Consider the following 264,018-nt stretch of genomic DNA (forward strand, 5'->3'; position numbering starts at 1 on the left):
GAAATCGATTCACATCGTGAGGTGACACAGAATCGAATTATTATAACGGTCAGAAAGAGGTGTCCACCATCAAAATCGACCAATTTACACCCAAATCACCTCAGAGGTGGAGTGTTTTTGGCTAAACCTCTCTAAAAAGGTCAAATGTCACTTGTTTTGCATCAATCTTGATACAGGGTACTTATTATATGTTGTACTTTGGATTCCTAAAGCTTTTAGTCTACCTTACCATCATCCAAGGGTAGTTTTCACTATAAGTAAAAAATAATTTTTGGACGGACACTATAATTTACAGTTTTTTACTATGTAAAATCTGAATTTTCTTTAAAATAAAAAAACATCTATATTGATTCTGACTCTTCTACATCCAACTCACAGGTTTATCATTACTTTGAGAAAAAAGATTATTAATTTAACCCTTTTAGAAGGGAAGATATGGACATTTGTTCTGGGAATGTCATTTTCGAGCCTGAGACCTGAAAAACAGGCTCAGGGCTTAACAGGTTAAAAATAATTTAATCTCATATTTGTGGAAACAACTCATGCAGGGTTCATTGTCCATAAACAAAAAGGATGTACAAACCCTAAGTAATGTCACCAAAATAACACCAAAGTTTGGGACGCAGATCAATTCAGCGATTTTATGATTTTGATATTAATTCACTGCTACAGTAGGAACCAGTTTGGGTTTTGAATGGAAGGTTATGATATCTGCAGTATCTGTCGCAGACAATGGTTAATAAATCCTCCACAAATTAACCACAAACATTCATAAATCTTCTTCTAGAGTTGGAAATTGATGAGTTATTTTGGGCTTACAGAGTCATTTTTTTCATTTGTTTAGTTTGAGCTTTTATTAATTTTCCTGATACAGGCAATATGGCATCTGTACGTTAGCCAGTTACAATAGTCATCAGAAAACGCTACTATTTACGTATGACCCCTTTGTCCATGTATGTTTTATGTAGCAGCTTTGAATCCCCTAAAATGCAGGAAATTGTTCCTCATTTCAAATATCTAAGCAGGGCTAACCAGCTTTGCAATTGCTTCACCTCAAATTCACTTCGCATTCTTTGATTTCAAATACATTTTTGAGCTAAAAAGCTGCAGAAAAAATATTTATATGGGTTCAACATTGCAAACAAAATTCTAAATTAACTTGTGTTGTTTCTGAAATTAAGTAAAGTTTGTTCTTACTTAACCAAATTCTCACTTCTAATGTTTTTTGTTGCTGTTTCTTATAATGTAGGGACACAGCAGCAGCATTATTTACCTTCTCCTCTGCATCCCGGCAGGAATTCTGTATGTGCTGCATATTGTGACTCTCCTAAATCACAGGCAGTGAATCCCTGGCAGGTCAATTACTGTCTGACCTTGTGAGTTCAAAGTTAAACACTGAGTGAATCACAGGACAAGTGTGAGCTGACAGCTGACACGGCATGCTCATTGTCACTCCTGCAATTTATTAAGATTGGAAAAGAACATGTTGTGTGTTGTAGCACACCCATTAAAATACATCTGAATGTCCTGGGTTTTTCTGCAACGTTGGAATAAACCTTTACAATGTGAGAGTGGTGCATTAGGCGAGGCAAGGCAGCACATTTCAATAACAAGGCAATTCAAAGTGCTTCACAAATAACATTACAAGCATTAAGCCATTGTGCAAAAATAAGACATTATACAATTATAATATTTGAAGGCAGTCATTAAAGAGAAATAAATAAATAAAAACAAGCAAGAAATTAGATGCAAAATGTACATAAATACCAAAATTCGTATAGATGTAACAGCTAAAAGGCAAAAACAATATCAGGAAACATTTATTAATTTTATTGTGTCTCTATTTTACGTCCTGCTCTCTTCTTTAAATGTGTCAAACTTTGTGACCTCTGGACTAACTATTTTTAAAATCCCTGATTGATCAACCACTAAGATGTCCCTTCCCTTAGCATATCAGAATCAGAATCAGAATCAGAATCAGGTTTATTGCCAGGTAGGTTCGCACATACTAGGAATTTGACTTGATGTCATGGTGCATACATAAAATATAAAAAACAAGAAATCTAATATAAAACCCAAAATCTTTTACACCGTAATAAAATACAGTTAAATAGCAATAAAATAAAAATAAAATAAAGCAGTAATTTACATGGAAATAGAATGCTATGAATGAATTTTTGCATATAAACTATGAAATGTGAAATCAGAATATGTGCAGAAAGGAGTATGACATTGTGTGCATTAATGTAATGCATATAGTCTATGATGTGGCAGAGGTAAAGTGTCAGCGGGGGGGCCGGGCCTTGTTTAAGAGGCTGGTAGCGGAGGGGAAGAAACTGTTCAGGTGGCGAGAGGTTCTGGTCCCGATGGAGCGCAGCCTCCTGCCAGAGGGGAGGGGGACGAACAGTTTGTGTCCAGGGTGGGAGGGGTCGGCCACTATCTTCCCTGCCCGCCTCAGGGTCCTGGAGGCGTGCAGGTCGTGGAGGGATGGCAGATTGCAGCCGATCACCTTCTCTGCAGAGCGGATGACACGCTGCAGCCTGCCTTTATCCTTGGCTGTGGCTGCGGCGTACCAGATGGTGATGGAGGAGGTGAGGATGGACTCCATGATGGAGGTGTAGAAGTTCACCATCATCGTCTTTGGCAGGTTGAATTTCTTCAGCTGCCTCAGGAAGAACATCCTTTGCTGGGCTTTTTTGATGAGGGAGCAGATGTTCTGCTCCCATTTGAGGTCCTGGGCGATGATGGTGCCCAGGAAGCGGAAAGACTCCACAGCAGTTACTGGGGAGTCACACAGAGTGATGGGGGTGGGTGGGGCTGCGTTCTTCCTGAAGTCCACGACCATCTCCACTGTTTTTAGGGCGTTTAGCTCCAGGTATAACAATGTGTTGGAGAGCTATCCAATAAAAGTGCAAGTGTTATAAAGTGATGTCACTACGTCAGGGCAGAAAAGAAAGAAGTCCAATGGAGGCTGCTTTAAATAAATATAAGACAGTATTTTGTTCATCATCCAGCTTGTCAAAATGACCCATTATTGGGTAGTCAAACCACTATCTGTCAGTCGTTATGTTAGCAATGGTCCAACTGCAGGAGTGGTTTTAACAGTTTGTGTTTTTAGTTTTTCATGACTGGTGTTTGCTGTTGGATTTAATAACTGCAGTGAATTCACAGAGGATGTGAATAAATAAATACTGATATAAATAATTTAGTTAACAGTGTTATGGCTCGCTTTGGAAGGACATGACTACGTTTTTGTGGTTTTGTGTTATGGGCACTTGGCAAGAAAACTGGCTGAATATGGCATTTATAATGTATAAATGTATTTATAATTTACATTTCCTTTACAATCATTCAATCATAGTTGATTTTCTAATTTTCTCTTTGATTTTTTATTTATTTATTTCATGACGAGGGAAGAACAATTGTACACATTATGTGTGATTGTTTAATCGTTTGTGCATAAATAAGATGTATCTACAGTATTAAGCGTGGGCACCTTTTTAAACCTAAAAATATGTTTTTATAGGGGTTAAAAAAAATAGGGTCACCATTGTTTTAGTTCTCTTGAACTGGGAGTTAATTCACATTCTGTTGCTGGTTTTCTACCCGGTGGAGGTTTATTGATCACAGACTGTGATTAACGGTTTTCCCAATTCACCCAATTTAACACGAAGAACTCAGCAGCTTTGGTTTGGACTGATTGGACTCAGATTAATCTATTTTCCTCTAAGCTTTCAAACACGATCACACAGAGAAGTCACCTCTATAGCTCACTCATATTGCTTCCGGTTTTATATTTTCTGGTGTCTTTAATCAAAGAAGAAAATAGAAAAAGGAGCCTCCATCGTCTCTCAATCCCAATCACACTAACCAGCCTGTAAGTCCCCACAGTTTTTGTCTGGAAATGTCCTTATCCTGCACAATTTAGTCCCCCGGGTCCCCTGTGACACATGTGTCGTGCTGTTTGAAAGACAGCCTGTGACCCGACGTCTCCGCGGGCGCCTGTAAATGTCAGCAGAGCCGTCAAGAAACTAGATGGGAAACGTTACCTTAACCTCTTTTTTTGGGCTAACATTTGCAGGTGTCTGCCGTTTAAAATGGCCTTGTCCCAATGGCCTCACCTCTGTCGCCTGACATTTCTCTTGAATGTCCTGTGAAAGGCGTCTTGTCAAGTTGTGTTTTCAGCATATAGAAAAAAGACCTGTCACTTTTGGTAAAGCTTTGGAAAAATCCCTGCAGTTGATGTTTTTTAGACACCAAACCTTTAAGCTGTGCTCATTAAATTCACCTTGGTAACAGCGACTGCTGAACAGCATTTTTGAATAAGCTTTATTCAGAAGCCAAACATTCAAAATTCACTGATGTGACCAAAATGTGCTTTAATGTGTAAACAGGTATAAAAAAGGAAATCTAGTGAAAGAAATACAATATTGATGGAAGACTAATTTTATAAAAATAAATCTGGATCAATAAATTGCTTTCAGCATTTATGAAATCTACAAATACTTTTCAATACAAAATATAACTATGTCTATCCCCATTAATGATTAAGCCAGACTTAAGTTAAGTGTAGTGCTGTATTGACGTAGACTTGAAAAAACTTGAGATTAAGACCATAAACTCTTTAGGAAAAAATGTTTACTGAGGTGATACATTTAAGCGATACGGTCATTTTCTCGTAAACTTCTATACAATCTGACTTTGGCAACCAAATGAGTCGCGTCCTGTTGGATATCAGAGACAAGGCAGGTGTAAGGCACTTCTGCATCGGCTTCAAGTTTTGGATCTGGTGGTCCATATGTTACAAAAGAATTTGTTGAAGAAAGAAGGGTCCAGAATATGTGATCTGTTGTAAATGCAGAGATGATGCTATACATTTTTGGCCTGATCACATTCTGTCCTTTTAACAGTGTTTTATATTTCAGATGATATATGTGTTTTTCTGCCCTGTGGGGTTGCCAGCCTGCTCAGTAACAATTCTGTAAATGGTCCAAAAAGCAGCAGCCCGTCTGGTCGTCTCACTCCACTTTTTCATGACTCTCCACCTGCTCCTTGCATCCAGCTGAAGTCACAAATGCAGGAGCACATACTAACCTCATAGTGATGTGCAAAACATAACCTACAGTAAAAGTATTTTTGAACAAATGTCCGGTATTTACTGAGTAAGCCAGTCGGACATATGAGTGGTCATGAATCCCAAATGTTCCACTGGTCGCCCATTACTACTCACACTGCCTGGAGTGCAGCTGCTCATGCCTCATGATGATTGGGAGCATACTGGTTTTTTTGACAAACAAACAAAGAGTGTAACTTTTCTCTTTGGTCAGGGCCAGGAGTGGGGGTAAATCAAAGCAATCAAATGAACAGGTTTTGATATTTTATTTATGTAAAGTTATACATAAGAAGTGTTTTACTATAACATAGAAATAAAAGCCATATTAAGAAAAATGCCAAAACTCAAAAGATACAAAAGGTTTGATAACTTTACATGTATCAACTCAGAGGAAAAGATACTTTGAAAATAGTTGATACATTACTATTATCACTATAACACATAAAGCATGGTCCATAAATGTTTTTTATGATGATGCGTCTTATCATGTTAACTGCCAATTGTAGGTCATTTCTGTCCGTATATGTCCTGCTTTGTTTAACAAGACCTCTCCTTTATTTGGACTCCTTTGCTGCATTGTCCAGCGTCTCCACGATTCCTCAGGTCTCTGCTGACTATGGGCCAACTCGTTTTCCTAGTTTAACATGACAGTTAGCAATCAGCCAGTGCAAGACCTTCTGCTGATTGTGACTCACATCCAAAAGTCTGCCGAGTCTCCAAACAAATTAACAACGCACTCCCTGATTCCAGCTGTTTCCTGCTTTGTTCCAAACAGAGACCCTATGTGTGTGTGTGTGTGTGTGTGTGTGTGTGCGTGTGTGTGTGTGTGTGTGTGTGTGTGTGTGTGTTGTGTGTGTGTGTGTGTGTGTGTGTGTGTGTGTGTGTGTGTGTGTGTGTGTGTGTGTGATGCTAAACTAAATCGACACACACACACACAGACAGAGACAGAGAGAGAGAGAGAGTTGGCTAAGGACCCCAGGGCATCTGGGACCTGGATTAGGCGCCATGACAGGGAGATGGAGGAGGGATTACTCTGCCTGCCTCGGTTTGTTTGCATGAGAGAGAAAGAAGAAGAAGAATTAAAAGAGACGAAGTGTGGCCTTAACGTCTGCTCCTCTGTTGGGCACTAACAAAAGAGAAAAAACGAACTTAAGCTGAGAAACAACACAACACAAACAGTCTTAAAGCAGAGATTACTGAAGATGATTTGTCAGTGAAAGCCTCTCAGCAGAACGGTTAGACAGTCAGGGGAAATATGTGTGAGCAACTATAGGACTTTGCCTAAATGCATCATTCAGTATTGATACTGTAGATTAACAGTGTTTGCATGTTATCCTCCGCTCCTCATCTTTCTGATTCCTTTACCACATTTTCTAAATTCAGTCTCAACCTTTTTCAGCCGTTGCTTACTACACCTTCTGTGCACGGAAACTACACAACTTGTAATGTGAGTTTCATATTATTATGTCTGCTAATGTGCTGTATGTGAATTGGTGCTCTGTAATGGACCATCAATTCCAGTAAACTGCATTAAAATCACACAAGATACACATTTCCCACTCCGACCTCCCCACCCTTTCTTTCATTGGCATTGGAATTCAATCATGAGGTGATAATTGACAAAGAACATATGTGACCCGCTCTATCGAAATGAGTCAGATGTCGCAATGGAGATTCGGAGATAAACGTGGATTTGTGATAAAAAACTTGAGTTTGTGTTTTGGTCATTTGGGGGTTTTCGTTGATATTTTAACAAACAAAGTCTTGGCTTTCAGAATATCCAATTTGTAATGGTAGGCCAATTTTATAATCCCCAAACAAGTGCTCCAGTCCCAGCTGTGTGCGTCACTTCTTAGTATCCCTGGTTCCGTTGTGTTTTGAGCTTCTAGCAGCGTGTTTCTTCATTTGCAGAGGTGGAGAGGCATGCGTTTGGCACATTTCTGTTTTTATATTAGCATTGTTTTTGAAGGTGCAGCACATTACTCCTACAGTGTAAGTGTTTTGGGCTGTTTGGCGGGTTTCCCTCTGTCGGCCACCGTATTAAAAACAATGTCTAATTGAAACAAAATAAACCAAAATGCCGTCAAAACGACCTAGGCTTAACCTAACTTAGTATTAGTGACTTAATATTCAGTTTTGTCTTAAAATAAGTACCTAAAATAAATATTATTGTAAGTTATCAAATCTCTCGTTCAGAAATGTATGTTTAGTGAAACATACATTTCTGAACGAGAGATTTGATAACTTACAATAATATTTATTTTAGGTACTTTCTGATACTTGCAGTAATATTACATGAATCTGATATCATGTCCCTCGCTTCATTAGGTTTAATAAATCCTGTCGTTATTACAGCGTTTCACTGGTTAACCACAGCAGAAAGGATGTTTCCTTATGGCAAAACATAAATGTTAATATTTGCAAATCCTTCATTATCCAAACTTCCTTTGGGATGTTTCTGCTCTTGCCTTTCTTCAGAACAACTAAGTGAATAATGAGTGAAAAGTGTCTGAGGTTTTTCAATGAGGCTGGTAACATTTAATTACTTTCCAGTATGTTGGATAAATATTTATTTGTCTGCAGGGCGCGAGGGGCCGAAGACATCTCTCTGCTCCTGACATCCTTTATTAACCCTCCTCAGCGTCACAATGCTCATTATTAATATCGTTGTTATTATTTAGTATTCAGCAGATCAGCTGGGGAGAAGGCAGATGCCAAAACAAACTGGAAGCTTTGGGCTGTTTTCAAGTTTGCCTGGAGGATCCCTGTGCATCATTATTATGTGACAAACAGTGAAACACGATGGGAAATAAATGGCATATCATCAATATTCCTTCCAGATGCTTCACACAAAATCTGTGTTTTAAAAGTTTGCCTGAATGGGAAAAAACGAAAAACTGGAAGATACCTGAGGGAGAGAAACAGAGGAGCTCTCTCCCAGGGGGGAAACACCTGTAATAGATGTTGTGAGTGCAGAATAAGCTGTGTGATAACATCTGCATTTGAACATAATAACAGTTGTTGCATCAATATGTTAGCATTATTGCATATTTATTATTGCATATTTTTTAAAGTTGGATTTAGTTGCATGCAGTTTTTACACTTGAATTAAAGTCCTGGTTCCTGTAGTGTGTTATATAGGTTTTGTACATGTAAATCTGCAAAGGCTAAAATCCCAAAGGTACCTCCAGATGGAGTTTCTCTTCCCCCCTTCCTGAAACGCCTCCATTGTTGTCCTTTATTTACTTCCGTAACATAGTGACATCACTATCCCTTGCGCTTATTGGCTAGTGCTCCAACACATTGTAAGTGATTTTTTTGGTTAAGGGGCGGGTCATCTTAAGGAGGTAAAACAATCAAAACAGAGCTGTGACACTTTGTGACACATAAACGTCTTTTATTTCCTAAATATCTTCACCCATAGAGCAAATCAAACAAAAATGGCTTTTAATAGTATATGTACTCATCCAGAACAAGTATTTTTCTGCTTTGTATTTCTTATGTCATGTGCATTTCCCTTGTACAGAATGGATCCAATTAAATATTGAGTTTATAAACCTCACTTCTGCCATTGCGGTTGCATATATGAGAGCAGAGATGTCACTTTGAGTCAGGATGGAGAGACTGTTGGACGGTTGCTCTGCAAACAGTTTATAAAGCGACTTCCAACTCGCACAGATTAAGATCTTAAAATGAAGGAGGGTGTGGGGGGAGGGAGGGGGCTGCAGATTTATGTGTTGATTTAAATGTGGTCCAAACACGAGCCAAGAGCCGCAGCATCCTCAGAATACCTCCCTCTGTAGGAATCAGGATGGACAGGAAATATGGGAAGACATCCAAGAGATGTGCGCTGAATGAAGAGACAGAGACAAAATACTAGTTGGCAGCTGCCCCTTTTTCACAGACTTTTATTCATGTCAAATGCTTCTCAAATTGAACCTGTCACACTGAGAGTACATCAGGAAAAGTGAGTGTGTTACATTCCACTGCACACCCAGGAATGTGTTCACTGCAGCTGAAAAATCGTCCCCGGGTCTAATATTCCCCCGCTCGAGTTTATGAAAGTTCACTCTCATCTTTCACCCCATGCTTTTTTATGCTAAGTCATACCATAAGAACATTCTGAACATTAAGAAAATGTAATACAAGTCTGTTTACTTTCCAGGAAATGCAAACGGAACCAAGAGAAATTAGGCAATCTCCCCCTGAAAGCATTCTGTGTTTTACAGCAAGTAGTAGTAACAAAATACCTTACACAGTACATCATCAGCTCACCTTAAGGACTTAGAGAGGCAGATCCTTGAGAGTTTTTATCTGTAGGTATGTTTTCCTCAAACACTATGTCTTTCAAATACTAAATACATCTCATGTAAAGACTGAATCCAGCTGTGAATGCATCCACTAACAAGTATTGTGCGTATCAGAGTGATACATCTTCTTCCTTCGTGTCATAAAGCTCCATTGTTGTCCAAAAACTTTTAAAAACAATTTGTGGCTGCATTAGTTCAACTTTTCTGTGACCTTGATTCTATTAATACTGGATTTTTACTAAAAGTAATTAATGTTGACCTCTGACCTTTCATCATCATATTTAATTTAGTGGGAATGCTGATACAGCATTCTAACTATATGTTATTCTACGGACAAAATTATTATTATTCCGCCGGAACTTTGCACCTCTTCTCCTCCTGCATTCAACATCGTAGAAACTCCGTTCAAACATCAAAACGTTCAGCTCGGTCGGGAATCGATGGCTATCATTTGGATTATTCATAACTTTTATAATTCCAGAGATACATCCCATAATTCATCACATTTTTAACCATTAAAGTCAATGGAGAAAATCTTCAGACTTGAACAATCTTCATGCGACTTCAACTGCTAACTGTTCATTCATACTTTCACTCAGAAACCTCATTCCAACTTTAAAATGTTACACATCTTTCTGACATTATTCGTGTAACACAACTTTTAAATCTGATTCTTACTTTTAGAGATATTAAACATTGATCAGACGTTTTGAAATTTTACGGATATCTGTTATGGTTCTTCCACAAAACGTTCACATGTAAGAGGTTTATCTCTCATTCAGAACAATGCAAACCTTTGATCTCTACAGAGCTCGTTAGCTCAACTATAAACACCTGTGTAATGGAACACGATGATGTCATCACTCCAACTGACAGCAGTCAGTTCTAACTGTTCATTTCATACTCACACACACACACACACACACACACACACACACACACACACACACACACACACACACACACACAACACACACACTCTCTCTCTCTCTCTCTCTCTCTCTCTCTCACAAACACACAGACACACACTCTCTCTCTCTCTCTCACACACAGTCTCTCTCTATCCTACATCTCCTCTCTCTCTCTCCTATCTTCTCCTCTCTCTCTCACACCACACACACATCACACACACCACCACACACTCTCTCTCTCTCTCTCTCTCTCTCACAGCACCACACACAGACACACACACGACACCCACTCTCCTCTCTCTCCAACACACACAGACACACTCTCTCCTCTCCTCTCTCTCTCACACACAGTCCTCTTCCTCTCTCATCTCTACTCTCTCTCGCTCACACCACACACACACACACACACCACACCACTCTCTCTCCTCTCTCCTCTCTGCTCTCTCACACACACACACTCTCTCTCTCACAAACACACAGACACACACTCTCTCCTCTCTCTCTCCACACACACCACACACACACACACACACACACCCACACAACCACACACACCACACACACACAACACACACACACACACTCTCTCTCTCTCTCTCTCTCACACACACACACACAACACACACCCATCTCTCCTCTCACAAACACACAGACACACACTCTCTCTCTCTCTCATACACAGTCTCTCTCTCTCGCATCTAAGCGTATTATGGGGTTTCTTCAAATGCCGTTGCCATGGCAACACAATGCTCGCCATGAAACACGGTTTTCTCATAACTTCAGTGAAAAGGTTCCAAACGGCCCAAAACATCACAGGTTTGGTAACAATGCAGCCATCAACGCATCTAAGCGTATTATGGGGTGTCATCAAATGCCGTTGCCATGGCGACAGACCACTCGCCATGAAGCACGATGTCGCTGTAAGTCCAATGGAAACGGTCCGATCGTCCCCCAAACTTCGCTTGTATATCACCGGTCCAGCCCTCAACAGCTCTACGTCAATTATGGGGTTTCTTCAAATGCCGTTGCCATGGCAACACAATGCTCGCCATGAAACACGGTTTTCTCATAACTTCAGTGAAAATGTTCCAAACGGCCCAAAACTTCACAGGTTTGGTAACGATGCAGCCATCAACGCATCTAAGCGTATTATGGGGTGTCATCAAATGCCGTTGCCATGGTGACAGATCATTCACCATCAAGTTAGTTCAAAAGTTTGCAGTTCAAATATTCTGCTGCTTTTCCAAGCCTTTTTACTTTCTTTTCTTCACTCATCACACATTCAAGCCCCCAGTGTTCATGTATCATTTCAATCTAAATTCTTCACTTTCTTCTTACACATTACATTTCAGCATAGCAGTTTAGCGTCAGCTTTTCAGCATAAAGCATTCCCACTAGCAATTTCTTCAGGAATTGCATTCTCTAGTTGTATGTTGTAATTCTCCACCAATGAGAAGTTGTCATTGATTTTCCGGCGCATCAGTCAAGCCCTGTTGATGTGGAGGTCAATGGGAGGTGTTATCTCCCATTGGAGGAGCTGCCCTCCTAGTGTTGAGTATTAACTCAACACTATTAGGGTCACTCTCAATCACCTACTGGAGCAGGACAGTAAATTACGCTCTTTCTACTCAATTTAAAGGGGCCATATTATTCACATTTTCAGGTTCATATCTGTATAGTGCCTCTACTTTCACATGCTTCCATGCTTTAATTTTCAAAAATGTATTTATTTTTCTCATACTGTCTGTGCTGCAGCACTTCTTTTCACCCTCTGTCTGAAACCAGAGCCCAGTCTGCTCTGATTGGGTAGCTGGCCGATTCTGTTGTGATTGGTCAACCGCTTAGATATGTCCCGCCCCTTAGTCTATCACGTGCAATGTGTTTGAGCGCTTTTCAGTAGAAGCAAAAGTGTTATAGTGATGTCACTATGTTTTGGGATTTTTGCCTTTGCAGACCATTTACATCAAGGGTCTCCAACACGTTGATCGCAAGCTACCGGTAGCTCGCAAGCCCTCAATAAGTAGCTCGCCAAGCAAATCCAAAATGTAAAATATACACACAAAAAAAAGGAAATGTATTTAAAAGAATCTGCATAAACGAAACCTCAATCATAGCGAACTCTATCGACTTACTACAACTCTATATCTATCTAACACCCCTCCTCCCCCCACCCCCCACAATGAATATCGACCAATCACGTTCTTGCTTGATTTGCGGGACCAGCGTTGCACCTCACCACTTCATAAGGAGTGTGACCGTGATTCTCCTTCTGGCAGAATCTACTCAACACATCAGCCCCATTGAACAGCCTAGTCATGTGTCCCCCCACTTTACAAATATGTTTATTATAATTTTTTAACGCAAGCCGTCATCGCCACGGAGGAGCACACAGTCTCTGTAATAAAGTAAGAAATCATTCCAATGTGTACTATTAAAACAGTTTAAAAGGGGAGTGATTAGTCAAATATGCATACATAAAAAGAAAGAATGCTAACTAGGTAACATAAGATAAGAATAAACAAGTTTAAATGATTTGTTATTGGTTGTGATCATATTCTAAAGATGTTTGGATTATTGAAAAGTATACAGCTCTCTTTCATATGAGTGTTGAGAGCTGTATCCATAAATTCATTTTGTGCTCAAAGTGCACCAGATTGATGCATTTAACTTCAACATTTAAAAAAAAATCTTCCCGGGGGTGCATGCCCCCGGACCCCCCCAGAGGATGTGAGGTCCACCCCCAAATAAAGCAGGTTAAAATAATTTAATTGCATACATAAAAAATAGAGAGGAGTAAAAGTAGCTCACGACTTCTTTTATTTTTTGAAAGTAACTCTCATCCTAAAAAAGGTTGGAGACCCCTGATTTACATGAACAACAACCTATGACAAACTACAGGAAAGGGAAAACTCCAAAAGCATAATAGCATAATACATTTTGAATATAGGTATTTTAATTGTAATTACGTTTTTCTGACATGTATGTATAGGTACTTTTACTAAAGTAATTAATATTTCTTTCACCACTGCATGTTGTATACTGTTTATGTTTTCATGTTGTCACTGATTAATATATTTTGCCTGTAAAAACACCTTCTACCTCTGAGCAGGAGGACAAGAGAGTTAAAAAAAAGCGAAGTGTTTCTTCTTCAGGTATTTCGCCAGCACTGCAGCGTGTCAGTGACACCAGAAAGCATGAAATGTGTTATTGATCGGAGTTCCCCCTGACACAGAATGGGAGGAGGACAGAGCAGAGCTGCATCTGCTGGATCCACTCATGAACCGGTCAAGTGAGGCGACCCAATAATAGCAGGAGAGACGATGAATTAAGGCATGAAAGTGGCTCTCGGCTTTTCATGTTTTTTTTCTTCTTTTATTTCCATCACAATGCCTGCCTTCAAGTTTAACTCAATTTATTTTATTCACAAACAGTTCGAAATACAGTTACAATCATAATCTTGTGAGCCATTGATTATATTCCACAATGTGAACCTCGAACATCGCTCAGTATATTTTGCACATTTCTGCATAATGCTACCTCTTTCGAAAACTGCACAGTTAAATAACCTCGAAAATAAATTCCGAAATTGGCCATTATTCATAATGAGTAACTTTCCTTTTTGGTACTGTACGTTTATTTTAATGCTAACAGTTTTGTGCTTCTGCAGGACTTTTATTTGACTTTGGATATACTCATGTACAAATTCAAAAGTAGTCTGTAGATTTCCTTACATAAAGTTACGTCATGTTTTACACTTAGCCTTGTCTCAGTGCTTATTTTTTGCCGATAGTTTAATTTCAATAGATTTTGCCTGCGGTACGACCTGTCACTCTGTAACTTTTTTCTTCACCTCCTATAAGGTTCTCCAAATCAGATTGAGAGCAACGCCAGATTACACACAGTGTGTTACAGTATATGGGATTACTAAAACTGATGTGAAACAAATTGGGTCACAGCTCAAAGACCTAGATTCAGTAGAGTTTGGATAATGTAGACTTTTTTTGTGGCGATATATTTAGAAGTAAAGCTTCTTAGAGATTATATTTCATACCAATAGATCTTTCATAATTCTTAGGCACTCATTTTTTCGGGACATAAAAACCCCACTAAACTTGGCATTATTGTCAGTAAAACTTCATCATCAGAAGTAGATAGTTATGGCTTATATTTACTATTTTGAATGTTATCAGACAATATCTGCATTATCAGTGGTCATCAGCCTCATAGATTTGGGTCAGGAATGCCCTGCAAAAACTAGTTTTATCATTGATTCATTGGACATTAAATAAGCTTTGAAACTGAATAAATTGTAACATTGACACAAACGAGAACCCTGGTCTCCGGTGTGAAAGTCCTGTGTATATAAATGCATTTATTGCGTGTGGCCAAGTTATGTAGCTTTACTGTAATGTCTTTCTTTTGGCTAGAAATGTATTTTATTTGGCATTGATCTGCCTTTAGATTAGTGCTGCACTTCCACCTTTTTTGGCTGAAATAAGAATTACAACAGCAAACACACTTGCCAACTATTTGTTTCCTCATTTTTCACCTGGTTATAAACACAGGAGAGAAAAAATATTTATTTTAAAATGTTTAACCAGCAGGGATGTTGTTTTTCTCACTGGCACCTCAGGGCTTCCATACTCCACTCAGATTATCTGTGAAGAAACACCAACTGAAACTAGAGAATGCAATTCCTGAAGAAATTGCTAGTGGGAATGCTTTATGCTGAAAAGCTGACGCTGAATTGATATGCTGAAATGTAATGTGTAAGAAGAAAGTGAAGAATTTAGATTGAAATGATACATGAACACTGGGGGCTTGAATGTGTGATAAGAGAAGAACATAAAGTAAAATGGCTTGGAAAAGCAGCAGAATATTTGAACTGCAAACTATTTAACTAACTTGATGGCGAATGATCTGTCGCCATGGCAACGGTATTTGATGACACCCCATAATACGCTTAGATATGTTGATGGCTGCATCGTTACCAAACCTGTGAAGTTTTGGGCCGTTTGGAGCATTTTCACTGAAGTTATGAGATAACCGTGTTTCATGGCGAGCATTGTGTTGCCATGGCAACGGCATTTGAAGAAATCTCAAAACTGTCCCGTAGATGTCTTCACGGCTGGACTGTTAGCACACATGTGAAGTTTTAGCACTTTTTGACAATTTTCATAGGAGTTATAGCAATATCGTGTTTTATTGAAAGGGATGCGTTGCCATGGCAACAGCTTTTGATGAAGACTCACTAATGCCACATAGACATGTTGAGGGCTGGACCATTAACTGTCAACTGAAGTCTGGTGGTGTTTTGATCATTTTCATATCAGTTACGACAACATCGTGTTTTTTGGGGAGGGATGCGTTTCCATGGAAACAGCCTATGGTGAGATCTCAGATTTGGCGTAGAGCTGTTGAGGCATGGACCGGTGATATACAAGCGAAGTTTGGGGACGATCGGACCGTGTCCATTGGAGTTACAGTGACATCGTGTTTCATGGTGAGGGATGCGTTTCCATGGAAATGGCATATGATGACACCCCATAATTGACGTAGAGCTGTTGAGGGCAGGACCATTAACCATTATCTGAAGTCTGCTGCTGTTTTATGGCGAGGGATGCATTGCCATAGTAACACCACATTACGTAACATCAGATTTGATGTAGAGCTGTGTTAACCATTATCTGAAGTCTGCTGCTCTGAGCATGTCAGTTGGAGTTATGACATCATCGTGTTCCATGACACAGGTGTTTATATTTGAGCTAACGACGTGTCCAGAGATCAAAGGTTTCCATGGTGATGGTGCAGTAATCAGTGAGAGGAGAGCATTTTCATTGTTCTGAATGAGAGATAAACCTCTTACATGTGAACGTTTTGTTGAAGAACCGTAACAGATATCGGTGAGATTTCAAAGCGTGAAGCATGTCAAGGAACTTGAGCATCTGAAGTGTACTTTTTGTGTACTTTCGGGATAATAATGTGGCCTTTTTGGCAGATTAACTAAAGGTGTGTGGCTGCTGTGGTGGGGAAAGATGAGGCTGAACTTACAATGGGGTTTAATGGAGACATGTTGAAAGTTTTTGTCACTTCATGCCCTCAAGAGGCATTTTGTTTAATTATTTTGCTTAATTATTTTTTATTTTTCAAGCTACGAGATGTTTTCCTACGTTTCTCATGAAAAGTTATGTCTCAGGAATGTAGGGTTTGGGAATTATGGCAGGTTTAAAAGAAAATATGAATGCAAAATTAAATCTGTCCTCCACTCTAGCTGTGACATCACGCACTCTAAAATCTGAAGAAGGCCTCTTTACCAAGGTCTGAACAATGTTTAATATCTCTAAAAGTACAAATCAGATTTAAAAGTTGTGTTACACGAATAATGTCAGAAAGATGTGTAACATTTTAAAGTTGGAATGAGGTTTCTGAGTGAAAGTATGAAGGAGCAGTTAGCAGTTGAAGTTGCATGAAGATTGTTCAAGTCTGAAGAGTTTCTCCATTGACTTCCATGTTAAAAATGTGATGAATTATGGGATGTATCTCTGGAATTATGAAAGTTATGAATAAGAAAAGTAATAGCCATCAATTCCCGACCGAGCTGAACGTTTTGATGTTTGAACGGAGTTTCTGCTATGTGGAATGTGGGAGAAGAAGAGGTGCAAAATAACCCAGCGGATTAATAAAGAATTTCGTGCGTAGCATAACAGATAGTTGGAATGCTGTATCAGCATTCCCACTAAATAATGAATGAATGCAATAAGTGAGTTTTTTACAGAGCTCATATAATGCAACAGTAAACCCAAACCAACAAGCTTGTTTGTCTGAAAAAGATCCAGAATAAACACAACAAACCAGGCACTTTGACAAAAACAAATAGGAAATCTGTCAAATCAAATCCCTCAAAATGTTTGTTGAGTTCTAGAAAAGAGCAATTATTTCATGCGGAAACTGAAAACAGTATCTGTGTTTCAAATCTCTCCCATGTTGTTACTACATAGTGCTACTTTATTTGAATGGCAGGGTTTGAAAATGATTAATTATATAGTGCCCTTAACCTGTTAAGCCTCGAGCCTGTTTTCCAGGTCTCAGGCACGAAAATGACATTCCCAGAACAAATGACCATAACTTCACTTCTAAAAGGGATAAATGAATAATCTTTTTTCTCAAAGCAATAATAAACCTGTGAGTTGGATGTAGAAGAGTCAGAATCAATATAGATTTTTTTTATTTTAAAGTAAATTCAGATTGAACATAGTAAAAAAAAAAACATTACTTATAGTGAAAACCACCCTTGAATGATGGGATAGTGGACTAAAAGCTTTAGGAATCCAAACTATAACATATAATAAGTACCCTGTATCAAGATTGATGCAAAACAAGGGAAGTTTGACCTTTTTAGAGAGATTTAGCAACAAAAAAAACACTTCTGGGGTCATATGGGTGGATTTGACCTATCTCTGGCCCCCCTTGGTCGATTTTGATGATTGACATCTCTTTTTAACCATTAGAGCCAATGGAATCGAGGGGAAGTTCCACATACACACACACGTTACCAAAAAAGGAGTGAGAGTGACGCGTAACCAAAACAGGAAGCTGTCATACACTCTGGAAGCTATCATTAGCAGCTAATATGAAAACTCAGTTTTTGACATAAAAATGGAATTATGGATTATCAATAATTTTTTCAAAGTGACAGACACATTGGATTAACCTATGGATTAACCTTCAGCCGCGTTTTTCTCGTTTTAATGCCAATAAACACAACTTTTGATCAGAATAACAGAAAAAGGTGAGCATATCTCCGTGTTTTGCTACCTAATGCTGCGTCGTGTGTTGTCTGGTTTTGCTTCCCCTGTCACGAGTTCTGATCGCTCAGTGATGATACTTATATTTCTAGAACCTGTGGAATCTCAGCTTGCTAGCAAAGCTTGTTTGTGCACATCCGATAAGTATATAGATCGATTTATACCTAGAGTTCTGTGCTAAGTGTGTTAGCATTTTTTCGCTCAGGGCTCATTTAGACGCTTCTTGTGAGACTTGTGTTTTGTTTCGGTAAAAATGGTTCATATAGTCAGTTAGCTTAGTTTCTTCCCGTTAAGTGAGTATGATACATTCATAGTTTATTACATTTTAAGAAGCCCTGAGACACAGTTTCGTGAGAAAAAAAAAGCCTGTTAATTTTTTTTATTTTAAAGTAAATTCAGATTGAACATAGTAAAAAAAAAACATTACTTATAGTGAAAACCACCCTTGAATGATGGGATAGTGGACTAAAAGCTTTAGGAATCCAAACTATAACATATAATAAGTACCCTGTATCAAGATTGATGCAAAACAAGGGAAGTTTGATCTTTTTAGAGAGATTTAGCAACAAAAAAAACACTTCTGGGGTCATATGGGTGGATTTGACCTATCTCTGGCCCCCCTTGGTCGATTTTGATGATTGACATCTCTTTTTAACCGTTAGAGCCAATGGAATCGAGGGGAAGTTCCACATACACACACACGTTACCAAATAAGGAGTGAGAGTGACGCGTAACCAAAACAGGAAGCTGTCATACACTCTGGAAGCTATCATTAGCAGCTAATATGAAAACTCAGTTTTTGACATAAAAATGGAATTATGGATTATCAATAATTTTTTCAAAGTGACAGACACATTGGATTAACCTATGGATTAACCTTCAGCCGCGTTTTTCTCGTTTTAATGCCAATAAACACAACTTTTGATCAGAATAACAGAAAAAGGTGAGCATATCTCCGTGTTTTGCTACCTAATGCTGCGTCGTGTGTTGTCTGGTTTTGCTTCCCCTGTCGCGAGTTCTGATCGCTCAGTGATGATACTTATATTTCTAGAACCTGTGGAATCTCAGCTTGCTAGCAAAGCTTGTTTGTGCACATCCGATAAGTATATAGATCGATTTATACCTAGAGTTCTGTGCCAAGTGTGTTAGCATTTTTTCGCTCAGGGCTCATTTAGACGCTTCTTGTGAGACTTGTGTTTTGTTTCGGTAAAAATGGTTCATATAGTCAGTTAGCTTAGTTTCTTCCCGTTAAGTGAGTATGATACATTCATAGTTTATTACATTTTAAGAAGCCCTGAGACACAGTTTCGTGAGAAAAAAAAAGCCTGTTAAGCCCCGTAACCCCCGCCGGCGGGGGCTATGGGGCTTAACAGGTTAAAGAATCTACAATGTGATCATGGCATGGACAGTTTTCTTCTCATAATCCCACAATGCAATGCATCCAATGTAATGTAATCCAAAATGCATCCTAAATGTCAATGTCATGCACACAATTACTAAGATTTTTTTCCTATTTAATGGAAGGACCAAATATATGTTTTTAAACCAATTGTGAATTGTACCACGTTGTGTAGGCCTACAGGTAATTAAAAATGCATAACAGAAAAACAATATGTATTTCGAGAAAATATCACAATATATCAAAAAACGAATATTAAGTTGATGTCAGCAACATGCCAAGCTCAACTTAATATATCCAGATGTTTTAAACTGGGAGTGCCTTGGTACAATATTTGTATAACATGTGATAACAATGAAATTAAAGGAGGATCAGGACACAGAGATAAGAAAGCCTGAGAAGAAGAAACAAACATAATTTTGGCTGTTTAGGAAGTCGTTGGCTTTTTCTTTATCACCCTCCTCCCGCCCTGCCTGACGACGGGGACGATGCCCCCGCTGGGGGCGGAGCCTGCGTCAGCGTTGGTGTTGGTGTTGGTGGTGCGGCTTGCCTTGACCTCGTCAATGAAGGTTTCAATGGCGCCGAACTTCTCGGTCAGGTCGCCCAGGTGAGCTTTGAGGGCATTGAACTCCGTGTAGAGGTCGTTTAAAGCCTCAGACAGCGGCTGGATCCTAGACAGGAACAAAGATTCAAAATATAATAAAATAATTTATAAAGCACTTTTCAAAAACTGGTTACAAAGTATTTTACAAAGATATAAAAAAACATTAGAAATGGATGCAAATAATAAATAAAATCAGAAGCGATTAATAATGGCAAACGAAGTATCATACTTAAAGGTCCCATGTCATGGCCATTTCTACTGATCATAATTCCATTGTTGAGGTCTACTAGAATAGATTTATATTGTGCAATTTTACAAACTTTGGTTTCTCATACAGCATCTCTGTGTAGCATGTGTATTCACTCTCTGTCCTAAATGGCTTGTTGGAGCTCCTGCCCCCCCCTCCCTGTGAGCCCAGTGTGACCAGCTCGCCCACTCTGTTCTGATGAGTCCACCACCGTTACAGCGGAACATCAGTGATTATGTGTTACAATGGCGTGAGCAACCAGAAAATGACACCAGCAATGACAAACAGATGAGAATGCTGCGTGGGTGCCGTGTTGGCGGGACGTTGCGGGGCTCGCTGCTGGAGCGGACAGTGTGAGCATGCTGGTGTTGTTTCTTGGTTGCTGCGTGGGGTCTGCGGGACTGCGGGACACGGCGAGGCCCGGCCCGAGCTCGGCTGGAGCACACACACACACACACACACACACACACACACACACACACCCACACACCCGCAGCCTGGCTGTGGGTCTGTGTGTGTACCCGGACCGGGCCCGGGCCGGGCCTCGCCGTGTCCCGCTGTCTCAGGCTGAGAAATTCAGAGAGCTGCAGCTGAGAAAAATAAGGCTGGCTGAGTGTGTGTGTGTGAGGAGCTCCGCGGATTGGTCCATTTGGATCGTCGTTACATCACTTGGTTTCCGGAAGAAAAAAATGGAAAATAAAATCTCTAACGAGGCGTTCTGGGGCAGCATATACACGTCTTTTCTGTGTTAGAGTTGTACTCGCTACAGGGTGTACTTTGAGGATACTTTTTTCAGTGTGTGTTTGTACAGTATGTTCAAGATTCAAAGGCTTTATTGTCATAAGCACAGTAGCTACATTGTAGTGTAGTTATGTGTGTTTGAGATTAAATTATTCTTGGAATCCATTGGATTGATTTATTTTACGTTTGGCGTGTGTGTTACTGAGGACCCGAGAGAAGTTTTTTGGATCAGTGATTCTGTAGAAAACTGAAAAAAACAGAACCAACTGGCTGGAATCTTTCTTAAGCCGTACAATTTTAAGGGAGCTTTGCACTCATGATGTAGCATTGCTGCCATAAACACGTTTACAGACTTATTTTTAAAACCAGGCACACGCACATCCCGAACAGACTGTGTACTTATTGATCTCTCGTTATTCAAACACAATAAAAACAACAAATCCACATTTTAAAAAGTATCCTATCCAAGAAAAATCCACTTTTACTTAAGGTAACTTGTAATGGAGTATTTAGAAGAAAACAATTCTGCAGGAATGGATCGCACTACGTCTTTCATCACTGGTTAAAGTTTAGTTCAACAACTGGTTTTAAAATTGACTGAGCACACGTCTCCATCCTCCTGTGTGTTTTGAATGAGCGGAATATTCCACGAGTGAAATAAAACAGTTGCGAGTCCCCACAGGAACGTGGTTTATCCTTCAGGCTGAGAATACATTCTGTCCAGTACACTCTGTGGTCGATGGCGCCATAAGAAAGTTTTCCACCGAGGAAGTCTGGTGTTTCCTGCAGCTCGCCACCGTTTAGAGGAGCAGACTTCATTATGGTGCAATAGTTACATAAACAGTGATGGAGCAGCACGTTTTATGGAATATTCTCGGACTTCCTTTCTTTTCATTTGGCCTTTGTAAGCAGCTTTGCTTCTCTCACGTTTTCATTTACACTCATTTCAGTTTTTTGTCCTTTTCATTTTCTGCATATTTGAACTTCTTTGCTGTCTTTGGCAATAATACATTTGGATATGATCCTCTTAATTTGATGAATTCTGTTAATTAAACACAGATTTTAATAGGTTACTTTGATGACTCAGCGAAACTTTCCTTAAAACTGATATTTGTAATAGCCGTGGGAAAGATAAAAATCGAAGCTGACATTAGTGTGTCTCGATTATGACAAAGATCAAACTACATTCTTATCTTTTACATATTGCTGTGAAAACGTCTCTTCCAAACAACTGTATTTTTCCCCAACAAGTAAAGGATTGCAAATATCTCAAGTGGATATGTAAATCGGAAAGAGCATATTCCAAAACTAGAATGATTCTAGGGTTGGCTTTTACCCAATGGGGTACCCGAAACCTAATGGGAAGGCTTGGCTTCTGCTGTTGTTGAGAGAAGTTGGTAGAAGGTTAAAAGTTGTGTTTGCTTACCAAAACTAAGAAATCCTACCCATCCGTCAAAGGAAAATCCATTCATGTAAGTTATATAAACGTACTGTATACGCAGAAACTTTGTAGAAAATACAAATAGTTCTACCAAAACTACATAATCCAAAGAGAAATTGTTAGGGTTGGGCAAAGGTAGGACCCAAATGCAGACTTCAAAAAGGAAAAAGGTTGTGACTAACATGGAGGGAGACAGGAAAAACAATGAACCGACAAGTCACACAGGGGAAGACAAGACTAAATACAGAGAGGGGTAATCACAAGACAAGACACAGCTGGAGTAAGGGAGGCAGAAACACAAGGGCAACAGGTGAACACAATCAGACAATCAGACACACCAGGGAAACTAACGACAGTAAGGCAAACACAGGAAGAAGGAACAGAGAAGACACAAGGAGGAAAACATTTCAAAATAAAAGGTGGAAAATGAAAACGATCCAAAACCGTGACAGAAATACTTGTAAAGATAAATATAACACATTCTCGTACCTGGCGTAGTCGGGCAGCACAGACTGGTGGTCGTTCTGCAGGAGTCCTCTCATCTGGCTCAGGATGTCGAACCTCCAGTCGTCAAGGATCTGAGTCAGGTTAGCAACGCCGCGCATGTTCACCTTATCAGCTGAGACAAGAAAACACACTCTGGTGATCCGAAAAAAGGCTCGTAATTCTGAGTCAGATCCCACTGAATTCATTCGTTCTGCTAAATCTAACTGAAAAATACTCAAAGGAAAAAGATCCACTGTCCTGGGAGTCCTTTGAATCCTTTAAGCTGCCGTTCGCTTCTAAGATATAAAAGTATATTAGCATTAGCAGCTTAATGCTAATGCTCCAAGTTCTTAAATGCTCCAAGTTCTTAAATTGAGCCAAAATGACGTAAAGAAACATGGAAATATTTTGTTATATCTTTAGTTTGAACGAATAATTTTGACACAACAAATTGATAACAGAGGACAAATTAAGGTTATCAGTTGTTTTCTGTCTACCCACGTTAACCAATCAGGTTTGGCCCTTTATATTATACAGTCTATGGTTTGGCCCCATAATAGAGCTCCACACAGACAGACAGCTTTGCCTTCATCTCTAGCTGTGAAACCATGACATTAAATTGAGCCCTGAACTTGACCTTTGACCCAGGGTGAACAGAGAGAAATCGGTGTGCTCACAGCCATCCCTGAAGTTCCACTCGTCCGTGGTGACTTTCGGCTTTGATGCCGGGCGCCGCTTCTGGGCCAGAACCGTTACCGTGGTGACGGCCAATAGCATCATCAGCACCATGTTGAGATTTGGGGCCATGATTCTACCAGCACCTGCAGAGTGACGCAAGATTATTTATAGAGCACATTTCAACAAAATGGCAATAAGAAGAGCTTTAACAAAAAACTTAAAAGCATTAAGACACAGTGCCTATGATTAATGAATAACCTGTTTTAAATACAAAACATTAAAACAAAAATGTGTTTAAATCTGTGACCCTTTATTCCAAGGAATAGTATTTGAATATACTGGTTCAAATCCTATTAACTTTATGTCAAATTAGTTTTTGTTAGGCAAACGACTTAGATCTTGCTAAACTAAAACGATTGATTGTTTGTTTGTTTTTAATAGCAATACTGAGCCCACATTAGGCACTGTAGCGATTCACTAAATCATGCATTGCATCCTCAAATGCCTTAGAGGAAGGGCTGGTATATGTTTTATTATTTCCACTTTATTAATACAAGGGTGCACTTTTCTAAATTCTCTTTTCCTTTGCTTTCCATGCCTGATGTTCTCTGACTTCAGTGTGCCAGGTTTTATTTCCATCTGTAACTATTGCTCTGTAGTGAGCATGAGAACAAACTTCTTAGAGTCTTCCTTGCGTTTCAGAGGGAGGAACAGGAGCAAAATACCCCGAGGCTGAACTCTCAGGTAGGGAGCGAGGCCAACAGCATTCAAACACAAAGGGAGGCTTGGAAAAACTGAGAGCTGCAGAGACATGCAGAGTAGCAACTGCCCCATCAAGCTTATGTTTATGCCACGTCCACACATTCATCACTCCAATAATACACAGAGGCTCTTGTAGACTATACAGCTGTGTTTAAATACATGTAATTGAGAGACTGACCTGCAGCTGAGGTCACGCCAGAAAACTGACGGTACAAGACATTTAAATTACAGATTTCATCATTTCTTTTTGTTTATTCTAAAGTGTTAAACATTCATTCTCTGTGGGCTTTAAGACTGGGTAAAATAAGTTGGATTGGTATAAGTCAGCTAGAACAAGTTTAAAACATACTTCTTCTAACTTCTACTGTCCATCTGCATGATAACTTTGATCATCCTGCTGCTGAAAATAGTTCCCAACAAATGCAATATTTTCTCCTGTTTTATAGATTCAGCTTTATTATGAACCAATGGGCTTTAATCTGAGAGCCACAGAGAGAAATAAAAAACATATTGAGAGACCGACTAAAAAAGTGTTATTTTTATTATTTTTTGATGATTACCAGTATTTTCCTTTAACGCATCATACTGTATGCCCCACGACTGGGGATATGTCGATTTCTTTGCAGTCATCACTGCAGAATGAACCATCTCGCTAAAACTTAATTAAACACACATAAACCCTGACTGACCCTGCAGGTATGCACACAATAACAACCACAAATATTTTAGCTATATTTGTAAAGCTCTCTCTGCTGCCGGTCTCTTAAACCCACAGCTTTTCTTTCCTGCGCAACCAAAATCTCATCAACTCAAACCGCACTCAATCTGGCAACCATGAAATAAGTTTGGCCCTGCGGTGAGAGAAGGCACGCGGAATAATTACAGAATTTCCCAAATGTATTCAGTATTTAAACGGCAGATGCCTCATTCAAATTCATGCTCAACATTAAAAAAGGAGTCATATTCCGTTTCATCTCAAGCATGTTACACTAAAAGTGCAGATTGATGCAGCATGAAAACCTACATATGTTAATTCAAAGCAGCAAAATTGCTCATAAAAAAATATTTATTGAGTGCTATAGTGGACAATATTTTGCTTCCATAGAATGTCTTTTTTCAGACTAGAGGAAAGGACAAATCTAAAATCCACATTTAATTGTTTATGTTGCTAACTTTGTCTATATGTCTCTGTACATGTCTCCTAAATTAACCAAGAGTCAACATTATACAGTGCTTGATTATTTATATTCAAAAAATAACATTTCAAAAACTTGTAATAACAAGATAGTCCTTTTAATGTAAGTTATCAACGTTTTATGGTGATATCTATAGTTAAGAGTTTTATCCCATCCAAAAGAAGTGGGTATAAAATGTATGACTTTTCAATATCTAAAGGCCATTATTTGCACAAACGAAAAAAGCATCCGGTTCAGAAGCACTTACATACACCAAAGTTTCCAGTTTCATTCCTCTCTATATTCTGAATGTTTTTACAGAGGGTGCTTTCTTCACACACCACCCAGAGCCTGATTTATACAGCATTTAATTACTAAATACACGGAGTGGTGCAAAGAGATATCAAAATTCCCTCTTGACCTTTGTGTTAACAAAATAAAACTGAAACTTCAGACCGAAATCATCAAGTAGTACAATTTACTTTTACTTTCCTTTGTTATAAACTTTTCACTTGCATTTTCTGTATAATTTGGCTTAAACTACTTTAATCAATATGATAATAAAATCCTGTTCTCTGCACATACCTGTTGATCAGTAGAGTGTACCTGTCGATTCGCAGCTCCTTCTGCAAAGTGCCAGTCCAAACAGAGTCAGTGAGAGTCATGCAGGAAGGGCAGAAGGAGAGAGAGAACACACACCCAGAAGCATGCATGCACATGCATATTCACAAAAAGAACACTCTCTCACTTTCAAACCCACACACACATACACACATACAGCATCTACCACTTCCCCGTCATTATGGCGTCCCGGTGGTCAGCATAGTGTGGTTGAGGTTTGAGGCGAAGCTCCAGCACCTCGGTCAGTTTATCCTGTTTGTACCTCTGTCAGCCCATCGTCCTGGACTCTGCAAATGAGATCATTGGTGGTTTTTACTAGAATGTGCTTGTGCTGAGAAAGAAAGAAAGAAAGAAAGAAAGAAAGAAAGAAAGAAAGAAAGGAAGAAAGAAAATATATTCATATTCTTGCCTTTTTTATTTTTTTCTTGCAAGCTATGTGGTTGGCACGATTGGCATAAGCATAAGCATCGATCTAATTTGCTTGATTGCCATCAGGTGTGCCTTAAATAATTTGGTGCTGATTACAAAATAATCACACACACTCTCCATTACAGCTATAGGCCTACTACAGATGTTAATAGGCAGGTTGTAGCAAATGAATATCTGTATCTCCTAATGGAAATTAATGTATTTAAAGTGTTTTTTCATCTAGTGCTCATGAATAAACTCGTTTTTTTTATTGCAATTATTGTGTTTTTGAGGATTATATCCACTGTTTAAGGTTATGTTTCAAAGGTTCATACTGTTTCTCCAAATATTTATTTTGTAAATCCTGTCTGCAGTATAACAAATAGTAATATTTGTATTTGTTATTTGTTCTGCTGATGGTAGGCAAAACCCAATGTACAATAATTGCCAACAAAACATGTCTCTACAAAGTTTGTAGAGACATGTTTTGTTGGCAATTATTGTACATTGGGTTTTGCCTACCATCAGCGGAGCGAAAGGAGCAGGGAGAAGAAAAAGATCTTATATGACCTGAAACTAAATAAATAGAAATAGATGGTCTGCCCTTCAATTTTATTTATTTTTCACAGCCAAACATAACAGTATCTTAGGATACTGTTAGGCTAAATGAAATGCTCTTTGATACTATGGGTACTTGTAAATGTCGATAACTATGTAAATGTATCCTGTAAATATAATGTATGATGTCCTTTATTGTTTTATGTTTCATGTGGAACCTATTTGCTGCAGGTCTCCCTTGAAAAATAGATCTATGATCTCAATGGGACCAATCTGGTTAAATAAAGGTTTGAAATGAAATGAAAAATACTAAGAGAAACACAAAAAATACTTATTTCTCACTTGACGGTTAACGGAAAGAAACAAAACAACAACAAAAAACAACAACACCAAAACATCACATGTATAAGGAAAAGGAAATGTGCAACACCCTCATCTGAGTCCTACTGGAGAAGAAGGTGGAAAGCGGCGCATAATAATAATAATATTAATAATAATAATAATAATAATAATAATAATAATAATAACAATGGGACCTGCAAATAAAGAACAGACATCACATCAAAGACATCAAAAATATTTAACAATGCAGGACCAGAGTACATAGACTTATTCACATTCTGCTTCATATAGTCCCATTTTTCTTAATTTATACAATTTCTTTAACTGAAAAATACATATACTATTCTTTAGATCCTTCTGTTGAGAATTCCACAATTGTACACCAACCACCGAAATACACATTTGCTTAAGAGTAGTCCTTGCATAAGAATGCTTAAAATCAAATTTCCTTCTGTGGTCTTCCTTGTCTGATCCAAAAACAAACAACTGTTGTAAATATACTGGTAACATTCAGCTTTTTGCTCTGTGCATTACTAATAATGTCTGCAGCTCAGCTATGTCTTTGAGTTTCAAGAGTCCTGACTTAAAAAACTGTTGGTGTGATCCAGCGTCACACCTAAAAATCGAAATTCAGAAACCCTTTCAATAAAAACTCCATCAATGGACAGTGAAATGTTTTCATCTTTTTTTCTATTAGCAAAAACCATAAACTTAGTTTTATTCAAATTTAGGGTTAACTTATTTTCATCAAACCATCTTTTAAGTTTGACCATTTCATGTCCAATACACTTTGCTAAAATGTTTAAATCATCTCCTGAACTAAAACAATTAGTGTCGTCTGCAAACAACACATATTACAATAATGTTGACGTTTCACATAGTCATTGATGTACAAAATAAAAAGTTTAGGCCCTAAAACCGAGCCCTGTGGGACACCACATTCTATGTTCATACACTCCGATGTACTACCAGCAAATTGTACATATTGTTGTCTGTTATCTAAATAACTTTTTAACCAATCTAGAACTACTCCTCTCACCATATCTAGGTAATTTCGAAATTAATAGGTAATGGTCTATGGTGTCAAATGCCTTTTATAAGTCAATAAATACACCTATTGTGTATTTCTTTCTTTCTATAGCTGTTGTAATTTTTTCTGTTATTTTCATTAAAGCTAAAGCTGTAGATCAATTTTTCCTAAATCCATACTGACTCTCTCTCAATAACTCATTTTTTTCAATAAAATTATCACATTTTTGGACAAACAATTTCTCAAGGACCTTTGAAAATTGTGAAAGCGAGGACACTGGTCTGTAGTTAGTAAATTGGCCTTTGTCCCCTGTTTTAAAAAGTGGGATAACTTTAGCTATTTTCATGCTATCTGGAAAAATACATGTCTGAAATGAAAGATTAAAGATGTAGCTTAGCGGTTTAATTATACAGTCAATAATCGTTTTCACTATTGTCATGTCGATCCCATCACTGTCAGTCAAAGTCTTATTTTTGCATTTGTCTACAATGGATCTAATTTCAATTTTGTTTATCTCTCCCAGAAACATTGACTGCAACACTTTACTTCCCCCAGTTCCGCCACCCTCTTTTTGCCCATCGTTTTGTTTTGAAATAGTCTTTTCTAGATTAGGTCCGACATTTACAAAAAAATTGTTAAATTCATGTACCACTTCATACATGTTTTGTTTTTTTGTCATTAATGAAGTGACTGGGCAGGCCAGTGGATACAGATTTATTTCTAATAACATTATTTAAGATTTTCCATGTGCCCTTGATATCATTTTTCTTTTCTTTTAACATATTATTATAATATTCTCTTTTTGCTTGTCTCATTATAACTGTCAACTTATTTTTATATGCCTTGTATTGCTTTTCAACTGCCTTTGTCCTACATTTTATGAAGTCTTTATAAAGGTTATTTTTCTTCTTGCAAGCATTTTGTAAGCCCTTGGTTATCCAAGGCTTTTGATAATAAGTACCTTTATATTTACAGAGTACAGTGGGACATTGTTTATCATACAGTGATATGTAGATTGTTAGGAAGGACTCATATGCAGCATTTACATCTTCTACATAAACCCCTCTCCACTCTTCCTTAAGAGGTCACTCCTAAACTTGTCTTTTGCTTCAGCAGTCCTTACCCTACTGCTAGTCTCTTCCTTCTTTTTCTTTAATTGCCAATCATATGCTACAAATACAGGTAAATGATCGCTTATTTCATTTATTATTAGCCCACTCTTAGAACTGTTTTCCATGACATTTGTAAAGATATTGTCGATCAATGTTGCACAAGTTGATGTTATTCTACTGGGCTTGATGATTAAGGGATAAAGCCCCCTGCTTCATTAATAAATGAATAGTACAAATAAATGCTGCATAAACGATCTAATAAGATAATAAAAACTAACCTGCATGAAATTGTAAATAACATTGGAGGAGATATGATGTTCATACAAGTATAGCTGGTTGTGTCTCTCTGCTCAACTGCTAAATAAAGATTTGGGTACAAAAAACGGAGGGTTGGCCAGCGTAACTTCATCCTGCTCTATGATTGGCTGTGTTTCAGGTCTGTCAAATGTTCCACTTCCGCTCTGTTCTGTTGCTTAGTAACAGCTTCGATGCGTTTCATCCGTCCACTAAACAGAAGCTAGCTCGATGCTATTTTGTAGGGTTTTGTGAACACACACTGTTAGAAGCAGTTACTTATCGTTAAAACGACTTCTTGGCAGCCATGACAACTATAAAGGACGGAGAGTACACGGCTACCATCTACAAACTGGTGAGAATATTGTTGTTAAAATCGAGGTTAGCTTCCCAACTCAGTGGTAAGCTAGCATCACTATAACGGTAAACTATAAACCAAACTCCACTCAAAGGTTGTTCATTTGAGTGTTGCTATCTTACTGAAAAACATACACTGGACATATCCCACCTTTCCGGAATTATGCTGGAATGATTTTAACTTCGGCACACAATTAAAACGACCAATCTAATTCAATACAAGTTTGTTGTGTTTCTGTCTGTTAACATTACGCTACTGTACTCTAAATAATCTCCAATCTTTGCTGCAGTTTAATGTAACGTTACACATGAGACACACATGATGTACTTAAAGTACTTGATGTACTTAGAATTATTTTCTTCTTCACTGGCATTTTTTGTTAGTAACGTTTCTCTTGTCTATAATGTTAATACTGTTTATTAATAGGAACATCACAGTTAATTCCATATATTTCAGATGAAAGACGGACAGTATGTGGAAGCAATCCATATCCTAAACGGCCAACTTCAAAAACACACGAAGGTAGGTGGATGTCTGTATTCTGTCATTCAAAACATTCCATACAAAACATACATGTAAAAAATTGTTAAGACTACATCAACATACATATATGCATCTTGTCATTCTGCCCCCCTCTAAACCAATATACAAATCTGAGCCAACCATTTTTTTAAATTACAAGTGAATAATGAATTAGTAGCCCTTCCTTTTCCTTCTTTTAACTCCTCTACCCTCATATTTTTATAGTGACATTGACTTATTTTCATCTGTCCCCCATGTTTCAGAGTATTTTTGATATATATTCATATTTTGCATTTTCAAAGCTTTTTAAAACATTTTCATTTATGTAGCTTCAGGGATTTATTCTTTCTGATTTGGAAATATTTAAAGCAATCCAGTTTTTCAGGACTACCTTCATTGGGATTCTGTTAATATAAAAAACAGAGAGAACATTTATTTTCAGGATATCAGAGATATTTTTTTCAAAATAATGGGCATCAAATGTAATTGAATCCACAAGGATTTGCTTATTTTTCTGTTTAATTTAAATTGGAAAACCGGTTAAAGCTCTTATTGTAAAATTGTTGAAATGATAGGTTCATTAAAGGTGGGGTAGGTAATTTGGGAGAAACCAGCTCGAGTGCGCTAGAATTTGAAAATACACAACCGGAAAAAATCTGCCACTTCCTTACAGAGCCCCTCCTCCAACACACACGAACGCGCACATGACCAATGAGGGCACGAGATAAGTTTGTGCACAGATGGAAGGCTGACAGGCAGGTAGGCCATCCAGTTATTTTAGCCGGGCCGGCTAAAATGATTGGTCGTGCTTTTTACAGTACTACGGCTTCCACAGATGAACATTTTTTATGGATTTTTTGTCAAAGCCTTTAAGATATTCATTGCTATCGGAATGTTAAGAGCATTCCATGGAATATAACACAAAGTGTATCTCGAGCCGGTTTCTCAAACGTACCTACCCCACCTTTAATCAACCAGTAAAATAATTGCTGTTAATATTTCTGAGAGCCGTTTGAGCCATTTCTTAAAGCAAAGTGCAAAATTATACTTTTACCAGCTTCTTTAATTTGAGTTTTTTTGCTTCTTTCTGTTTTCTGGAAATTCCTTGACATACCAAAAACCAGTCCATGGAGAAAAACATTGCATATTAATGAACAGTTAAGATATTGTTGTAATCTGAATGACTTTGAAGTATTAAAGCGTTTGTCGGACAAACCAAAGGATTTAAAGACGTCACATTGGGCTTCAGGCAGGATATGATTTGTCCCTACAATGTTATTTCAGATACCATCTGAACAATTCAACCATGATTCATAATAGGAATGGCCAAATCAGCACATCATAATTGCAATGTTTGCGATTTAATATTTAAAAACAGATGGGTTCAAAAATATGGGTTACACTGATTTAAATTACCAGCTAACTTATGATGTGTATACCTTCTTTTTGTTTAAAGGTAAAGTACATTTGATGCTGTCATACTTCCTGGTGTCTTTCGGTTTTGCTACTGTATGTCTTGGTGTTTTTTATTGTTTAACCACACACCCTAATTTAACACACACTGCAGACGACCACCAGTTTCACTCCCTCTTGCTTTCCTTTGTGTCCCAGTCCAGGGCAGCACTCTCTCTGCTGGGTTACTGCTACTATCACATCCAGGATTTCACCAACTCTGCAGAGTGCTACGAGCAGCTCACCCAGCTGCACCCGGAGGTGGAGGAGTACAAGGTGTACTACGCCCAGTCTCTTTACAAAGCTGGTGCTTACCCTGAGGCTACAAAGGCTTCCTTCGTGCTCGATAACCCCAGCAGTCACATCAAGGTACAGCCTGTACACACTGCTAGACGAAAAGAAAAAGATGATGTGAAAACCTTGTTTCTATTAAATGCCAGCTTTTATGTTGCTCCACTAATGCGGCTTTCACACCAGCGCTTTTCCCTTTCTAGCTCCTAGCGAGAGCTTTTCTGGTTCAGCTCCGGTTTCCCTTTTCAGCTCCCGCTCTGTTCACACCGCCCAGAGCTGCCGAGAGATTTTCTCCCACAACAACAACGGGCCGGGGACTGCGTCGGGTCGACGATCGTGTTGCTTTTAATCATACGAAGCCAGATTAAATTAAATAACGGCTTCTCCAACCTTATACTTTTCTCCAGAGTGCCGTGGTTCATTGTTTATTAATGTGTTTCAGCGGCATTTACCGACCGCTACAGTGCTGGCTGCTCTTCTACGGGAGTTTATTCTCCCGTTAGCGGCTCTAAAGTATTCACTGTCTGACTGTCACACAAGCAGCTGATACATATCCCCAGTTACCCTTAAGTGAATGTGTGTCAGTCTGAATTGACGCTGTTTGGCATCACAACGCTGTTATGAAAGTTTCTCTGGTATAACATGGGTGATGTTAGCATAGCAACCGAAGCTAAACTGACTACTTGCTAAGCCGTTTTCTCCAGGCACATTTTACCGGCGTATTTTTCATTATGATTCTACTTGTGATAGTCGGACATGACAACCTGTACAGCCCATGTATTGATTCCATCCGATAGCTGCTATAATAACAAACAAAACGTCTGCCTGCTCTCCACAATGATCAATAACAGCGAACGGATGGTCAAAGTAAGGTTTCCTGCACGCCTCGACGTAAGCGACGCCGCGTCATAGCTCCAAAGCTCTTGCCTCTGGACCGACAACTTTTTGGAGCTGGAAGTGAACCGCATTCCGGAGCTATGACGCGCCGCCGCTGCGGTGTGAACAGGAAAAACCGGCGCTTTTCAGGCTCTAGCTCCCAGCAGGAGCTGGAAAAGCGCCGGTGTGAAAGGGGCATTATAAGACGCACTGCATTTCTTATGGAGTTTGGCTCCAGGTGCACCATCACTGCATCAAATGTGCGATTTCAGAACAAATCCACCTTATTTACTCTAAATGTTTCACTCTGACAACTCCATCTGTTACATCCATCACTGGAAGCAGTTGTTCAGCAGAAGTGCTCTAACAAATACATATGGGCCTTTAATGCACACCTAATCAAATAAAGCAAGTCAAACTGTGTACAGCCCAACAACAGGAAACACATGTTATTACCAGGAATCAAAATAATGCTGATTTCAAATGGAATTTAAAGTTATAATCTTAAACATGTTGACATACATTCATGTATTTTAAGACTGTCTGTCACCCCCATGTCTATTAAGACATTGATGTATCGCTGTGGGGTAACACAACGGAAACTAAACATCTGACTTGTGAAAAAAATGTGCTTGGAGATACTCAGATAGGGACGTATAATCTAATGTGATATAAGAGGAGGATTAAAGTCTAAATCTGAGTTTAATCCTATGTTATCACAACAAATGTGATATGTCAAAGTCTTCCCAGATGCCCAAGTGCACGTGCACAAGCACTGAAAACAGCATCTTTTTCACAATATGTCCCCTATAAGTTAATTATATTGATATGATGGATCAAGTAGAAACATGATGTAACATCCACAGAACAATGTGTGAATTAATCATGGGAAAACTGGTTCAAGATGCTAAAAATTCATAATAGATGTTTGGATTAGAGTTGGTATTTAATTGTATTGCTTAATTCTTATTCCCCAAAGTCAAACCAGCACTTACCTTTAACCCTCTCTCTTTCTTTTTCTCTCTTCCACAGATGGTCAAGCTACAAGCCTGCATCAAATATTGTGAGGAAGATTACTCTGCTGCCAAGGTGACAAGGGCTCTCACACTATCTGTTAATGCATATGAATTATACCATTTCAGGTTTAAATCATTACTATCTGCTGCCAACACACACACACACACATCCATTCACTTTCCACTAACTGTGTGTGTGTGTGTGTGTGTGTGTGTGTGTGTGTGTGTGTGTGTGTGTGTGTGTGTGTGTGTGTGTGTGTGTGTGTGTGTGTGTGTGTGTGTGTGTGTGTGTGTGTGTGTGTGTGTGTGTGTGTGTGTGTGTGTGTGTGTGTGTGTGTGTGTGTGTGTGTGTGTGTGTGTGTGTGTGTGTGTGTGTGTGTGTGTGTGTGTGTGTGTGTGTGTGTGTGTGTGTGTTGTGTGATGTGTGTGTGTGTGTGTGTGTGTGTGTGTGTGTGTGTGTGTGTGTGTGTGTGTGTGTGTGGTTGTGTGTGTGTGTGTGTGTTCTGTGTGTGTGTGTGTGTGTGTGTGTGGTGTGTGTGTGTGTGTGTGTGTGTGTGTGTGTGTGTGTGTGTATAGTCACTCCTGGAGCAGCTTCCCCAGGAAGACCCGGACTATGTCTACAATACGGGATGTCTGCTTTACCAGGACGGGAAGTACGAGGAGGCCTGCAAGAAGTTCACGTCTGCCCTTCAAGTGCTGGGATACGTGCCAGGTAGTTTACAAATACACACACACACACACACACACACACACAACATGTATACTCTTTAAGTGGCCCTTGCTACACAAGACTTCACATTTGTATGTCTTTATTACGTCGAGCTGTAAATGGGCGGTGAAGAAGTTAGTTTCACAACAGTTGTGACTTTGGGATTGTTAAAGTGGTTTGATAACATCATCTTTAAAGGAGAAAAAATCACACAATAATACAGCAAAGGCCTCAATACCAATGCCAACAAACAGGGCTTTGAATTGAGTCTTGAAGAGGCCATATTATGCTTTTTGGGGTGTTCCTTTTCCTGTATTGTGATATATAGGTTGTTATGCATGTAAATGGTCTGCACAGGCTAAAATCTCAAAGTTACACTCATCCCCTATCCCTGATTTGTAGGTGAGGTGTTCTTTGCAGAGGGCATACTGGATTCAAATCGAATTCTTGATTAAAAATCCCATTTCATTGTGAAAGTACTTTCACTGAGATGTCCTAGATGTGTGCACAGGTCCAAATAGTGTAAATAAAAAAACTCCCAACTCCATTCTTACTATTTAATACACAGTCGACTTTCTTCGCTCCGTCCTATTCTTGAGATGAGGCAATATCTAAAGGCAGTAGTAGTTCCCTTGCTCTATTACACATGGATATGCTATTAGTATACTCCCATATTACTGTCCCTGTATATTCATATATCTCCACTCCAAGGTCTTGAGCCCACATTTGCGAGATTGCACCGTTTACTTTACTGGACTTGTAAACGGACCTAATAACATCGTCCCACTATAAACCCATTGCTTGGTTCTTTATTGCTCAGTTGGTGACATTTCCAGATTAAATGTATACCATGTTTGACAATGATTGATATACCTTGCATCAAATGTTTTGCAGTCGTTAATCAGAGCAACACAACATTAAGGGGAAGGGAACACCTTAAGAGTTTTTACGAGCTGGGGAAAGTGGAGGCGAATAATATGATGAGAGAAATGTTGAAGGCTATCAAGTAGAGATTTGAAATCCTCTCCACAGGAAGCATTTAAATGTCATCCTGTTATCTCTGCCCTCCTCTTTCTCAGCTCTGTCATACAACATCGCCCTGTGCTTCTACAGCGTGAAGAACTACGCTCAGGCCCTCAAATACATCGGAGAGATCATCGAGAGAGGCATCAGAGAACATCCAGGTAGAACCACAGCGTAAAGACACTGCCATTATTTCATCTGTGTTCATTCAGCAAAAAGAGTTAAGTGGAAGTCTTCTTACATTATTTGATGATCTTCCAACAAATCTTTTTGTCCTAATGCATCAGAGCTGAGCGTGGGGATGACGACTGAGGGCATCGACGTGCACAGTGTGGGCAACACGCTGGTGCTGCATCACACGGCCCTGATCGAAGCCTTCAACCTCAAAGCTGCCATCGAATACCAGCTGAAGAACTGTAAGCTCCTCACTCAGAGCCTCTGACTCTCATAACAAGGAGGATGGAGAATATTGCTACATCTTCACAAAATAACCTTAATTCCTCATAGAAATAATTATTTGGCTACTCTCCAAAACTCATTCAACAGTTAGTTAATCTATTGCCAGTCTTCATATTTGTAATTGCTTTGTGACCTCATTTACTACAGTGTTTATTCTACTTCAAGTATCATCAAGTGAAAGGTTCCTTGCAAAGTGTTTGGACCACTGATGGCAGTAGGGGGCCATGCTTTCACGATGCATGCAAGAGGAAGACTACAAGCTGGATACATGGATTTTAAATATCCAGAGATATGGCTTTTATGATTTGTTAAGCCTTAAGCATACATATCATTTCAAAGATATACACTTGTTTTGTCTTCAAGAAAAATCCATATGGCCCGTTTAAATGTTGATTATTTATTTATTTGCACATTTACAGTACACATATTAAAAAAAAAAAAAGACAAATCCCTAAAAGACGGACATTTAAAAAAGACTTTTTAATACAAAGTCTGAACAGTTTGAAGGAGAGTTTAGAAGCCAAACATGGCTAATAAAGATACATCATGTTAGATATCAATGGTCATACTTTAGAAAGAAGCATACAAAGATAAAAACAAATAGAGAGCATGATTATTTGAAGTTTCCAGACTCAGTAGTAATTCAAAAATGTTTAGAAATATACATTTTACAAAGATGTTTACAAGTAAGTAAGTAATGGTTGTCGCGATGGAATGAGGCGGTTCCAAAAGAGATGCTCCTCTGTATTGCCAAAGGGAAGACAATCTCAAGACAATTTGGTTCTTAGAGTATCTTGAGGAATATGACTGAATGTCAAATTGAGTTTGATTAAATTACGTTTTTGGGATCTACAAACAAAAGTATGTATTGGAACACTGACAGTAAAAGACTCAAACTAACCGCTTCCTTTTCTGTTTTCTTATCTTTTGCTTCCCTGCAGCGAAAGGATCTCAGGAGGCTTTGACAGACATGCCCCCCCGATCAGAGGAGGTAACTGTCATCAGCCATTCACATTGTGTGTGTGTGTGTGTGTGTGTGTGTGTGTGTGTGTGTGTGTGTGTGTGTGTGTGTGTGTGTGTGTGTGTGTGTGTGGTGTGTGGTGTGTGTGTGTGTGTGTGTGTGTGTGTGTGTGTGTGTGTGTGTGTGTGTGTGTGTGTGTGTGTGTGTGTGTGTGTGTGTGTGTGTGTGTGTGTGTGTGTGTGTGTGTGTGTGTGTGTGTGTGTGTGTGTGTGTGTGTGTGTGTGTGTGTGTGTGCCCCTTGGCTAGGCGTGATATTGTGTGTGTGTGTGTGTGTGTGCCCCTTGGCTAGGCGTGATATTGTGTGTGTGTGTGTGTGTGTGTGTGCCCCTTGGCTAGGCGTGATATTGTGTGTGTAGTGTGAGTTAGTGCTGCCTGGACCTGCCTGCTGACAGCCTGCAGATAACAGAGATGAATAGAACGTTAGAACAGAGGCAGGGGTGTGAAGGCTTACATGGAGGAAATGATAATACTTGTATTGTCTTCAAACGGCTTCATTTACATTAATGTACAGGGGTGCACTGTCCTTGGCCAAATGTGGATCTGCCACTGAGTCATCAATGTCCAGTTATCCTGAGATACAGAGAGAGAAATGAACAGCCAGTGCCCCCTAGTGGAATGTAATACTTACTGCAGTTTGTCAGACCAACCCAAAGATATTCACTTTACAGTTCCATGATAAAAAACCGATACACAGCAGAAAATCGACAAATCTGAGAGGCTAGATACAGAATATTCTGTGTCTTTACATATCCACTATTCTTTGCACCTCTTATATCAGTCAATCAACAAAACTAAATTATAATACATTACACATTATGTTAATATCAAATGCACTCGAAAGTGCTTTCCAAGAAATTAACCAAACTTAATAAAATGTCAATTAATTAAAATAGTGAAGTGCTGGAGATAATATTATAAAGATAAGTAATACAACCAAAAAAAGTATAAAACAGTTAATAAAAGCCAAACTAAAATGATTTTACTGTATGCTTAATAATAATAATATGTGCCTAACAATAACAATAATAATAATAATAATAATAATAATAATAATAATATATTTAGTTCTTTCTGTTCAGGCAGCATTGCCCAATCTTTGTTCTGTTTGTCGTGCCTGTTATAAAAGCATGCATCAATCCAAATTACAATACCGCTTATAATTCCAATTCCAAATTCCAATTCCAAGTTATAATTCCAAATTCCAATGGCAAATTCCCATTCCAAATTAAAAGTAAGTAATAAAACAACAAAAAAAGTATAAAACAGTACATATATAAAATATTTTATTTTACACTTACAAATAATACGTTTTATTTTTCCCGACTTAATACAAGCAGCATTGCCAAATCTTAGTTTTGTCTTCCCTGTTATAAAAGCATCCATCAGTCCGAATTATAATTCCAAAGTACAACATATGTTGCTCCAAAACCTGTATGTACCTTTCAGCATTAATGGTGCCTTCACAGATGTGCACACCCCCATCCCATCACAGATGCTGGCTTTTGAACTTTGCGCTGATAACAATCTGGATGTTCCTTTTCCTCTTTAGCCCGGACGACACAGCGTCCATGATTCTACATTTTTCATTCTACATTCCAATTAAAAATTCCATTCACTGTCCAAATTCTAAATTCCAATACCAAAATTCCAATTCCAGGTTATAATTCCAAATCTTAGATATTGATACTTATACTGCTTATACTGTGATGTGTGTGTTTCTTCAGGAGCTGGACCCCGTGACGCTACACAACCAGGCTCTGTTGAACATGGACACGAAGCCGTCGGAGGGCTTTGAGAAGCTGGCCTTCCTGCTGCAGCAACCCTCCTTCCCCCCCGTCACCTTCGGGAACCTGCTGCTGCTCTACTGCAAACATGAGGTACTGTACACAACAGGTTGCAGGCTATTGTCATGTATTATTAAATAGGCTTGAGAAATTAATTCTTTGCTCAAAGACTTCTGAGCTTAATTATTGCACGGTACTTTCCCACCTAGCCTGTGGCAGTTTGAACAAATGTGTTTCTTTCCCCCCAAAAGCTGTTTCATTACCAATTCCACACTATATTTTGAGACTGAAAAACTGTCTAACAGGCCATTACTAATTATGCTAAAGCCAAAAATCTCTCCTTTCACAGTCAATGTAATTGTGTTTTGGCCCAGTACGGAGCAGAAATACAGATCAGCTCACTGAAAACAATCAAAGAAGCCAGGATGCTAAATACTATTATATTATTTGGGAATGTCATTGAAAAATATTTTAAAGGCATGTTGACTTTCATTCAGGGCACTTTAACAAATTATAAGAGTTTGATGTCAACTTAAAAAAAATAAAAGCATCACTATGCTACTGATATTAGATTAAACAGATCTTCATGATACAGGGAATTATCAAATTATCATCAATTATCATTAGACTCGAGTCAGCAGTTTCCTCCATACAGTGAGGGTCCATGCGGGGAGGAGCACTGTTTTGAATAGGAGTCATGTGGTGTGAGTGTTAGTGGAAAGAGCTCAAAACACACAGAGGGCTGAAAGAGAGGTTGCAATGGTATTGATGTCAATGATGTCCTCTCTCTCATTCTCAGTACTTTGACCTGGCTGCTGACGTCCTGGCAGAGAACGCCCATCTCACATACAAGTTCCTCACACCGGTAAGTTACACTCTGAACCAATCCATGTGTTTTCAGTTCCTAATTCACACTTCAGGAACTCACATGTTCTGTTTCTGTTGGCCTGCACAAATGAAAAAGTGTTGTTGTTGTTTCCTTTCCAGTACATGTATGAGTTTCTTGATGCCCTGTTGACCTGTCAGACAGCACCAGAGGAGGTACTACACATTTTCTTTTTACAATAAAAGCTACTTTTTATGTTTGCTTTACTGTATGCTTACAGTATTTCCCATCAACCTCAGCAGCACTGAGCTATTGTAAGCACACGATTGCATATACAGTACACATATTCACCATAAGACTATTATCAGTTAATAATGTGTCACATTTGTGTTTAAAGCTTGTTCCACTGCCCCCTAGAGGTCAAACAACCCTTTATGTAACTTTTTTGTTAAATGAGTGCCTCTACTGTTGCTGAAAGGGAGAACACTGTGATAAATCAATTTAAACTTTCTGTTTTACTTACATAAAACATTTATTTTATAATCCCAAGAAGCACAGCTTAATCAAATGTTGAAAAGTTTGGATTTCAAAACTACTTGGGATTGAATAAAGGTTTAAGGAGGTGATAAAAAACTGCTTATAAACTTACATTAAGCTTTAATTCTCAGTGTGCAGGAACCTCATTATAATATCTGGGCTGAAGTCAACCTTGTCATTTTGTAATTGACTCCAAAATCAGTTTATTTGTGTTTGTTCATCCATCAATAAACTGTCTGTTTATTCCACAGGCTTTTAGGAAGTTTGATGAGATGAACGGCAAACTGACGGAGCAGTTACGGAAACTGGCCAAGCAGGTTGTTTTCCTCCTTTGTTCTTTCTCATTTGTTATGCATTGTCCTGTATGTGTATTTACCCATATGTTAAAGGTCCCCTATTATACTGTTTTTCATCAATATATTATTGGTCTCAGATATATACAAACATGTCTCTGAAGTGTTTGGCTCAAAATACCAAACAGATCGTGCAATGTAGCATCCCATAATCCCCTCTGTTTCAGCCCTGTTTCAAAAGTGCTGATTCTCTGTCTTTGGTTGGTGATTGGCTAATGGTTACACAAGCCAAAAAAATCGTTATGACATCATAAAGTGGCCAAAATCTGATCAGCTCATTTTCAGACAGGTTTTTATATAAATGGATCAGGACAAAAAGTGAGTGAATCTTTTTTCCTGAAACTTTCAGAATCTCTTTACACAGAGGGGACACATGGTTATGAAGAAGAGACATGAAGAAGAGGGGACACATGGTTATGTATAAAAGACATGAACAAGTGGATTTTGCATAATAGGTGACCTTTAATACAATAGACATATATCAACCTGTCATCAGCCTAATATGTAAGACAAGTCATGATGAAACACTGCCCTGGATCCTTTATTACAGTAGCCTAAGGATTTTCTTTCATGTGTGTTTCTCAATATGTTATATCTATAAATTGAGAATAGTGGATTTTGAAGGCTCTGATTTGTTTTGGCTGAGTGTTGTTTTTGTCCTCTGCTGTAAGGTGCAGGAAGCCAGGCTGACTAGGGATGATGAAGCTCAGAAGAAATGTCTGCAGGACTACGACCTGATGCAGGAGAAGTGAGGACACACACAAAAATATATAAATATTTAACCCTCAGCTTCTATTTAGTTCACTAATTCACCCAAAAAAGATTCAGATGACATAGCTCCTCCCCCCACCATTGAACTGTCCCGGTCGTCTCCCAGGTACATCGTGGTGCTGATGGCCCAGTCCAAGATCTACTGGAACCGGGAGAACTTCCAGATGGTTGAGAAGATTTTCCGAAAGTCTGTAGAGGTCTGCAATGAGGACGACACCTGGAAGCTGAACGTAGCCCACGTGCTCTTCATGCAGAACAAGTACAAGGAGGCCATCGGCTTCTACGAGCCCATCGTCAAGAAGCACTATGATAATGTGAGTGCCTCAGGGCGGCCACGTCATGAAGAACATGGAGAACATAAATGTGTGGAGGAGGGAGACTTCCATTATTTGTGCGAGATTAATTATTGAGACTTAATGTATATCTACAATACCATATTAAGGCCATTGTAGGTCAAACTAAATCATGATTATGGAGCTGGTGTGAAAGTGGTGGTAGTCTGAGAAAAAGAGAATAAGTCTTAATCTTAGGAAAAACCAAGTTGGATATTTTCGAAGATTAAATAACTAAATACATGAGAAAAAAATCACTAAATTACAACATTAAATTGGTAAATGTACACGAAAACAACTCCAAAATGCTTTGAGATTATAAAGTCATACATCTTAGTTAGTTTCTTTTTTGAGATTGAGAATTACATCTCCATATTTATGAGTTTCTCTCAATATGACCTTCATGGCCTTAATACTCCTTCGTAAACATCAGACGCTTAAACAAAAGTATTTTGAAGATAAAATGCGCACAATGCATGGGATCAGCCCCGATGTCAGAGTGAGGTCAGGACTAATCGTTGACAGTTTGCCTTTTTGTCCAGGTGGAGCAGTGTAACATTCAAGAGTGTCCCTGCAAGTGCAAACCCTCGGTAAAAATAGATGAGCAGCTCTGCGTCGATCTGCAGTGTTTTCTCAAATGTGCATGATATGAGTTTCATTCTTTTCTGCTGTGTGGATTTTGGTTTGCAGTGCTGGTTTTGTTTTGAATCTGAGAATTATGATTTTCGTCCAATTTCACGGAACTTCAGTCACTCAGCTGAGGGTTCTAGAGTGTTTTCTTTCCTCACTGAAAAATGAAACATGACATTACATGTTACTTGTTAGACGCTTTCATCCAAAGCAGTTAATGCTCAATACTGTGGACAATCCCCACAGGAGCAATTTGGAGTGTCTTGCCCAGGGACACAACGACATGCTGACTGCAGTGGGGTTTGAACCTGTGACCCCCTGATCCGAACACATACGCACAATCCGCTGCGCCACATGATGATGCTAAACACTTTAGCATCATCGTGTTCATGACGTTTTAATCCTTTTCTATTCTAAATAACCTCAAATCAGTTTGTGGAAACTTGCACGCACCCTGGATTGGTTTTGAAGTTTGTTACATTCTGAGTGTTGTAAATATATTGTAAAGTTAACAAAAAATGTGTGTGTGTGTGTGTGTGTGTGTGTGTGTGTGTGTGTGTGTGTGTGTGTGTGTGTGTGTGTGTGTGTGTGTGTGTGTGTGTGTGTGTGTGTGTGTGTGTGTGTGTGTGTGTGTGTGTGTGTGTGTGTGTGTGTGTGTGTGTGTGTGTGTGTGTGTGTGTGTGTGTGTGTGTGTGTGTGTGTGTGTGTGTGTGTGTGTGTGTGTGTGTGTGTGTGTGTGTGTGTGTGTGTGTGTGTGTGTGTGTGTGTGTGTGTGTGTGTGTGTGTGTGTGTGTGTGTGTGTGTGTGTGTGTGTGTGTGTGTGTGTGTGTCCCATTGTAGATCCTGAATGTGAGCGCTGTGGTCCTGGCCAACCTGTGTGTGTCCTACATCCTGACCAGCCAGAATGAGGAGGTACTGTTCACAGAGATTAAACATAAAACAATGTACTGTAATTTAGTACACCTTTTTCTATTATATACTTTTAATTAAATATATTTCAGAGGGATTTTACTTTCATTTTACTTCTATTCTTTGTGTCTCTGTATGGTAATAATGTTTGTCGTGTAATCTTTATCTTCAGTATAAAAAGTCCAGTTTCCCCTCTGTTTCCTCCTCTCGTTGTCTTACAGGCTGAAGAGCTGATGAGGAAGATCGAGAAGGAGGAAGAGCAGATCTCCTACGACGACCCCGACAAGAAGGTGTTCCACCTCTGCATCGTCAACCTGGTCATCGGGTGAGTTTACAGCTTGAAAAATCTGCTTTCACGTTGCTTATTAGGTTTCGCCACCAAGAACCTCATGAATTTAAAAAGATGTCATGTGTATTAACTAGGACTGCGTGTTCATTGTTTGCATTAGACTGGCTTTCAAAACTCATTTTAGCCCTGGAACCAAAACAAAGTTCCTTTACTATAAAGTTCACACTTATGGAGACCCAAAGTGTTTATCATCAAATAAACACATCAGGCATTGTTCAATAAATACTATCATTAATAAATACAGAAAAAATATGTTAAGAAAGAAATAATCTAATTTATGTTAAACCTGAGCTCATTTATCATGCAATCAGGATTCATCCGTCCTTGTTCCTATATGCAGCAGTTATATATTCTTTTCATCACAATCTTTGTGTGTAAATCAACAGCTTGGCTAGGATACTTTTAAGAGACTAAGTTACTTTGTGACGATTATCCAAATCTGTATAAGAAATCTTGCAACTTACGGTTCGCTTTTGAGCTTTTCCTGAAGCTTTTAAACGTATCCCAAAGACATTTTCAGCAGATTGCCAGGATGACATCAACTGACCTAAGCAAGTTCCTTTCAAGGTGGAAGAAAAAGGAAGGAATGTCAACATATTATAGAATGGTAAAAAGGACCTTTTAGTAAGTATTGCTGTTCTGACTAAATTTGTTTTTTTTTCAGGACGCTGTACTGTGCTAAGGGAAACTATGATTTTGGCATATCTCGTGTCATCAAGAGCCTGGAGCCTTACAATAAGAAGGTCAGTTATTCCATTGTTCCCTGGGTTCTTTTTTTAGAAAGTTTGTAGCAAATGCTTTAAGAAAGGGATAATGTGCAACGTGTGAGACGGTCATCAATGAGAAAAGCACACCGACAGGGTGGTCGAAGCAGCGGTCTATTCTCCTTAGCAACGGCCTGCTCTCCTTATTCTGTTATTGAAAATGTAAAACCTCTGGAATGTCCAAATTGACCAATCAGATTTGAGTATTCAACTAAGTCATGTAATAAAAACAGTAAACATTCAATACATATTTTAAGGGAAATAGTTTGTTGTTTATTGTGCAGCAAGCCGTATGTGTGTGAGTAATACACAGGAGACCATAAACACAACTACAAGAAAGTGCTCATTTAAAATACAAACATTCATTCTTTTGAACCAAAAATAACCATCTGTGCCCCCCCCCCCCCCCCGGAGAAGAGTCTCTTTTGATCTGATCCAGTCACAACATCAGACACTGGCTGCAGCTGAGTCCACTGAAGCTCCAGCTGAGAACACAGGCTGTCATCCCGAGTGTTGCCCCCTCTCAGCCTCGTACAAATCACCACCATAGACTCACATTCACTGTGAAATCAGAGAGGAGTTCAGGAATGTGAGCCTGTGGAGCCACATACATTCAACCAAGCAATCTGACCACCATGTCTGAACTCCTTCCAACAGAAGGAAGAAATCTCTGCCACATATCCTTCTGTAAAGAGATGATCTTTTGTGTCACAATAATAACTTTAATATCACAATGGTGTAACAACGTTTTTTTAACCCCAACATAAATAAATATATATATTTTGTGTGTGTGTGTGTGTGTGTGTGTGTGTGTGTGTGTGTGTGTGTGTGTGTGTGTGTGTGTGTGTGGTGTGTGTGTGTGTGTGTGTGTGTGTGTGTGTGTGTGTGTGTGTGTGTGTGTGTGTGTGTGTGTGTGTGTGTGTGTGTGTGTGTGTGTGTGTGTGTGGTGTGTGTGTGTGGTGTGTGTGTGTGTGTGGTGTGTGTGTGTGTGTGTGTGTGTGTGTGTGTGTGTGTGTGTGTGTGTGTGTGTGTGTGTGTGTGTGTGTGTGTGTGTGTGTGTGTGTGTGTGTGTGTGTGTGTGTGTGTGTGTGTGTGTGTGTGTGTGTGTGTGTGTGTGTGTGTGTGTGTGTGTGTGTGTGTGTGTGTGTAGCTGGGAACAGACACCTGGTTCTACGCCAAGCGCTGTTTCCTCTCCCTGCTGGAGAACATGTCCAAACACATGGTCATGCTGAGGGACGCCGTGGTACAGGAGTGTATCCAGTTCCTGGAGCACTGCGAGGGTAAGCAGCATACACACACACACACACACACACACACCTACAAAAGTGCTGGCCCGCTGGCCTGTGACAATAATTGATGTTTCAGTTTGCAACAAACACTATTTATCCTTTGAGAGAGCACAGATCCATATGTTTTCACATTTACTGTTGACAGTCATTTATAAAACTGAAATCTGGCTTCCTATTTTTGGAAGCCAGATGTAGCCTCTATCCCTGGATATTTTCTGCAGCATCACCATCAGGTCGGAATTGGTTGTATACTGAACATCATTATTTTCTTAGCTAAGCGACACTGAGCATTTCCGACTAACTAGTTCCCAGACACAAACCTAACACTACTTCCAGTGTCAGCCATCTTTGTTTAGCGACAACACTTTGTGGGTTTACTGCTTTTCATAATAGCAGATAACACATTGCACAACAGCTGGGTCAGCGCAGGCTAACGTTAGCAGCTCTGTGCTGATCTTTGTGGATTTTACAGTTAACATTCTGGCAAAACCTGAAAGTCAAAGTGTTAGCCTTTAAGAATATAAAGAGCTATTCATTTATTGTCAAGAGATACTAGAGCTTGTCTTCTTGTGAGATGGGTTTATTCATGTGGACTTACGACAAAACAAGTATCTGCTTTCTCAAGATAACAAGATCATTTATCACAAGAAAACAACTTTTGTTTTCTCAAGGTCATGGGATTGTTATGGAGAACTCTAAAAAGGAATGTGGATGTAGGAGACAGACCTTTTGGGGAAGATATATAACCCACAATACATGATTGCAGCTGACAGAAGCTTTACCTTCTCCTTTTAAAAAAAAAAGTTTTATATTTCTTCTCATATACTAGTGAAGGCGGTCATTTGAATTTGTAAAACATATATATATTTTTTTTTACATATCTGAATAAAATGACAGTGAGAACAACAATAAAAAATAGGATGCATAAACATAATTATTTTTACAATATATGTAATAGGACCTAAATAACAAATGGTATGTTGTTGAGTGTGAGTTAACATCAGTGTGTCTCGCCTGTAGTGTACGGTAAGGAGGTCACGGCCATCATCGAGCAGCCTCTGGAGGAGACCCTCACCCACATCGGAAAGAACACCGTCACCTACGAGGCCAGAATGCTCAAGGCGCTTTTCTACGAGGTCATTGGCTGGAACAAGTGACAGGAGTCACTGCAACATATGAGGTGTTTTACCAGTTTGAAGGATAATGGAGCATGGCACAGAGGCACAGAGACAGCATAACAAGGCCTGCTGTGCAAGCTCGTTATTCCTGGGAATCAAATCCAGTTCCCAGTTCTGACTCCTTCGGGCAGCTTTTGGACTCTCGTCAAACTCACACCCCAGGTGAAGCTTTTATTTAGAAATTGAGTGAATCCGGGGGAGTTTTGGCAAAAAGATGGCTGCAGCAGATGTGACATAATCAGTTTGTGTTCTTTCTCAATGTAATGGCATCTTTGCTTCACTTCACAGACTCTCAGACATTCATATTTATTTAGTACTTTTATTATCAGTACTACTTTTGTACCGCTATAGAGGATATCATGTGTATATATACATAAATATAAAGCAGACATTTTGTATGTAAGTCCCTCTACAGATGTCCTCTTTGCTCAGTGCTGGTTGTACAGCTGCCTTCTAGCTTTATATTCAGTAGATACAAATAATTTAAAGAAAATAAAGATAATATTTTTGGAAGAAAAAACAGCTTACGATGTTTTTCTTTAAGTGAATATTTCATGGCCTTTTAAAAAGGATGCTCCAATCAGTCACACATTTGTACAGACAGATCCTGCAGACACAAAGCTAAAGGAAACAACGACTAAAGGTCAGTATATTTGAATGATAGCCCGATTATTGAATATCATCTCAAATGGTTTACACCTTTCCCAGGTCTGAATTGGGATGCCAGCATTGCCATTTTAAAATGTTCAGAATAAGAAAGTTATCAAATATAACAATTTCCTATAAGTCCTCACACCTTGTTATACTTGTATCCATCCTCCAAAATCAGCCGGTGTCTTTCCCACCTAGATTCTTGTCTCAATGATGACGGAGCATCTGAGAAATATACACATATAGTGCAGAAAACTGTAAACGCCTATTATTATAATCTTTTATTCAGATAATTCATGTATAGCTCATAATACAAAGCCAAATTCATTTAACAAGTACAGCATCTACACACTCTGATGCAGTCGGGGATGTTATGCACATTTACACAAGTTGCTTTGTGACCCGCCAAAAAAAAGAAGACACAGAAGAAAAAGCAAAACAGGGCATTAATAACAATGTCAGAAGTGTAAGAAGTCAATCAATGTTGATGTTAGTTAGATTAAGTTATCTCAGAGCTTTGTAGTATTAGATTATACTGTACATGCTACACTTTAGCCTCAGGTGTGCCTAAACTACTAGTATGAACTTATTGTTTAACCCCTCATCTCTGAAGCAGGTCATTATTAGGTACCGGTATCCGCTAAGAAAATCCAAATTGTGCATCCCTAACATTTTTACATCAAATTAGACGAAGGTACCAACCAGGAGATGACATCACGACAAAACGAATACCTCAATACAACTATGAATACTCTGATAGAAAAGAACCAAAGTATTATCAATTATTTGATGATTATATTTCGTATTATTAATCTGAATCTTCTAAAGCTGTCACACAAATGTAATGTAATACAATATTTACCACCTTTTATAAGTGGAATAGAAATAAATAATAAAATAATAATAAAGTAGCAGGAAATAGAATTTAAGAAAAATAAACTTGAGTGAATGTACTTAGTTACTTTCCAGCACTGGTCAGCATACATTCGACCATAACACGTGGAACTGTTTAAGAAGCCGTGTGGTAAAAAGCTGAATCTGACACGTTGTTATCCGGATAAAAAAAAAAAAAAGGTTCAATCTTTAGCTAGCTTGTTGCATCACAGACAGAAAACATCCTAAAGGTACTTCCTGGTTCTGTAGACAAAAACGACTAAAGCTACTTTTTAAAGAGTAAATGCGACTTCATATGGTTTCCCGCTGAATGGGAGCATCGCTACTTTCAAAAGATACATTGTTTGGGGTTAATACACTTTAAAGATCATTAGAATCAATAAATACATTTAGTTTGGTGCCTAACAAACAGCTACATTCTATTTTCATCATCTTACAACCTATATTCATTAACATCATGTTGTGTCGGGAGTCTCTCAGTGAAGAGCATCGCTACCTGATGGGGGGGCGTTCAGGAGATTGGCCTCTTGGTTATGTCCTGTTCTGCCAGGTAGTAGTTCAGGTATCCTCCCAGAGCGCCCACCGCCACCGCCGTCATGTGACTGGAGCAGCCGTCTGAGGAGTCACATTCAAAGTGAAGCAATGAGTGTTATCATTATTATTTTTATAAAAATTAATAGAAGAGCCAGAAACAGGAAATGATAACACAAAAATACCATAAGTACAGTCGATTCTGCAACTTTCATTTGCATTCAAACTGTTTATGAAAGTCAACACATAACAGCAGTAAAATGACTTCAGATTTTAAACCAAAAAAGTGCTGATAATAATTTGTTTTAAAAGGAGTGAGGTCAGTCGCACTGGTACGGGATCAAGAATCTGATAAAAGCTGTCTTCTTTGTATTCGGCAGAAAGTTAGCTTTGATTAGTTATTTATTTTTTCAACTTTCACAGCTGAAATTGCAATCATTTCCTATCTATTAGACTTTAATATGATATACCATGCGAGTACCTGGAAGTATCTTCTCCCTCCTCTTCACTCTCCGGTGAGGCTGCAGCTGCTCCAGCAGCTCGTCTCCGATGATCTGAGACATGATGCTCTCTGAGAAACAGCAGGTAACATCTCTCAAGTAATAATATTATCTCTACATTTACTAATATGTGTAACCTCCACCAGACAGGACGGATACTTAGTATAACATCAAAGGAAAAATTCAACCCCAAAATCATTTTATATACAACATTAACCCCATGTAACCTTGGATACTTAACAAATAAACTAAGAAAAGTATTGAATTGAAAAATAAAAGGGAGTGGCGTTTAACAACAGCACAACTACCGTACATGAAAACATAAAACTCTCATACTACTAGTGCAGTATAATACAAGTCCCATTTATCTAGTCAATGCTTAATACTTCACTAACACATTGGATTTTTAACAAAACTGCACTTAAAAGCACTTCAAATTGCGTATGAACAGTACTCGAACAGTAGACTAGAGCAGTGGTTCTCAACTGGTTAGGCCTCGGGACCCAACATTTTGAAGCACCCAAATCTATTCAACAAAAAATCGTGCTGTAATATACACTTTTCAGAATACAATATTAATAAAAGTGAAGTACAGTGCATATATCCCTTCACAGAACTAAAGTATGCTTTTAAAAAAGGTTTAATGAGATGATGGAATCAAAGCTGAACTATATAAAAAGGCACACATGCTGAAAACCCAACCCCAGCAGGGGGTCTGGGGGGATTCTCCCCCAGGAGATTTTTTGAAATACTAACATAAACTACGCATTCTGGTACACTCTGAGAAGAAAATAAATAAATCATACATATTAATAATATTTTATGCCATTGTTTGTTTTTCACTTAGTTCTGACAGCTTGCTGAGAGAAGAGTAAAGAGGAGATAGTCTGTGTGACTTACTTTAAATTGTGGGTAAGGTTAGATAGCTCCCATTGTTCTGTGACCTGTCAATCATCAAACCGGGGGTCATATTTCATTATGTGTTCATTTATATCTGAAGTTGTACCCATGGATGTATAAAGAATAGTTCTACCGCTAAGTTATTTTCCGTGGGGACTTCCGGCAACAATCTTGATTCTGATTGGCCAGAAGACTCGAAAAAACATCAGCAGAGATGTTTTATTGAGAAGATAATCACTACGTGACAGAAGTTTTCAAAACCGTTTATGGTCTCCGGTACTTCCAGTCCAACGCCTACTGCATGCACAGCGTTAGAAAATCGGTTCTTCAAAATAAAAGTTTGCCTTTTTTCCCAAAAAAAAAAAAAAAGAATTCCAATTTTTTTTTTCAATTTTTTTTCTTCACTCACACATCCGCGACCCACTTGAAACGGGTCCGCGACCCACCAGTTGAGAACCACTGGACTAGAGTATACAAATGGTGATTATTCGTGTGCAGTATTCCTTTTACTGAAAAGATTAAGCTTTAACATGTACTTTGACAGTAACGCTACAGTACCTGGAGATAATGAGATATTTTCAATTCAGTTGCATTTTAAAACTTTATTTTTAAACACGTACTGTCTCTCCCGAAGCAGCCCGCTTCCTCGTCCTGCAGCCGGAGGATGTGCTGCAGCCAATCAGCTTTGTAGAAGTCGGAGAAACCAGACAATCCACAAATCAGGACTGTTGAAGAAGAGCAGAGGAACTCAAGATAGTCCAAACTATATAATATGCAAAATATATGCAGTTTGAAATATTTATAGGAAACACATGATGTAATACACACTACATGCAAACTTTTTCATCAATGAATGTCCAAAATAATGACATACTTTTAACCTATTTGATATTTGTAAGAAATTGTAATAGATGGTGTACTGTATTGGATCTTGAGTTAAGGCAAAAAACGTGTTTTGTGAGGTCGAACTGTCCATTGACCTTTGACCAGCAAAATATAATCTGTTCATCCTAGTCTAAGTTTACATTTGGCTGAATTTGAAGAACCTCCCTCAAGGCTTCCCGAAGATGTCGCGTTCACACGAATGTGACAAAAAGAATGAAGAAGAATTTGAAATAATATACTCACTATTTTCAATGAAGATGTCGACCGTCTGCTCGGTGATCCCGTCCCTAAAGATGTCCTGGTTGGCCTTCATCATGTTGGAGCAGTAGATCTTCTGGTAGCTGCCCTCCGTCATGTTGGCGCGGGACTCTCTGGTGTCTCCTTTCAGCATGTTAGTGCAGCCTCTCTGAGACCCACACACACAGCAGGTTATTAATAGTAATAATCAATTATTCATGTTTTTATTTTAGCTTCTGCTCAGAACTTAGTGCATTTGGAGGTGATGGTTACCAATGATTTTGAGTGATAGAGATATTTCGATAGTTTAACTTCTCACCATGTTCCCGATCATGAAGTAGAGCAGCTGGTGGGACAGAGAGTAGTGCGGACAGCCGAAACGTGTCATGGTGTCCCGGCAGGGTTTGGTGACAATGCAGGGCGTCCCGTTCATCTTCCTGCTCACACGTACGTACACACACACACACACACACACACACACACACACACACACACACACACACACACACACACACACACACACACACACACACACACACACACACACACACACACACACACACACACACACACACACACACACACACACACACGCACACATACGTAAATTCACTCACAATCCAACAACACCCCTATCAATATCTTGATAGTGAAGAGTTTACCTAGTATATCATAGGTCATGTGGACATTATGTATTTGACATCCTGTTAACAACAGTGTAACAATCTAAGGCATAGCTATCAAATTATCCAAGGTCTGCCCAAAATGTCATCACTTCATCATTTTATCCTATTTTCTATCCGTGTAAAATTAGCATAATTAGCGTTTGAATTCTTTTTGGGGTTAGTGACCTTTGACCCACAACTTTTAATCAATTATTTCTTGAGTCCAACTGGATGTTTGTGCCAAATTTGAAGAAATGCATATTGTATGGGATAGTGGTGGTCTAATGGATAGTGAGGTGTGCTGAAGATTGGAAGGTTGTGAGTTCAAATCCTGCCAGGAACACCACCACAAGTGTGCCCTTGAGTAAGTCACTTAGTCCTTAGTTACTCCAGGAGTCCCTGTAATTGGTAATTGTAAGTCGCTTTGGATAAAAGCGTCAGCTAAATGAAATGTAATGTATGTTGGAGAAGCCGGGGGTTATATTTATTATCACCAACGCTGTTGCTGTTTTGCATAGGATACTAAATATTTTTGAATCTTTTAGACCGAGGTTTACAAACACAGATACTTTTTGTTTCAGGAAGACAGGTTTTAAACCTTACTTCTGTCGAGGTCACATCACTTTTTCTGATATTTCTGTCTGTGTAATGAAGTCGTGCTCTGTTGTGTTTTCCTCTCTGACAATAAGTGTTCGTACCAGGTTCCCAGCAGCAGCGTCAGACATTTGTCGCTGAGCTGCTCGTCATAGCACTCGGTGCTCAGGATGGAGGAATACACCAGGCTGGTGTCCGTGGACTGCCACTCCTGAGGGATCAGATAGAAGCTCGACGACAGCAGGGGCTCAAACTCTGCAGCACACACACAAAGGTATTTACCATCATAGACCATTTATTAATGAAGAAATACAATTGTATGTTCTATTTCTACTACATTATATATCTGCTCTGTAAATCACACATCCGGTAAACATTCATTTTGTAGGATTTTTATATTTGTAAGTTACTTATTCTTATTTATTTTTCTTAATTCACAGAAAAATACACTAATATTGAGGGAATTGTTCCTTATTATGCATTAGTCTATGTCAAATGTACCATGAAAACTGTAACATGTTATTATTTATTTTCTTTACTTATTTTTTGATTTATCAAGATCAAAATATGCTTAAAGACATTTAAGACCCAATTTTTTGTTTACATGTTTAATCTCTAAAAATGTAATGTTGAGTAAAAGGGTTTGTTTTCTGTTCAAACATCACACCACAGGGCTCCTGGGTAATGGCGTCTTGCTCACCTCTGTAGTACTTGGGGTCGTTCTGCTGCAGGGCGGTGACGGCCTTCTCGAAGCTCCGGTCCAAACGTTTGACCAGAACCACGGTGGAGGTCCTCTGGGCCCAGCTGACCGGGTCGCTGTGGGGCCACGTCCGCACCGCCTCCTTCAGCTCAGCTGGGACACAGTCAGCAGCAGAGGAAATCTTTATACAATAATAATATTTGCAACCTTTCCTTTTGTATTCTGACTGGCACATTTCTGCACATGTCCTTCCCTCTTTCACACTGTTGTAATACACCTTTCTTACTTAAGTCAAAAAGCAGCAGCATTTATTCTGCTGGTATCTGATACTGACTTTTATAGTTGATCAAAATGTGAAAGAAGGAACATCGACATATTGAATTTCCAAAAACACTACATCAAAAGATTGGATTCCTTGCTTTTAACAGCAGTAGAAATGAATTTATTACGGACACAAACAAGGATGATATCGTAAAATAAAAAAGACAATATATACAAAAACACATTAAAATAAGATTTAAAAAAATCAGCTAACTGCATCCACATGCAAACTGTAGCGCTTGCTTCACATTTTAAATAACATAAAAATAACTTAAAAACGTCCCACTATATGAAGGGCATGCAATTACACACTGAATAGTTTGGTAGTTTAATCTCTTAGCCTACTTTTATTTCACTAATGACAAAGCTATACTATTTAATTATCTGCATGAATTACTAATCTGTCGAATATTTACACAACTTTGGCATTATTAATCTATGTTTATATAAATATGTTTATTTTATTTTATTCACAAAAATGATCCATTGACTTCATTTATAAAGTAACTAAATCAAGAAGATAAATGTAGTGCAATATTTCAATCTGAGTTGTAGTCGAGTAAAGCATGCAGCATAAAATAGAAATACTCAAGTAATGTACAAGTACCTCACAATTGCACTTAAGTACAGTACTTGTATACATATATTTAGTTACATTTTACCACTGCCCTTGGCAAACACATACAAAGATGTTTCCAGATGTTTACTGCAGCTGAGAGGACACACATACTGTATACACACACACACACACACACACACACACACACACACACACACACACACACACACACACACACACAGGAGGCTCTGTTTTTGGCTCTCACCCTGCAGCATGAGGAACCCGACCACTCCGTCCAGGTTGATGTGCTCGTGTTGACTCTCCAGGAAGGCGGCTCCCCGGGAGAGGCTGCCCAGGATGTCATCGATCACCTCGGCCTGCGACCCTCCGCACACTGCGGCAAACAGAGCCAGCACTGTGGCAAGTTGATGCCCCGCAGCCTGCATGTTCTCAGTCAGACTGTGTGGAGGCTCCGGGACGGTAAATAGGGAGGAGAGACGAGGAGGGGAGGGGAGGGGAGGGGAGAGGAGAGGAGGGATGACAGGCTGTCTCTTTTCTCAAAAGGGATGGGAAGGAGAGGAGGCCGTGACGTAATTGCGAAAACAAACTTGACTTTATACTCTATGGTACGCTTGACTTCCATAAAGTAAAATAATAAAAGTTATCCCCCAAGTTCACTATAATTTGATATTGGTTTAAGGAATATGTTAAGAACAACATTTAAATACCTAAAGAAGACGTGATAAAAGTGTCAAATTGCATGATGAAATCTTTAAAGAAGAATAACGTTTATAATATGGTTTATAATTTGGTATTTATTCAGTTTAACTATAATGTTTTATTGTACATGAATGCACCATACACTCTGCTGGCCCTTTAAATATAAAGCTCCTCCTCCTGCGCTGAGCTACGTCATAACAAACAAACATGGCGACCCCCGGCACCTGCACAACTTTTCTCGCTGTGTTTGCGCTCATTTCTGCGCTTTTAATTGGGTTTTATGGCGCCGGTTCGGGTGTAACATGGCCGGTTGTGTTTCTGACGGCTGTTACCGGGCTGGGTTCGCTGTGGCTGCGGCGGAGGGACGGCGGGACTGACCGGCGTGTGTGTGTACTGGTGCTGGGGGATTTGGGTCGCAGCCCCCGGATGCAGTATCACGCTCTGTCCCTCAGCAAACACGGGTATAATGTTACTTTTGTCGGGTTTTTAGGTAAGTTACAAACACGGATATAATATGACTTTTGTAGGGTTTATTAGATGAAAATAAAGTTTCATGTGGTCATTCATAAATTCCTCTGTTTCCCAAAACGTCCCCTGATGCTGTCAACAACTGTGGAGTGTAACTAAGGGACCTTAACCTACATTTAAGTAACTGTTAGCCTACACCATTGTATGTAATATAGTAAACGCGTATGCTATGCATAACTGTTTCGAACCCAATCCCATAATTTAACTTCTTACAATAGTGTAGTACAGCATTATACTGTATTTCAAATGTTTTAATGCAAGCCTTTAAGTTTCAAATAAATGTTCAGTATATTACAATATGTTTTCTCTGTGATGTAGTGTAATGCTACTTTATACTTGTGTAAATACCCCAAAAGGTAAATGCTCAACTACTAAAAAAAAAGTGTCAAAATTACAATTCTTCACAAGTTGAGTAGTGCAACAAAAGTTATTTAATGCAGAAGACCACAAAAAACTAAGTGTTTTATTTTCAGATCTTTCCATTTATTTTAAATTTTAGATACCAAACCTCATCAAGAAGTGTTGAGAGAGGAAAAGATAAAGCTGGTGCCAATAGCAGAGGTTAAAGGAGTACGCGGTAAACATCTTATTTCACATTTTATGTTTTTCAGAAGTAATGAAAAATTCCCAGAAATGTTATAGTGTTTTTTACACAAGTGCTTTGTTGCTTTTTTTCTAGTGGGACCAAAAATCCTGACGTATGTGACGAAGGTGATCCTCCAGTGTCTGCAGCTACTTTACGTGCTGCTGAGGATGGAAACACAGTCTCATATATTAATGCAGGTACGAGAACATTTTTGGTATAAATTCTGTATCTATTGATGGATATACTGCATTTAAAAGATAACCAGCTGTCACACTTACAGGTACGCTTTAAAGGAATGTTGGCCTATGCTAATGACTGTGATTGTTTCCCAGAATCCCCCGGGGCTGCCTGGCATCGCGGTGGCGTGGCTCGTGTGCGTCCTGCGTGGCAGCAGGTTCGTCATCGACTGGCACAACTACGGCTACACCATCATGGCTCTGAGCCACGGGGACACACATCCTGTGGTGAGGCTCGCAAAGTGGTGAGTGTGTGAGCCCGGGGGTTGTTTTACTTTATGATATGCAAAATAATAGCTCACATCTTAGAAGCTGATATAAGAAAATGCTGCAGATCCATTTCTTAGTTATGCCTGTTTATAATGACATCCCTGACATCCTGGTGTGCATATATTCTAAAAATGTTTGTTTTTATTCTTCCAGGTACGAGCACTTTTTCGGCCCGCTGGCCTCTCGTAACCTGTGTGTCACCAATGCAATGAAGGATGACCTGCAGAAAAACTGGGGCATCAAGTATGTCATTTTTACACACACACTCACACACTTTTCACCTGCTTCCGGTTTAGCCTTGCTTCTGCCACAGATATGCCATCTGGGAGGTTATTGTTAGTTTCCAGCTTCTCGATATCATTGACTATGGCAATCAGGAAATTGCGACTTAAAGCTGTGGTACTGTATACATGACTTGGCACAATTAAAACAGTTCCGGTAAAAGGAAACAAATATGGACAATAAAGTCAGCCAAAGCCTGCCATCAAAGTTATTAATTGCAAACTAAGTGATGTAATAATAAAACATTTGGACTGTTTGCAGGGCGACCACTCTGTACGACTGTCCGCCCTCCATCTTCAGAGAGACTCCTCTGAAGCTGCAGCACGGGCTCTTCATGAGACTCGCCAACGCGTATCCTCAGTTCCAGAGCAGAGGGTGAGGAACTCTACTGCAGCTTTTCATATCTGTTAAAGCTCCTCTCCAACTTGACAAAGAAACACTAACATCTGGTTTTGATCTTCAGTGTCAATGGGTACATTCAGCATTCATTCCCAAGAAAAAGATTTGCAGTTGTCACAATATTGATTGCTGATCTTTTCCAAGGCATTTGAATTGGCGAAGTGAATATATAATAAATATAATCAACAAGGATTTGTTCAACTGTTATAATGTAATAACATATAAAACTAGTGATGTTACGTACTGCGCCGAGGCTTCGGAGCGTGTGTCGTGTAATCCCCGAAGCTTTTTGTGAAGCTTGTATCGAGGCTTGTATCGTTTTGGGCCAGTGACGTCACCGATGACAAATGAAGCCTCGCTGCCTGTCGATACCACGTGACTGCTTCAGGAAGAGCTTTAGATCGGTTGAACCACAACGCTCATAATACCCATGGATGTATAATAAGAACGATATTACCCCTCCTGTACCCGGGCCCGGTGACACGATGGAGTTTAGAGAGCTCAGACCCTCACTTATATAGAGGTCGGAACATGTCATAAGTATAAATAAATAAATAAATAAAAGCATAAATAAAAGTAGGAATAAAAACATGAATAAATACAGGAATAAAAAGTAATCCGTGTTTTCAGATAGATTCAGTGTGTGAAAGCTACAGCTAAATGAGATAATGTAGTTAATAAATGTATTCTTTGATATGGTTTAGCCTTTCTCAGGCTACAACATGGTTAAGTTTACGAATATTATTAAGGAATACAAATCCCTCTTTGCAATGTTTACCAGCCTCCTTAGGCTTTTCAATCACAATCATTAAACTGGAATAAATACAATATTGTTAACATGAAAATGTGATTTTATGTTCGTTGTTTTGAGTTATTCTAAGGCTTTACTCATTGGGAACTCGGTATGAGATAGAGCACACTGTTGAGATGTCAAATCTGCCTGTTTTACACACTTTGACCAACAGGGGGGTTTGTGTTCAGATGAAGCCCATGATGAAGCCTCATGAGATGAACCCTTTTGCGAACCAATTGGCTGGAAAGCTTCAAAGCTTCATAAGGCTTCATCTCGCCATCACTATATAAAACATACTATTACAATTATTTCTTCAAAGCCACCAGACTCCATTGACATTAACCTCAGCTATCAAATTATGACATACTCACACCATTTTATGTAGCAAATTGAAATACTCAAATACAAGTATGTCGAAATAATACTTTACTTGTCACATTCCTCCTCTGTGTTTCTCCAGGTGTGAGGAGGATAAGCAGGTGGAGCGGTCGGTGTTCTCAGAGTGTGATCTCTGTGAGGAGGCGGTGACGCTGAGGGCGGAGCGGCCGGCGCTGCTGCTGAGCAGCACCAGCTGGACCGGTGAGAGGAGGAGACACAGGGAGCATTTACTGACTACACATATTAAATATGCTTGTTTTGTATTATTAAGATGTGCTACAAGTAGATAATAATACATTTGATTTATATAGCGCTTTTCCTGGTGCTCAAAGCGCAACCTGTTAAGCCCCAAAGACCCCGTCGGCGGGTCTTTTTTTTTCACAAATTAAATTAGATTTCTTTTTCCTTATATGATATAAGATGTAGATTTAGATTACATTATGTTAGCAGATTACATTATGTTAGCAGATACATTATGTTAGCAGATTACATTATGTTAGCAGATTACATTATGTTAGCAGATACATTATGTTAGCAGATATTAGCAAAATGTTATTTTTTACACTCAAAGCTCCCTTTGAGTTAGAATGAAGCAAATATATGTTGTCATATTTCACTGCGATTATATTTTAGTTTGTCAAATAATTATCATAAATTATTAGGCAAATGTAACAAGCTTTTAAGTGGGTTACTTTTGGCTTTGGAGATTTTTTATTTCACAATTTGTTGATATCTTTTTAATTTACTGCTGTGAATACATTTGTTTTAACTTTGTTTTAGTTTCTCTTTGAACTCAGAAGATTAAATCAGATTTGACTGCTTCTATCTTTAAATGGCTCTTCTCTCCACAGAGGACGAAGACTTCTCTGTCCTACTGAAGGCTCTTGAAGGTGCGAAAGCTTTAAACAAATCTTTAAACAGCATATTTCTACAGTGTGTAGTTATTACTTCTACATAAGTAAAGGATTTTAATTCTTCCACGCTTGCAGTCAATTGAATTAATATCAGTTGTCCAAATATGTTTTATACATTTCTAACATTCTTAAAACTTGACTCTGTGCTTGAAATAGAATTATTTGAGTTTCACAGTCCCTCACCGCTGTTTTTTCCCCCCACAGATTATGACGGTTTTATAAAAGCAGGAGCTTCGTTGCCATCTTTAGTCTGTGTGATCACAGGTAACTCTTTGCACTGCACGGTTACACCAAAGCTCTGATTTCAAAAGGTTTTATTAGAGTGTGTGTGTGTGTGTGTTTCTGTGCAGGTAAAGGTCCTCAGAAGGAGTACTACAGGAAGCTGATTGACTCTCTGCAGTTGGAGCATGTGCAGATCTGCACGCCGTGGCTGGAGGCCGAAGACTATCCTGTGTTACTGGGTGAGACATACACATTAGGTTACGATTCTTTTAAGACAATTCAACACATTGAGCTCATGTTGGAAGAATGGGCTCACACTAATCTGAGGTTTCTGTAAAACTTTTTCTTTTAAAGTCTGAGCAATTAATAATAATCAAAACATACAGTCAAAGGCAATATAAGCAGGTGGGAAAATAAAGGGACATGGATTACTGTGTCATAAAATAACTCTTACCATAAATGTTAAACATGTGTTTAAAGCCTGTCAGAAGACTGAACGATTTGTGTCAAAGAATAATTACAATAACAAAAACACTGAAATGATTTTGTTTTTAGTGATGTCATCTGTAAAACTGAAATGTGTGTTAGTATCAAAGCTAACGAAGCAAATCTGTCAAAAATCGGATAACTGAAACATACTGAATTGTGCAAAATATCTCAAGTAATTCGAATGAAAACGTGTTACAAACTTAAAGCATGTGGGGAAATGTCTGCAAGTTGCTCACATGGCTGCCTCAAAATGGTAAGAGAACAGAGGGAATTATAATTCTGTGTGTGTGTCTCTCCTATCAGGCTCAGCAGATCTGGGTGTGTGTCTCCACAAGTCCTCCAGCGGTCTGGACCTCCCGATGAAGGTGGTGGACATGTTCGGCTGCTGCCTGCCCGTCTGCGCCATCCACTTCCACTGGTGAGTCTGCTTTCACTTTAAACCCTGATAAAATAACAATAACAAAGGTACTAGGTATCAGCAAGAACTATGGAGCCGGGAGAGATGGGTCACACTCTGAGAGCTGACATGACACCTCTCTTCCCTCAGTTTACACGAGCTGGTGAAGCACGAGGAGAACGGGCTGATCTTCAGAGACGCTCAGGAGCTCGCTGAGCAGCTCAAGGTGAGACTAATGCATGTTTCCAGAATACAGACAAAAATCAGATAAAGAACGTTCAGAATATTTGAATTCATGGTTTCGTTTCTGTCCACGATTTTAATTTGTATCAACAAGTTCTCAACACTACTGAGTTACTAAATCAAGGCTAAAATAAGGTTTCACTTCAGTATACAAGTTTGACACATGTTCAGGGTGGTTAAATATTAACACCTTTAGCAAAGATTACAGCTTATCACAATTACTTTGTACAATTACTACAGTTTAAATGTATGTTCACCTTTTTAGAGAAACTCCCCCTAAAACTATTCATTCATATATATTTATATTATTTCTCCACTGTAACTGAGGCGAATCAGAACTATACCAGTCCTGATCAAAACTACAGCATATAATACATTTTCAGATTGTTTTGATGAAAAGAACACTTAAAGCTAAGGGATATTTGTAATTCGTTCAGTCTGATATGATCAAGAACATTGCATTGGATCCATTTTGATTTTTTTGTGCAGGAAACCAGGAAAATAGCATGTTTGTCTTATAGCATATAACATGAGAAATTATCTTAATATGTTGGAAAAAAGTAAAAGGTTGGAAGCCAAGTCTCTATATGTTAATTTAAAGATATAATATGATGCATGATTTGACACTGTGATGTAATCTGTACAATGTCCATGGAATACAAAATGGTGGTTTGAATTCAGGGGTAATTTCTTTTCTTTTAAGACTCTATGATTGTCTGGATTTTGGACACACATGTTATCATACACTTATTAGAGAAGCTGAGGTTACACTTTCAATATGTTAATATGTAGGTTAAGGATGTAAGCCAAATGCATTAAATCACCTAAAATGATATTAAAAACGTTTGAAAAAGCCATAAATGTTCTTCGTGAAGAACATGGCTTTTGAAATAAATCTGATTGTGTCTGTTTCAGTCTCTGCTCTCAGAGTTCCCCGGGTCAGGGGGCCAGCTGGGGGCCTTCAGGAGGACCCTGCGGCGCAGCAGGGGGCCAGGCTGGGACGAGAACTGGGACCAGAATGTCCTACCTCTCCTCTCCGCTCCCTGAGGGACACCAGGAGGGACTTTTAATGGACAATACAATTTTTTCAGACCAAAACGCATCTAAATCTCACCTTTTGAATTCTGCCTTGTTACATTAAAGAGGAGGGAATGAGTCTGATTCACTTAAAAAAATGAGATGCAGCAGCAACACAGGTGAGATAAAGTACAAACGTTTGATTCCAGCGATTTTGTAGTACTTCAGAGCACTTGAATGTATAAAAAGGACACTTTGATACGATGTAAATTTGTAAATAAAATCTTTATTGTGCTACAGTCATCTGTACAGTTGGATCATTTCTATAGCAGAGCCTCTGCTGTAAGGGAACACGTGGCTGACGGCTCCTGTCATCACCCGATGGCTGATTCCTGCTTTTTCTGTCAAAAACACATTCTGTCAGAAAACCTCATTATATTAAGGACACGGCAATTAAAGCCCTCATAAAATAAAAATCATTCGGATTTACCCACAAGAGATCTCAGTATATCTAATAATTAACAAATCAAATACCGTTCATAAGTCATGTAAATTAAATATAATTAAAGTCGTAAGCTGCCTGTGTTGCGCCTAGAAAGCGGTAGATATCAATAATCATCTTTCGTACACAATACCATTTTTCCAAAGTATTTACATTTGCACAAAATACCTTTTTAATAAGTACAAATGTCATTTTTAAATCTGCATTTGCAAAAGTTATTACAACAGCGTTTGAACAAACGGGTTTTTTAATCGTTTAAAATGTTAAACCTTTTTTACAAGACCTTGCATTTATAGTAAATTTGACAATTATAGTTATGATCATTTGTAAATTCTCTTTTGAAATGCAGGACTGTTATTGCCTATTGAATTTCCCTCGCGTGCAGGTGCAGAATGTATATGCCTGTAGTCTTTGTGGTGTGTGTTTAAGCACTTAACCATTACACATTCTATTGATGTGTGTATGAATGTTGTATTACAAAGAAGTAGAAAAAACGATCTATAAAACCAGAAATATGCTGCTTCACATTAGACTGGAAAGAATATCATCAGTAAAATAAAAAGAACAGGTTCTCACCGAGCTGCGTCTTAAACCCGCTGTAGGTCTCAGGGTTTCTCACGGTGGAGCAGATGTAGATGTCAGGATTGGAGCAGCTCAGGATGGTGTTAAGCAGCTTCACCAGACTCTCTGCAACCTCCGGGTCGTACACCACATCTGCAAGGGGGGGATAATCAAGTCTATTGCCAGGTACGTTTACACATACAAGGAATTTGCTTTGGTATCTGGCCGTGCGAACATAAACAATCGAAAAAAATAAGTTGCAAAGTAAATATATAAGGATAATAAAAAATAAGTATTTTTAAAAAACTATTTAGCATTAAAAAAGGATGCTAAAGACAAGTATTTACACCAAATTTTCATTTAACTATACAAATAACCTTAAAAGCTAAAATACAAAAAACACTTAGGACAATGAGTAAATGGCAAACTACAGTGTATTATATTTTAAAGTGGAGGGCTGTGCAGACGTGTGCCAAAAGCAGTCAGAGAGTTGAGCATGAACATGGCTCACAGTATTACAAAAGAACAAGATGTTGTTCACATGATGAGAACATCTGCATGTAGGTTTCCTCTTTTTTAACTATTAACATTCCACCTCTGGACCATGATCTCTGACCTGCAGCGATGACGGTGTCGGCTTCGATCAGAGCGACCTGCTCCTCCGTCGCCGTGCTCCAGTCCAGCTCCTGCACGGTGACGGGGAGGGGCTCCCTCTGCGTCACAGCATTGAGCCGCACGTTGTCTTCGAGCGTCTGCAGCACCCGGGGGTGACAGTCGCTGAACACGAACCTCTTCGGGCTGCAGGAGCGACAGATGGTGATGCCGGTCAGCCCCACCCCGCTGCCCAGCTCCAGCACCGTCCTGCAGAGAGAGGGGGGGGGGGGATTCAACTGTGCGAGTATGCAGAGGGGGAAGAAGTACTCGCGTATTAAAGTAATACTAAAATGTAAAAATACTAATTTAAAAGTCCTACATTCAAAATCTAAGTATAAAGGTATTGGCATCTAAATGTAGTTTAATACTAAGGGTAAAAGTACTCATTATGTGTAATAGCCTATTTCAGAATCAAATATTAAGGTACTGGATTATGGTTATTGATTCATTAAAGGTAGGGTAGGTAATTTTGGAGAAACCAGCTCGAGTGCGCTATAATTTGAAAATACACAACCGGAAAAAATCTGCCACTTCCTTACAGAGCCCCTCCTCCAACACACACGAACGCGCACATGACCAATGAGGGCATGAGATAAGTTTGTGCCCCGATGGAAGGCTGACAGGCAGGTAGGCCATCCAGTTATTTTAGCCGGGCCGGCTAAAATGATTGGTCGTACTTTTTACAGTACTACGGCTTCCACAGATGACATTTTTTTATGGATTTTTTGTCAAAGCACTTAAGATATTCATTGCTATCGGGATGTTAAGAGCATTCCATGGAATATAACAAAAAGTGTATCTCGAGCCGGTTTCTCAAACTTACCTACCCCACCTTTAATGTCTCTATAAAAGCTGTAAAGTTGGAGCTCATTTTAATTACTCTATATACTGCTGCTGAATATATTAACCTTTAATTAAATGTCAATGTTTATTTATTAGTTCATTTATATTTTGTTTAAGCTAATACTTTGTATCTATAAAGTAACTAAAGCTGTCAAAGGAATGTAGTGGAGTAAAAAATGTACAATATTGACTTCAGAAATGTAGTGGAAGAGAGGTATAAAGTAGTATCAAGTCAAACTGCTCAGGTAATGTAGTACAAGTAACTCCAATTTGTGAAATCAACTGCACACCTTTCAAACGTTGATTTAGAATTAAAATGTCAACGTTATGAAAAGAGGATCAATCAGAGTCAAATAAATCGAATTCTGAATCTTGCAGGATGCAGATCTTCAATGATTTCTCTGTATATCTGAAGGTCTCCTGGTGCTGGTTACCTGCCACTGAAGGCCTGCCGGTGCTCCAGAGCCCACTCAGTGAGGAAGAGAGCGGCCTCCCACGTCACCAGGCCCGTGGTCCCGTCTGAGATCAGAGCCACGCTCTCCCTCAGGCTGACCGAGTCCCCGCCGGGCTGCGGAGAGGACAACAACACTGGAATATCTGTCTGCAACTCAACTGTTGAATATTCTTTTTTTATTCCTTATTTAAAGATTGTATAATACAATTCAACAGATTTATCCCTGAAATTAGTATTTAAAAGATTAAATATTTTCTTTAAACCCACATAAATATCTTTGAACTTGAGGTCTTAGAACGTTAAAAAGCCAAAGCAAGCTCTTAAAGTACCAGTAGGTAGCTCTTGTAGCACTCGCTGGTGTCTTCAGCTCCCACCACTTCAGCCAGAGCGTCGTACAGCTCGTCCAGAGGATCGCAGCCCGCCGCCTCCTGCTGCACAGACACACAATATAGTATAACACTGAATTACACTGCTTTTACATTAAAAATAGGTGTTTCTCCCATGCTTTTTGATGGGTTATCTACCAAGATGTATGTTGTATGGTAAGAATGTGGCTTGAAACTGGATCAAAAGTGTATTTTGACAGATTCTGGCAGAGAATCTGAATCAGGTTTATTACCACGTAGGATGACACGCGAGGAATTCGACTTGGTGTTGTGGCGCATACATAAAAGTAAAACAAAAATGTAAAAGACAGATACAAAACTGTTTTAAGAAAACTATAATAACATTGAAAAATATAGAAAATAGTCAAATATAGCAGTATTTACATTGAAATAGAATTGGAATAATGCTAATGCATGCTCAAAGTGGATAGGACGCCACACAGGAGACTAGATGAAACTCACTGTTACACGGATAACAATTACACATTTCTCTAAAAAACATTAGGATACTGTAAATAAACAACTGTACAAGATATAAATAACATAAGTATAGTTATTTTTCACATTATAATGCTAAAATGTTACATAGTTCACCTCTTAAACAAACTAATCAATAATAATAGTCTCACAGGGAATTTTTCTATAATAAGTCCCAAATATCATTATTATTTCCTGGAGAGTTAGAAGACATTATAAGTAACTACAATAGCATTATCAACAGATGTATATAAATATATTTTCTATGAGGGACAGACGGATGGAAACCAACCTGTTTGATGAGCTGAGAGAGAAACAGCTTCCTGTATTTGGCTGACGGAGGAAACTTCCGGCACAAAGAGTGAAGGCATGTCTGCGGGAAACACAAAGGACACATATTAGTTTATTAAATTGATAACTGTTTTATGTTTAGAAGACTTTGGCAGGATTGAGTGCAGCCGCACTTACCTGTTTCAGGATGTCTGAAATCAGCTCTGACGATTTGTTGCTTTCCAGATCTTTTTCTACAAACTGGAAAGTAGATATTATTAGTTGGAAATAATAAAATGGTTTGAAGCCTTTAATGAGCTCACATGTTTGTATTAGTACAGTCTCGCAGGTTACCACCTTTTTGATTTTTACACTTTAATGCATTTTTGGAAAATGAATTGATTGCTATTTTCTACATTACACCGGTATTGCACTGTTATCAGACCCATTTAAATCCATGTAACACCAATACTACATTGTTATTACACTGTTCCCCTATTATACTGTTTTACATCAATATATTATAGGTCTCAGATATATACAAAACATGTCTCTGAAGTGTTTGGCTCCAAATACCAAACAGATCATGCATTGTAGCATCCCATAAACCCCTCTGTTTCAGCCCTGTTTCAAAAGTGCTGATTCTGTCTTTTACTTTAGATGAAAATAAGGAGCCACTCCCCACACCGATATTTGGTAAAACAAAACCACAATGGTGCTCTGGGAGGAGATTCAGGTGATACGGTGGGCGGGGGTTACCTTGGTTGGTGATTGGCTAATGGTTACACAAGCCAAAAAAATCGTTATGACATCATAAAGTGGCCAAAATCTGATCAGCTCATTTTCAGACAGGTTTTTATATAAATGGATCAGGACAAAGAGAGAGAGAATCTTTTTTCCTGAAACTTTCAGAATGTCTTTACACAGAGGGGACACATGTTTATGTATAAAGTGGATTTTGCATAATAGGTGACCTTTAAACACATTTTACACATGGATACATCCTGTCAAATGACTGTAACCCCCTAGATACAGAAATCAACATTAAAATAATAGGAAGCGATTGAGACTTTAAATATATGTATGCTTTATTTTACAGAATCATTTGTATTTTTAATATGTTTTTCATTCTAATTTGGATATAACTTATTCTAATTTATATTAATAATTTTTCATTATTTTCAAGTACAGTCTTATACCAACCAGCATTTTACTGAAGATATGCATGTGAGGAAACCTTATGGATTTAATTGAAACACTTAATTCAACCTTTATTAAACCACTCTTATTTTTAAAGGTCAACATTGGGTCTGCTGTTATTTCAGTATATTAGCAAACTGAACTGCAGTCTGAATTGAAGAAGGTTCAGATTAATTGACACATTTCGTCCTGCTGGTGGATCATATGTGTGCCGAATTATGCAATAATATTTCTTATAATATCAGTCTTTTTTAGGCACTGAATATATTTTCTGCTGAGCATTATATCACGAATATATAAATATTTGAGTGGACTTTGGCTGAGCGCTCACTCTGCATGATGAATGGAGACGGGATAATAGCAATGCTAGCACGAAGCCATACTCACAGTCCAGGGAAATGAAAGTAGACGACTCATGGCGAAAAAAGGAGCCTGAAATTCCTGCGAAATGTCCATCTTAATGACTGTTTTCCTGGGGTTTGTACTACTTAGACCGGACAGTTCCTCATACCCTGGACATGTGTTGGTCCTGGTCACAACGTCAGGTCCTAGGTCTTGTTCCTAACCGGTTTTCCATCACCTCCGTGAAAAACGTTATAGCCTTGAGGAAAGATATGAGAGTTAATTCATCAGGACTATATAAAAGAGAACCGCTATGCTAAGAGAATCCGACTGAACTTTGTTATTAATCAATGGGCAACGTCATTAAGATGCGACAGCGGCTTTAGTGCATGTGCGTCTTCCGTGGGGAAACTACAATTTACCGTAAAGCGGACTACTATAAACGCATCCACATACTTTAAGCCGTGTCCAATTATCGTGTTGTTTTATGCGGGCTTTATCAACGTGAACAGTACAAAAACAATTTACGTAAGAGAATTAGAGCCACATGAGACCTTTTTTTTTATGTGACCAAAAGTTAAAAAAAATAAACTAGTTCTGACTTTAATCTCAGAATTCTGAAAAAAAGGCAGAATTCCCCAAAAACATTTTTCATGTGGCCTTAAACTTTTTCCGTAGGAATTGGTATAAACAAATGATCACCCTCCCCGCTGTCCACACGTATTCATCCATTAGATCCAAATTAGTATGCCTATGATTGTAAGAAAATATTATAACATATTTGATGCAATATATGCTACCCACCCCCCAGCACATGACCGACTTTCAATTTTGAAATATGGTTGAGATTATGATTGATTATGATATGAGTATGCCAATGAGTGTGGCTTGCAGACAGAGAGTAATTTGTTTTAATGTTAATTTCTTTAAACGCTCAAAGACAATGATTATATTTACTTTTAATTATCTTCAATTGTGTCTCGAAATGATAGCCTTAATATAGCCATGATCTGCCTGGAATATGTGTGTTAATTATAGTCTGTTGGACACTTCATTTGCGCTCTTTTGTTGTTGTTGCTGAGTCATTCCAGTGGAGATAAAGCTCTTTACAGTTGGGCCAACTCCTCATTCACTAACAGCAGCACCCAAACTTTTACTGGTGAGTAGAGAGTTTGACAATAAAGTACTATTTTATAGTTAGGTTGTATTTTATATTGTTTCCTTAGAAAGAAAGAACATAACAAAGTTTACATTCTTCGATTTTCTTTGAGTTCTGTTACCTTGTTAGGTTTTTTTTTATTATATTAATTTATTATTCTTTAATTGAAAATGTTGACCAAACACTTCATCGTCTTTTATAAATTTAGTAAAGTCATTATAATCTATATCAATTCTACCTCTGTTGTAATATATACTTAAACAGGTTCTCAGTCAGGCGTATTTTAAAATGTTGTTTCCACTCTTTGGGGGGATATTTTTTTATCTACTTTGACCGAATTTGACAGTTTTGGTCGTTTTATTATCTCCGGTAAACATTTACATATGAAAGGGACCAAACTGTAGTAACGTCAACAAAAACGTGTTTTTTTGTTGTTGGTTGTTGTCATTGTCCGGTCAATTTATTTGCTTAAATCGTGAAAATGTAAAAACAACTCGACGGGAGGGAAAACGGAACCAAACATTAGAGTTGTGCTTCTCATCGGACAGTTTTATGCAACGGACTATCAACAAAAAATATGGCGTCTTCACTAAACCCATGATCATAACTCCACTCGACGTTATAAATGGGAGGTGAAATATTTGGTCGTTGTTAAAGAAGGTAAATATTGTATTTTTTACACACAAATAACTGGTCTCCATACTGCAGTTCTGTCGTTTACCTCTCATGTGTGTTGTGTTATCAATCGTCGTTAACTTACTAATCTTTCCTATAAACGTTTAGTAAATTCATGTTATTTTAACGGTAATTTGCCACATTTATGTTTCGCTGGCTAACACTCAAGCTAACCTACTTTCCTGTGCTAACCCTTTAATTGACATAACTGTCACTGACATCAATAATAATCCAGCCCCGGGGTTTATGTTGCCACAACAACGCGCTACAAACTCAATATTTGAAGGGCATAAAAGGAGGCCAACCGTCCAGTTCCGTTCAAACCAAACTCCATTCAAAATCAGGACACTTTATCAGTTGCCATCCGTCGTGCATTCATGTAGAGCAGTTTTAAGAACAGAAATATCTCTCATGAATATCAAAGATCCACTTTTCGATTCGGCAGACATCAGGTATTTTATATATACATTAGAAATATTTGTGTATGTACTTGAAATGTTGTGATTTATGATAAATGTGACCAGTGGTGCAAGATGGTTTTTATATGAAGTAAAAGCAAGTAGCAATACGAAAGTGTAGGACATTCTGGTTTCCAATTCAACGTAATGCATTCGAAATTCCCATAAACTAGCATCGAAATATTCCCGAAGTAAAATATCAAGCTATTGCTCTTTTAACGGGGTCAGCTTCACACCAGGTTTTTATTCTAGCTTTCCATTCAACCTTTTCTCAGTGTAGCCCTTGAAAAAAAAAAAGTTTTTATAAGCTGTTTTTAAAAGGTTGAAGTCTTTAGGAACTAATGTACTGAGAGCCACACGAAAGAGATACCAATAATAAATGAAAGATAGACTAATGTTGCATTCATGGATTTTGTTTAAAAATATATATAAAAAATATTCACTCGTATCTTTAATCTTATTTTTTACTGTAGCTTACATTCATATTCTTATTTGTATTCTTAGTATCCTTTTGTGAACTCTTTCCAGGCATATCCTGTCCTTCAGTCTTATTGGTTTTGTTGCTCTCACACCTGAATAGTCATTCAGGGATTAATTAAGATGTATCCTTTGTTGACAGGAAGCTACATCTAGAATGCAACCAGCTGGCCTCTTTCTGTGCTGCAGAGCTCATCTGGTTGTTGTTTCCTCTCTTTCTCAGATCATCAGAGCTGCAGTGAAGTCATGGTGCTGAAGATCTTCTTCCCTCAGTGCTGTAACCGGGCCGACAGCGGCCTGCTGGTCGGTCGCTGGCTCTCCGGCCATGACTCTGCCGTGGTGCTGGCGGTCATCCACTACCCATTCATCCCGGGACAGGTCAAACAGTACATCCAGCAGGTACGTGCAGCAGCACTGAAGACACCCCTGTGTCCTCCCAGATAGAAAAACTGTGACTTTGTAAAACCTAGAAAGTCTTGTAACAACGCTGAGTGTTTTGAAGGCTTCATGTTTTGACTCCTCAAGGACTAATTTAACCTTATGCATTTAAAAATAATAATAATCTGCGGCACAATAAAACCAGTTTTTAACCCGGTACTAACATTTCTACTCTTTTTATCTGACTCATACAAAGAGGACACCTTAGTAGACCTTTCATTATATTTGTTTGAGTATCAAAGTTTTATTCATAACATGACATTTACATTTTAAAGGTGGGGTAGGTAAGTTTGAGAAACCGGCTCGAGATACACTTTTTGTTATATTCCATGGAATGCTCTTAACATCCCGATAGCAATGAATATCTTAAGTGCTTTGACAAAAAATCCATAAAAAATGTCATCTGTGGAAGCCGTAATACTGTAAAAAGCGCGACCAATCATTTTAGCCGACCCGGCTAAAATAACTGGATGGCCTACCTGCCTGTCAGCCTTCCATCTGTGCACAAACTTATCTCGTGCCCTCATTGGTCATGTGCGCGTTCGTGTGTGTTGGAGGAGGGGCTCTGTAAGGAAGTGGCAGATTTTTTCCGGCTGTGTATTTTCAAATTCTAGCGCACTCGAGCTGGTTTCTCCAAAATTACCTACCCAACCTTTCATTTCAACATTTGAATGTTGCGCATAATTTCTTTCATTCTGTTTAAAGCCGGTATTTGTGCACAGTTGCAGATACAAATCATTCGACACTAATATTATTAGTATTATGTTATCTGTAGAATAAGTTTCCAGTGTTTGCTGCATAGGATTTTTTTCATACTCATTTGATCCAAACATGTACCATAATTTGGAGCGTTATACAGGCCGAAAGTCAACATGTATTGAAAAAAACCAATCCAAATGTACCAAATGTTTTCAACTGACCGAATATTCAGTTCAACCCCAATTTTGTGGCGTTTAGCCAAAATAAAAACAAAATTCTAATTATAGTTATACATTTGTATAACTATGACTTTTTTGTAAATTGACCTTCATTCAAAAACCTGTGGATGTGGATACAAACATTATAATAATGGTACAACCCTAGACATTTTAGTCACAAAGAAAAGCATCATTTTCTTCGAAAGATAAATACCTGGATATTTCCATACTCTCTCTGCTGCTCTTTAAAACCTAATTTTCAACCCGTTTCCCAAGTTGCTCATCATTTCCCAGGGCTTGACATTATAAATGGCCCGCTGGCCCGGAAGCACTATTTAGACACCCCGGGCCAGCATAACGTACTTTCCACTTGCTCGCTCGGGCCACTAAAAATATTGCTTTAAAAAAAACAATGGTCCTGTGGTATAGGTATTTTGACAAGCATTTTGTTAAATTGTTTTGTTTATTAACGCTACAACATAGCGTTTCGTGAGGAGGTTGTCGTTGTTTGGTGAAAAGCAAACAGCTGTTTTTGGTGCGGAGCGCAGCACGAGCAGGCTCCCGTGAGCAGGAGCGCAGCACGAGCAGGCTCCCGTGAGCGGGAGCGCAGCACGAGCAGGCTCCCGTGAGCGGGAGCGCGCTCGTTAACTACAGACTTTCTCGCCACCTAACCATTCGCCAAAATGTTTTTAATACCAGCGGTAACCGGCCAAGCGCCGGGCAAAAAACAATCTTCAAATAAAAGAATGTCACCGGAGGAGTTAAAGGAGAGTGACAGGGAGTATGAGAAGAAAGGGGAGAGAAAGTTTCAGCCACACTGGCTTGATCGATGGAGTTGGCTTCAATATGATGCCAATATAAACAAGGTCTTTTGTCGGCTCTGTACATCAATGCCGACCTATGCTGACAAGTCAGTGAAGGGTAGAACATATAAAGGTATATTGGCTATGGGAAATGTCCCAGCAGTTTAGGATAATGAAGGTTCTAATCTATTACATAGCCATTACATGTCTAACTCCTAATGACAGGAACGCAGAAAGCGCATTATACAAATAATAATACTCATAATGATAATAGCAGACATTTTTTAACAATGACCACAATATAATTATTTTAATAAACCAAATATGAGCAATTGATGAAAATGAGGAAGGACTGATGATTCAAATGTTGTAGCACAAGTAGTAATGTAGTTTGTGCATAAATTACTATTGCAACAAATGTGTTCATTTTCTTCATTATTAGTCGATGTTTTGGATGAATGCTCTTGGGCCAGTGGAATTTTACCCTTAATGTCTACCCCTGCATTTCCTAATAACAACAAAGATGATAGCTGGAAATATCATCTTGCTCAGTTTGTCAATGAACTGAAAATAAAATGTCCCAGAAAAAAGAGTCTTAGAACACTGCTTCTTAAAGGTCCAAAACCCCACTCCTTCCTCTTCTCCCCAGATCCAGGCCCGCAGTGGGGTGGAGCTGTCGGTGCTGGGCTCATGGAGTCTCCCCAAAGAGGGGCAGGAGGGCATGGAGAGCTTCCTCAGAGACCTCAGCACCATCTTCCCCCAGAAGCGCTGGCTCCAGATCAACCGTGAGCTGGGGAAGACCGGCTTCAACTGCCAGGTCCTCAGCCGGGATCAGAGTAAGACTCGCACACTGAGACTCTCATGTATTATTTCAAAGTAAATAAAGACAGCACCAGAGGCCTGTACTACGAAGCTGGATTTTTGCTTAGCCGGCTAACTTCAGGGAAATCTCGGGCTTTCCGGTCCTACGACGCTGGTTCTCTTTTTAGCAGGCTAGATTTCCATGGTAACTTATGCTGAGCGGCAAACCTGCTCCGGAGCAGGTTAGGTGGCAGGCTAAGAGATCAACTCAGTGAAAGCACTGCCTGCTGACCAATCAGAGCTCCGTGTGCGGAGTTTAAAGCTATCAAGTCATATTACAGGATAGAGGAAATACAGAAAAACTGCCGTTGCAGGAAAGACGGCCGGCCAAAATCAACTGACTGTGTGAACGTGAAAATTAATAGAATATCCCCTCCCATCTTCAGAGCAATCTGACTATTATAACATTAGCGTTAAGAAAGCTTACTTAAATATCTGCCACAACATAAGTAACCGGATCAGAGTAACATTAAGTACAGTCCGCGGCACTGTGAGTGCAGACGTCGATGTGTCCCATTATCATTCATATCATATCACATCATAATGTATCATATATTTCCTTATTTGAGTCAGCTTCTTGAGCCGTATCTGGCCGTGCAACACTCACAGTGTCACATACTGTATGCAGAAGTATTATTTTAAGCAACACATTAAGTTGACGAAACACTCGAGTCAAATGTAATTAAAGTCAGATCCACTCGTGTCTTGGACGGGGCAGTGATTTCATAAACCTGTTAATGTACGCATTCAAACGCTTTTTCTTTTACCAGCTGTATTCACCTTGCAGGTGCAGCTATGTGGCTTTTATCCTGGATAAAGTGTTTAAGTCATGGATGTTTAAAGTTTAACTTCTTCATATTTGACTAATATTAAAGTTCACTTTTCATTCAGGAAGTATGACGCTGCGCTGTCAGTACGCTTGTCCGTGTTTGAGATTGGTCGAATGCTCCAAATACCACCCCTTTCATGTGAACGCGCACCTAACTAGATAGGACACGGCTGGCTTGAGCGATCCACTTGATAACCAGCGTCGTAGTACAGTTTAGCCAGAGCGCGTATGTTTTGGATTGGGCCAACCGGCTAACTCAAACATATCCAGGTTAGGTTGAACCAGCTTCGTAGTACAGGCCTCAGGAAAGCAATATCATTCATAACAGAATATGAAGGCTGTGAAGCCAAAAGCGTCACAGAAAACACATGATGATTAACAAATAATCATAATAAATGTAACAAATGAAATAAAAAAAATAAACTTAACTATACCATCATTTCACATTTATTTATAAATTCCAAATTAACTTTAATAACAAGTATGGTTTTTGGGCTGGGTTTGCATAAAACATCCACATTTTGAAATATTGTTTAAATATTGGGTTTCTTCTTATTATTATTATTTGTCTCAAATGCTTTAATAAACCTCAGGAGGACTTCCTTTTCAGTGAAATGAATAAAGCGTTCTTAATGACTGTAACTTTGTTGTGGCCAGATGGAAGAGTAATTCCACGGGAGATTAAAAAGAAGGCGGATAAGATTGATGGCGAGGCTGGAGGTGATGGAGAAAAGAAGGGGAAAAAGAAGACGAAAAAGAAGGAGGAGGAGAAGGAGAAAGAAAAGGAGAACAAGAAGGAGAAAGAAGAGGAGGAGGAGAAGGAGAAAGAAAAGGAGAAAGAAGAGGAGGAGGAGGAGAAAAAAGAGGATGAGGAGGAGAAGGTGATCTTCGTCCACTACGAGCAGAGGAAGGTGATGCTGTCGCAGCTTCACCCCATCGAGAACGGCGTTTCAGACCCAGCAACGGACCCAACCTCTGAGCTGAGACAGGTACACCAGCAGTGCCTCATGTCATTCCTGTTTGAGGTTTTCTATCATGTAAATACAGAGTTTGTACACGTGCGACGCAACAGTCGGGGTCCCTCTGTGTCAGGTCTTTGTCGTCAGATTGGTGTGTTCAATTAGTTGTTTTTTAAGGTTCTACAAATGCTAGGAATGTCTTTCTTTGGGCTCTGCTTGTAAGATTGCCTTTTCTCCCACAATGCAGCAACACATCCTAAAGAAAAGAATAATAATGCAGCATGACATTTAAACAGAAAGTTTGGCATCACATTTGAGGTAAATCATCCAATATTTGACGTGTTCCCAGAGGGTGTGCAGAGTGAAGTGCATGTTAATTGATATAAGCAGCCATTAATATCCCTAACCCCCTCCTCTCCTCTGGGCAGATGTTCCGCTCGGTGGCCCTCAGCCAGCCTCTGTTCTTCCTGGACCGATACGACGACGGGCCCCTGAAGTCCACACACTGGCAGTCTGAGGGTCGAGAGGCCAGCATCATCGTGGAGCTGCTGAAACACTCCACCCTGCCGCTCTGCGTGCTGATTCGCTGGCTGCTCAGCATCTGGACCTGGATCTGTGACATCCGGTGAGAGGGGGGGGGGAGGAGGCAATGTGCTCTATTTTAATTAATGTCTACAAAGCCAGTCGTACGGGCAGCTATGAGACCAACAACAGGCTTAGTAAGATGAGATTTGATTCAGCTTTATTATTTGTGCACAGAGCATCTAACCAGAAGACAGCAAAGTGATAAAGTGCAGAGTATATTTACACATTTCTTTAACATTAGATGTATAATCAAATCAGGCCTGCAACGATTAGCCTAATAATACATAAGTCCTCATATTTCTTTCTAATAAATAAATATATTATTCCTCTGCTCTAGAACATTTCAGAAAATAGTGAAACATATAAATTCCCGTTGGTTAAGTCTTTAAAATGTTCTACTAATTGATCAATTAGTCGACAACCAAATTGTATCACCACAGTTCTGCAAATGTTAATGTGACTGACAATGTGAGGCAGCACACTTCAAACATCATCCTTATTTTGTATGTTTCTCCTGCAGGGTCTTCAGTCTGTCCCCGCTGCGCTTCCTGAGCAGTAAGCTGTCCACCTGTGTGCAGCTCAGCTACAGGACGGAGCACATGAGGACGCTCAGCTCGCAGAAGCCCGCCGCCGGACACACGGAGTTCATGAGGTGATAGTTAATAAAAGCAACACAGAAACTCTCTCATGTTATAAACAGTGCAAGCAGGTCACCTCAGAAGAGAGTAGATCTCTCCTGCAGGTGTGTCTCCCTCTCCCCTCCGAAATAAATGACGAATATTTAAATCTCACTTAATTGTCCCTCCCAAAAGATTACAAAAATAAGGATTTATTCATGTTGCATCATTCTTAACTTTAGTGGATCGTAGCATAGCTATTATGGAATGAATCTGCGGATGCTCCGGTTCAAAATGAGACCAAACTTTTCATTGGATGTCAGTTTTTGAGCCACGGCGAGGACGAAATGTGTCGTGAAACAGTGTTGATAAGGATTGTTTTTAGCCTATCTGCGTTGTTCTACTAAAGCAGTTGGTAGTGATCTATTTTGGCCCCTAGGTTAGAAGAGTCAGCAGTCATCGACCGTATAAGACATCCTCATACAGTCTCAAAAGTTTTATGCTGAAGTGTCAGTCGGGTCGTTGAATTGGATTTGAAGTGGAAGTGTTGTCCTCATGGTGGAGTTCCCCATAACATCTAATGATAATAAGGACAGCAGTAAAGGACAAAAGTGTTCGCCAGAAAAGCGATTATATGGCCTCAACATCTCTAGTGGGGCAAAAACGGTTTATTTAGAATAAAAGAAGATCAATCTTTCTACCAAACAGTATACTGAATGTGAATGTCACAATTAGTATGATTCACTGTACATGAAAAGCAAAGAAGTTGGGACTTTGTATGTCCTTAAAGTATCAGTATTAGGGCAGCTATATTTCTAGTTAGTTATAAGTTAGATTTGATAGTAGAAACATGTTTCTTTATAAAATCCCTGGGTGGATATTTCTGATCAGTTTGAAGAATGTAAACCCAGTTTGGTCTCTCAGACAGCTGGTTGAATCTTGCTTCAGAAACAAACACTGTGAAGATTGTTTGTAACTAAATATTGAAATATTGGGACAACTTATGACAGCATTGCATTTCGGACTTGACCATTATTTTTGTCTTAAAGGTCCCATGTCATGCTTTTCCAGTTATTACCCGTCCCCTTGTGTGTTATGAAGGTTTGTATGCATGTAAACGGTCTGCAGAGTCACAAACCCTCAAAGTACACCCTGTAGCGAGTAAAACTCTAACACAGAAAAGACCTGTCTATGCTGCCCCAGAACGCCTCGTTGGAGATTTCTCTTTTTCCATTTTTTTCTTGCTGGGTATAGTGACGTGACCATACCCAAATGGACCAATCCGTGGAGCTCCTCACACACACACTCTCTCAGCGGCGAAACTGTGACGCGCTGGGGGGGGTGCTCGTGGAGCCTCGCAGCGGCGAAACTGTGGCACGCTTACACTGTAGGTGCGCCGCGTTTGGGGGTGCGGGTGCTAGTGGAGCCTCGCAGATGGGGGTGCTGCAGCCCCCTCAGCACCCCCCCCTTCCCGTGTCCATTCGCGATGTCTCGCTGTCTCGCAGACCCCACGCAGCATCCAAGAAATGACACCAGTAAGCCAGCTCACACTGTCCGCTCCTCGCAGCAGCGAGCCGCGCAACGTCCCGCCAACACGGCACCCAGACCCCACGCAACATTCTCATCTGTTTGTCATTACTGGTGTCATTTTCTGGTTGCTAACAAACGCCATTGTAAAACTTAAACACTGATGTCCAGCTGTAACGGTGGTGGACTCATCAGAACAGAGTGGGAGAGCTGACCAATCAGAGCACACTGGGCTCACAGGGAGGGGGGGGGGCAGGAGCTCCAACAAGCCGTGTAGGACAGAGAGTGAATACACATACTATACAGAGATGCTGTATGAGAAACCAATGTGAGTTTGGAAAATTGCACAATATAAATCTATTCTAGTAGACCTCAACAATGGAATTATGATCAGTAGAAATGGCCATGACATGGGACCTTTAATGTTTTATTTCTTCTTATTTTGCTTATTTTATTGTAACCACTTCTATTGTCTCTCCGTGTGTTTCCAGGAAGGCGAACATGGTGGTGTCGGTGCTGCTGGACGTGGCTCTCGGCATGCTGCTCATGTGGTGGCTGTACAAAGACAACCACATCAGCATGTTAGCCAACACACTGGTGCCTGCAGCCGACGTGAGTGTGTGACACAGATCAGATCAGATGTTTAAGTCCTAAATGGCTGAATTACATAAACAAGGCTTTTTAAGTTAACGCAAGAAGGTTTGGGTGAAGTAAATTACCTAATAAACCTTGACATTTTAATGTAAGTCTTTGAAAATACAAGTGTGCTTACAAAATTACATTAAAAAGCATGATCTTGTATAACACAAGAAAGAGAAACACATCATGAAAGGACATTAAAATACAATTCAAACAGTCATTAATAAGCCAAGAGAATATAAGCTTAAATACAATATGACAGGTCAAATAAACAATAATAAAATGTACAGTTTTCTCTAAGCGTGAATAGTTGTTTGATCTAATGAAAGACGGGAAACAGAAATGTCTTCAGCCTTGATTTTACAACACGAGACAGTTGCATTTTTCTGGAATTTTGTTCCAGATATTTGGAGAATAAAAACTGAAAATGTTCCCTCTGGTTCCTCCTCAGCACGTGGCCAAAGAGCTGGAGGAGCTGCTGCAGTGGCTGATGGGAGCTCCTGCCGGGCTGAAGATGAACCGGGCCCTGGACCAGGTGCTGGGCCGCTTCTTCCTCTACCACATCCACCTCTGGATCAGTGAGTCTCAACACACACACACAGGGCTTTGACAATTACTGATACAAAGACTTCACAGTTTGGAAAATAGTTCATATTAACCGTTAGGATGCAAAGGTTATTTTAATATTTTAATATACTCCTTCTAAAAGGCTTGATTTTCAACATTGTGGTGTTTTAACTACACCATCACTCATGTTAACCAAAATTAATCAATACAATTAAATAAAAAATAAACAATCCTGTCTCCAGCTTTGGTTGTTGTCCCTGGACCCTTACCCTAAATGAAAGATTTTAAGAAATACCAATGAGCAAGAAATATGCCGATATTTAATAATGTAAATATCCGTTGCTCTGGAAATGATGAAGCATTAAATAATCATGGTAGACTTTTTGACCGTGCTGATCACTTCCATGCCAAAGAAAGATATAAGCAACATCTCTGCTCCTGGCCGTGAGAGGCTTTCATTCTCCCTGATGCATCATCTCCTTTCCAGGCTACATCCACCTGATGTCCCCCTTCATCGAGGGCATCCTGTGGTACGGGGGTCTGTCGGCCTGCTTCGGCCTGACCTTCGCCCTCTCGCTGCTCTCCGACATGGTGGCCCTGCTCACCTTCCACATCTACTGCTTCTACGTGTACGGAGCCAGGTGAGGCCTCAGCACAGCTCCACAGCTAGCTCCACAGCTAGCTCCACAGCTAGCTCCACAGCTAGCTCATGTTCTGCCTTTTTACCGCTGTGACAATAAGAACAAGGGGCTCTGTTAAAGCATGTAACAGTGAGTGAAGAGCTAGGGGAGGAAGGTGTTCGGCCATAATAACTGAAAGCCCTTAAAACTCATCTTTTCACTCTAGTCCTCTTCCCCCCCCCTTCCCCCTCTTCTTCCATTTGGCTTAGGACTTTTATTTTATTTAGGAGAATAGGAGTACACTCTTATTTAAATAAAAACTAGAAAGGGATAATTCATGTCTTAACTTCCAAATATCTGTTATAAGGTTTGAAGTATAAAGCTCATTTTTAGTAGTTATTTTGACTTTTTCTGACTTAAAATACTGCAATACGGTTTGTCACATGTCACTGTTGATTAGTGTGTTTTGTAAAGAGCATATTCTGCTCATCTTCATGTTATTGTGTGCATTTACTGTAGGATTGCAGCCTTTGCAGACCATGAACATGCACACAGACCTATAGAACACACAGTGAAAGGGTGACAGAGCCTCTTAATGCAGATTAAATACTTTTGTGTGGATGTGGTAATTGAGAACTGAAGTGTTTTTGCTTCCTGTGAGACACGTGCAAAGTATCATTTAAAAAAAAGTTAACTTGGGACAACACAAACCTTTTTAAGACACTGCAAAGTTGCCTCTTATTCCAAGTCTTTCAGTTATATTGCATTGTTATTATTGAACTCTTGAAAGAGAGGTCAGCTGGTCAGCGTCTTTGCACGCCACACTTCCTGCCTGGTGGCCATCGCTGAGAGACGTAAAACACAGCGAGTAACATCCTACGTGAATGAATCAGGGCCAAAAATAGCAGAAGACTTTGGTGTGTGTGTGTGTGTGTGTGTGTGTGTGTGTGTGTGTGTGTGTGTGTGTGTGTGTGTGTGTGTGTGTGTGTGTGTGTGTGTGTGTGTGTGTGTGTGTGTGTGTGTGTGTGTGTGTGTGTGTGTGTGTGTGTGTGTGTGTGTGTGTGTGTGTGTGTGTGTGTGTGTGTGTGTGTGTGTGTGTGTGTGTGTGTGTGTGTGTGTGTGTGTGTGTGTGTGTGTGTGTGTGTGTGTGTGTGTGTGTGTGTGTGTGTGTGTGTGTGTGTGTGTGTGTGTGTGTGTGTGTGTGTGTGTGTGTGTGTGTTCACATGTCTCCAGACAGAACAGTGTGAGCACACACACACACACACACACACACACCAGCTCTCTGCTGCTCCTGTAAACACAAGAATGACAAAAATGGCTTGCTGAATAAAAACCAGCAATAACTTGATCGTACAGTCGAGTGTTTTTCAAATTTGAAACGCAACAACGCCACAACGGTCAAAAACAGCTTAAAAAAACGATGCAACTATAAAGCAGTGTTTCATTCACGCAGCGCTTTTAGTAAACGCTGAGCGTGTTTCCTGGCGTTGGTGAAGACTTCTCTTCATCTTCATGTGTTTTGGCACATTTCTGTTCTTATATTTGCATCGTTTCTGAAGATGCTGCACGTTTTCCTGCCTTGACTTCTTAACAGTCACATTTGTCCTAAACATGGTTTTCTTAAAACAACACGTATGTTAATGTTTACTTTTTTATTTCTACTTATGTGCAATGACTTGTTCTTTATGCTGCTTCAATGCAAACATTTCCCACATTGGGATCAATAAAGTACATCTTATCGTATCTTATCTTATGTTTTCCTAATCATCAGGTAGAGCTTTGAGACGGCTGACATTTCTTTTCACTAGTTTTCATCCGCTCCAAATATTACTCTTGGCTTTGTTTTAGTTTCTAGATGTGCAGCAAGGCAAGTTTATTCATATAGCACCTTTCAACACAAGGCAATTCAAAGTGCTTTACAAAAATGAAAGACATTAAGAGCATTAAGAAACATGTTTATAAAATGGCATTTAAAAACACTCATTTCAAGCAAAAGATAATAAAACATGAATAACAAAGGTACATGAGTGAAAGTCACAGAGCAGAGTGAGATACACACATCTGAAAGGTTTAGCTCTGACTCTCAGACCACATTTACACGAGAACGAAACGGCTTGTATCTGCATAGTTTCTCTTGCGTATAGCCCTATTATTTACACGAGGCCGTAACAAACGGACCCCACAAACGATAACGGGTCCCAAGGTGGATAGATTTGCAAACGAAACGCTCTGGGGGGTCAAACGAGTCCGTGTAATCGCCTCTATACGAATATTTCCTGAAAAAATAACGATAGCCCCGCCTCTCCCCGCCTCTGCTGCTCACTGCTGTAGCATGGCCAGTAGCTACTGTCAGTAGCTACTGCTAGTGCTACTGCTACTGACCATGCTACAGATGTTAGTGCAACATCTACAGCTCCTCTACCACAACCATCAGCAACAAGTGGACATGGAGAATTACATGAACTACTACATGTTGCTAAATCCACCGCGGGGCATAAACAGAAGGGTAGCCATGGCAACATTGCTCCGGGCTGCTCCGGGGTCTTCTTCACTGCTTTTGGTGTATTTTGTGGCGGAAGTTACAGCGCCACTTACAGTCCCGGCATATGTACTACAGCGTTTCCAGCGGTCTCGTTTGAACAGACACGTTAAATGAAACGAATGCATGTGAACGGAAGACTTTTTTGAAAACGCATACTGTGCATAAACGCAAACGTTCCCGTGTAAAAGCAGCCTCAATCATTGCTCACTTTTTAGAAGAAATAGTTTTCTATGACCTCCCTTTCTTTCTACTTTCTTTGTTAACTTATCCGTTAGTTATTTCAAGTGTTTCATGCTAAACGAACCCCTCAGTATCCTCATTATATATACAAACTGGGTTCTGTGATCGACCACATGTGTTTCTTTAATAGTGTTTGAAAGGACACTCTCCCCCCCGCTGCAGGACACTGTGTTTTATATAAATAATAAATGCATCTTCTTCTGTTGTTTGCTCCTGAAGGACACAGTTTGATATTAAATCAGTGAAAGGAGAGGTTAAGCCACGTGGGGGACATGGTTTCCACTGAGTTGTGTTTTTAATTTCATGCATCTGTTATTTCAATGCACAGCAGAGGACACATTCTCTATCCTAAATATCTTGGTTTCTTCTTTCTTCCTTTTAACATTTTTTTATTTTAGTTTTTTCCACACATGGCAGTTATTTTAAAGGGGACCTATCATGCAAAATGCACTTTTTGATGTCTTTTATACATAACTATGTGTCCCCGGTGTGTCAGGAGACTCACGCAGCGTCAGAAAATAAAACCCTCTCTCTTTTCCTCCGTACCCAAATCTCTAAAAACTGAGGTACAACGGAGCTGATCCAGATTTGCGGCGGTTTGACGTCATATCGGCCGCGGACCCACGGCACTATCAGAAAAGTTGCTATCAGAAACAATGCCCGACTGTTTTGGACGTAATATGGTCGGTGTTTACATTAGCATCGCTAACACTCAGAGCTAACCTGTACTGGAGAGCATGTGTGTGAAGAAGCAGGAAATAAAAAGGAACTCACCTTGTGGTTTAACCGGCAAGAGAGAAAGCCTTTGAGCTCCATACTGTTTCAGAAATAACCCTTGATAATCCATGATATGGCGTTTCATCACCGCAGAATCTGCCGGTAGAATCTCCCGCATAAGCTCCACCCCTCTTTTTTTATTTTGTATCAATATTTTTATTTTTTAAAGCTTTATACCCAGAATCAGCACTTTTGAAACAGGAAGTGAAATAGAGGGATATGAGGCATGGCTAGAATGGGTGATCTGTTTGGTATTTTGAGCAAAACACTTCATAGACATGTTTTTTATATATTTTCATATATCTAAGACCTATGCTATTGCCTAAAAACACCATGATAGGTGACCTTTAAAACAAAACATGTACAGAAATATTTTCCTCGGAAATGTAGATGTAGAGATTTGCTCACTGAATCAATCAGTCAATCAATGTTTATTTATATAGCCCAATATCACAAATGTTACATTAGTCTCAGTGGACTTCACAGTTTGTACAGAATATCAGTATGACAATACGACCCCCTCTGTCCTTAGACCCTCACATCGTACAAGGAAAAACTTCCAGAGAAACCCCACAGTTTAAAGGGGAACATGGGAGAAACCTCAGGGAGAGCAACAGAGGAGGGATCCCTCTCCCAGGACGGACAGACGTGCAATAGATGCCGTGTGTAAATCGAAGAGATAATACATTTTACAGCGTAGGTAGTCCAAATGTTTGGAAATGCATGTGTCTATAATAAGAAGATGAATCCACGAGGATGTCAACAATCCTGTGGGAGCCATCAGGGAAGTAGTATGATGAGAGTCAGGCAGGACCGCAGAGACAGGTTCAGCCACGACTCGAAGTCCAGGACTCAGGATGCAGGACTCAGGACTCAGGATCCAGGACCACAGCAACAGGATCAGCCACGACTCAGGATCCCGGCGTAGATAGACACCAACAAGAAACTGAAGGCTGAATTCAACCGATATTTTTATTAAAATGTCTTCTTAGTCTGGTGCACAATTATATTCATTTGAACACTGGGCAGCAAATGTTGTTGCACTATGCCACTTTCAGAAAAACATCCATCACAAATTCTTGACATTTTAATGGTTGATGACTCAACATTTATTGATTAAAGAAAATTGACAAACATAAACATAAGCATATAATCAATAAAAAAAAAAAAGTTATTACAGACTCAGGGTCCAGATAAAAGACAACACTACATATAACAAATTACATACACAGCATAAAAAAAAATCATAGTTTAAGAATAATTTAAATCAGTGTCCTACAAAGAGACAACTATACCACTGTAATAACAACAATAATGTGGTATTAGTAATATCACCACTAAAGCTACTCAAAGGACCAGATTGTTGGCTAAACTTCACATTTCCTGGGACTTTGACAACGGATCATTTGTGATCGCTTCTTCTCACTTTTGAGAGACGACCTTAGGAGTTTAGTGAGGATTGAAAGAGGTCCAGCTGACGCCTGCTTTCCAACCATCTTCTCAAATCTCACTTTTGAGAGACGACCTTGGGAGTTTCTCGGCTGTCAGGCTCTCTTCTAAAGCCAGATTCTTCTCAGACAGCTCTTTCTGTTGGCTCTGGATCTTCTTTGAGGCTTTGAGGTTTATTTGTATGGCCCAATATCACTCATTTTACATTTATCTCGGGGGACTTTACAGTTCGTACAGAATATAAATATCATAAAAAGACACCCTCTGTCCTTAGACCCTCACATCGGACAAGGAACAATTTCCAAAGAAACCTGACAGTTACCGTGTGGACAAATGGAAAAAACATAGGGGAAAGCAATAGTGGACAGACGTGCAACAGATGTAGTGTGAAAATAAAAAAGATAATACATTTAAAAAAATAAAACATTCAAAATTATAACTAAAAAACATATTTGCGTCGGTGCCAGTCTCACACTCAAAATGTCCTTGGAGGATCATTTTCTAGTGTGCTGCACAATTTGACTGGAAGAGATATGGACTGAAGTCTGGGCGTGGGTTTCCTTGAGCATAGCTGAGCCTCTCATGTCTGACTTGGAGGGCGGTGTGAGTCCTGAGCAGCTCACGATACTCAGCGTTGATGTCGCAGTGCCTCCTCCCCAGATTGGTGTACTCCTGCTGCAGGTGGTACAGCGCCTTATTGCTCTCATCCAGGGAATCTTTCTGCTCCCTGAGCCTGAACTCGGTGTCATGGATGTCTCCAAAGTTGTAGTTTGTCTCTGCACGTTGTTTTTCCTGAAGCCTGGGGAAGGTTTCCTGAGCCTTCTGCAGAGACAAGGTCAATTTGTTGTTTTCCTCCAGAGTTGTGATCTGCTTCTTCAAAGCTTCTTGAAGCTCGTCGCGGTGCTTCTCACACCTGCTCCTTTCTTTGTCCAAACTGGAGGAGATCTGATCAACAGTAAGGTGCAGCTCAGAGTTTCTTGTCTTTTCCTGTTTGAGGGCTTCTTCCAGATCGGCTTGTCTCATCTTGATCTTTGACTCCTTTGCTTTGAGCTCATTTACAATGCACTGTAGATTAGTGATGGTAAACTGATTGTCAGAAATGCTATCATTTGTCCTTGACGGCATCTCTTCATGGCCCGCAGAGCGAGAGCGGAGATCACATCTTTCTCTGTCATGTTCTCTCTCCAGGACAAGGAACTTAGCCCTGATGTCAGCATTCTCCCTCCTTAATGTCTGCATGTCGTACGCAGATGCTTCTCTCAGTTGTTGAGCGAACCCCCACAATGCTAGCACTCAGCCTCTGAATTAGCCACGAGCGAAAAAATGTAACCTAAAACGGCACTTAAACTCACTCATAACTCCCTTATTACTTATCCTAGATGCACAGCCAACCCCTCGATTAGCATCTCCTGGAGACACTGAATCTAGTGGTGCCCTCCTCAACACTCAGTGATAAACATTTGCGATGCTATAAACGAAAGCGTACATCATAACATGTGGAGCTAAGTAGCTAGAAACGCTAACATGGCTTAGCTTGGTCAAAACTGGTCTTCAATGGCATTAAAACGATAAAAAAACGATGCTGCAGTTAATCCATAGGTTCATCCAATGTGTCTGTGCCTTCTTTGAAATTATTTCTGATGATCCATAAGCAATAAAACTGCTTTTTAGTTTCCAAATGCCAGAGCTAGAATGTAGCTCCACTCTGCTTTACATTTACATGCGCGCAGCCCCCACCTTTTCTCTTTACAATGAGTGTGTATGTGGGCCTCCCCCTTCGATTCTATTGGCTCTAACGGTCAGAAAGAGGTGTCAACCATCCAAATCGACCAAGGGGGGCCAGAGATATAGAAAAAAAAACATTTTCACCCAAATCACCTCAGAGGTGGAGTGGTTTTGGCTAAACCTCTCTAAAAAGGTCAAATGTCACTTGTTTTGCATCAATCTTGATACAGGGTACTTATTATATGTTGTACTTTGGATTCCTAAAGCTTTTAGTCTACTAACCCATCATCCAAGGGTAGTTTTCACTATCTGTACAAAATAATTTTTGGACGGACACTATAATTTACAGTTTTTTACTATGTAATATCTGAATTTTCTTTAAAATAAAAAACATTTATATTGATTCTGACACTTCTACATCCAACTCACAGATGTAACCTTGCTTTGATAAAAGAAATTATTCATATAACCCTTTTTGAAGTTAAGTTGTAGTCATTTGTTTTGGGCATGTCATTTTCGAGCCTGAAACATGAAAAACAGGCTAGGTGCTTAAACAAAAACATAAAACATGACTGAACTCTTGTTGACGGGACACAACAATATATTGACAGAATTTTAACAAAAAAATGTTTATTGATGATAGATTTATTAGATGAATGAAATATTTATGCAACAGCAGTGGAGGCCTATACGACAGTCCACTACAAAAGATTGCCAGACCTCACTTAAATGTACATTCTTGGTTTTGCGATTTTGTTTTACTTTCAGAGAGCAAGCTCTGCACTGGTCCTCGATGCACAGCCCGAGCCACTTAGATATGTGTTTATCTGCCAACTAACATGAGGCATTTAGTACAGAGATATATATAGACGGAACAGTCGTGTTTCTTCACTGAAGTGCTCTTGTTTTTCTGCCTCAGGCTGCGAATCGGGTCTTATTACTGGTAGGAGACCATCCGGACTCTCCTCCCTGTTAGCAATATAAGCTGGCTTTGATGCGCTCCTGCTGCTGGGTTATTTTCTACACGGCAGGCCACTGTAAAGTGAGGCAGGTCCCTGGATAACTGTTTACATTGATGGAACTTAAGGGTGACTTGGAGATACACCACACACACAAAATAAACTCAGGAGGACAGACATGTGAAACACACAGACCAATTAGTAGTTAGTTTACACCAGGGGGGTCCAAACTACAACCCGGGGGCCACTATCACTATTTCACTTTTTAAAACTATTTTCTTATTGTATTTACTATTTACTTGCACTATATTGTTCTGTTTATCTGTGTTTTGTGTTGGAGAAGTCTTTGGATATATGGTAAAAAATCTTTGGATATATGGTAGAATAGACTCAAGAGCCTTTCAAATGTGATTTTACTTGAAGTGCAGGACTTAATGAACGTATGTATTGGCTTTCTGTTATATAACTTAATAATATAACTATGCCAAAATAATTCAAAAACAACAAAATGTAAATCCCTTAAGATAAGATAAATTCCATTGTTGATTTAAATACAGATATATGATTCATTTATTTATTTATGAAGCCTTTAAACGCATGTATGGAAATGTTTTAATGCGTACAGGGCAATTGTCATATTGATGCCACCAGTGATTTCTGAAGTAGTCCTTTAAAATGATTTAAAGTTAGAATTCAAACTCTTATTTATAACATTTTCTATGCAGATACAGTCCACTACAAAACCGCCTTCATAATTCAAGAACAATTAAATATTTAAAAATAGAGCATTCAAGACATCTAGTGAAAATACCTGTATTATTTCATGTTGGAGTTTATATAGCAGCAAATTAAAATATCACTTATAACAGTATTCATTATTAATATTAGCTTTATTCAATATGGTCCATCCCTAGTATGTACTGTATGTTCTTTCGAGATAAATCCCAAGTTATTTCAACACCATCCAGTATTAAATGTGACTCTAAACACTCAAATATGCTTCTAATTCAGGGTGTCCGCGGGGTCTTAAAAAGTATTAAAAGTTGATAAATCAATTTAGCCAAAATTAAGGCTATTAAAAAGTATTAAACGGCATTTTCCAAGGTATTACATTTTGTAGCTTGTTTTCAATAAGTATATAAATTGTCCAAAGAGGTTGTATTCTACAGTCTGCCTGAATGTAATCATTGCGTAGGTGTGTAGTGTGATTCTGTGTAGTTTATTTATGGCATCCCGTTGGATTTGACGTCATCTGAACAGGACATCGCACGCTCACTGCTTGATAGCGCGCGTAGGTCCGTTTACGCCGGTTGTTAAACAACATCGTTATGGGGAAATGCAAGTTTGCGTCCAAATGGTTGGAAGATAAGGAGGAAGGACAATCAATACTGTATATAGTAAATGTGAGGTAAAGTGTGTCGCCAATGTAACCGGTTAAAACTCAAAGTGGCGATGAGGTCTTAAAATGTATGGAAAGGGTCTTAAAAAAGGTCTTAAAAGGTATTACATTTGACTTCAGGGCTGAAGTCGAATAGCCCATTTAGCTTAGGAACCTTCCTAACGGAGTGAAATGACCCGGAAGTCCCTCAGTGGCAGCCATGATAAGTGCCGTTCGAATTCTCTAAATGAAAGGAAAGGAGGTTTCAAACTTCCTTTATAACCTCCTTTAGCTTAGGAACCACTGGACCTCCCTCACCGAAAGGAGAGGAGAAAATGCTGCCCCACAATGCCTTGCAGCCGCAGCATTTGCCGTCACACAACATCCGGCCATTCACGGAAACAACCGATTATGACCGAGAAATTATATCATGAAAGTTACGGTGCTTATTAAGCATTTTAAAACGTATGTGGTAAGTTGCCAAAGTGCTTTGTTTTGAACGTTCATCAGTATTATAATCAAAAAGAGAAATATGAACGTTAGTTTTTACTGAAATGATCAAAGAAAGTCAACATTTCAGTCTTTACTGAGCTGTGTGGGGTTTGTTCAACTTTTAAAAGATGTTTGAATGGTGATATACACAGTGATAGATGTTAAGGACTAACTTTTATAATAAATACATTTGTATTGATTTTAAGATCTGTTCATACAGTCATACGTATTGGGATCATTTGTATTAATGTGGACCGGAGGGAGAGGGTGATGAGCATAAGTTTCACTTTCCTTTTTTATTTCAATTCCAACTTTGGTCATGAAGAATATGTTTCTCTGTTGTCCCCGTTCATAAAGCATAAAACAACAGCATCAGAGCACGGTGCAGAGTCTCTAGATGAGTTTACAGTAGTCCCTCGTTCTTATTAAACATCCATGTTGTAGTCCGCTGTATAGAAAACTGTAGTTTCCCCACAGCAGCAGACGCACATTTATGACCTCCGCTGGCGCATCATAAACACGTCGGATAGTGAAAGTGCAGTCGGATTCTCTAAAGGACCGCAGTCTCTTCTCCTAAGTCCTTTTGAATTCTCCTATCCACTATCCCTTAACCCCATGACGTTTCACTCAGAGGTCAAGGAATAGACGATAGGGTTAGAATTTAGGAGCTGATTTTTGGATTATTCGACCGCAACCCAGGATTCCTGCATATACCCTGTAATTAGTTGTAGTTGTGGTTGTTCCTGATGACTTCCTGCAGGAGGCGTATTTTTCCAACCTTGTTCTTCTTCTTTCCCTCTTGTAAAGTCATTATAATTACAGTTCCTTATTGACCCGTCTTTTAGAGTCTTGGTTGAGATTTAAACTAAAGATTAAGACGCAGTTTATTAATCCCTGAGGGGAAATATAGTTCTGCACTCTGGTCTTATTTTACATTACACACATAGGCCCAAACACAGACATTCACAAACAGGATCTATATACATGCTTAGTGGAGATGTGGGGCACAAAACTACCATTACTGTCCTCTATCTGTACCAGGAGGGTCAAATATAAATGACATTTCTTTCATAACAATCTTATGTAAACCCTTCTCTGCCACTGAGAGGAGAAACAAAGCATAAATAATGAGAAACTTTGTCAAAATTGGGATTATCTCATTATTTTGAGTTAGTTCATCTTAAGTAGGAACTAATGGATCCTTTTTTTCCTCACTGTGATGTTGTGCATAATGAAAACATCTGTGTTTTCCCTTCATAGAAAGCAGAGAATACCATAGTTATTATCATTTAAATTGTCGATGGCACTACAAGACATGAATAATCCATCTGGCTGAGCAAGATGTTTTTGTTTTACGTCACTGCTGCCTAACTAGGTCATACGGTTATTAAAAAATAATTTGGTGCATCAAGTAGTTTCCTTCACTCTGTTTTAGTTCTTTGGCTCTTTTGATTGTTTGCTCAAGAGGTTTGCTTTTCTAGATCAGAAATAACGTTTACAAAGATTAAGCTGCCAATAACTTCTGTAAATCTGAAACATCTGCTCTCTTAATAGCTGAAAAGCAGCGTTTGCGCCATTACAGTGTGACATTTAGACATGCATGTATATAAGCCCTCATGATAATGTTAACAGTGATCCTAAGGAAGTCAGATTTATATTTGAAATTCCAGCAAGCTGAAAAGATCCCAGTTTTTCAGAGTCCAAGGCGATCTTTAAGGTCTTTAACATTCTTGTTTGTGAGTCCAAACACAGAGATATTTACCTAAATACCATAGAACAAAGCAAGAAAAATACATCCAGATTTCAGAGACTTAAAACAGCGTTTGTACCATATTTGCATGAAAAATGACTTATTGATTCATTTATGGCAATTATTTTTCCAGAGCCCAGTCTGCTCTGATTGGTTAGCTGGACAGATCTATTATGATTGGTAAACCGCTTAGAGATGTCCCGCCCCTTAGTCTATTACAAACAATGCCTTGGAGTTCTAGCGAATAGCGGCGTGAGTGTAAGGAAGTGATGTCACTATGTTACAGAAGTAAAAAAAAAAAGGAGTCCAATGGAGGCGTTTCAGGCAGGGGGGAGGGGGGGGGGGAGAAACAGAACATTTACATGCACAAAATCTATAAAACACACGACAGGCAAGGGAAAACCCCCAAAATAGCATTATAGGGCCTTTTTAAATATTATACAAACATCATCATTTTTAGCATCATGTTTGTCTAAATTGTGGAACTTTTACTTCTGTATAATCTGGTTTAAAAAAAAGCTCAGATGGTTGCTTAAAGTCTATGAAAAAATATGACATTTATAAATATCCTGGTGCATCATTAAAAATCTAAAAATAGTTTGTCCCACCCTTTTAATCTTCCTTTTTAATCTCAGAACATGTCGGGGCATGTAAAGGCATGCCGGAACATGTCCCTACTGGCAGATCTTGTTTGGAGAATAAATTATAAATCTGTATAATTGAATGTGTATTTGACTCTCAGGTACACTCCCCTCCTTTTTGATTTCCATCAATTGTATCTGAATGAAAGCCGTAGATGTGGCGGTCTGCTGCGTGGTGTGATGGAAGGCAGAGCGCTGTGATAATAGTCTTGGTGTTGGAGGACAGGATTGACTAAATTATGCATTTGCTCTAAAGATAGCTGAGCTCCCTAGCTGTGGTGCATAATGAAATATTACCCACTTTCTTTCTGCATATTTATGCCCCAGCAGCTCCTACATTTGTGCGAGGGTCTGTTTTCAGATTTAGTTTGAGAAGCCTTTGTCAGAGTGGATTATTAAATGTGTATGCATGGACCTAAAAATATCTCCTGCTGCGGTCACCATGCAGTTTCTACATGGGAGAGAATTAGTAATAACTATCCATGTTCATACATGTTTCATAATAATCAGAAAAATCTTTAGAAAACGTGTCTTTATTTAAAAAAATATATGAACTAGCTTACATCTAGAACAGGGGTGGGCATTTTACGGCCCGCGGGCCACATCCTGCCCGTTGGCCGGCCTTGGCCGGCCCGTGTGAGGTTGATCATAAATTACAACAAAATGAAAAAAAACAGCAACCTTTTCAAAATAAAAGCAACACAGCTGTATTGCTTGCATGGCGTAAATACTTTTCTAACTGTGTTGCTTTTATTTTGAAAAGGAAGCTGCTGTTTTTTTTATTTATTTACGTAAACGCTTATGCCGTAACAGCTACGAGTGATGCTGGCCGGCTAGTCCTCGAAATGTCCGCTAAGGGGAAAAAAAGAAAGATCGATACTGAATGCCGCATTTTCAACAAGACATGGACCGCTAAGTATTTATTTACAGAAGTGAAAGGTAAAGCTGTGTGTTTAGTTTGTGGTGCGCAGGTCGCTGTGTTCAAGGAGTACAATTTGAGTCGCCACTATGCTACCAAACACGCAGATAAATACAAGAACCTGTCTGAGGAAGAGCGGGCAAAGGGGTCGGATGCTTTGCTAGCTAAGCTGCAAAGCCAACAACACATTTTCACAAAACATTCCACATCCAGAGATGCAGCTGTCAAGACGAGTTATGTCTTAAAAGTTAACCGTTTTCGGACGAAGAGTTCATTAAGGAGTGTTTGTTGGACACTAATATGCCCGGAGAAAAAGGAGGCATTTGAGAAAGTGCCGCTCTCCCGACGCACTGTTACGAGGAGAATTGAGGACATCGCGGGAAATCTGGAGCTTCAGCTGCAGAACAGAGCGGTCAACTTTGACTTTTTTTCCTTGGCTTTGGATGAGAGCTGCGATGTACGTGACACTGCCCAGCTACTCATCTTCCTACGTGGGATAACTACAGACTTCAAAATCACGGAGGAGCTGGCAGCCATGCAATCAATGAAAGGTACAACAACAGGGAGTGATTTGTTCACGGAGGTAAATGCATGTGTGGAAAAGTTGGGACTGAAATGGGACAAGCTGACAGGCGTGACAACGGATGGTTGTCCAAATCTGACAGGGAAAAATGTTGGACTATTGAAGAGAATGCAGGATAAAGTGACAGAAATTAACCCTGAGCAGAAATAGGTATTTTTGCATTGTATTATACATCAGGAAGTGTTGTGTAAGTCAGTGTTAAAAATTAACCATGTTGTTGATGTTGTAACTAAAATAGTTAACTTCATCAGGGCAAGAGCATTGAATCACAGACAGTTTGTTGCACTTTTGGAGGAAAGTGAGACTGAACATCGTGACATACCCTACCATGCAGCTGTCAGGTGGCTCAGCCTGGGCAAAGTGCTGAAAAGAGTAGGGGACCTGAGAGAAGAGATTCAAGACTTCTGTGTGAAGAAAGGAAACGACATCCCACAGCTTTCAGATGCAGACTGGATGGCAGACCTTGGTTTTGCTGTAGATGTGACTGCACTAATGAGTGAACTAAATGTCAAACTGCAAGGCAAGGGCCTTTTTGTGCATGACATGTACAGTGCAGTGAAGGCTTTCATGAGAAAGCTGCAGCTTCTCTCAAGCCAAATGGAGGACAACATTCTCACGCACTTGCCAACACTGAAGGAAGCCACACCATCAGCTGATCACCTCCAGAGGTACTCATCCATGTTAGAAGCACTGCATGGTGAGTTTTCAAGGCGATTTAAAGACTTCAAAACAGTTGAGAATGAAATGAACATGATATTTTCCCCATTTACATGCCATGTGGATGATGCACCCAGTGATGTTCAGCTTGAACTCATTGACCTGCAGTCTGACACACTTCTGTCAGAGCACTTTAGGTCAGTCTCACTGCCTGAGTTTTACTCTTCCCTGAAAGAGGAGAACTTTCCACACATCAGGAGACATGCTCAGAAGATGATGGTCCTCTTTGGATCTACCTACATATGTGAACAGACATTCTCAGTGATGAAGTTCAACAAATCCAGATACAGATCCTCTATCACTGATGATCACCTCTCAGCTGTCCTTCGCATATCCACCTCAGACATTGAACCAGATTTCCGTGCACTTGTTCAAGCCCAAGACAGACTGGATTTTTCTCACTGAACAAGTAAAATGAACTGAAAAACAAAAATCAAAAGCACTCATTTCTTTTTGTATAAAGCTGATTCATTTCTTATCTTTAACATACTGTAAAACACCTTTTCAGTATTGGTATATTGAGCAGAATTAAGTTCAACTTATTTTTGATTCGGCCCCCCAACACAGCTCGAGTTTCTGAAGTGGCCCCTTGTAAAAAATAATTGCCCACCCCTGATCTAGAATGAGAACATATTTTTTGTTGGGCTGTGCCAAAATATTTTTTTATTTTTTTGCTGCATAATATATGGTACAGCCTTACAAGTTGTTTTTTTAAAAACTGTATTTCTGCCCAGTTAATAATTATCAGGTTTCACTCATAATACTAGTGTTATACCATTTTAAAAATCATAAACCCTTTATTTGTCCCACAGTTGGGACATTTACAGAGTCACAACAGCAAAGTGACGGCCAACAAATAAATACAAATAAATGAATTAACATAAAAAGACGTAAACAATCAAAAGAATATGTTATTATTATTACTACAATATTAACATTTAATTATCCATATAAAATGTCTCACCAGCTACTTAGATCAATTATTTCCGCTCATAATAATAAAGAAAGATATTAAATATATTTAACGCTTTTTCAAAGAGGCTTTACATTGAAACTAACTTTGTTTCTAAAAGCATTCCAACCAATTTCTTTCATTTCCCCCTCTCTACTTCTCCATCCTTTTGTCTCTGATGTACACCTACTGTGCATATTGATAATGTATTGAATGAACTGGTATACATGTTCCTCTGTGTGTGTGTCAGGCTGTACTGCCTGAAGATCTACGGCCTCTCGTCTCTCTGGAGGCTCTTCAGGGGGAAGAAGTGGAACGTCCTGCGGCAGAGGGTGGACTCCTGCTCCTACGACCTGGACCAGGTAACCCGCAGTGATAAGGCCTTTTACCTAAACATAGACCAACGTTTGCAAATACTCCATTACAAGTAAAAGTCCTGAATTCTAAATGTTTTGCTTAGATAAAACAATAAAGGTATTACCAGCCAATCATACTGGAAGGACCAGAAGTCAGGTAGCTTGTGATTTTACCAAGGGATTATAAAATGTATCTTAACGTATAATCATACGTAAAATATAAGCACAATGTAATTAAAGTATAAAATAAAAGTACTTCAAAGGGTCATGTAATTACAAAATATTATATTATTCTGTTTTAATCTCCAGCGTATACATTTGAGCGCTTTAATGTAGTTTTTCGTCAAATTGAAGCCAATTTTAGACACTTTGAATATGACACGGTTCATAAGTCATTGATGTTTAATGCATGCGTCTTTTCAAAGGATTTGTTCCGGTCCCTTTCTTTCACTGACATTTTAACAACAGGCTGTTTCTGTGTGTCACTGTGAGGCTGTGAAACATGCAGATAAAAGCAATGCTTAGAAGATTCTCAAAAGAGGATGAGAGGATGACAGGCCTGACCAAAAAAAGGAGTTTAGAAGGATCATTATTCCCCATTAGGATTTGCATTTGGTGACAAGTTCACACTTTAATTGTGCAATTTGCCTTTTTGGGTTCATTTTTTAGACACATTCAATTCCCAGAAGTCATCACGCAAAGAAATAAAACCAGCACCAACACACACGCACACACACATTGTCATCAGCACAGAGGCACAGACGTTTACTGTGAGTGTGTTTGTGTGTTATCGTTGCTTCAGCTCTTCATTGGGACCCTGCTGTTCACCGTGCTGCTGTTCCTGCTGCCCACCACAGCGCTCTACTACCTGGTCTTCACTCTGGTAAGACGAGTCACACGTAAACACACTCCTGCAAGAAATTTACTTCTGTGCTAACCGGGGTTCAGACCTCTGAAACACAACGACCATCTACAGCTGTAGACAGGAATCTAGAAAATGAATCATGAAACCCTCTTGTGAGTTTAAGTAAGCACAGTAATTAGAAAACTGCTGATATTGTGATATGAGAATAGATATTGCCTTAGATTTGGAATATCGTTATATCTTAAGGGTTGTCTTTCCTGGTTTTAAAGGCTGCATTACCGTAAAGTCAATAAATGCTAATCTATTTTGTTCAAACTGACAAATTCTTCCATGGAAATTTCCTCAAGATACGTCAACATTTCCCGATAATAAGCCCCAGAGGTTCTTCCCTTGGAAATGATTAGACATTTTAAAACACTCCTACATTCTGTTTCAAAGCCTTCTGCACCCTGACCAGGAATGAAACTGTGGTAGAGAAATACTGAATCATTTTATTAGATGATTTATTTAGTTACTGACCTAAAAGGAGTTAGTAAGTATGGATTTAGCCAAAAGAAACTGCATTAAGTTTTAAAATCCCAAATTGTTTCTTACCCTCCCTAATTTAAACATGAAATACATACTCATTATTTCATATATCCTGTGGATTGAATCTAATCTATTACCCACAACACTCAGTAGTCCATTCACACTTTTGTTTTATTAAGTGACTCCAGCCCTGATTCTTTCCAGTAGGGTGGGTTTGTTTGTAACACCTGTGTGCCCCTGTGTTGTGCAGTTGCGGCTGGTGGTGGTGCTGTTCCAGGGCGTGCTCCACCTCAGTGTGGACTTCATCAACTCCTTCCCTCTGTTCGCTGTGGCGCTCCGCATCACGCGCTCCTACAGACTAGCAGGTACGTTACCTTTTGTCATGGATCACTTCATTTGTGTAAAACTGCTCAATCAAAGTAAACATGAAACAGTGCAATGCTTTTTAAGATAACACTACAGATTCTTCCTACTGACTCGAGGATCTGAAACTCTCCTTATTTAGGAGGAACACCTGCACGGCTTCCCTTTTCTCAAAGTCAATTTTATTTAATGTGTTAAATGCCTGAAATAAGCTCTGTGGTTAACACAAGCTTGAGAGATTTTTACTTTTTTTCTTTACCACATAAAATATGTCAGTAAATTAAAGTATCGAAGAATTGCCTGTCATTCAATACCACATTTCAATACCTAAAGATGAAATCCATTAGTGAGCCAATTAGCATTCAGCAAGTAGCTAGATCTAATAATGCTAAGGCAGTATGAGAAAAATAAAGCAATTTTTGAACATTCAAGCTTGCAAACATGTCAGAGTAGAGGCACAAAATACAAATATGAATCATGAAAATGGCTAAAATATGTTCTCTTAAACACTTTTGATGTGGCTTTACTAGCGATGTTATTAAAAAAAAATGTTTTAAAGGGTTAATAATTTATTAAGATTACCTTATTGTACAAATTCATGTAAATATCATAATATAATCCAATATCCATTTGATAAATCCCATTGTTTTATTTAGGGAACCAGGGCGATGCTAAGTTCAGGGTTCTGCTCCAAAAATATTTCATCCCTGCTCCACTCTTTTTAATGTGTGAACACCTAATGAGTTCATGTCGAAGCGATCGGGGAATGATTGGACTGACAGAACTATGACAACATGATGCATTATCAGCAGGTTATTAAATCCTGAAAGCAAAGAGATGTATGGGTGGCTGAGTGTATAGATGATTCTGGACTCTTATCGATGTTCTTCACAGAGGGTGTAAAGTTCAAGGTGCTGTGTGAAGAGCCCGGGACGGCCCTGCACCTGCTGATGGAGGTAAGAGGCCACATTTAGTTTCCTTTTTTAAAGATCAAATTCCCTTTCCCCTTGATTTTTTTGCCATCTAAAGTATTTTCCTTTGTGTCTATTCTGAGGCTTCTAATAATGGAGTACATTCTCTGGATTTGTGTCTGTTTAGTAAAGGATTTAGAACTTTGTAACCTGATAATACAGTACAATTGATGTGAGTTTTTTTAAGATATCGAGCTGTTGTGTTTCCCTCCTCAGATTAACCCTCTGAAGAGCAGCACGGTGGTTCAGTTGTACCGCACCCCGACGTACAGCTGTTACCCCAAAGACTCGTGGGCGGCCCTGGCCAAGAAACTGTTTGTTGGGGAGCTGATTTATCCGTGGAGACATAAAACCACCAAAACCGACTGAGAGATGGAGGGGATGAGGGAACAACAGAAAGGGAAGTGACTGATTAAATAATGAGATGGAAGGAAAGAGGGGGAAAGGTGAAACAAGATGGAAAGGTAAAAAGAAATGTGAGTTGCGCTGCTTTCATGTTAAATTGGAAGAAAGTTACAGAAAGTGTGTGTTAGCAAGAAACTGCCAGTTCAGCACACTTGGTCAGGTTGAAGAAGAAGAAACATGTTTCTGAGCACAGAGAACAAGGCGGTGTAAGCCAACAAACTTAAAAACCAGCAAGTAGTCACGTCCTGCTGCTGTAAGAACTGTGATCATAAGATGACTTTCACTACATGGGGAAAATACTTTTATTTTCCATCATTTTAGGATTTGATATAGGGTCAGCTGTTTTCTTTTGTTGTAGAGGCCATAAATTAATAATAATATGAGTATTTAAACCCCTGTACTAAATGTATATGCATTCCCACAAAGAAAAACGCCACTAAAGGACCAAAGCTATTTGTGTTATGTGGTTTAAGTGTGCGACAGAAAGATGAATTACTAATCCTTAGATAAGACTTAATAGAAAAAAACAAATTAGAAAAAAACAAGCAGATGACAGTACATTGCTTGGCTTTTGTGCTGGTGCACCTGCTTCTTAAATGTAACGTAAATGTCCATTTCAAGTGCCATAAGCAAATAACCCATAGTGATGTACCACTCACTATCACAAACATGAAGTACAAGCTGTTTTTCACACTCCATGGGCTTTCCTGTAAAACCTACCTAGTTTAAAGTAGTTTTGCACAGGGAACCAGGACAAAAATAAAACCCTCCCTACAACACTCCTTAGTCATGAAATACCAGAATGTAAACATTTGAGTTTTTATTACCCATGACTTTTACTCCAGCACCAGCCTCTAAGCACCATTGAAGCTTCTGGAGGGATTCTAGAAGTACAGTGAGACTGACTTTTAGTGAACTGCAGCCAATGGACACCGCTTACTCTAATGGGATATTGCCAACACATGTCGCAACAGTAACTCAAGTAAAAAAAGAGTCATCAAATCAGGCTCCATATTTAATGCGAAAATCCAATTCGACAGCAGTAACCACAGGTTTCTTTTTAAAGTCTGCAACATAGAGGCGGGATTCCTCTCAGTAATCAGGTATTTATGCTTTAACTGCACTGATCATATAGATTGTATATAATTAAAGTATTAGCAAAAGTCTACCTAAATGATACTAACTGGAAAAACTGATTTATATTTTCTTTGTAATACTTTGTGTTTTGATGTATAAGAGTGTAGTCTAAAAGAATGATTAGTGTTTTATGTGTTCATTTGTTGCCATATTTCGCAGTTATGGAGGGAGTTACTGTTCTGTTATGGTACGAAGCAAATCTTTATTCTGCTCAGGGTGAATTTGTCAGCGTTTGTCTTGTTATTTCTAATATATGTGCCTATTCATGTCATTTGTAATGAAATGTGGTGTCATTCTTTGTAACAATGAACCTAATCCATCTCTGATTGAAATGAAACTAACCAACAGTTTAGAATGAGGTTTGATGTCGGCCTTGTTCTGCACAAACTGTAGGTGAACGATACATAAGCTGTTGAAAGTTAAACATTTTTCCACTTTTTATAAAGCTAGGCAATGAAATGTCCTCTGCCTGCAGTCTTAGTGCTGAATTAGAATTAAAAACAAATGTTCACTCTCTTTAATGTGAATTATTTCTGTACTTTAGCACCAATTTGTTAAATTGTCTAAATGTGCATTCTTGTTTTTGTAACCTCTTATTTGATCATCTCCTACTGATCTGTACTAAATGTTCCATTGCCATTTAATAAAATCCATGCGTATTTAATATACTGGTGTCTCTTCTTTTCAGATGAGGCTTATCTTTTCATAAACAGCTTATAAAATAATGGGTATAGAAATGATTATTGATTTAATCTAATCTGTAATGTCAATAAGAGACAAACCCCAGAGCTGCTCTATTAATATATTTGAATAAGAATGTTTGTGCCTAGATTGAATGAGATGTATTGTGACCATGTGCTGCTGCAGCACACGTATCCAGTCTTACTGTAATCCTGGGATGGCTCTTTTCTATTCAGATTATTATCATTATAAATCCAAACTGATCCATAGATCATAGGAGCTGTGTCTTAATGCTTTTTCTGACAATCAAACAAATGGAAAAATATAGTTCCGGTAGGACTGATGATGAAAACCCTACATTAAATTGTTAAGGAAAAAGTGCAATTTGAAACTTCTTTTTCATTTATCACTAGCTAAACATGCCTCGTGTGTTGATTGGTGATGTTTTGTTCAGTGATTTATGTAGCAGTTGTTATACGATTTAATGACTTCTAATGGTGTTTAATGTCTCATCTTTAATGCCTTATATGCTATTCTCATGATGGGCCATAAAATGCATTTAAGGGGGGGGGGAGAAATACTCTGAAACTGGTCTTTAATGCACTCATTTTCACAGCCTGTGATTAATGGGGTTTAATCAAAATGTTGTCAAAATCACTTGCTTATTTATTTTAAGCAAATCTTTATTTTTTGCAAATAAAATAGCAACAACAGTACAAAACTAACAATAGAATTAGGTTACAGATTTGGATAATTCTGAATATTATAAATATATATAAATGTCTATGTGAAAGTCCAAAGTAGGTAAATATAATTGTTAAAGGATTGTATATAGGGGTCAAGATTTGGTTGTGCAGTCTGATGGCTACTGTTAGAGTTCATTATTATATTGTAGGATATTCAAATATTATAATGGATAATCACTTCAACCTAATCAATCGATCCCCCGACCCCCTTCTTATTTGCTTATTTACAAGGGCATGTACAGTCAATCGATAATAAACCTTTTACCACTCTGAATCTGCTTTACTCATCATATTATGTTTAATGATTCATGCTTTTTCTGCCATTACCAGCCTGTGTGCTTGGTTCTTTGTGTGTAGGTGTTTACCCTCATGAGATTCTTTCTAGCAAAGCTAAAGAGAAGTGAGTCATGATGTTAAGAAAACAGATTTGACACAGATGGCATCAAACTCAGCCTTACTACTGTACATCACATGTCATATTATAACTCATGTTACCATGCAGTTACGCTGCATTATACAGTGTATTCTTCTTTTCCCCTCATTTCTTTATTACCATGTGTACATTCATCTGCACTCTACAGCTTTTATCACCTCTGGTTTTATTTCTACAAAACTATAGATTCACATGGGACAATAGTGTTTAGCATTCACATTTTTTTACATTTACTGTACCACAAGAACAGGCAACAACAAAGAAAACAATGCCTCATTCATTGTGTATTCCTTAGAGTAGCCTAAGATACATAACCATAACCAATAACCATACAAAATCAACCTACAAAACATTAAAACAGACAGTTTTCTAAGTAAACCAAATCTACCTTAAGAGTCGGAATGTATGAATGTATTATCCACAAGATTGCCATTGTTCTGTACGTGTTTCAGTGACAAATGAATCATCTTTGTTGTCCACATTCTCCTCACCATCTGCGTGTTGTTGACAGCAGATTGTGATGGTCGTTTTGCTAAGCCAATGTATTACATCCTGCGTAAGACCAGCGTCCAATCATATGAGTTGGAAGGCGGGGCTTGGAGTGAGAGGGCGGGAACCAAGAAGAGGACACACTGTGGCGAGCAGCGGATCTGTCAGCAGTGTTGTTGTACGGTACTGAGAAGCCACAGCTGTGACTATGATTCAATATAATGGAGAAATATGGAGATATCAGAGACTGGGATTATTGAGTACACCTACAGAGATTTGGACTGGACATAAAACTGCCACAGGCTTCTGATCCCACTGCAGATATTGGTGTTTTCTGGATATAACGCAGTGAAGTTACAGGAATCTTTGTCACTCCGGACCAGAGGAAGACAAGGGGGCCTGAAATTACACGGACGGCGGTTGAAGTTGAGCTACGGGCTGCGCTAGCTAAGTTAGCATTTAGCCAGTAACAGCAAGTCCTTTTTAATCACGGAGATGTGTAGTTATTAAATGCAGTGCCATGTGTTGCATTGCGTAGCGTAACGCATAGCGAGTGTCAGTGTCTTTTAATATCTACCGTGTTTGATAACTGCTGGCAACGATAGCACCAGTGCTAACTGCTAAGCTAACTAGCTAGCTCTCTGGCAGGGGATAGCTTGTTGTTCCCCACAGAGCTTTTCTTAAATGGGAACAAAAACACAGCCTCCAGGTTAGCTAGTTTTTTTGCTAACTAGACAAATATATGATTCGTAAAGGTATTTGCTCCTATACTTTGCAAAGTGGCTTATTATAATTATTATTCCAGGCAATAAGCATGTTTTTCTTCTCTACGTAGACTTATGCCACCAAGCCAAAAAGAGTCATCCCGTCCGGATACAGCTTAGTTGCACTTATTTTCAGCAATAAGGATGTTATCTTTTTCAAGTAAGACATTCCTTTGAGATTGGAAGCTCTTTTTTTTTTATCTGAAAAGGTGCTCTGAATTTGTAAGACTGTTAACGAAAAAGAGGCATAACAAAGACTTCAAGTTGGTGGACACAACATTCGGTTCATGGCATAACAAGCCTTTGTTTTGGTTCAAGTGTGTAGAACAACACACACGGGGGAAGTTTACAGTCATTCATCTTCAGCCCCTGGACTCAGACGGGATGCACCATGGGCAGCCAGGGCAGCCCAGTGAAAAGCTACGACTACCTGCTCAAGTTCCTCCTGGTGGGAGACAGCGATGTGGGCAAAGGAGAGATCCTGGACAGCCTGCAGGATGGATCTGCAGAGTCCCCGTACGCGTACAGTAGTGGTGAGTCACTTTTCTCTCAGCTAATGGCTTAGTTGTATCCTCTTATGATGATGGGTCCTTGTGTTATGTCATGCTTGCTCATCAGAAAAGCCTTGAACATACTACACATTGCGCTGCTGTGTGGACTGTGGAGAACACACAATGAGCTCTCTGATAATATAAAGCATTGCCATGGAAGTCAGTCAGACTGTATGTGCATTGTCGTTCAGTCTCACTTGCCAAACAATAGTTTGAATGACCTGTTGACAATACATTTCTAGACCTATACGTTAAACTGAGCGAACAACATCCTCTCCGGTATGACGGGTTGTTCCTCCTTTTTCTAAAACAGCCTCACTGGTTTCCTACTTTATAAACAAACAAAGGAAGCAATGTTCTCTGTTTTACATATTATATATTATTATATATAATATATATTAACATTAATATACATTATATATTACATATCATATGTATGTATATTATTGAAGGCTGCTCAGCAAAGGCTGCAAGTAGTATGTTCATAATTTTAACAAAATATCGATACCACAGTGAGGGCTTAACATGTAAGGTTTTTGTCAATAGACACATTTAACAAGGTTATAACATGACAATTAATACTTTTTATTTCTTGGCCAGTAGCAGAGAACAGCAGAAATACTTTAGTAAACATTAACAATAATTAAAACTTCTTTACATAAAAGAAAAAAGCCTCTTATAGTTTCAGATATTCCAAGAAAAAACATTTGCCATGGTGACATCACTATGTAACACTCACGCTTCTATTGGCTAGTGCTCCAACACATTGTACGTGATAGGCTAAGAGGTGAGACATCTCTAATCGTTTGACCAATCACAACAGAGCCGGCCAGCTAACCAATCAGAGCAGACTGGGCTCTGATTTCAGACAGAGGGTGAAAAGAGGTGCTGCAGCACAGGCAGTATGAGACAAATAAAGACATTTTTGAACATTTGAAGTAGTAAACATATCACATCAGAAGTGCAAAATAAATGATGGAACCCTAAAATTAGCCTAATGTAAAATATTCAGAATCTGGATAAATTACACATTTTGATTGGCTTATTGCTTTAGAATACAGTTTTTTTTTTAGGTTGATTGATTTGTTACTTTAGAGTAGGCCCACAGCTCATTTAACTGTCTCCACCGTGCTGTGAAGGGCTGGTGGAGCGTTGCCCAGTCAGAGGAGTCCTCCCTGGGTGCAGCAGCTCAGATCACCTGGCTCTCTCACTGCTGTAGCTCCAAGGCTGATCCCTGCCTGCTGCTGCAGTGCGCTGTGAGCTGTGGTCTGTGGCCGTCTGCTGTACACAAATACTCACACACTCTCATCAAAGGAGAGCCCTGAAGAAAAAAACACATAAAGAAAGTTCCTATGACCATAGCAGTGTTCTTGCAAGTCTCAGCCTATTTAATGCAAAACTCACCCTTCCCATCCATTAAAAAAAAAAAAAACGTCATTTGTTACATGGCTTCCTCTGTATTAGAGCTGAAACGATTACTTGATTAGCAGATAAAGTACATTTTTCATGTTGAATGCCTCGGATATGGTGTTTTCCTGCTTTTGTCTGTTTTATATCATAATACAGTGAATAGATTTTAGATTTGGGTTATAAAACAAGTCATATATTTATTCTTCACAGTCGGGTCACTCATTACTGGATCAGTGAGCTGCATGAGACGATACTGACAGGCTGTCAGGAGAGAGAGAGGGGGAGAGGAAAAGAGAGAGGCTCCCGTAATTTCTCCTGTGTTATTCTCAAGTTAATGTAAACTTGAATACTGTACATCATTTGAATGTAATAATTATGTTGGTTGTTTGTGGAAGCGCCAGTGAATGAGCCCCATTAACTGAGTTTTAAACATCACTTTAAATGGAAGATCCCCATAGGCCCCGCCCACTCGATCCGATCGGCGATCTGTATCGGCCGATACTGATTCTGACTATCGGTGATCGGCCCCAAAATCGGCGAGCGGAGCATCCCTAGTGGCAGTCCAGTCTATATAAAAACCGCATTACTCTTGCCTCCATGCACACAAGAGCCTGAATGTTGTTTTACCATTCTCCAGCTTTAACTGCATTTAACCAAAGGAAATGAAGGAATAATACATTCAAAAACACCCTAAAAAACATTTTGTGTGGGAGAAAATCCATTTAGGGGGGGGGGTCACCAAAGTGAACTCTACATATGGAAACCACTTCAACATAAACATCCTGTTATTGATGTTGGTTATGTAGCACAAATGACTCAGCACTGAAAGCAGCATTACTTTGCCAGCAATAAAAGCAGACATGATGGATTCTCTCCACTCAGCGACTTTAAAATACCTCCAAATGAATTGTAATAGTGTGCTGGAATGAGAAGTGCTAATGGCTGCAGAGAAAGCAGGTAGCAATATTGAAAGCTCAGACTTAAATGCTTCTGAAAACAGTCTGCAGTAACCAAGATAATGCTTGGTTTTTGTAAATTGGCAAAAATATGCTAACACCCGGCATGGTTCTTTATGATGTGTGGGAAATAAATCCTGCATCACTTGATGCTACAATAAGAGTCTGTTAAGGAATACAATGAGATGCCAGCAGGACAGCAAGGAAGAGTGTCTACCCATCTCACGCATTATACCCCCACCTCCTCTTCAAACCACTTCTACTGCAATACAAGCTGCCCAGTTTCCTAAAGGTAAACGTGCACGTGACTTGCATTTGTTGAGATATTTGCTCCAGCAAAAGGTCTTCACCAGCAGTCATAGATGATTCCCCGAGTATCCATTTAGCTTTTTAGATGAAAAAGGTTTTCCTCTCCTCAGGATGACAGCAACTGTTCATGAAATATACATCAGTCAGCAGAATGAGCCTTTTCTTTCATCACTGATTCTTTAATGAATTCAGCCAAAGGGTGATGCCGCCTGTTGGCATTTGGCTTCTCTTCTTCATGGGTGTTTTTACACACCCACTACACTGAAGGCCAAACTGTTCCATACAGCCAGTGACAATGATTTGAGAAAGGAAGGTCATAATTATAAATAAGTAGTGAGGCATTTAAAAGACACAATGAGTCTCAACGTGGTTGGCGATGTATTGCTATATTTGGTGGCTCTATTTAAACATATCAATGCAGTCATGTGAAGCTACAAGGTTTTTATCTAAAAAAGATTATTGATGAGCAATAAACGATTCAACATATCTTTGCATATTGCATATCTTTTTTGGCCCAACTTGGATTTACGGAAATTATAAAGGATAGTTTTCAAATTTGTGTGATATTTTATATACCAGATTTTTCACGTGTTACCAAAATAAATCTACATATGGGCTTAAATAGAACACTATTTGCATTTTTATATATGCATGGCTGCGATCTAAAGATGTAGGATGTCACCACTGCGTTGGATGTTTCTGAACACAAGCCCATGGAGAACCTGTCATTCCTCTAAAGAAAATCAGCGAGCCTTTGCAGAGTCCCTCAAAGAGGAACACGTCCTAATTGACGGGAGCCAGATCAAACGCCTTCATTAAATATGGAGGCAGAGTGGAACGCAGATGAACGCTTGTGCCGGGATGTTTGTGCAGACAGAAGGTCTCATATTGATTTTCGTCCCTCTGGCTAAAAGAGGTTAGTGTGGAGGAAGGGGAAAACTAAATATTTTAGGAGGAGAAAATCTGGACAGAACAGCAGATTTTGATTGGATAACATTGTTTCTTTGGGCTGTGATTGGCTCCCAACTAGACTTGGGGGCCGTCACATATTCTCCTCAGTGATAGTGTGAGTTACAGATCAGAAAAAACGTTTGGTTCTGTAAAACAGTGAAGGCCACTTTCTTACTTATTTTTTTGGACAATTAATAAGAGCTGTATTGATGATCGTTTCAGTGAAAGGCAACATTATCTTGTTCCAAGTTCTCTAATGTTACATTTTGCTGCTTTTTCTCGCATGTATGATGTTAACTAAATATCCTTGTATTTTGTTAGTCAGGTAAAAAAAAACATCACCCGGGTCTGGGAAATTGTGAAGGACATTTGTCATTATTTGATGGACAAAACAATACATCCGTAAATCGCAATTTATTAAAGCTCAAATTGATATATTTAAATTTGGAAAAATATATAGTTCACCATTATCGGATCCGATTTTATTGCTCTGTTGTTTCTATTCTACTATCAACTTCCTGCTCTAGTGGTAGCCCTAGCTTCTAGCTGCCACCATTAGCCCACACAATGTAGCCAGGCATCATTTATTTTGATGAAATAAGCATTTAGAAAAGTATTTTGTTAAATCAAATCGAGTTAATACCTAATAAATCAAGTTACTTCATCTCAGTAATTACCAAAAAGCATTCCTGCAGTGTATTTATAATTCGCCCACAAAGGCTTATGTCAAGAAAGAGAAAGGGGTAGGCTCTAAATGTTAATTGTCTTGCTGTATGTATCCTAATATGAATCCCCCCAACTGATGTTAAGGCCACTTTGGTTGGAGAGGGGGGGTTGGTGTGTTACAGAGAGGATCCCCCTCCATTCATTTTTCACACTGCGTTAAGGTATTGAATTTCACAGCCTGTTGAAGTTAGCAATCAGATAACACCAGCCTTGGAGGGGTGTAGACAATCAAAATGCAAAAGCAGGTTGGAAAGAGGCTTTTCAGTACAGCTGCGAGACTCTTAAATCTGTTCTTCATTCAGCACGCACTAACAATGGGATATTCCCCGGGGGTCATGCAGGCCCGGCGGCCCATTGTTTCTCTGCAGCAGAGGACTGGCTGTTTAGACAGTGGTATTCACACACAGCAGTTATCAAGTGGAAGCAGGCCAACTCCGAGATGGAGGGAGGTGTTCACAGGAGAGAGTGAACTGGTAAATGTAAAGCCGGCCCTGGTCTAATCCTCTAGCAAGACGCATGCAGACTCTTATCTGTTCAATATTACTCCAGAGCTTAGCAGGAAGTGCAGTCAAATCTGATTATCTGCACCTTTTCTGCAGATGTAATGTATTTCATATTTATAGCTATTATTTAAATGTTACAACTTTAAGACATGTTCACAAACAATTTAATTATTATTTAATTAATTGATACATTCATATTAATTAGCTACTTGTGGTGTACACTAAAATCATGGTTTTGTGTGCATAAAAAACCCCGAAAATGGATATGTTTAAAAAAAAAAAGTATTTTAAACTTGAAAACGGTTTTCTTTTTAAAAACAAGGAACATTTGAAACACTTATTCTCCTGATGATCAGCACATCTGAGTGATGCTTTTGAATTTCCGTTATATGTTTCCATTCCATTAGCCATTATTTGTTCTGCGCTCGCCATATTGTCGAGCACACCTGCACACCAATCAACTTGTCGTAGTAACCTCAGCATAACCTCATGCTAACAGCTAATGGCTAAATGTGTGGAACGCACACTTGTGAACCTTTAATTTGACATTACATGCACAAGCCTGGATAGTGTGCGCTCTGCGTGCAGCTGACCTGCTACTGTGCTGGTTAGGTACAAATAAAAAAAAACGTACACCCCTATGATTCTATATGCTGATCATGTCTATGTCAACCTCTCCTAGGTTTACAGAGACAAAAAACCTAATCTAGAACACATTACCACCATATAGTTAACTCAGCACTTCTTTGAAACCGTCTCAACAAAAGCTTTGAGTGCCTCGAAAGAACAAAGAACCCCAGAATAGAAGCAGCAGTGCTCTGCTAAGACGTCAGAGATGCTATTGATTATAAGTGAGCCCTGGCAACTAGAGAAGAGCAGCGCTTGGTCCCAAATCCCGCACTCACTCAAATTAAATTAGCTTAGCCTGAGCTCAGCACTTTAGCTCGGCAGCAGCTTTATGTTGCCTGGGAAATTGGAAGACATTGCTAATTTAGTTAGCCAGCAGCTGCTACCTGCCAGAGGCTGACGCAGTCATGTGTGGGAGTTAGGGCTGTATCCGAATATTCGTTCGTTGGAGTACTATTCGGGTTTCAATTTCGTTATTCGTTTTTTTTTTTTTTTTTTTTTGGAAAACTCCAATATCAACGTAAGAGCTTGTGCCTCTTCGGGGGGTGCTAACACTTAACCATAAACTTTATCGTTTACTTTCTGTTGAGTAAGAAGATAAACATCTGATAGGAGGTGGAAAGCACCGATTATCTAGTGGTTCACCAGTTTGCCCTCAGGTGGTAACAGACTGGGTATGAACCACATGAGCTGTAGTGGAGTCAGGTGAGCGTGTCGAGGCATGGAGCAGAAGGCGACAGGTGTAGCAGTCAGACAGGTTTGTCAAAGAAGAGATAGACAACGGGCGAGAACAGAGAGGCTGATCACTGCTGCCTGTTCTGGGAGGGAACATGCTTTTCACAGTTCTTCATTTCAGTTTTAAACAGAGTTGTTTAGGACTGTAATAATTCATTTAAATTGTTTTACATTAAATATGGTTCAGACTTTCATGGTCCCCACAGGAAGTCATTATTTTCAAACGGTCACTGTTTTCACTTATACGGTGAAATAACATCTTCAAAAAAAGCCCACTGTTTGGATTGGGATAACAATTTTGTAAATCAATGAAGTGAAATGAGCCCTGCCAACCATTGTGGTTTTGAGTAAAAAAAACTTCTTCCCCTCTGGAGTATTTTAAAGATTTGGTTAAACCCTCTGACATTTAAATCTACCCCCATTATCAGGTCAACATTTGTCCAGTTATTAGGACAATATACCTGCAAATGTTCACAGCATTGTTATATTAACATTGTGCAATCATGTTAGCATGTTATTATTAGCTTTTAGCTCCAGTTACAGCCCCACAGCTGCTAGCAAGACTGTAGACTCTTAGTATTGTTATTGGTCGCTTGAGGAGCAGTTGCACATGAAATCTATTGATTTCATGTTTTGTATCACTCTTGACCTCCCAGATGTTTTATAGGTCCATATTTTAGAATTAAATAGTATTAAAAGATAAAAACACAACAAGTCCATTGATGGGATTTATTCTTCCTTTTTTTTCCTTTCTATTGAAAATTATTATAAGTCTTAAACTCAAATCTTCATGGTTCTAAAAAACAAGACAATGTGACACAGGTATTTACTAAGGAAACAGTCAAATGTTAATTTTGGAGAGGACATAATGAATTTCAGAGTAGGACACAGATTGAAAGCAAGAATATTAGCAATGGTTATGGACTGAACTGAAAATATATGAACCTAATTGTTATCTTTTGATGAAAAGTCAAAAACACTGACTTCTTAGCTAGCAGAAATATATATGTTGTCTTGTAACCCATAAATACATGGTTGTCATATTTTCTACCAAGCTATTCACAGTTCTCTACAGTGTGTTGTGGGAACACTTTGGTTCATCAGCCTTCCTCTAGCTGTGGTGTTATAATGGAGATTGATGCATCCTTTTGCTTAATGTCTGCCTCTGTCTCCCCCCCCCCTCTCTGTCCAGGTATCGACTATAAAACCACCACCATCCTTCTGGACGGGAAGAGAGTGAAGCTGGAGCTTTGGTAAGCACACTCATTACTGCTGAAATGATAACACATTATTGTCTGTACAAAAGATAGTGACTACTGTTTTTTTGTGGGATGCACTCTTAAATCCAAATGCCTTTATGGGTTAGTCCACATATAATATGTTTGTGGTATGAAACCATGAACAGTTTTGTGTTTATCCACCCCAGTGTTTACCATTTTTCTCTGAGGTCTCAAACCTGCTCACGCATTGACAAATGACTTTTGAACAATACAACGACACCATGTCTATCTAAGGTTGTCCCTGTTACTCTGGATAATCTACATACCTCACGGCCTGTTTTTATAAGAAATATCTTCAGGAGAGTGTAGTGCAGAGGAAGAATGATCACAGAAGTCATTTTGTGATGATAATTGCGAAATGTAAATCACCTCTATGTATTTAAGCGGAGTGAAGATATAGAAATCCCTGAAATATATCTCAAAATCTGGACGAATAAAAGCCAAAATGACTTTGTCTTAGGAGACCCCTGAAGTGTTCATAATGAATGCAAGTACAACATTACATCATTTGATTAATCTCATCTAAAAATTGCCTGTGGTGTCTAAGGGTCTTCATTCTCATATTTCTCCGACCTACCCGCAGAGCGAATGTAGTGTAACCCAACATTGTTCAAACCAAAAAAGCTTCCAAAGATGTGCAATATATCAGGTTGTTTTTGAACAAATGTGTATTAAAAGATGCGTCTTGAATATTTCAGTCTGATGGATGCTGCAGCCAGGAAAAAACATCAAGTCTTGGCTCTGAATATTTCACTCGGTGTAAACATCACAGAGCTTCAAGGGAGAGCTGGAACAACATGATACAGAATATATCTCAAGCTGTCAGACAGGGAAAGCTACTTAAGGGGAAAAGAGGAATAATGTCAAGGGGTTGCATTTCATTAACATCATATTTTAAAAATAAGCACAAGCGACAAAAATACATTAAGCAGGAAGGTTTCTATATTCGTTAAAAACATGTTTGCAGATGCATCACATGTTTTCTTCTTATTTAAACCAATCATTTGAAACATCTAATTGTAAAAACAGCCAGCTGCAGGGTGCATGTACTTTCCTGCAGATGTTGTGGGTCCTTATTCTCTGCATATTATTACATGCCTGACAAATAATCTTGCATCAGTGGAGATGCAGCAGATGTATCTGTCAGTAAAGACACTGCAGTGCTAGGTGGAAGTAGGCCACTCCTCAGGGGAGAAGCAACGCCTTGTCTTCCCTGTGGAGGGAAATGTTTCAAAGCATGCAGCCCTATGATGCTGACTCTTCCTAATCTGTCCTGCCTGTTGTTTCACTGTCTAAATGTGGTCCTTTCCATCCTCTGCTTCCTTTCTATTTCTGTCTCTGTTGCCATCTGTGTCTCATGACTCTCAGAGAGAAACGGAGGAAATGTCAAGTTGAAGGTGGTGTTATTTATATTTCTTTTTGTCAGCAAATCACTTCTGCAGAAAACTATTAAAACACATAAATGAGAAACACTGTTGCACCTGGTGACAGGTCAATCCAATCCAATCCATTTTATTTCTATAGCACATTTAAAAACAACAGAGTTGAACAAAGTGCTGTACATCAACAACTGTATAAAAACATAGCATAAATACATAAAAAAGACAGACGCGACATGAAACAAATGTAAAACACGAGACAATGAAACCAGATCAGAAGCCACAGACTGAGAAACTCTCCTACATGACGTAAAAACAATACAAAACACTAGTAAGATAAAAACCCACATTTAAAAGCACATGTGTCATCTGGTCTGTAAATGCAAGGGAAAAGAAGTGGGTTTTTAAACGAGATTTAAAAACAGGCAGAGTTGGAGCAAGTCCAACCTGGAGGGGAAATTCGTTCCATAATTTTGGAGCTGCAACAGCAAAGGCTCTGTCTCCTCGCTGCTTCAGCCTTGATTTTGGGACTACCAGAAAGAGTCTGTCAGCAGACCTCAGTGACCGTGTGGGCGTGTATGGTTTTAAAAGATCTGCACACACATCGTCCTGCTGCTGTTAAAGTGGCCTAGTCTGCTCATGTTCAGGTGTATATCTGTATTTAGTGCCTCTCCTGTGACATGTCTCCATGCTTTAATGTTCAAAAAGCTCTTTATTTTTCTCATACTGCCTGTGCTGCAGCACCTCTTTTCACCCTCTGTCTGAAACCAGAGCCCAGTCTGCTCTGATTGGTTAGCTGACCAGCTCTGTTGTGATTGATCTACCGCTTAGAGAGGTCCCGCCCCTTAGCCTATCAAGCACAATGTGATGGAGCGCCAGCCAGTAGAAGCGAAAGTGTTAAATGGTGATGTCACTATGTTCCAGAAGTAAAGAAAGAGTCCAATGGAGGCGTTTCATTTCAGGCTCAAAGTGCAATATGTTGGTCTGCAGACAGGGGAGAATCATTTCATTCTTTCATTTTCATTCAGAAAGCTGCACCTGTCTTGCAAACATTGACTTAGTATGAACTAGGGATGCCAGAAACTGACCATGATCAAATTAGAAAATCGGACAGCCCTGGCGAATATTAATCAATTATTCGCCGCCCCCCCCCCCCCCGCGGGAGAGAGAAATAAAAAGTATTTTCGCAGAGCTTGCATTTTACTTCATTTGCACTTGTCAGTTCGAAGTAGTTCCACGAGGAACTCTTCTCTGAACGTGCCGCTTTGTTCCTCTTTAGTTGTGTTGTTCTCACTGTTCTGTATATCGCCAATAAATCAATCGCACGTGTGACGGAGAGGGGGGGCCGGGGGGGGGGGGGGCGGGTCGGGTCGGGTCGGGTCGGGTCGGTGTGTAGCAGGCTGCAGCAGCAGTCTGCTTCCTCCAAGTTTACAGTAAAACAAACTGGTGGTGTGACCAATGGCCATTTACAATTATTATTACTATTATTAGCATTAGTCTATATTTTGGTTGAAACTAAGCCAGGAAAAAAAAGAAAAACATAAATAATAATAAAAAGATATATTAATAAAATCGAATTTTAAAAATAATTTTCGATTATGGAGACTGTAACGAATATTCGAAAAATCGAATAATCGCTGGCATCCCTCGTATGAACATCCTACATGGTGGACCGCACAATAGTTGATTGACAGGTGATTGTCTCTCAGACTTTGACATCTGACTGGATGAACACACGACCGGCTCATCTGGCTTTGCTTTCCTTAAGCAGCTCGTCTGAAATGATCCTTCAAACTCTCCACCGTAAATAGTTTCTGAATCTACAGTAAGATGTCAAACGAGCTGTGAAGTTGGAAAATGATGCTTCCTTTCATATTTCTAACACCGGTTTAAAAATAGCTCAATTAATCCTCAATGATTCTCTTTGTAAAGAATCTGATATCACAAGATGGGTAAGATAGAGGTTGGAAAAAGAAACAGGCTACAAAATAATGTGAGAGACAAAAAAGGGTCATAGGGATATAGTCATCCAGATGTGGGTAAAAGTACATCGAGTACAACAACGTTACTTCAGGAAATATTATAAGCTTAGTTGGATTCATTCAGACCAGTAGCCGGACGAGTGTTTCCGTCTTCACTGTTTCACATATGAATCTTTCTTTCTGTCTTTTCTCTCTGTTCTCAGGGACACCTCAGGCCAGGGGAGGTTCTGCACCATCTTTCGGTCATATTCCCGCGGGGCTCAGGTGAGAAACAAACTCATTAAATAGACTACTGAACTTTGCATTAAGTGAACCTGCTGGATCAAATGCAGGTTAATGCTAAAAGATATTTGAGCAGATGGTAATCCTTGTTATAAAGTTTGAGAAACACTGTCCTAATGTCATAGTGATTACAGACAGACGTGTGACTGCTTGTTGTTGTTGTCGTGTGTCTCCAGGGGATCCTGCTGGTGTATGACATCACAAACCGCTGGTCCTTTGACGGCATCGACAGGTGGATCAGAGAGATCGATGAGGTGAGTGTGGAGGTGGAGCCCTGCCATCAAACTCTGGGGCAGAGCATTTTTCAGATACATTTACATTCTGACACTTTTATTTTGAAAAATACAATTTACATTTGTACGTTTCTGTTAACATGCATCGATTGTTGGAGGCTTTTATTTTGAAAAACAGGCCTCGTCCTGAGTCCCCTTTTAAGATACAATTACCATCTGGTGCTTTTATTTTGAAAAACATACTCCATGTTCTCTATAAGTAATGTATCCTTTACAAACAACTGTATTAGGGCTTACGCTACTTACTAGTTGCCTTACTGTGTGTATATATATATATATAAAGCTTTCATAGTATTTTACGCTATGATGTATATTTGTCGATTAGTCTTAATAAAGTCTGCTGCCCAGACTTATTTTCAATACCTTAAGTACTCTCATTTAATGTAACACAAAAACTTGGAAAAAGACAATGAATTATTGTGAAAGGAGGCTGGGTTTTATTTTCAAAAGTGAATATCTAACGGGGAAACACAATGCCATTGTTAACCCTTCCTGCCTCGGCTGCCACGCCGACAGAGACGTTTATTAGTTGTTGATTTGTGTTGTTTTGCTGCAACAATAATGAAGCTGCATAATAATAATAATCAGACAGTGTAACTTTTAAATATGAGCAAAACCTTTTTTATAAATATATATATTTATTGTGTGTGTGTAGGGGGGGTGCTACACTCATGTCCTTCCTGCTGAATTAGAGACCAAGAGGATGTCTGTGTATAGGCGCGTCTGTGTGAGTGTGTGTGATATTTTTGGCCTGTGGAATGTGTGTTTCAGTCCGGCCTTTCCTGCTCCACCTCCAAAGACGTGGTGTGGCGCTCGTCCACTTTAGAAACACAGAAATAAAGTAGAGATGGAGGGATGAAGATCTCTGTGTGGTGACAGTCTGCAGAGAAACTGTTAGGTTTTATCTCTGGTTATATGCTGTATGTTTTACATATCTTTACTATCTTTCACCGACAGTTGTTTCCTGTTGTCTCAGTGTAGAGCTTCATCTAATTATCTTTTTACAACTATTTTATCATTATGTTCCGTTTCCTTTTCAGTTTTATTCATTATATTAATCTCTTCTTTATTTTGATCGACCAATGTATTGTGTAGTTAAAGGTGGTATGAGTGCTTTGTCTCTGCTCTGCTGGAGATGTACATACCCTAGCTTCAGGAGAAACCTCTAGTGTTAACTGCTGCTGCTGCAGATGTTGCTGCTGCAGATGTTGCCGTTCCCCCTGAGCCTGCTGCTGCTGCTGCTGGTGCTGCTGCTGTGTCACAGGGACTCTGAGCATGAGAAGGCAGCAGGGAGGGAAGTGAGGAGAGGCTGATGAGGGGTGACAATGCGTGGGAGTGAAGGAGGCCATCGTGTTTCACAGTTTCTCAGAACAGATGGGATGAGTTAGCGAGACCTGAGGCTGAGAGACAGGGCCAGATACACGCTTGTTGAATTAATAACAAGCTTCCTCTGCTAACTTAATGTGAATTAAATGTCTCTCACACAGTGGTGGAATGTTACGAAGCACTTTTACAAAAAGTGTAGGTACTTAAGTATGAATTTTCATTTAATCCACTAGACATCCTTCTCCTGTTGACTTTAATTGCGGGTTGGAATTAATAACTGGTTGGAATCCATAGCTTTACTTCCTTTATTCTATTTAAAGATCGTCATTAGCACTAGCATTAGCATTTGCTATTCTTCCTGGGGTCCAGACACAGAGTCTAACGCACATACATACTTTAGCCACCTCAACACACAAAATAAGAACAGCTCATTAAATGAACAAAGCTTCATTCTGTCCTCCTGTTTGATTCTTTACTTCCCAGCATGCACCAGGAGTGCCTCGGATCCTCGTTGGTAACCGGCTGCATCTGGCCTTCAAACGGCAAGTTCCCACGGAGCAGGCGCGGGCATACGCCGAGAAGAACGGCATGACCTTCTTCGAGGTGAGCCCGCTGTGCAACTTCAACGTCATCGAGTCGTTCACGGAGCTGTCGCGCATCGTGCTCATGAGGCACGGCATGGAGAAGTTCTGGAAGCCCAACAGAGGTGAGCGGGGGGGCATGTGGGTGTGGTCACCGTGATGTTCATTCTTTCTTTCTTTGTGTGTCACTTTTTGGCTGACTGAGGTGTCCAGATTTGATTTGAAAATAAAAGATAGTTGGTTTATCCTTTTCTTGTTATAATTGAAATCCCCATTAGCACTAGCATTAGCATGAACTATTCCTCATGGGGTCTGCATTCTGATCATGCTCAATTCAAATAAAGATTTGCAACTAAATAGGAAAATCAAACTATATTGCAAGCTGCAAAGAAACAAGGTCTAAAGTCTGTGTGCTTTTCACTGAGCCACACCTCTGCAGCCCCTCTCCATTCAAACCTAAACCCCACCTGCTGGAGTAACACACACTCAAATTCCATAATAAACACACATCACACAATCTCATGATCCAAAGGGCAAATTAATTGTGTGTGTGTGTGTGTGTGTGTGTGTGTGTGTGTGTGTGTGTGTGTGTGTGTGTGTGTGTGTGTGTGTGTGTGTGTGTGTGTGTGTGTGTGTGTGTGTGTGTGTGTGTGTGTGTGTGTGTGTGTGTGTGTGTGTGTGTGTGTGTGTGTGTGTGTGTGTGTGTGTGTGTGTGTGTGTGTGTGTGTGTGTGTGTGTGTGTGTGTGTGTGTGTGTGTGTGTGTGTGTGTGTGTGTGTGTGTGTCTGGAGAGAACTTTGGGATTTGAGCCTTTGCAGACCATTTACATGCACACAAACCTATATAACACACTACAGGGAAGGGAAAGCCCCCAAAAGCATAATGGGGCCTCTTTAAATGTATTCATTTTAAATAAAGTTTTAACATTAGTAAGAATATGTCTATATTTGCCCACTTTTTTGCATCTCTATGTCTCTTAATGCATTTATCAAATCACCATCACACAGCAGTGTTTACCCCTACCTGCGAGGAAACATGATTCGGATTCTAGTAAGAAATAATTAGATTAATCACTTTTTTCAAATTGAGGATTAGTTCGAGTTTTTTTTTTAAGGGGAGATAGACGACAGACACTCAAAGCCTTATTCAAACCTGGATGCTTATATTTATCCTTTATTTTTTCTGTTCACTCGGATTGTTAGCTGTGGAGTTTTTTAAAGCTGTAGCTCGATATGATCTCAGTGTAACGTGTCCCTCCTCTCCGCAGTGTTCAGCCTGCAGGACCTGTGCTGCAGAGCCATCGTGTCGTGCACGCCGGTCCACCTCATCGACAAGCTGCCGCTGCCCGTCGCCATCAAGTCGCACCTCAAGTCCTTCTCCATGGCCAACGGCATGAACGCCGTCATGATGCACGGACGCTCGTACTCCCTGGCCAACCCCGCCGGCGGCTCCAAGGGGAACAGCCTGAAGCGCTCCAAGTCCATCCGTCCGCCTCAGAGCCCGCCGCAGAACTGCACCCGCAACAACTGCAAAATCTCCTAGTAAACGCTCAGGAGGCGGTTGTTCAGGATGTTAGAGGAAAAGAGCACATCCCTAAACCTGAGGAGCTGAAGAGCAAGAATGATGGATAAAGGGATGGCTTCCTGCTCTCTTAAAGAGCCTTTCCAGAGGAGAAGCCCCTCCGGATATCAGAGGACAGCACGGAAAAACATCTGGGTCTCCACAGACCGGACCCCCACGAGAGTCACCGCTGGCGTTTTAACTACCTGTACAGAACTCTCTCACAAACGTATTTAGTTCCTGGACATGATGCACGCCTCATTGTGTGTGTGCATCACAGAAATCACCTCAACATTCTTCACTTTGTGTGTCTCACATTACCCTCTTTCTTCTGGTTATAAGTCCACACCCAGTTTATTTGCTGTTTTAATGATCAAGACACTAGTAACCAGTCAGTCATTTTATTGATCATTGTTTCTCCTCCGCTGGCTGTAACGGTTCCGTTTGAAAACTCACGGGCGAATTCACAAAGAATGGATTGTGGCTGCTGATGGCAAAGTCCCTCACTAAAGATAACACGGCGCTAATATGATTACAACACACCACCAATGTTTTGCACTTGAGTGCATTTAGCTATTTGTGACATGGATACAAGGCAGAAAGAACATTTAAAAAATACATTTCCAGGCCGTGAGCTGCAGCTCCTGAAACACAAGATGCAGTCATTCTTTCAGAAGCTTCATGCAAGGAATGTCAATGTGACAAAGAGAACGCTTTCTAGGATTCAACCACCAACTCTCCGAAGTTATCATTTCCCTGAAACTGCTTGTGCGCTGATCTTTGTGAATTGGACTCTTTTGTGCCACGTTTCTGCACATGACCAAATGTAAATATGTTCAAATAGCACAGCAGCACATTTAAACCACGGCGAAAGCGTTAAGAATGACATATTTCTCTTTGTCTTGTATATATGAGCCGCAGAAGTCGTGCAATCCTTTTTGTGAATTCGCCCCTCGTTTCGCCTCGGAGGTTAAAACTCTCTCTAAAGGGAAATCTTGGCGACAACCTGAGTGAGGGTTTAACAGCCGGTGTCTTCAGGACCACCTTTAAAATCGTTTAAAAGACGCAGCCTGATCCAGATCTCAGGTCCGGACATGCTGGTGCGCAGGAGTCCATTCCTGAATATTCCCGTAGAGATGTCAATATAAACACAAACTGCATTTGTAATGAGTCCGTTCACCTGAACCTAACCGGCTTAAAGGAAGAAGAAAAAATTGCACAGATGAGTCAAATTCCCCGTTTCTCTCATTAGAGTTTGTTTTCATTTTTTATTGTTTACACAACCACTTTCCGCGGCAAGGGATCCAGCGATGCTTGTTGCCATAGATACCACTCAATACCTTTTTTGTGAAATATGTATTTTTAACTCTCATCCACTCGCATCCCATTACGAGCTAGTCCTTTCTTGGCCAAAGGGCTTCTGGGAGTTGTAGTCAGGAGAGGTAAAGCCTCACACACTGTTGGATACAGGCAGAGATTACTTTTTACTATCACTCCTTTTTTTCCCCACTCTCCCAAATGTTTAGAGACACCTTCTTCTTCTTGTGTTCACATTTCACACCTCCAGGCTTTTATTTGAACTAAAACTCTGCTCCGTCATAGTGGAACTCAAATAGCGGGGGGGCATATCACTTTAATTCTCCTGTTCTCTGCACTGTGTAGAATTCCCCCATCCCTCCCAGCCGTGTTTTCCATACATTGATTAGAGGTGGAGCGAGAGGAAGTGCAGATATCTGAGAGGGCGGGGGGGCGGGGGGGGGGGGGGGGGGGGGGGGGGGGGGGGGGGGGGGGGGGGGGGGGGGGTGTAGCTGCTGAGCATGGTGTAGCTGCTGAGCATGGTGTCAGGTAGAGTGGAATGTCTGCAGTATTTACAGTAAACAGCGCCTGTGTTTACCACTCTTCTCTGAATGTCACTCAGTCCCCTTCAGCCTCTCGTCTCCTGCAGTATCTCCCTATAGGGCTAAACGGCTGCTTTAGCTCCACATCACAGATTATTCATCAAAATAGTGTTAAATACTTTATGAAGAGAAAGCAGTGTAAAGTAGAATTCATATTAAAAGCTTCCATTAGGTTAACATTCGTTCCAGAAGACAAATAGTTTCAAATCATTTCAGACAAACCGGAGGAAAAGGGCATACGATGGGGACTATTTTCAGTGGCATTCAGGACCAGTGGGAAACGGCAGATACGAGTTGTAAACACTGTTCAACAGCGAGGAAACATTGGCTCTGACTTGTAGGGTTAACGGTGTTGGACACATGGGTTCCTCCGAGTCCCTGATATTTAATCTCACGGGAATGAAAGCAGCATTTCTTCTTCTTCTTCTTATTCCCTGCCTCTGATGTACACCTCGCCTCTGCATGCTGTCCCATGATTCATAGTTGCTGAATAATAGATGCTCTTTTGGTAGATCTCTGGAGGGCTTCATCAGTCCGTCTCTTTCATCCTCCTCTCAGCTCCACCTCGCAGCGTCCGCCTCGCTTTCTCGATAACACAAAGAGTGAGCTGCTGCTGCTGCATACACTTTTCCCTCAGGTGTTCAGTGTGTTTTCTACGGAGGCCCGGAGGCCATGGACAGAAAACACATATATATATATATATATATATATATATATATATATATATATATATATATATATATATATATATATATATATATATATATATATATATATATATATATATATATATATATATATATAGCTATATATATATATATATATATATTATATATATATATGGAGGTTTTAAAAAATGAGGACTCAACTTGGGGCTCAAAATGATCAATCACTATATAGTCATAACGATATTAATACCACATTCTCTGGTAATATAATTAATAATTATTAAATAAATAATGACATGTTAAGGCCTGTACACTTTTTTTCTCATTTTAAGTTTAGTGCAAAATAAAAATGATGGCGATAAATGAATATCGGCCCAGCGTAACACGCGATTGAAGCAATATTGAAAAATGCCCACAACATACGTGTTTCAACGGTTTTCTATATATCATAATATTGCCCGGCCATAACTCCAGCTTGTTGCCAAGATTTCCAGAAGAGGTTTCCCTCTCTGTGCTTCATCCTTGCGGACTTGTTTAGTGTTATATTGTACATCCAGCCTCTGTGTGTTATGTGATAATAACACACATCTTTCTCCATGTTTTGGTTCCACACCTCCCTTTTTATTTTTTTTATTTGTTTTATGGACTTCCTCCTCAGTGTTTGCTGACTCTGCTAAATTGTGTTTCTCCTGAAATGAGTTTCCATTTTGGACTTGGATGGTGGAAGGTTCCGGACCGGATATTGTGGAAGTGTTTGTACAAAGGAGCAGACTGTTGTGATAACGATGAGAACAAAATGTAAAACACTATTCTGGTTTTTGGCTAAAGCTGCTGAGTAATCTGAAGCGAGTGTGTGTGAGAAAGAGTGTGAGTGTGTGTGTGTCTAGGTGTGTTTTGTGAGAATGTTCCTTTAAACACAAAGCTGAACATTTTTTTTCTTTTTTTAAATTATTGATTGTACAGTTTTAAGGTGAGGGTATGAAGAGATAAGACTTTTTCACAATAAAACTATTGAATGTTGGAGTCAAGATGTCGCTGCTGAGTATTTTTATGTTTGACTGCTGCTTTAAAGCATAGACTATATATATATATGTGTAAAGGAACTTTGGTGTTGTTTATGTTGGAGAGGTTGCCATCTACTGGAAGTTAAATGCATCCAAACTCATGGACTTTTAACTTTAACTTAATTGAACTAGTTTGTGCTATATAAGTTAAATGGTTAATCATTTTTTGTTGTTATAATTATTATCCTGGGGTAACACTTCAGATCTGATTTCAGCATTTTTGTGAAAATTCTCTAAATGTCTCCCTTTTTTATAGTAATACATTTATTATTTTAAAATAATGCATTATAATTCATAAACTAAAACATGTATAGCTTTAAAATAGTCAGATCTTAATGACATACCACAAAAAGTAAGGACAGTTACAATTTCTGGTACCCCCAGGTGCTGACAATCAGGTGCCTGGTTGCCTGATTAGCTTCTGATTGTCTGCACCTGCCAGCAAAGCCAGAGTGACCAACACAACCACGTCGGCTGACTTGGGACAAATGCTGGTTGAAGAATGGGATGCCATCCCACAGCAGAGTGTGAGCAGGCTGATGACAGCATGAGGAGGAGAGGCTGTTGTGGCCTTGTTTGGTTCTTTCACACGCTACTGAGGCTTCTTGTTAAATTAATCAATTGTTCAATTGCCAATATGTCTTGTTTCATCAAACTTCAATCATCCAATCACCAAACAAGAGACACCAGTAAAAATAAAAGCTGTTTGGCATTGGAAGAGGAGATTTGTCACATTTTTCATGGGCGCACCCCACATACTCAGCTCTGCTGCTCATCCCACAAATGCTTGTTCCTCACAAATGTGGCACCATTTGAAAGGGAACTAACCAAACTTTCCAATGGTATAAGATGTATGGCCAAGAAGCATTGTTACAAAAAAGAAATAATCTACCAAACAAAAATGTCCTTACTTTTTGTGCTTAGTTTATTAAACTTAAATAACCTAAAAGTAAAACGTAGAGAACTTATTATCATACTAAATTAAAACAATTGTATAACTTATAGTATACAGATAAGACAATATTATAACGTTATTGAGCCCTCAACCAATTAAATTGTAACAAAAACTCAAAAGTCAAAGAAGTAAGAGTGATGGATAAAAATCAACTTAATGTCAAATAAAAGAACTGCCTAATACGTACAGTATCCACACCGAAAACATCTTTAACTTATTGCACTGGCTTATTAATCATTGTTTTATCATAAGTAATGATTATTGAATCTGTAAAGTAACAAGAAACGTATCAAAAGTTATCAAATAAATGCAGTGCAGTATAGAGTGCCATATTTGCCACTGAATTGTAATGCACCATATTATTGGAGAAATTAAAATGTGCATCTTGCAATTTAGAGACTTATTTAAAAAATGTTTTTACTACCTTTGTTCTTAGAAAACAAAGCTTTTATTTTGAAATGGATATGATCGAACCGGAACTAGTTCATGCTGGCAGCACTTAAGCGCCAACTTCACAGCAGTGAAACGTTGCATGTCGTATTAAATTGTTTTCTCAACAAAAACCCTAAACATCGGTTTGGTTGGCCCGTGAACACAGCCGAGTGTCCCTCCATCATGTCCGGCGTCCAGCTGCTCAGAGAGCTGGTTACCGAGCGGCTGTCTGCAGCCGCTGAGGAGATCTTCGCGGCATTCAAAAACACACTCGCGAGCTACGAGGAGGAGATCCTGCTCTCCAAACGGGAGATCCACCGGCAGCGCGCGGAGCTGCAGACACTTTTATACCCCAAAATAAAGATTAAAAAACGTTCAGGTTTGTGAGTAATTAGCATTAATTTGTTCTGGCTCTGCTTTTGACTATGCACTTAGGCTAGCTGCTATCATCACGAGCCTCGTGAACACCGGGTTTCCTGCTGAAAAGGAAGTTCTTCAGTAAAGTTGTGCTAGCTTAAAGGGGACCTATCATGCAAAATGCACTTTTATATGTGTCCCCGGTGTGTCAGGGAACTCACCAAGTGTCAGAAAACACAACCCTCTCTATTTTCCTCCATACCCAAATCTCTAAAAAAGGGGCTGCAACGGATCTGATAAAAACTGATCCAGATTTGACCACTGTCAGGACGGTGGCGCTACGGCTATTGGGCCAACTCTCCACCTATCAGGGGAATGTGGGGTTGGGCCACGGCCGGCCATTGCCACTCGAAAGCGCTGGAGACGCTGTAGTACATATGTCAGGCCTGTAAGTGGCGCTGTAGTCTGCCACAAAAGCAGCGAAGAAGATTTCCCGCGCATGGTTACCATGGTTACCCTTCTGTTTATTCTCCGCTGTGGCTTTTTTTCTCCCTCCCCGAGGCAAGCGTTTGCTCCTGCTGCTTTAATTCAATGCAATCCCTCCCCGTCGAGGCAAGCACTGTAATTCTCTCCGGTTAGTCCACCAGCAGATGACAAACACCCACCTCTCCGCCTCTTCCAAGGAACGAGGGGACCGTGCGGCAGAGTTTCAGTTAGGTTTTCTTTCGCCGGTCAAGATGTCCGTTAAAGTTGAAATCTTACGGACAAAATTAGAAAAGTGCCGGTCAAAGGTCTTCTTTGTTATTTATTGAGCTTTAAAACAAATGAATAACGACTCTATATAATAATAGGCTATAATAAAACACGGAGGACGGAGATCTATTTTTCTCCCCCTCTTCTGACTTGATCAGAGCGGCTCCCCTCTCCTGCAGGGGGGCGTGGTCAGCTGCAGCTCACAGAATCAGCCCCCTGCAAAAACAGGGCTGGAGAACAGCAAATAGAGCAAAATGAGGCATGGCTAAAATGCATGATCTGTTTGGTATTTTGAAAACAGAAACGTATAAATATACCTTATATAGGTATGGCCCTACAATATATCATTTAAATATAGCATGATAGGTCCACTTTAACTTATGTCCTCTTGTGAATGCTGAAGTTTATCATGTCATATTAGCAAGGCCTTTCCAGTGTAAGATGATACCTGCCAAAGTTAAACAAAATAAACTTGTGTTGCACCTAATCATTCTCAATGGTAACTTATTTTGCCTAAAAACGATGATAACAATAATAACAGAACACATTTAATATACACAGAGCAGGACATATCTAATAGCAACTCAATTAATTAAAATACACATATGAGTACAACAAACAACAAGTAGTAAAACATAAATAAAAGCACATGAAAGCAATTATATTTGGCAGTTAAAATCTAACACAAAAATTGTTGGAATACTTAAAAATGGTTCGGCTTTTTGAAAGCAAATAAACCTGCAAGATTCTTGCTGTTCTGAGATATTTGATTTTCTTTATACAGCACAACCGTAATGGTTAGTGGCTTTGGATAAAAGTGTAATCTAAATCAAATGTAATGTAAAATAGTGGATGTAAAATAGATTTGAAAAAACAGTCCGAGTTTGCAGCCCTGATCTCCATTCGGCAGATCTTTATAATAGTTTTCCTTTTTTTTTCAGACCAACCACAGCTGGCTCTCTCCGGGTGGGACGAGGACTTCCCTTCTGACCAGCACCAGGAAGAACACTGTGAGCAGGAGTGGAGCTCCGCATTGGACCAGGAGCCTCCACAAACTGAGAAAAGCCAGGAGGATGAGGAGCAGGAGGAGGAGGCGGAGGAGGAGGAGGACACCATCAAGGTCATCTTCACTCCTCCTTGTGTGAATAATGAGCTGGACCAGGATAAAGCAGATCCTCTCCCGAGCACTTCCACGGTAGAGGCGGAGACTGAAGTTGAAGGCAGAGCGTACTCCGGCTTTTCTGCGGTGGAGAAAGACAACAGCGGTGAGGAGTGGGCGGGCAGCGGGGGGTCTCAGAGCGAAGAGAGCGACGAGGACTGGAGGAAAAGGAAGGCGCCTCGTCCGATGGTGTCGAAACTGCACCCAGGTAAAAAAGCAAAATCGCAAATTTGCTGTAAAGTCTGCGGGAAGGCGTTCCATGCTAACATCTCGTTGGTGAACCACCTGAAGGTGCATCCGAAGGAGGTCTGCGGCGTGTGCGGGGAGCGCTTCGAGAGTGAGGAGAGTTTTCGAGATCACCTGACATCGCACGTGAAAGCGGAAGTCTGCGGCGTTTGTGGGAAATGTTTCGGCTCCTCCAGCTCTTTGCAGACGCACATGAGGGTCCACACGGGGGAGAAACCGTTTAACTGCAGCGAGTGTGGGAAATCCTTCAACTGCCGCCACAACATGATGCGACACATCCGGATACACACTGGGGAGAAACCCTATTCTTGCACTATGTGCGGGAAATGTTTTAATGACGACTCCACGTTGAAACGCCACCTGCTGGTTCACGTGCACAAGAAGAAACGCAACCCAAATAACGAAAGTGAAAATGGCAAAGACAGTAAGGATGAAAAGACGTTGACGTTATCAAAAAAGCAGCAGACTCGGACAATATGTGAAGTGTGTGGTAAAATGTTTCACTCCATGATTTCTCTGGTGAATCACGCTAAAAGTCACGCCACGGACCTCTGCGGTGTTTGCGGGACGCACTTCGACTCCGAGGCAAACTTAAAACTTCACATGAAAACTCACAAAAGCGGGAAGGTGTGCGAGGTGTGCTTGAAGTGTTTCGTCAGTCAGAAAGACCTGGAGATCCACATGAGGACCCACACGGGGGAGAAGCCGTTTCTCTGCAGCGAGTGCGGAAAATCCTTCAACTGCTGCCACAATATGATAAGACACACCCGGATTCACACCGGGGAGAAACCTTACATGTGCAACATCTGCGGCCGCTGCTTCAGCGACCACTCCGCGCTGAAGCAGCACAGCAGCACGCACACAGGGGAGAAACCGCACCGCTGTGAGATCTGCGGGAAAAGTTTCCACCGTAAGACGTACCTTAAACTGCACATGAAGAGCCACAAGACTGAGAAGTGACTGATAAATAAGGTGGTGTGTAGCAGAGTCCTGCCCGGGCCTCATTTTCAAGATGTGCCCCTGTACCGCAAAGTTCAATGGAGTGGTGACCTGATAGATATTTAATTTGACTATAAGTCTTATCCAACACCCACAATCCTACCAGCATTTTCCTTTTTTTCCTCAGACCTGCAACCAGAAATACAATTATACAAAATATTTTTGTGAAGCTGAAAACATCATGTTGGGACATATTTGTGAAATGCACTTGAAATGGTTCCTTGGTTTATTTGGAAAGCAAAAGGAGGCTCACTCAGCCTGCCTCCGTTTTACAACCTCGGTTTCTTTAATTTCTACAAACTAAAGGTGACACTGAACCACATTAGCTCTTTTGATAAGCAGGTGCATAAGCTCATATAATTGTGGTTCTGCAGTGTTCCCACATGCCAAACCAGTTTCCTCCGCTTACATCTGCAGATATCACCTTGAATTCCAGTGTCATTGTGTTGCTGGCAGGCACTGCTGTGATGACCACACCCAAAATGTAACACACAATGCAATGAAAACTTTTTAAAAAGTGCAAGAGGTGAAATGAAAGTGAAATTTAAATGCACTTTTATGAAGTTTCCTCCCAAAGCTTGAAGGTGGTTATATAAGGCAGAGTGAGCTCACAGCCTTCACTCTTGGTGGAACGAAGGGAAGGTACGTGAACACACTCTTTGTTTTTTGCGCATTTACATTCAAATACAGTCAAGTTTATCAATACAAGAAGATTAAGTGAGAAGCAGTAGATTATTATTATTATTATCAGAAGTTAATCTTATTTTAAGACTGTCATATGCTACAATTCCTTGTTAATTTTTAGAACAAATTGCCTGAGGATATTACTCTTGCAAAATCAGTTTATACTTCTATAAACATTAAGTGAATCATTCTACGCACATTTAGGATCTGTAAAATCTGTTATTAATTGCATTTTTGTTTATACTTTTTTTTACGGGGTGTTGAATAACAGTTTTACTGTATGTAAAGCAATTTTTAATTTTTTTGGTTTGTAAAAAATAACTACTACTGTGTCATAAGGTAATATGTTTAATATATTTCTATAAGAGAGGTGTTGCCCCATGGGTGATATTAGAAAGAATGCAATCACCTTTTCAGACTCTTCCAGGGCTTAAAATGTGTTGTTTAATGATTTCTTAACGTCTTGTTTAGTTTCTGTTTTAAATCATTTTGCAATGATGTTTAGTTTTGCCATATGGAGTCCTTCTGAAGTCATTAATATTCCTCTTTCCTGCAGTGATACTGACACCAACATGCAGTGCAACTGGGCTGAATCAAATCAAATCAAATCAAAGTTTATTTATAAAGCACATTTAAAAGCGATTTTTGGTTCGGGCCAAAGTGCTGTACATGCAGGGGTTAAATTGGGCCGGGGCTGCCCGGGGCTCAGCCCCGGCACATAGGACGATGCTCTGACGTCATCACCCTCGCTCATTTGTCATTTGTTTAAGCCATATGTTAAAACATCTCTCGTTCTTAATATAGACTTTATTTAGGGTCGATATGTGTTGACTTTACTTTAAAATAGCAGATCTCTGTGACAGGATATAGTGTCTCTGCTCCGATCAGGAGCTGCAGCACCGCGGCTCCTTCGTGCAGAGTCTGCAGCGGTGTGTGTGTGTGTGTGTGTGTGTGTGTGTGTGTGTGTGTGAAGAAATGTTTGAAAATGTAAAGTAAAATGCTTCAATCTGGTGCACTTTAAGCACACATTACTAGAGACCTGATCTAGGGGGTACAACTCTAAACACCCATATGAAAAAGATCGGTTTCCATTTTAATAATCAAATATGTGAACATAACCAATAACCTACCATAGCCAATAACAAATAAATGTAACTTATTTTATTTTTGTTGTTCATTCATATCTTATTTTACCTATTTAAAATGTATTTATGCATATTTTTATATCTCTCAAGTTTTAAACGATATTTTTGGTTTACGGTCCTATAGTATACATTGAAATGATTTCAAACCTGTTTATCCCAATAATTATAAAGGAGTGCCTTGGAAATATTTGTTTACATAAATTGCATTTATCTCTCTTGCTCGCTCCCACGCCCACTTTGGCTGTGAGCTGCGGGCGCCTGATAAGCCAACACCCCCCACTTTCATCACTTACAGCGCCCATCGTACAGGGCAAATGAAAAGTGTAACCGGGGTGAAAAGGGTGTTACATTTACTTAATTATGAATGTTGTACTTTCTATTTTTATTGTGACATTTGGTGGCATCAATGTGTGCATTTGATACAGATAATGGAGCAGTTGCTTTAGGGGCCACAGTGTAGGCCTATATCCCTTAAGGTCAAATAATGAGATCCTCGACCTCCGCCCCCCTCTCGCACCTACACACAGAGCCCCCCAACATATCAAATCCCAACGTAACCCCTGTGTACATGTAAGAAATACTACAATCATAAAAACACATTACTACAATCAAAATAAAAGACAATAAATTACAACAGATATATAAAAAAAAAAAACACAGGGAAAAGTCAGGAAGTCGTGCTCCGCTCTGACTAAAAGGCCAGGGAGAAGAAGTGTGTTTTAAGAGTAGATTTAAAAACGCCTAGGGTCTGGGCCGACCTCACATGGAGGGGCAGAGTGTTCCAGAGCCAAGGGCCAGCTGCTGCGAAGGCTCGGTGCCCTCTGGTTTTGAGCCTGGTCTTGGGCACGATCAGCAGCAGCTGGTCAGCAGACCTTAAAGCTGAAGATGACTTTGATGTGCCGCCTGGGGTTATCCAACTTCAAGCGCTCTCTACACCATTTGATAATAGAAAGTACATCATGTACCATGGCACTACCAGGGCCATTGCTCAATCAATCCAGGCCACAGGTTTTCGCCCTTCCCCAGACGGGATGCTCGGCCGCGGCATCTACCTCAGCAGAGACCTGCTGAAAGCTAGCCGTTATCCCATTGATCACCCAGAGCATGACAGGGCCGTCATTAAGGTTTTGGTCAACGTAGGGAAAGTGATCGCCATCAGAAAAAAAGACCATCCAAGACAGAAGACCTGGCACGACTTTTGGCGCGTTTCCACTACAGCGCGGAGCACGGTTTAAGAGGGCTGTGACGTCAGCGGCCCGTCTTTGGTTGCGTTTCCACTTGGCCTAGTACCGGCCGGCGGGTCCTAATTCACAGTTTTTCTGGCCTCATAAAATCGCGGGTCTAGGGCCAGAAACAACGAGGCTGAGTCGGGCTGAGTATGCTAAACTAGAGAGAGCATCGCTGGCAAGGGGGCTACAACTACAACAAGATGGACATATTTGACCGTGATTTAATTGTAATACACGTTTCAAAATGATGCCGAAGTAACAACATACTGATACCGGTTAGTGAAAACCATGAATTAATGCTTTGTCAAGTCTGCAGACAGACGGCAGGCGAAAAACCTTTTAAAATGCGTGTGTTCTAAATGGAGATTGGCTAAGCTAACGCAGTATATGCTCCGACCGTCCACACTCACAACAACGGCCTATACAGACATAAATAAAGCAGCGACTGTATTCACCATGACACAGGCAGTCTGTGGTTTGTACTTGTTTAACTTTTGTCTAGTTTCTGAACATATATGAGGAGCTGTGAGCTCTGAGTGCTAACAGCTAACGGCTGTGTTGTTTTTCTGGGGTTCTCTGAAGATCACGTCACGGCTCCGCCTACACTGCGTTACTATAGATACTACCCCAGTTCCAAAACTGTAATGGAAATGCGCCATAAAGTGAGCCAGTCCTAACGAGGCCCAGCCATACCGAGCGAGGCCGTGTAGTGGAAACGCGCCATTAGGCTTCAACACCGCCTGGGTGCCCCCCAACTGTGGGATGGTGAAGAGCGGTTTGGAGGAGGATTGTGTCTGGGATCCTTCTCGAATTTCAATCCTTAAAATCATCGACCCCAAACCAGTCCAAACCTATGGTGGATGGGGCTACATGTGTAATCTCCTATGAGCTGTAACCCATTTATTTTTTATGTTTAAAACTTTTTATAAAAAGTAAATGACTTTAGCATTTTGAAACTGTGTCATTGTTACATGGAAAAATAAATGGTTCATATTAAATCTGAGTTTGTGTCTGGTTATGTGAGTTTAGATTTATTTTGAGATATATGTGTACAAATAGTTCCATACAAACATTTACCGGTAAATTGCGCAAACCAAGAAAGATATTTTATATTCTCATATGAGATATAAGCTCACATACATTGGGTTTTGTATTTATATCTTACTAGAAATAAACTCAGAAATATGTATTACTTACTAGGGACTAAATACCGTGTATTGTCCAGAAAATGGCAGATGACTATTGTAAAAGAGAAGATGTATAAAGATCAGTCATTATTATTTATTATCTTTCTTCCAGATACTGATACCAAATAGGGTTACAAAAAGTAGAATAATAGAATAATTCCTCCAGTTATCTATTATTCATTCTATCACATGTTAGTGGCGTGGACAGAAGTTGACCTGAGAGATATTTAGTGTTATTTTTTATATTATCCAACACCCGCAATCCAACACACATTTTTATTTTCTTCCTCAGACCTGCTACCAAGAATAAAATTCAATCAAAATACCAGCTGCAAACCACCATTTTGTGTGTGTTTGTGATTGTGAGACAAACGGGGTTTTATCCATTTTTATATTCATTATTTTCTCAGACAACGTTAGTTGGGATGTAAATACAAACTTTAATAAATAATGTATACACCTTTTTTATTGCCATTTCATCATGTGTTAAAGATCACCTACTGTATTCTACAAAATCATAACTAACCAAGGTAACACCCGTCCACCTTATCACCTGAATCTCCTCCTAGACCACCATTGTGTTTTTTCAAACAAATCATCTCGCAGAGGAGTGTGGCCGGCAGCAGCTCATTAGCATTTAAAGCTACAGCCGCAGAATCAGCACTTTTGGAACAGGGCTGAAACAGAGGGGTTTATGGCATGTTACAATAGACGATCTGTTTGGTATTTCAAGCCAAACACTTCAGAAACATGTTTTGTATATATCTGAGACCTATAATATATTGTTGAAAAAGACACTTAGTTAAAGTGGACCTATCATGCTATATTTGAATAATATAGTGTAGGACCATACCTATATAAGGCATATTTATACTTTTTTTTTTTCAAAATATCAAACAGATCATGCATTTTAGCCATGCCTCATTTTGCTCAATTTGAAAAAATGTAGCTCTGTTTTTGCAAAGGCTGATTCTGTGAGAACAGCACCACCTACAGGCCTGGCATATGTACTACAGCATCTCCAGCGCTTTCGAACGGCAATGGCCGTGGCTGTCTCCTCCTGATTGGTGGAGTTGGCCCAATAGCCGTAGCGCCACTTCTGTGACGTCATAGAAGTGTTCAAATCTGGATCAGTCTGTATCAGATCCGTTGCAGCCCCTTTTTTAGAGATTTGGGTATGGAGGAAAATAGAGAGGGTTGTGTTTTCTGACACTTGGTGAGTTCCCTGGAACACCGGGGACACATATTCATGTATAAAAGATGTACAAAAGTGCATTTTGCATGATGGGTCCCCATTAAATCAAAGTTGGAAAATAAAATAATGCATTTTTAAAGCTGTAGTCATATTTTGTTTGGCCACTTGGGGTCAGCACAATAAGTACTAGTATTAATAATCACTTGTTAGATATTCACTTTGTTGATGTAAAACAAAAAAAGTCAGGAAATCAAAAATGTTGTGACGCTGAAAACATCATGTTAGGACATATTTGTGGAATGCACTTGAAATGCTTCCTGTGTTTATTTGGACAGCAAAAGGAGGCTCACTCAGCCTGCGTCCATTTTACAACCTCGGTTTCTTTAATTTCTACAAACTTTAGTTTAACTTTCAGTTAAACTGGACCACAGTAGCTCTTTTGATGAGCAGGTGTATAAGCACAATGAAAACCTGAGCTCATATAATTGTGGTTCTGGAGAATGTTGCCACATACCAAACCAGTTTCCTATTCATTGTTTTCACTGTTATGGAACTTATCTGCCCCGGACATGAGTGCCAAATCATCCTGTGTTAAAAGAGACCTGGAAAGTCCCATAACTCCCGCTCCTACATCTGCAGATACCGCCTTAGATTCCCACGTCATTGGCAGGCACTGCTGTGTTGACCACACCCACAATGTAAAACACATTTCAAATCAAACTTTAAAAAAGTGCAAGAGGTGAAACGAAAGTGAAATTTAAATGCACTTTTATGAAGTTTCCTCCCAAAGCTTGAAGGTGCTTATATAAGGCAGAGTGAGCTCACAGCCTTCACACTTGGTGGAACGAAGGGAAGGTACGTGAACACACTCTTTGTTTTTTAGTGCATTTACATTCAAAAACAGTCAAGTTTATCAATACAAGAAGATTAACTGAGAAGCAGTAGATTATTTGTCAGAAGTTAAGTTTATTTTAAGACTGTCATATGCTACAATTCCTTGTTAATTTTAGAACAAATTGCCTGAGGATATTACTCTTGCAAACTCAGTTTATACTTCTATAACCATTAAGTGAATCATTCTACGCACATTTAGGATCTGTAAAATCTGTTATTAATTGCATTTTTCTTTATACTTTTTTTTACTGGGTGTTGCATATGAGTTGTAGGCCTATTGTATGTAAGGCAATTTGTTAATATTGGGTTAAAAAAACAACTACTACTGTGTCATAAGGTAATATGTTTCATAGATTTCTATAAGATCGGACTTTGTACTTTTTATAAGAGAGGTGTTACCCCATGGGTGGTATTAGAAAGAATGCAATCACTTTTTCAGACTCTTCCAGGGCTTAAAACGTGTTGTTTAATGATTTCTTAACGTCTTGTTTAGTTTCTGTTTAGTTTTTCCATATGGAGTCCTTCTGAAGTCACTAATATTCCTCTTTCCTGCAGTGATACTGACACCAACATGCAGTACAGCTGGGCTGAAGATGACTTTGATGTGCCGTCTGGGGTTGGCCGACTTGGGCTCTCTGCGCCAGTTGATAATAGAAAGTACATCATGTACCATGGCACTACCAGGGCCATTGCTCAATCAATCCTGGCCAAAGGTTTTCGCCAGTCCCCAGACGGGATGCTTGGCTGCGGTGTCTACCTCAGCAGAGACCTGCTGAAAGCTAGCCATTATCCGATTAATCACCCAGAGCATGACAGGGCTGTCATTAAGGTTTTGGTCAACGTAGGGAGAGTGATCGCCATTAATCGCCAACGCCATCCAAATCAGAAGACCTGGCACGACTTAGGCTTCGACACCGCCTGGGTGCCCCCCAACTGTGGGATGGTGAAGAGCGGTTTCGAGGAGGATTGTGTCTGGGATCCTTCTCGAATTAAAATCCTTAAAATCATCGACCCCAAACCAGTCCAAACCTATGCGGGTGCACGTGGCTACATGTGAGCCCTATGAGCTGTAACCCATTTATTTTGTATGTTTAAACCTTTTGATACAAAGTAAATTACTTTTGCATTTTGTAACTGTGTCATTGTTACATGGAAAAATAAATGGTTCATATTAAATCTGAGTTTGTGTCTGGTTATGTGAGTTTAGTTTTATGTTGAGATATCTGTGTAGAAATAGTTCCATGCAAACATTTACTGGTAAGTTGTGCAAACCAAGAAAGATATTTGATATTCTCATATGAGATGTAAGCTTACATACATTGTGTTTGTATTTAATACCTTACTAGAAATAAACTCAGAAATGTTTTTTACTCAGGACTAAATACCGTATATTTTCTAGAAAATGGCAGACGGCTATTGTAAAAGAGAAGATGTATTAAGATTAATCATTATTATTATTTATCTTCCAGATATTGATACCAACTAGGGTTACAAAAGTAAATAATAGATTCCCACTTCATATTTGAAAATCTTAATAAGATAGTGAGCAAAGTTGCAAAAGCAAATGTGCACACATTGTGCAGCTTTAGATACTGGCCTCCATATGATTCTGCTTTTCCAAAGATGTATGAAATAGCATGAAAATGTTATTATCTAAGCAAAGTACCTCAAATGTGTACACAAATACAATACTTGTGTAAATGTACTTGTATTTGATATATGGTCAAAAAGCCCTTGGTACTGTAGAAAAAGAAGAGATATGTTCATTAGATTGTAAAACGTTGTAGGTCGATATTTACAGGGACTGTTGTAAAAAACAATCACGTTCACAGAGTTTCATTTCCCTTCCAAAAGCTGTCTTTTCTCCAAGTCCTACCGTGCCTCTGATTGGCTGAGTCCAGGAATGTCTGACTGAAAGCAAAGGCATGCAAAAATAAGTGAAACGAAAGTGAACGATGAACACACATGTAGCAATTTTCTTCTGAAACTTGAGGCTATTTATGTACGCAGAGTGAACTCACAGCCTGCACCATTGGAAGGGCATACAGAAACAAATGTGAACACTAAATAAAAGCATTTTTACAATAACTATCAATACTGCAGGGGAAGAAAGCTAAATTCAGTATATCTGATGCAAACTGTACCTTCAAACTGTGTTGGGGATTAGTTTCACGAACATTAACACAAATTCCCCAAAGTTTAACTGTATACATATGTGAGGAATATGCATCTGGAACAATGTCAAAGAAGATGGAGGGCAAAGAGTGGAAAAGGGGAAGAAATCATGTCTATTTTTAGATGCTCATTCAATTAAATTGCTGGCACTTTGCTGCAATATGCATGAAATCAGACTAATCTGGTGGAAAGTGTATTAAAGGGAGAGCAGAGGTAGAGCATGCTGAATCTGTATACAATATGTCCATTTCCTGCTTCTTTATACTTAATCTAATACACTACATCTCAGAGGTAAATACAGTACTTACAGCTTTTTTTACTTTTCAGATAATAGTTTTTCATCCTCTTCCTGTCCAGTGAAAACGATTTAACTCGAGATGATTTTGAACCTTTGTGATGAACTGAAGGTAGAAATGTTTATTTTCTCTGGTGAGGTAATCCACCTCCAGCACCACAAAGCTGGCAAACAGGGCTGTTTTTCTGAGAAACTCATGAATTTTAGAGGTAAGTGGTTCTCACAGGTCAGGACCAAGCGCCAAACATATAATTATCTTATAAAATATGATGCATTGCGGCAGAATAGACTAACCAACAGTAAGAAATCAAAAAACCTCAACAGCAGTAAAATGCAACATATTAAATTATGTTGATGCCGCAGAGGTACTCTTTGCAGGGCAATGTGCTCCTATGCTGATACCATCAGGTTGCATGCAACATGCAAAAATATTCACATCTGAATACTAAACATTGTAATTAGATGTATAAATACCTATTTTTTATTAAATCTGAATTTCTGTCCAGAGATGAGTGTATTTTCATTATGGGATATCCACTTTGGAAATGTCTGATGAGGGCAAGTAGTCAAAAATAGAAGAAATTATTTATATTTTTAGATGTTCATTAAAGTGGACCTATCATGCTATATTTGAATAATATAGTTTAGGACCATACCTATATAAGGCATATTTATACTTTTTTTTTTCCAAATACCAAACAGATCATGCATTTTAGCCATGCCTCATTTCGCTCAATTTGAAAACTGTTAGCTCTGTTTTTGCAAGGGTTGATTCTGTGAGCAACAGCACCATCTAGAGGCCTGGCATATGTACTACAGCGTCTCCAGCGCTTTCGAACGGCAATGCCGTGGTTGTCTCCTCCTGATTGGTGGAGTTGGCCCAATAGCCGTAGCGCCACCGTCCTGACGTCAGGACAGTGTTCAAATCTGGATCAGTTTTTATCAGATCCGTTGCAGCCCCTTTTTTAGAGATTTGGGTATGGAGGAAAATAGAGAGGGTTGTGTTTTCTGACACTTGGTGAGTTCCCTGGAACACCGGGGACACATATTCATGTATAAAAGACGTACAAAAGTGCATTTTGCATGATAGGTCCCCTTTAAATTACATTTCTCACACTTTGCTGCAATATGAAGATCAAATAAATCTGCTTGGACTGGCACAATGCAAGAAATGTGCATTGTGCATGCAAATCATTTAGTTTATTTGTATTTTTATCATACATGTTTGCATGCATTTGTCAATTTGAGAGCACTAATTCATATTATTACCTTTATTATTATTTTATGTTATTATTGTTCAGTTTTTTTATTATTTTATTGTATTCTTTATTTTTTTCGTAGTTGCATTTGGTTATTTATTGGAGCTACTCTACAACATGCTGCCCAGGCCCGCAGAAATGCTGGCTCCGGCAGTGACTTCTGGTGCTCCTCTTCTCCGCTGGTTCATAAAACTGCAGCGACGTAATTTGCTTAATGACAAAATAAATGTTCACTAAACTGTTTACATGTCAATGGCCACATGGGGGCCTCCGTGTCCTCTCTACCGCCTCCAACCTCTCTCTCCTCATTTCAAGCCTTTGCCAAATTCCCTCCCTCCTCCTCTGCCTGGCAGTAGTCCCTCTCAGGCCGAGTAGGGGAGCATTCACACCCCGCTGTCGGTGTTTAGCGGATGGGGCTCTCAGCCTGAGCCGGAGGGAGGAGGAGGAGGAGAAAGATGACCGGTATCCCGTGTCCCCGCAGGCTGGCCCGGCGCTCCAAGTCCGCCCTGTTGATCGCCGCCTTGGCCGTGCTGCTGGTCCAGACCCTCATCGTGTGGAACTTCAGCAGCCTGGACTCCGCAGGCGGCGGGGACGGAGGCGCCAGGAGCCGGGAGAAGAGAGAGGAGCGAGCCGGGGGGCTCAACAAAGCAGACAAGGAGCACCAGCGGAGGGGGCTGCAAAAGAAGGGCGACCCGCCGCCGCTCGAGAAGGCGGCCGTACAGCACAAGCTGCAGGCGGTAAGGTTTAAAATAATACCTGCTTCAGTTAAAACGAGTTTTGTGAGTCAAATTAGATATTTTTACACCTGTGTTTCCTCGACCGACTGGAACATTTGCGTCTGTCCCGGGGGAAGCCGCATGGTAGCTACGTAGAAGATGCTACGGAGTGGCTGCAGCTGTTGTTTTGGCATTTGCATCAACACATTTTGGCCGCTTTCGTCCCTTGTATGGGGACATGAGTCTGTAGGCCAGACTCGATATAAAAATCTGCCCATTTAAGGAATCGATTAATGACCACATTTACCAGGTTAAACGGACTCGCTTGCCTTTTCCTGGAGATTGTAATAACTGTTCAGTTGTCTGTAATGAGCAAGCAACCTTGCATACATTTAAAACTTAAAGCCAGACTAATTGTTTTAACCACTTACCTTTATCAGTTTAATTCGCAGTGTTAGCCACTGTAAAGTCAGCATTGAAGGAAGGACATATCGATGTTTGCTGTCTGAAAGGGCATGTACATTGATAATGTTCATGACGAATGTAAGAAAATCACCGATATTGTCCTACAATATATTATTTTGTGTTCTCCATTATATGTGCGTCATCGAAAATGAAAAACAAATATAATTCTCTGTTTTGTTAACGCACTTTGGTTGGCAATTCTCCACTCAACATACAGCAAAGCGTCTCGTCTGTAGTCATTTTCATTACTTTTAATATAAAAGATCAACATAGTTTGTATGTATCCCAAATGCATAAAACCTTTACAGACATTTCAGCTTTTCAAATTAAGCTAACTGAAGCAAAGAATGAGCAACTGTGGGATAAAACTGTTAATTGTGAGTCTCTTCCTAGATCTGTGATTTAAGGGTTTAATTAAAACCCTTCTGTTGGTGATATTAAGGGACCCTACAGACTCCTTTGGAAACTGGGAAATGATTAAGCCATTTTTATTAATGGTAATTGCCCCTCTCTGATATTAACTTGTGAAACGACATGGGTGATTTGTTGCATGCCAAGTCAAAGTTAAGTCACGTACTCTTTGTTCTGCTCAGTTTGCATCCTTTAATCACCTTTCAAGCTTCCCCCTTGTGTGCATATAGGCTTACTGTACTGTATGTGTTTAATGCTTAAATACTGTCAGTACACGTATAGAATCTGAGGGGAGATTCCACATTGTTTTTATGTTAAGAAAATGTTGTTACTGTATGTGTGTGTGTTGCTTTACCTGGTGGAATCCAGGTGTTCTCATGTTGTCAAGACATGATTGTACTGTGTGTCTGTATGTGTGTGAGAAGGAAGGAGAGGGAGAGACGTGGGTTCTATTGCAGGCATCCATTTTTACGTCCTTTCATTACAGTTAACCGGATGCCCTGTGATCTTGTGTGTGTGTGTGTGTGTGTGTGTGTGTGTGCAGTGATATGTCCTGACAGTTATTGGCTTTTAAAACAGTAGAGATACATGCCAGCACATTTTTATAGAGCAGAAGTTTAGGAGGTGAAAAGAAAGAGGGAAAGGAAACAAAAGCGGCAAGGAAGAAGGTCGACGTGACCACTATATGAGTAATTAAAAATATGTGGAGATTCAATCATTTAAAGGCTCTATTGTCCTATGCACAACAGTTACAATGTAGTGGTTTGCAATGAAAATCTTAAATCCCAGGCTCCTCCAACAATGCAACATACAATATACTGACAGTTTGACATATTGAACAAAATACAATTTATTAAGCTTTTCTTCTTACCGGAAGTGGAGCTAAGATTGCCCAGAAAAACATCAGAAAAAGGTCAAAATGTCCGTTACAGCCTAAAAAAAATCTTCAAAGACGCCTTTCTATGTTAATAATAAGCATAAATATCTTTAAATTATGTTGTGTGTTAAATTTGAGAAAACAGAGAACATCCTCAGTTTAATATACTTCTAGCTACAGTTCAGTCATTCACAGAAGGAAAAACTTGCTGTAAGTTAGTGCAGATATATTGATAATGTCCATACAGAATCTATCGATTTTAAAGATATTGTCCTAAAATATCATGATGTGTATGTTATATGTTATTTAACCAAGAACATATATAATTGTGTGTTATGTTAACAGAGTTTGGTTTTAAATTTCTCCACTCAACAAACAGCATAGTGCCTTGACAGAATATAGTCTACAAAGAGCTGTGCATTGTATGCAAAAAAATATAATTTAGTGTGCAAATAATAATAATCTTTTGAATAGTTAATGTGTTGTTAAGCTTTTGATTTAACTCTCCTTAGTGGGGCTAAAACTGTAAACTTTCTCCCGAGTTTGGCGCAAGAATAAATGTTATTCCTTATTAACAAATTCAATTTCCCAGTTGATTTAAAAATATTTGTGCCGTTGCCTTTTAAAGTTAATCTGCCTGTTGATTCCCGGGGCTGTGAAATATCAATCATTTGATCAATTGATTGATGGACAGTAAAGATTTCTGTGTTTGTTAAAGTTATTTAGCAAACAAGATGCTTGATTAATCCCCAAATTAAATAAACGGATCAATGAATATTTAGACATTATTCAATAAGTGGAGCACTAATAGAAGCATGCTTTTTGTTTCTGTTGCAGCTTTGTGATTCTGTAGTGAAAATGAGTGAAGACTGAACACGTGTGAAGCTGATAAATTGTGTGGGTGTGTGTTTATTGACAGGAAGGAGCATCCTATTTCCAATAAAAGTGTGTGTGTGTGACTTTCACTGCAGCACCTTCCACAGAAGCATTCAAATACCTGCAGTGTTTCCATCAACCAGCCTGGTGTGTGTGTGTGTCATTTGTATGTAGCACTGTGTGTGTTTGTACGTGATGCACCGTGTTTGGCACTGTCTGGGTGATGCTGTGTGTACGTTTTTGGGTCATGCACTGTTTAGCAGCGTGCATGTGACCCATCATGTGTACTGACTCAGTGTGTTTACAGCCGTCGTGGATGGCGCCACAGTTGTTGCACAACTCTCACATTCATCACACCTTTGCAGGGATGGGGACACAAACACATATCCACAAACACACAAACAGACAGACACACACAGTTCTGGTTAGATCAGATTAGAGGATTGGCTTGGATCAGGTTCCCCCGATGGAATTAATACTTTCTAATCTAGTTTAGATTGTTCGATAATCCCTAAAGTGTGTGTGTGTGTGTGTGACACAGTGTGTGTGTGTTGTGCTTCTGTATCTGTGAGATCAGCTTTAAAACCTTTACAGTGAGAATATGTTTGGTAAAATGGGATATTTGGTGAGGGTTGGGATTAGAAGTGTAGCTGTGATGATTACAAAGGTTTTTAGAGCTCAAAGCACCGGAAATGTAATACAAAATGTCAACAACAATCTACCTTAAAAGAAGTATTGTCCCTATGTGAACATTATGTAGAATATGTGAGTTGCTGAAGTAAAAATACATTTTGAAAGCATCAACCACCAACCACCAACCACATGATCTTCCAAGATCTAATAGTTTCAGTTGGCCCCAGTAGACCTGGCATAAACTGAACCGAGATAGTCACCACCGATTTAGGGCTGTCCCGAATACCATTTTTCGGGCTCCGGATATTCGGTAGTAATCAGCAGCGAATATTCGGAACGGAGAATATTTTATTAAAAAAAACATTTTCCAAAAGGTTTCATAATACGCTCCGAATCCGAGACACCTGACAAAACGCTGTGAAGCGCAGAAAGAGCATACTACTACGATTTATATTTATAAGATTTATATTTATTTATTGTCTCAGTACTTGCATACATTACAACTAAATGTGTCCTCTGCATTTAACCCAACCCTATACCATCCTAACCCACCAGGGCATTTAGCAGCTGCAGTGCAGCGCCCGGGGACCAACTCCGGTTCCAAATTCCATCCATAACGTTTTACAACCTGAAGAGTCAAACAAAGATACAAAACACATATATTTCTGTTATAACAACAATACATTTACGCAATGTGGTGCCTTTTCATTTCAGTTTCTTACTTTGTATTTCTTCACCCCTTTCCCTCAAACTATTTTAGGAGAGTGCATTTACGTAGACACGTTGTGCCTCTCTTCCTCTGTTTCTTACTTCTCTTTTCCTACCCCTGTTCCTCAGACCTATCCTAAGGGAGTAGACACGTTGTGCCTCTTCACTTTTACTTTCTAAGGGTCAAAGTTCATATGGCGAGGGATTCCTTTGAGCGGCATGCGCCGGCCCGTGCCTTACCTTGGACTTCTAATAGAACTGCTCGGGTCTTGATAGATTGAGTGGGGAAGTTCAGGAGATATCTGTAGATAACCCTAACCTAACCCTAACCCTTTCCTAACCCAAGATAGCCGTAACAGTAGGCCTAACCGTATAATACTTGTTACCGACACAGTAAAGAGTATTTAAATAAATTAAGAACGAAAATTAAATGAACGAATTCTAATAAATAGAACAAGGTAGCGCAATTATAATAACAGCAGCACACATTTTAATAAACAAACAATTTAAATACAAATAAATGAATGGCTTTATATAGAATAAAACGAACTGTAACAAATAGAACAAGGTAGGAGGTAGCGCGATTGAGCGCTATAACAATAACAGCAGCATACACTTCAATAAACGAACAATTTCTTTCCAATCTTTCAAATAAACAAATAAATCACAATCAGGTTGCAAGCTTCATTTGACTAAGCCGTAAGCCTACCTACACTCTCTTCATGTTGTGTGCGAGGAAGATGAGTTAGTCCACATTCTCAGGTAAAAGTGAACTTCTGGTCTTGTTCACGATGTAGCCGGCCTTTGAGAAAATGCGCTCTGAAGGGTTGAAGTGGCCGGAACGCAAAGGCAGTGCTTGGCCTGTACAAAGATGTACGGTGGTGGCGAAGTCGATAGGGACTTGGCTTGGCAACTGGAAGGTCACCAGTTCGACTCCCGGCTAGACCAAGTGCTACCGAGGTGTCCCTGAGCAAGGCACCGTTCCCTACACTGCTCCCCGGGCGCCTACCACGGCAGCACACTGCTCCTAACACTAGGATGGGTCAAATGCAGAGGAACAATTTCGTTACATAGTACCTGTACTGTGAAATGACAATAAGAGAATTAATTCAAATTAAAAGATACAAAACACATATATTTCTGTTATAACAACAATACATTTACGCAATGTGGTGCCTTTTCATTTCAGTTTCTTACTTTGTATTTCTTCACCCCTTTCCCTCAAACTATTTTAGTTTGGTATACCGGTCACTGTTGTGCTTCCATCATGCAAGTGGACCAGACTGGATTTTAGTCGTGTCTCTCAAATATTGCTCCATCTCTTTCTTTGCGCTGTCTCCATCGTGTTCTTGTTCCTCTTCATCATCGGACTCAGACTGCATCAGCATATCCTGCTGTTTCTTTTTTTTGGGGGTGGCGTGGCAGTCTCCTCTTCTCTATCGCTTGCTGCCGGCTCTCCTTCCACCTCCCGAACGGTCTGTCGCTGGTGTAGATGTTCAGCCAGGCGGACAACCTTAAAATCAAATAGCATTTTATTAGTCACATGCACAACTGTGCAGATGTTCCCACATTACTCCATGTATTATTTTAACTATTCGGATCAAATTGAAAAATGTATATAAAAAAACAATTCGGTTGCTTGCTTGCAACTATTTTCCAAGCAAAGTAAGTGCACGTTTTTATCATGTGTAAAGTTACTGTTTAAACGGTGGATAAAGCAGCTTCATCATGGCAACTGGACAACAGCTAAGCTAAGCTAGGCTACTAGCATTCAGGTGACTTTTCAGAGTTGTTGTGCCACCGTGGTTGGCCAGTGTCTTGTCGCATATTTGGCACACTGCCTTCTTATCGTCGTCCAATTTAAAATGGTCCCACACAGCTGAAGTCTTCGGCATTTTGTGTTCAGGTGTGTGAAGCGAGGTGAAGCGTTGTGAAGCGTTGTGAAGCGTTGTGAAGCGTGACGTTCACGTTCGTGACGTTCACGTTCGTGACGCTGTGCGTGAAAGCGATGTCAGGCGCCCAAGCTGAGATTGTATATATTTCCGCATTTTAACAGTGCAATTCAAAAGAATAAATATAGTTTAAGAATATGGCAATTCGCCTTTATTGATAGCATACATTTAGGAAAAAATTAAAAAGACGAATATCCGAATAATGAAATTGAAACCCAAATAGTAGGCCAACGAACGAATGCGGATATTCGGGTACAGCCCTACCACCGATCATAGTTTTTTTTTTGCTTTGGAATAGACTCAACATGATTTCTGCTCGACTGCTAAGTTCATTTTACAGTTTTAGGCTTTTATGTGCATACAATTGCCAGAAGGCTACTAAGGGGAATGTTAACTACATACGATACGATCATATTTTAGTGGTCAGATCAAGTCTGAAATTTGACTTTCATCACAGCAGCTGCATTTCTAACATCGACATGGACAAATATCAAGACACAATCATGATCAAATCACATGATCAAGATCTTTAAATCTCTTTTATTTGTATAAATGAAATTATTAGCTTGTTGATTCAGGCCCATGAAACATGGCTGGGAAATATAATTGGAATGCATTATTTTGCTTGACTAAATTATCGTAAGCAACTTTTTTTGCCAACTTTTTTGTTGAACAAATATTTTTCAAACTATATAATTATATTTATAATGATTTATTATGAAGGAGCATCAAAGTGCATACGGTCAGAAATCAGGGCGTAAGTTCTAGGATCATGCTGGCATGTTACTCTCTCTATTGGCGATTACGCACAACACACTAATGGTAAAACCAGAAAGCTGCTTTATGTTTTCCTTTGAGATAATTCTCACTAAATCTGGCATAGATAGACTTAAATCCCTGCTGTAATCCCGGGGCGTCCTGTTGCTTCCGCCAGGTTTCACAGCGCCATCCTGTCCCTCGTTTAATAGTCCATTTAGCTTTCTTTCTGTCCATCTGCCTCTGTTTTTCCTTTTGTCTTGCCACCTCTTTTTTTTGCATTTTGTTAAGACTTATTTAGTTTTCTGTCTGTGTGTTGAGCCTCATTAGATATTCTGTTTGCATTCAACTTAAAGAGACCCTATTAGGCTCTCTGGGGGCTCTCCTTTCCCTGTAGTGTGTTTTACAGGTTTTTATAAACCCCCCCTGCAAGAAACATCTCCATTGGACTCCCTTGTTTACTTCGGTAACGTAGTGACATCACCATGTAACCTTCGCGCTTCTATTGGTTAGCGCTCTAACACATTGTATGTGATTTGCTAAGGGAGGGACATCTTTAAGCAGTTAACCAATCACAACAGAGCTGGCCGCCTAACCAATCTGAGCAGACTGGGCTCTGGTTTCAGACAGAGGGTGAAAAGAGGTGCTTCAGCACAGGCAGTATGAGAAAAATAAATACCTTTTTTGAACATTAAAGCAGAGACATGTCACAGAAGAGGCACAAAATAAAATTGAACCTAAAAATGAGCAGAATAGGGCCCCTTTAAAACAATTCACAGCCAAAGTCATACATTACAAACAAAGACAATACTCGCATACAACAAGTAAATGTACTTTATAAAATACTGTATATGCTTGGAAAGAAAATACAACAATAAATAAATAGTTTTAAATTGTACTGCACGTTTTCGCAAATTGTTATCATCAATACAGGAGTATTTCTACCTCAGTTGAGCATATACTGTAAGGTTTTCATTGCAATAAATTCCAGGCTGTATGTTCCCACAGGTATACTGACTACAAACATATACAAACACACACACACTCAAATACATGCACAAGTGTTTGATTAATGTGTGACTGGGACTCCATACAGCCTGGTGAAAGAGCTCTTTATTGCTTCATTCGAAGGTGTTCTCTCTCTCTCTCTCTCTCTCTCTCTCTCTCTCTCTCTCTCTCTCACACACACACTAAACCTATTTATACTAAATATTATGGTTGCAACTGACGCTTATTTACATTATGGATTGATCTACCAATTATATTATAAATTATTGTTTCTGGTGATTGGCCCATTGAAGGTGCAGGTCTTTAGATAGGTAAATAAATTATATACCGGTTCTGGATTGAAATGAGCTGTACATCTAAAATAATTCCCCATTTAAGGAGGGTGATAAACATGGAGGATTCTATCAATATCACCATCCTCAAACCACTCTCATAACCATTTTGACGTTAAAATGCATTTTCCCGTTTGTCCTCAACCTCTACTCAACAGTTGTCAGATCAACAGGTCTCCTTTCTTGCACCCTTCCCCTCTGTCTTTCCCTTTCCTCCCCTCTTTAATGCCTCTCGCTGCGGGCTCTCTTGTCTGTTTTCTGTCACCTTTATCATCCAGCAGCAGGAGGTCTGAGACTACTTCAATAGGAAGCTGCAAACTGACTTACAGTGTGTCGGTGTGTGTGTGTGTGTGTGTGTGTGTGTGTGTGTGTGCATTCGTTCGGTGCGTGTATAAAGAATGATGTCTTTGTAGGTAGGCAGTAGTATTTTAGCTGTGGTCCGTCTCCATGGAATGCCCAGATTTCTTGGGAAAAACGCAGGAGAGAGAAAAACAGTTTGTGTTATTTTGAAGGCAAATTCAAGAGACATTTTCACAGTTACGGAACGTCTACACAGCAGCGTTAAAAAAATCTTGAAACGCTTCTGCCCATTCACTTTGAATGGGGTGACGTCACTTTCCCTCACTTTTCGCCGAAATGGATTGTGGGCAGGCGAGCGGAGATTTTCAGGATTTTGAGGATTCAAAGTTGAACAATGTTCAACTTTTGAGGCTGAGGTGGAAGCGTCAGCCAATCAAATCCCGTGTACGCAAATCTGACAGTTCAAGCTCTAGCCAATCAAACGGCGTGTATGCTGGGAGAGACATACCGCAGGTCATTTCCTCATATTCCAAAAAATGGAGGAGAAATTAGCGGTAGCGAATCAATCACCCGGTGCTTTATGACCAGACCTACCGGGATATAAACCGGAGGAGCCAGGCATGGAGGGAGGTGGCAGAGACAGTGGTAGGTTTTCGCCTGTTTTGGGGAGTTTATATCCAGTTTACTTCGGGCTTTTTTGCTTCGTATGTCGCGGGCGGGAGATTCATGTGATTGGTTGCTCGCAAAAAATCCTCAAGCTTCAGATACGGCCACCTCCAAGATTTTTTTAAGGCTGCTGTGTAGACGTTCCGTTAGGAGTCGGGATGTCGCAATACCACAAACTTACATTTTCGTAGTCAATACCAATCCCTTTGAAATCCATGATTCTACATACCCAATTTAATAACCCGGTAAAAAACTAAGCAATGAATCCAATGCACTTCAGCATATGTATATAACATTTTCGACAACAAATGTGAAAAGAAATGGAGAAACTTTTATCGAAATGTCTTATTAGGCGTTTTCACACCAAGTACTTTTCCCAGGAATAGTTCCCGGAACTTAGTTTCCCCGGAAATCTTTAGTTCCGGAACTATCTAGTAGATCGCGTTCACACCGGAATAAGTCCCTGAGGGAGCCGCTGACGTCACTTCTTCTTCTTCTTCTGCTTTGGGTTTACTGGCAGGCCGCAAACAACTTCACGGCGTATACTGCCACCCGAAGTCCCCGTAGTTGGGGACTGGCGACTCCCAGCAGCTTCTACTGAAGCCTTCCGAGTAAATCGCCAGAAGCGCCGACACCTCCTCATCACTCCACCGCTCCAATGTTTTCTTTTTTGTGTTGCCATAAGTTAGTCTCTCGCCGTTGGTGCGCTGGGCTAATGCTAATAATGCTAATGCGAGCAAATACAATGGTGGCTTCACAAAACTTTTCAGAGTTTTACGCAAGCCCCCAGGAAGTGCGCCGGACTCTGATGAAAATATTAATTGTGTCCAAACGGCGGTACTACAATTTCCATATCAGTCCGTGACGTCACTGGGCCCAGAAAGACTTTTCCCCATTGACTAACATTGGGAAAGAGACGTCTGTAAATAAGCGGATACTTTTTTAAAAACTAAATAAACTACCCAGTATGAACTATTTTATAGCCCTTATTAGAATCATTCGGTCCTTAAAGTTGTAAAATGCACTAAAAGCCGAATCTAGATGTATTTTCTGTCTCCATTCATTCTACTGAGTCGAGAGTGGGAGCTCGGGGGGCGGGGTTTAAGGGGAGCGCATGCTCTGTGAGCGCACATACGGGTTCTTCTGCTCTGACAGCTAGGCATGATGGGTAATCTGTGACATTTCGCTCTCTCAAAAGTTGGGCCATTTTGTCCTCATGCGCCATTATTCTTTTGTGTTGCCATAAGTTAGTCTCTCTCTGTTGATGCGCTGGGCTAATGCTAATATATGCTAATACGAGCAAATAAAATGGCGGCTTCACAAAAACTTCAGAGTTTTACGGGGCGTGGTTTGCAATTCGCCCAGCCAATCAGAAATTGGAACCACCAGGAAAGTCCTTGCTCTCTAGCTCTGTAGCTCTCTAGCAGGGACTAAAAAGGGGTGAAAAAGGTAAGAAAAAAAAAAAGTTCTAGTTCCAGATCTTTTTGGTGTGAACGCAAAATCCCAGGAACTATCGGAACTATTCCTGGGAAAAGTACTCGGGTGTGAAAGCGCCTATTGAGCAGCTCTCATAGGAAAGAACGAGACCCCGCCTCCGACGCTGTATCCAGTTCTTATTATACATCCATGGTTTTACGGGGCGTGGTTTGCAATTCGCCCAGCCAATCAGAAATTTGAACCCTTTTCTCCCCAGGAAAGTCCCTGCTCTCTAGCAGGGACTAACAAGGGGTTAGGTTTGCAAAAAAGGTTCTAGTTCCAGATCTTTTTGGTGTGAACACAAAATCCCAGGAACTATATTGTGTGTGTGTATATATATATATATTTTTTATTCCTGGTTACCGCTGTACTTTTACACTCACTGATCACAGGAGAGCTGTAAATAATTCACTGCAACTACAAAAACAAACACACACTCCTCCTTACGGATATTACAGATGAGATAATGAAAGGTTTTGTGAGGAGCAGGTGGCAAGAGACCTGATATTAAAGTCTTCCCACAAGGTGTGTGTGTGTGTGTGTGTGTGTGTGTGTGTGTGTGTGTGTGTGTGTGTGTGTGTGTGTGTGTGTGTGTGTGTGTGTGTGTGTGTGTGTGTGTGTGTGTGTGTGTGTGTGTGTGTGTGTGTGTGTGTGTGTGTGTGTGTGTGTGTGTGTCTGGAAAAGACTAATAAAGAACAATCTATGGGATTAAAACACCCATCAAGGCCATGTGGCTATGCAAGTGTAACACACACGCAGCTCCATATACAGTATATATCACCCTCTGACTCTGGGAGGTCAAGGCCACAGCTGCCGTGTCTCAGGGGTTAAAGGTCACTGGGCTCAGGACATTATTCCTTTCTTCCTTCTTCCCCCTCTTGTGACTCTGTTTCTTTTTCCTAGAAAGAGTGAAAGTGATGCCTGACTGAATGAAAAAGCCAGGGACCAAAGTGAATATACTGTAGATTGGTAATCTGCACAATTCTGCAGATAAAATGAGAACCAAACCTACACAGTTTTCTAAGTAATTAACATTCATCAATATTTTGAATTTACGATTTGTTTTTGTAAGAAAAGAAACTACGGAAACTTTTGAATTCTGACATGTTTGGGCATAATTATTTGTTATTGTGTACCGTTTTATAATTAACCTCTGCACAAAATGTCATGGCAATCTATCAACTAATTGTTGACCTATTTCAGTCTGGATTAAACTGGTAGACTGTCTTGAACTTATCGTGATTTGAAAAATAGATTCTTTTAAAATGTTCATGGCAATCAATTAAATGACTTAAATGTATCAATTACTCACAGCGTGGTACCTTTTTAAATTGCTATATAATAACATACGACTGGATTTTTTTGTTGTAAAGAAAGATGTGTGGACCAGTAAACATCAGCCATGTTTGTTTTCTCTGTGTGCGGATGTTATGCAGTTCTTACAGGATTACAGGATGTCATTGTTATGATTGTGTTGTAGCGGACTCTAAGGACATAATTCACCATTGTCTGTGGTAGTAAGGCAAGGCAAGGCAAGGCAAGGCAAGTTTATTTATATAGCACCTTTCAACACAAGGCAATTCAAAGTGCTTTACAAAAATGGAAGACATTTTAAAAATGGCATTTAAAATCAGTCATTAAAAAGAAAAGATAATAAAATAAACATTAAAAGAAAAAATACATGGATAAAAGTTAAAAGTTACAGTGCAGTTTAAGATGTGAATAGTTCAATTAAAAGCAGCGGCAAAAAGAAAAGTCTTCAGCCTGGATTTAAAAGTAGTAAGAGTTGCAGCGGACCTGCAGGTTTGTGGGAGTTTGTTCCAGATATTCGGAGCATAATAACTGAATGCTGCTTCTCCATGTTTAGTTCTGACTCTGGGGACAGAAAGCTGACCAGTCCCTGAAGACCTGAGAGTTCTGGATGGTTCATAATTTAGCAGTAGGTCAGACATGTATTTTGGGCCTAAACCATTCAAAGTTTTATAAACCAGCAACAATATTTGAAATCTATTCTTTGACACACAGGAAGCCAGTGTAAAGACTTCAGAACAGGAGTGATGTGATCCACTTTCTTAGTGTTAGTGAGGACTCGAGCAGCGGCGTTCTGAATTAGCTGCAGCTTTCTAATAGATTTTTTAGTGAGACCTGTGAAGACACCATTACAGTAGTCCAGTCTACTGAAGATAAAAGCATGGACAAGTTTTTCCAAATCCTGCTGTGACATTAGTCCTTTAATCCTAGATATGTTCTTTAGGTGATAGTAGGCTGATTTAGTAACTGTTTTAATGTGACTGTTGAAACTCAGGTCAGAGTCCATGACTACACCTAGATTTCTGGCTTTATCTGTTGTTTTGAACATTGCAGACTGAAGCTCAGCGCTAACTTTTATACGTTCTGCCTTGGCTCCAAAAACCATTACCATTAGTAATCAACTTAAGTGCCTTTTCTTTGATGTTTTACTTTTGCACTTATACAATAACAGTTGGACAGTGTCAGTGTGTTACTCTGGAAAATTACAGGGTTGAGAGTAGTTGTATTTATTGGTTTTGAGATTTTAGCTGTTAAGCCCCAAGCCTGTTTTTCAGGTCTCAGGCTAGAAAATGACATTTCCAGAACAAATGACCATAACTACACTTCTAAAAGGGGAAAATTAATAATCTTTTTTCTCAAAGTAATGATAAACCTGTGAGTTGGATGTAGAAAAGTCAGAATCAATATAGATGTTTTTTATTTTAAAGAAAATTCAGATTGAACATAGTAAAAAACTGTAAATTATAGTGTCTGTCCAAAAATTCTTTTTTACTTATAGTGAAAACTACCCTTGGATGATGGGTTAGTAGACTAAAAGCTTTAGCAATCCAAAGTACAACATATAATAAGTACCCTGTATCAAGATTGATGCAAAACAATCTGACCTTTTTAGAGAGGTTTAGCAAAAGAAACCCACTTCTGGGGTCATTTGGGTGGATTTGACGTATCTCTAGAGCCAATGGAATCGAGGAAAAGTTCCACATACACACACAGGTTACCAAATAAGGAGTGAGAGTGACGCGTAGCCAAAACCGGATCTGCGACACACTCCCATTAGCAGCTCATTTCTAACCTCCGATTTTTGCATAGAAATTGAATTATGGTTTATCAATCATTTTTTCAAAGTGACAGACACATTGGATTAACCTATGGATTAACCTTCAGCCGCGTTTTTTCTCGTTTTAATGCCATTGAACACGACTTTTGATCAGAATAACAGCTAAGGTGAGCATATCTCCGTGTTTTGCTACCTAAAGCTACGTCGTGTGTTGTCTGTATTTGCTTCCCCTGTCACGAGTTCTGATCGCTCAGTGATGATCCTTATATTTCTATAATCTGTGGAATCTCAAGATGTTAGCTAAACTTGTTTGTGCAGATCCAATAAGTATATTGATCGGTATAGCTAGAGTTCTGTGCTAACGGCGTTAAGATTGTTTCGCCCAGGGCTAATTCAGAGGCTCAGCGTTAGCCTTGTGTTTTTTTTTGCAAAAAAAAAAATCATCAGTTAGCTGAGTTTCTTCCCGTTACATGGATATGAAACATTCATAGTTTATTAATTCTTAAGAAGCCCTCAGACACTGTTGCTTGCAGATGTTGTGGTTTCGGACCCGCCGAAGGGTCCGTGGGGCTTAAGAGGTTTAAGGGGCCCTCTTATGCTCATTTTCAGGTTCATATTTGTATTTTGTGTCTCTTCTGTGAAATGTTTATATGCATTAATGTTCAAAAAGCTCTTTATTTTTCATACTGCCTGTGCTGCAGCACCTCTTTTCACCCTCTGTCTGAAACCAGAACCACACTCAGGGAGTGTGGGAGTGTGGGAGAGAAACTCCCTCTGAAGGGAACTTTGGGATTTTATCCTTTGCAGACCATTTACATGCACAAAAACCTATAACACAAAGCAGGGAAGGTAAAACACCAAAAAGTACAATAAATAAATAGGACCGCTTTAATGAATGACTCACCCCCACATCAAAGATAGTTGTTGACTTTTACAATATATTAATCTAGTTTTTTCCTTCACAGGATGCCTACCATTCCCACCGTCCCAAAGAGAAACTCCGCCTGGACAGCAACAACAACGAGAACTCGGTCCCTAAAGACTTTGACACCATCGACAGCAACAGCAACCTGGGAGCCCGACGGCAGCGGTTTCCACTCGCTAACTCCAAGCGCAAGCTGGACAAGGCCCAAGCACAGAGCATGCTGGGAAAACCTGCAAACGAGGTCCTCAAGTTCCCTCCGGTGCAACCCAGAGGGGTGGAGCCCCATAACAATCGCACCCACGTCCGTGAACCCCACCCCCAGGTTCCAACGGTCCCAATACCGGTGCAGGGGTCCGATCAGTTTCACACGGCGAAGAGGTCCTCTACGCTGCCATCGCCCGGCGTGGTGGTGAAGAAGGAGCAGCCGCAGTGCGAGATCAGCGGGAAGGAAGCCATTTCTGCTCTGTCCCGGGCCAAGAGCCGCGAGTGTCGGCAGCAGATAGTGGAGATCTACTGCAAACACAAAAACAAAGCCCTGATGCCGGAGAGAGTGCCTCGCTACTGCCCCATAGAAGGTGAGATCTGCACTCATTTATACTAGAGATGAAATATCAGCAGATGAAACATTTTATTTCAAAGGTTTAAAGAGTTTATTGCCATATGGATAATCGCTACTGCTCAGTTGTTGGCAATGAAATTCAGAATACTTTATTTAACCCAGTCGGAAATTGTGTTTCGGAACAGTTGCTCCATTTTAAAATAAAATAAGACAAAATGGAAAAGAAAATAATAAAAATATATATTTGAACATCAGAAATAAGAGTTACAATTGTACAACTATATAAAACAATACATACGTTAACAAAAATATGTATATGCTTGCAGGTGGTTTAATGTATTTTGGTGTCTAAATGGACATTTGTGCTGTAAATGGTTACATGAATAGGGCTTAAGGCTTGTGAAGATGTATCTCAAATACACTCAACAAAATATAATCTAAGGCAAATGATATGACTGGTATAGATGATTTTAATGTATGACCCACCCCCAGTTTCAAATATGTATTACATTTTTTCCCTCGAAACCCCCTTTGAGGTCTTGCCCCCAGGTTGAGGACCACTGTTCTACATGTAATCTTTTCTTTGGAGGATCTTAAAAATGGAAGATGTCCATTAGGTTAAAAAAAGTGTAGTCAGGCTTAAAATAAATGGTGGCCATTTATTTTTCTGGTGAAGTGAATCTGAAAAAGGACTGATGTAGCATATTTCATGAGACTATATTTACAATATGGGTGTAATCCAAAATATGACATAGTTGGCTTAAATGTATTAACCTATGATTTAAGGACAGATTTATCCCTTTAGTTATGACAGCGGCTGATTGAGCCAGTTAACAAATGACAGACTGAAAGATGTAAGGACAAGGAATCAGATGAACAGGCGGCTGCTTTGAAGTGGCAAAGAGAGATTTATATTTTTTAAATGTACCCTTTGAGAAGCATTTTTAACCCAGCACGTGCCATGAAGACGCTTCCAGTCCGCTGCCAGTTCTATTTTCAGGGAGCTGAAGCGCGGACGGACACAGAGGATGAGACTCAGCCTAAGTAATTACACCCCAATCAAGCAAGCACTTTGCCGTCTTATTTTTGGATTCACTGACTAATGATTTACTTGTAGTCGTGCTCTCTGAACCACCCTGGGCCGTTTGGGGTTAAATTGATGTGAGTATAGGTTGCTTTGATGATAGGCTAGTCATTATATCCACAGACTGGAGCGGCTTTGGTGTTTCTGTGTGCATCCAGTGGTGGGAGAACTACTCCGATCCTTTACTTAAGTAAGAGTAGAAAACTGGTATTAAAATTAGGGCTTAGCAATATGAAAAAGAATCCTTTATATGTTTGACGACATTGCAGTCTTATTCATTGATGATTACACAAAATATTTACACAATGACAATTTTGTTAAATAATCATCAGTAATGTGGTGAATTCGGAAAGATCACTCTACGAGTAGATATAGGGCTTTAAAACCATCCAAATATCTCTATATCAATAACATATTTATATTTTGAACAGCTATAGAAGTGCAGTATTATCAGTAAAATGGGCTTTAAGTATCAAAAGAAGAAGTACTCATTATACACAAGGGCTCTTTTCAATTGTTATAGTTTTATAGAATATTATATTATTCTGTTTTTGTCCACCAAATAGATGTATTTGGTCAAAGATATTGTGGCATTTGATATACTCCATATCACCCAGCCCTATTGGGAGTACACTACTACCACATATCCTATACGAATATTATGTGATTTAATGTTTAAAACATTTTAAATGACTGTATTAAAGGAAAATAATTTCTCCCAACATTTTTATTTCAAGGTATAATCAGAACACTTTATTTTTCTCTGGGAGGAAATTGGATTCCTTTTTGTAATAAAATAAAACCATTTAGTTAAAGTAAAATGTGTGTAAAAACCAGATAATGCTTTAAAAACAGTGTACAAAACGTTGCGAGCATTGCACAGTTGAATATTTGCACGTTTTACCGCCTAAGCATAGTAAATATTGCACAAAAGGAGCATAGAAGTAAAGTACACGTATGACAAAGTCCAGTACTCGAATAAATGTATTTAGTTACATTCCAGCACTGCGTGCATCCCTCTGCACGCTCCCCCTGTCTACACCAGATTACAGTTATTCATCCTGAAACTCCCAGCATGCCCCACAGCGCGGGTAAGGTCACTAATTAGGCGGAGCAGGCCTCAACCCGCGCCATCTTTAGGGTGAGCGTGATGATGGAGAAGCATGAGGCTGTCAGAGGCTTTGTATACACAGGAGGCAGATTTAGCTCAGACAGCCACAGACTGAACAGCATTTCCACGAAAGAATAAAAGATTAAGAACAAGAGCGGCGTGACGTTTCCTTGCAACCTGCACTTAAACAATGCAGCAATTAGTCTGTCTTGATGTTCTCTTTTTAGATTTTTTACTAAATATGTTTGTAGAAAATTGCTGATTTGGTGTTTTTTGTTTAGATAAATATATCCCAAACTACAGTTGCACCACAGTATGGGATTAACAATGTTGGATAAACCTCATTATTTGACAAATGTGTTAAAATTGTATTTATGTAGCAAATTTCCTAGTCAGGCGCTGACTCAATGTGCTTCACAATAGATACAAAAAATATGATTAAATAGTTAAAGATGACAAAAACGTATAAGATGAGAAGAAATGAAATTATAAATAATAATAATAGTCAAATAATAACTATAAAATTGAAATACAAAAATATATATTTAAATAAAACCGGTATACAATCATGTCAAAAAAATCCATGCATTATTTATTTCCTATTGTATCGAAACGAAAAACAGCCAATCCCAAGAGGAGCTGGAAACAACACAATTAAAACAAATTAGATTTTTTAAATTAATTCCCTAGACAGCAGACCCCGTTGGAAAATGTGTTCATTACCCGAGTGCTGATATGAACTGTTTTGGCAACAGGACATGAATGCAACATTTAATGTCAACTGCTCTGTAAAAGATGCTGCCTGTGTAATGAGCTGCTCCCCTCTGTCCAGGCAAGGCCAATGTGAACGTACAGTGGGACGAGGACCCCTCGGGGTCCGCCCAGCTGGTCCCGGCCCGGATGGCCTTCGTCCTGGTGGTCCACGGCCGGTCCTCACGTCAGTTCCAGCGTCTCTTCAAAGCCATCTACCACACCTCGCACTACTACTACATCCATGTGGACCAGGTGAGAACGCCCACTGTCACAGAGCGGGGCAGGGAGGACGTATTTTCAAAGGCCGACCCGGAAAAGACATGCACAAAAATATCCACATTAACAGCGCCTTTAACATTTATGAGGTGCAAATGCAATCTCCAGAATTAAAAAGCTAACGTAAGGCTATAGGGACTACATCACACTCGCATGACTTACTGGTCACCACTGCTAAGCTAGTTGGCTAATGTCTGGCGTGATGCAGTTTTTAAGACAAAATAACAAACACAATGATCAAGTGGGGTATTAAGTGATGTATTTCATGTTGTAGAACAAATCATTAAAATCTCTTAAGCTTGTGCTAATCACAGACCTTATTTCAGGCTTCTAACTAATACATCCAATAGACCACGATACTTCTCGGGAATGCTAACACATTTCTGGACTCACCCTTTTAAATCATTCAAATACTTTTTTTTACGCAGGATTACAAAAAGAAAGCATGAGTTTTTTGAGCTGCAAGCATTTTGACAAACCCGAATGAAATGCACCGAGATGAACGGTTTATCAGAGAGAAAAACTCATCATTGGATATCTTTCTAATAATATAAGCCTCACCCCCTCCAGGTCAGAAAATGTCTTCCGTCTGATACACTACAGCCACACTATCTGTTTGAGCTGTTATGTGCTACATTTCAAAACCACTAGTCCTATGTTAACATTTCAGAGAAACAAGCTCAGCTAATGTTAGCTCACAGCCAATCTGCCCTATGTTTTTCAGGGAAACACTGATTTGTAATTTAAACCTGCTTAGTTCAGTGTTTAATCACAAGCTCTGTTAGTTTTGGAGAGGAGTAGAGCCTATAACCTTCCTTGTTGTAATGTCCACCTTCCCAGAGGTCCAACTATCTCTACAAAGAGGTCCTGTCTCTGGCCGGACAGTATCCTAACGTCCGGGTGACTCCCTGGCGGATGTCCACCATCTGGGGCGGGGCCAGCCTGCTGACTATGTACCTGCGCAGCATGGAGGACCTTCTCAAAATGTCCGACTGGTCCTGGGACTTCTTCATCAACCTCAGCGCCGCAGACTACCCCATCAGGTGGGATATAGGGAAGCAGAAAGACAATTACACTTTTGAAGTTAACCTGAATTGCTAAATTCATGGCAAAAGTCCAGGTCAAATGTTCATTTGCATTTTATTTTCATTTGGTAATTGTTTTAAAGAACTGAATTAAAGGACCAGTCATTGCCATATTTCAAGCTAAGAGCCCAAATTACCCTCATAGGGTTTCTATTTGTGCTTAAAGGGTAGCTTTAGATTGTTTGAAGATACTTTAACAGTAAATGCAATCTAGAGGAACAGACAAAAAGCTAAGCAATGTACTTCTTTGGACGTGTTTAATACATAAATATCAGTTGAAGTGTACGCTATATTTAGAATGTTTTCACCGCTTTACCTTGCTGTCTGCCCTTTCTGAAGGGGAACTGAAGTTCTCATATACTCTCCTCTATTGCTGCACAATATGTATTTATTTTGTATGATAAAAACTTAGGGAAAGACACCAATATAGCTCTTAATCTAGAGTTAATTTAAAATACAAAATGTGTAGAAAACCACATCATAATGTTACTATAATTTTGGTCCCTTTTGTGTTCGAATCAATTGGAAATTATTTCCTTTTAATGATTAAATTCATGAAAAAATACCTTTTAAGGTCACATTAAAAAACCTGATAAGGGAAGTTTTTGGGCCTGGTTAGCTAGAAATATGGCAACTTGTCTTTAAATTCCTTCACAATGTTTATTTTAACATAATGAAATGTGAACGATGACCATATAAGCACCTCATGAAACCCGACTTCAAACTATCTTGACTGTCTCTTTTAAACCAAGAGATGCTCTCTAGACTCTTGATCCATAGAGGTTTGGTGGATTTCCCCCCCGTACCGTTCCCTGTGTTGTATCCCTGCAGAAGAATGTGGGGGATTTATCGATCACGTCAAGTCCCATCCAAACACGCAGAGCATTGATTTGTTAAAGCCGTGGTTGGTTTGTTTAAGGTCTTATGGATCAGGTTACACGGCCAATAGCCCTCAAGTGCATCGACTCTGAATGGATGTGGAGTCTAGCTTTGAAGCAGAGCCCCTTTAATGGCTGCCCTGCTGCTCTGGGATCTGAAGGGGTCTGAAGGGGTGTGTGTTGTTGGAGGAGAGCTTTGCTGGCATCAGTGCAGGTATTGAGCTCGCTGAAGCTGGAGCAGTGAAGTAAGGAAGTCCCATAAAGACATTTGTGGGACTTGTGTTAGTCTGCGGAGATGTCGTGATTTGTTCTAGAATTCTGTAGTTTAATGCAAAAATCAGTCCCAGTAAGCAGCATTGGTTCGATTTTGGGAAATGATTCAGTCCATTGGCCCCTTTTTATTCAGTTTGTGCCCATTTTGGTGCGTTATTCCTTCATTACTAATCTGATAAAGGTCCAGGAAACGGGGAAATAAAATAAAATAATGAATCATATCTTAACACCTTTATTTTTCAATTAATAGCTGCAACTGTTAGTCATTTGACAATTGATAATAACAACAATAATATTAATATCAGAATATATATATCGTTAAAGTTAAATAAATAAAGATAAATACATAATGCATTTCAGGCTATTAATAAAATAAAGATAAAGATACAAATACATATTATAATATTAATAGATACAGATAAATAATAGATATTAAAAATGTATATATATATAAACATTTTCAAGTACAGCTCAAAACAATGAATCAATTGACAAAAATGTGTTTTGCAAAAACAACTAAAATAATATTGCTATTAAAACATGATAAGAAATGTTCCACAACAGCTGAAACATTAGTCAACTGAAAAATAATGATTGGCAATTATTTTAATAAGGAATTCGAAAAGCCCAGTATTTTCAAATGAGTAACACTAAAATGTCTTTGAAGCCTAATCAAAATGTTAAGTTTTTCATATTTTGTTCTTGAGAGGGCTCCTCTTGTTATTCCCTGTCCTCCCATCAGAGCTACTGTTTGAACACCCTTCCAGCTAAAATCCATAGCCCACACACAGCATTAGGACACACCATCAATAGCTGTGACGTCATTGAAGCCCATGGAAAGTGAGTCAATGGAAGTGTGTGTGTCTGTATTTCTGTAGCCACAGTATGTCGCACAATCCTTTTTCAAATATGAAAGAGAATAATAAACTTCACATGATCAGATAATGTGACAAATAACCGATCACATTGATTTTAACAATGTGCATAGTATTAGCTTATGTTTCTTATTGATAACCTAAAAGACTGTCCACACGTAGAGAAAGAAACATAATGAAATTGAAATAAAGAGTAAACAAAGAGTATACTGCTCCTCCACTACAACTCAGATGTAAATATTGTACTTTTTACCCCACTTAATTTATCTTTTAGCTTTAGTTACTTTTCTGATTACAATGTTCTCCTTCCTGTCCAGTGACACCATGTATCTCCAGATCATTCCTGTAATAAACTGAAGGATGAAGTGTTCCTTTTATGCATTGAGAAGATACTCCTCCTACCTTACAGTAGATCAATAAAGTCTTAAAAAAACCTGATGCATCAGCTAGAAAATGCATCGTCACAAATTAACAGTTTTTCTGATAAATTCATGAAACGTTGACTTTTCAGAGATGCATGGTTCTCACAGGACAGCGGCAAAGCTACAAACATGTGATGATCTTATAGACTATGAGTTTAATCTAGCCAACAGATATAAAGTACTTAAAAACATCCACGGCGGTAAAACACAACACAATGCAGCAGTAATGTCGATCCAGAAACATCATATACAATATAAAACCTATAAAACCCTGACAGGAAATGTTTTACTGCCAAATCCATACTGAGCGGGTTTTTTCTGATGCATAGTGTTTTTGAGTAAGCGATTGGCTGCAGGACTTTTACTTGTAGTGCAGTATTTTCACAGTTAGGTATTAGTACTTTTACTTAAGTGCGAATGGTGAATACACTTGTTTTTAGCATAATGGCTTATTTCACAATCATATATATATATATTAAATTACTGGATTTTGATTATTGATTTTTTAATACATCTTTGACTGGTAAAGATAGAGCTAGTTTGAATTACTTTGTATACTGCTGCTGGATGTCTTATGTCAATGTTTATTAGTTCATCAATATATGTTATTAGGTAATAATCAGTATCTGTAAAGGAACTAAAGCTGGCAAATAAATATACTTGAAATACAATATTGGCTGTCAAAATAGAGTAGAAGTACAAAGTAGCATAACATTATTATAATTGAATTTATTATAATGACTAAAGTAAGTACAAATACCTCAAAATTGTACTTAAGTACAGTACTTGAGTAAAATGTACTTCATTACATTCCACCACTGGATATATGAGCATGCGTTGCAGCAGCCTCAGTTAGATTTAAATGTGTGTGTGATACCGATGAACACAAACATGCCCACAAACACACACATGCCTGCGGAGCGTTTTAACGACTGTAATCAAAGTTAGCCGAGTTGTGTGTGTGTGTGTCTGCATCAGGCCACACACTGTAGCTCCGCACAGTTTGAAGAGGAAACTAAATAAAAGGCCCAGCTGTCCCAAACACAGTGACTCTGATTCCCCTGAATGGAAGATTGTTTAAAAGAAAGAGACGTATCGTTCAAATATTTAATGGCATCCTGCTTACATGTGTATTCATTACGAGGAAAATCCCCCTTAAAACACAGTTTTCTGCACAGCGTGTATCGCGTGAGTCTGTTTTGCTTCTCCAAACACACAGAATGATGCGATAAGATGTTTTTCACGGTATGAAAGGTTGAAAAGCAAAAAATGTTTCAAACATTTTAATTCATTAAGTTAAATAAGAAGTTTTTTTGGGCTAAAAAATAATCTGCACCTCAACCACCTACAAGGGTAAAACCCAGCTTTTAGTTGAATGTATTAATAATGAAAGGGTGTTATACAGTATAATTCAGAAGCCTGGGACATTATTATACTTTTACATACAACATTTAAATCATTATATTTGCATACTTTTATTAAGGAATTTCTTTGATGCATAACTTTGACTTTTTAGTGGGTTTTATTGGTATTAGTAGTTTTAACTAAAGAAAATGATCTGAATACTTCCTCTCTCATTGGTATATGAGTATGTGGTATCTGATGGTGCTAGGTGGAAATTCACCATCAACATTCATGTCTAAGGCACCATTTTTATATATCCAATAGTTGTCATATCATCACATTTCTCTAAAGAAACGTTTTGAGTTGATGATTGACAGCCGATGTCTCCCCTCAGGACCAACGAGCTGCTGGTGGCGTTCCTGTCCAAGTATCGCAACATGAACTTCATCAAATCTCACGGCAGAGACAACGCACGGTGAGAAAAAGAGAGTTCAATCTTCATCACAGTTCCTTGTTTTTTGTAAAAAGATAATAATTACTCTTCACTTCCGCTTCTTCTTTCTGTTCTTCCTCTTAGCATCAGCATGAGTTTCAAGAAAACAATGACAGTTTTAATTTAGATGTTACTATTAACAAACCTTATAGATATCATATGTTTATCATAAGAGTTTTACATTATATTATTAAGATAAAATGGCCGCTTACACAGGTTAAGTTTCTTAAAGCAGTATACATGTAGCTAACTGCATCTGTCTGTATGTCTGTTTGAGTCATCATCTAAACTCTGGACACTCCTCTCAGATTCATTCGTAAGCAGGGTCTGGACCGTCTGTTCCTCGAGTGTGACACGCACATGTGGCGTCTCGGGGACCGTAAGATCCCAGAGGGCATTGCGGTGGACGGAGGCTCTGATTGGTTCCTGCTGAACCGGCCCTTCGTGGACTACGTGGTGAACTCCAGAGACGAGCTGGTCAGCAGCATGAAGAGCTTCTACACCTACACACTGCTGCCTGCTGAGGTAACACACACACACACACACACACACACACACACACACACACACACACACACACACACACACACACACACAGTCACACACACAGACACACACACACAGACACACACACACACACACACAAACAGACACACACACACACACAGACACACTAACGTGAAATCTTTTAGGTACTTAACTTGATACTTTGCTCGAGTATTTCCATTTGTATGCTACTTTATAATTGTACTTGTAATTAATTATTACTTTAGTTAGTTAAATTCATAAATTGTGATGTATTATTCATATTATTTTAACCATCAATTAATCTGACAATATGTTTTTGATTTTTGCGGTCTTGTCTGACATAAAAAAAACAGTTTGAAGTCTTGTGATGGACATTTTCTATTACTTCAACTTTGAACAAACGTCACATTTATTGAATCTTTTGAAACATTCATCGGATCAAAAATATCCTTATTCTCTTTATTTGTCACAGACAAAATATGCATATCAGAATTTGGCAGAAATTAGATTTTAAGATGCAATCATATAAAATATGTTATTTTTTAAAACAGATATCTGGCGCATCAAAATCATAATGCATCAATCAAAGAAAGTACATTAGATGAATCGCTTTTACTGAAGAGAATAAACGTGCGTGTCTTTCTGTCCCTGCAGTCGTTTTTCCACACGGTTCTGGAGAACAGCGCCCACTGTGAGACGATGGTGGACAACAACCTGAGGCTCACCAACTGGAACCGCAAGCTGGGATGTAAATGTCAGTACAAACACATCGTGGACTGGTGCGGCTGCTCGCCCAACGACTTCAAGACCTCCGACCTGCCGCGCTTCCAGGTGAGACTTTAAACTAAATTAAGCTCATTTTGATATAAACTTTTAACATAGAATAGATGTAGTTTATATGTTCTAATATCTGGAAATGGTTTTGATGTTAATGAGGCAGTCAATAAAAAAAATAAACATACAAAACCTTAAGTTAGAACACATTATTATAGCCTATCTAATACTAGAGAAATATTAACAAAGAAAACTATTTATATAAGTAGTTGCCTTTTTTCACATTTAAATGTATATGCAATGAGGTAGAGTGTGAGTTCAATATGTGTTAACTATTAAGGGTTATTTTAAGGGAAAAATACAGTGGATTCTGGTTTTCAGAAAGGAAAACTACGAAGTTGGAAGTTCTCTGATAGCCAGAGGTGAGGTAAATATAATATGAAAAAAAACAACAAGATTACTTCAAATATATATATAATTAAAGATTCAAGCAGTTTTTTATCCTTTTGTTAAATGGACTGCATTTATATTGATTTCCAGTCTTTGCAGCCCCTCAAAGTGCCTTACAACAAATCAGCATTCACACACATTCATATTGAACAGAGGCAGAGGCTGCCATACAAGGTGCCACCTGCTCAGGGAGACTAATGGCGCATTTCCACTACACGGTCGGCCTCGGCCACACTCGGTACGGCTCGGTACGGTTTGGCCGCGTTGGGCCTTAACAGGGCCGACTCACTTCATGCTGCGCTTCCATTACAGTTTAGGAACTGGGGTAGTTACTATAGTAACGCAGTGTAGGCGGAGCCGTGACGTCATCTTCAATGAGAAATCCAGAAACACAACACAGCCGTTAGCTGTGAGCACTCAGAGCTCACAGCTCCTTATATATGTTCAGAAACTCGACAAAAGTTAAACAAGTACAAACCACAGACTGCCTGTGTCATGGTGAATACAGTCGCTGCTTTATTTATGTCTGTATAGGCCGTTGTTGTGAGTGTGGACGGTCGGGGCATATACTGCGTTAGCTTAGCCAATCTCCATCTAGAAAAACACGAATTTTAAAAGGTTTTTCGCCTGCCGTCTGTCTGCAGACTTGACAAAGCATTAATTCATGGTTTTTACTAACCGGTATCAGTATGTTGTTACTTCGGCATCATTTTGAAACGTGTATTACAATTAAATCACGGTCAAATATGTCCATCTTGTTGTAGTTCTAGCCCTCTTGCCAGCGCTCCTCTCTCTAGTTTAGCATACTCAGCCCGACTCAGCCCTGTTTGTTGGCCCCGATAGAACCACAATTTTCTAGGGCCAGAAAAGAGGGGAAAAAGTGGCCCCGCGCCGTGCCGCGCCGGAACGAGGCCTAGTGGAAGCACAACCAAAAAAGGGGACGGCACGACACGGCACGCTTAAAGCGAGCTACGCGCTGCAATGGAAATGCGCCATAACACTCACACACTGTTGGCCATGGGAGCAATGTGGGGTTTTTTCATTTGCTAAAAGACATGTTGACCCCAGCGGCCAGGAATCAAACCACCAACCCAACGATGAGTAGTTCACTCTACCTCCTGTGGCTCAAGGGCGGGCTAGGTTTTTAGGTTTGATCATTTAAAAAAACTAGCTAGCTCTCAATGGCTCTTCCAATGCTAGTGTTTAATTTGATCTTTTTTACCAAGATATCAAAATGTGACAGATGTTGTTTGAACTTCTTGTTAATCTCAAAGCTTTCCCTGGTGTTCATTCTTTGGATTTAGTTGTTTTAATTGTGATAATGTTGCAGCCTTGCTACAGAGATGATAGTCTTTATGCCCGCCCTCCCTTCTCAGGGCCTCTGTGGCCCAGAATAGCTCCGTATTCACAAATGAGCAGTGGCCTCGGAGCGGCGGCCCTCGGCTCGCTGTAACCACAGACCTGAGCAGCCTCTGTGGTCGGGCTTCGGATGGTTTCTATGAGAGGAGCTGGTCCTGGAAACAGCTGGACTCTTGGTATTTTTAGAGCTCTGTAGCGAGATGCCGCTGAGGTTTTTAAAGTTATCATTATTATAATGTGCGGGTTCGCTTGCTAGAAAGGCTGAGTCCTGAATGTGAGGGTCAGGAACACACATGTACAGTACTATACACACTTTTTCTCCATCATTTAACCAAATCAATGTGTTTTAGGTTACTTCCTGGAAGGAGTTTCCTCAAATTTGGCACAAATGTCCACTAAGACTCTATGATGAAATTATACACATTTTGTGGTTAAAAGATCAAACCATTCATGCACTAATTATGACAATATCACACAATTAGGGCTGTCAGTCGATTAAAATATTTAATCGCGATTAATCGCATGATTGTCCATAGTTAATCGCGATTAATCGCAAATTAATCGCACATTTTTTATCTGTTCTAAATGTACCTTAGAGGGATATTTTTCAAGTTTTTAATACTCTTATCAACATATGAGTGGACAACTATGCTTTATATGTTTGTTTATTATCATTTGAACAATGACAAATATTCTCATGAATATTAAACACAACAACCTCTGAACATTACAAATATTCGCCTCAATTCAACCTGGAACCTCTCTCATACAATACTGTGTGTGTGTGTGTGTGTGTGTGTGTGTGTGTGTGTGTGTGTGTGTGTGTGTGTGTGTGTGTGTGTGTGTGTGTGTGTGTGTGTGTGTGTGTGTGTGTGTGTGTGTGTGTGTGTGTGTGTGTGTGTGTGTGTGTGTGTGTGTGTGTGTGTGTGTGTGTGTGTGTGTGTGTGTGTGTGTGTGTGTGTGTGTGTGAATGAATGAATGAATGTGGAGGATCGTTGGAGCTATGTGCAGCTCAAGGCATATATGCCTGTGTGTATGAGCTGTGTTGCGGCACTATCCGTGCTGAGTGTGCTGTCTGGCTACCTGCATAAAGTCAAGTGCTCGGCGCAGTTGTCGGCGAAATGTCGCTCCTCTGTTTTCATTGAAACAGCTCCTTATATTCGTTAGCTCAGCTAGCTAGCACCAGATGCTAACAACAACACGTGATTGATTGATTGATTGAAAAGTTTATTAACAGCTTGTATATTGGGTACAGTACAGTACAGCTCAAAACATACAATTGTTAAGGGGATGCAGACCAGAGAAAGACTTTCGTCTTGTTTACATCAGGGTCCCCCATTTCCAATTCATCATATCATTTAAGACATATAAGACATATTTGACATACAGATGGCTTATTTACAATTTACATACAGGTGGTTTTTTACATACAGATGGCTTATTTACAATTTTCATTTTAGATTTCGTTCTAATACATCCTAACCGGACATTTAAGACATACCAAGTCTACAGATATACAGTTAGTAACAGTAACACGTAAGGTGTGCTTCGCTCGCGCCACACATACACACTCCCTCCCGGTCCTCCCGATGGCCAGTCCGGGCCTGCCGGTGAGCGTGGAAGTGTGGTCTGCCACAAGCGGGCAGCAGGAGCGGGGCTGTCAGCATCAGCTTGTAGATGGTATTTTAAACTCGATGCGCTCTGAAACTACGGCGGCCGAGGACAAAAAATACACATGCGTTAATCGCGTTAAAATAATTAGTGGCGTTAATTTTTTTTTGCGTTAACGCGTTATTAATATATTGTTTTTAAACAACATTTTGTTTTCAGCCTCTCAAATAAGGAGACTTACGGCTCTTATGTTCTATATCATATTTTAGTGAATATTTTTGAGGTTTGGACCAACAAATTAAGACATTAAAAAGTAAACAATCAAGAAAATAATACGCAGATTAATAGATAATGAAAGAGGTTCCATCTCATGTTGTCGTGAATTTGTTTGTTTTGGATCGTTTAAGTTATATTTGTAAATCCATGTTGAACATTTTTTTGATAAAACTGCTGTAAAAGGTAAAATCCAAAGGCATGTTCACAAGTGTGAAACCTGTGTACTCTGTACTAAATAAAGCTGCTCCTACAGGCGAGCAGCTGCTTGAGTCATATTTGGCTGACCTCGTTCACATAGAGAAAAGGCACTTTTATATAGTTTCCCTCTGATGTTCTGATGAAGGAAAACAAAAAGCCTTTAACTAGTGGTTTCCTCTGTTGTCTTTAGCTGTGTAAGGACACAGATTGTTAGGTAACGGCCCCAGAATAACCTCGGAGATAAATATAAATCTGCCGCTCGCTGCAGTCCGCATGGCTCTCATTATGTTGGGGTTTCCTGGCCCGCCGCTGCTGCCGGGGCCACCAGGAGCCGGCTGGGTGAGGTCATGACAGCATGAAGCCCGCCCTGCCTCCTCGAGAAACAGCCACATGATGAATTGTGTGTGTGTTTGTGCCTCGCTTCCAGTCTGGCCCCTACACCCTCCCTGAGGCCCTCTTTTCTAAGGTGTAGGGTATAAATACAGCCGCTTCTGGATTAACTTCATTATATCCTTATCAGCAAATCTAATGAGAAATAAATAATTAATCAAATAAATAATTTCACTTTTTCTACCTTTTTCTTATGGCAACATAAAACAATTTTCATAGAACAATGTATCCATGATGAATAATCAGTCAATCAATCAATCTTTATTTCAGACTCAAGGTCCATATCACATAAATCAGTCAGAATTGCAAGATGAGAAAATGCCAAGTATACTGTATTTATATGTGTAATGTTTTGTATTATATTAATGCATTATTATAATGTTATACTGCATTACATATTTTGTTTTTATATAGTTGTTTTATATTGTATTTATTGTATTACAATGTGCACATTTTTACCATAACTTCTCTTTGTTATCAATATTTTCAGTATTGATTTTATTTCATAAAAAATAAAAAAATAAATTATGAATATATATATTTTAAAGTTGGTCTTACTCCAACCATCCTTCATTTTTGTTTGTATGTTTTGACTACAGCAAGCGTCGAGACCCACCTTCTTCGCGAGGAAGTTTGAGGCCAGCGTGAGCCAGGAGATCATCAACCAGCTGGACTCCTACCTATTTGGATCTCACCCCTCGGGGACCCCGGGGCTCCAGGCCTACTGGGAAAACATCTATGAGCATGAGACGGACGGCCCCGCCAGCCTATCAGACTCCACGCTCAGCCACTACCACGCCTTCGCTCGTATGGGACTGTCCCGCGCCGCCAGCTCGCTGCAGGGACACCCCAATGACAACAGCTGCAGGTAAAAACATCCACATGTGGGTTTATTGAGAATGGGATGTGTTGTGGAAGTCAACCAGGAAAAACTAAACCTACTTTTATTTGTGTTGTGAGAGAAATGTGTATGTACAGTACCAGTCAAAGTTTGGACATACCTTCTCATTCGAAGGTTTTTATTTAATTGTAGATTAATACCGAATACATCTAAACTATGAAAGACTACCTCATGAAGCTGACTGAGAGAAGCCAAGAGTGTGCAAAGCTGTCATCAAGGCAAAAGGGGGCTCCTTTGAATAATCTAAAATCTAAAACATATTCTGGATTTTTTAACACTTTTTTGTTTACTACATAATTCCATATGTGTCTTTTCATAGTTTTGATGTCTTCAGTATTAATCTACAATGTATAAACACATTTAAATAAATAAAAACCTTCGAATGAGAAGGTGTGTCCAAACTTTTGACTGGTACTGTATTAGCCATATTATATAAAGTTCTCCCAATACAATAATCAGTGGTGGACAAAGTACTTGGATATTTACTTTGGTAAAAGTAATCACACCACAGTGTAAATACTTTGTTATAAGTAAAATGTAAGTATGTCAAGGTTTTACTTAATATTATAGTTGTGGAATTAGAAAAGACACAAACACTCGAGATTCAGTGAATGCAGCATCTGTTGGGAAAAAACATGATTTCCTTTAAAGGTCCCCTGAAACAGAACCTTGAGTTAAAATGTAGATTGGAAACATTATGTTTTCATGCTGAACCCGTTTGGTTGAATTCAAACCAACACTCCTGTTGTTTTGGATTGTTTAGGTTGGTCCAACAAACTGTGATGTAACAAAACACCTCGAACGAAACAGCCTGAAAAGTGGGTTTTTGGTCCAAGTCCCAAAAAGACAAACACCTTGATTCAGTAATCTAACTCTGTATTTTAGCACAGATGTTACTGCTGTTAAATCCATGTCTTGATTGTCATCGGGCAAACATTTCACAAACGATATGATAAACTACTTTCTCTATTCTTCCCATTTGCCACTTTTATGACATGACATTTGGCCGGGTTGCTGAATTGTATCATGTTTGTGATAAATAAATCCTTACGGTTCAGTGAATGCAGCATTACTTGCTTGTCAGTTACCAGAAGTTTGATTTCCCATGTGCTCCCCTGAGACAGATAAGACTGTTTGGTTAAAATAGTCTTGGGTGTCGCCTGTTTGATTTGGATTGTTTGGTTTGGTTTAACATTCTGTCCGTCAAACATTGGTGGGAACCAAACATCGAGACCAAAACTGCCTGAAAAGTGTCTCTTTGGTCCCGTCCCCAGTGATTAATGGTGTGTGCGGTGTGTGTATTTGGTGGTTACCAATATAAAACTAAGCTATCTAATCAGTGTTGGCCAGCTGTCTTTTAAGCTTCATGTTAAGAGCTCTTAGTTGTGTAATTAGTCAGTGCAACAGGAAAAGCAAATCTGCTAACGTGGCAAAAAGGCAACAATGGATCACTTTTGACTTGGTTTTATTCATTGATGTGAACTAAAGGCAAAACAACCTCAAGTCAAATTTTACGATGTAATGGCTTTATTGTCGTGTAGCGCTGTTTTTAGCGATAAAAACAGGCAATAAAACTCCCAGGCCCCTTCAACAATGAAAGATACAATACTTGGGACATACAAATACAAATAAATACAATGCAATGAAGTCCTCTGCCACCATAAGTGTATCAGGATTATTCAGTCGCTGGCTCAGTACATTTAGGCAGAGAGAGAAACTGCAGAATCTCTGTCTGATGGGATCGAGGAGGACGGGCAGATGAAATGTGTCTTTCCACTAGACTCACTAAACCGGTGTGTGTGAGTCCAAATTAAATATAAAGATAACCCCAGCTTGTCCTGGGATACAACCAGGCTACAGTGTCTGCAGACTGGATTTTTCCAGCAGAGTGTGTGTGTGTGTGTGTGGAGGGGTGGAGACCCACAGTAGGTACAAGGAGGTAGTTGTTGTTGGAGTTTGGGTGGGGATGGGTGGGGGCAGCATTATGGGAAGTGTGTGTGAAGGGGGGACAAGGGTGCAGGAGTAAAACAGGACTTGTCTGTTCCCCCAACTTGTGAGTTCAGTCTGAGAACACGAACACACTAATGTGTGGATATATTTAAACATGCTTCCATCCATATCCAAAACGGAGCTCTACTAGGAACCCACTGCTAAGCTGTTGGAATTTAACAAGCAGTCTGTTCATGCTTTTGCTCCATTCTGACTCATCTCATGTTTCTGTACAGCTGATCACATGCTACAGGTGGGTTAAATTTTCCATGATGGGTTTGTATCCAGTTTAAAACGGCTAACTAAGGTCCAGGTGTTTACTGGGCTCTGAATTCAAGAGTTCTTTTGAACCTGTGTTTTACACTGATTAAGTCTTCTGAACAGAGAGACATGACAAGAATACAACTCATAGTTTCTCAAAGGACAATAACATTTTTTGTGGCCCCTGAACATGATATAAAATGCATACATTATATTTTAACAATCTGTTGTCTATTTCATATTCAGTTTTGTGTGTGCACTCTCCTTAGTCATCAACATTTTGAAAACCCCTGGTAAAGGATGTCATAAAAATATGCCATATTAGGCTATGGTATGTCATTAAAAAAAGTCATAAAATATAATGTAAAAAAGTCCTAGTAAAATGTGTCACAGTAAGAGTATAAAGTATAACATGCCATAAAAAATGTCATTATAGTGTCGTAAAAGGAAAAAGAATCCATTAAAACTAAAGAAAATTGAGAATGTCATACAAATTATAGTATAGTATATCATAAAATAGAACAAAATATTAAATAAAATAATGATAGTTTAGTGTGTCACTAAAAGTAAAAAAATATTGTTTGTCTTTAAAAAGTCAAAGATAGAAAATTAACTTTGCAAAGATGTTTTTAAATGTGTCTGCTTCATTGCAGCATGTTCTCAGTACAGTGTGTTTTCCTCTCTCAGGTTCATGTCCACGAGCCACCCCGTATCCGTCCACCTCTACTTCCTGTCAGACAAGTTCCAGGGCTACCTGCTACGCCACGTGGCCACCAACCGAGCCTCCGCCCAGCTGGAGAGCCTGGAGACCTGGGTAACCTCCAAAGACCACTACACCCCCGCCAGCCCCCCCCAACCCAACAACAGGCTGCAGCACGTCCAGGTCAGCACACACACAGTACATTGTTATGACCAGTAGGTGATATTATGTATGTAGGAGTTCTGAGAAAATAGAAAGTTGTTTATTAACACAGCCAGAAAACTAGCTCGTTGACATTCTCAGGGACCTAAACACTTCCATGACCCTCTCCCTGTTCTCCAGGTAGGGGCGGACTGGGACCCTAAGGAGCGTATCTTCAGGAACTGGGGGGGTCTGCTGGGCCCCAGGGACGAGCCGGTTGCCGTGCAGCGCTGGAGCCGCAGCCAGAGCAACCTGACGGCCACCGTGGTGTGGATCGACCCCACCAACGTCATCGCCGCCACCTACGACATCCTGGTGGACGCCTCCGCCGAGGTCACGCACTACCGGCCGCCCCTCAGCCCCCCGCTGAGGCCCGGCCTGTGGACCCTCAGGGTGCTGCACCACTGGAACCTGCTGGGCCAGACCAGCTTCATCATGGCCCCGCTCGAGTTCCACCGGCAGCAGCCCATACAGCAAGGTGAGGGGGGGGAGACACCCTAAATGCATCTACACATTAAATCATGACATCTAGCTGATGCTTTAATACTAACTCAATTAAAAGTGATCAACCATGAAGATACAAACTTAGAACGGCAAGAAACATACATTAGCCTTAAAAAAAAGCCAAACCATGTCAAGTACTATAATATTTTTAGATAGATTTGAATAGCTAAGGTGCAGACAAAACAGGTCTACAGTGGAAGATGTGTAGACTTTCAGCAGCCCTGATCAGCCGTCTTTAACCTCAGGGTAACAATAGCCCCGCACAAAAATAATCTACTTCTTATTATTATTTACCGAAGACTGACTGTTACAAATGTAAAGATGTCGGCCAGCTGTGATTGGTTGCTCCTCGTCACATGGCAAGTGGTGCGGGGCTACTGCGTTCAAAAAGTGAATCTGGGCACAGCCGTTACTGCCTGAAAAACATGAATTTGGAGGTGCAGCACCACTCCTACTCTCCCTGTGATATTTCCCAGTTAACTCTTAAGTGTTTTTTGCAGTTGTTCCTTTTGTGCTGCAAGGGTCTAAGGGCAGAGTTTGTTGTATGCTGTGCAATCTGTAAAGCCCCCTGAAACAAATTTGTAATTTCTGATATTAGGCTGTGTAAATCATGTAGGACAGTTAGGATCAAATATACTGTAAAAAATGAAAGGCAGACCGACTTTATTTGCAGGACTTCAATTATTGAATACATATTTAATTGTTAATTAGCTCTTTTGTCAACATGCCTTAAACATGTTGCAATAACCTTTTGGTAAAATAACATTGAGGTAGATTTAAGAGGATAGGAGCTAATAAATGTCATAAATGTTTCGATTTCTTTCAGCATTATTTCTGATTATTCATGTACTGTCTTGCTATGGTTTAGGTTGTTGAATATATTTTCAAGTAAATATTTGTATTGGTGCATCCCTAATTACAGTATATACCACTGTATAGCACATTTTCAGACGTTAAAAAAGTCCTTATTACATGGTCCAGTAACTTGTATTGTCTATAAGCATCGTTTTGTGGATTGACCTATTACTACTATTCTGCTAGTCAGTAAAATATCACTAATTTGGCACAATGCTTGGCTATAATCCTGCAGAACCCCCTTGAAAACACCTGTTGAACGTATATTTAAGAGCGGCACAGGGGTCACTGTAGTCTTTATGTCAAAAGCTAATACTTAAATTACACACACAGAGCAGAGGCCCTTCCTGTCACAGCTGTCAACACCACACACACACACATATTTATAGTGTCAGTATCCAGTCACGCACACACGGTCACCTCTGTCCCAAATTAGCTTCCCGCTGAACCTCCTCGTGTGTGTGTGTGTGTGTATGTGTGTTTGGAGATAACTAAGCAAAGCCTGGGACATGAATAGATGGTGATGTTTTATTGGCTGCTGTCATAAAGTGAAGATGGAGTGCGACGTGATCTGATCAGAGTGTGTGTGTGATATCAGGTGCCTGTGTGTTAAAACATGTTCACTTCTGGACTGTTTTTTTTTACTTCCTTAACATAATGACATCACTATGTAACACTCGCGCTTCTATTGGCTTCTGCTCCAATACATTGTACGTCATAGGCTAAAGGGTGGGACATCTTTAAGTGGTTGACCAATCTCAACAGACCCTACCACCTAACCAATCAGAGCAGACTGGGCTCTGGTTTCAGACAGAGGGGGAATTTTGAACTTTGGGATTTTAGCCTTTGCTGAACATTAACATGCACAAAACATATATACAACACACAAAAGGAAAGGGAAAACCCCAAAAAGCATAATAGGGCCTCTTTGAAGCATGTAAACACGTCACAGTAGAGGCACAAAATACCAAAATGAACCTGAAAATGTGTATAATAGGGCCCCTTTAAAGAAAATAATCAATAATGTAATTTACCATTTTTTTGTGGTCAATCAATCTAATTTCAATGTCAACATTTTGTATATAGCCCAATATCACATAATACAAAATGGTCTCCCTCTGTCCTTCGACACTCGCATTAGACTCCCATAGAAACCCTACAATTGATGGCGAAAAACTGTTACAAACCTCTGGTATAGCAACATAACAACATTACCAAACAAATGAAAGTGATAATGTGAACATATGATAATGTAGGATCCAGCAGGATGTCAAAAAGCTTGTGCATCATTAAAAGGTTTTTCTAGTGCAGAGTGTGCCCACCTTTTTCACCACTCTTCTCTCCTCTCCTCGCCTCTCCTTTCCCCTCTCCCCTCTCCCCTCTCCTCCCCCCTCTCCTCCGGGGGTCCAGAGGACACCCTGCGGCTGCACAGCGGCCCGCCCAAGAACTCCTACATGGAGCAGAGCTTCCACGGCCTGAACCCCGTGCTGCGGCTGCCGGTGAGTCTGGGGGCAGTGGAGGAGGCGGAGGCCAACGCCGGCCTGACGGGGGCGCCGCTGCGTCGCTGGCTGGACCGCCTGCTGGAGGGCCACTGGTCGGCCGCGGACGTCTGCTCCATGGGCCCCAGCGTGTGTCCCATCATGCAGCGCTGCAAGCTCACCCCCTGGAGCTCCGCCAGCCCCGACCCAAAGTCTGAGCTCAGCCCCCCCAGAGAGGACGGGAGGATCAGGTAGCAGACGTACGGACTGAGGGAGGACACAAGGAACACATGAAGGAAGACACACGTCCTGTCTGATATTTATTTATTTAAAAGTGTGTGCAACGTTACAGTGAAATGGATTAATGAAACTCTGGAGGCAGCGACGGGTAGAAGAGAGGAAGCATCTCCTTCAGTCCTCAGTCAGTCTGCTGCTCTCATTGTTGCTTGGGACATCATGCTGTGTGCGAGTGTGTGGGTGTGAATAAGTGTGTGTGGACGCGGTGTGTCAGAAGAACTCTATACCTCCTGATGTGAGCGTTTCCCTGGGGGAAGGTAGGCAGGTGTTACATGTTCAGATGCTGAAATATAAAACAGTTGGTCCTTGTAGACCAATTCATACTTTCTGTGTCCATGAAGGTCCCGAGCCCCCTGGAAGAGCGCCTGGCTTTGAGCTCATTTTTATCTTGGCCAAGCGGTGGAATTATAACTTTCCTGTCTCAAGATGACGTACAGCACACCTCTAGCTGGAAGAAACAGGAACAAATGAGCAAGCAATAGAAATATGTCATATTTATTTTGTATTATTTATTTGGTGCCAAAATGACCATTTAATTCAAAAGTGTTCAAAACAAAGAACTGTCTGAATCCTTCAGTCAGCCTATTTTATTGGACTTTACACACGTTTTAAATCTGCTCCATACTCACTGTAGAAACGGATGTCACTTTCAAAGCGTGCAACTAATATACGAGTCATTTATTCAGAAGAGGGTTTATAACATTTTTATATATATAAGTCAGTGGCTAATATTTCATATGCTGGAATTTGCTTTGACAAAAACATCTGCTTTGCTTGGGCGGTGTCTAACGGTTACAACATTTTGTATAACTTGGTCTCAATTTTGTTGTTGTTATGTTATAATGAAATGATTGGATGGAAAACATGTAATGATATACCTATCAGCAGTAAACGGAGCACAAGTTAAGCCTTGGAAGGGAATATTGTTCTGTATGTCTGAACACAGAGCATATAAAATAAGTTATGCAGATAAATAAGTTAGATAAATTGATAATTGAATGTGATAAGAAGAGATTTGTTCCACAATTAATATTCCTGTATTCAGAATATCAGATTGTAGTACTCTGGAAAGTTAATGGGCAAAAGCAAATTCTCGAAAGATTTTTGGTTCCTTCCATACTAAAAAAAAGATATACCCATGCATAAAGTATTTCGCTGAGAGTTGAGTTTGAGTGTAGTGCAGGGGAGAGGAGACCACCGACACAGGTTTTGCACCTTTAGAGTTCCATGCTGCTCTGTGATGGACTATGTGCCAAGACGGTAAATATTCATAGGGTTGCACCAGTTAGGATGAAGGTTACACTGTGTGGCTTTTAAGAGCAGTGACGCATAAGAGGCTTATGTAAACAACAACAGCTTTAATAACGGTCTTTTAAAGACTTGGCTAATATTTTCAGTTTTAGTCAGAGACACTGAACATAAACAATACTGTTAGTGAAAACAAATCTGAAAGGTTGGTTATTACTGGATTACATGTCAGTTCAGTTGCATTGGATAGAGTTTGGAATTGTAGCTACATAAGATTTTATTTATTAATCTTCTGTTTTTTTATGGATTACACAAACTACGTTTAAAAGAAATTCAGCTTTAGATGAGCCAGGCTAGCCTTTCCCACTTGCTTTCAGTCTTTATGATAAGATAATCATATTTCTTTGTTAATTTACAGCAAGAAAGGGAATAAATGTTCTCCTGAAAATGTCCAAATATTACTTTTCAACCCCACCCTACATATGTTACTTGAGTTACCAAATAACAACTAACAAAGCCTGATACTCGCTGGTGCAATCCATCTTTTGTTTGATACTATAAAAACTGATATTTACAATTTTTTGATCAATCATTTCAATGTGTGTAGTTGCCATGTGACTATTATTGGGACCAAAACTGGAGAGGAGTGTTTTTGTTTTGTTTTAACCATGAGAGTGAAGCTGAGAATGATTGTTGTTCTGTGACAGTCAGCACTTTACGTATAGCATATAATGGTCACAAAAAGGATTGTGACTATTATATATAAATTATTATTTGAAATGGACGCCTGGTGCAGATGTTACCAGATGTTATGTTTCAGCACAGTGTTGGTGGGTGTAGCCCTGAAAGAGCCATCTTCTGTTAAATATATCAGACATGTACTGCCACTAGATTAAGGGTTCAAATGACAGCAACAGGTACGATCTGGTTATGTTTTAACCTTTGGATTTCTGAATTAGACTGAGGACATTTCCCTTGTTGTGAATCCTTTACTTTTATTATGTAAAAAGCATAATATAAAAAAAATAGGTTCACCTGTAAGGGAGATTATTAGGAAAGATAATATGCGAGAATGAGGGCAAGAGCACCAACAAATAACTTAAATTACTAAATAAAAACAGTATTTTGCTTAACATTCAAGACGGTAGCCTAACTTTGAAATAGTTCTTTATGGTTTTGTGTCAACAAAATACTAAGGTTTGTTCATGAAAAACCCTATTGCTGAATTAAATCTGTATTTATTTCGATTCTGGGACAAAAGCTGTAAAATAAAGCGGGCTCTTATTTTGAAATGTAGCATGAGGGGTATATAGGTCTAAAGGAGATGTTCACCACAAAGACGTGAAAAAACAATCACCAGGTAGAAAACTCATGACTATTTTATTTAGTAAACATGTTTTTAGTTAATCCGACAGTCATTTGGTTTAAATGTCGCATCATTCGATTCACACAAAATCTTCGGTTTTAAATACATTTCTTATGGACAGAGTTTTCAGAATTACTTTTTTGTAAAATGTAAACATTATTTATTAATTAAAGGTGGGGTAGGTAAGTTTGAGAAACCGGCTCGAGATACACTTCTTTTTGTTATATTCCATGGAAGCCGTGGAAGCCGTAGTACTGTAAAAAGCACGACCAATCATTTTAGCCGGCCCGGCTAAAATAACTGGATGGCCTACCTGCCTGTCAGCCTTCCATCTGTGCACAAACTTATCTCGTGCCCTCATTGGTCATGTGCGCGTTCGTGTGTGTTGGAGGAGGGGCTCTATAAGGAAGTGGCTGATTTTTTCCGGCTGTGTATTTTCAAATTCTAGCGATCTTGAGCCGGTTTCTCCAAAATTACCTACCCCACCTTTAACACACACATACAATAATTTTGTCTTTATGCTTCATTTTTGCATAATGTCAGTCTCAGAGAAAGTCCTGAATGTTAAAAAGACATTTTATTTTCTTTGCTGCACAATGTTAATTTGAATATTAAGAGCCATTTTATGTCCGATATGTACTTTTCATATAACGAGTGAGTCGATGTAATTCAGTATTTTGTAAAATACTCTGGCGGTGTACAGTTTCTAAGTTAAGATGATGATGGTGCCACAGAAGTCATGTGACTGTTTATAAGAATTTTTAAATGTTGATAAAGTTTTCAGATTCTGGAATTATTATTTCATAATAACGTTTTTCTCACACTTAAATTCAGTTTGTCTCTTTTATTTCCAGTACAACCCTTTTTGACGCAAGTGCCATTTTTGTCTGATGTGTTTTTCTCTCTCTCTCTCTCTCTCTCTCTCTCTCTCTCTCTCTCTCTCTCTCTCTCTCTCTCTCTCTCTCTCTCTCTCTCTCTCTCTCTCTCTCTCTCAGTGGGAGTAGTGCTGTGCCTTAGATGTTATCATGTTTTAGGAAATGGTCTCTGAAAGCATCAACAACTCTAAATGTCCAAAAGCCAAAAAAAAAGTAGTAAGAATTTCTGTGAATGCCTTATAAATGACCTTAGCGATTTTGAAGTACATTTTTTGAAAATAAAACTGAATCTCCCTTTATTTTGTGCCTGTCGATTTATTTTATTGATGTATAAACAGGTAATTCCGGGGTGGGTCAGAGGGCTTCATGGAGAGAAACCTCAACTGTAATGTAACTACAGTCACATTTACTCTTCCAAAAAGGTACTTACAAAACGTACTGTGTTTTATTTTCAAGCTACCTCATACGATTTTACAAAGTATTAATGCCTATATATACTTTTAATTAAGGAAGTATTTTGGAGGAATTGTATTCATATAATAAAGTATTTTGACATCATTTTACTGCTACTAACAACTCAGTTTTATCTGCATATTTATTAGATAAGGGACAAATCTGTTTAGCAGACCCCAGGTGTCGCCTCCTCTGTGGGTCCCAAACCCCAGGCTGGGAACCACTGCACTAGAACACCAAATGTGGATTTATCCACTTTTAAAGAGACCCTTACTGTGGGGGACACTTCTGAAGCAATTGGAGTCAGGACTCAGAGAGACACGAGGAGAGCTGGAGCTTTGATGGCAAACACTGACGGTTTATTTGGAGCTTCGGCCGGAGAATTCACAAGACATGTCACGGGCCACGGTTTGACCACACGGTTGAGATGCCACAATCAACTCTTCTGTAGCTCGAGGTTTTAACTAGTTCGGAGTGTAATAACCAACATTCTTCATCTTCCTTATAAAACATTTGCCAACACTTCATATCTGCAGTGCAGAGCAGCCAGAGCCGGCGGTGCAGAAGTCATCAATACAGCCGGTCAATAACACTCAGCTAATTATTTTCGGAGGCATCAGAGTTAGCGTCAGACAGCATGTGACTCCGGACACTGGTTAGAAAGAACTTACAAACAGAAGCCCATTGAGGACTAATGACTTAATAGAGTCTGTAGGAAATGGGTCATTCCTTTGACTTTCTGTAAACTCGGCTAAACTTCCTGTACCTCTCTCTGAACTGAACAACACAAAAACACAGATACTCATGTTTTTAATCATTTTGGGCAACAAGCTTTTCACAAGAGAAATGTTATGTATATCATTTTTTTTATAATTAATAAACAAGGCATTATAATCACATTAGTGTTTTAATGTTTAACTCATTAGTTAATAGGTGTACAAGGGTTTGTAGCCAGTTTATCACCAGACACCAACATCCTTTTTTCAGGTTTTACCCATTAAAGGTTTATCAGTATAAATATATATTCTGGAAAAGAAATGGAAAATGTAAAAACATCATACTTTTTATTTGGTTAAAGGTAGGGTAGGTAAGAATGGAGAAACCAGCTCGAGTGCGCTAGAATTCCTTCAGACTTCCTTACAGAGCCCCTCCTCCAACACACACGAACGCGCACATGACCGCTTTCACACCAAGTACTTTGACGTACTTAGTGTTCTATTGTTATAAGTGTTCACTATAACTTATTGAGCTGTTGAATAGGAAAGTATTGGACCAACGCTGTCACGATCTGTCTGTGTTGTGTTTTGTCTAGTCTTTTTCTGTCTCTGGTTTCCTGTTTTATTTTGAAAAGTGTTCACCCCCTGTCTTGTCTGTTGATTCCTGTCTCTGTGTTTGCCCTCCTGTGTCTGATTTCCTGATTGTGTTCACCTGGGCCCTTTCTCATGTCTTCAAATGTTCCTCCTCGACTCCCCTCCTCGACTCCTATCCTCGAGACTTAGTCCCGCCCACAGGAGATGCGAGCGGAGGAGCCGAGGAGGGGAACCGAGGAGAGAGGAGGGGAAGCAGCAGGCGGTTAGAGAAATGAGAACTCCTCTCCTCTGAGCGGTCATTTTAAAGAGACGTCCATTAATGATGACAGGAGGCACATCAGCCCTCTGTCTGATGGACAGATGTGTTCATGACGACTTATATATTTACTTTTAATTCATTCACAGTGCGGTATAATGAGACAATAACAGGCTACAGATGCGGACATACACACAGACACACAGACACACACACACACACACACACACACACACACACATATATGTATATATTTATATAAATATATACAATTTCAGAATCAAACAGAGCACTCTCATAATAACGTAACACTATCAGAGACTGGATATATCCCCCCCCCCTCTCTGGTCGCTACAATGAGGGAAATAAATGACGGGCCAAAAGTTTTATTTACAAGTATTACAAGTAAGCAGAGGACACCAAACCAACTGAGACCTGTCTGTCCGCTGCATCTACGCACACACTGTACCACACACACCTACACCACACACACACACACACCTACAGCTCCTAAAGCATATAATCAGGCTACAGCCGTTGTGTATTTTATTATGTGAAGCACTAAATGTGAAGCACTAAAAATATCGACTTTGTTTGTAGATATCTACTAAACTAAAGCAAATACAGAGAGTAGGCCTGTTATACTGAGTGATATATATTATACACACTGCTCTGCTTTCTGCACGGACCACACAGCTGTTCTCACTGTAAACATCGCGTCGCGATGAAAGCAGTTAATAAAATAATATCCAGGGGATGCATGCAGAGCTGTCATTGGCTGAGATAAGTCCGGCCGTGCGTCTCGACTCTTTGAAACATCACTGTTGCCGGAAATGCATCCACGAAGGAGCCGTGGAGGACTGTGGAGGACCCATCAGTGTATCCTCGGTTATAGCTCCTCCAGAGAGCCTCCTCGACGCTCGATGCTCGGTCCTCGATGTGCATTTCGAGAAATGAGATGTCCTTCAACATGGCGCGCTAAAATTCATTTCCGGGTCACTACCGGAGGACCGAGGAGTCGAGGAGTCGAGGATGGGACATTTGATGACATGAGAAAGGGCCTTAGTGCCCCTGTGTTTTCACCTCCCTCCTCACCTGTGTCTTGTTGTGTGATTAGTCTTGTGTGTATTTAAGTTCTGGTTTTTCTGTCTGTCATTGTTAGATCCTTGTTTGTCGTTGACTGTGTTCACTGGGAAGAGCTTTGTATTTTTCTTGTAGCCTTTTAATAAAGGTGTTTTTCTGTGAAATCTGCATTTGGGTCCTGCCTGCTTCGCTCAACCCTGACAGAAGGATCTAACCAAGAATGGACCCAGCAGACAGCCTGTACGAGGTGACGTACAATTTAACTTGCCTCAAGAATGACTTTCGATATGCCTCCAGTAGTGAAGAGAGGCAGTCAATTATCTCTACGGCACGCCAAGTAACCTCAAGGCCCTGGTTAAGGGAGTTTCTACCCGAGTGGGTGGAGGACTTTTTTGGTTGCTTTGAGGTCAAACCTGTTTCTCGGCCTGCTAGCCCCTGGCATGCTAGCCCCCTGCCTCCCAATTCCCAACCTGACACCATACGTCTCTGTGTTTTCCTTCTGGAGTCAGCCCCTGCTTCTTCCCCATTTCCTGCTCCTGTCCAGGAGCCGTTCTCGGGTACTCGTCTGCCTTTTGGAGGTCCACGGAGCCTCCAAAAGGCTTACAGGCCGACTCCAGCACCTCATCTCCTGTTGGCTCTGGCCGACGCCAACCCCCCGTGTCCTGTCGGCGTACCGACCGTCTCAAGTCCCCTCTCAAGTCCCCTCTCAAGTTCTGTCTCAAGTCCCTTCTCAAGTCCCCTCTCGAGTCTCCTCTCGAGTCCCCTCTCGAGTCTCCTTTCAAGTCACTTCTCGAGTCTCCTCTCGAGTTCCCTCTCGAGTCTCCTCTCGAGTTCCCTCTCAAGTCCCCTTTCAAGTCACCTCTCGAGTCCCCTCTCAAGTCCCTACCCAATGTCCTGGTCCGTTGGAGGTTCCGCTGGGGGTCCTGCCAACTCCATGTCCTGTCCCGTTGGGGGTCCCGCCGACTACTCTTCTACCGGGGGTCCTGCCAACCCTATGTCCTGTGCTGTTGGAGGTTCCGCTGGGGGTCCTGCCAACTCCATGTCCTGTTTCATTGGGAGTCCAGCCGACACCTGCTCAGCCATATTTCCTGCCAACACCAGATCCTGTCCTGTTGGGGGTCCCGCCGACACCTGCTCCGCCGGGTTTCCTGCCAACACCATATCCTGTCCTGTTGGGGGTCCCGCCGACACCATATTCTGTCCTGTTGGGGGTTCCGCCGACACGTGCTACGCCGAGGGTCCTGCAGACACCAGCCCTTGTTTCATCGAGAACACCTGTCCCGGCAACACCGGTGATTATCCCGCTGACACCTGTTCCGCCGGGGGTCCTGCTAACTCCCTGTCCTTTCCTGTTGGTGGTCCCGCCAATACCTGTTCCAGCGGGGGTCCCGCCAAAATCTTGTCCTGTCCTGTTTGGGGTCCCGTCGACACCAGCCCATGTTCCGTCCAGGGTCCCGTCTACGCCTGACCCGCTAGGGGTTCCACCAGCTCCTGCTCTTGATCCCAGTGCTCTGTCGATCCAGCTGACACTGAAGGGGTCCCATCGCGGCCTACACCGTCTTCCTGCCCGTCCTCCGGAGCTGTCCCGTCCCCTGAGTGCCGATGCCTTCGCCCTCGAGCCTGGCCCCCTGACTATTCCAGCCGCTGCCTTCGCCCTCGAGCCCGGCCCCCTGACTCTTCCAGCCGCTGCCTTCGCCCTCATGCCCGGCCCCCTGAGTTCGCCCGCTGTGGCCTTCGCCCCACCATGAACTCTGCCTTGCCCCCGGGCCGTCCGCCCGAGACCCCTCCTTGATCTCTGCCTTGCCCCTGGGCCGTCCGCCCGAGACCCCTTCCGGGTCCTCCGCTGTGCCCCTGGGCTGTTAGCCCAAACCCGTCCTCCAGACCCCCTCCACCCACCCTTTTGGCCCTAGTTATGTGTCCCTCCTCCGGTCCCCCTCTACCCACCCTGCTGGACTTTTTTGGCACGTCTGGGATCCGTCCCTTGAGGGGGGGGGGGTAATGTCACGATCTGTCTGTGTTGTGTTTTGTCTTGTCTTTTTCTGTCTCTGGTTTCCTGTTTTATTTTGAAAAGTGTTCACCCCCTGTCTTGTCTGTTGATTCCTGTCTCTGTGTTTGCCCTCCTGTGTCTGATTTCCTGATTGTGTTCACCTGGTGCCCCTGTGTTTTCTCCTCCCTCCTCACCTGTGTCTTGTTGTGTGATTAGTCTTGTGTGTATTTAAGTTCTGGTTTTTCTGTCTGTCTTTGTTAGATCCTTGTTTGTCGTTGACTGTGTTCACTGGGAAGAGCTTTGTATTTTTCTTGTCGCCTTTTAATAAAGGTGTTTTTCTGTGAAATCTGCATTTGGGTCCTGCCTGCTTCGCTCAACCCTGACAAACGTGTAGGTTGACTTGCTCTCGTTTATTAATCACCGATGCACAACACGTTACATCATAAAGGTTCCTACCCTATTATGCCTGATACTACATCCCCCTTTCTAAATAGGAGACCTTACCTGTGGAGAGGATGTGTATGGACAACACAAGCCTCTGAAGCTGATATTAAACAATTTCTTAACTTGTATTCATTCTAATGAACAATACATGTATAACAGCATTACATCTCAAGTTTACCAAGATGGATATTATTAAAGACACTAAAGGCTTTTTCTAGGTCTTAAAGGAGAGGTGTCATGGCCATTTCCACTGATCATAATTCCATTGTTGAGGTCTACTAAAATAGATTTATACTGTGCATTTTTCCAAACTCACATTGGTTTCTCATACAGCATCTCTGTAAACTACTTGTATTCACTGAATTTCACTCTCTGCCTTTAACGGCTCGTTGTAGCTCCAATAGCTCCAGCCCCTACCCTCCCTGAGAGCAGTGTGCTCTGATTGGTCGGGACGTTGTGAATCGCGCTGAGCTCCGTGGAGGTGTTGTTTCCTTGTTTAGGATACATAGCGAAACACAGCCAAACTCATCCTGAGCACACACAAACTCACAGTCGAAGTAAAAACAATAAGTGTGGCTTGATATTGAGTAAGAAAAAGGTTGATAAACGCTGTGAGAATGGGTCTGCAGAGAGCATTTCGCTGCGATCCCAACTGCAGCCAGGGAGGAGAAATCAGCAGAGCTGCCTGTGTGTGAGGAAGTCCGTGGATTGGTCAATTTGGACCAATCAGTGGGGGCTTAACGTAACGGCTCCACGGATTGGTCCATTTCGTTCCGGGTACGGCATTACATCATGCCGTACCCGGAAGAATCAAATGGACAATGACGTATCTCCAACGAGGCGTTTTGGGGAGGTATTTTCTGTGTTAGAGTTTTACTCGCTACATGGTGTACTTTGAGGGTTTGTGACTCTGCAGACCGTTTACATGCATAAAAACCTTCATAACACACAAGGGGACGGGTAATAACCGGAAAAGCATGACACCTCTCTTTTAACATAGTGCAAAATATGAAACACTTTATCAACATGTGTTTCTGAAAACACTGCAACATATAGTTCTGTCTAACTGCAGAATTTTTATTAAAAAATTCAACTGCTGTACTTCTTTTTATTCATTTATTTAGTTTTAACTATGGAGGGATGGGGTGGACTACCTAAACCCTCCAGCTGAGTGTGGGGATTATTCTGCCCCATTGACCACTCAGTTTCCTGGCTATGAACGCACAAAGTCTTTTAGATGTGCAGGAGGCGCCCTGACTCTGGCAGGAAAACGTCTCTCACACACTGTGTTTTGCTGACTCGAGTCATGCTGGACTTCTGGTGTGGCAGGAGTGCATGCTGCCTCAGTAGTTGTGTTTACAGGTGTGGTGTTATCAGATAATCGAGGACCCTCAGGGGTTGAAGAGAGGTGGTATCTGTTTGTTCGGACGGTGCCCCTGGGTGTCTCAACGATGTAAGACCTGGGTTTGCCTGCTGTTGACACCACTGTGCCCTTCTCATGTGGATCTTTGATCCACACATGTTCGCCGGGTTGCAGGTGCAGCATATCATGTGCTCTGTGTCTGCAATCATAGTTTTGTCTCTGTTTTTGTCTGTAACTTTGTTCTGTCAATTTCAACTTTATCATATCAGCACATCCTGGGTTGAGCTGTGATGGAATGACAGGAACGAGTGTCCTTATCTTCCTCCCCGTGAGAAGCTCTGTGGGACTGTATCCATTTGCCAGAGGAGTAGCACGGTAGGCCATGAGGGCAAGATATGGATCACTTGATTTCTTAAGGAGACCTTTGATTGTCCTCACAGCCCGCTCCACTTCTCCATTGCTCTGAGGGAAGTGGGGACTGGATGTCCCATGACTGAAGTTCCAGTCCTGGGCAAACTTCCTGAACGGCTCGGATGCAAACTGTGGTCCATTGTCTGAGCGCACTATCTCTGGCACCCCATGTCGTGCAAAGATAGACTTGAAGTGTGTGATAACTACCTCTGATGTTATGGAAGTTAATTTTGCCACTTCAAAAAATCTTGAATTTTTTTTTCAACAATGACCAAATATTGTTTGTTGTCTATTTGAAACAGATCTGCTCCCACTTTAGACCATGGTCTCGGTGGGAACTCAGTAGGCATCAATGTCTCTCTGAGGTTTGTTCTCTCCCGGCTACATGTGTCACAGTTCTCTATCACTTTTGTTAACTCCTTGCTGAGTCCTGGCCACCACACAGACTGTTTGGCTCTTTCTCTGCATTTGGTTATGCCCATGTGACCTTCATGCAGCTTGGTGAGCATGTCAGCTCTGAGCGATGTAGGGATCACTATCCTGCTACCATAAAGTAGGAGACCATTTTGAACTGTGAGCTCACCTGAGAGTGGCAGATAGGGTTGAAACACTCTCTCAATAGAAAACTTGTCTGGCCATCCCTCTACACAGTATCTTTTTAATTGTTGGAGTATGGTGTCGTTGTCTTGGTGTGTCTGTATTTCCCTGAGTCTCTTTTCTGTAGCTGGCAGGCTTGCTATGACTGAGTCCACGTACAGATTGATTTCATTTTCATGAAGCCCCTCATTTATGTTGCTGACAGGAGCCCTGGATAGTACATCTGCTGCGATGTCTTTGCCTGCCACATGTGACAGGGGTTTTCAAAGTGTGGGAAGGTGAGCCTCCCCTCAGAGAACATAAGAACAGCCGCACCCCCCCTCCCAATTATTATTGCTATAATTATTATTATTATTATTATTATCATTGTTGTTGTTGCTATAATGCAGGGGTATTCAATTGCATTTCAAAGAGGTCCAGTAAGAGAAAATGTAATTAAATGCTCTGTTTTCGCTGTCTACCTTCCGCCATTTGAAATTACTTCCGGGACGCTAGCCATGAGAATTGCACAGGGGAAAATAACGTATCTATGCCACAATTTTAGATGCGGATTTTGTTAAACTAATACCTTTGCGCTGTGGACCAACACTATAAATTGACGGGGAAGGGGGTAGCAATAAAGATAACACCATTTAAACAGATACACAACATAACAGAAATAATATAACATCAGAGAGAATGTTTAAACAACATGCTTGTTAGCATTAGCAACACTTAAAATACGTTGAATGTACACAATTTCCTGAGGCATTTTTGTGAAACTGCTACGTTCGAGTTGTGCGCTAACAGCAATAGAAATAAATTAGGGCAAAGACGTTCTAATATTACAATTTGAGATGGCATTTTAATGGCCAAACTAACCTTAAAATAGGCATTTTCCACCGAGAATAAAACGAAGGTCGGTCATGTTTTGTTTTTTCTGCAGAGAGAAAGTTGAAGATCACGTGACATAGACGCCAGCCATTGGAAATGAATGGTGAAAAAAAACATGGCGATCCTACAATTTCTGAGGCGTTTTTGTAGAAACACTACGTCTCAAGTTGTGGACCAACGTTGTTATTACACGTTTAGATGTGAGACTGGGTTGCAACATCTGGAAGAAGATGCCCCTCGCAGAGGAGCCTGCAACATGACACACAAACGTCAGGATTTTACACCCAGGGAGAAAAAGTGTAAAACTCTTAAGGCCCTGACACATCAGGCCGAAATCGGCCGTTTTCGTTAGTCGGACGACGAAGCATGCCCTGTCGCCCAAACTCAATTTGGTGTGTCCCGCACCGTCGGCCGTGACACGCCTTATTTGGCCTTTCATGGCCGACGCACGGCCGATTCAACATGTTGAATCCGCCGTGCGTCGGCCACAGGCAGTCGGACAAAGAAATCACTCTGATTGGCTGTTCAGCTAGCGAATCAGTGCATGAGAAGCAAAACGGTTGCTTGAGAATGTCTTCCACAAGCAACACTCCAATGTCTGATAGCTCCAGTACCGCACGAAACATGTTTTCGATGGACGAGAGTGAAAATGGAACGCACACGCTATTTGTTGTTTGTTTAGATCACGCAGTCTGTTCTTCTTCTCTGTCTTCCGGTTGTTGCCTATTTTGAATGACGAATACACACTACCGCCGCCTGCTGGTAAGGAGAGTTATTGCCACTCACGCATGCGCAGTTCGTACGTGCTCGGCTGAAGTCTTTGCGGTGTGTTCCAGTGCGACACATGGCCAAGACGCAGGAGAACTCGCCGATGCAACTGTCGGTGTCGGTGTCGGCGAGTTCTCTGGTGACGGCCTGGTGTGCCTGGGCCTTAACGGCGCCAAGGTGTTCTTCGACGAGGGTAAAGATGTTACCGGATGGTACCAGGTTTGACATTTATGTATGTAAGAAAATGTACTATTTGCAAACAGAGTGTGATGTTGAAGATAAGTGTCATGTTAGCCATGATATCCAAATATGGCATGAGATTATGGGTCACTATAATTATGAGGATGTTTTAAAGCTGCAGGATGTAACTGTAGGTATGCATATTAAGGGTACAAAGCGTAAGCCTGATAAAGATTGTACAGTATGTGTAACAGATGTAAATATGCAGTGGGGTTTATTTAATTTAATATTGTATAATCACACAAATTCTGTGTTTTATATTATTTTATTCTGTGTTCTTCATTTTATTGAATGTTAAATACCTGGCAAGGACGGAGATCAGTGGGCGGAACCTCTGAAGTGTGGTCGCTGTGCTCAGGAGTTCATTGTTGTGAGGACTTTCCCCCCTATATATTGTGTCCCTCCCGTTTCCTCGGCCCTTTTTGTAAACGTTGCACGTGAGAGGAGTCACTGAGGGAAACTGTTGTAAAACTGATCGTTTTTATCTGTCAGTCATTAAACAGATCGTCTCAACTTTACGCTGGCTCGGGTCTCGTCCATATCAACACAACGCAGAGACCGCTTAACCACACCGGTTACACTTGGTGCCGTTTGACCCGTTGCATCCCCGATCGGCGCTCGTCTGATCTGCCGGGAGAGAGCTGCGGACTCCCGTCTTCTCCCTCCCTCCTCCCCGCTCTGTGGACTCCTTGAACAGCGCTCGTGCCCTATTGTTACGAGGGATTAGAGTGTGTTTTTATTTAATTTTGTTTTCTCTATCCCTCAGTCCATTTTGTTTTCTTATGCTTGCGAGGCTATGGTGGCCTGTGAGTGCATTTAGGGGTTACTTTTGGCATAGAAAAAAGGGTACATTTTTGAAAACGTGTGTGTAGAGTGTTATATTCTGTGTAGAATTAGCTCTTTTTATATTTGTTTAATTTATATATATTTTGTATTCATCTTGTGGTGATATTTGATGTCTATATCTGTTTTATACCTTTACTGAGAGTGATAACCTGTTTTTTTTATTTTTCTCTTCATCTGTATTTATTTTACAAGTTTTCTGGGCATATTGTGATATCAGAGGGTGGTACATTTGATCTTTGAGCTATGGCTGGTCATGGGCATGACTTTACTTTTGGGGTGGGGAGGGGTCAGCAGGCTGCTTCTCCTAGTTTTGGTAGGGGTAGGTCTATGTTGCCCAATATTCTCAACTACACAGTTGATCAGTCGGCTGTTGATCCACGTTTGGCCCCTGCTGCCAGTTCCACACCATTCATCCCACCCGGCCCTAAGCCTGCACAAGTCATCTCTGTCGATACATTTGGGGAGTTGATTACAGACTTGGCTAGACAGATTGGGGAAAACATCTCAGCCAGCCTTAGCGCTATTCACCAACCCAGTGTCATCCAGCCTAATTCTGCTACGAGTCAGTCATCCAGTCATGATGGTTTGTCACATTTGAAGGTTGTTGTGCAGTCTGAATCAAAGGCTCCACCTTACTTCAGGGGTGACCATAGTGACACATTCTCAGTTCATGAATGGGAGGACATGATGAAATGTTACATGAATAGGATTAAATGTAACACTCATGAGGAAATGTTCGACCTGATAATGTCAAGGCTAACAGGCAGAGCTAGGGATGTGGTGAAAGTGTCGCTCCGCAGCCGCCCCGAACTGGATGTCACTGCCCTGCCTGCAGCAGTGTTCGACATATTAAAAGGTAACTTTAGCGAGCTCTCGTACTCCAATTTGCCAATGAAAGATTTCTATAGTACCATTCCCCGTGCAAATGAAAGTGCCATGGATTACTGGATTCGCCTCAACAAATCCATTGATGCTGCTGACGAGTGCCTGAGGAGACGAGGTAGGTCTGTTGAGGACCCCAGTGCTGAAGTGGTCATGATGTTCATTAATCACTGCCCCGATCCCAGTCTTACCATGTCATTCCAGCTGAAGGCACCTGAGCAGTGGACTGCATCCGAGGTCCAGGGGCGTTTGGATAGTTACACGAGAAATGTGAGGAGGACAGCATCTGAGTCCCGACACACAGAGTGTTTGTCAGCTTGCAGTCAGAGTCCTGTGGCTGATTCTTTCCGTTCTTCATGTCCTGGTGGTGCACAAGCTGCCTTCGGGATATGCCAGTTGAATCCCCATCAGACCTCTCTGCCTGCCCCTGTGGGGGTCTGCGATCTGCCTCGTCAGGACAATGTGCTAGTGAGTCAACATGCATCTAACGCACTGCCTTCACCCCTTGCTGCTGTTTCTAACTCAGCCCCTGCCACCATTGACTCATCAACCAAGGAGCCTGGTGTTCAGCATCTAGTGGCTATGTTTGATAAAGTGCTGTCATTGTGCTCTGCTTCCTTCGAGAACAGCCAACGGCCAGGTTACCATCAGGCAGTTTCCCGTCAGCCTGAAAACAGTCAACCACGCAATCGGCAAGCTGGCCGACCCTATCACCAGCAGGGTTCAGTTCCCACTACATGCAGAGTTTGTAGTTCAGACACCCATTCAACCCATGCGCATTGCAGACTTTACCGATTGTGCCTCAACTGCTTTGGTCCTGGTCACATGAGGCTTGAGTGCCCGCAAGCCTCCCGCTCCCCAACCACGCCTGCCCCTTCACCCTCCAATGCCGATTTAAACTAGCCAGCCCATGTAATGAGAGGGATAACATGGGCAGTGCTGGTGACACCCTCAGCAGGGAGGAAGATTCGCAGTCTGTCTATGCAAATTGTTCTAGTAGTCTTCCTGACGATAAGACAGTGATTTTTGTGGGATCACATAAGGTGGAGGGGGCTAGCGACTTGTTTTATGCTCCAGTGGTCATCAGTAGCCAGTCTACATTGAGAGGGATGCTTGATTCTGGAAGCATGTCATGCACGCTCAGTGAGGCGGCAGAGTCCAGGCTTAAGGCCACTGGCGTCATTCTGAATCCTCAGCCGGTTCCTGGAAATGTGATCCTAGTTGGCTGTGGTGGCCTCACGACACGACCCACATGTATCTATGACCTTGACATTGAGATTTTTGGATCTAAGTTCATTGTGCCAACCTTCCTTGTTCCTGGCCAGAGGGACGAGTTAATCATTGGGAGCAACGTTATCAGACCCATGATACAGAAGATGAAGTCTGATGAAAAGTACTGGGAGCTCATATCTTCAAGCACCTCAGACCCAGAGTGTGAACAGTTTCTTCAGATGCTCAGTGGCATCACACGCTGGTCTGGTCCTGAGTTGCCTGACAAGATTGGTACTGTCAGACTGCAGCAGGCTATCACACTTGCTCCTCAGCAAGAGTATTTGGTCTGGGGGAAATTACCCAGTAGCGCACCTGTGTCACCAGAAAGCACTGTCATTGTGGAACCAACATCCTCCCGTTCAGCCCCAAAGAACATCATTGTTGGGCGGGTCGTAGCACCAATGTGGGGAGATCGCTGGGTCCCAATGAAGATCATGAACTCGACGAAGAAACCTGTGACGTTACGTCGCAATGCCAAAGTGGCTGACGTCTTTCCTTGTGTTGCTGTAGAGGACCTCCACATCTCCCAGGGTGTGAACAGGTCACAGGCAGATCAGCCTGCTGAACCGGTCTTCAACCCAGAAACCACCTGTAGCCCCCTTCAACAACTCAAGGAATGTGGTTTGGCGGACATAGACATTGATGGCTGCGAGGTATCGGGCGAATGGAAGCAGCGTCTGGCTGACCTTGTTCTTACTTACCAGGATGTATTTTCCAAGGACAAGCTAGACTGCGGGGAAGCAAAAGGGTTTGTCCATCGAATGCACCTCACTGATGATCATCCCTTTCGGCTCCCTTACCGTCGCGTCCCTCCAGCACACTACCACAAACTGAGAGAAGTCTTGTCTGAGATGGAGTTGAAGGGCATTATCAGCAAGTCAGTCAGCGAGTATGCCTCGCCGCTGGTTCTGGTCTGGAAGAAGACAGGTGAATTGAGGATCTGCACTGACTTTCGTTGGCTGAATGCCAAGACAGTCAAAGATGCCCACCCATTGCCTCACCAGGGAGACTGCCTTGCCGCCCTTGGAGGGAATGCCTTTTTCATCACCATGGATCTCACATCAGGCTTCTACAATGTCCCCCTCCATGAGTCTGACAGACGGTACACAGCCTTCACAACACCATTGGGCTTATATGAGTACAACAGACTTCCCCAGGGGCTATGCAACAGTCCTGCATCCTTTATGCGGATGATGATGAGTGTTTTTGGTGACTTGAACTTCTCCAGCCTCCTCTGTTATATGGATGACCTGCTGGTTTTCGCTCCATCTGAAGTGGAAGCCCTGAGTCGACTCGAGACGGTCTTCTCACGTCTCAGAGCTAACAATCTGAAGCTGTCTCAGAAGAAGTGCCACTTCCTTCGCAGGTCTGTGCGGTTTCTTGGCCATGTGGTGAGCAGTGATGGTGTCTCAGTCGATCAGGGGAAGGTGGAGGTCATATCTGCTTTCAGGAAAGAGGACCTTATGGACGGTGACGGCTGTACTCCATCTCAGCAGAAGGTCAAATCTTTCCTTGGGATGGCACTGTACTACCAGCATTTCATTCCTGGCTGCTCTTCCATCGCCAAACCGCTGTACGCTTTGACCGCAGGGACGAAGAGGAGTGTGAAGAATTCCCCTGGTCGGCGGAGAGTCGGTACCTTCCGGAAATTGACTCCTCAGGATTGGACTCCTGTCTGTGAGAAAGCGTTTGAAGATCTGAAGAGTGCGCTCCTCAATAGTGTAGTGCTGGCTCACCCAGACTTTGATAGGCCTTTCATCCTCTCCACCGATGCCTCCCTTGATGGTTTGGGTGCTGTTTTGTCCCAGGTACAAGCTGGTGAGGAGATGGCAAGGCCCATTGCCTTCGCCAGTAAGTCTCTCAGTCGCAGCCAACTCAACTATCCTGCTCACAGGCTTGAGTTCTTGGCGCTCAAATGGGCAGTATGTGATAAATTCAGTCATTGGCTGATGGGTCACAGGTTCACTGTCTGGTCAGACAACAATCCTCTCACATACATCTTGACCAAACCCAAACTTGATGCGTGTGAGCAGCGTTGGGTCTCCAAATTGGCGCCGTACTCCTTTGAGATCAAACACATTCCTGGCAGGCTAAATGTGGTTGCAGATGCTCTCAGTAGGGAACCATTTGTGAAGCCTTTGAGAGAACAGTTGTTGCTCGAGCCTTACACTGAGTTGCTGGACCGGGCCTGTGATGTCAGTGACGAATTCATACAGGACTCCTTCCGTCTCACCTGCCAGCCACAATCACTGACACACCCATTGACCTCGTCGGCCCTTGATGTATCAATGTCCAGTGAGGATGTCTCCTCTATCCTCTCCTCGTTCGATGAGTGGGATTCTGCCCCCGGGCAACGTGCGTCCTCTCTAGCCGGTCATCTTACCTCATTGGAGCCTCCTGGCCAGGATGTGTTGCCATCTTTGTCTCTTGCTGACCTCCGGTCTCACCAACAACAGGACCCAGTCATCTCACGAGTTGTTCTCTATGTTGACAGAAAACGCAGGCCTTCTAGACGTGAACGCTGCAATGAGAGCCTGGAAACTCTGAGAATTCTTAAGCAGTGGGAAAGACTGACACTCACGAACGGCATCCTTTATAGGGTCACAAAGAACCCTCTGACAAAACACAAAAAGTTCCAGTTTGTTGTACCTGAGACTCTGAAAGCAGATGCATTGGCTGGTGTTCATGACCATGCTGGTCATCAAGGTCAGCCCCGCACACTTTCTCTGGCCCGCCAGCGGTTCTTCTGGTATGACATGGAAAAGGATCTTCGCAATCATGTAAGGAGCTGTCACAGATGCATACTCAGCAAGGCCCCTGAGCCCTCCGCAAGAGCCCCATTGGAGAGTATTAAGACCTCTGCCCCTCTGGAACTTGTGTGTATTGACTTTTGGTCGGCTGAGGATAATAACAACAAGTCTGTGGATGTTCTTGTGATCACCGATCACTTCACCAAGTTGGCTCATGCCTTTCCCTGTCAGGATCAGACCGCTAAAAGGGTGGCGAAGAAGCTGTGGGACAGCTTTTTCTGTATTTATGGCTTCCCTCAGCGTCTCCATTCTGACCAGGGGGCCAACTTTGAAAGTGAGCTGATCGCAGAGCTACTAGAGTTGTCAGGCGTCAACAAGTCTCGTACTTCACCTTACCACCCCATGGGTAATGGCGGTACTGAAAGGTTTAATCGCACCCTGGGCAACATGCTGAGATCTCTACCCCTCCGTTCCAAACAGAAATGGCCACAAATGGTCCAGACCATGACTTTTGTGTACAACTGTACCATTCATGAGACCACTGGGTTTGCACCTTTCTATTTGATGTTCGGGAGGGTCCCCAGACTGCCGGTTGACCTTCTTTTCAAGAATGTGTTGCATGATGACACAGTGTGTGACTACGACGCTTATGTCAAATCCCTTTTGGATGACCTTCGCTGCGCCATGGTGCTGGCTCAAAAGAACAGCACTGCTGAGCAACGACATCAATGTGACCAGTACAATAAACGGGTCAGAGGTCATCCCCTGTCTCTTGGTGACAGGGTGCTGCTGGCGAACAAAGGAGCCAGGGGGAAACGTAAGCTTTCTGACAAGTGGATGCCCATCATTTACACCGTGGTGGCCTCAAAACCTGCCTTGCATATATACCGGATCAAGGATCGAGAAGGGAATGAACGTGTTGTCCATCGGAACCTGCTGCTCCAGGTTGACTTCCTGCCCCTGGAAGAGGCCTCAAATGGCAGTCCTGCTCTCCAGGTTGACTTCCTGCCCCTGGAAGAGGCCTCAAATGGCAGTCCTGCTCCTTTGTCCATGCCTACTGTTAGCTTGGCTTGGCCGATGTTCCCCCTGCAACTGATTTGCACAAGACTGTGATCTCTGAGTTGGATACTACAGCTGCTGTTGCCGGATCGTCTCTTGCTGGTTCCCTTTCGAGTGCTGTTGGCTGGGCAGATAGCCGCACTGCCTCATGGGTCCACGAACAGTCCTCCATTGATGGCTCAGTTAGTTCAGAGTGTCCACTGTCTCCCTCTCTGGCAATTTCCCCTGCTTTGGATGTTCCTGCCCCGATCCCTGTTCCCCTGTCACAGTCACTGTCTGCCCATCCTGGTCCACAGCAGTGTCCGACTGCCAATGGGGGGCTTGCCTCTCGGTTTGGCAGAATCTTTAGGCCAGTATGTCGTCTGATTGAGTCCATGACACAACTTGAGTCTGTTCTAGGGGTTGATTCAGGCCCCGGTGCTGTTATCCATGTGTGAGAAATTGGGGTGGCATAGGATTGACGTTTTGTTTTATTGTTATTATATGTATAATGTTTTTTTTTCTTGTGACAAAGGAATGTTTTTGGTTAACTCTGCTGCTGTATGTCGCACTTTCTTTTGTGTATCCACATGGTTTGGCCGTATGTGTGATGTATAAGGCATCTCACTTTGTCTAGAGGGTGTCATGTGTTATTGCTAGGCGCCGGGTAATACTCTGATTCTCTTATCCTTTCAGTAGGAAGTTTATATTGCTGATTCCATACACTTTGTTTGTGTATTTCATGGCCGATGTGTTGTATGTGTGGATTGTTTTGGTGCTCAGAATTTTGTGTAATTCTAGGGGGGAGAGTGTAACAGATGTAAATATGCAGTGGGGTTTATTTAATTTAATATTGTATAATCACACAAATTCTGTGTTTTATATTATTTTATTCTGTGTTCTTCATTTTATTGAATGTTAAATACCTGGCAAGGACGGAGATCAGTGGGCGGAACCTCTGAAGTGTGGTCGCTGTGCTCAGGAGTTCATTGTTGTGAGGACTTTCCCCCCTATATATTGTGTCCCTCCCGTTTCCTCGGCCCTTTTTGTAAACGTTGCACGTGAGAGGAGTCACTGAGGGAAACTGTTGTAAAACTGATCGTTTTTATCTGTCAGTCATTAAACAGATCGTCTCAACTTTACGCTGGCTCGGGTCTCGTCCATATCAACACAACGCAGAGACCGCTTAACCACACCGGTTACATATGCATAGAGGGAAAGTTTACCCAAACGAGAAACAGAGATCCGACCGATAAAGCAAACACACCACTTGAGTTGGTGAACACTGATCTAGCTGGTCCAGTTAATAACGAGTCCATAAATGGCTTCAGGTATATGCAGTCATTTACAGATGTGTGTACAGGGGCAGTGTTTGTTTATTTCCTGAAAGCGAAGAGTGACACAGTTCAAGCCACTGAGAAGTATCTGGCAGATGTAGCTCCCTATGGGACTGTGAAATGCATTAGATCAGATAACGGGACTGAGTTCACTAGTAAGGAGTTTCTGAGACACTATCGAGAAAGAACAAGATCAGACATGAGACGTCTTGTCCTTATTCCCCACATCAAAACGGGACAGCTGAAAGAGAAGGGCGCACTCTTTTTGAAATGGCCAGATGTATGCTTATTGACAGTGATCTACCTAAAAACCTTTGGCACTATGCCATTCAGGAAGCAGCCCATACCAGAAACCGGTGTTTTAATAAGCACACGGGCACTACGCCATATTCAGCACTGACAGGGAAAAAGTGTAACTTAGCTAGGATGCATAAGTTTGGAGCAGTGTGTTATGCGTACCAGCAGGACAGGGGAAAATTAGATACTAGGTGTGAGAAAGGACGTTTTGTAGGGCATGACAAGGGAGGCCCCGCCTATCTAGTTTACCACCCCGACAAAGAGAAGGTGCAGAAGCACAGACTTGTAAAGTTTATCACCAGCACAACTTGTGATAGCGAGACTCAGACACAGAGACTAGAACAGGATTCGGAGGAAGACTGTGAAGAGGGAGTAAAGGCCCCACAGCCTAGTGTACTGAGCACAGATGTACAGACTAACGGTCCACAGTCAGCACCAGAGGATGATGGCGAACAGCACCCTAGAGTGTCGTCACATGCCTCAGAAAGTGGGAGATATCCCAATAGGGAGCGCAAACCCCCAGAGTACTTGAGAGATTATACTCAGGAAGAAAGTGATGAGGATGATAAAACACTCACTAGTGTAGATTAGTGTTACAGAGCAGTTTGCGGTGTACCTCTGACCTTTAAAGAGGCCATGACATCGACTGAGTCAGAAAACTGGGGAAAAGCGATGGATGAGGAAATTAAGTCTCTAGAAGACAATAAGACTTTTACCCTGACAAAATTGCCTGAGGGCAGGAAAACAGTGGGAGGTAAATGGGTCTATTCAGTTAAGGGAGACGTTGAAGGACACAACAAATACAAAGCTAGGTTTGTAGCGAAAGGATACAGTCAGAGGGCGGGGATAGATTACGGGGAGACGTTCTCACCAACAGCCAACCTGACAAGTGTACGTGTATTAATGCAGAAGGCAGCCCAAGAGGATTTGATTTTACACGAGATGGATGTAAAGACAGCCTACCTGCATGCACCCATCGATCACGACATTTACATGGAACAACCTGAGGGTTATGTAAAGGAGGCAGAAAAGCTAGTGTGTAAACTAGAGAAGTCAATTTACGGCCTGAAGCAGTCAGGGCGAAATTGGAATACGATGTTGCATGAATGCTTAACAGATGACAATTTCACTCAGAACCCGGCAGACCACTGCGTGTACTCCAAGGAGTCTAAAGAGGGAAAAGTAATAATTGCTATCTGGGTCGATGATCTTATCATCGCAGCCAGCAACACCAAGATTTTAGAGAAAGTGAAGAACATGCTTTCCACAACATTTTAAATGAAGGATTTGGGGAGATTAAATCATTTTCTGGGCATGGATTTCAGTCAGTCTGACGGCTGTGTGAAAGTATCACAAAAGCGATATGTGGAAAAGATATTGGAACGTTTTGACATGCAGGAGTGTAGGGTAAGGGAGACACCTTGTGACCAAAAGTTAGACTACACTGAAGATGCACCTAAAATGGTGGATGTGAAGAAATACAGAGAGGCGGTTGGCAGCCTTATTTATTTGACTACCTGTACACGTCCAGACCTATGTTTCGTGGTAAGCAAGTTATCACAATATGTTGCTGAACCGACAGATGAACATTGGGTTACAGTAAAACACGTTTTGCGTTATCTCAGGGGTACTGCGGACAAACAGCTTTGTTTCAGAAAAAGCAATGAGAAACTAGGCCTACGGGCGTATAGTGACGCTGATTGGGCTGCAGACAAGACCGATAGACGCAGTACGACAGGGTATTGTGTGAGCATGAGTAAGGACAGCTCACTAGTCTCTTGGAAAACCAAGAAACAGCCTACAGTAGCGCTTTCCACATGTGAAGCTGAGTATATGGCTCTAGCTCTAACTATACAGGAGTGTATTTACTTGGAGCAGCTACTGAAAGGGATAGATACATACGAGTATAAGAAAACAGTTGTAAACGAGGACAATCCGGGGACAATAGCCCTTGCTAAAAATCCTGTGTGTAGACAAAGGTGTAAACACGTGGATATTAAGTACCACTTCATAAGGTCCACCATAAGGCAGAGAAAGATGTCACTGGTTTATTGTCCTACAGATGAAATGGTTGCAGATGTGATGACCAAGCCTGTATCCAAACTAGGGCTGTGCAATTAATCGTATTTTAATCGCAATTGCGATTTTGGCCTGCCACAATTACGAAAACAACATAATCGAAAAAAACTATTATTTTGCTTTGCTAGGTTGTGACAGTGCACTGCAACATATTTGATCTAATTTATTTGTATTTATCATATTTATATATGTTTAGTAGCTTGTTGAAGTGCGCTCCAAAACATTTGTTGATCTTGTTTATTGGTATTTATTATTTTGATATTATTTATGTATCATTTATTTTTGTATTGGTTTTTCAGTTGAATTATACGTTCAGGGTAATCAACAGTTAAAAAGATACTGTTCAAATTATTATTTGTATTTGTTTTAAAGTTCAATAAATGGACGTTTTCAATGTCAATGAATAATCGTATTTAATAATCGTGATATAAATTATTGACCAAAATAATCGTGATTATGATTTTTGCCATAATCGCACAGCCCTAATCCAAACTGAAGCTAAGGAAATTTGAAGGGACCATGTTTGGTGTGTAAAATGTGTTGAGAAAGTCCACATTTAAATCATTTGTACCATGTTTTAGTTTTGTAAGCACATAATTCATAAGTGGGAGTGTTGAGGTATAACATACAGAGACATGTATATTGTATGACTCCATGTAATACTGTGTACCATATTGTTTATGTAAGTAGCTGCGACTACTACTGTGTTCATTGGATAGCGCTGTAGCACATGATTGTGATGTCACTACCTGGGGTATAGAGTGGCGAAGTCCCTCCCCTTCCGGTGGACCTCCATGGGACCTTATTTTGGAAAAATTATGTATTGAAGTCAATGGAGAGAGAAAGATTATCTTTCGATCCCGTTTGAATTGTGCCACGAATTACACATATGATGTTTGTCAATTTAAAAGATAATTTTGCAAGTAAAAAAAAAAAAAATGTGTCGTAAAACTGTGAAGTAACACATTTGTTTGTGTGAAACGCTCAATGAACTACATCTCTGGTCAACAACACACGTCACCAAGATGGCCGTCACTACTGTCTTGTCAACAAAACGATTGACTACCCTCACTATCACCACAATGAAACACGTCCTGAAGAAAGTCATGCAAAGCTGCCTGCCTGCCTTCCTTTGATTCTCTCTGAACTGCCTGGTCGTTTTAATTTTTAATGTCAACCATTTGTGCAGATAGCATGAAGTAGAGAAGATCGCTAGCGTTAGCGTTAGCATTTCTCCCCCGGGCTTAAATGGTGTATTATAGAATGATCACACCGGTGACAGTACTCTTCAAAGGGTTCACGAAATATGACTACTACTCTTACTGTTTAACATTTTGGGTTACTTAATGTTACTTAATGTTAAGGCTAATACAAATGACAAGACTGTAATGCTAACTAACGTGCCAGAGATGTAGTTCATTGAGCGTTTCACACAAACAAATGTGTTACTTCACAGTTTTACGACACATTTTATTTTTTTTGACTTGCAAAATTATCTTTTAAATTGACAAACATCATATGTGTAATTCGTGGCACAATTCAAACGGGATCGAAAGATAATCTTTCTCTCTCCATTGACTTCAATACATAATTTTTCCGAAATAAGGTCCCATGGAGGTCCACCGGAAGGGGAGGGACTTCGCCACTCTATAAAACCATTGGAAGTCACGCCCCTTCTCTCTCTGTCCTTTAGGGGTGGGCGATGCCAGAGCCGTATAATAGAAGAGTTACGACATCTCCGTTCACTCCAATGGACCAGTTTTTTTACAGCAATGGCGGACCGTGCAGCCGTTAATAGTTCCCCGGAAGTTAGCTTGCCGCTGACTTCCGGGGAACTTTTGCGACCAGCAACACAGTAGAGTTGCAGCATAATAGACCGTTCGTGATGGACTTTTAAAGGTAAGAAGACGTTTAAAGATTTATATTGCAGATATTATCAGCACATCTGAGTCAAATGAACATGTGTATTAAAGGATGTTAGTGGATTATCCCTAAATCAGTAGATTTAGGGAACATTTACAGATAACAGATTAGGCTAGGATACCGGATAAAGTTAGCAACACACGTGAACCATGAACAGCTATTCATCCGTTCTCCTAATGTTATGTCATCCAACGTTGTGGAATTAGAGAAAAAGGGCTTCTAAACGTGATTTTTTTGTGGGGTGGAGGAATATAATATTAGTTAAATATAACATTGGGGCACGTGTGATTGTAATGAGTGGAGGTGGAGAAATGACGATCTCCATTTTGGGGTAGGCCTACAAGCTAGTATAATAAAGTTAACGTTACACAATAATAAGGAAGAGAGCTATTTGTGTGATACATCGCTATTGATATGAATTTAGAGGGCATATTTGAGACTTCCAAACAGTAAACAAAAACGTAACTTATGGGTGAGTGTTTTTAGTGTATTCTGTTGATTATTACCTGTCTGTATTATGTTGCAGCTCAGCTGATTTTGAAATGATGGCAAAGTGAGAGTGAAAACACAAGGTACATTTAATACTACTGTTGTATATAAGTAAGCATACTAAACATGTATTCTATCACTGTATTATATAAGTAATCTTGTTAGTGTATATTAGTAACCTACTGTATGGCAGGTGGAGGGGCAGTGATGTTACAGGTGGAGGGGCAGGGATGTTACAGGTGGAGGGGCAGTGATGTTACAGGTGGAGGAGCAGGGATGTTGGCTGGGTGCTGGCAGGTGGAGGGGCAGTGATGTTACAGGTGGAGGACTTACTGGACATGTATACACTCATTACATACTGTACGTAAAATACGACCAAGAATGTGAGACAACTTTATACAAATTCATATCACATCCATTACTGATGCCATTTGTCATACTTTGTTAAACTCACAAATAATAAAGTTCCATAACTTCAGTTGGAAACAAAGACTACACCTTATCTCCCCAAGGTAATTTCCCATCCAATAGGTGTGCTATATAGGTGTGTATAACCCTTTCTCCTGTCTGTTTCTCCCTCTTTCAGCACAAGAACCAGAGGGGGATTCAATAGAGCCTGAATACCTGCACTGAGACCCTCACCCTGCACCCTGAGTCTCAACTCTCAGAGTTCTTCAAGCCTTTCCCTGTTATTTGTATTAAACCAAACATTAAGCTTCCCAATGGTGTGGTCTTCGTTTTGTGAAAAAGTGCAAATGCAGTGTTTGAATATGATTACCTCACATATTTTGTTGCGGCTGTCTGTTTTGATTGTTAAATTGCTCCTGCTGACTTGAGCTAGCCATTTCCCCCTCCTCTCTGTGTCAGTGGGGAAGCCGTACATTCTGATTCTGAAAAACTTCTTTTGCGTAAGGCGCCGTGCTGGTGGCTGCCTGTTGCATGCAGCTCCCGGTGTTTTATTGATCTTTGTCTTTTTGTTTACTTTTATTCTCTTAGTTGTACTTTTTTCTTTGGATATTTATTTTGTTTTGCAGCGAACTATGGCCACGTTTTACTTCGAACGTTTTCTGGTCATTCTTCTGCTACTTTTTTCACTTTTTGTGTCGGAGAGCCATGCTCAGAGGAGTGATGGCATTGTTTACACGCGTGAGCAGCTGATTGCGCTGTGCCGACCCGTGCTGCTGCCCGGAGCCAGGCATGACATCCCGGAGGAGCTTCGGAGGCTCAAGCGGGGCTGCAGAGCTGGGGCCAAGCTGAGGATGAAGAAGAAGATGAGGTACAAACCCTGTGTACCGGCCATCATAATGGGGAACGTGAGGTCTTTGGGGAATAAGATGGACGAGCTCCGCGTGCTGACGAAGACGCAGTGGGAATACCGTGAGTGTAGCATCATGTGTTTTACCGAGACTTGGTTGCACTCGCTCATCCCGGATAATAACACGGCTCTCCCCGGCTTCACGAGTGTTCGGGCGGACAGGGACGTTATTCTGAGCGGTAAAAAGAAAGGAGGAGGGATTGCACTGTATGTGAACGAACGATGGTGTAATCCTGGACATGTTACTGTGAAGGAGCGTTTCTGTAGCCCGGACATTGAACTGCTAGCTGTGGGATTACGTCCATTTTATCTACCTAGAGAACTTTATTCTGTCATCGTAGTTGCTGTCTATATTCCACCGAACGCGGACGCGGAGGTGGCTGGTGACGTCATTCACTCCTCTGTGGCCAAACTCCAAACTCTTCACCCAAATGCATTCATAACAATAACTGGGGATTTTAACCGTGCAAAACTGGACAAATCTCTGCCTACATTCACTCAGTATGTGAAATGCCCCACCAGGGGAAATAATACTCTGGATCTTCTATATGCAAATACCAAGAATGCATATTGTGTCACTGCCCTCCCCCCCCTGGGCAGATCTGACCACAACCTCGTCTTTTTGGCTCCTAAATATGTCCCTCTGGTGCAGAGGCAGCCTGTATCCACCAGGACTGTGAGGAAATGGACTCCAGGGGCTAATGAGGCTCTACAGGACTGCTTCGAGACCACTGACTGGGACGTGCTTTGTGTGCCACATGGAGAGGACATCAATAATATGACTGACTGCATCACAGAATACATCAACTTCTGTGAACAAACAATATTACCGGCTAAAACTGTCAACTGTTTCCCCAATAATAAACCCTGGATTACTAGTGACCTGAAAACTCTTTTAAATAAGAAAAAGGAAGCTTTTAAGTCTGGGGACAAATCAATGCTGAAGAGTATCCAGCATCAACTGAGAGACAATTTGAGGAGGGGCAGAGATTCGTACAGGAAGAAGCTGGAGACTAAGCTCCAGCAGAACAATAGCAGGGATGTCTGGGCTGGGATGAAGGCTATCACTGGCTTCAAAGGGAGAGACAGACTGACTGTGGGCACCCTGGAGAGGGCCAACGAGCTGAACACCTTCTTCAATAGGTTTAGCTCTCCGCCCGCTGCTGTCTCCTCCACTTCCTCTTCTCACCTCACCTCCTCCTCTCAGCCTGGCGTCAACATCCCCCCTCTGCTCACCACCTACACTTCACACCTCTCCTCCACCACCCAGCCTGGCTTCTGCACCCCCCCTCTGCTCACATTGCCGCTGACCCCCCCCCCCCCCCCCCCCTCTGCTCATCTTGCCTCAGACCCCCCCCCCCTCTATCCCCCCTGCCATCAAGCCCCCCCCCCCACTTCACTGTGAGCACAGGACAGGTCCAGAGTCTGATGGAAAAACTCCACCAAGGCAAGGCTGCTGGCCCTGATGGTATCAGCCCCAGGGTCCTGAGGACCTGTGCACGCCAGCTGGCTCCTGTTCTCCAGTATATATTCAACCTGAGCCTGCACTTGGAGACCATCCCGGTGCTGTGGAAGACATCATGCGTTGTTCCGGTCCCTAAAAAGACAACTCCTTCTGGGCTCAATGACTATCGCCCTGTAGCACTCACATCTCATGTGATGAAGGTGCTTGAGAGACTGGTCTTGGCCCATCTCAGACCGCAGGTGAGATCATTCCTTGACCCTCTGCAATTTGCCTACCAGCCTCACCTGGGGGTGGACGATGCCATTATTTACCTGCTGCAGCGTGCTCACTCATACCTGAATGGATCGGGTTGCACTGTGAGAATCACCTTTTTTGATTTCTCCAGTGCATTCAACACGATCCAGCCTCGGCTACTGAGTGACAAGCTGCAGGCTATGAGGGTAAACTCGTCCACCATCTCCTGGATTACCAACTACCTCACGGACAGACCACAGTACGTCCGGCTGGGCAGTGTGCTGTCTGATGTGGTGGTTGGTAGTATTGGAGCCCCACAGGGGACTGTGCTGTCTCCTTTCCTGTTCACCTTATACACCTCTGACTTTCTATACAACTCAGAGTCATGCCACCTGCAGAAGTTTTCGGATGACTCTGCAGTGGTAGGGTGTATAAGGGATGGACGGGAGGAGGAGTACAGAGCGCTGGTGGGTGATTTTGTTGAGTGGACTGGAAGAAATCAACTGCTTTTGAATGTGGCCAAGACCAGAGAGATGGTCATTGATTTCAGGAGGAAGAGGACATCTCCTCCTCTGCCCCTGTGCATTCTGGGAGAGGATGTGGCAGTTGTGGAGGTCTACAAGTACCTGGGAGTGCACTTAGACAATGGGCTGAACTGGAGGATCAACACTGACGCTGTGTACAAGAAGGGGATGAGCAGACTCTATTTTCTGAGGAAGCTGAGATCCTTCAACGTATGCAGTAAGATGCTGGAGATCTTCTATCAGTCTGTTGTGGCTAGTGCACTCTTCTTTGCTGCGGTCTGCTGGGGGGGCAGCATCAGAGCCGGTGACACCAGCAGGATCAATAAACTGATCAGGAAAGCTGGGTCAGTCATCGGCATCAAGCTGGAACCCTTTGAAGCTGTGGTGGAGAGGAGGACACTGAACAGGCTGTTGTCCATCATGGATAACCCCACCCATCCTCTCCACCTGCAGCTGGACAGTCAACGGAGCTCCTTCTCCAACAGACTGCTGCAGCTCCCCTGTCACAAGGACAGATACTGGAAAACATTCCTGCCCACTGCAATAACACTGTACAACAAATCACCTCTGGCTGGAAGAGAACTCTCTGCTCCATAGTTTCTCTAGAAATAAAACCACCTTGTACATTTTACTCACACATAATCTGTTTCATATTTAATACTCCATAATTCCATATATTTTGAATATATATATATTTGTATATATATAATATCTGTATGTATATTTTCTATTTTGTATTTTGACATGTATATTTTATATTTTATTTTATATTTTATTTTATTTTATTTCTATTCTTGTATATTTTGTTTTATTGTAAAATGCCTTTTATGCTGCTGTAACAAAAACAATTTCCCAATTTGGGATCAATAAAGTACGATCTATCTATCTATCTATTCTTACTCCTTTCTCTGAGCGATTGGAGCATCCCCAGGCAGCACAGCAAACCATGGTGGAGACGATATGCCAGGACAACATGGAGGAAAAGGCACAGACAAACTGCATGACATGCTATTCAATGTTTATTGAATTCCATGTATTTACAATGGATGTTCCTAAAACAACACTTTTAACGTCATAATCATGTTGCTGCTAGTCCATTGATAGTCACCTGTTGGTCTCCTGTCCTTTCTGAAAGTCATAAAGATGACATTAGTCATTTAGATTACTTAAACCACCATGAATTAAAAAAAATGGTAGAAATTAATCTAATCTAAATTTTGAAGCATTCCTTGCCATCCCCTCCCTCTAAATATATCAATAAACATTAGGAAGTGATGCTCCTGACTACCATACCTGTTTAAGAAGATAATATTTGTTTTAAATAATTCAAAGCAATACACAACAGCAACAGGCTCTTTAACCAAGGCAACAGCCTAACATGTATATGTTAACAAGTAAACTAGCTGTTCACACTATTCCTAATATTATCCATAAATATTAGCAGATTCTATTTATTTTTTAAAACATATTGATGTAAATACATACACATATCGGTATGTTGTATAAATATTGCAAATCAAGACCTTTATTCACTACTTATTACCAAAAATCGTAGTTCTATCTCCGGTAATCATGCATTCATATGTCCCGCCACGAACTTCCGGGGAACTATTGACTAGTGATGTGTCGGTCGCGAACGAGCCGATTCTTTTGAACGGCTCTTTGGTACGAACGAGGGGAACCGAGTCGTACTTGGTGAGAGCCGTTCTTTTTATCGTTCAATCGTTGGTCCGCACTCACTGCCTGCCAAAATCCACTCGCCTTTTAAAAAGCTTGATTTTGTTCCCCAAACGTATTCTGTGAAGACCCCCCCCTACTCTGATTGGTAGGTTTCAGCACGAGGAGTGAGATGGGGTGGGTCTTAAGGGAATACGCGAGAGAGAGAAGTCATACCAAGTGGAACAGGACAGGTAGACGACGTGTTTTTCGGATGGAAAATGAGCCAAACGCGAAAACGCAGCAGCATTTGGATGCACTTCAACCAAAACCCAGGCAGTGATAAAGCGCACCATTTGTAAAGGCAAACATATCCTTTAAAGCAGGGTCAACAAATAATCTCCATCGCCACTTCAAAACACAGTATCTAATATTAAGAGTTGCATGAATTTCATTCAAGGCAAGGCAACTTTATTTACTTAACACACACAGAGGGTAAATTCAAAGTACATTCACTGACATGATGACATGGGTATGGCGCCACCTTGTGTCATGTTTACAATGCAGATTATTGACATTAGGTCTGGCAATACAGTCAGTCATTATCCTGGTGATTATTTTGCAGATAAACCTAGAAACCTTAAAAAAACGGCTCTTTTGAACGGCTCTTTGAAAGGAACGGAGCCATAAGATCCAGCTCCCTTCAAAGAGCCATAATTCCCATCACTACTATTGACTCTCCCTGAACCACGTGACGATCAAGCATTTTGGACTTCCGCTGTCGTAACTCTTCTATCTATATGGCGCTGGGCGATGCCACAAAATCTGGATTCGATCCGATACCAAGTATTTCAGGGCCAGTATCGCCGATACCAATATCGATACCGATACTTTTTTAAATGAAAAGCGTCTTATGTACTTTCATATAGGGGAGACCTGCATGACATGATTTTTGAGCTGAAAGCATCATAGACTAAATCTGAATTCATTCATTCATGAATAAAGTCAGGACAGTTTTTATAGACAAATAAACGTTTTATTTTTGCAAATTTAAAGTGCAAACATGAAAAATAACAATACAAAGTGGCCAGAGTAGCGAACTGCCTTCTTGCACACATCACAGTTCGCTAAGTTTTCATTGTTAGTTGTGAAATAGCTCCACACAACGCTCCTCTTTCTCTCAGCCATAATGCGCGTGTGTGTCGCACTCGCGAGTCGCTGGCTGCTGCTGTCCTGCCCTGCTGGCTGCTGTGTCAGTCAGCTTGATAATCGGCGTTCAGGCAGGGAGCGCGCTGCGCGTGCGCGAGCCTCGAGGAGAGGAGGACAGCAGTGGAGAGAGAAGAAAATAGCGCATATATTTGTGTTCGTCTGCACATAGTTTTTGATGAAATTGACGAGTAGAGGAGAGGGGGAAAAAAAGTATAAAAGTATCGATCCTATTGGCTCTAGTATCGATATTTTGAAACGTAACGTAATATCGGAAGTATCGATATTTTGGGATCGATCCGCCCACCCCTACTGTCCTTAAGTCTCTTGACCTGTGTGCATCTAATAAATAACGCCGTGATGAATGGCTAAACTTGAACTGCTGAGAATAGTCACCTTTCTGCTGCAGAGAGACAAAAGGTATAAGTCTCAATCTGCTAACAACCAGCAAACCAGTTCGTTTAGATATTCATTCATCAGTAAACCAGTTCGTTTAGATATTCATTCATCAGTAAACCAGTTAGGAAAATATGTTTCCTATAACCGTTTTAATACATTTTCCCTCTACAAATATACCATGAGTTATTAATTAACATTATTCATATCGAAGTAACTATCAGCTGAATATCTTTCGGTTTTAATGACTTTAATGCTTTGCCTCTGCTTACCGGAGGTTTTAAAAGTACCGAGATGTCCGACTCTCCTGAACGCAGCCTCGGAGTAACGGTCGGCGCCTCTTCAGCTGGAAACACAGTTTTAATTTAAAACCTTAAAAAGTGAATTTTTATCTTTAAATAAAAACTCAGGTGAATCTAAAACATGTCCGGAGACTCCTGGGATGTGTCTGTGGACGTGCAGGAGGCTTCAACTGCCCGCTCACAGGTGAGTGTACTGCACAGGTATATTATCAATTAAAACTCCATCACACACACACACGCCTTAGCTTAGCATGCCGTTAACCTAGCACGCTGTTGGATAAAGATAAGATAAACCCTCACAAATAAACAAGAATATTCAGTTTAAAGTCCTGAATCCAACTTTAACAACAAAAGCGATGTTAGGGTGTAATATATAAGATAATAAGATAAGATAAGAGGTACTTTATTGATCCCAAATTGGAGAAATGTTTGCTTTGCAGCAGCATAAAAAACAAGAAATTAAAGAGTAGAAATAAACAATGCTAGAATTTAAACATCTCAAAAATATAATTAAAACTGCATTTAAAAAGTAGAAAAATAAACAGTAGACTGAAGATAAAACTTCTATGAACTCTGACAATAAAACACTATTGCATGCTGTTAGCCTAGCTGCTAGGCACGCTACCGGCGGTAGCCTAGCACGCCGTTAGCTTATCACGCCGTTACCTTAGCACGCTGTTAGCTTAGCATGCCGCTAGCTTAGCACACTTTCATTAAAATGTAATTAATGAGATCGTTGTGTGTTGTTTTCAGTTGGACTTCCTAAAGACAGTGGACCTGTGTCTTTGTGCTGGGATCAAAGAAACAGACATCAATGGTGATTACTTTTTAATGTTATAACTTTAAATGAACTTGAATGTAATTGTTGTATTTCTGTTGTTGACTCAGTTGTTTGTGTTCATTGCGTTTATTTAAATTAATGCTAATAAGTCTAATATTTAAATATATTATGAATGCGTCTTTAAAGGGATTTATAGTCTAAATACCAGCTTAGTGAATGTAGAGTAGGGTCTGCAGCTCATAGACACTGCTGGATGCTAACCTGCAGATGTTTGACATAGAGTGTAGAGATGGGCGAGTCCTGATTCATCCGGATCATTAACCCGGATCTTAGAAATGAGCTGGTCGTGACGAGTCTCCCCTCTCCATTAACCCGAGTCCTTGAGTCCCACACTTGGTGTGACGTACAAATTAAAACTATAAATTGCGTCACTCGCTAGTCTCTTTATAACATGTAAAATCACATTACAACGTACCTCAGTCCATCTACCTACCCTTTAGCAAGTATACAGGATAGCTGCCTGCCAGAAGTTATCGTTTGGCTCAGGGGAGGGGACGCGGATCAGTGAAACTTCCTGCAGACTCGTGGGGACGCAGAGGAGCCGACGGCTCCTAACCGTAATAGCATAGCAGATCCAGCGATCCATACTCGTCATGTGCACGAGCATAGCCCCTCCTCCAGCACCCGGCTCCTGCACAAGTCAACAGCAGACTCGCAGATTCGCAAATTCTGACTCGCTGCAACACACAGCGGATCAGACTCGTGCAGACTCGGAGCCGTAACCATATAGCAGCAGATCCAGAGATCCAGCAGACTCGTCGTCATGCACGAGTCAACAGCAGACTCAGATTCGCAAATCCTGACTCACTGTGCAACACACAGCAGAGCAGACTCGTGCGGACTCGGAGCCGTAACCATATACAGGGTTCCCGCGGGGTCTTAAAAAGTCTTAAAAAGTCTTAAATTTGATAATCTGAATTTAAGGCCTTAAAAAGGTCTTAAATATGACCAAAAAAATAAGAAAGGTCTTAAATATGATTTAGAAGGTCTTAAAAATGATGGGATTTGAAAGGTACTTCTGTGTTGCGATCGCGTCTATATGTGTTTTGGGGGAAATGTCCGGGCTGCAAAGTAACCTGTAGCCTACGGTAAGAGCCTTTCAGTTCCCCCCAACAATCTGTATTAAATAAATCAACATGGAACCAGTAATCACTAACTTTGTTTCCCCCGGCCCCTTATCGGAGAACACCCAGCTAGTAACCTAGCAAGCAAGCTTCAGCTAGCGGCAGTCAGAAACTCATGTATCTTCAAATCTACTTACAAATAAATATGGGGAAGTGTAAGTTCAACCGTATTTGATTGGAAAACATCGAATTTAGTGCTTGGTTGAAATCAGTGGAGGGAACGTGTTTGAAGCCCGCTGCACCTTTTGCAAAATACATTTGCGTTTGTTTTGCTAATGTAGCGTTAGCTAGTGCAGCGTTAGCTAGTGCAGCAGCTCCCGCAACAACACCGGGGGACCTCCGGGCGACGTTTGGGTCTTCGAAAGCGGAGGTGCTGTAGACGCTAAATACCGTAGTTAAACACCAATCATACAACAGCAACGATGAAAGATTGTAGCTCTCTCTCTCTCTCTCTCTCTCTCTCTCACACACACACACACACACACACACACACACACACACACACACACACACACACACACACACACTAGGGCTGCTTGATTATGGCAAAAATCATAATCACCATTATGTTTGTCAATAATTGATATCACGATTATTAAATACGATTATTCATTGACTTTGAAAACATCCATTTATTGAACTTTAAAACAAATAATAATTTGAATAGTATATTTTTAACTGTTGATTACCCTGAACGTATAATTCGACTGAAAAACCAATACAAAAATAAATGATACATTTAAATAAATAATATCAAAATAATAAATACCAATAAACAAGATCAACAAATATTTTGGTTAAGCTACTAAACATATATAAATATGATAAATAAAAATAAATTAGACAAAATTAATTAGATCAAATATGTTCTAGTGCACTGTCACAACCTAGCAAAGCAAAATAATCGTTTTTTTCTATTATGTTGTTTTCGTAATTGTGGCAGGCCAAAATCGTAATTGCGATTAAAATACGATTAATTGCACAGCCCTAACACACACACACTTTTTGTCTAACACGCTAACACAGTTCTGGGCTGTTATGTTCAGTCATTGTTCTTATGTTGAACATGAATACATTTACTTTGTAAGTAATTATGGGACGTATTTCTTCTTTCATAGCAATTTTCCTTCATACTTTCTTGCCGTGAAATAGGTCTTAAATTCTATTCAAAGTGGTCTTAAAAAGGTCTTAAAAAGTCTTAAATTTGAGTTGGCGAAACCTGCAGGAACCCTGATATAGCAGCAGATCCAGAGATCCAGCAGACTCGTCGTCATGCACGAGTCAACAGCAGACTCAGATGACTCAAATGACTCGTATGATCCGGATCTCTTCAACTCAGAAGACCCTGAGTCCGTAAAATGATCCGGATTTGCCATCTCTAATAGAGTGGCGAAGTCACGCCCATCTACTTCCGCCCCATGGGACCTTATTTCGGAAAAATAATGTATTGAAGTCAATGGAGAGAGAAAACTTATCTTTCGATCCCGTTTGAATTGTGCCATGAATTACACATATGATGTTTGTCAATCTTAAAAAATCATTTCCATGTCAACAGTTTGTCGTAAAACTGTTGAAATATAAGACTATGAAAAATACGCAACTAGAAAGACTACAAATCCCAGAGTCGCGTAAGTGATGTCACAATTGTTTTCCTCCACTAAGAGATAGCTAAGATCAGTGCCATATAGATAGAATCTATCTATATGGCGCTGGCTAAGATAAGATAACTTTAACAAGATGCCTGTGTGCTTAGTACCAGGTTGTTCATACCAGCAATTGGTCTTGCTCGTTCTTTCGCTTCCCGTCTGATGAAAGGACCAGGAGTGTATGGATCAAGCTAGCTAGTAGCTAGCACGTTAGTTAGCATTACAGCCTTGTCATTTTTATTAGCCTTAACATGAAGTAACATTAAGTAACCCAAAATGTTAAACAGTAAGAGTAGTAGTCATGTTTCATGAACCCTTTGAAGAGTACTGTCACACCGGTGTGATCATTCTATAATACACAATTTAAGCCCGGGGGAGAAATGCTAACGCTAACGCTACACAGGAAATATTGGTGAGTATTTTTTCCAGAGTAATTACTATTTTGCTCTGAAATAGTGATATTTAATCATTTTGGAGTGTATTTATTACTCATAGCTTCTAGAGTGCGATCAAAAATTCAGAGTCAATTCTATTGGAGTTAAACCATGACCACGCTGTAACGGAGGTGATCTCTGGGGCCATTGATCTTGGTCTCCGTTACGGATTATATAGCTTCATTATTGGCGAAGTATATTCATTTGTTCCACGCTAAAACATTGCACAGGAAGCATGTGATTATATGTCATTTATGCATCTATTTGTCACGATCTGTCTGTGTTTTAGTTTGTCTGTCTCTGTTTCCTGTTTTAGTTTGAAAAGTGTTCCCCCTCCCGTCTTGTCTGTTGCTGGTGATTGGTCACCTGGTGCCCGGTGTTGTCTCCTCCCTCCTCACCTGTGTCTTGTTGGTTTGATTAGTCCTGTGTGTATTTAGGTTCTGTTTTCCTGTTAGTGTGTGTGTGAGGTCCTGGTGGCTGGTGACTGTGTTCACGTGAGACAGTCATATTGAGGCTGTGTATCCTGTACCACAAAGAGGAATAAATGCCCACACCGGGTTGTATTTGAACTCTCTGCCTCTGCCTCCTTGCTTGGTCGGGCCGCTCAATGGTCAGCTTCACACACGCCCACTCATGTTCCTTAAGCACTTTGGTTTATTGACCTTTTTTATTGTAAAGATCATTATGGTTCATTTATTCTATTCTGAGTAAAATGACCTTCTATTTGGAGTAAAATTACGTTCGATTGGGAGTAAAATTACCTTCTATTATGAGTAGAATGGCAGTAGAGTTGTTTTTAATATACACTACATAGAGTAAATAACCATTAAGCAGAGTCAAATCTAAGCACATAATAGAGTAAAATGAACTCTAAAAATACAACTCTGAACAAAGAGTACATTTTACTCTATATAGGTTGGGACCAAATGTAATATTTTTAGAGTAAAATTTTCTTCAATTTGAGTCAATTTTACTCAGAGAAATGTACTGTGTAGCGATCTTCTCTACTTCATGCTATCTGCACAAATGGTTGACATTAAACATTAAAAAGACCAGGCAGTTCAGAGAGAATCAAAGGAAGGCAGGCAGGCAGCTTTGCATGACTTTCTTCAGGACGTGTTTCATTGTGGTGATAGTGAGGGTAGTCAATCGTTTTGTTGACAAGACAGTAGTGACGGCCATCTTGATGACGTGTGTTGTTCTGTGAGACCAGAGATGTAGTTCATTGAGCGTTTCACACAAACAAATGTGTTACTTCACAGTTTTACGACACATTTTTTTTTTTTGACTTGCAAAATTATCTTTTAAATTGACAAACATCATATGTGTAATTCGTGGCACAATTCAAACGGGATCGAAAGATAATCTTTCTCTCTCCATTGACTTCAATACATAATTTTTCCGAAATAAGGTCCCATGGAGGTCCACCGGAAGGGGAGGGACTTCGCCACTCTATTAGCATAAGTTAGCATTAGCTAGCATTAAAGCCCAAGTGGACACCATTAAAAAGATATTACTTTTTTCTCCGGCATGTTGTTTCCATAGCAACAACAACTTCCTGTCAACAGCCTAAACTCGCCTTCAAAATAAAAGCACAGGAAGTTAACCTAAATTACATTTAAGACATACAACTGCAACGAAAGTAACAAAAAACAATGCAATATCCTTTTCAGTTTCACAGAACACAAATTGGGTTATTTACATAATATGTTTACAGTAGTGTCGATTGTTATTTTTTAATATTCTTTGCGGAATTTGGCTGTGTAAAATGTCCTCTTGGGTTGCTGTACAGCCAATGCGTGACGTCATTGGTAAGCGTAACGAACCCCGAACAGATTCTGGTACCTACACCGCCACTGTGGGCTAAGCCCCGAATGTTTCCAGGTCCAGGCGACGCCCCTGCAGTCAATCATTATCCTGGTGATTATTTGGCAGATAAACCTAGTAACCCCCTTTTTAAAAAACTGCTCTTTGAAAGGAACGGAGCCATAAGATCCGGCTCCCATCAAAGAGCCATAATTCCCATCACTAGTTGCCTGTCGCGTGTGCGTTGGGTCAGCCGAGGTGAAAAAGAGGTCGATTCTTCCTGTCCATCACGAGTTATCAACTGTAGTCTTCTTCTATTGGCCGGCGTCGACGGGGGCGTGTCCAATGCAAATCCTGCCGTTTTCTGTTGCTAAATTACATCATTCTGATGTCTGTGGTTATTTAGTGGGAATGCTGATACAGCATTCCAACTATATGTTATGCTACGGACAAAATTCTTCTTATTATTCCATCCAATTATTTTGGCCCTCTTCTCCTCCCACATTCAACATCACAGAAACTCCATTCAAACATCAAAACGTTCAGCTCGGTCGGGAATCGCAGGCTTTACTTTTATCATTCATAACTTTCATAATTCCAGAGATACATCCCATAATTCATCACATTTTTAACATGGAAGTCAATGGAGACATTCTTCAGACTTCAACAAATCTTCATGCGACTTCAACTGCTAACTGTTCATTCATACTTTCACTCAGAAACCTCATTCCAACTTTAAAATGTTACACATCTTTCTGACATTATTTGTGTAACACAACTTTTAAATCTGATTCTTACTTTTAGAGGTATTAAACATTGTTCAGACCTTGTTAAAGAGGTTTTCTTCAGATTTTTACATTAACTAGAGTGCGTGATGTCACAGCTAGAGTGTGGGAATTCTTGAAATGTGCCTTCATATATTTTTTTTAAAACTGCCATAATTCCCAAACCCTACATTCTTGAGACATACTTTTTCATGACAAACGTAGGAAAACATCTCGTAGCTTGAAAAATGACAAATAATTAAACAAAATGCCTCTTGAGGGCATGAAGTGACAAAAACGTTCAACATGTCTCCATTAAAGCCCATTGTAAATTTCCTCACAGCAGCAGCCGCACACCTTTAGTTAAACTGCCAAAAAGGCCACATTATTATTATTAGCTAGCTAACTAACTAGCATACATTGTCACTATCTGCTAACGTTAGCTTTAGCCTTCGTTTTCTAATAGTTTTTTTCATAGGCTATAAACGGAGGTGGTATAAGTATAGATCTTGTACTTGAGTAAAAGTAGAAGTACTCAGGTCTTGTACTTGAGTAAAAGTAGAAGTACCAGAGTGTAGGAATACTCTGTTACAGTAAAAGTCCTGCATTCAAAATGTTCCTCAAGTAAAAGTAGAAAACTATTATCATCAAAATATAGTTAAAGTAGCGACAGTAAAATAGTCATTGTGCAGATTGGTCCATTTCAGAATAATATATGTGATATGTTTTATAATGATTGATCATGAAAGTGTTCTCAAAGCTGGTAAAGGTGCAGCTAGTTTGAATGACTTTGTATACTGCAGGGTAGCTTGGGAATTTACTCCAGGTGGAACTAAAGTCTGATTTAACACTTGATTATATTTCACATCATTCATCCAGATCTGTAAAATAACTAAAGGTATTAAATACATGTAGTGGAGTAAAAGTACACCAGTTACCTCTGAATTGTAGAGGAGAAGAAGAACAAAGTAGCAAAACATTGAAATACTTAAAGTACAAGTATCTCAAAATTGTACCCAAGTATAGTACTTGAGTTTATGAACTTAGTTACTTTACACCAGTGGCTATACAGATAGAAAGACTAAGCCTTGAACAGAGGCATGAAAATACATTTTCAAAATGCTCAACAGTGCTGCCAAAATTAGAGAGAAAATTATAAACTGACTGCTACACAATTAAAATAAATGCTTTTATATATTTTTTTTAGATGTGACTCGTATCTGTTATTAACTGCTGCTTTAGTTGTTCTGACTGCTAAAATCCTCTGTTATTCCTCATTTTAAAGCCGATATTCCGTGGCAGTCCACACTCCATACTTTAGGTCTGGTCCGGGACTTGAACCGGCGACCCTACAGCTCCCAGTCCAAGCCCCTACTGACTGAACCACTGCCAGACGTATAAAAAAAAACATGTCTGAAAAGGAGCTGATCAGATTTGGCCACTTTGTGATGTCACAATGTTTTTTTGGGTTACGTGCAACCATAGCCAATAACCAACCAAGGTAACACCCGCCCACCTTATCACCTGAATCTCTTTCTAGAGATGATCTTTTTGGTATTTCGAGCCAAACACTTCAGAGACACGTTTTGTGTATATCCGAGATCGTTGATATATTGTTGAAAAATAGTATAATAGGGGACCTTTAAGGGCAAACTTAATTACAGCTTAAATGATATGTCAGTCTGCAGAAAAGATAATTGCCGATTTCACGTTTCATCGAAAAATGGCCATCTCACACAAGGAGATTTCCTACCTTTCTATGTTTGTATTTATTTATATTAAACTCAATATATTTGTGTTATGGTCTTAAAAAGGAAGACATGAAAAGCAGGGTTCATACTCTTTTTCACCAATGATTTTCAATTACTTTTCCATGACCTTTACCTAATTTTCCATGACCAAAAAAATGACTCTTTCTCAGCAGTACCACTGAAAATGGTTTATTTTAACATGGAACAGGAAAATAAGGTCTGCATATGAAACATATTGTGCCTACCTAAAACAAATCAAATAGTAGGCTTACTAGCTTCTACAGGCTAAAGCAAATAAAATCTCTCACCAGCAAAACACCTCGACAGTTAAATGCCATTTTATGTTTCATTACTATACGATACAGTATTTATTATCATTATAGTATTACTATTTCGGCGATTAGCTAAAATATAAATTATATTTGATGCAACTTTGGTTACATTTCCATGACTTTTCGAAATCTTTGGGAAAAATATTGTTTTCCATAACTTTGCCAGGGCCTGGAATTTGCATTTTGAATTTCCATGACTTTTCCAGGTTTTTAATGAGCGTAGAAACCCTGGAAAAGCCTTCACTTTGTATCATAGAAACCTGGATGGACATTGTTTCACTACTTACTGACATTTTATAGACCAAACAATTAATTCACAAGTCTGACATATTCATAAAATATTGATTAAAAAAATAATCGCCAGTTGTAGCCCAAAAACACAATACAAAGATATTGCCCAAAGGCTAAGTTATTGATCAAGTTGCAGTAGCAGTGTTTAATTTACATATAATACTGCAACATGGCTGCTCAATAATACAAGGCATGAGTCATTTCCCTCAGTGGTCACTCAATCAAAACAAGAGGGTCCCTTGTTTAATCCCATGTGATGTGGAGCCCATCATTTAAAAACTCTGAGAGAAGAGATAAAGATCTTTATTGAGGGAACAATAGCTTTTGCCTTTTGTTGTAAACAAATCTTAATTCATAAATGATCAAAAATGATTTTAATTAAACAATAATTTAAACTGACCTTGGAATATACACATTGATACGGTTTTAAACACCTGTTTTCAGCTTGTAAAATTGGAAGTTGGTTTTGTTAAGGTTGAGGAGAGGAACTAGGTTGTTATACTTGAACTTCCTTTTAAGTAATGCTTTAATTGTCTGTTTATATGACAGAATTGTCTATACAACTGTCTTTAGTGGGTGTGGATGCATATTTGCTTTCAGGATGGAACAAACAAAAATATTTCCGAAAAACAAGCAGGTGAAGTTACAAGTGAAGGAAGTCAGCAGCTTTGACTAAGAAGAAGCACAGTGGTCTGTTCAGTCCTTACAATAAATGATATCTGTGACATCGCAACTATGTGAAAATAACAACGGCTATGTGTCTGAAGTGGCAGCTTGAGACATCAATAAGAAAACGAAGACGATGTTGGCAGCAAGAAAAGAACAACAGCAGAGCTAGCATTAGCCTGTTAGCATGCTACTGTTTACATGTTAAACATACTCACCGTTTAGTCGGATAACAAACTGCCGGCGCTTCTTATCGTGCTCCACCTGGATCTGAGAGCTGTTTGCGTCGAAGACATTTCCCTGTGTTGCCTGTGCCATGGTTTACCTCTACAGTTCACTGCTGTGCTACTCTGCAGCGATGCTAACCAGAAATGGCTTCATGAAATGATGAACGGTCAAAGCAAAACACCTCATCCAACGAAATCAGCTGTGAGGCCACGTGATGACCGTCAGCCCATCAGCGCCCGTGTTTTCAGACGGGGGAAGAACAGTGCACACAAATAAAAGGTATCCTATTTGAATTAGGACCAACAAATGTATTGGATTGTAATAACCACTGTAGATACTTAAAAAAAAAAACATTGTTCAATGGCAGGACTTACTAACTAGTTGGATTTTGAACATGCAGAATATTCCATTGATGAAAGTATTTTACTAACTTTGATATAATGGTGAAAATATGTGTTTCTTGCAGTTAAATGTTAAATGACAGAAATGTGCTCTGTTTTACAGAGTGGGGTCAGTGCACATAGAAGCCTGTAGATGGCAGCATATCGCTATCTTTAACTTCAAAGGTCACCACTGTACAGGCACCTGGAGGTCAGTCTACTGCTTTGTTTGCTTACTATCATCACTTTTTGTGGGTTTACTGGGTCATAAATTGCGGAATTCTAAGCAATGTTCTTCCCAGTCTGGTCCTATTCGTGAAATATAAGGTATTTTATGCCAAACAACCCGCTTCTTGTATATTGTGGATTTACACAAATAGATCTGCAGACACACATGAGCTATATTAGGGTTTATGTCAGGGGGAGTCATGTGAAGTAGTTATAGTCTGAGGTAATGCATCTCAATTTACATGATGTTACCAAGTTTTACTTTTTACTCATGGCTACATTTTAAAACACTACAGCAGCAGTCATAAGGCCCTGTTGTCACACAGGAACCATCCACCTCTTGTTTGCCCTGGATGTCTGGATACGGTTCAGTAAAGTTTGGCTGCACTTAAAAAAGCAGAAGAATAACAAAGAAATACATCCTCTTCAGTCATGTGTTTTTGTTTATATATAATAAGGACATAGACCTTAAAGGTAGGGTAGGTAAGTTTGAGAAACCGGCTCGAGATCGCTAGAATTTGAAAATACACAACCGGAGAAAATCTGCCACTTCCTTATAGAGCCCCTCCTCCAACACACACGAACGTGCACATGACCAATGAGGGCACGAGATAAGTTTGTGCACAGATGGAAGGCTGACAGGCAGGTAGGCCATCCAGTTATTTTAGCCGGGCCGGCTAAAATGATTGGTCGTGCTTTTTACAGTATTACGGCTTCCACAGATGACATTTTTTAATGGATTTTTTGTCAAAGCACTTAAGATATTCATTGCTATCGGGATGTTAAGAGCATTCCATGGAATATAACAAAAAGTGTATCTCGAGCCGGTTTCTCAAACTTACCTACCCCACCTTTAAGTCCTACTATACCACTAAAAATGGAAAAGATTGATACAGGATATTGTCTGTAGTATCAGTAATAGTATTATTTAATGTTCATCGCTGTGTCCCATTACGACCAAACATTTACCATTTTGACACCTGTTTTAACATTTGAAAGCTATTTTTGCCATAATTACTGTTTACATTGTAACATCAATAAAAGACCAAAGTGCATTATACAGGTTATCTAGTATGTTGCTAGCAAGTGACGATATAGTTGCCACAGCTAGCTTAAATTATTCAGTATTTTCTCCCTAGCTCTATAATTGTTTTCCTTAGTCAGTTAATTAAGATGATACAAAATGAACCAAGGCATATTTTTAAATGAATTGTACATTTCAAACACTACTGCTAATTGCAACATATAAATCAGTTCTAACCCTACACACATTCCACCACTGTACACAGTTATACATTTTTATGCATTTAATTTTATTATGCTGACACATTTACAACAGGAACATGGAGAAAGTTCACTCCGTCTGGCAGATATATGTTGTTGTCAAAAAATCTCAGGAGGGGATGTTGAATTACTTCACAACCAAGGTTGCCAACAGCCTTTTGCATACATTTGTTGACGCACTTCCTGTCATAGTTGACCTTCCCTGGAGGTCCATTTCTCCACACTTGCCGCTCGGTGATGCAGGAATATGCAATGGCCATTGAAGGAAACTGTGAATGGAGCTTCATCAATTCATTGTTCATGACTGATGAAAGGCTCATTGCAGGCATTGTTCCCAGGCTGTTGCCGCCGGCATGGATGACCAAAATGTCAGGGGGTCTCTGAGAGTTTGACAACTCTGCCTGAAAGCGGGGTAGGACTCCCTTCCAGAGCATGCCTCCTGTGCCAAACCATTGAACTTTGACGCCAAGTCCAAAATTCTCATCGAAGTTCTCATAGGCTGCAACTTCTCCTCTTTGAACGTAACCAGATCCAATGATCCATATCAGACATATTTGTTTCGCAGTTAGGTGTGAGATTTCTGAAGGATCTTCATCACGACACTGCGGATGCTGCTCACAAATATTCCATTCCCCTTCTTGCTGAAGTTCACTCCGTCTGGGAGATATATGTTGTTGTCAAAAAATGTCACGAGGGGATGTTGAATTACTTCACCACCAAGGTTGCCAACAGCCTTTTGCATAAATGTGTTGACGCACTTCCTGTCATAGTTGACCTTCCCTGGAGGTCCATTTCTCCACACTTGCCGCTCGGTGATGCAGGAATATGCAATGGCCATTGAAGGAAACTGTGAATGGAGCTTCATCAATTCATTGTTCATGACTGATGCAAGGTTCATTGCAGGCATTGTTCCCAGGCTGTTGCCGCCGGCGTGGATGACCAAAATGTCAGGGGGTCTCTGAGATTTTGACAACTCTGCCTGAAAGCGGGGTAGGACTCCCTTCCAGAGCATGCCTTCTGTGCCAAACCATTGAACTTTGACGTCAAGTCCAAAATTCTCACCGAAGTTCTCATAGGCTGCAACTTCTCCTCTTTGAACGTAACCAGATCCAATGATCCATATTAGAGTTTTTCCGTTCTTGTCGACCCCCTGGTTCAGAGATTTCTGCTGGGTCACAGTGGAAGCAGCGTCTTTAGAGGTGCTTGGTAGCATGGTAGTGTCTTTCTCCTGTGTAATTACGATACTCTTCAACCCCTTTGAGAGGAGAGAGATCTGTGGGCTGTGTTTGCTGCCACTTGAAAGTTCAACAGAAGGCCTTTTGGCCAAAGGGGTGGCTTCCCAGATCATCTTTTCTGGTGATGGGATCTTTGGGGTTGTTGTGCTGCCCCATGACATTTGACCAGAATTACTTTTGGCCAAAGGTGTGGCTTCCCAGATCATCTTTTCTGGAGATGGGATCTTTGGGGTTGTTGTGCTGCCCCATGACATTTGACCAGAAGTACTTTTGGCCAACGGTGTGGCTTCCCAGATCATCTTTTCTGGTGATGGGATCTTTGGGATTGTTGTGCTGCCCCATGACATTTGACCAGAAGTACTTTTGGCCAAAGGTGTGGCTTCCCAGATCATCTTTTCTGGAGATGGGATCTTTGGGGTTGTTGTGCTGCCCCATGACATTTGACCAGAAGTACTTTTGGCCAAAGGGGTGGCTTCCCAGATCATCTTTTCTGGAGATGGGATCTTTGGGGTTGTTGTGCTGCCCCATGACATTTGACCAGAAGTACTTTTGGCCAACGGTGTGGCTTCCCAGATCATCTTTTCTGGTGATGGGATCTTTGGGATTGTTGTGCTGCCCCATGACATTTGACCAGAAGTACTTTTGGCCAAAGGTGTGGCTTCCCAGATCATCTTTTCTGGAGATGGGATCTTTGGGGTTGTTGTGCTGCCCCATGACATTTGACCAGAAGTACTTTTGGCCAACGGTGTGGCTTCCCAGATCATCTTTTCTGGTGATGGGATCTTTGGGATTGTTGTGCTGCCCCATGACATTTGACCAGAAGTACTTTTGGCCAACGGTGTGGCTTCCCAGATCATCTTTTCTGGTGATGGGATCTTTGGGATTGTTGTGCTGCCCCATGACATTTGACCAGAAGTACTTTTGGCCAAAGGTGTGGCTTCCCAGATCATCTTTTCTGGAGATGGGATCTTTGGGGTTGTTGTGCTGCCCCATGACATTTGACCAGAAGTACTTTTGGCCAAAGGTGTGGCTTCCCAGATCATCTTTTCTGGAGATGGGATCTTTGGGGTTGTTGTGCTGCCCCATGACATTTGACCAGAAGTACTTTTGGCCAACGGTGTGGCTTCCCAGATCATCTTTTCTGGTGATGGGATCTTTGGGGTTGTTGTGCTGCCCCATGACATTTGACCAGAATTACTTTTGGCCAAAGGTGTGGCTTCCCAGATCATCTTTTCTGGTGATGGGATCTTTGGGATTGTTGTGCTGCCCCATGACATTTGACCAGAAGTACTTTTGGCCAAAGGTGTGGCTTCCCAGATCATCTTTTCTGGAGATGGGATCTTTGGGGTTGTTGTGCTGCCCCATGACATTTGACCAGAAGTACTTTTGGCCAAAGGTGTGGCTTCCCAGATCATCTTTTCTGGTGATGGGATCTTTGGGGTTGTTGTGCTGCCCCATGACATTTGACCAGAATTACTTTTGGCCAAAGGTGTGGCTTCCCAGATCATCTTTTCTGGAGATGGGATCTTTGGGGTTGTTGTGTTGCCCCATGACATTTGACCAGAAGTACTTTTGGCCAACGGTGTGGCTTCCCAGATCATCTTTTCTGGTGATGGGATCTTTGGGGTTGTTGTGCTGCCCCATGACATTTGACCAGAAGTACTTTTGGCCAACGGTGTGGCTTCCCAGATCATCTTTTCTGGAGATGGGATCTTTGGGGTTGTTGTGCTGCCCCATGACATTTGACCAGAAGTACTTTTGGCCAACGGTGTGGCTTCCCAGATCATCTTTTCTGGTGATGGGATCTTTGGGATTGTTGTGCTGCCCCATGACATTTGACCAGAAGTACTTTTGACCAAAGGTGTGGCTTCCCAGATCATCTTTTCTGGTGATGGGATCTTTGGGATTGTTGTGCTGCCCCATGACATTTGACCAGAAGTACTTTTGGCCAAAGGTGTGGCTTCCCAGATCATCTTTTCTGGTGATGGGATCTTTGGGGTTGTTGGGCTGCCATTTGAAATGCTACCAATGGGCTTATTTACCAACAGAGGTGCATCTTCACAGATCCTTCTCATATTCTTCCCTGATGAGGAGGTCTTTGGGTTTCTTTTCCTAGCCTTTGAATATCGCCTTTTTGGCGTTGGTTTATCTTCCCATAACCTCCTCTTCTTTCTCTCTGGGGAAGTGAAATCTCCAAATCCTCTAGTGCCCTCTGACATTTCCCAATAACGCCTTTTCACTCCACAAGTTCTCCGCTTCTTCCTTACAGGGGAAGCGCATTCTCTGCATCTGTTTCCAGCAGAGACCCTCTTTCTTTTCCTCTGAGGCTGGATTAGAGTGATGCTTGAAGTATTCTCAACCAGTTTCAATGGTTTTTGTGGACTTTTAGCCCCAGGAAAATATCTGGTTTTTGAGGATGGCTGCTGTGTGGATCTCAGACTTTGTGGAGATGGGATCTTTGGGGTTGTTGTGCTGCCCCATGACATTTGACCAGAAGTACTTTTGGCCAAAGGTGTGGCTTCCCAGATCATCTTTTCTGGTGATGGGATCTTTGGGGTTGTTGTGCTGCCCCATGACATTTTACCAGAAGTACTTTTGGCCAAAGGTGTGGCTTCCCAGATCATCTTTTCTGGTGATGGGATGTTTGGGATTGTTGTGCTGCCCCATGACATTTGACCAGAAGTACTTTTGGCCAAAGGTGTGGCTTCCCAGATCATCTTTTCTGGTGATGGGATCTTTGGGGTTGTTGTGCTGCCCCATGACATTTGACCAGAATTAATTTCCCCAGGAAAATATCTGGTTTTTGAGGATGGCTGCTGTGTGGATCTCAGACTTTGTGGAGGACAGAAGTCCATCTGATGGCTCGTTGTAACGAAAAGATGCTGCAACACCTGGCTGGGTGTTATTCTCTGAATAGGATCCAGTTGCAGCATCTGCTTGACCAGCTCCACAAAGTTCTCCAGATCAGCCTTATCTCTCATGGCATGTGCTTTTGAGGCATGACTGTCTTGCTTCGGCTGGACTTTCTTCAGATCATCCAGGGAGCTGAACATGCCGTCAATCACTGACATGCCTCCATACTCATGTGGTGTCATGAGTGTCCACTTATTTGGACAAGTGTTCAGGTAAAACTTTCTTGTTTTGAGTCCAGCGTTGAGGAGGTGCCCTGGCATCTCACCCTGAGTCTGTGTTATCTTGCAGATCATGTCATATTCACAGCTCCCGGGGTACAGCGGAGAGCCCAGGAAGAGCTCAACAGCAATGCAGCCCAGGGACCACATGTCTATGGGCTCGTCACAGAGGAGTCCCAGCATGGCCTCTGGAGCCAAGTACCACGTGTGCTGCATTGATGGGACCTGCTCTGCTTTTGTGGCATCGCAGGCGGAGCCGAAGTCGATAAGTTTGACCTTTAATGGCTGCCGTAAGTGATCCACTAGCATAATATTCTCTGGTCTGACATCTGTGTGAGTGATCCCTAAGTCTTTCAGGACTTTCAGAGCTGTTGCCACCTGATGTACAATAGGCCGGATGTCTTTCAGGGGTAGAGACAAGGTCTTTCTCGTATCCACAAACTCCTTCAGATTCATATCCAGCAGCTCGAATTCTTGACAGAGATGGTCTTTGTAGAGGAATGAGGTGTCCCACCTTACAAAGTTCCCCATGTCAGAGTCAAAGCTCCTGAGCTTTTGCAGGATGCCATGCTCTTTTTCTGTCTGTGTCTTTGTTATCCTCACAGCCACCGTTTCATTGGTGGCGGACTTGACACACTTGGTGACTTTTGCAAAGGCTCCTTGTCCAATTAAGTCCAGAACAAGGTAGTCTGAAAACTTGGAGGACAGCTTTGCTCCTCTGATGACCTGGAGGTCGCTGTCAAAAGAGGCAGCCATGTTGTAACAGGTAACCTGTTGCCTGTAGATCAGGTCAGTAATGTTTTTTTTCAAAAAAATTGAAATAAGACAGTGACAAATGAAAACAGCCAGTCTTGACAAGAAAGTGAGTTCAACTGACTGACTGATATATGAAGATTGGCCTAGTAGAATTCTTAGGTGTTCTAGTGTCCTAGAATGTCTCTGTTTGACATTCCATGGAACTCTGGGTGGAATGAGTGGAATGCAGTATTACAATAATAAGAAATGTCATAAAAACAAGTATATTATTTTTTAATTGTTTATAAAAAACTAATAAATATATATATATATATATATATATATGGTGTATTTATATAACTTAATGGGCTTTTGCAGTTTTTCTTGTTTGTCAAGATCACAAAAAATTAAGCGAGGTAATCCTGTTAAACTGTTGGCCTAATCCTGCCAAACTCTAATAGAGTTTGTCAACTGTGTATGGGATTATGTGCGTGTTTCTTCAGGACACTATTGTATAGACCTCCTTGTGATTTCATTTCTCTGGACTTTGCCTCAGTGAGAGGAAGCACATCTCACTGCAGATGGATATTTGCACCAGCCAGAAGTTTATACGTTTATCTTTAAAGTCTATACAAGAGTTTTTTCACCTTACTGCTTAAAAATGATGTCCAGGGCGCCAAGGTGAGTCAGCATTCTTCCTGTTTATATATGAATGTTAAGGCATCATTGCTAAAAATGTTCATTTTGACACTGAAGGCCATCAATTATAATAAAAAAACATACTTGAATTGTCCCAATATGGCAGCTGAAATAATAATGAGCAACATCATGAGAGAAGAAAGAGTGGGCATGTTCATTCTGGTCTATATGTGATCATTTTATTTAGCTTATTCTCTATTTCTTCATACAAAATGCATGTTAAAATGTTGTTTAACTTTTGCCATGTTCATGTTTCCTGTTACCATTCTGCCAAATTAAGGTGAAAAGAGTTGATTTATTGCCACAGTAAAATGACCACCATTACTAATTGACATTTCATTTTTTAATAGTGCAGTATGTATTGCATTCGGTAAACAAAACACGCACAGAAACGATCATATACTTCACTTTATCTTAATTATTGGCTCATAATTTATACCTCTCTGTATTTGTCGAAACTGCACTTAAATACTTGTGACAGATTCTACCTTTTAACAATCTTCAGTGACAGATGTTTGCCAACGGAAACCTATTTTCATTAACTTGGGCCACACAAAACGATCATAACCTCCAATGCTTTCTTTTAATGTATACCTCTTTACTGTCAAATTAAATATATGAATAACATTGTGACGCCCACTTAATAATTGTTTAATGGAAGTGCAGGGTGACAGGACAATTTATGCTTTACTGTCTTAATCTTATCTTTAACAGGTGGCATGACTCCCTGGTTAACTCTAAGCCCAAATAACCTGCACCGAAGCCAGGGGGGAAGGTAAGTATCCCACTCCCTTAAAACACTGAGAGTTGTAGGATGACCTTTACCAAGAGTTTTATTGTCTTGCACATTTCAGACTCATCACCTTTTCTGATGGATATGAAGCGTCATGACGATTAGGCAACATGTGACCTTTCAAATATTTCTTACTTTACCGTTTCATTCTTTTTTATTCTTCCAGTTAAAAAGGGACGAGTTGGATCATGGTTAAATGATCCTATCTTTCCCAGTTCCTAACTTGCAACAAAGCAGCGCTTGTTTCATTTTGTGAAATAAAAAAGCCTGCTTAATTTGACACATATGCTTAACCTATGTTATCCTGGTTTTTGCATCAGTGAAGACATACAAATATGCACACAGGTGAGTGAGATGAGATATTTGCCTATCATCTTACTGTACAACTCCCCACTACTCCAGCACTAAAGCTAATGCCAACTGTATGCAATATGTTTTAAAATGTTTGGACTACATCACCATATCTGTGTTGTTCACTAAACACAGAAGACACCATTTTCCTCAGAGTAGGTGCATGTTTTTGCTACACGTGCGTTTCATTTCATTAATGCAGCCATTAATGTCCGAAGGTCAAGTCAGTGCTTTTACGACCTGCACAAGTCGCTAAGTCAGGACTCTTGGAGCCTCCTCTAATTGATTTCGCTGTCTAGTGATCCGGCCGCAGATTGATTGCCTCTGCAGTTGGTGAGGCTGCATCGCTAGAGACCGGAATAAACCGCCTGTCTCCAATAGCTTTCCAACGCTCGAGTGTGATTAAGTTCAAGTGTGTGTTTGTCCATGATCACAGTGTCGGTCAGATGGTACTTAAGCAAATTAAGAGCTCTTTTGAGGATTAAAAGGTTGTCTCACATGGTGATTGGATTGTTTGTGTCAAAGAGGCCAAGTTTGGAATCGGGATTAACAGGAGGTGCAGTGATATTTAAATATGAGCATCCTCAAAAAACATACAGAACTTTACACCTACAATCCTGTCTTATTTATGATGTATCTACTCAGACCATGAACAACTTAAGTCACAGGTTGCACTGTTGGGGGTGCCTGGGACTTCAGTTTTTCATTGCCATATCTACACTGTAGCTAATGTGCATATGACAATAAAACCTTTAAACTTGAAACACTGTTCAGCCTATTTTCTCTCTCCCAAAGGAACCTGCTGCTGTTCCTGCGTCCAGTGGAGGTAAACACGCTGCCAGCAAAACCAGCGTTACTTATGGAAGGAGCAACAGCCTGGGCACCAGAGGTAGTGAGACGACGGCCAGTGATAATAAGGCTGGTGCTAATAAAGCTGGTGTTGGTTTGAAGAGAGGCAGCGTGGTCCACCAGGGGCCCCGAGCGGCGTATCGCCCCGGCAGACAGGCTCTGCGCCTCTGCAGCAGCCGGAGCTTCTCGTCCCTCCAGAGCTCCTCTCTCTCTGCCGCTCCCTTCATGAGAAGCAGCCGCTCTCTCAACAGGCTCGACCAAACACCCGCGGGAGACGGTATGTTTGACAGCATATGCATCCAAATGAAGTTATTTCAAAGTCCATCTATGTTTGTATACAAATCTAAATGTGGTTGCTCTTTTTTTTATCACTCTTTTCATGTTTTTTTCTTAAGCACCACAGCAAAGTAGTTGATTAATTGTTTTTCTTAGAAATAAGAATGGATAAATATAACTAAAGGAGCTTCTGACAAAGTATGACTTACAGCTTTTGTCTCTGAAATAGATTCAGAGCATGCAGTTAAACAAGGACCAACTGCAGCACAGAAACCGCTGTCTTATTCTGAGGAGCAGCTCAGGTTTGTTGTTTTAAAGAACTCAGATAACGCGAGGTTTTCTTTTTTGTTGTTGCGTTATGAAATGCTGCTGTTGTGCTATATTTTGAATTATGTAAAATTGCTGGGCTTGTCGATCCTTTCTGTTTATGTGTCCATCCTTAAAGGGATGAGGAGGATCAGTTCGATGGGGATGAGGAGGAGCAAATGAAAACAAGCAGCTCCTCTGAGCTTCAGGAGTCTCCCTCCTCTGCATGTCATCATACCTGCAACAAAGTAAAGAAACAGGTAATGTGTCATTATGAATACCTTAAAGTAACTGTTCTTACGAAACCTCATACAAGACTGCCAATATTTCTGCTTTCTTACTTGTTGTATTGTATTGTTTTCTTATTGAATGTACCAGTAGGGAACGAACCCTCTACACATGTACTACAGTCTATCTATGCTATCTAAGTCTTCTTAACATCAAAATTATGAAAACTCACGTTGGATGCTTGAGTAAAGGGAGCTGAGTAGCAGGAGTAAATATTGAGGGTAAATCAATGTTTACTCCTTAGTGTTTAGATAAACTGTGATAAATTAATAAAACATAACACAAACATTCAACTGGAAAAGCTAACATATCCACTACCTCAACGTTAAGGTGTGTAATAAATGATATTTCTCTTTCCACAGACGATAGATGGGGTGCACACACTTTGTGCCATGACCTCTATGCGGCACAACTGGATCCAAGCAATGCTGAAAAATGTGAGGCACAGTCCTACCTCTGACGTCACAAGGTCAATAAAGTTGTTAAAGTGTCTCCACCTTTACTCATTTCAAGATATTTTATAGACGTTGGTGCATATGACATACATAGTCAAAACATATTTCATTGTTATTCCTCACAGCTCCTTTTCAGAGCAGAAAACTCCCCTAAAAGCACAGCTTCCAGACTCAGCCGAGGGCCCGGAGAGAGCTGAACACCACGAGCCCAGCAGCAGTGACTGTGCAGAGGAAACGCACGAGCAGCAGAAACACCAGGAGCCCAGCCTGCAGCCGGAGGCAGAGCGGCGTTCTGCTGATGGAAGCTCTGCATCGCCTGCCATCTCCTCCTCTCATCTGGCCTCCCCCATCTCACCCTCCGCCTCCTCCGCTCCGTCTCCCATCAGTCCTCCTGGGCAGGTGGTGGAAGGTAAAGGGTGCTTCCCCTCTACGTTTATATTCATATTTTTTCTAGTCAAGTTCATACAAAAAGCTTGTCGTGCTGTTGCTGTTAAGTCAATGACAGCAATTTGGACAATATTGGCTACTATTTCATCATCGTTATAACACATAATCATGTACATTTAGACGTTATAGGTGTTTCCAGTCTTCATTATTATAATACAAATATATATTTTCTAGTAAAGTAGATACAATTAAACTTTTATTGTAAATAATTAATACATTTTTCTCTACTTGAGTGTTGGATTATAATCTATTGGAGTCAATGATGGCAATTTGCCCGATACTCTATCTGCTACAATTTGTAATAATAAATATATATATCTTAAAGTATATAATAATAACACATATTCATATAAATGTTCCTTTATTGGCCGATGATTCAATTTACCCCAATATATTATACAAAACTACTTCATATTGTTTAATTTTATATCAAAAGTACTACATTTTCTGAACCTCAGGTGTGACCGGTGCGTCTTCGTGTGTTGAGGGAAGAGCCGGCTCTACTTCCACAACAATGCAGTCAAATACTGAGAGCACAAAGGAGAAGGAGAAGCAGCAAACTGGGCCACTTGTCATAGAGGTGATATTCTAAATAAAAACCTATGATAAAAACTACAATAGTTACCCTTTATATATGAATAATGAGTATGTGTGTAAAAAAAACAATAGCTTGAAGCATGTTCGCCTGAATAAATAAAAGCATGCTGGTTAGTGTGACAGCTTTCTTAATATGTTCTCTACAGCTGGAGCAAACACAGAGGGAACTCTCTCGACTGCGGCAGTTAAACAGGAATCTGCGGGATGAGGTGCAACAAGAGAGAGCGAGGCATGCAAGTGAAATGGTATAACATTCATACGTTATCACTTTAAGTAACACTAGTACGTTTGTAGGGCATGCACTAATGTAATTTGCCATATTGCGAAAACACACAAACTGTATAAAAGGAAAACTAGGATGTTAGATATTTGAAAGTTAAAACCTAAAAGTTAAGTTGCTTGTCCTGTATTAAAACATAAGCATGAAAGCACAGTTTGCGCTAATACTGCTCACTGTTTTCCGTAGAACGACCTCCTCTCAAACTCCAACTCGTCTCCAGAACAAGCTTTGGTTTTACAGCGTCTTCATAAGATGAACCACGACCTGCGCCTTGAGCTGGAGGATCAGAAGAGCAGCTTTGAAGAAACAAGAGAAGTAGAACTGCGGCGAAGGGTGGACCTCTTAGCTCAACAAGCTCAGTTACTGGTCACGGGCGATGCCACTGCCCTCGCTCAGGCCCGCCTGGAGCTGGACCGGCAGCAGTTCATGGAGCAGTGGCAGGAGTGGGAGCGCTGCAGGGCCTCGCTGAAGTCCCAGCTGAGTGCCAGTGAGGAGCAGAGGAAGGAGGCCGTGTCGCGCTCCACACAGCTGCAGCAGGAGTTGCAGAGTTACCACAGTCTGGAGCAGGAGGCTCAGCGCCTACACACACACATCTCCAAGAGGTGACCACTCAACTTCAGGCCAATGAGGAGGGGCAGGCTCAGAAAGAGGCTCGCCTGCAGGAGCACCTCATGCTCCTTCAAGCCAGTCAGGACCGAGAGCGCAGGAGCTTAGCCTCAAGCCTGGCACAGGCAGAGCAACTCACACAGGAACTCCAGAGGAGACTGGACATGTCTGAGCTGGAGGTGGACAGCCTGAATAAGACTCAGACGTGGACCAGGGACATTGAGGAGGCTCAACAGCAGCTTCAGGAGGAGCTGGCGTGCACGGTATCTGTGGTGCAGAAACTCCAAGACGAGAGGGAGCATCTGGACCGGCGCTGCCAGGAGCTGCAGAGCCAGCTGGGTGAGGCGGATGGAGAGGTGAGCCGGCTGCAGAGCCGCTTGAAGACAGACGAGACGCACTACTACAATCTGGAGCACTCGTTCGAGAGAATTAGCGAGGAACTGCAGCTGGCTTTAGGGAAGGAGCGGCAAAGGGAGTGTGAACTACAGGAGATACGAGAAGGCTACGAGAGACTCCTGGACAGGAAGGAGCAAGAGCTGACTGAAGTGTTGCTGAAGATGGAAGTCTTAGGGAACAGCCTGGAGGAGACAGAAGTGAGGCTGAATGAGAAGTTGAAGGTATGTACCTGTGGCTCTCCTCAGAGGAACGATACATCCTCAGAGCAGCAGAATGAGAGATCAGATCTTCTCCCTGTAAATGACCGCAGGCCCAACGTTGATCATGCAGGAGATGACCCGGAAAGGTTTATGTCTGTGATCCAGGTCCTGGAAACCAAGCTTTATTTGACAGAGGAGAAGCTAAGGGAGATCATGCAGAGACTGGAGGAGCACCAGAGTCACATCGGCTGCCAGGACCCCCACCTCTGCTCTCAGCTGACTCAGAGCCGAGCCACCGCTCAGCACCTCGGTCTGCAGCTGCACAGCCAGGCCAAGCAGAGCCGGCGCTTCGCCCAGGAGACGGAGGGGCGCTGCAGGGTGCTGGGCGGCAGGTTTCAGATCGCACTGAACATCATACAGGCCTGCAGAGGGAGGCTCCAAGCCGCTCCGGTTAACATCACAGACTTCGACAAGCAACTCGCCGCAGCTGCTTCTTGCATTCAGCAAGGAGAGAAGGATGCTGATAAACTGCAGCAGGAATCACTTAACGCCTGCAAAGGAGGGGATAAGATCCTCAGTGATGAGACTTTAGCTGGAGCTGAGAACAACAGTGCTACGTCTACCTCAGAGGAGGACATAGAAACTGTTGGAAAGTGTCTAATGAGGGAAGTACTTTTAGTAGATGAAATGTTGTCCGTCCTGCAGAGTCAACCTGGCGTTATGTCTCTAACACCAAGAGAGGAGGAGGGTGATTTGGCACACAGGTACAAAATAATGATATCTCAAAGAATAGCCTTAAAAAGGACGTATTCTGGGAGAGCAGAATGTGACAACAAGGACCCTATAAAAAGGGCAATAGGTAGAGTCTGTGCTGAAGCAGAGATCATTTATGCTGCCCTGAAATTTCAACTGCAACACGAGAGCGTTACTCGAGGAAAATAATCCAAAAGTTGAGCATCAAAAGAAGAGTCTGGCAAACGTGAATCCCCCAGAGTTGGCTCCTTATGAGCAGCAGGTTCAGGGACAGCGAAAAGGTTCAGAAGGAGCCACAAAGCCACCTGAAAGAGATCAATCTGGAAGGAAGGAAGAGAAAGAACCAGAGTGGTTAGAGAGACTTATATCTCGGCTGCAAAGGAGAGCTAAATTCTTACGCAAACTCTGCCAGGAAGTTTCTGACGGCGGTGGAGTAGAGCGAGGTGTGGATGATAACTGGGAAAATGCTTCTGCAGCTGACCACAGGTGGATGCAGGAGCAGGCGAAGTTGATTTATCTGTCAGACAGACTGCACTCGGATTTAGAGCGGCAGCGGAGCGAGGTGTTACAGGACAAACGGCAAGCTCTGTGCCAAGAGCAGGACAGCACATTAAAGGATGAGCAGGAGGCTTTTCCTCACACCTTATGTCAGCTTCAGGAGGACAACAGCGCATTAAGAGAAACACTGGAGCGTGCTGAGCAAAAGATCATATTTATTGAGACTGGGAACCGGAGGCTGCTGGAAGACATCGAGAAAATCGAGGAATATCACGAGGAAAGGATGGCAAATCTGGAAAGTGGGTTTCAAGAGAAGATCGGGGAGCTGCAACACATCCATGAAGAGGAGATGCAGAACTTGCATGGCTACTACATCAAGTCCTCCAAAGAGAAACAGAGCAAACTCTGCACAGAGTCAGAAGAGGCTTACCTGAAAGAAACACACGAGGTAACACACACTATTACCGTACTTCAGGAAACAAACACAAGTTGCTGAGATGCTGAGGTTTAGTGTATCAAATCCAAAAACACACTAACACACACAACCTCTCTACACTATTATAATCTCACAAATGTTCGACTAAATAATCAATACAGAACTTCTAAATACTAAACAATGCATCAATACAGTACGTCTTTGTTGCTGCACATACACAAATAACATTTATTGGGTCTATTAGTTCTTTATTGTATATTTATTGAAATCAAAATGAACAAATCACAGCTGAAAAAATAGTTTAGTAAGAGTATGAAACACACACACACACACACACACACACGCACACACTCTGTATAGCAAGTTATGTTTTAACACACACACACACACGCGACTACTGCACACACATTACCTAAGTACTACATGATCAGTACTGAACCTTTTCTCAATGTAAATACAGGCAACCTGTGATCAGGGCTTCGCTGCTATGGAGGAGATGCACCGGCAGCTGATCTCAGACCTGCAGAAGCAGCATCAGACGGAGATGGCAGCGCTGCTGAAGCAGAAAGACAAGCTGCTGCAGGAAGAGACCGCCGCCACCATGGCAGGTGAGGGTCTTCAGCAGGAAGTCAAACAACAGGAAAAGCATTGGGGCCTGTTGAGTCAATGCTAAATCTTTAAGGTTCTTTATTTTTTAATATCGGAAGCATTTGCAGAAGTTGTAACAGTGTTTAGTTGATCATTGGGAAGTAACTAAGTACATTTACTCAAGTGCTGTACAATTTTGAGATACTTGTACTTTACTTGAGTATTTCCATTTCATACTTCTACTCCACTACAATTCAGATGTAAATGGTGTACTTTTACTCCACTACATTTATTTTGTACCTTTAGTTACTCTGCATATTTGGATGAATTATGTGAAATGTAAAGAACTCTTCAATAAAACTTGGAGCTCCTGCCCCCCCCCCCCCTCCCTATGAGCCCAGTGGCCATCTGCGAGACAGCGAGACGCAGAAAAACCCAGCCCGAACACACACACACACACACCCGCAGCCTGGCTGAGAGTTTGTGTGTGTGCTCACACACCGACTCACAGCCTCGCCGCGTCCCGCCGTCTCCACTACATTTATTTTGTACCTTTAGTTACTCTGCATATTTGGATTAATTATGTGAAATGTAAAGAACTCTTCAATACAACTTAAGTTACACCTGGAGTAACATTCACAAGCTGCAGTATACAACGTCATTCAAACTAGCTGCACCTTTACCAGCTTTGATAACACTTTAATGCATCAGCAATTATAATAATATAACATATTATATATAGTATTCTGAAACGGACACATTTGCATAATAAGTACTTTTGATGCTTATACTTGTGTACTTTTACTTGAGTAACATTTAGAATACAGGACTTTTTAATTGTAACAGAGTATTCCTACTCTCTGGTACTTCTACTTTTGCTCATGAAGTACAAGATGTGAGTGCTTCTCCCACCTCTGGTTGATGCACATTTCCCCTCTTTCTACAGCTATTGTAGCGATGAGAAGAGCCCATAAAGTGGAGCTGGAGAAAAGCCGGCAGTCTCAGCACATCAAGGAGAGCGCTGACATCACTCAACTGCAAAATGAATATGAGTAAGTGACTGCTTTTCCTTTTACTGCGTTTTTGTTATTTCTCTTACAATTAAGCTCCTAAGAAACAGTAGCATACATGTCACTACTGGTTCATGGTGTATTTAGTGATGTATTGTAACAAGCCTGTGTCCGTGGTGCTGATACCTGCATAGTGACAAACACAAGAGCTATTTCAGAATGTAACACAAGGCCATTTCAACCAAATCTACCTGCTACTTCTTTAAAAGATGATGTTCTGAATGTATAGTCACTTTACTGTTCAACATCATGCCTCTGGTTTTCCTCTGCAGAAAGGAGTTTCAGTTGATGCATAAGGAGCTCGAGGTGTTGTCGGGGCAGCACACTCAGAAATGTCTGGAACACTCCCAGCTGAGCCAGGAGCTGCAGGAGGAGAGGCAGTCCTCCATTCAGTACCAGAAACAAAACAAGGAGCTCAAAAAGAAACAGGTATCAACATGTTCTTAGCCCCAAGGGAAGCTCCTTATTCTTTGTTTTTATTACATTAAGATCCTCATTTAAACAGTGAGAGAATGTGTTATATTCACCGTCTGTCTCCTGACATTTCTTACAGAGGGAGACAGATGAAATGTCTCAGCTACATTTCTCACTGAATGGGAAACAGTCCCAGGTCGGCCCTCAAGTCAACGACTTCTATGAAATGGAGGTGAGTGTCTGGAAAACAGAGAGTACAGCCTTTATTTCACCCAATTCATAATCATAAAAAAGAAGTAGTAAGCAGTGATTCTGTTTTTGTGTTTATAGGTCCCATGTCATGGCCATTTCTACTGATCATAATTCCATTGTTGAGGTCTACTAGAATAGATTTATATTGTGCAATTTTCCAAACTCACATGGTTTCTCATACAGCATCTCTGTATAGTATGTGTATTCACTCTCTGTCCTAAACGGCTTGTTGGAGCTCCTGCCCCCCCCCCCCTGTGAGCGCAATGGCCGTCTGCGAGACAGCGAGACACAGCGAAACCCAGCCCGAACACACACACACCCGCAGCCTGGCTGAGAGTTTGTGCTGCAGCTGAGAAAAGATTGAGTGTGTGTGTGTGTGTGTGTGAGGAAGTCGTAACGTAACGTAACGGCTCCACGGATTGGTCCATTTGGACCAATGGGTCCATTTGGGTATGGGCACGTCGCTGTACCCAGGAAGAAAAAGAGAAATCTCCAACGAGGCGTTTTGGGGCAGCATAGACTGTGTTAGAGTTGTACTCGCTACAGGGTGTACTTTGAGGGTTTGTGACTCTGCAGACGGTTTACATGCAGAAAAAGCTACATAACACACAAGGGGACGGGTAATAACCGGAAAAGCATGACATGGGACCTTTAATGATTAACATTACTTTTATTTGTGTGTAATGGTACAAGAGCTTTGTGTATAGCCTCACTGATCCATAACTTGAGTAGCTGTTTTGTTTTATTGTTATCTGTCATTTATCCAACCTGTACAAAATGTAAACGTCTGTTAATTTCCCATACCATTACACTGTACACAACATATCAATTATAACATGTTCTGTATGTTTCAGGTGATCCTGAGGGCGAGGGAGGCAGAAATGCAGTTTCTCAGACAGGAAGCTCGTTCTCTTAAGGAAGAGTTGAAGCTCGCTCGAATGGTAACAATATCTCTTTCAACTTTATATTTTGTAATCTTGCTAGATCATAAAACCATTTTGCATATTAAAACAGCATGATGAATTCAACTTCCCAAAGGGAGCTGCATACAATTCCATAGGCTAACACTCAAACACATTGTACGTGGTAAATTAATGGGCGGGACTAACCTAAGCGGTTGACCAATCACAACAGAGCCGGCCAGCTAACCAATCAGAGCAGACTGGGAGGTGCTGCAGCACAGGCAGTATGAGACAAATAAAGACCTTTTTGAACATTAAAGCATGGAGACATGTCACAGCAGAGGCACAAAATACAAATATGAACATGAAAAAATAAGCATAATAGGACCCCTTTAACATGAAAATAGCAACTGTTCACTGTGTGTTTGTTTGTGTTTGTAACAGGACAAAATATACGCCCAGAACAAGCTCAAGGCCCTCCATACGACCAGCCTGGATGAACCACACCAAGATGTCACTTGGTCGAACCGAGACGCTTCAGGACAGAGCCTCAGTGAGACTCACTTTATTTTGTGTACATTGTTAAATTGAATGATAACTTATGAGATGTCTACTTAGACATTAAACAATAAAAAGTGTTATCCCAGAGCTCATCACTAGTGTAATCTGGGTTCAACGACATTCAATTTAATCCAAGATATAGATCAGTGTTTCTCAAACTTTTACATACCAAGGACCACTTAACCAATAAAAAAACACTCGCAGACCACCTAACTCCACAATTATCCAAAATCACATCGTTTTTCTAGAACAGATTACAAATCGCCTGAAAATGGTACAAACAAGTGGCAACATGTGTGATGAAGGTGTTGCGCTGGGCTATATCATGCAATCGAAAGTGAAACTTAAAGCTCCCATGTCATGCTTTTCCGGTTATTACCCGTCCCCTTGTGTGTTATGAAGGTTTTTATGCATGTAAACGGTGTGCAGAGTCAAAACCCTCAAAGTACACCCTGTAGCGAGTAAAACTCTAACACAGAAAATACCTCCCCAAAACGCCTCATTGGAGATACGTCACTGCCCATTTGATTCTTCCGGGTACCGCCTGATGTCATGCGGTACCCGGAACGAAATGGACCAATCCCGAAGAGCTATGGCCACACCAGCAGCGGCGTGTTCCTCCTCCAGAGGTTCGAAGAACCGGCATTTCACAGACGAAAGCTTCCAAAACATTGCCCAGTTTGAGGCTGGATATGCACAGCTTGTTTGGACCGTTTGGAGCAGGGGAAGATCCGGGTACACAACCTGTAAGTTTGCATTGTTATTTGTGTATTTATCAAACAAGACCGTTTAAATGTGTAAACTGTGTTGGACTGCTAAGCCATTGACACAGTGCTAACTGTGCTAACTAAGTTGCTAGAGTTTCCATATATCAACTCTAATATCAGCAGATGGCCTTGCATACATGTATCTCATAGCAGGAGAATGTCTGCATTCACACACAAAATACCTATTGACAGTATACTCCGGGTGATTTGCCGGTCAGTCGCGAAACGTAATTACATTATAACTGGCGTAGCGATCTAACACACGGAGCTAGAGCTAGTTTTGGTCGGAAAAACATTTTTGTGATGCTACGTTAGGGATGCATACCGGTTCCCGGTATTACCGAAATACCGGTTACTGGTGGCTACGGTATACCGTACCGAAATCAGATCCGGTTTTCGATACTTTTTTTTTTTATTTTTTTTTTTTTTTTTTTATTTATTTATTTATTTATTTTTTATAAAAGTGAGGCATAATATCCTTAAACTTGTGCCCAAACCGTCGGAATTACGATGTCAATTTCGCAGTGAAACTCCACAACCAAGTCACTTTTGAAAATCTAAAGTGTGGCTGCATATATGACTGCCAGTCTGAATGGTGGGGTCTGTAACCACTGCCAGTCTGAATGGTGGGGTCTGTAACCACTGCCAGTCTGAATGGTGGGGTCTGTAACCACTGCAAGAAGTTTATTTCTGGGAAAGGTGGCAACACATCCAATCTCCAACCAATGCTGTCTCGTATGGCAACCAAGTACCTTTGTGTTCAGGGAAGCAGCGTGCCAAGCGAGAGAGTGTTCAGTTTAGCAGGTGATATCCTACGCTGTGAAAGGGCCCGTTTGGATCCAGAGAGCAGATATGCTCATCTTCTTGAAGATGAATGCACAAAACTGAACTCTGATGGGATTTGTTTTCTTTCATCAGGCAAATGTTGATTTTAAGGATGCTATTTGTTTTATGTGCAATGCCGAGATCTCATGATCCTTTATGTGTTCTCTGGTCAGTCGAATCTCAGGTTGAATATTAATTACACTGGTGCTATTTTATTTTTCCATTGACACGATGTGCTATTCCCGCCTGATGGTTGTTATAAATGATATTGCAGAATCAGTTTTCTTCATAGATAACGTGTTTTTCATTGTTTGTTCAGTACTAAAAGGTCCAAGTCCCACAATTGAATTTAATATTCATTTGACATGTTAACTATATAATAAAGCACTTCATGGGAGTAATTGCGGGATGATAAAAGGTTTCCCTTATGCAACATGAAAGTATCACGATATGTATCGGTTGAGTATCGGTATCGTTCAGTGGTATCGGTATCGGTATCGGTATCGTAAAAAAGTCAACGATATGCATCCCTATGCTACGTTGCTAGCGTTTAAATATATCAACTACAATGTCAGCAGATGGCCTTACATGTTTGTCATGGCAGGAGAATGTCTGCAGTCACACACACGGAATACTCATACAGTATACTGTACTGTGATTTACCGTACATTGTGACCGTACATATACTGCATGTAGCTAACGAGGCTAGCTGTATGCTAGCGCAAAACAATGTATTCATGCAAGTTACATTGTATGGTAGCAGAATACCCGTATACGATTGCAATTATAAACACGTTATTGCTAGCCTAATATGAACCACTAGCTTTTGTTCATAGTAGTTTTATTACACTGCATTATAGTTGCCTTTCCTCCAAGCTAACGTTCATATCGTGTTAGCTACCAAGGTAAACAAAGCTAGGTTAGCATATTAGCAGGCAAGCTGTTCATTACACAACTACTACTAACGAATCTAAAACAACTAAGTTTCTCTAATATTTTGTGATTTGCATTTGATTTCGTCCAGCCAGATCCTGGCGGACAATCCATGACGGGGAAGGGACTTCGACTACTACTGAGGCCTCGTGCTAAAAGGCACCGCACCGACTGTGCGCAGGCAAGATGCGAGGAGGAGGAATGAATGATATACCGTGTGTATATATGTATATTTATGTTCATTTTGTACATTTCTAAAAATAAAGTTTAATGGAAATACTTAGTAGGCCTATCCTTTCTTCCCTGAATTCATATATAGCAAACCATGATTTGATTTCTCATCAAACAGTAGTAGTTTATAACGGGTAAAAATAACTTACTCTTTGTTATGAGAGTGGCTCGTAGGCCACAAAGACAAGGAGACATACACGAGTTTACAAAACCACGGCACATTTATTGTGGTAAATGCAGAGATAGGTGGTTGAGAGGATCGCAGAGTTAGTCTTCCTGCAGCCGCTTTGGAGAGAGACTGGGGCCGAGGTGTCCGTGATCGTGCTGATTAGCCTCTTCAGCTCCACCCCATCGTAAGACAAAGGCCCTGGGGCCGTCACACTCTTCTATAACAACAGTTAAAAATATATATGTATATAAAATATACCGCTGTACCGACGCCATGATAAGACTGATACGCTGAGAGCAGCCGGGAAAAGCACTGACATGGGCGCAGCCTCTCTGGTGGTTGACTAATCAGAACGAGTGGCCGAGCTGACCAATCGGAGCACACTAGGCTCACAGGGAGGGGGGGGGCAAGAGCTCCAACGAGTCGTTTAGTGGAGAAAGTGAATACTGCTGAATACACATGCTTGACAGAGATGCTGTATGCGAAACCAATGTGAGTTTGGAAAATTGCACAGTATAAATCTATTTTAGTATACCTCAACAATGTAATTATGATCAGTGGAAATGGCCATGACATGGGCCCTTTAAGATCGCTCCATTGCGGAGGCTCGGGCCTCGGATCCTTGTCACCTTTTTCATACCTGATGAGTTTGCATCCCTGAAATGTTCATCATAGCCCTCCCCGCTGACACATCATATACTATATGCATCACATTAATGCACACAATGTCATACTCCTTTCTGCACATATTCTGATTTCACATTTCTTAGTTTATATGCAAAAATTCATTCATAGCATTCTATTTCCATGTAAATTACTGCTTTTATTTAATTGTTATCTTATTGCAACTTAACTGTATTTTATTACGGTGTAAAACATTTTGTGTTTTATATTAGATTTCTTGTTTTTTATATATGCACCATGACATCAAGTCAAATTCCTAGTATGTGCGAACCTACCTGGCAATTAACCTGTTTCTGATTTTGATTCTGATAAAGTGTGACATGTAAAACCTTTTATGCAATTGACAGTGATAAAGGGATTTGGTTTTCATTAATGGAGGAATAATTTTCGTAAATTAAAGAAATTAACTGTATTCTTTCATTTCATTTTATTAGAGGAAGTGTGCAAAAAGAAGTGGAAGACACTGAGGTACAGGAAGGAGAAACGGAATGAGAAGGAGACAAAAAGAAGCGGTGCAGGGTCTTCAGGGGGATATAAGCCCTGGGCTAACAGCCAGCAAGCAGAGGCAGGGGAGACAGGACAGGAGGAGGCGAGTGTTGCGTTCCGGAGGAAAAGGGCAAGGGAGATGTCCTCCTTTGAGCAAAGTTTGCTGTCTGCCGTCGGTCCTATTCTGGCCATGCCACCACCACCACCACCACCCCCACCAGTGGTGGTGGAGGAGGAGGAGGACCTGTTGTTCTTCAGGAGTCTCTTGCCCACCATGAGACTGATGTCGAGAGCGAAGAGGCTGCGAGTCAGATTTGCCATCCACAAGGTGGTTTTAGAGGCAGACCAGGAGGACAATTAATTACTGATACTGATACTGATCCACATTACATCTTTTTACACTCATCACACACTTCACTCACAACATTACATAAATAAAAGTTATTTAAAGTATGTTATGGCTATACTGTGTCTTGACTTGTTCATGTGGTTTGTCAGTTGCAACATACCAGAAGCTTCATGTATGTCGATATATAATGTGCGGTCTTCTGTAATTGTTCAGGTGAAAACCTGTTGTAATTATGAGTGGTTTATCACTAAAAACAGGACTGAAGGAAAAAGGTTGTTAGTCATATCATAATATCAATTCAAGAAACATGTTTATTAGGAATGTTTGATTTTAAAATGGCTCATTTGGAATAATTGTTTTTTAAAGAAAATATGGGTAGCTCTTAAAAGAGCTTTTGGTTTGGAGACAATGGTGACCCTACACCACATTCGCCTGCCATGGCAACCCTGTCTCCTACAAATTACGTTCCCACAGAACTAAACTGCATTCTCAATTACGTTTAGCAAGAAATGTATTTTCTCCCACGTTACGTTTGTTATGAACGTATCTCAAATACGTTTATTTTCTACATATCTTCTAGAAACATATTTTCTCCCACGTTACGTTTGTTATGAACGTATCTCAAATACGTTTATTTTCTACATATCTTCTAGAAACATATTTTCTCCCACGTTACGTTTGTTATGAACGTATCTTAAATACGTTTATTTTCTACATATCTTTGCCATTTATTGTCTTGCTGATAATAATGATAATAGTCATTTATAAATATAATTTTAGAGCACACATTTGAAATCGACGATTGGGCTCGATATATGGTTAAATTAAAATCAGTAGGCGAGGCTGTAATTTCGCCAGCTGTTACTCTTATGAGCAAGGCAGAAAATAATAGTTTTAACATGCCAAAAAGCTGCTGTGTCGTTTATTGCACCTCAAACATTAAAACAAATCCAGAGTTACGTGTTTCTGTAAGAAAGGACAGCAGAAGAGCTCTGTGGCTTCAGGCTTGATCGCCGTTCAAATGACAGCGTTGGTTTCCCCAAAAGTGGGTGGGGCTGTAAAGTGACGTGGATTTTACTCTCATCTATTATTCAAAACCATTCTATTTATTCTAACGTAAATTACATGCCAGTGTTTTATCTTTTTATTTAGCGATTTGTTTTTGCACTGGGAATGTTTTCATGTGGAACCGGAAGTACGTCACTTCACTTTGTCTTCTTCGTCCCTTTTACGTTCCAGACAATGCATGGCTCAGCGTAACAGACTGAACAGCGACCCCAGGTGTGTCTACATTGGAATTACATCTTCATTACTGAAGGAAAAATACTTTACCTAATGTTTGTTAACTGGGTTTTTAATGCAGTTGGCTTTTCTTAATGGTTACAATATTGCTATGAGTTACAGTATATCTGAAGCAAATTATGTTTCTGAAGATGTGTAGTCAATTCCACCCTTCAATGTAGCATAAATGTGAACTCATTACAGGAACAATACCGGAAACAGACGTAGGAAAGATCCTCAGCTCGCTGATTGGATGTTTTAGTCGCAATGCACGTTGGGAGATGGTGTTTATGCGATGTGAAATCCGAAAACATTTTAAAATAAAATACTTTATTCCGAGTGTTCTTGCTTTTCTCTTTGGAAGTCATCACATAACGGCATTGTAATACACGGTTCGGCTGCATTAAATATTACACATCTGCCGTAGTTCTGTATTTATAGAGCCCTGATGAGAAGACTTCTGGACAAACAGGAAGAAGTGCCGCCGAAACTGAATACGTGACGTGGATCATAAATATATAAAAAATTACACAATATCTTACATTTATTTTCACAAAATACGTCTCCTTGCAGTATCAATAGTAATTCGGCTGACTTTTATATTTGATCCAATTGGTAGATAGGATATATTTACACCATAACGGTGCACAGCTTATAGAAAAAGACTTGTAGTTTTTAAAGATATTACTGATTTTCTTTGAATATAAGAATGTAAATACTGAGTTGAGAGAATAGTCAGGGGATTTGGGTGATGGGAGACACATCTATGGAATCACAATTTCAATAGCTTACCATTAAATGACGGATATACCTTTCTGTCTGTGATGTTTTACAAATCAGATATTGTGTAGAAGTAAAACATGAGAAATAGTATAGCAATATCCTGTAAAATTAGGACACGTTCGATTCCTGTTTTGAATAGTGTGCCGTCGATGGGTTTCATTCCATTTCAAACTGCTGTTTGACGCTCGGTGTAAACTTCGCGCACTGCCACTCCAACATCCAATCACAGCGCTTGAAAACTAATCACAGGGTTTGTCAAGCAAAGCACATGGTGTAGTCCCAAACGATAGCTGAGGATTCTGGGTAGTGTAGTGTCTTCTGCCATCCTAAACTCCGAAAAAATATTTGTTTCTCCGAATCGAAGGGGAAAAATACAAAAGTATTGTACACAATTTAAACCAATCAATGTTGTGTAATTAACAAGGATAATCTGGTGTTTTTGAGTTGATGAGTAGTGCAGATATCACTGTAAAATCAATCGACAGTAAAGAGAATACTTACTTCCGGGTGTAAAATCCTCCGTTATCCAATGGGAATGGACGCTCACATTGCCTTTGAGACTGTTGAAATTACACCCTCGCCTACTGATTTTAATTTAACCATATATCGAGCCCGATCGTCGATTGCAAATGTGTGCTCTAAAATGATATTTATAAATGACTATTATAAAGACAATATAAGACAATAAATGGCAAAGATATGTAGAAAATAACCAAATTAATAATAATTTGAGATACGTTCATAACAAACGTAATGTGGGAGAAAATATGTTTCTAGAAGATATGTAGAAAATAAACGTATTTGAGATACGTTCATAACAAACGTAACGTGGGAGAAAATATGTTTCTAGAAGATATGTAGAAAATAAACGTATTTGAGATACGTTCATAACAAACGTAATGTGGGAGAAAATATGTTTCTAGAAGATATGTAGAAAATAAACGTATTTGAGATACGTTCATAACAAACGTAACGTGGGAGAAAATACGTTTCCAGCTAAACGTAATTGAGAATGCAGTTTAGTTCTGTGGCAACGTAATTTTTAGGAGACAGGGTTGGCCATGGCACTGCACCCTCCTCATTGAAATAGGAGCTGAAGGTCTCCCGCAGTTGGATGGATCTGCGTGTGGCATTGTTGGAGCCCATCCTCGGTGCATCACACAGGGTTGGAGTAGCTTCATCCGTGGACTCTGCAAGAGGTGTGCGTGATGTCCTTCCTATCGTCTTCCTGCGGAGGAAGTTGTGCAACACACAGGTGGCCTTCACACACAACTCTGTTACCTCCGGGCTGGTGGTGATGACACGCCTGAACATTCTCCACTGGGATGAGAGGATGCCAAACGCACATTCAACCACCAACCTGGCCCGGCTGAGGCGGTAGTTGAACATCCTCCTTTCACGGGTGAGGTGACGTCCAGGGAATGGACGCAGCAGGTTGTCCAGCAGCGGAAAAGCCTCATCTCCTACAAACACATGGGGAAGAAGGCCCAGCTGCTCTGCTCCTGGGATGACGGTGTCAGGTGGTAGCTGCAGACTGCCATCTCTGAGGCTCTCTCCAAATGCCGAATTCCGCAGGCTCCCACTGTCGCTGCTCCTTCCAAAGCCTCCGACATCCACTACCCTGAAGAGGTACTGGGCATCCACGACAGCCAGCAGTACCAAGGAGTGGGTGGACTTATAGTAGAAGCACTGGGACCCAGAATTTGCCGGAGCCTGCAGCAGCTCCCGCAACAACACCGGGGGACCTCCGGGCGACGTTTGGGTCTACGTCAACCCTAAAAGCGGAGGTGCTGTAGACGCTAAATACGGTAGTTAAACACCAATCATACAACAGCAACAATGAAAGATTGTAGCCAAGGCAGCAGAGCTCTGAATATAGCTCTTGTCACTCTCTCTCTCTCTCACACACACACACACGCACACGCACACGCACACGCACACGCACACACACAAAAACAATATTATAATTGCAAGTCGGCAATATTTGTTACCGTTCAAATATGTGTCAATATTATTCTGAACTAAAGATGTTGGTGCTGGACAGATGTCCCCGCCTTAAAAATCGTATTTTACAGACCTAATAAAGTACGTTTGTTTGATAGATCCTTTTTATCACACCATGATCATTATAAATATATCTTTCAATGATGATGAGAATAATGATGCAACAATGATTAATCCCCTCTATCGTGAATCATAACTGCAATATCAGTCAAAATAATCACAATCAGTTATTTGTTCCAAATCGTACAACCCTACCCAATGTTTTTCTTTGTATATATGACTTCTGATCTGTAATGTGATGTGTCTCTGCAGAGTGTTCAGCTATTTGCCAGCCAGATGGACTCTGTGGATCTGTCTCTGCTGGATGAAACCGCTCTGAGGAGCATTCGTCAGCTGAAGGTATATTCATCCCTTATGTAATGTCACTATGGAACTGTTTCACCTCAACATTCAATGTATGAGGGGAGAGATGTATGCACATGCTTTTGATTCTCATCATTGTTTATTTCCCCTCTTGACAGAATCGCCTCACCGTCCTGTGTGGAACGGAGTAACGCTACCGCTAGCTCTTGTGTATCTTTATTTCAAACTTTGTTTCCTCATAATTTGGTATGTTTATTCTTATAGAGGAGATACGTGGGTTTTTACAATTTGTATTTTATTGTTTTCCTTTGTTAGATATTCTAAAGATCATACTATTACTTTTTATTTGGGTTTAACCGCCTTTGTGGAATACTGCACAACTGTCTGTCATTCAGGTGCTTTCCCCAGACTTTTACTCATTTTAGCAGTCTATTAAGGTTTGTTTTTTAATTATAAACCTTAACCTGTTAAGCCCATAGCCTGTTTTTCAGGTCTCAGGCTCGAAAATGACATTCCCAGAACAAATGACCATATCTTCCCTTCTAAAAGGGTTAAATTAATAATCTTTTTTCTCAAAGTAATGATAAACCTGTGAGTTGGATGTAGAAAAGTCAGAATCAATATAGATGTTTTTTATTTTAAAGAAAATTCAGATTTTACATCGTAAAAAACTGTAAATTATAGTGTCCGTCCAAAAATTCTTTTTTACTTATAGTGAAATCTACCCTTGGATGATGGGTTAGTAGACTAAAAGCTTTAGGAATCCAAAGTACAACATATATACCCTGTATCAAGATTGATGCAAAACAAGTGACATTTGACCTTTTTAGAGAGATTTAACAAAAAGAAACCACTTCTGGGGTCATTTGGGTGGATTTTCCATATCTCTGGCTTCCCTTGCTCGATTTTGATGGTTGACACCTCTTTCTGACCGTTAGAGCCAATAGAATCGAAGGGGGAGTCCCCCGCACACACTCATTGTGAAGAGAAGAGGTGGGGGCTTCGCGCATGTAATTTAGCATCAGAGTGAACCTATCTCTAGCTTTGACATCTGGAAACGGAAAAGCAGTTTTAATGCTTATGGATTATGAGAAATCATTTCAAAGGGACACAGACACATTAGATTAACCTATGGATTAACTTCAGCAGCGTTTTTATCGTTTTAATGCCATTGAAGACCACTTTGGAGAGACTACAGAGCCAAGGTAAAAATGTTAGCATTTTTAGCTACCTAGCGTCACCTGTTTTGATGTCCGTTTTTGCTTATAACGTTGCCATTTAGTATAATTCAGTGATAATGTGGGTGTCCATCGATTCTGTGTCACCTCACGATGTGAAACGATGTCATGGATGTAGAGAAGAGATAAATAATAAGGTTTTGTGAGTGATTTTCGATGCAGTAAGGTGTTAGCATTTTTCGCTCGTTGCTAATTCAGAGGCTCAGTGTTAGCATTGTGGGTTTTCTTTTGAAAAAAAGATTAAAATGATCAGTTAGATGAGTTTCTTCCCGTTACATGGATATAAAACATTCATAGTTTTATTAAATGAACATGCCCTCAGACACTGTTTCCTGCAAGATGTTGCGGCAGTGCCCCGGTACCGGGGTCTCTCGGGCTTAACAGGTTAAGGTTTGTTCTTTTAATTATAAACCTTAAAAGACCTGACAGGTCTGTACTCATGTACTGCAAATATGGATAACTATTAATTATTTGATTGTTAGTACATTTTAATACTACATGTTTCATTCCGTCATTGGGAAATAAACAATCCTCCATGTACATATCACAGATTGTTTGCAAAAACTGATACAGGATCTTGACCAGAACTTTGTGTGATGTGTTTTATTTAGGGTAGAATGTGTTGGTTGATGAGTGTGTCACATGGCAATGTATTTTAATGATGGTGGTTGCATGGTTTTAAGTGTGTGTTTTATACCTTTTTATTGTGTGATTTTACTCTGAAATATGTTTGCCTTTTTAACTGGTTTTAACTTCCTGCTGCATGCTTTTATTTTGAAATGTTTGGATTGGCCTTGCCATGCTGATTGACAATGAGTGACCACACCTGGAGCCAATTTACACCAACAGCCCTGCCTATAAAGGGAAGGAGAAGAGCAGCAGAGGACAGTCTGAGACTGGGAGAAACTGAAGGAGACAGCATTATTAGCATATTGTGTTAAAATCTTAAACTTAGTTGGCTCCTTGATTACCAAGTTTTGCTCTACCTGATTTAAAAGACCAGGAATGTAAACCAACTAAACCAGCTAAAACCAGCAACTATCTTAAGCTGGTCTATGCTGTTTTTTTCAGCAGGGCCCCACAATATCCTCCATATGTATACAATAATCGCTATTTTTACAGAGGAAATGCAATGTCTTAGCCCAGCGATTTTCAAAGTGTGAGGCGCGCCTCCCCTGGGGGGCGGCAGAGAGCTTCAGGGGAGGCGCAGCGTGAGAAAAAAATAAAGAGAAACAGTGAAATCTAGCTCGTTAACTTCAGCTAACTTTATGCGAGCGGCAACATGGATCTATTTTTAGTGAAGTTACCTAAAGTGAGAGAGGAGACAGTGTCTGGCCACCCCAGTTGGCAGCTTTGTTTTGAAATAAAAGTTGTGGCTCATCGGACATTTATCAGAGAAAATCCCTGATGTCCGAGTGCAAGTGAATGCAGCACAAGACGCGAGCCTTTTAACCATGGCGCAAGCGAGGAAATGTGATTGGCGGCGATTTCAATTGAACGGGTCGGCAGAAAACGAGAAGCATTCGGACCCAAGTACACGGAAGGAATAAGGTATTTGCGGGCCTACAATGACAGAAGAGACTGTCAAGTTTGGCTGTACTCAGCATTGAATCAAAACGCACTAAAGCTTTGGATCTTAATACGTTTGTGAGGCGTTTTGCTGAACAAGATGGTAATCGCCGCATTCAGCTGTAATAGGCATGCCAACTTGATGCTCTGCTCACGGATGACTCGATGAGCATAAAAAACTGTTAAGATGATGACCATACGTGTGTACATTTATTTTTTTATCTTTGCGGGAGTCTGCCCCCAAAAAACTTTTAAGTCCTGAGAAAGTCAAATAAGATGGTGTGTAAAACTACACTGCCCAGACAAAAATAAGTAACCACTTTGATTTAACTAGGCCAGTAGGTAAGGGCATTCCACTGGATAATAATACCCCTGCATTATAGCAACAACAATAATAACTAGAGAATGCAATTCCTGAAGAAATGTATGCTGAAAATCTGACGCTATGCTGAAATGTAATGTGTAAGAAGAAAGTGAAGAATTTAGATTGAAATTATACATGAACACTGGGGGCTTGAATGTGTGATGAGAGAAGAAAAGAGAGTAAAAAGGCTTGGAAAAGCAGCAGAATATTTGAACTGCAAACTTTTGAACTAACTTGATGGTGAATGATCTGTCGCCATGCCAACAGCATTTGATGACATCCCATAATACGCTTAGATGCGTTGATGGCTGCATCGTTACCAAACCTGTGAAGTTTTGGGCCGTTTGGAGCATTTTCACTGAAGTTATGAGAAAACCGTGTTTCATGGCGAGCATTGTGTTGCCATGGCAACAGCATTTGAAGAAATCTCAAAACTGTCCCGTAGATGTCTTCACGACTGGACTGTTAGCACACACGTGAAGTTTGAGCACTTTTTGAACATTTTCATAGGAGTTATAGCGACATCGTCTTTTATGGCGAGGGATGAGTTTCCATGGAAACGGCATATGGAGAGATCTCAGATTTGGCGTAGAGCTGTTGAGGCATGGACCAGTGATATACAAGTGAAGATTGGGGGACAATCGGACCGTGTCCATTGGACTTACAGCGACATCGTGCTTCATGGCGAGTGGTCTGTCGCCATGGCAACGGCATTTGATGACACCCCGTAATACGGTTAGATGCGTTGATGGCTGCATCGTTACCAAACCTGTGAAGTTTTGGGCTGTTTGGAGCATTTTCACTGAAGTTATGAGAAAACCGTGTTTCATGGTGAGCCTTGTGTTACCATGGCAACGGCATTTGAAAAAAACCCATAATTGACGTAGAGCTGTTGAGGGCTGGACCGGTGATATACAAGCGAAGTTTGGGGGACGATCGGACCGTGTCCATTGGACTTACAGCGACATCGTGCTTCATGGCGAGTGATCTGTCGCCATGGCAACGGCATTGGATGACACCCCGTAATACGGTTAGATGCATTGATGGCTGCATCGTTACCAAACCTGTGAAGTTTTGGGCTGTTTGGAGCATTTTCACTGAAGTTATGAGAAAACCGTGTTTCATGGTGAGCCTTGTGTTACCATGGCAACGGCATTTGAAGAAACCCCATAATTGACGTAGAGCTGTTGAGGGCTGGACCGGTGATATACAAGCGAAATTTGGGGGACGATCGGACCGTGTCCATTGGACTTACTGCGACATCGTGCTTCATGGCGAGTGGTCTGTCGCCATGGCAACAGCATTTGATGACACCCCATAATACGCTTAGATGCGTTGATGGCTGCATCGTTACCAAACCTATCAATGTGACATCATCGTGTTCCATGACACAGGTGTTTATATTTGAGCTAACAACGACAGCTGTGTGTCACCAATAATGTATAAAATAGGTGGAACATGTTGAAGTCAGTATGAAGTCTCCATCAGACAGAAAAGAATAGGCTCAGACAGTCTGTTAAACTCCAGTGACCACTTCGTTAGCTCAAACACGAACACCTGTGTGTTATGACATCATCGTGTTCCATGACACAGGTGTTTATATTTGAGCTAACGAGGTGTGCAGAGATCAATGGTTTCCATTGTTCTGAATGAGAGATAAACCTCTTACATGTGAACGTTTTGTCGAAGAACCGTAACAGATATCTGTGAAATTTCAAAACGTGAAGCATGTCAAGGAAGTTGAGTATCTGAAGTGTAATTTTTGTGTACTTTCGGGTTAATAATGTGTCCTTTTTGGCAGTTTAACTAAAGGTGTGCGGCTGCTACCGTGAGGAAATATCAGCCTGAAATTACAATGGGCTTTAATGGAGGCATGTTGAAAGTTTTTGTCCCTTCATGCCCTCAAGAGGCATTTTGTTTAATTATTTTTGCCTAATTATTTGTCAATTTTCAAGCTACAAGATGTTTTCCTACGTTTGTCATGAAAAATTATGTCTCAGGAATGTAGGGTTTGGGAATTATGGCAGTTTTTTTTTTAAATATGAAGGCACATTTCAAGATTTTCTCCATTCTAGCTGTGACATCACGCACTCTAGTTAATGTTAAAATCTGAAGAAAGCCTCTTTACCAAGGTCTGAACAATGTTTAATATCTCTAAAAGTAAGAATCAGATTTAAAAGTTGTGTTACACGAATAATGTCCGAAAGATGTGTAACATTTTAAAGTTGGAATGAGGTTTCTGAGTGGAAGTATGAATGAACAGTTAGCAGTTGAAGTCGCATGAAGATTTGTTGAAGTCTGAAGAATTTCTCCATTGACTTCAATGGTTAAAAATGTGATGTATTATGGGATGTATCTCTGGAATTATGAAAGTTATGAATGATAAAAGTAATAGCCATCGATTCCCGACCGAGCTGAACGTTTTGATGTTTGAACAGAGTTTCTGCGATGTTGAATGTGGGAGGAGAAGAGGACCAAAATAATTGGACGGAATAATAATAAGAATTTTGTCCGTAGCATAACATATAGTTGGAATGCTGTATCAGCATTCCCACTAAATAATAGCAATAATAATTGGGAGGGGGGGCGCGGCTGTTCTTATGTTCTCTGAGGGGAGGCTAACCTTCCCACACTTTGAAAACCCCTGTCTTAGCCCACCTGTACACACCGTAGGAATGAGCAGCCCCGCTAGCTGACCTAACCACAAACTTACTAGGTAACTCCCCCCCCCTAGTCTTCATGAGGCGTAGCGGTGGGTATTTATGCACTTAAAGCCCGCTGGACCGAGAGAGGCGACCAGGTAACCGGCAACCCCCCTGAACCACGGAAGTGCTCCTGAGCAAGTTTAGGGAAAAGGGAAAGTGAAGCTCTAACCGCCGTACCCCAACACTAGCAAAGCCCCCCCAGACGAAACCCAAAGGGGAAACGCCTCTTGAACCTACCAGGGGAAACACTCCTACAGGTATTGCTAGCCTTCGGAGTAAATCGCCAGAACGCCGACACCTCTTCATCACTTCACCGCTCCCATGTTTTTTCTTGTGTTGCCATAAGTTATTCTCTCTCCGTTGGTGCGCGGGGCTAATGCTAATAATGCTAATGCCAGCAAATATAATGGCGGCTTCACAAAACTTTTCAGAGTTTTACGGGGCGTGGTTTGCAATTCACCCAGCCAATCAGAAATTGGAACTTTTTTCTCCCCAGGAAAGTACCACCTCTCTAGCAGGGACTGAAAAGGGGGGAAAAGTTCTCATGAACTAAGTTCTCTTTTTGGTGTGAACGCAAAATCCCAGGAACTATCGGAAGTAAAAGGGAAAAGTACGGGGAAAAGTACTCCGGTGTGAAAGCGCCTAATGAGGGCACGAGATAAGTTTGTGCAGATGGAAGGCTGACAGGCAGGTAGGCCATCCAGTTATTTTAGCTGGGCCGGCTTCCACAGATGAAATTGTTATGTATTTATTGTCAAAGCATTTAATATATTCATTGCTATCGGGATGTTAAGAGCATCCATGGAATATAACAAAAAGTGTTTCTGAAGTGAATTACCTACCCCACCTTTAAGTTAATAAATACAGCAGAATAAAATACAAAATGTGTGTGTATAGGGGGGGATTTTATAAATAAAATAAAAAAGTAAGTATATCAAAGTAGCTGTTAGATATGACAGAAACTATTAGCCGCGTTCACACCGGAGTACTTTTCACCGTACTTCGCGTTTAGTTCCGTTAGTACCCCTTATGTCGCGTTCACACCAAAAAGCGTACTTCATCTCGGGAACTTTTACCCCCATTTTTAGTGCCCGCTGAGAGATCGTACTTTCCTGTGGGAAAAAAGTGCCCCAGTGCTGATTGGCTGGGCGAATTGCAAACCACGCCCCGTACAACTGTGAAAATGTTGTGTAGAGCCGCCATTGTTTTTCCTCGCTACAAAAACCCAGCGCACCGACGGAGAGTAGTTTGTTTTTGAAAGCAGTTATGGCAAGCATCAAGAAATGATGAGGAGGTGTCGGCGCTTCTGGAGATCTACGCCGAGGACGCGACCCAGGGAATGCTACTGAAGCCAGTTCAGTAGCTTTCACTCGACCTGGGAATCGTGCACAGCCCCACGGCATACCGGCTAAAAATAAAGAAACTCAGGCAGGACTACAAACGGCGGATTCAGTGGCCAACGATAACGACCACGACGAAGGTAAAATCAACTACATGCACTGGGGTTTTAATCTGCACAATAATGGTCTCAGATGTACTTTTATTTGCTCAGTAGATCAAGCTAGCCATGCTAGGCTGAATAGGCTAACACCGGCCCCGAGCTAGCTACATCTAGCTAGCTAGATATTCTCGGCCGCTATGAAAACGTTTTGACTTGTGAATAACTGTGCAGTGTTTCTGTAATTTGCTTCACTAACTCATGGCACTAATCGTCTGTTTCAGGCGAGGATGGACAACTCTCGGGATTGGAAACAAGCGAGCTTTGCATTCTAGATCACAGCGCTTGGTCGTCCCCCTTACCAGCAACCAAACGCAAAGGTACACACACTGTAACTTTGTCTTGAAAGAACGTTACGCATCGAACTGATGTTCACAATCATGTTTATTTCCTTCTTGGTACAATTATGAAACAGCGTGAAAACGTATTTGCCTAGACCGGCATTTACAAATGTTCGTGCCTTTTTACTCTCTCACAAACATTGTAAACATCCGGGCTAGAGGTCACATGACTTCCGGTAAGAAAACTTGCCTCAACAACATTAAACAAAGTTCAAGCATACATGAAGCACTCTTCAAAAAGGAACAATCCTCCGTGTTTGAACCTCTTAAATCACTGCATAGCCGATTTATTTGGACTGGATTATCCCAGAGAGGCTAAACATTCTTTATAACCAGAGTTGGGTGTAAAAGCCCTGACACACCAGGCAGTCACCAGAGAACTCGCCGACACCGACAGTTCCATCGACGAGTTCTCCTGCGTCTTGGCCATGTGTCGCACTGGAAATCACGCAAAGATTTCAGCCGAGCACGTACGAACTGCGCATGCGTGAGTGGCAATAACTCTCCTTACCAGCAGGCGGCGGTAGTGTGTATTCGTCATTCAAAATAGGCAACAACCGGAAGACAGAGAAGAAGAACAGACTGATATAAACAAACAAATAGCGTGTGCGTTCCATTTTCACTCTCGTCCATCGAAAACATGTTTTAGAATATAAAAATACATGAATGATGAAATGAGCACATAAAGTGCAGACATACTATAAAATCACAGTTAATAGACCTGCATCTGATGATCGCAGTGTTCTGGCGGGTGTGTAGTTTATTGAGTCGGCAATGTAATAATGGCCACTTCTTGCTAAATTTACGATGAGATGAAAAACCGGACTTAACCAAACAAATCACGGAACTCTCAGCAGAGGACAGCCGGGGACGCTCCTGCCGATATCTGAGATGTCCCTGCTATGTGTGGGAGGTAAGAGAGGACATTTAAGGGCTATGTTTGATGTCTTTTAAGTATCACCTGCTGGGGTTTAGCTGCTGTCCTGTGCCTTTTTAAATCGTTTGTTTACGTCCCTCACTTCCGTTTCGCTTCTCATTTGCTAGCTGAACAGCTGATCAGAGTGGTTTGTTGGCCCGATAGCTTGTGGCCGTATTTTGGCCGATTCAACATGTTGAATCGGCCATGTGTCGACCGTGAAAGGCCAAATAAGGCGTGTCACGGACGAGGGTTCGGGACACACCAAATTGACTTTGGGCGACAAGGAACGCGTTGTCGCCAGACAACGCAAGACGGCCGAATACGGCCTGGTGTGTCAGGGCCTTTACGCGTTACAAAGTAACGCGTTACTGTAATAATATTACTTTTGTCGGTAATGGAGTAGTGTAACGCGTTACTTTTATAATTCAGTAATCACACTACAGTTACTAACATTGCCCCGACACGCGTTACTTCGTTACTTTTATAAAATCAGTCATAATCACACTGACAGACAAGAGGGGTTTCCGCCGCAGGTTTATATGTACGTAATCTGCGCGACTTGCGCATCCACATCTCCACGTGCAGTGCTGCATAAACATGGCTGAGTCAGCGATAACTTTCAAGGGGTGGAGGTATGCCCATTATTTTGAGTTCGTCCGAAGAATAGACAGGAATGTGACGGTGAGGTGCAAACTGTGTCCAGGCCAGAAGCTGTTATCCACTGCTGTAAACACCACGTCAAACCTCAACAAACACCTGCAAAGAACACATGCTAAGGTGAAGCTAATAGCTAAGGACCCCCCAACCCAGAGTGAGGATGCTGTGAGTGCGCCGCCGCCGACTCCGAAGCAGCAACAATTACCGGTAACCAAAGCAGAGATGGACAGGCTTGTAGCATCCTTCATAGTAGAGAAAATGTTGCCCATTTGCACAGTGGAATCACCATCGCATCGTTCAGAGATATGCTGCGCAAAATACAGATAGCAGGAGACAGAGGACAGCCATAGTCAGAGCTATCTGGATCAGTCTTATGCGACAATGGAAACTGAACTAAAGAGAACATTTCAAACTTTAGCAGTCTGCGTGATCTGCCTGTAGGGAGGGGCGGGCCGGCCCTGCGAGTAAAGTAACGAGTAAAGTAACGAGTAAAGTAACAAGTTACTTTATGTAGAGAGCAACGAAGTAGTGTAATATATTACTTTTTTTTAAAGTAATATGTAATATGTAATATATTACTTTTTTGTAGTAACGACCCCATCTCTGTTATAACACAGTTTCAGATTTGTGAAACCTTAATTCTATTTGTGAAAATAGAGAGATTTCAGTGCTTTTTCGCATCCTGGCCACATTAGACCAGGTCCTGATCTAAAACCACTATACCTAGACTCATCAAATCTGGAATGGATTATCCCAGAGAGTCAAAAGATTCTTTATAACACAGTTTCAGATTTGTGAAACCTTAATTCTATTTGTGAAAATACAAAAAAAACATTCCTAGTATGTTGTAAAACGACATGCGACTAAACAGATCTTGTATCTTGCTTAGGCCCCGCTCACACGAGGCCGTTTGCGTTTTATGCACAGTATTCGTATTCAAAAAAGTCTTCCGTTCACATGCATTTGTTTCATTTAACGTGTCTGTTCAAACGAGGCCGCTGGAAACTCTGTAGTACATATGCTGGGACTGTAAGTGGCGCTGTACTTCCACACGAGACCGCTCGAAAGCTGTAGTACATATGGCGGGACTGTAAGTGGCGCTGTAACTTCCGCCACAAAATACACCAAAAGCAGCGAGTATAAGATCCCCCCCGGATGTGTGTGAGGCACAAACAAAACAAACAAACGAAGATGGCTGTTATTCGCGCAAGAAAGGAGCTATTTTCGTGGTCCGACGACGAGGTGGAACTTCTTTTAAGTGTAACACTTGAGTATAAGACGACAAAAATACAGGATAATGTAGACTGGGAGTCCTGCAAGCCTAAATATACGGAGATAGCCGACTTATTTCAGGCGCAATATCCGAGGACCCCGACTGAAAAAGATTTCCCTCACGAGAAGAACACAATTTCACAGGGCCAGCTTACAGCGAAACTAAAACAGGTACAAGGGGACTTGTTCGACATGGAAGAGTCGTCGCCCGGACCAAGTTCATCCCCGAGTTTGGAGCATTCCACGGATTTGCCAGAGTCGAGTAGATCCAACGGAACTCTGCCAACTGCTGCGGTTGTGAGTCATCGCAGGGATCTGCTCCAGGTATGTTCATGATTTCAATCTTAAAGGGCTTGCTATATACTATGATGCAGTACCTTCCACTGAAAAACTGAACCGGTTTAAGCTTGGTAAAATTAGAAAGTATTTAGAGCTGTTTTATTTGTAAAATGTATTGAGAGCTATTTCACAACATGCCTTTTGTGTTCTGTTATCTGGTGGCTATGGTCCTATTGTGTATTAATTCAAACTTTCTCTGGTTTATTATAGGCACGGCTGGACGGCCACAGAAGTGACCGCATGAAGAGGAAGCTTCCAGCTGAACATGCGGTGCAGGAAGAGCTGCGATTAAAAAGCCGGATGTTGGACTTAATGGAGGAAGCAACCAGCCGCAGCGCAGCCAGCATGGATCGTATGAACAACACCATGGACAACATTAATGTGACTGTACAGAATGGCCTTTCCCTGATGAGCCAGTTCATGCAAGTTCATACTAACAACAGTGGATATGGACACTTCCAGGTGCCCTCATACCCACCCCGAAGGCCACACACGGCCACACCAAGATTAAACCCCTCTGTACCACACACCCCACAGCAACAATCTCCTCCATATTCATTCAGGCGGTCACTGGATGAGGAGGAGCAGTAAAGCAGTGAGCTTCTTTTTTTTTCACAGCACTTTTTGGTCAAAGGAAGTCTGTAAACATTTTTATTTTTAACTCCACCAGACTTTGTACAAATGGAGAATCACTTTTTTTTTAAGCCTTTTTTTTTTAGCTAGCAAAGGTATTTTTTTCCCTTTTACTGTGTACACATTTATAAATAATGTTATTAATAAAAAACCTTATTAAAATAAAAGAACAGTCTTGTCTTTCATGTAAGGGTCAATGTACTCCGCAAGCACTCTCCTCACTCTCTTTCCTTCTCCCTCATTACAGTCAGTGAGATATCTATATCAGTGTGTGGGAGGCTGTAAGTCCTTTTCACCTTGTAAACCTAATTTTGACTAAATACACCACATTTATGAAAAGTAACCCCCCCCTAGTGTCAAATATCTGAACTGTGATATGTCACATTGGGCCTTAATGGTAAAGCCCAAACTATTGTTAGGCATATATTATAGTCTCAGATATATAAAAAACATGTCTATGAAGTGTTTTGCTCAAAATACCAAAAAAATTACCCATTATAGCCTCATTCCCTTCTATTTCATCTCTGGAATCAATATGATCAGTATTATGCATTTCACAAAGAAAGTTTGCATTATGATTTTTATGAATTGTATAAATTCAACTTTGATTCAACATTTGCTTATATTACTTTTACTGAAAATCCTCAAATATTGGTTAAAATACTATTTAGAGAAGGGAAGGTAACACAATCTTAACAGGTTAATATAATAGTTTTTTACTACAGTGTATGTACTATGTTTCGCTAGTGGCCAATACAGTCTGAAAATACCATATCAAAATGTACGGTTCTTTTATGGACAACCTGACTCGGTAGAATGGGCCATATAACTTCATTCATGAGGATGATGACATTTGTTGCACATTAAGTTCAAAGAAAGTCTGGAAGTGGTTGCAGCCAATTTTATTTTTAGTTTCACACTTTTGACATTGGAGAATCACATAGTTATTTGCTTAGTTTCACACATGTGACATGCATTAAAAAGTACTAAAAACAGTTAGGATATAATACAAAAAATCCTGTAACAGTCCTCAGATTTAGCAGCCAGGTACATATACCTAGCCAGGTATATGAATATTGTACAGCAGCCTGTCGCTGAAGGAGCTGCACAGTGAGGACAGGGAATGTAACAAAGAATGTTTATCACATCTTAATAAACACCTTTAAAAAAAATGTACAGTCTATGTACATACATGGTATGGCCTCCTCTTCGTCCACAATCTGTTTTTTCAGAGCAGGGATCTTTCCAGTTTTTAAGTACATGTTTAGCTTGGAATTAGCAAAGACCCGTGCATCATGCACACTCCCAGGCCACTTTACCACGACATCCATGAATCGGTACCTGTAATCACAGACAGCCTGTACATTAAAGGAATATTTTCCTTTCCTGTTGATGTAACTAGTGGAGTCGTTAGATGGCTGCTTGATTTCGATGTGGGTTCCGTCCACTGCTCCTAAACATTGTGGCATGCCATGTGTACAATGGAACCCCTCAACCAGATCCGCGGTCTCGGGCTCAGTAAAAGGCAGCTTGATGTATTTTGGACCCAGGTGGATGGTGATCGCTCTGCATGTCTCCCTAATAATGAGGGACAAAGACGGGCGGGAAACTCCGAAGGCGTTAGCAGTCTTCCGTAGCCTTCCCTCGTCGCTCAGGTAATAAAGAACCGCAGCAACCCTTTTCAGTGGATCAATTGGCGCCCTCATGTTTGTAGTTTTCTTCTCGATATATGGGCGCAGTTCTTCAGTCAGGGCAACGACAGAGGCTTTGGACATGCGGAAGTTCTCCCTCCATTCATCGTCCACGACAACGCCATTGACAAAATTGTCCCACCAACTGCTAGTTCTGCCCGGTCTTACCCAAAACTTTCTCCTGGTCGCCCTTCTGGTTGTTCTCCGCGGTGGATTTAGCCACATGTCGTGTATGTGGTTCTTCATGTCCACTAGTTGCTTGTGGTTGTCGTAGAAGCACCGTAGTTGTAGCACTAACATATTAATCATGGTCAGTAGCGTCTGGAGCACAACAGCAACCCTGTGATCCGCCATTCTTGTTGTTGTTGTTGTTGTAGAAACAAATCAGCAATGAGGCGGGGGAGAGGTGGGAAGAGGTGCGAAGAGGCGGGGCTGTCGTTATTTTTTCAGGCAATATTCGTATAGAGGCGATTAAACGGACTCGGTTGACCCCCCAGAGCGTTTCGTTTGCAAATCTATCCACCTTGGGACCCGTTATCGTTTGTGTGGTCAGTTTCTATCGGCCTCGTCTAAATAATAGGGCTATACGCACGCGAAACTATGCAGATACAAGCCGTTTTCTCCTCGTGTAAACGGCGCCTTATTTTCCCCTCTTAGGAAAGCGGACACGGGATGCAAATTTCTTTGACACCGTCCAGGCGTTGGAGGACCGGCGTGCCGTGGTGAAAGAGTCGATGCACGGGGATCAGATGGTGCTGTTCACCAAGGCCCAGGAAACGGAGGACAAGATGCTCACCAGTTCATTTTATATTATTGTTATTACTGTTATTATATAGTCTTGATACAACTGACACTTTATTTTATATTGATAATGTTAATTTACATGTACAACTTCTATTTTATTTACATTAAAAATGTGAACTTCTATTTACTGTTAAACAGATCCTGTATCTTGCTTATTTCTCCTGACACTTTATCTTTAGTGACCTGTGTAGCATCCTATACATCACATGTAAGTGATTATTCTGATACCATCATGTTTCATCGGTTATAAACTGGCAAAGCTTTATTTGTCATTTATTTATCATCAATGTTGCAACCTTGTGGAGGAATGGCAGGGGCACATACACAAATATGATAATTTATATAATTTTAAATATTATTTGACCTAAAACTAAATGTTTTTATGATTGTCCTCTGAGGAGGACATGGGGATTTGCAAACTTTTAATTCCCCCCCCCCATTTTACACAACACAAAATGGAGTCCACTATGGGCCGAAACTAACATGTAGGTTTCCATAGTGTTTATGGCAGATGGATGCAGTGGGTCTCAGGAAGATATATAATAAATAATAAAGGTGGGTTTGCTGCTGAGCCTATTTACTGTGCATACAACACACATGGCACAGTTTATTGTTATTATATTGCCACACTGTACACTATTGTAATGTTGCCTGTCTTGACTGGAAAATAAAAGAGAGAAACAAAAGCACTGTACAAAAGATCAGCTTTATTGTCAAAATGTTTACAATGTACAATTTACACGCTGTTCAGATGCCTCATAAAGCTGGGTCGCCGGTAAGGCAGTCCATTCGTCCCTGTACTCATCATTACTTTCACAAAGGTTATGTAATATGCAACATGCTGCCACCTGGATTTTGATCTTGTCCATCTTGCAGTCGTTTCTTTTCATCAAGCACCGCCACCTGCCCTTCAGTCTGCCAAAAGCGTTCTCCAACACCACTCGTGCTCGGCTTGTTTTGTTATTGTACGCAAGTTGCTCAGGCTGCATTAACTCAGTTACAAAGCTGTATAACATGAGCACAAACAGCACAACTTCAGTCGACTCCATCTCCATCATGTCTGAGGTCGGAAGGTAAACAACAGACGCCTAATGTAGAGCGAGTGGGTGGGCGCATGGATGTATAATAAGAACTGGATACAGCGTGGGAGGCGGGGCCTCATTCATTCCTATGAGAGTTGCTCATTCGCGCATGATGATAAAATGGCCCAACTTTTGAGAGAGCGAAACGTCACAGATTACCCGGCATGCCTGAGAAGTACCCGTATGTGCGCTCATAGCGCATGCGCAACTTTAACCATGCCCCCCAAAATGCTCGTTCACATCAAGCACGTCAATTTGCGTACACGTAACAGCACCGCACGTTCATGACAGCATGGTAACGGTTTGTTATTTTGATAGATTTGATATTAACGAGGCAGCAGTTAGCAGCTAGCGGTTAGCTAGTAATTATGCTAATTTACACATCAATCGTTATGTACTTTTATATTACGCTGTAACAGGATCTAGTGATATCCAAGCAACAGAGCTTCATTTAGCATGAAAGAATTATTGCACTGTATATATATGCATATGTATGTATATATATATATATATACAGTGCAATAAGCTTCTTAGTGCAATAAGAAGCTACAGGGACGTTAATCTACGTCGGTAATATTAACTTTATTTAATAAAACATTTACGGTACAAGATTTAATCATACAGCCCATGTAGTATAATATTTTACAAATGATGAATTACAGCAAACATGTGCAATATATCCATTATTACAGCTCCGTGGGATGGCAGTAAGGCGATATGGGTCCGTTCTTATTGTGCATCCATGGGTAAAGATAAACGCATGTAGTGCTGAACACGTAACATGAACGTGCCGGGCGGCACGGTCCTGTGGGTTAGATGCGCGTTCATAATGCAGAGGGAAATAACTCACAGAATAACGTTATTAGCACATTTTTATAACTTGAGGAACAAATGTTTTTAATAAGGGCGATACAAGTGTTCATACTGGGTAGTTTATTTAGTTTAAAAAAAATTATCCAACGATTTACAGACCACTCTTTCCCCATGTAAGTCAATGGGAAAAAGTGTTTCCGGGCCTGGCAACCAAAAGGAAGTGTAGTACCGCCGTTTGGCCAGCACGACTATTTTCATCTGAGTCCGGCGCACTTCCTGGGGGCTTGGGGTGGGCGTCGCAGTATACGCGGGAAGTTTTTCTTCTTCTTCTTCTCTTGATTTGCAGCGGATTGCAAACAACTTTAAGGTGCATAGAGTGGCGAAGTCCCTCCCCTTCCGGTGGACCTCGATGGGACCTTATTTCGGAAAAATTATGTATTGAAGTCAATGGAGAGAGAAAGATTATCTTTCGATCCCCTTTGAATTGTGCCACGAATTACACATATGATGTTTGTCAATTTAAAAGATAATTTTGCAAGTCAAAAAAAAAAAAATGTGTCGTAAAACTGTGAAGTAACACATTTGTTTGTGTGAAACGCTCAATGAACTACATCTCTGGTCTCACAGAACAACACACGTCACCAAGATGGCCGTCACTACTGTCTTGTCAACAAAACGATTGACTACCCTCACTATCACCACAATGAAACACGTCCTGAAGAAAGTCATGCAAAGCTGCCTGCCTGCCTTCCTTTGATTCTCTCTGAACTGCCTGGTCTTTTTAATGTTTAATGTCAACCATTTGTGCAGATAGCATGAAGTAGAGAAGATCGCTAGCGTTAGCGTTACTCCCCTGGGCTTACATTGTGTATTATAGAATGATCACACCGGTGTGACAGTACTCTTCAAAGGGTTCATGAAATATGACTACTACTCTTACTGTTTAACATTTTGGGTTACTTAATGTTACTTCATGTTAAGGCTAATACAAATGACAAGGCTGTAATGCTAACTAACGTGCTACTAGCTAGCTTGATCCAGACACTCCTAGTCCTTTCATCAGACGGGAAGCGAAAGAACGAGCAAGACCCATTGCTGGTATGAACAACCTGGTACTAAGCACACAGGCATCTTGTTAAAGTTATCTTATCTTAGCCAGCGCCATATAGATAGATTCTATCTATATGGCGCTGATCTTAGCTATCTCTTACACCGTTGGTGTGAATGGGGTGGAGGAAAACAATTGTGACATCACTTACGCGACTCTGGGATTTGTAGTCTTTCTAGTTGCGTATTTTTCATAGTCTTATATTTCAACAGTTTTACGACAAACTGTGACTTTTTTGACATGGAAATGATTTTTTAATATTGACAAACATCATATGTGTAATTCATGGCACAATTCAAACGGGATCGAAAGATAAGTTTTCTCTCTCCATTGACTTCAATACATTATTTTTCCGAAATAAGGTCCCATGGGGCGGAAGTAGATGGGCGTGACTTCGCCACTCTATACCGCCACCTACTGTACTCGCCGTGAAGTGGTTTGTGGCCTGCCAGTAAAGCCAAAGCAGAAGAAGAAGAAGTGACGTCAGCGGCTCATTTGCGTAATCTTCCCTCAGGGAAAAGTACTCCGGTGTGAACGCGATCTGTACTAAGTGCCCTGGGGTAAAAAGCGCCGGGGCTCTGAGTGCCGGAACTAAGTACAGGAAAGTACTTGGTGTGAACGCGGCTAATGATGACAGAAATTCATCCTCATGGGAAAAATCTTCTTTACTCAAACATACTTGTACCAAACTAAACATCCTGAAGATGATTTACCTTCACCTCCTTTTTCTAGTACAAAAAAAATGTACATTAAGTTAAATAAAAAGCTCCTCCTTTACCAGCTGGATCCTTAAAGTAAAACACCTGAATGCATCAACAATAAGAAGGCAATAATATAAAATACATTATTCAGAAATAGGCGGTGCGTTTAGGTTAATCTTGATGCTAATAGCCTTCTTTACTTTTACTTAATTAAGCACAATTTGGCATGCAAAAATGTTACATGACATGTCTCCACAATGTGATTAGAGTTATTTTACCAATGAAATATTTGCTGTTATCAAGAGACTCGGAGCACTGCTGCCCCCCTGTGGTTATTATTGGAGTTACACTCGACCACGCACCGACAGGTAGGAGAACAGCGGCTTTATTTCTGTATTTACCAGGGGTTTTATTGTTTCGCAGTTATCCATCCTTTGGCTTGGTTTTCTCATAATTTATTACCTTTTGCCACAAGGAATCCTCTAAATTGCTGTAAAAATAAGTAGATTTAGTATGCTCACCTTTCGCTGAACATTTCCAAATCTGGAGGTGCACTATCATGTTCATTTAGTTGGTACGAAAGGAAATATCTCCTGCTGAAAATGTTTCGTTCCTCATTACGAATAAACGTCTTAGAATTTCTGTAGTAAAACAATCCGATCAGAGGAATTTCCCCTAAACACAGCAGATATATTTTCACTTAGCATGGCAGCTACAGGTGTAAGCAATCAACATGGCCCCTTTCCGTTTAGCTGTACTAGTCAACCAGCGTGCGTACTGTGCGGTCTAATACTAGTTTATTTTGTCATGTGACCAATTGACTCCAACTTCATACCAGATATTGTATTTGGACTTTAGGACTCTTTTTATTATATATGAATATTGTTATTTAAAATTCAGCTGTTTTTCTATGTCTTGTTTTTTTTTAATGGCTTCCATGTCTTGTGACCCAGTGACTCTCAATCCATAACAGATTGTATTGGTACACTGGACA

General features: G+C 40.7%; 13 protein-coding genes across 17 annotated transcripts; 10 read left to right on the forward strand and 3 right to left on the reverse strand.

Moving 5' to 3' along the window:
- Positions 1-19,516: 19,516 nt before the first annotated feature.
- si:ch211-76l23.4 lies at positions 19,517-26,356 on the reverse strand. Its single transcript, XM_034144264.1, has 4 exons — positions 26,258-26,356; positions 23,735-23,878; positions 23,061-23,190; positions 19,517-20,209 (listed from the first exon to the last, which is right to left on the reverse strand). The coding sequence occupies exons 2-4, from the start codon at positions 23,862-23,864 to the stop codon at positions 19,966-19,968; spliced, it is 504 nt and encodes a 167-aa protein (XP_034000155.1). The 5' UTR covers positions 23,865-23,878; positions 26,258-26,356; the 3' UTR covers positions 19,517-19,965.
- A 3,841-nt stretch (positions 26,357-30,197) lies between these two features.
- flr (fleer) lies at positions 30,198-48,555 on the forward strand. Of its 2 annotated transcripts, none has more exons than XM_034144250.1 (19): positions 30,198-30,392; positions 30,852-30,917; positions 32,529-32,738; positions 34,569-34,625; positions 35,129-35,264; positions 36,341-36,445; positions 36,572-36,700; positions 37,685-37,734; positions 39,489-39,641; positions 40,348-40,413; positions 40,536-40,589; positions 41,163-41,228; positions 41,936-42,012; positions 42,142-42,349; positions 43,838-43,909; positions 44,128-44,231; positions 44,920-44,998; positions 46,170-46,299; positions 47,329-48,555. In XM_034144250.1, exons 1-19 carry the CDS (start codon positions 30,345-30,347, stop codon positions 47,463-47,465), a joined length of 1,947 nt encoding a protein of 648 aa, XP_034000141.1. In that variant the 5' UTR covers positions 30,198-30,344; the 3' UTR covers positions 47,466-48,555. The 2 variants fall into 2 exon arrangements, with proteins under 2 accessions (XP_034000141.1, XP_034000142.1); XM_034144251.1 differs by having other exon boundaries at positions 41,942-42,012.
- cunh16orf89 (chromosome unknown C16orf89 homolog) lies at positions 44,697-55,381 on the reverse strand. 3 transcript variants are annotated; one of them, XM_034144260.1, is made up of 9 exons: positions 55,189-55,381; positions 54,044-54,196; positions 53,448-53,598; positions 52,404-52,521; positions 52,091-52,253; positions 51,583-51,687; positions 50,044-50,133; positions 49,528-49,646; positions 44,697-44,814 (listed from the first exon to the last, which is right to left on the reverse strand). In XM_034144260.1, the coding sequence occupies exons 1-8, from the start codon at positions 55,367-55,369 to the stop codon at positions 49,543-49,545; spliced, it is 1,065 nt and encodes a 354-aa protein (XP_034000151.1). In that variant the 5' UTR covers positions 55,370-55,381; the 3' UTR covers positions 44,697-44,814; positions 49,528-49,542. The 3 variants fall into 3 exon arrangements, with proteins under 3 accessions (XP_034000151.1, XP_034000150.1, XP_034000148.1); XM_034144259.1 differs by lacking the exon at positions 44,697-44,814 and adding an exon at positions 45,423-45,580; XM_034144257.1 differs by lacking the exon at positions 44,697-44,814 and having other exon boundaries at positions 48,409-49,646.
- A 469-nt stretch (positions 55,382-55,850) lies between these two features.
- On the forward strand, positions 55,851-62,542 carry alg1 (ALG1 chitobiosyldiphosphodolichol beta-mannosyltransferase). The gene is made up of 13 exons (XM_034144255.1): positions 55,851-56,133; positions 56,671-56,748; positions 56,851-56,954; positions 57,090-57,238; positions 57,417-57,506; positions 57,807-57,920; positions 59,198-59,316; positions 59,967-60,005; positions 60,234-60,293; positions 60,380-60,490; positions 61,044-61,158; positions 61,288-61,363; positions 62,296-62,542. Exons 1-13 carry the CDS (start codon positions 55,851-55,853, stop codon positions 62,425-62,427), a joined length of 1,470 nt encoding a protein of 489 aa, XP_034000146.1. The 3' UTR covers positions 62,428-62,542.
- A 121-nt stretch (positions 62,543-62,663) lies between these two features.
- Positions 62,664-68,488, reverse strand: eef2kmt (eukaryotic elongation factor 2 lysine methyltransferase). Its single transcript, XM_034144262.1, has 8 exons — positions 68,132-68,488; positions 66,743-66,805; positions 66,567-66,647; positions 65,741-65,842; positions 65,392-65,525; positions 64,077-64,321; positions 63,476-63,613; positions 62,664-62,798 (listed from the first exon to the last, which is right to left on the reverse strand). Exons 1-8 carry the CDS (start codon positions 68,198-68,200, stop codon positions 62,698-62,700), a joined length of 933 nt encoding a protein of 310 aa, XP_034000153.1. The 5' UTR covers positions 68,201-68,488; the 3' UTR covers positions 62,664-62,697.
- A 663-nt stretch (positions 68,489-69,151) lies between these two features.
- On the forward strand, positions 69,152-100,634 carry pigq (phosphatidylinositol glycan anchor biosynthesis, class Q). Of its 2 annotated transcripts, none has more exons than XM_034144253.1 (14): positions 69,152-69,245; positions 71,079-71,254; positions 73,663-73,849; positions 75,361-75,692; positions 76,091-76,287; positions 76,768-76,899; positions 78,883-79,003; positions 79,482-79,608; positions 80,085-80,238; positions 95,592-95,703; positions 96,500-96,580; positions 97,341-97,455; positions 98,348-98,409; positions 98,641-100,634. In XM_034144253.1, the coding sequence occupies exons 2-14, from the start codon at positions 71,102-71,104 to the stop codon at positions 98,791-98,793; spliced, it is 1,926 nt and encodes a 641-aa protein (XP_034000144.1). In that variant the 5' UTR covers positions 69,152-69,245; positions 71,079-71,101; the 3' UTR covers positions 98,794-100,634. The 2 variants fall into 2 exon arrangements, with proteins under 2 accessions (XP_034000144.1, XP_034000143.1); XM_034144252.1 differs by lacking the exon at positions 69,152-69,245 and adding an exon at positions 69,784-69,905.
- A 1,841-nt stretch (positions 100,635-102,475) lies between these two features.
- rab40c (RAB40c, member RAS oncogene family) lies at positions 102,476-120,272 on the forward strand. Its single transcript, XM_034144263.1, has 6 exons — positions 102,476-103,612; positions 111,040-111,100; positions 114,692-114,752; positions 114,947-115,024; positions 116,873-117,095; positions 118,237-120,272. Exons 1-6 carry the CDS (start codon positions 103,471-103,473, stop codon positions 118,509-118,511), a joined length of 840 nt encoding a protein of 279 aa, XP_034000154.1. The 5' UTR covers positions 102,476-103,470; the 3' UTR covers positions 118,512-120,272.
- A 3,350-nt stretch (positions 120,273-123,622) lies between these two features.
- On the forward strand, positions 123,623-128,386 carry LOC117493609 (gastrula zinc finger protein XlCGF26.1-like). Its single transcript, XM_034144254.1, has 3 exons — positions 123,623-123,925; positions 125,598-127,702; positions 128,301-128,386. Exons 1-2 carry the CDS (start codon positions 123,730-123,732, stop codon positions 127,019-127,021), a joined length of 1,620 nt encoding a protein of 539 aa, XP_034000145.1. The 5' UTR covers positions 123,623-123,729; the 3' UTR covers positions 127,022-127,702; positions 128,301-128,386.
- On the forward strand, positions 127,444-134,575 carry LOC117493174. Its single transcript, XM_034143604.1, has 6 exons — positions 127,444-127,544; positions 129,683-130,086; positions 130,843-131,004; positions 133,140-133,198; positions 133,291-133,355; positions 133,950-134,575. The coding sequence occupies exons 1-6, from the start codon at positions 127,444-127,446 to the stop codon at positions 134,449-134,451; spliced, it is 1,293 nt and encodes a 430-aa protein (XP_033999495.1). The 3' UTR covers positions 134,452-134,575.
- Positions 134,576-137,168: 2,593 nt separating this feature from the next.
- On the forward strand, positions 137,169-177,045 carry LOC117493605 (xylosyltransferase 1-like). The gene is made up of 11 exons (XM_034144248.1): positions 137,169-137,860; positions 152,353-152,887; positions 155,899-156,071; positions 156,936-157,138; positions 161,367-161,447; positions 161,774-161,990; positions 162,648-162,824; positions 167,651-167,919; positions 170,890-171,085; positions 171,245-171,581; positions 173,873-177,045. The coding sequence occupies exons 1-11, from the start codon at positions 137,579-137,581 to the stop codon at positions 174,193-174,195; spliced, it is 2,793 nt and encodes a 930-aa protein (XP_034000139.1). The 5' UTR covers positions 137,169-137,578; the 3' UTR covers positions 174,196-177,045.
- A 48,771-nt stretch (positions 177,046-225,816) lies between these two features.
- On the forward strand, positions 225,817-230,345 carry LOC117493187. Its single transcript, XM_034143623.1, has 10 exons — positions 225,817-225,872; positions 226,211-226,235; positions 227,037-227,367; positions 227,596-227,668; positions 227,812-227,932; positions 228,323-228,429; positions 228,541-228,824; positions 229,321-229,442; positions 229,606-229,704; positions 229,926-230,345. The coding sequence occupies exons 1-10, from the start codon at positions 225,817-225,819 to the stop codon at positions 230,343-230,345; spliced, it is 1,638 nt and encodes a 545-aa protein (XP_033999514.1).
- Positions 230,346-230,396: 51 nt separating this feature from the next.
- On the forward strand, positions 230,397-241,191 carry LOC117493188 (protein outspread-like). The gene is made up of 9 exons (XM_034143624.1): positions 230,397-231,705; positions 231,863-232,640; positions 233,089-233,236; positions 234,163-234,268; positions 234,559-234,715; positions 234,840-234,932; positions 235,807-235,893; positions 236,299-236,407; positions 240,459-241,191. Exons 1-9 carry the CDS (start codon positions 230,411-230,413, stop codon positions 240,869-240,871), a joined length of 3,186 nt encoding a protein of 1,061 aa, XP_033999515.1. The 5' UTR covers positions 230,397-230,410; the 3' UTR covers positions 240,872-241,191.
- A 14,485-nt stretch (positions 241,192-255,676) lies between these two features.
- On the forward strand, positions 255,677-256,953 carry LOC117492253. The gene is made up of 2 exons (XM_034142403.1): positions 255,677-256,177; positions 256,403-256,953. The coding sequence occupies exons 1-2, from the start codon at positions 255,737-255,739 to the stop codon at positions 256,781-256,783; spliced, it is 822 nt and encodes a 273-aa protein (XP_033998294.1). The 5' UTR covers positions 255,677-255,736; the 3' UTR covers positions 256,784-256,953.
- The last annotated feature ends 7,065 nt before the right edge of the window (positions 256,954-264,018 follow it).

This window comes from Trematomus bernacchii, unplaced genomic scaffold (assembly GCF_902827165.1).
Source record: "Trematomus bernacchii unplaced genomic scaffold, fTreBer1.1, whole genome shotgun sequence".
NCBI classification, from domain to species: domain Eukaryota; kingdom Metazoa; phylum Chordata; class Actinopteri; order Perciformes; family Nototheniidae; genus Trematomus; species Trematomus bernacchii.

Coding starts and splice junctions, on each gene's coding strand:
- LOC117493174 (XM_034143604.1), top strand. CDS start 127,444: ATGCCAAACCAGTTTCCTCCGCTTACATCTGCAGATATCACCTTGAAT. Junction 133,199..133,290: donor GTGTTGACCACACCCACAAT/GTAAAACACATT, acceptor TTCCTCCCAAAG/CTTGAAGGTGCTTATATAAG. Junction 133,356..133,949: donor CTTGGTGGAACGAAGGGAAG/GTACGTGAACAC, acceptor TCTTTCCTGCAG/TGATACTGACACCAACATGC.
- alg1 (XM_034144255.1), top strand. CDS start 55,851: ATGGCGACCCCCGGCACCTGCACAACTTTTCTCGCTGTGTTTGCGCTC. Junction 60,006..60,233: donor CCTACTGAAGGCTCTTGAAG/GTGCGAAAGCTT, acceptor TTCCCCCCACAG/ATTATGACGGTTTTATAAAA. Junction 60,491..61,043: donor AGACTATCCTGTGTTACTGG/GTGAGACATACA, acceptor CTCTCCTATCAG/GCTCAGCAGATCTGGGTGTG.
- eef2kmt (XM_034144262.1), bottom strand. CDS start 68,200: ATGGACATTTCGCAGGAATTTCAGGCTCCTTTTTTCGCCATGAGTCGT. Junction 65,526..65,740: donor GCTACAAGAGCTACCTACTG/GTACTTTAAGAG, acceptor TCCTCTCCGCAG/CCCGGCGGGGACTCGGTCAG. Junction 64,322..65,391: donor CGGCAGGCCTTCAGTGGCAG/GTAACCAGCACC, acceptor CTCTCTCTGCAG/GACGGTGCTGGAGCTGGGCA.
- LOC117493187 (XM_034143623.1), top strand. CDS start 225,817: ATGACTCCCTGGTTAACTCTAAGCCCAAATAACCTGCACCGAAGCCAG. Junction 227,669..227,811: donor TATTCTGAGGAGCAGCTCAG/GTTTGTTGTTTT, acceptor CCATCCTTAAAG/GGATGAGGAGGATCAGTTCG. Junction 228,430..228,540: donor CCTACCTCTGACGTCACAAG/GTCAATAAAGTT, acceptor TATTCCTCACAG/CTCCTTTTCAGAGCAGAAAA.
- si:ch211-76l23.4 (XM_034144264.1), bottom strand. CDS start 23,864: ATGGCCCCAAATCTCAACATGGTGCTGATGATGCTATTGGCCGTCACC. Junction 23,191..23,734: donor GTGGAACTTCAGGGATGGCT/GTGAGCACACCG, acceptor TTCTTGTCTCAG/CTGATAAGGTGAACATGCGC. Junction 20,210..23,060: donor GTGCTGCCCGACTACGCCAG/GTACGAGAATGT, acceptor GTTCCTGTCTAG/GATCCAGCCGCTGTCTGAGG.
- flr (XM_034144250.1), top strand. CDS start 30,345: ATGACAACTATAAAGGACGGAGAGTACACGGCTACCATCTACAAACTG. Junction 34,626..35,128: donor AAGATTACTCTGCTGCCAAG/GTGACAAGGGCT, acceptor GTGTGTGTATAG/TCACTCCTGGAGCAGCTTCC. Junction 40,414..40,535: donor CATACAAGTTCCTCACACCG/GTAAGTTACACT, acceptor TTTCCTTTCCAG/TACATGTATGAGTTTCTTGA.
- cunh16orf89 (XM_034144260.1), bottom strand. CDS start 55,369: ATGCAGGCTGCGGGGCATCAACTTGCCACAGTGCTGGCTCTGTTTGCC. Junction 54,197..55,188: donor CGGGTTCCTCATGCTGCAGG/GTGAGAGCCAAA, acceptor ACTGTGTCCCAG/CTGAGCTGAAGGAGGCGGTG. Junction 52,522..53,447: donor ACGCTGCTGCTGGGAACCTG/GTACGAACACTT, acceptor ACGTGTGAGCAG/GAAGATGAACGGGACGCCCT.
- LOC117492253 (XM_034142403.1), top strand. CDS start 255,737: ATGTGTGTGAGGCACAAACAAAACAAACAAACGAAGATGGCTGTTATT. Junction 256,178..256,402: donor ATCGCAGGGATCTGCTCCAG/GTATGTTCATGA, acceptor GGTTTATTATAG/GCACGGCTGGACGGCCACAG.
- LOC117493188 (XM_034143624.1), top strand. CDS start 230,411: ATGCTCCTTCAAGCCAGTCAGGACCGAGAGCGCAGGAGCTTAGCCTCA. Junction 234,269..234,558: donor CAACTGCAAAATGAATATGA/GTAAGTGACTGC, acceptor TTTCCTCTGCAG/AAAGGAGTTTCAGTTGATGC. Junction 235,894..236,298: donor AGTTGAAGCTCGCTCGAATG/GTAACAATATCT, acceptor TGTTTGTAACAG/GACAAAATATACGCCCAGAA.
- pigq (XM_034144253.1), top strand. CDS start 71,102: ATGGTGCTGAAGATCTTCTTCCCTCAGTGCTGTAACCGGGCCGACAGC. Junction 75,693..76,090: donor CAACCTCTGAGCTGAGACAG/GTACACCAGCAG, acceptor TCCTCTGGGCAG/ATGTTCCGCTCGGTGGCCCT. Junction 79,004..79,481: donor CACTGGTGCCTGCAGCCGAC/GTGAGTGTGTGA, acceptor GTTCCTCCTCAG/CACGTGGCCAAAGAGCTGGA.
- rab40c (XM_034144263.1), top strand. CDS start 103,471: ATGGGCAGCCAGGGCAGCCCAGTGAAAAGCTACGACTACCTGCTCAAG. Junction 103,613..111,039: donor CCCGTACGCGTACAGTAGTG/GTGAGTCACTTT, acceptor CTCTCTGTCCAG/GTATCGACTATAAAACCACC. Junction 115,025..116,872: donor GGATCAGAGAGATCGATGAG/GTGAGTGTGGAG, acceptor TTTACTTCCCAG/CATGCACCAGGAGTGCCTCG.
- LOC117493609 (XM_034144254.1), top strand. CDS start 123,730: ATGTCCGGCGTCCAGCTGCTCAGAGAGCTGGTTACCGAGCGGCTGTCT. Junction 123,926..125,597: donor AAAGATTAAAAAACGTTCAG/GTTTGTGAGTAA, acceptor TTTTTTTTTCAG/ACCAACCACAGCTGGCTCTC.
- LOC117493605 (XM_034144248.1), top strand. CDS start 137,579: ATGACCGGTATCCCGTGTCCCCGCAGGCTGGCCCGGCGCTCCAAGTCC. Junction 137,861..152,352: donor TACAGCACAAGCTGCAGGCG/GTAAGGTTTAAA, acceptor TTTCCTTCACAG/GATGCCTACCATTCCCACCG. Junction 156,072..156,935: donor ACTACATCCATGTGGACCAG/GTGAGAACGCCC, acceptor CCACCTTCCCAG/AGGTCCAACTATCTCTACAA.